Genomic DNA, 247864 nt, shown 5'->3' on the forward strand with positions numbered 1-247864 from the left:
TAGGTATGCAAAGATTCTCAGAAAACTACACGAGGACGTCTCCCCTTTTTCCTCTCTGTATAGGTTCTGGTATTTAGAGAGAAACCTGCAGCAAACAATGATATTTCTCAGATGATGGACAGCTAAAATCCACCACAATCTTATTTGTGAAAATAACTACATTCCTGTAAACAAGGAAGGCTCAAGGCAAATTGATTTCTTTAAACTGAAATGTAAGCCTGGGTGTTTATGATGCGACCTGGGCTTTCTGTAATTTACCTAAAGGATAATATAAAATAGAATGTTCTGATTGAAAAAAAAAATTATTTTTTTTTCTTTTTACTAAGAAGTGTAGGGGTTTTTTTCTACAAGTTTTTCATTCCATCTTAGCCTTTCATGTACAATTTCAAGTGCTCTTTTACTAGACAAAGCCGCCTTTTCCTCAGGGTGCTTAAGGACCCCAGCTTCTGACATGTTAGGGAATTTAAAACTCTATATTGTGTAGGGTCTTAGATTGGTGAGTCTCTCAGGCTTCCCAGAAATTTCAAGTAGCTTTTCTCAAAGTTCAGCAGACTACAACAGAGTCCATCCACAAAGAGTTGGACAGGTGTTCTATGTTCCTTTCTGTGAAAAACGAGGTTCACTTTCTATGTAAAATTTTAAAAAATAAATTTAATAAAGTTATAAGACAAGGGAGATTAAAAAAGCAAAATACGGCCAGCCGGGTCACTTGGCACTCAGCCAAGTACACACTCTGCTATATTAACGTCATACTTTCAATACTCTTTCTATTGCATCAGTCTGTTGAATATTCATATTTTTCTATAAACTAGTTTCTATATTTTAGGAACTGTTTTGCATGGCCTCTCTTTGGGTTTGCTTTTTTAGAGCATGCGTGTTTTTTGCCCGTGTCTTCGTTATCACCTCTAGTTTGGGCTTTGGTCTATGCTTTCTTCAGATGATAGATGCTTGGTAGTTGGTATATCAATTGCAGAGTCCCTTTTTGCATGTTTACTGGATGTTGTCTCGACCAAACAGACAGTTTAAGCAAATAGCAGAGTTTTCTTTACATGTTCACTGGATGTTATCTTGACCAAACAGACAGTTCAAGCATACTATATCAGCTAATACCAATATGCTTAGTTCTCTTTACTAATAGCAGAAATAAAAGAAAAACTTATATCCTTACCACAACATTATTACTCATATAACACACATCTTGCGGAAAGCCAACCCTCTAATATATATTTATAACAATTTTTATAACACTTTCACGCATAGCTTTCTATGTCCAAAGATGAAAGCAGCAGAGATATGAGAAGGCCCTTTGTATGGCTTCCAAAAACATGAGCAATTTCTGGTGTACTGAGAGTGAAAACAAAATTACACTTGATTTGTATCTGCCTGGCTTGATATTCTCATTTATAAAAGACAAAATGCAATCGATTAGTGCAATTCTCTTGTTTCAGCTGATTTCCAGGGGCTCAGTGCTGAAAACTGAATGAAAAACAATAGGCTATATTTTCTTCCATGTCTGATTTCATAAGAAAATTTACTGGTGTGTGTTCTGGGTTGAAGTATATTCTATCACCATCTTCATGAACTGTTGAAACCAGGTGAGGCAGTGCTCCCTGCCTCCCCCACTCTGACTTATCTTCTGTTAATGGGCCATCAGCACCTTTGCTACACAGCTGACAGATAACCCCCTCCTGGACTACCTCCTGTAAATGGGCCCATCAGGCCTTATCACATGACTCACCATCCCATTGTGAGATGCTCCGTCCAGAGGGAGGAACCAAGCATTCCAGCCTGGATATAAGCTGAGACTCTGAACACCAGAGGGGCGCTTACCCACTGGATTCCCAGAGGACCTGAGCTACCAGACCTTTCTACAGGATCACTGCTTTGGAAGACCACCTCATCTGGACTGCTTCCATCACTCCGCTCAGGTTGTATTCTGATTCTGTCAGTGGTCTTTTGTATTATTGCATCTATTTTATTTTACTTTCTTTTTTTTTTTTTTTCTTCTATTAAATTGTATCTCTGACTTGGAGCCTCTCATTTGTTTTGCTTTCAAACCACTACAGTGTGGTATTCAGATGAATCATTTCCCCAGGGTCATGCAACAGAGAATTGATGAATGATGCTTTCAAAGGTCTATCACCAAAACAAAGTTCCTTTTCACTGTGCAAATTTAGTCCCATGCCTCTGCCAGCACTGGTTTCAGAAGAAAAATATTCTTCCTATTTCAGCCAGCAGCTGTAAAATATCTAAGACAAACTTTTCAGCTACATTTCAAAGTCGCATCTTCAGCCAGAGCTGTTGGGGCCAATTTGCTTGCATATTACTGCTCTCTTAGAACCAGGAATCCAGTATCTAGGCAGAGAAAAATACCATCACAATACACCTCTGAAATAGCCTGGCATGCCAAAACAGAAGCAGGGACATTTTGTGTAGCCTGAAGAACCTTCATTTTATTTTATATTCAACTATTTGAAAGGACATTTCTTACATAAATTAAAATCTTCACCCAAACCAGCTAACGTCAGGGTCAAAGGATCCCAAAGCTGAGACATGCAGGCTATATTTGCTTTATAAAGAGAGACACATTGCCCAGAACCAGTTTTATCCGAGAGGCAAGCAGGAAGGTGGCATTCCCGCTTGCCCTTTTCCCATCAGTTAGGAGAAATTATACCCTGCATCAACACCACTTGTCCCTAGGCTGAACAAAATGCAGTGACACAAAGTAGCCAAACGCAGAGTTGGGTGAGACTGAAAACTGCCCAGCCTCAAAACAAGCAGAAATCCTAGGCTTTTTTTTTTCTTTCCCCCCCTTTTTTGTGGTGGCAGTAGTAGCTCAGAACATTCCTGTAGAATTTATTTTGAAAATGTGGTCTGCTTCCATTTACTTAAAAAGTTAATCTGTTATAAAGTTAATTCATATTACTTGTATTGGAGCAGAAAAATAGAGCCGTCTATTTCACCTAAATATCATACCAGTTTTATTTCTATTTCTCATTTCAAGTTCCACACCAACCTCACCTACTGCCTCTACCTACAGCCATGCAGGGCGACAGCAGATAAAAGGTGTTGGGGATCAAACTCATGCATTTATTAAAAATCACACATTTATTAAAAGAAATAGTAGATATCTGTATAAACCCATTTGAAATATAACTTCCAAGGAATTCTTACAAATTGTTAACAGAAGTAACTGGACAGACAAACACAAACTAATCACAAAGAAATGTCGTTAACAGCGGTTAGGATGTTCATCATTCATAGTTAAACCTTCTCAGTCATGCTTTTGTTTATTCCACAAAAGATGGTTTGTATCTATTTCATATGCTTCCCCCCCCCCCCCCCATAGCTGTCAGCCAGTTAATTATCCATAGTCTGTATTCTTGCCTTCATTTCATTGCTACATGAAGCCAAACACCACAACAGTAGCACACAGCATTTTATGGCACTGCATCTTAGTGGATGGCTTTATATAACATGAAGGTAAGTACATGTATTGGTTTTAAGTGTTCTGTGACTGGATGTTATGTTCTCATTCCGATATCATGAATGAAAAAATAAATCTTGTACAGAATTTTACCTGTTAAGCCATTGCATCCCTCACTCAACTGCTGGACTTATCATGCTTGTAAGCATAAACCTCTAAAAGCTTTAAAAATGTGTACATTCGGCTAAAAAGTAAAAGAAACTACAAACCCACATACAAACAGATACTTTTGTGACTACAAGCCCTGCTTTCCCACACTCCAGGTGATCCACTTGTAGAAAACAATAATAGACAATCATTGTGATTTTCTTGGGTTTGAATGGATTTCTCACTGGCATTGTGCCTTTCTCTCTTCCCTCAGGAAATCCTTTTCTTCACCCATGTGCAAACTCCCTGTTTCTTCACGAGATTTGGTGTTATATTTTTTAAATTAAAAAAAACTAAAAACCCAAACAAACAACCAAACCACAAAACCAACAAAACCTTAGTCTAAACACAAGCAGAAACCTAATGTTAAAACTCAAATAAGCTGCTCTAAATTGCAAGCGTGGACTCTGCAGGATGGCAAGGGCTGAGGCCACATAGCCTGCTCAAGGAGGATGCCAGAGGCTCTTCACCCCATTCCTGCCCTCCACAAACCCAGGGGAAAACCTGCTTCTCCCCTGGTCTCTTCCCTCATAAAGGAAGAAATAAAAGAGCAATGGTGGAAAAGTTTGGACAAATCATTACTTCCTCCTTTGAAAATTAGGGGGCTACAGAGAAAAAAACCCCAATTCTAACAGCTGCAGCCAGTTCCCCTTTCCTCTCACTCACCAACTGTGCTATTTCTAGGTGTTGGGGGCGGCTAAAAGAAGTATCTTACAGCAAAGACCAAGTTTAGTCATTCTCAAGTCACTCATTTGCTTTCATTTTAGTTCACTTGGCTTTTTGACTACAACTTAGTGATTCATGTGGGAAATACATGGACAAGGAAAAAACAGATTACGTGCATTTGCTCCGGGAAGCCAGAAGGAGAGGAAGCAGCCTGCACTGGTGGCTTCCCACAAGGCCAGCATGAGCCAGGTGGGCTCATTTCTCCTCCCCTAAGTCTACAAGACCTCATGAGCGTATGGTGCAATTCAGGGAATTACAGGAGATTACAGCTCAGCTCTGACCCACTGCTTAGAAGCAAAGCATTGTCAGAATAGGGAACACTCCTTGCCCTGCACTGGTACTTATCTGCCCATATGGAAATAAACAAAGCACCCACCACCTCACACCCACCAGCCTCCTGCTTCCCACTGCACTCACCTGCCACTACACCAGGACACAAACAAAAGGCAGTGGAAAACCTAACCCTGTAACTGCCCTTTTATTGCCCAGCTTCCTCCTGCAGATGGGTGGGATGCCAGGAAACACAAGGCAGCTCTGATATATCAGGGACATTAAGAAGGGAGGTTTTGAAACCCCTGACAAAGAGGGAAGAAGGAAACACCTCTGTGCCTTTCACACTGCTTTCCAGGAAAGGTTGCTGGAAATTGGACTTGGCTCATGACTCCTGGCTTGAAGCCTGTTGCTCCTGGCACCTGGGTTATAAGCTCAGGCTGGCTGCAGTCTTGGCCTCTAGGGAAAGTCTTTTGTGCCCTTTGGGGAGTAAGTTCAACACCTGAAGTTCAGAGCAGTGTGCTGAGCTGTTCCACAGGTTTTCTGCAGCCCAGCTCCTGGCGGGGGGCTCCTTTGGTCCGTCAGCAACACTTTCCAAGTCAGTAGCCTTACAAAATTCTGCCTTGTTCCAGACAATTCCCCATCAACTTTTGAGTTTACAATGTTAAAATATCAAAGAGTAATAAACATTGTTAAAACCCCCAAAAATACAAAGGATGAGTTCCACTAAATGGATCCACATGGCCAGCCTGAGTTTCAAATAAATACTTTACATTTTTTTCTTACAAAACAGAATATTATAGTGTAATAAAATAAATAAATATCTATTATAAATTGTCCCTTTTTATATTTCTCTTGGAGGAAGTCACAGGAGGTTTGCTTGGAAGCTTGAGGTGCCATTTTAAGAGTTTCTCTCTTGCATGTGTAGGTTGGGCTGTTTCTCAGGTGTTCAATGGTGCACCGAGGCTGGGGGACACCACAGGACCCCACCTGCCTGCAGCTCCATACTGCCTACATTTCTTGGCTTTGGTGCAGGCAGGAAGTACCTGATGAAAGAGAGGTTGTTGTCTTTATTTCTTCAAAATATATGGATGTTTTAAGTGTGAGGGTAAAGATCCTGGGTATTTGTATTGCCAAGTGAGTCCTTGCATCTCTCTGTGAGGGGAGACTAAAGTTTTCCCCTTGCAATCCCACCAGCAGTATTCAGCCTGGACCTAGAGTATAGCACCCATGGAAGATGTGTTGCATTTCCTCCACTGCTTCTTTTTCTCCAAAATTTTCACCAAAACCAAGGGTGCACATGCTAGGCATATACTGCAAGGGGGATGAGGAGCCTTGACAAAAGTGGACTGTGATTTTCTGAAATGATGCCACTTCACTCAGTCTACCCCCATGTCAAGCTTGTATCCTTCACCCCCTGCACTAGGATAGCTTTGGTGGACAACCAACAGTGCCCCAGCCTGTGCCCCAGCATGGCACCCTGGGCTTCCCTCACAGAGACATGGTTTTCCTCTAAGACTACATTTTGTTTGAGACCCATCCTCAAAACTGCTGCCTTTGTGAGCTGTATTGCTGTGCTGAGGGATATTATTTTAGCAGCTGCAGAAGACCAGTGCTAGGGTCTGGCCACTGCTTACACAACTATTTTGTGCATAAATATAGTAATAGAGGGATGCTTCCAACGCAGCATGCCTTGTCATTGGCACAGTGAATGTCTTCTAGCTGTCAGCACTCTTTGGCATCTGTAGGCTGGCTATGCAGAATCAGGTTTCCCCTTCCCAGCTGTCTGGCTGGGGGCTCATTCCTGTGTCCCTCTCCAGCCCAGGTTCAGCCTGGCTTGGGCAGTGTGCAGGCAGCCCTGGTGTGGCTGGGCAGAGCCAGGTCATGGTATTGAGCCCCAAGACCCGTGGGGGTGAATTTTGTGGCATCCTGAGGAAAGGCAGACCTACCCAGCATGGCCAGGTTGGGTTTCTCTCTGGGTCACGTAGGTGCCTGAGGCAGTGGTAGAGAAGGCAGGTGAGAAGGAGAAGGGAGATCAGGGGCACCAGGACCCCCATTGCAATGGCAATGGCCGGTGCCATGCTGCTGTCTGGACCTGTGGGGAAAGCAGCAGGTACTCAGTTTGTGCATGAAGCAAAAAAACAACTCAAACCCCATTTCAAGCATCCCTTGGCCATTCACTGTGGTGAAATAGGGTGGATAGGGGAACCGGGAGCACATTCCAGCATGAGGCACAAAAGCAGTGCTGCCAGCAGACCCATGCTTGGGGTCTGATGTTAAGGTCAGGCCTGCAGAACCCAGCCCCTCTGAGCTACCCAACACTGGCATGTCTCGGTTTGTCATGTCCTGTGACAGGGAACCCTGTCACAAATAGTCCTTCTCAGAGACCAGGAGGCTGGGGCGCATCATGATGGGTAAGGGAACCTGAGGAGCAATGAGACATTAATGCCATTGGCCAGGGCATCTGGATGTTCCACGGCTCCTCCCCCATCCCTCCCAAGCCCAGCCACAGCTGCTCTTCCAGGTGCCTTCCTCACCTGCTCCCAACCCTCTGAGGAATTTTCTGATCTGCCCCAGAAGGTGTTTCCCATTTTCCGCCCCACTCCAGAGCAGGAGCAGAGTTACATACTGACCCTGCTCCAGGCTGTCTGTGGGCAGGACCAGGGTCACATTTAGAGAAGGGTGTTGGATCACACAGGTGATGGGATACTCCTGAAGGATTTTGGAGTCGGTGTGGGTAAAATTGCTGATGACAGTCATGGTCTGGTTGCTGAACTTTATGTGGTACTCCCTTGGTTTCTGCTGCAGGATGCTGGGAAGGTGCCAGGTTATTTTTGGAGCTGGTTTCCCTGTTGCAGAGCAGCTCATCCCCACCATTTTCTCAGAGTCCTGGGCTTTGTCTCGACTGGGTATAAGCTTAGTTTCCACTTTGGGGTCTGAGATGGCTGTAAACAACAAAATGACAGAGTCCATTAGTTTCTGCTTGTGTGTGAGCAAAGAGCATTTGTATTTAGAGTTATCTTGGAGGAAAAGCTTGATATCAAATCTTAGCTCCCTCTTCCCAAAGACCCAGCAGTGACAAATAAACATGAAAGTGATCAGACAGCAGTCTGGAAGTGGAGAGTTAGAGGAAAGAAAAGGCAAGAGGTTAGAAGCATCTGTTTCAGATCTGTTACTAGCAGCAGCACTCCAACTGAGAAGTGGTGATTATGGCTGAGTTAAAAGCAGAAGGTAGTGAAACTGTGAATTCATATGTCCTTTTCTTTCTGAAAGAGCTGAACTGCTTAAACGAGTTAGAATTATTTTCCTTTAAAATTACCTGCAGGATTAGCTTTACTGATGTTGGAAGTGTGTTGAGTTGCAAATGAAAAGACTACATGCATCTTTTTATGCAAGACAGTAATAGTGAATTTGTATGAGGTTACATCATCGGATTTCACCTGTGGAAAGTTTGTGCTTGTATAACTTTGTTTCCTCTTGTAAATGCATTTTGAGTGCATCACAGTATCCCTCAAAACCATCAAGAAAGATCACTTCTTCTGAACACTCTCACTCCAGAAGATTTGTGGATGCTGTCACATTTAATTTTACTCTGGAAGGCATCATTCATGCTTACTCACATGAAGCCTACTTGTTGATTCCTGTTTACACAAACTGTATTTGCAAGGAATAGATAAAGGGGAGAAGTTCACGAAGTCGGTTTCAACCTGGATAGAACTCCAGGTGAGATCTGAGCACATAAGGCATGTCCCATGTGAAAAATGGCCTATTTATCCTTTGGCATAAAATCATTACATAATTTAGGTCAGAAGGGACTTCAGGAGATGGTCTAGTTCAAGCCTCTGCTCAGTTTGATAAGGTCAGTTTGCACAGGCATAAAGGCATGTAGTTCCATTTGGGTGTGCAATCCATGGGTTTCTGCATGGCAGCTCACCAGCCTGGCTTCTACTTCAGTGCATGTGCTGATGGAATAGGGGTCTAAACCACACTCTACTTCTAGGTCTCTAATTCTGAGAATATTGCTTTATTTAAGCATTTAAGTGCAGTGGCAATTCTAGTTTCAATCAAGTCTGAATTAACACGAATGCCCTCTGATTAAAAAAGTATCCACTGCTATACTTAGTAGAACTCCATGTATATATTTCTACTTACATAAGAAAAATAACAGCAGTAAATGCAGTATTTAAGCTGAAATTAATTTTTGTCACAACACTAGAACATACTACTGTCATTTAGCAATCCTGCTTTTAAACAAGCAAACAAAACTTCTTTACATTCTTAGGAAAACCAATGATTTTTCCTTTTGTGAGGTAACAAAGATTTGCCTGTGAGGTGTAGAAAACTACAAAATGGGGGAAAGGTGTGTACCAGATGCATAATGGCACCTATAACCTCCTGGTATAATTCCAGATGCACCTCAAAAGGTTGTCTGTGTCTCCCAAGCCAAAATTAATAGAGAGTGGAAGCAAGACTTTGTATACCAATAATTTTGCTGCTTTTTGTTTGTTGTTTGATTTTTTTACAAGCCTGACCTCATTTACTTACTATGGCTGTGCAAGCCTGGAAAAAATACACTTGTATTTCTCACTTTTTGCATCAACCATAGACAAAAACTCAACCCCCGCAGAGTTGCTGAAACCTCTGAGAAAAACAAGGAAATTGTGTAGGGGGATTTCAGTTGGAACTTCTCAAAATCTCCCAGATATGAAAAGACTAGTGCCCCTAACAATTTATGTTTTGATTAATAAATGGTCTATGAACTTCTTCTTTCACTCACATGATGCACAAAATAACATATCCACCCACAGCATTAACTACAAATATTAGGATGCAAAATAATTCAAAGGGAGAAGTCACAGATGTTACCAGAGAGAATGAGAAAAATTTCTGAGCGTCTTGCCAGAAACACATGCACTCTGCACCTGCGCTTCCTCTGACTAAGCAGTTCTCTCTTCTCACAATGGACTCCAAGGAATAATGATCCTGTAGGGCTGAGCTTCTCTCTAACAAATGTCTGTAATAGATGCACTGTCAAAATCTGTAAGTGCTTGCTTTTTTACTAAAATCCTGCTATACTGTTTGCTAGTATGTGCTGGCTGTTCATGTTTGATGCATACACTTAACTGCTTCTTTTGCCTTTCATTAAAATATTGTTTCCAGTGAAAAAGTCTGCCTGAGATGTTGTGTCAGTACTTGCTTTAGTCTGTCTGGCAGATCAGTATCGCAGATATTGTTCCCAAATTTGAGCTCTGTCAGCATTCCCAAATACATGAAAAAGGGACCTTCTGTAATGGCTTTTTATAATTAGAGGGAGACCATCAGGTCATGATATGCTTTTTATGTTTAAAGGCTTAGCAGTGGTGTTACAGAGAATGATAAAAGATTGTAGGAATGGCAGTATGCCTCATGATGACAGAAAAATTTTCAAACCATATGGGTGTTCACCAGCAGCACCATGCCTTGGTCTTCCTGTCTAAGAAATTGTGATGGCATTTTTCCAACTATGCTCAAGACTTCCAGGCAAATGGTGCCATCTGCAGTGAAGGCAGGCAGTCTCCAAAGACAGCACAGCAAATGCCCAGGGAATTTTGTTACTTCAACAAGTCTTGCCTATCCTCATGTAGCACATCCCCCTCTCTCCATACCTCTCCCTCAATCCTCATCCTAGATTTCATTCTTATCCTCATCCTCTTTGACAATGAAGGTTGGCAAAATATTTCCAAAGTAAAATGAAGGGGGAAAGGCAGCGGACTGTTCAAAAGAGTCCCACCAACCTTCCTTGAAACTATTCTGTTTCAAAATGATTTTTGCTATAGGGTAGGACATTTCTGCTTCTTCCTGGGTTTGCTGTTCTCAGCCAGGCAGGTCTGACATCCCTCCAGTCACACCTATTTCTTTTTTCACAGTGTTGTATCCAGTTCTTACGTGGTTTCACTTCCCCTCATCACGTGGTGATGGTGCCTGTCCTGTCCCGGGGCAGCCGCGCTGGCAAAGGTTGCTGTAATCGGACAATTACCAGCTTGTAAACTCCCTGGCTGTCCCCTCTTCAGGGCAAAGACATGGCAGTGTTTCATTTTGAGCTGGTGACCCTGATTTGCTCACCTTGCCCTGAACCTCTGAGCCTCGGGAGATTCCTGCTGGCTTCACTTTCCCTCATGGGGCACCCTCTGGGCTTGCTCAGACAGGTTGTTCCCATCATTAGGAGCCGGGGAATAACGAGCAGGACTATGGCTTCTAAGTAGCGTTGTATAAATTAGCTTCAATGAAATAACCATGTATGAACTAAAACCTTCTGTCAGAGTGCCAAAAGCTCCATTTGTTCATGGTGACCCTCCAGGGCTGGTTTAATACAACACATTACAGGAAAGCCACCATGACCTCAGTGAGGCAGCCTCTGGCAGTGGCCTATGAGCCTACAAGAGAAGTTGAACCCTTCTCAGTTGATGTGTTTTCATCTGAGATGCAGGAAGAGATGCTTCCATGAGTGTGTGTCTCAGCAGAAAAACATCCTTTTTTCTTAGAAGTAGTGCTCTGGTGAAGGATGAACCATAGCCAAAAGGTTGTTGAATTTGGGAAGGAATTTCCCCAAAACCAAAAAAAATCTCTGTGTTTAGTTTTACATGATTAAAAAGAATCAGAGAGGGGATCCCTCAGAAGGGATCCCTCTGCAAGGCACTTCCAAGTTTTTCCTGTAATGTATAATCGGGGTTTACCCTCTGAATGACTCAGAACTGGATTTCTTTAGGAACATTCCTCTTCATATATGAAATACTGCATGAATTTCTCCTCATTTCTCTTTTCTGCCCTAGTTTTCCCAAAAAAGAGGAAAAAGAACTTTTCTTCTAGACTTGGTTTTCCTTTGTATTTTCCACCTCCTTTCCCCTATGGGTTAGGAGCTTCCTTTCTCCACACAGAGGACTCCAGAGACATGTGTGTGGACATATGTTGTGTCTGTGTCTTTGTCAGCAGAAGGTACTAGGGATAAACAAAATACTCTGCAGGGGTCCTATCACCAGTGACAGGACAGACTCTCCACATGAGATTATGATCCTTGGCCAGTTCCCCCACAGCAGTATCATTCATGAGAAAGCCAGGAGCCAACAGGGTGTCCTCAGAGCATGTTTAATGTCTCAGCTTTCTCAGCTGGACAAAACCCAGCAGCTTTCCTCAAAAGATAATCAGTTTGTCAGTCTTATTTCGAGTTAATCTATTTGTCTTTCTTTCAGGTTGCACTTGCTAGTTGATGATTTCATATGGAGGTGACAAATATTGCCATCTTGATTTATGATTTGTTTCAACTTTCTTCTTTAAGGTAGTTGATGCTGACTTGCTCAAGATATTCATGTGTCAAATCCCACAAGCTGCACAGTGTTTCAGCTTTTCTTTTTTTTTTTTTTTTTCATCCTTTTCCTGACCCCAGCCCAACTACTGTTATTTTCACTCCAGCTTCAAAATTAGCTTCCAGCTATTCTGGTCATGCATGGGCCTCTTTGCCTTTTGAATACTTTACAACCAAATGCAGAGCAAGTTAAAAATTGTCTGATTTCCAGGATTAGGAGGTGAGAGCAGCAGTTTAGAGGAAGCAGAGGAGTGCAGGGTTCGTAGCCAGGAGCTGTCAGCACAGCACAGGACCAGGGAAACTTGGAGAAAGTCATGGTTTAGCCATCAGACTTGAATCTCGCTATTGCTGACTTAAAGGGAAGAAAATTAAAGAACTGTGGAAGACTGGTTTCCCATCAGAGGTAAAACCAGAGAGGGAGAGACCCAAGAAGAACCATTTTTCCCACATCAGTGTAGCAATGTTAGGGAAGGTTTCACAGGAAAAATGACTTGGTCCTCCGCTGAGTGCCCCAACACAGTTACAGTGCCTTACCATAAACCTTGAGACACATCCTGCCGGTGACAGCCCCCGAGGGAAATGTGTTGAAGATGCATTTGTAGCATCCTTCATCTTGGAGGGTAACTCCATGAAGGGAGATGGCTGAGGCTTGTAACTCGCTGTGGGCAAAGCTCATGTGGCTGACATAGGCCTTGGCTATCTTTTGGCCATTCATCACACTGTAGGTTGCTATGTTGTCTTCAGCCCCATCCGTCTCCTTCTGCCAGGTCACCTGTATTACATCTTCTTTTGTGGCTGACCGGCATGAAAAAGTGATGTTTCCTCCTGCCTGGACTGACTGGACCTTTCTGTTCACCTGCACAGAGGCTGGGGAAGAAGCAGGTACCACACTCAGCATTTCTCACACTCTTCTGCAGCCCAATCCCAGCAGAGGTCCCTGCAGCCCCTCACCCTCATTTCCAAGCAGAGCAACTCTGGAGGATTTCTCTATCCCTCCATCCAGGGAAAAATTGAAAATGCAGCTTTAAAGAACTACCCAGAGAGTTTCACTGGACCTGCCACCTCTCACACCAAGCATCTTGCCAGTCTGATACCTGTGCTGCAGAGAGCACCACTTAGAAAGGCAGTTCTGGTGCTGGGAGTCACTGATTTGTCTGCTAGGGCTGCTATCCCATGGCCACCCATGGAGAGATTCCCTAAACTTTCAGCCATGCTGATGACCAAACACCTGTTGGCCCAATACCACCCTCTTAGCCCTCCTGGGGCATGGGGTGAAGCAAATCAGTAAAACTGCTATAAATTATTATGTGTCTCACTATACATCATGTATTCACACTTGTCAGAGACTGGCAAAGATCAGAAAACCAGAAGAAAAAAGCAAGGTAGGAGGCAAACTACATCTGTCCTCTTATCTCAGTATTGAAGTCATGCTGCTGCTGAGAAACAGCTGCAGAAGGGACCCTACTGAAGGCCCACAGGCAGAAAACTTTCACAGCATAAATGCCGTGGTATTGAAAGTCTTCAGGAAAAAGAAGAAAACAATCAGTCTCCTCTTCCAATTCACAGACATGAAATAAATTGTTAAGGGTACAGGCAAGGTGAAGCTGACAGCTCAGCTCCACAGTTCTCTTGGCATAATAGTTTTCAAAGTTTATTTGTGCATATCAGCATGGGAAGGGAGATATCAGTAATGCAGCACTGAAAACATAATCCAATTTACAAGAAAGGGAAATATCTTTGCAGAGAAGGGTGAGGCTGTCTGCAGCGCCCAGAGGTACACTAGGCTAACCCACTCAACAAAGTGCTCTGAGATTATGGCTGTGACCATGGCCAGGTGGATTACCATCAAAGACCAAGAAGCCAGTTGTCAAGCTGTGCCAGTCACTTTGTTTTCCAGATCTCAGCAGTGCCATAGGCAGACTACAAACCATGATCATGGAAGCTAGTTTGAAACTAATTCAGCCTTTTCTATATGATTTTTAAATACAAACCCAGTGTAATACACCCATGCTTTTGATGGCCTGAGCAGATACCTACAAGCATGGTTTGCCTGCTTTATAATTTGCCCCATTGCAATAAATTTATACATGTCTCTGGAATTTATAAATGCACTGGTGGTAAACTAAGAAGTGGATGCTGTCAATGCTGCCAGCAGTGACACTCCTGAGCCTCAGGTAAGTAGTACAGTGCCACACATGCCCTGTCACCATTGGGCTTGCCCCAGGAGGGTGCAAGGTGGGGACTGCAGCACCCAGCAGCACAGAAGGAGGCTTGCACGGCCACTGAGGTCCCTAACACTGTTAGGACAATGACACAGACACCCAGACAAGGGAGTTACCTGGAGCAGCGGTCCAAATGCTGGAGAGGAGCAGACAAGTGACCATCATCATCTTATCTGTGTGCTCAGTGAGACGAGTGAGTGATCCACTGAGTGCCACTTCCCCTTTTTTATAGACTTTGCTTCGGTCTTGGGACGTTCCCCACCATGCAAATACAGTAAATAGCAGTAAACCTCCTGCCTTTATGACACAACTGAATTTTAGGGGACATGACAACCAATGTCAAAGCCAGAAAGTCACAGCTTTTCCCAGCTGTGCTGCTAAGCAGTCAGGGGTACTGGGTTTTTCACAAGTACTCTGTCCATAAGGCTGGGTTTTCATAAGCACCCAAATACAAGCACAGATTTCAAAACTGGCTCAGCCCCCTGTGCCTGTGGATTGCAGGAGGAAAGGCCACCTTGGCCTTTACCTGAGCTCCAGGAAAAGCCATGCTGCAATGAGTAGTGCAAATGTTCCTGCCTGTAACTCAGATGACACAGTTAGCAGTCTGCACCCATCATGTAAATCAGTGAAGACCCAGGAGCTGCTGATGCTTCTGTAACACAACTGTTTTTCTAGGTTGAGGAGACCAAAGCAAGCCAAGAGGCGGACTCAGGGCCTATGTCATATGTTGCCTCAGGGAAAGAGCAGAGCCTTGGTCTCGCCTCTCCTCCACTGAGGTTGCCCCCATCTCCACAGGTCCATGATCCTTCCCCAGCCCTGTCCCTTGGAAAGACAGGGTTGGTCTTCCACAAGCACACCCTTTCTCCTCCACCATCACCTTAGATGACATAAAAATAGGTCACACAACTTGTTTGAGTCATTATTATGCCTGTCTTCCCCTTTCTCTGTGGGCTGGGATGACTGTTGAAACCAGCCAAGCCCCCAGGATCCTCTCCTATGGCACAGTGGGGCAGCCAGACTGTGAGACCTCATTTGCTAATCAAACTTCTACTAGTAAATAGTGTTTCACATTTCTGATTTCTGATGAGGTGGCTTACATTTTTGCAAATTCTTACAACTCCAAATGACTATGATTGCAAATAAAATGTTTTCTCATTGTTGAATGGCTGCACAGATTAGCCTCAAATTATGCAAATCGGTTGCAAGCCAGCAAGCCCAAACCATAAAGTGACACAAAAAATTCTCAAACATACTTTCACATTTATGATTCCTTCTCTCTTTAGTGGCAACTAATCTGAAAACAGAAACAGCTCAACTATCAGTGTTCCTCTAAAGAAACATTTTGGATGTGCTTTTGAGTCAGCTCAAGATTCAATCCCATAAGTCTGAAAAATGCAGTTCCTTCATACTATTTTCTTTTTCCTTTGAGATATTTTATTTTCCTTTCCTTGAGTTATTTACATAGTTGCATTTTCCTGCAAAATTTCTGGAAAGTCATTCTGTCCTGGTCAAAATGTGAGATCACCACTTAGCCATCACAAAACGAACTGCACTTGATTTTTAAGAGACTTACAAGCCCAACTGGTTTGTAGGAAATATTCTTGTCAGCTTTAACCAACTTATTTTCTCCCAGAAACACTCTGATCTTCCAGAACCCTTGAAAACTGTGTGCTGCTAGGGGAAATGCTTTTCAATGAAGAGCAAACTTTCAGTCTTAGCAAAGGACAGAGATGGCTCTGCTGGTGGGAAAGGTTTGTTGGATTTAATTGGTTACAGCATCCCTGGTGAGAAAGGGCTGTGTATGCTGGCTGCTCCTTTCAAGCTCTGCCCTTCCCCTGACAGATCCTGGTGCCACAGGGAACCTGAGCCTGCAGGGATCTCCCTAATAGCTTTCATGACTTGTTTGCATGCACATCCAACTGCTGCAGCGTCTCTGTCAGATCACTCCCCTTTCTCCAGGGACCAGACAACATCAGCAGTTGATTAATTGCTTTAAACATAACATTTTACTCATAATGTAAGATCCATTAACCCAACCACTGTAGTGGTTTGAAAGCAAAACAAATGAGAGGCTCCAAGTCAGAGATACAATTTAATAGGAAGAAAGGAAAGAAAGTAAAATAAAATAGATGCAATAATACAAAAGACCACTGACAGAGTCAGAATACAACCTGAGCAGGGTGATGGAAGCAGTCCCGATGAGGTGGTCTTCCTGAAGCAATGATCCTGTAGAAAGGTCTGGTAGTTCTGGTCCTCTGGGAATCCAGTGGGTAAGAGCCCCCTGTACTGTCCCAAACCCCAGATTATATCCAGGTGAGAATGCTTGGTTCCTCTGTCTGGGCGGAGCATCTCACAATGGGATGATGAGTCATACAGGGGGTCCTTGATGGCCCATTAAACAGAGATAACTCCTGGAGGGAGTTATCTATGAGTCATGGGCAAGGCATCTGATGGGCCATTAACAGAAGATAATGGCCCAGAGGGAGGGGGTCTGGGAAAACACTGCCCCACCTGGATTCAACAGTTCATGAAGATGGTGATAGAATACTTTGTGCACATCCTATACTACAACCCAGGACACCACTCATTTGAAATTTGTGAATGTATCTTTAAGTGCATGTATTGCTGCTCTGTTCATCTTTGCATAGACTTTTAGTGGATTACAGACCTTCTCCTTCCTTGCCAGATAGATGCCATGCTCTTCAGCTTCAGTTGCACAACATCCTCCTTTCTGAGAGCTGCACGCCATGCCTGAGCTTCACCCACATTCCAAAGACAGTGAAAGCTTGGAGATAAATTAGGCAGTAATAGTTCTGAAGCATCTGCTTGAAAAGCACAGCAATTTGTATTATTTTCTTCCTTTCTGTTTCACCAGGATGCTCTCTTTAGTTCTGAGTAAATTAAAAAAGGACATACAAGAATTGCATAGTCACAAAATGCCAGCATTTCCTCACAGACCAAGTGACTAATGCAATTAACAATTCACATAGTTGAACTTCCAGAAAACATAGCCAAGGGAAGTCACTCAGGCACAGTCATAGTCTAAAACATTGGTTTGTCAACCACCAGGCTAAACCACTGTTTTTTCAGCCGTCCAAGCCCAGGTTAAGAACTGGACACCTGCCTACCTTGTCAGAAGGATTCAGGGCCACCTCTCAAGACATTGCCTTTAAAGAGAACAAAATAGGTGGAGAGGGTTTCCTCCACTTCTGAAATGCAGTGACTTTTGGAGGTTGGTCCCTCAGCTCTAGCTGTAGGTAGCACTGTTGGGAATCAGCATGTCAAATGCAATTGAATAGGTCTGGAACTTTATAACATGTTTATGTAGTGCCTGAATATGACAAATCTCAGTTGAGTTGAGAAAGCTGCCGTACACTGAGGTAAGGACAGTAGCTGCATCTACCAATATTTGCTCCAGCCTCTGGCTTGCATCAGGGCAGGCTGTGGCAGTTCAAAGCCAAGGGATGCTGCGGGACCTGGTGGTTCTCATTTAGGCAGGGTTACAGGCAAATTGTTGTGTTTATGCACACGTTTCAGATCAGAACACACAAATGTAGTTTGTACACAGACACAGCTGTTTATCCTTGTCATGTTTGAATTGGAGGTATGTGATCTCTTCCCAAACTGGACTCCTTCCCTCTGCTAACACTCTGCTGTCAGCTGCAAGTTACAGCTTCTGCTGCTGAAATCTGGTGTTGGACTGCCTATCAAAGTGCAAAACAGAAACAAAGGAGGGGGCTACTTAGTGGAGACCTAGCTCATGATGGTGTACTCTGTCGCAAAACCACACATTCCCAGGGGACAGCACATGTTCTTACAGTGTTCTGTTAACTGCCCAACACTTCTTACCTCTGAGGTTTGATGAATTGGCTGCAGACACCTGAAGTCTTACAGAGATTTTTTTCCTTTTCTGGCAGTGTATGGCAATTACAATGTGTCAAGTAAAATTTGCTTCCTCCCCAGTCAACAAGCCCTGCAAATTATTATAATTTATGGTTCTTCTCTTTCTTCTTCCTTGCAGCTTGGGAGAAAGAAAAAGTAATAAAAGCGTAATATTTTTTTAAAAAAGAACAAAAAGGAGATGAAGCACAAAAAGACTGCACTTGCAAACTTCAGTAGGAAAGGCTATGCTTCATTGTGGTTTGAAGTGTTTGGTTTTTACCATTCAGTTTGTCACAGCATTTCTCAGAAGAGCAAGATGGCTAGGCATGTGGTTTCCTCTTGCCAAAAGCACCCAAAGTTGCTATTTCACACCACAGAACCTAGAGGGAGTCCATTCTGCAACACATTAGTCACTTTGTGGAGGCCACCAGCTCATCCCAGCACCCCAGGAAGCTGCATCACTCATCCATTCCACCTCTCTTCCTCTCCCACCCCCACTTGTTAATGTTTGCCTGCAGTGGAAGCTTTGGGGTGCTTTCTGGTTTTCTTAGGTGCACAACATCTGAGTGCTGCAAACACAGTGAGAAAACTAACTGCTTTGGTCACTGAGTTTCATTCTGTAAAACAGCCAGTACAGAAAACAATTCAGCCAACAAGGAAACCACACCAAAACTGGCTACCAAAGGGTGCAGAGATCCAGTGGAAGGATGGGAAACTGCCTACCAAAAATAAGGTAGGTCCAATACCATTTTATATTTAAATACTGAACAATAGAACTAAGAGTGTGATTCCAAAAGAGATGATACCATACCAATGAATCAGCCTCAAGGGATCGGGCAAGGCACCATGAGGAGCTTCTTGATTACCAAAACACAATTTAGCAAGCAAATTAAGAGGAACAATATAGTTTTTAGTATGTCAAAGGGTATTGCCTCAGGATGGTGTTTACAGAGGTGACATCGTGTGTAAGGTCCCAGCACAGAGTCTGCTGAAGGGAGGAAGGGAGTCCATCCTGGAGAGGAACAAAAGGAACAGAGAATACTTGTCATCTGCTCCAAGTTTCCAGGCAGGAAAACTACACTTAGAGGAGATTCACCTTGCTATCTCTTATCTGTTGGTACCATGTCTCATAAAGACAAGCTTTTATATACACTATGTAGAAATAGACTAAATTGTACAATATATTTAAATGCTGTACATGACATATGTGAATATCCTATAGTTATGTACAACAGTGGTTAGGAATAGATTGTCTCCTAAGGAACTATAGGGACAGAGGAGGATGCTCAACAGGAACCACCTAGGACAGGTGGAAAATTTCCTTTCTTTCCATTGTCTTCTTGATAGGTCAAAGAAAAAGTCATGCAATTTCTGAGTACTGCATCCTGACTGCTTACTTGGTCTTAAGGAGCTCAGATGAGGCAGTCCATTGCCAATTCAATGTTCCTCTTGTTTGCAAAGAGAATGCATCTCTCATGTCTCTGCAGGTCTGTGGCCCAATGTCAAAGTTGTGACCATATTACCTGGCCTTGAGGAAAAGGGTAGAAGTCCCCAAAGCATGAAGCCTTGCTCTCCAAAGCAGTTTGAGTCAAGGCAAACAAAATCCATGTGAAACTGGTGGGTCCTCACCCATGGCAGCAAGGAGTAGTGATGAGATTTTGTGCCTTATGTGTCTCTCCTGCTTCCTCTGTAATTAATTTCTTAACTCTTTCCTTCTTCCTATACATCCTCATGTCTGCCATTTCATCCCTTCTGTTTAGAGTGTTTGCTTTTAGAGGCATTTCTGTAGTTGGTTTGACCACTTCCTGAGCACGACAGCCCTGTAACATAGTTCATGCAGCTTGTCTGCAAAGAGCTCAGTTAAACTATGGAAAGAAAGAAAGAAAAGAAAAGGAAATCTGCCTTTGTTCGCATTTTAAATGAGAGCTGCATTTGCCCTCTTTCATGACTGCTGGCCAGAATTATTTCCCAGCACTTTTACTAACAAATCTATACTTATAGTTGCCTCAAAAAACCTCAGCCCAATAAGAGCTGACCCTTCAGAACCCCTCTCCACCCACAGGCAAGCTGGGCTCCCTTTCTCTAACTGCTGGGGACCTGCCTCAAAGAGTCAGCACGTCTGTAACAGGAATGCAGATACTGAGAAAGGCTTTCAATTCCCAGACCATACAATGTCTCTTCCATGCAGGATTACACAATTGACTAAATAAGAATTTATCTAAGAGTTATGCATCAGTAAACAGAAAATTGGGAAGTTCACTAATATTTGCAAAACTTTCTGCTACTCTTATAAGAGGGACATCTGCAGAAAGAAGTTATTCCAGGTTAGTTGTGGAACTTAAGTAGTTTGTAAAAGAAATGAGACCTAAGAGCACACACAAGGAAAGTATCAACAGGAAAAAAGAATAGCAGCATTACCTGTTTTCCTCAGTCCTGGGAAAGAAAAAAAGAGGCAAATAAGCAATTACGCACTGATTAATAATGTACCTCCATCAGCATGCTGTGTATAATCCCTAAATTCATGACCTAGCAGCTTTACAGCACATTTTTATCATATATACAAATATATATACATATATACAAATCTAGCATATAAATATTAACACTACATTGCAAAATATTACTTAATTACTGGCCTTTTACAAGCCCAAAATTGTAAACTTTTAGCAACAATGCACACCCTAGCTCTTATTACTAAGAAACTTGCTAACAGCAACCTGAACACAATGTAAAGTCTCCTCACTTTGCCAAATAATTTCAGTACTTAAACCTGCAAGTTAAGTCTTCTGCTTGAACCATCAAGGATTATTTCAACTGTGTGAAAAACGAGGTTCACTTTCTATGTAAAATTTTAAAAAATAAATTTAATAAAATGATAAGACAAGAGAGATTAAAAAAAGCAAAGCACGGCTGGCTGGGTGACTTGGCACTTAGCCAAGTCCACACCTTGCTATATCAAAGTTATACTTTAAATACCCTTTCTATTGCATCAGTCTGTTGAATATTCATATTCTTCCATAAACTAGTTTCCATATTCCAGGAACTGTTCTGCATGGCCCCTCCTTGGGTCCACTTTTTTAGACCATGCGTGTTTCTTGCCCATGTCTTCGTTATCACCTCCAGTTTGGGCCTTGGTCCGTGCTTTCTTCAGATGGTAGATGCTTGATAGTTGGTATATCAATTGCAGAGTCCCTTTTTGCATGTTCACTGGGTGTTATCCCGACCAAACAGACAGTTCAAGCAAGTAGCAGAGTCTTCTTTACATGTTCACTGGATGTTATCCCGGCCAAACAGACAGTTTAAGCATACTATATTAGCTAATACCAATATGCTTAGTTCTCTTTACTAATAGCAGAAATAAAAGAAAAACTTATATCCTTACCACAACATTATTACTCATATAACACACATCTTGCGGAAAGCCAACCCTATAATATGTATTTTTAACAAACTGGTAGAGATGAGATCTTCTAGCCTTGTACTCACCCCGACGTTTGCCCTTTCTGTCACACTATCACTATATTTTTCTTCCTTTTGCTTTTTCCCAAGACATACTAGAGGTCAGATCCATGTAGATCGTTTGTGGGAGCATGAGACTGGTTCTTTCCTACCTCTTCCCAGTATTTACTGCTGACTCACCCACCTAGAGCTATTCAACATGGACAAGCCCAGAAAGGCTGGTTGCTCCTCCAATCCACAAACTTTGCTGCTGTACTGCCAGGGTTCCCAGAGAACAAAGGCTGTACTTCCCCAGGAACAGCTAAATGCTGTAACACCTCCCAACAACTGCCACCCTCCATCCCTGGACCTATGATTTGTTCCTCTCCTACCCTATGGCAGCCCCTGCTTCTGCAACCCCCAGAGCAGGGCTGGGTGCCTGCCAGGGGCTGCCTCTTGGGGAGAACAGCAGCAGAGAAGCTACATGTTATAAATGATAAGCCAAATCCGTGAATTTAAAATATTAATAACAAATTTATTAATAAAAACAAAAAAAAAATCAAGAATTTGAGAAATAGAAAAACCCTGATAAAACCACAACCAAAGAGCAGTTCCGATCCTGGGAATCGGCACTGGGTGAACCGCAGATCCTGCCCCCTGTGGCACAGAATCCCCCTTTGGTTCACAAATTCGGGGAGTGCAGGGTCCATTTTTACACAGTTCCCGGGCTTGTGCAACCGATTACCTCATCGGGTTTTTTTTGTGTGTATGGTCTTGGATTCATATTCATCTGGTTTATTTTCTAGATGTGATTTTGGTGAATAGTTTTTCCGGGGAGACATAAACCTATGTCTGGGTTTGCAGGAACCGGCATTGAGATGTATGTTCTTGATGAGATTGGGATGATGGATATGGGGTGCTGAGCGCTTGGCTGATGGCCGGTGATGGCGGTGCTCAGCTCCATCTTCCATGGGTGGCACCCTCTTTTCTTTCGGTGATGGGTGATTCTGTTTCTCGGCAGAGGAATGTCTTCCCGGAACCCTGCATTCCTTAGGCTTAAGAACATTATACTGTAACATACAAACTAACTCTCAGACTACAGTTATATAGGTTTTATACCATGCTAAAGATAACACGAATTAATCCTACAATATTTATCACACTACATAAAGTGCCTTGTCCAAACAACTGGAGAAGGCATCTGCCTGAGGGTTTACGTGTGCCTCTGGCTGGCAGCGGGAAAGTGAGGACCATGAAGCCCCAGATCTGCTTAATCACCCTTATTTCCATGCCCTAGGTGGAAAGTGCCCATCCCCAGCCGGAGAAAAAGATACTCCCACAAGCAAAGTAAGTAAAGAAGCTTGAGCCCCTCGGGAGTAGTGTGGCATGGCATGAATGGGGACATTGGGGAGCTCTCTGCATCCCTGCAGAGGCAGCTGATAGGCACAGCCATGGGCTGCAGCCATGGCAAGGCATTTTGCATTGCAGTGGAGGGAAACCTCCTTGCATTCAGTGAGGAATATACCTGCCCTCTGTTGCCGCACTGTGCTGGATTACCTGGGGGCTCTTTGGTCTTTTCTGTTTCCGGAGAAGGCAGCAGGACTGGCCAGTTATCCCCTCCAGCTGCCGAGCCCCAGGTGCCTCAGCCACTGCCTCCTGCAATGGGACGCTTGGCCCTTGTACGACACTGCCAGACCCGCAGGCTTGCAGGCACAGTGGGGGAACCTCTGGTGTGCCTCTGCTTCGCCCAGCGGCACAGCAAAGGATGTGGAGGTCTGCTGAACCAGTGGGCTGCCAGCACAGCACAGCACAGCCCACATCTGCTCACACACCAGACCTTGTTCCCCATACACAAGCACTGCTTAGAACTTTCTCTAAACAGACGTCAGTATGAGGTGTTCTAACAAAATAGTCAAAATAGTTTCTTTGTATTCAATATGCAAATAGGGAAGACTGTGATAGCCAGGATCACATGTGCTCATGTGTATCAGGAAGTCTTGGTTTAGATTCAGGCTGCTGCCTTTTCCCTCTTGCGGGTAAAGCCATTTACGTAGCAAAGGTATAAAATACTTTTACCACTTTCACAAGCTGCAGCATTAGCAAAAATTCTCTTCTTGTTAGTCATCTACATTGGCAATTTCATGGCAGTGTTAAGGCAGCACAACAATGTTTGAAAACACCATAAATTCTCTAAGATGGCAGCTTCAATGCAATGTTGAGGGACTGACGTCTCTCTTGTCAGGTTGCCAAACAAGTAGGCTTAAAAAGCCCTGTTATCTTAAGCAAAAGTGAAAGTTCAGCTCAGGAATTTTACGGGAGCAACATGTTTAATCCATCTCAGGTTAAGAACCAGCCAGACTGATAAAGACAAGGTTAGGAGAAAGCAGTATGTGAAATGACAGACCTCTGTCACTTAGATATTTATGAGACAGATAAATCTCCAGAAAAGCTCCAGACTGCCAAGCCTGTGCACACAGACACCCAGAACATGTGGGACATCAGGTAGTACCTTTTGCCCCAGCACCCAGCCAGAGATCCCAGGCAGAACTATGGCTGCATGGATCATAAAGCTAAAACATAGTCAGAAAGTAAGCAAGAATTTTCATTTCTAAGACAGACGTGTAAAACTGATTTCAGTTAACTAAATGAAACAAAACCAAAACAAAAACCCAAGAAGATTGCACATCTAGGTTTATTTTGGGTCAGTGAGTAGTGCAGTGTGACCCAAGTGTGTATAGAGACAAGATACATCTCAAAAAGCCATCAGATTTATTTAGCGCTCAAAGGTTCAACCCTTTCCCCTACTATTGTCACACAAGTTCATGCTTTTGCGCAACCTCTGTTCAGTCTGTGACTGAGTAAATCCTGTGCTGACGAAAATCCTTGTCTAGTGTTGCTACACCGGAGAATGACAATCACATGTGTTTTCTTCCTCTTTCCTCAGCACAGACCTGCAGCTATCCACCAGGTACCATCAAGGTAAAGACTAAAACTGATTTTCCCTCCCCCCACCCCCACTCTCTGGGGCAACAGAGTCCAAAGCACCCACATATCAGAAAGACAAAGTGTCCATCATGTTCCTGCAGAAGAAAGAAAAGACCATAATCAGACTATTTGCTTAGGATGCAGAAAAGCACCAGTTTAAGCCTACATGCAAAATAATTGTATGCACATAAAACTAACACTGAGATGAAGCCTCACTCTTGGGCAGCCAGTGGCCAAACAGACTGCAGTACATACTCATAATTTCTGAGGCTGAGTGTAATGTTGTCTAGCCCAAAGCGGACAATTCAGGAGGCTGAACCTTGTGATAATGTCTCAGTGAATGTCCTCAGCCACTGCACAAACTTATGGCTGCAGGAGTGCTTCTCTCCTCCTTCCCTTCCCCACTCAGCTTTTTGATACCGGGTCTCATGACTACTGGCATGTTTCCTGAAAGAGTTTCAGTTTCAGCATGACGTTTTCTGAAAGTAATTTAAATGGACTATGGCCAACCAGGTTTAGTAATAAAGAAATCTTCAGCTGAAAAACAAAGAGAGATTTAATACTTTGAGGCTTAAAGGGTTTTGGTTAATCTTTGCACTATAAAAAAATAGCAGATGTATCAACAAATGGCTAAGTTTCTGTTGGAAAAGAATAACGTTTCCCCTTCCAGCGTCTCATTGCCTCTAGAATGAAAAGAAAGGAAAAAAAGTCCACAAAACCAAACATGCCCTTTCAGGTTGCACATTTAGTTTCTGGTAAATCAGAACAAAGCAAATTGTTGCACTGCAAGGCAGGAAAGACTGGAAGATAAACACACTGCCTGTTCATCTTCCCCCCCTGCTTTGGAGTTAGCTTTAGGAGTTCTGGCAATGCACCCCAAAGCAATTTAAGAAGTAACTCTATAACTTGGTGTATGCCCTGCTTCTCTGCTCAAATTTATCATGCTGGAAGGCAGGGGTGGGGGAACAGCCACCTATCAACTGTTGCGCTTCACAGTCTCAAGTGATTGTCTGTGGTTGTTTGTGTGTATTAATATGCTGAGCTCTTAGAGGCAGGAGCTGAGTACCTGTGGTTTGATGCCTCTGCTTTGTAAATAGTTCATTTTAGCAGAGAGGAAATGAAGTTGCCTCTTGAAGTTGCCTCCCTGATGAAAAGCAATCACCGGAACCCCAATGTACTGCAGAACAAAGGCTGCCATTTAGCAGCCTAACTGGGTTGGTTTGGGGTTTTTTTGTTGTTTGTTTGGGGTTTGTTTTTTTTTTTAAACAAAGATGACATCAGTAAAGCAAAAGTTGGTGCCCAGCAGATAAGTGGGTGTTTAGCAGAAAATTTTGAAGAAAGTGGGCAAGATGACAGAAAAGGGTGTGATGAAATGAGCTCATCATTTGTACCGGTGAGTGTGGGATGGACTGTGGGGGAATAGGAGGGGGTGGAACTGTAATGGGGAACCTGCCAAGTAGCGGTCTGGTTTTGAGAGTTTTTGGTGTCCCAAGGAGAAGCCCCAGAGTGTGGTTTGAAAACAGTCCTTGCAGTGTGTGTTGGGCTGTTAGTGCAATAGGAGAGATGCCTCTTCTGAGGTTAAACTTGGCCTGTGAGTTATGGAAGTTTTCACAATTGCTCCCCTGGTGTGTGGGATAAATCACTCCACCTCTGCACTTCAGTCTCCCTACTGATAAGAGAAGGTTGATGATAACAGCCTTTCAAAACATGATGACCGGAAGGATTCTGGAAAATGTGACTCAGAGTAAGTCTTAGTTAAACCTATGTGTTTGAAGGGACAAGAGATGCTCCAGACTCCACTTAGTGGATTGAGAGCCACTCACTCATGAAAATTAAGAGCCCTCCTATTCTCATTTCACAGGTACATTAAGAGAAATACTGCTGTCCTTCCATTTTTGCAATCATGACTAAGGGATGAAAGAGCCATGCACTTGATGATAAGCAAGTCTACTCTGATTGTTCTGCTCCTTAAAGTTTTTGAAATTTCTACATCTCAAAACTTTATAAAACCTTAAATCAAAAATCAGAATTTATTTTCACTGAAGTGTTCTCAAGGTCAGGAGATCTTCCACGCAAAGCAGAATCTAAACAGACAACATGACTTTCGTAAACTTGGAAAATGCAAGGCAAATTCTTGCAGGAATTTTGTTCTAACATTGTCCTTCTTCTAGGATTGAAAAATAAATGCTAACTCTTTGGAGTTTTTTTACCATGAAACAGAGACCTCTGGTCTGCTTATAGAGTGTGGAAAGTAGCTACAGTGGTAGGTAGGTAGCTAGTGACATGCTGTCACCATGAACCCAGCAACACTCACTCAAAATACTGCCACTACTGCAGACAACAGAGGATTCCACTATAAAGCCAACAGTTACTCCCTGGCTTCAGTGCATTCAAAGCAAGAACATAAGGGCAAACAAATTTTTAACTTCTGGCTCCAAGTACTTAATCAGTGCACATTAGCCCTTTGGATTTAATGACTCATCCTGCTAACTATTTAATGCACAGTCATCCACAACCGATTGGCAAACACCCTCAGGAGGCAAAAGGAGGGGCAAGTCTAAACAGAGTTGGGAAGGCGTTTGCCCACACAATCTTACCTCCTCCTTTGCTAACGGCTCTTTGTTCTCTCCCCTCTGTTTTCAAGGACAGCCTCAGATGAGGGCGGCTGGGGAAGGGATTAGCCCTCGCTTTATCACCTGGAGAGGCCGGGGCCCCTTCCAGGACAGTGAATCTCCTAGACAGCCGCACACACAAATGCACTTTGGGTCTTAATTGCCTCCCAGACTCTACAGTCTCTGGCAGCTTGCCTGTCCCTGACTCCTGTCCCTCCCTTTTTTCCTGTATTTTCTTACGCTTTTTATTCTGCAAGTCACCCTGACCCCCTTCCTCCAGTTCCTTCCCTAAACACCCCATATTAAATCTTGTTCAAATCCCAAATGCTCTCCCTTCGCATGCATCGATAAAATGTCCTCTGTAACTTTCCCTTCTTGCCCATCAGCTCCCATTTCCTGCTTGGGTGGCTGTCCCGGGGATGATCTCTCCCGGGACAGCCCTGCGGGGAGCCGGCGCCCGGGGTGATTCAGGCTGCCGGGCTCCGCTTGCGCCGTGCGCTCCCTCATGTGGTGATGAGCTCGTACCGCGCCAGCACCGCCAAGCGGGGCCCTGGGTTGTTGGGCTCTCCAGGTGAGCAGCCACAGCCTGGACAGCTGAGAGACGACTGTGGATTTACAAACCTAACACTGCGTGTGTTAGTCACCAGCACTGCGTGAGTATACAGGCTATACCAGGTCTGCTCACGTCTGCAAACTTCTTCAGGGTATAATCATACTGAAGCTTCACTCTTTCATTTTCCCCCCTTTTCCCCCTCAGGAACACGTTGCCAAAAAAGATTCTATGAATTCCAGTGAACTGTGGTACTCGACTGTCAGCCACGATGTAAAACATGAAGTCTCTGCGATTGACAGCAATAATCAGACAGAATATGCACTTATCAGTGTGCCCAAGAGGAAGGCAAATGTCACTAGCCCTGAAGAGCATAGTGAATATGATGATGTCCTGGTAACTTAGAAGGCACTCTTTTGTCTCGGTGTGTGCAGCCATGATAACCATCCTACCTCTGCTGTTGGGTCTTCAAACAAGTATCTCTCTCTGGTGACCAAACTTACTCATTAGGCTACATCCACCAGTCACTGACTATGAGACAAACCTGTCCATGGACAGCTGATAGAGAAAACCATGGACTAGTTACAGGACTTGACAATTAAACCAGCAGGAATCACTAGCAACTGCCATAAGACAATGATCCTCTATAGAAAAATGAGAGCTACAAGATATTAAGCAACCAAGGCTCTACATTTTTCTAGGCTTTTAGAATTTTTTTTTTTAAAGGGGCCTTAAAGAACTACTCAAAAATGCAATAACAACAGGGTCTTTCTGTTTGTTTGGGGAATGTTTCATGTTTTAAATGAAAGCATAAACCTTGTGTTAGATGCACTTACTCTTGTCCAAAATTTCTCTGACATGCTTGATTTGTACCATTATACAATGCACAATTTTTATAAACAACTGATTTCTCAAATTTTCCCCTCCCCCTTCTAATGTAATACTACTTAATATGAAGTCTAAAAGTTGGAATGAAATAAAAAAACCCCAAAACAATAAACTGCACGCAAAACAAATAATATGCCTATGAGAAAACATTCAATAGTAATGCTGCCTAGATGATAACCATCAGTAGCAGAAGTCTGGGTGCTGCTTCCATGACACCATGCATCCACAGCTTGCTCCTGCTGGAGTCTCCAGTTTGGCTTTCAGCAACGCTAGAGTATCACCTCCTCACAGCCCAGCACCCTCTGCAAGCAGCATTTCTGGATGTGTGCAAAGGACTGAAATCAGGTATTCAACTGTAAATCGGAACTCATAAAGTGATGATGTACCTGTGTTCTTGCTTAAGCATGTTTTTTTGTTCCCTCCATTTTTGTAACAAAACAGTATGGAAGAAAATGTTGAGCAGTTTTTCTGATTTTAAGTCTTCTCTAGTATGTGATTGCTGGCTGTGCCCTGGCTTTATGGTGGAGTGCCTTTGTGACTCCAACCTGCCATTTCCATGCTGGGGACAGTCCCATGGGCAAGTGTATGGAGCAGTGAATGGACACAGTGCCAGCATGTGCAGGTATCGCTGCTGTGGCAGGCAACTGAGTCTGCCCCAAACTCATACTAGCTGCTGTGGCTACACAGATGACACCTGCCACAGGATTTTGAAGGGATGACTGTACAGTCCACAAACTACTTTTTAACACAGTCTCAGTCATTATTTTCCTCAGTTCTTCTATTAAAATTAATATTGATCATTCACACAAAATATCTAACTTGATGTAATAATGTGTTTTCACACTGCTGTGTCCCTAATAGATTGAATCATAATTAATTCACTTCTAAATTTTTTTTATATGGTCAATTTACCTCACAGATATATAACCAGAAACCACCTTTTTTGACATTTTCTTCAATGAGAGTTCAAAACCTGGCTGGATGCAGTCTGTAAAGTCAGACATTTTCTGTTGAATATCATATCTTACTACAGATCCACCTTGTTTTTCCTGTAAGGTTCTGGGGTAATGGTACGCACATAGAGGAGGATGGCTGCGAAAAAAAATGAATGCTGGACTCCTTTCTCAACTCTTAATGCCCATATGGGTAATACCATAAAAAAGTCTAATCATTACATAATTTTTCAGTTCCTAGAATCAAGATAACGAAGTGTTCAAGGAAAGGATCTGGTGTCTTGGTGAGAGCAATAAGATTGAGCAGCATCTCAACAACAATTTATTTCTTTGCTGCTGGTACTTTCACAGGCTGCTGCTTTTGGGACAAGCCATACAAGCCATGAAGTTTATTCTTCCCCAGCATAAGAATCAAAAGGAATCTCTCTTCTAGCTGTATGCTACATAGAGTATTATAGCAAGTGAAATTATAGTTCTCCCAGTCAATGCTATATCTTACAAACTAAGAGGGGAAACAGAATAAGCCACAAATACGAGAGTCATGCAAATGACTAATTTGGTCCAGAATGTTTCCCAGGCTCAGTTTAAACACATGGAACAACAACTCTGGGTTTGAGTGTATAAGCTGTCAGACACACTTCATACAGCTCAGCATTTAGAATTCCAGTGGCTATTTTCCAACTGACATAGCTGAAAGGCTAGAGCTGCTAAAGAATGGAAACAGTCACTTTAAGAGTAAAAAATAAATAATTTAATGCACAACAACATGGTCAGATTACTCCTTAAATAAACCACTAATATTAGAAAGAGAAAAACAATTTTCTATGACATATTTCTTACAATACAAAATGCTTCTTAAAATAAAAGTGTCTATCTAACAGTACTAACATTTATAAGTCTAGAAATAAACAACAAGATATAATTCACTCACATGGTAGTGAATATGTTCCATTCTGCATAAAGTTAATGCTTAATTTTTGTGTTATAGCCAGTTACTCTCTGCAACTTTCATGCCACGCTGGCCTACATTGTCTGCTTCACCTTCCTCTTGGCACTGATTCATCTCATCCAGTCTCTCATCAACAAAAACAACTATTTACTGCCTTATTAAGGCAAATACCTTACATCTGTTTATTTTTATCCCCAGTGCTGGGCAGGAACTATAATTAAGAGTATAGACTAGTTTTCAGATTTACAAAAACAGGTCAAATATCTGTCTATTCACTAGTAGCAGTAGCTAACTGTAAAAGCACACTGCTAATTTGACCTTTTAAAGATTCCTGTGACATTCAGGTACGTTAGTGAACGCGACATGTCTCTTCATGCTGTTGCTTTCTTCTTCTGAATTTCACATTCAAGAAGAGAAAAATAGAGCAAAGAGCACCTTTATCCAAGGAGACTGTAGGAAGAATAAGGAAATGATGAGAGTTAAAGCATTCTTAAGAAGCTAGTGCAAAGGCCTTGCATGTAATTAAAGAATGCAGATGTATATATATACACACTATATAAAAATAGGTTTTCAGGCTGTTTTACAAGGAAAGAGCAACCAGGAAACATGGCATATGAAGTTTGGAGGGAAAAAAATAACTGACATGAGTTTGAGCGGAAGTGAGCGTTGAGGATGAAGCTGTGCAGATAATTTTGCATAAGCCAAGAGAAAAAGAAAGAAGCCATATGTTTTTAAAGCTCATGCAGAGCATTCCGATTTTACCATAAGGCAAGACAAAGTAGAGTTTTCAAAGTCAACAGAGCATGCATCACATGATTTTCTCAAGGGCGAAACAGATTATTGGGATATAGAAGAAGGAGGTAGTGGTGCTATAGCAATACAACACTGCCATAAATATATCACATTTTCCATTTACAATATTGCATCACAGGCAGTATTTATAAGACAATTTTTAGAAGTGTGTCATGGATTTTGTAAAGAGCATATTATTCTATTCCATCTGGGTGGAGCAAAATTGCTTATCTTTGCCCAAATAGGTCAGTGTCACTCATCAAATAGTAGAGTGCTACTTATTTCTCTTCATTGTTTCACTACTTCCATAAGAATGTCTTCTGCTAATGGACCATTAAGAGCTCATCAATGACATTACACATTACACTGCACTATTGTAAGCTGCTCCACACAGAGAAGAAAAGCCAAACCATCTTAACCTAGATAAAAAAGAGCCACAGTGCCACTAGGTATCCAGTTTTTCCACCGGATCCCTGGAAGAAGACTGGACACATCTCACCATTACTGGACCCTTTTTCTTCAACGGGACCATCTCTACTCCAACAGAACCACACATCTGCCACTCCAGGAGGGCTTACTTTGAACTGTTTCCAACACCCTGACCAACAGGGTGTCAAGTTGTATTTCTAACTCTGTCAAAGTTTTCTAAGGTTTCTTGTTTGTTTATTTGTTTGCTTATTCTTCTGTACTACAACATCTGTATTTTTATATCCCTAGTAAAGAACTCCTACACCTATTCCCAAAATCTTTGCCTGACAGCCTTTTAATTTCAAATTTATAATAATTTAAAAAAAAGGGGAAAAGCTTACATTTTAAGAAAAACTCCAACTCTCCCTGGCAAATACCTGTCTATCTAAACCAAAACAAAGTGTTTCTACCTAATGAATAGTTCCCTGCCCTGGGATTACTTATAGACAGGGAATCCCATCTCTTCTAGGAGGTGATGAAGATGAGGAATCTTTCCATAATTTCTCTGCAAGTTAAAACAGTACAATATTAATATTGAAATGAAACTTTAAATAGTTATTTCAATGGATTCTTTCCTGCCTCTTTTCACCCTACTTTTTCTAAGAATCCTGTCAATATAAAGAAATAAAATGCCTCTAAAAATTGAAACTCATGACTTGTTGATCTCTTGTCCTTTGGTAAGAGTCCCAAAAAACCCAGTATGAGTTAATTGCAAACCTTACTTACCTACACTGCAATGCTGAATTGTTAGCCTAGGATTATTCTAAAAGCACATAGGTGTGACTCAGTAAATTGGGACTGGGGGGAGGCAGCTCCATGGATTGTTTTCAGTATAACTTCAAAGCTCACGGGACTTTTATATGGGCATTTCTATCAGGACAAATTTAATGCATTGGAATCACTACCTAGTCACTGGTAGTCATTGGATTCACTGCCTAGAAAACCTGGAAGAATGACCATTTGTTTCCTTCAAAGGTATTTCTGTGCATAATAAATTTTTAAAAAATCAGGAGTCTTTTTCATCCCTTGGATTAAAATTTGCTTTGTTAGCATTCAAAACCAAATGTACAATAAGGAGAAATATTTTAAATTATTTGTCTCCCCATTACAGTACACACACATAAGAGGAGAATTTTTTTGTATAGATAAAATGCAATATCAGATCAAAAAGTTTCATCGGAGTCCACAGCTAACCAGTCTCATCACTATTCCCTTTCTCATCTGAGGACAGAACAGTGAGTTCCAGGTTTTAAGTTAAGCACATTAAGACTTTCTGAAAATTAATTTAATTTTTTTAACACTGTTTTGCAAACCATATATACTAATGAACCTCAATATTTTCCTAGAAATATTTCCCTCCTTTGCCATAAATACTTTGGATCTTGGTTAAGACAGAGTTTCTCTAATGTACAGCACTTACATGTGAGAGAAGTCGGGTCGAGCTTTAATGTATCACATTCAGATGTCCCAGGATTAAGAGTATCCTCATCGTAAATATTTTGACGTAAAATGTTCCTTATAAAATCTGGGTTCATACTGTTTTCCATAAATCCCTCTGTTGATGGTGGTACAGAAAACACTAGCTGATAAATTACAGTGGAGCTTTCATTACTGAAAAACAAAGTCAAGGATGAATGTGTTCAAGTTTCAACAGGATCTTTTTTTTTTTTTTGAGAAGACTGACTTTTCATATCAATGTTGGAATGGATTAAAAAAAAAAATATCCCCAAGAAAAACACTATGAAAGAGAACTGCCAAAGATGCCAGTTGCTGCCTCCTCCTCCCTTCTCAGAACAGCTCTTCAAACTGGGTACACACTTGAAGCCATCTAGAGAAGTATCTTCAAATGCACGAGGAGCAATTGGATACTTGTTTTGATGGGATGTGGTTTTCAGCACTGGTGCTTCACAAGAAGGTACTATTAAGAGGTGTTGCAATATCCAGTGCATAGTTTAGCTAGGAACCTGTAGGAAGGTTTGTTTTCCTGCTAGCAGTACCTGGGACAACCCAGCTGTGCTCCTGACTCAGCTCTGGAGTGGATTACACGAACCAGTGAACTGGAAACCATCTCTGGAGATTTCATGTTTTGTCGTCTACCAAAACTGACTACGATACAACAGCTACCTTTTGCACTCACAGAATTCAAAACATTTTCAAAAAACACTTGAATGGGGGAAAACAAAAGGAAAAAAGAGAGGGAGACAGCAAGAGAGAGAGATCAAAGAGGCAGAGAGAGTTATTAGCTAATCAATAAATCAATAGACGTGCAGAACTACAACTTTGTACTTGATGGTCTAAATCATAATGAGTACCCATAAGGCTAAGGAGCTACAGTTCACTGTTGAACAAAGCTGGCATGCCCAAGGCTGGCAGGGCAAGTGAACTCATTCCTCATGGGAGCAAAGTGCCCTTACAACTGCCCCTTGCCACATTCCAACGTGGCTATTCCTCTGTCCTTCCTATCTCAAAGGACCTGGGACTCTGCAAAACCACTTCCCTTGATTTTAGCCAGTCTTTCTGATTTCTTTTGTAAGAGTTCTTTTTCAGAAGTCCTTGGGGAAGCTCTCTGTCTTCCCTTACTTCTCAGCTATTTCTCCATGACAGGGAACATGTATATTCCTCTTGCCTTTATCTCGTTTGGGAACAAAATTATTCTCTCCTCCCCATGAACCTTGTTTTATTTATTTAAGATTATTTAAACTACGTCAATCTTAAGCATCTCCAGCAATTAATTCTCTTTTTAATAAATAACCTTGACTATGTTTATTGAAGGCTGCAATTGGAACCAAAGATAACAGGGGTGATACTTCACAGCAACAATATATAATTATATAATTATTATGTCATTATATAATTTTAGCAGCATTTACCATTTACACCAGAGGTTCCTTTGACCAGCTTTCATTGCCTATACACATAATTTTCCCCAAACAACCTATTTTTCACAGATTTAAATATTGCACATATTTACATTAGTACATGTATGTCTCACCAAAAGCCTGTATTCTAAGATAACTTTGGTGACAGAAATTGCTTACCTGAAAGAAATCACCTGAGCTGACCTAAAGTAACGTCCTAAAGCTGGAGATGAACTGTAGACCTCTGTTAGCTGAGAGAGAGAAAAAAAAGGTTTGTTCTATTCAATCTCTTTTTTCCCCTCACCAAAAACCACCCCAAACTGAAACAAAAAAACAAAAAAAACCCTCCAGCAAATCATTATTACAAAGTGCTTTACAGAGCATAAAAACAGGTGCTGAAGGTCAAATAACAGCAAATATCTGCCCTGGAAAAGGGCAAGTCCTGCAAGTCCTTTAAATTTGACAGACAAGTTAATTGTGCATTGGAGTGATTGCTATGTAATCTTAACACAATGGAGGCACTGAGAGTGAACTAAAAGTATGTGCTCATGTTGCCATGTGCAACTGATATTGTTCGGTTTGGGATTTAATTAGTACCAAAAGGATCTTTTAACTATTATCTTGTGGAGGGGAGAGTCTCTGTCCTGGGATTTCCTTTCCACCATGTCCAAATGATCACTGCCAAGTACGCTGAGCTTGTTTCAGCTGTAACTCAGAGTTGTGCAGGCTCAGCAGAAATCACAGCTATAAACCCAGGCTGTAATCATGTATTCATAAGAGAATGCAGCACACAGGATGTTTAGTCCACATTATGCTCAGATGACTTTCACAGGCCTCTCCTAAATTATTCAGTGATTCTATGAAAAAGGTGAAGATTATGTCTTAACAAATGGTCAAATTTAAGGGAAAAAAAATCAATACTTTTTTTGTGCTTAAAATCAGACAATTCTTTTTTTTCAAGATCATGACTTTAAAAAGTACAACACACTTTATTTGTGGACTTGCAAATGACTGAGCTGCTATGCAGAGAAACAGAAACTTCTTAAAAGGCAAAACACTGGAACTGTGTTCTAGGCAGAATCAACTTTGCCAAGAATCACATAAACACTTACCCTCTTAGTAATGTCCTCGGAGGAGAAGTGTGGGAGACCACACATTAACTCCAGTGTTCCTGAAAAATTGTGAAAATTTCCACTGCTTAGTAGTTCAGGATCCCAGTAGTCATCCTCATCTGTATAAACACCTAATAATCAAAAGGAGATAGAAAGGGGAGGAAAAAAGTTTCAGTTAGCTGAAGTACTGAAAAAAAAACAACCTCTTGGCTTTCTCCAGAATGGCTTTCTCGCAAATTTCCTGGGTAGAGACTGACTGGGAAAGACAGAAAGAAAGTGCAAGTCACCTGAAAAAAGTGACAGCACATGAAGGTCAGTCACCCACCTCCATTAGCAAAAGTCATCGGCTTGACAGACAATGACACCAAGGGACCTAAGTCATCCACTGCACTTCTTCTAACATTACAAACATGATTTCTATTCTCATATCCAAATCTCTTCTTACTATATTTTCTCACTTAGCTACAAATTTGAATTGCCACCTGATCAGGATACAAGTTTCTTGCTGCCTGCTAAGATAAAAGCTTTCACAACAGCTACTGAACTACAACACCACCCTCTGCAGTCAGTACCCCAGTTCCTTCAGCAATTTACTGAAAGAGACCAAAGGATGTTAATGCAGTTGTGCTCTATTAGAGTGTACATATTTCATGTCTGTATTAGTATAACCAAGAGTGAGATACTCACTAGAATAAAGAATTAGGCTGATGACAATGACCAGGAAGAACACTAGAAATATCGTAGTTATAACCATCCATTGTTTACACTTCCAGAAAACTACCTTCCTGCACGATTTCCAGGGATCTCTGTCCTAGGTATAAAAAAGAAGGGCATATTGATTAATCAAATAAGGCAGGAAAAAATATTGAAACATGTCTCTACTGTCACATTTAGAAACAAAACCCCCACAGAGATGGGAGAGCCTCATTGGTAAGCAGTGCCCTACATCAGGGGTTCCCAGCCTTGACTACTGCTGCAGGAGAAAATACAGACCTAGAGAAGGTAAAGGACATTCACTTGAGAGAGATCATTCCCCTTTGTGCAGAATTTCCAACTCCTGAATGGCCCACAAAGCTAAAGTACTGCAAAGGTGATTTCTTGGCTCCATATTTTTTTTTTAACTATGAGAATTAAATTTGCATATTCCCCAAGCTCTCCTTTTAATGTTTGTCTTCTCTCCCAACTAAAAAGGCATCTCTAGAGGTATTTCCAAAACCATCCACCTCTGCAGCACTGATGATGTCAACCTGCATGGCTTCTGGTTGCCAGCACCCAAAGCAAAGGCAATGCTATTCAATACATACTATTGCATTAAATCCTCCAGAAAATAATTGAGACATTTATAGCTGACTTACTTTTTCTTTAGAAGATTGGAAACTTGAAGGCTATTGAGTGTATTTAACAGAGAGTTTAATGCAAATCTCACCTGTTCTATGAGGTCAAAAGAAAACTTCGCTCAAAGCAATTGTGCAGGCATGTACATTCATATGGGAGAGAAAGGGCAACACCTTGCCTGTTATTTAATTTTTAATAAGGTTGAAAACCATGACAGAAATTAGTCTTTTAATGAGTTAATCCAGCAGGAGGAATGGTTAAAAAAAAAAAAAAAAAGAAAGAAAAAAAAAAGGGGAAAAAAAGCAAGCCTAGGTGATAGCAAAAGAGATAACTTCACCTGTTTTATTCCACAGCCAGAAGAATCAGAAGACTGAAGCAAGGGCTTGAATTCATAATCAGACCATGCTGTCTTCGTAATCACTCCTCTCCCTCCCTCTCCATCCACTATAAAGGTAGTGGGAAGCTTCATGTCCTTTTTGACATCAGTACCAAGTAAGGCAAAGCACATGCTGTAGGTTGTCTGCGCCACACACATGCAGTTTCGGAGGAACCAGCTGCTGCTGTAGCCACTAATCCAGGTTTCCTTCCTTTACTTTTTGAACTTTCTAAGAACACAGAATTACAGAGAGGCTTTCACTGAATTTAACGGAATCGAGCAGCTAGCTAAAAGCTTTTGTGGGCAGCAGGAGAACAGGGAGAGAAAACAGACCCAAAGAGAAAGATCTTACAAGAGAGATTCCTCCCAGAGCAGAGGCAGAAAAAGGGAGACACTCTGTAGACGCCTCTGCACATAGAACTTTGCTCTGCTGGAGAATGAAAGGCAAACACTGCGTATGGTTTTATTTACAGCATGCTTTCAGCTGTGATTATGTTTACTTTTTTAAAATTTGATTTAAAAAATATTTTAGAAGTATGAAGTTCAGTTTAATACTTAACACTACCATATCGTTTTGTATTTTAAACATTTTTAAAAGCCAGTAACTACTGCCTAGACTGCAACTATGAAATCAGCCACAGCCTCATCAGCTGAGACAGGCAGCTGACAAGCCCAAGTTTTGATAGAGCCGCCACGTTTAGACCATCGCAGAACTCAATTCTTAATCACACACAGCAAACTGGCTCGATCCCAAGAAAACATTCAGTTCTACAGGTAATCAAACACCTTCTGAACTTTGCCCATAGGCCGTGGGGAAGAAACAGCAGCCGAGAAAGTCTCTGCCCGGTGGGCAGGGCAGCTCTGATTCACCTGAGCAGAAAGCAGAGCAAGGTAACTTTCCAGCAGTCTGTATAGGACGGGAAGCCAGTTGCTATAATCAGCATACAGAGACCTCACACGAAAACTCAGTCCTGGAAGGGGGAAGGATAAACCCAAGGGTGAAGTTTCTCAAGACAGTCAAGCAGATCTAGCTGACCCCTGCCTCTCCCCCCCCCAACTCTCCTGTTCCTCTTTGCACCCTCCCAGAATGTGTCTGGCCCTGCAGCGAGCTGATTCGGCTTACCATACCACAGGAGAGGTAACTGAGCCCTGATTCAATGGAACAAAGAGGGATGTGCCTGGACAGGGGGATGAATCAGCCCCAGTGGCGATCAGCAGGGCGCAGGCAAGGCAGCGGTACCGCTCACAGCAGCGGGAAGGGGCGGGCAGACCGCTCCCAGCGCGGCCAGCCGTGCCCACGGAAAAGTGGGAAACATCTTCGCTCCGCCACAAATATTCCTGCAGTAAGTACTGTAACTCACTGTACAGCCTCACGTGTGAATATGTTATTTCTCTGCCAGACTGAGTCTGTTCCGTAGCTTTAAACTAGGGACTAGGAGCTACCTCCCTTAGGATTCACGTGCTGATCTTAACTAAGGGTTTGGAGCATTCTATTAATATAAATTCATAATGGTTAGCAACAGAAAATTACTTAGGGATAAAGAGAATCCAGCATGGTCTGTTTGAGGACATCTTGTTTTTGTTTGGCAGCACTGTTTCCTGGTTAACTTCTACTGAAGGAAAGCCTGGTTTTAAAACTTATTTCCACTTTTCTCTTTTCTACTTTTGAGCCCAATCCCACTGATAGCACATTGAAGGAGAAAGCAAAACTCGGAACCAATTACAGTTTGAGTTCCTAAATTAAAGCTTAAAATCCCACTCTCAAACTAGAACACCCCACTGATGAGAAAAAAAATACATTTAATGGGTTTTTAGCCTCTTTATGTCAAAAAACAAATTAAATCACCCCTATAAAATGTTCCTTCAAGTGTCATTTCTCCTGCTGTGTAGTATTTCCCCCACCGGAAGGATCAAATGAACAAGTGAAATTCCTACCTGTCTTGTTTGAGCATTTGGAGGCTGGTCATGATCAGTCTCATTTTCCTCCATATTATGTTGCCGTAGTTCAATAATCTCATGGTCCTGAGCACAGCTCTGCCTTTTCATTGCTTCTGTCTCTGAAGAAGGTCTGCTGTGAGGACCTCTATCTCTGAAGTGAGCACGGAGTGATCTCATTTCCTTCTCGTTTCAGCTGCAATTATGGTCAGTAATAGCTCTGACACGAGGCTGGAAACAGGGAGAGTGGGGATGGTTTCCACAGGAGAGGTCGCAAAATACAGTTAAATTAGGGGAATAAATTAGGGAACAAATAAAGTCGGCTGCCCTAGCTGCAGAGAAACGGAAGGCGGACAAAGTATCGATTTGCGTAGCCGTGGGAACTCTGGCTCTCAGCTATGCAATAGTAGGTTTTCCAGTTTGCCTACCTTCCTGTTCCAGCCCTTGACAAGCAAATGACTAAACCTTCAGAAACGCTGTCATTTGCTGGGACGATTTTGAAAGGAACCACAGCACTTTCTCTGCTGCTGTCAGCCAAAACAATAAAAGGTTATTACTGTTATCCATGCAGCTAAACAGATGTGGTGCTGAACAGCACAAACTGAGTAAAAGTTCACAGAGCATGTTGTTTGCTTAGGCTACGACTCTGTCAAGACTTGTATTTCTATTCTCTCTCTCTAGTCAATAAAGAAATGAACACTACTGACCTTTGTGCTGTAAATTGTTCTCCTTCTAGCTATTATACTAACTAAAATCAAATCCGGTGTTAAAGAACCATTTATGTCCTTTAACATACTATCCAAGCTAAACCTGAGAAGCTGCTTTCAGGTAAAAAACCCCAAAGGACATAGCTAAAGAAAAGAGAAAGATGGCTTTTAATTTCAACCTGTGCTCTACAGGACATGCTTTTATGAAACAAGCATGGTGATTTGATCTGCACTAGCTTCCCACACAAACTCTCATGTGCACTTGGAATCACTCACAACAGTTTACTGTAGCCAGGGCTGATTACGAATCCAGCCTCCCCAATATCCTTGATCCTACTTCCTCTTATTTCTCCTGTTCACACTTCATCCCCATGTTCTCTTTCCTCCCCAAAGAGCATCTCTCTCCCCTCTGAATCAAAAGGTCTGGGCAGAGAGCTGGTAACCTCACCTTTGCTCACTCTTTTGTCCCAGCACAGGGAGTATCGTGCATTAAGAACAAAACATAGCCTCTCTCCCCAACCCCCTTTCCTACTGCCTGCGTATCCACTCAAAGCACCTCTCCTTTTTCCTGCCAACAGCTCAGGGTGCTCTCTCCTCACCCCACCACTTCAGTTTTTCCTTTGTGCAACTCACCTTGGTTCTGCCGCCTGAAGCACACACAGGGTTTGCATTCTTTATGTCATGTCACACCCATCCAGGCAAAGGCACTCCATGAAAGTGAGCACTTCTTAGGTTTATTCCACTAGTAAAAAGAAATACAAATTGTATACCCCGCACCTTTTGGTTCTGAGAATCCTTAAAACTGGAGGACTGAAGGTGAAGCTGAGCAGTCATCAGGATCAGAACACGTATCTGGATCTACAAAATCTTACTTGGGACATCTTGCACTAGAAAAGCCTTTATCTGGTTCTCATTACTCCTGCTGGATATGAGGTTCCTATAATTAATTTCCACTCACAGTAGACCTTCCTACTGGATTGTCGGAAACCAAAACTGTTCCTCTAAGACAAAGAGTTAATGATTATACAGATCTCACCATGCAAAGGCTGAAGTCCTGATTTTGTTTTATATATTTGTCAAGAAGTTCCTTAAAGTCTTTCTTCCATCTTGGAGATCTAACTTTCACACTTGGTGGATTTCTTCCATGTGAAATACTGACCCTTCTGACAGTTTGCTGAGAAACTCTCAGAGAAAATGGGAAGTCAAGAAGTGAGCTGAACTTTCTAGGCTAGGATTTTTTCTAAAACAGAACAGCAGGAAAGCTGTTTTCTTCTCTAGGCAGGGTGCTTCTGGTTTCAGCAAAAGGAAAAGAAACTTGCACCTTTAAATGCACGCTTTAGTAACAGGGGCACATTAGGCTCGGCTTTACAAAAACAGGAAAGTCCAAGGCATCAATGCACTTCTGATTGCACCTGAAGTTTAGAGTTTCAGAGGCACATCCAAACAAATAAAGCATAGCCCCCTCCAGTTTTAACATGTGTTTATTAAAAAGGAAGATGTGAATAATTGAGTAGCCACTAAAGAAACAAACCTCCTAACATAGAGGCTTTGAATATAGCTTATGTTGTAAGTTTGACACAAGCCGGGGCAAGATGCTCCACAGGAGAAAGGAAGGAAAAGCAATGGGAGTGTTAGAAAGAGGAATCTCACTGTGTGCAGATACAGTGCTAGTTCTTTTCAACATGTCCCCCACACACTACCATGGTGCATCTAACATTAAACAAAGATCACTTATGTACTGCAGAGTAAGTGTGCTGTGTGTGGACAGCAATAAAAGATGTTCAAACTGCCAGCCTCATTTTTTAAATATATGTATTAAAGGTGAAAGTTAAACACTTCCAAATATTGAACACAACTTAAAGACCATCTAAATGGTCTTTAGGCCATCTAAACAATTCTTTTATTAAGGTAAGTACTGGTGTTCTTAAGTCCCATAAACAGCTTTGGAAACCTTAAATTGGCTAGATTTGGAGTGATAAGATCATCAGGAGATTAAAATTATAAAACCTAGATTTACTACCAGGGTTAAAGGAATTTTGCTGTCATTTCTTCTTTTACTTTCTTTGAGCCCAAGGATGCATCCAACCACATAAATCCATTTTCCTTCTATATCCCTTTCCATTTAGTGTGGCTTTGTGGGCACAGCCCAGAAAGATACACAAAAAAATTTTCCTGAGCCTGAAACTCTGCTTACTGTGGACCAAGGACAGCAGGAAAAACAATCCTGAACCTACCAGGAACATGCTAAAAAATTCACAATGCATGCCAGAGCCAGAGCTGTAGAAATACACCTGTAACATATTGCAAACATTAAACCCTACAATTAGTTCAAATTCTAAAGAGAATTTAAGAAAGCATTATAGTTTCCTTTTGTTTAATGAATTACACCTCATTAATTCCTTCCTTTTATTTAGACATCATCCCCAAGAACCCAATTTATGCTCTTCCAGTTCTTTAATGAAAATTTCTTGCATCCTAACATTTTTGAGCTATATATCTGGTATTTTTAAGAAAACACAGTAGACACCCCAAAAGTTGCAGCCCAGAAAGTAAAAGTCATGCAGTCACACATAACTAGAAAGAATTAATCTCAGCTTTGTACACAATACACAACTCATATTTTTAAGAACTATGAAATAATTATGTATGTCTAGAATCCTGTAACATCCCTAAAGAGTTGAATATATATGGCATGTGGCCATTTTTATCGAGATATGCCTATGTGGAAACAAATAAAGATAACAAGGGACAAGGAAGGAGAGGAGAAGGGTTACGAATGAGGTATGGCTGGATTTTTCTTACAGGTTCTAATTAATTTTATTTTGTTTTTAAGACAGTGCTGTTTCTGCAAATAGGTATAAGGAAGATGAATCCATAAGGAATCTGAAGTTCCTCTGAGGCTGAACAGTTATTGCTAGGTGAACAAATGGTAGTTTCTTCATTTAAAAAGTGTATTATTTCATGAAGGAACAGTCCATGGCATTTTCATGTTGTATCATCAAATTGACCACAGTAGGAAGCAGCTTTCACACAGAGGTGATCCGCATTTTCTCCTTGGCTCATCAGTTTGCATTCTGACAGATCCAGTCATAAAGTGCTGTCACCTTGGCGTACACACCAGGACGATTGTGCCGAGCACACCCTTCACCCCAGCTCACAATGCCAGCAAGGTACCATCTATTGCCCTTCCCTGTGCAGGCCAAGGGACCTCCAGAATCTCCCTGAAATGAAGGAAGTCCGGCCATTAGTGCACACACAGAGAGCACTGTAACAAAAGGTAGGTTATTTAAGAACAGTAAATACCTGCCCCTGTTGTTCTTACATTAAAACTTAATATTAATTAAAACTTACTTATGGATAAAAAGTACCCAGCCAGATGTCATATTTGTTCAATTATTTTAACTTATGGATGTAGCACACTAATCAATATAAAGCAGATGACAAGAAGAAGTTTACAGAATTACTCCTCGATAATGTCCCGTTACAGGATTAATAGAATAACTCACCACAGCCCAAAAAGGGAGAGAAGAAGACAGGGATGGAAATAGGAATTCTGCTACAGTTTGAACATAAATTGTTCACAGATTGAAGGCAGATCTCTTACACCGTGTGTTAAATAGGAACAGAAAGATACAACAAGTGCCCAATCAAAAAAAGCCAAAAAACTGAATCAAACCCAAACCCAACAAGCAAACCAGGCACAATTATGTATCATCAGCAGTTTTATAATCAAGACTGAGTCTACAGTAGGCTACTTTGTAGAGCCAGAAGAAGGTACAAAGACTAGGGAATGTGCAAATAAGAACTGGCTTCTCAAATGGAACATGCAGGTTTGCATGGCAATGTAGAAAAATAAAAATTCCCATTCAATTCAGTTCACAGGATAAAAATGCATTTGGGCTCATCAATGCTTTTTTGCTTTTGATTGTTTAACCTTGTATGTCTCCTGTGAACTGGTGTGTTCACAGAACTCTGGGCAACTACAGTGCATCTCCTCTCTGCAGCTGTTCTTAATGCACACAAGGCAGTCAGCAGCCTCCAAACTGACCCTGGGGTTTGTTTGAGCCCCCAGTCAGATCCAAAACATGTAAGAGGTCAGGAGAAAGCCATGTACTGAGAAAAGTGTAATAACAGAAAGCTTTCATCACCCAACCAAGCAAAATTATCTATTATGGTGGCATAAAATTATCTAGAGATAAGAGGAGAAGCCAGAGTTCTTCTCTTTCTCAGGCTGCTAGAAATGTTGATAATCCAAGAGACTGATGTCAAACAGACTTGAGAAAGGAGGTTGTGTAGTCCAGCCAATTATGCAGCCAGTTCTGAAAGACCAAAGGGGCTGTATGCCAATGGGGAGAAGAAAGATCCTAAGCAGAGGAACCAAGATCAAAGAATATCCTAGAGTGATAAGAGAACAGTCTGAAAGGGTATTTTTTTTTATTTCTCATGTATCAGATCCTCTAAAGATGAAAGGTATTTGGAAGCTTCACATAACTTGTGCAACATATGCACTGCTTACGTGTCCAGGAAGAAGTGAAACTGAACAGGACGTTCATAACTCCAAAAGCATAGTCAAGAGGGAGGGAGGGAGGGAGGGAGGACAGCCAAAAAACCAACCAAAAAACAAAGATGCTACCCAGACCAAGAACTTAAAGATCCAGAGGGCCAAAACTGGCCAGTATGATATACAGCTGAATTGGTTAAAAATGCCCATCTGAAAAGTCAAGGGCATTTCTTAAGCAACACATTTTTTTGGAGGAACATCACCCCTCCAAATTAACATATTTTAGCAAAACAATTCCAAGGTCAAAGTTTGCAGATAAAATCTACATTATGTTAATAAAAATAATTAATTTAATTAGATTTTAGACACCACAAGAAAATTCTACAAATAGTCTATTGTGTTAAAGAAGTTTGACCCATCATGAGCTACAATCTTGCAAAAGTTACCCTACTGCATTAAAATAATAAAATTTATATATGACAGAAAAATTGTACCAAATTGCCTCAGTCAAATAATTAGTAATAAATTTCTATCCCCTTTATATGGTAACTGTTGTAAAGTTGATATTATTCATCTGAAGTTTGAACACCAATGAAGTACACAAATAGTGTAGTAGGAGAAAGAAGGCAGAGTCAGGACAGGTGAAGTGTGACCAAAAAGCAGTTTCTGACTGTGTGTGTAAACAAGCTAGGTTTTATAGCTTACACTATTGTGATGTAGTCACAACTTGTAATTATACACACAAATGAATGTTGGAAATTAAAAAGCACCATTGCAGCTGCAGTTCCAAAATCTAACTTAGTTTTTCCTTTTGTATTTTTTTGCAACTGTAACCATACATTACTCATCATACTTTTACAGTATTTTCACAATTCCATACTCAGATATTAAAAAATATAAAAAGAAATTAATACAAATAGCATAACTCACAGATGGACCTTTTATCACAGATGATTCCTTTTATCTTTATGTTTTTGTTCTGTTGTATGAAATATAAGTGTTGAAGATGAAAAAGAATTCTTCTTGACAGATTTTACCCCTTGCCTTTGCAAAATGATATTTCTCAAAAGAGTCAGAGATTATCTGTGATGAATTTTCTTCCTTATTTTGGTGGGCTTTTAGTTGCCATGTTATATTAACCATAAACTCACACTCATGATATCTCAATTAAAAAAACCAACCAACCAACCAACCAACCAACCGATAACAAACCGCACCACACAAAGAACCTAAAACTCTGAAGAGCTTTCCAATGAAAGCAAACATTCCTTTGTAGTTTTCCTACTAGTTCCAGATTACCTGGCATGCATCAACACCACCATTAAGATTCCCAGCACACAGCATACATGAAGTAATAAGATCATCGTAGAACTTGTTGCAAACACTTTGGTTAATCATTCTCACTCAAGCTTCCTGCAGTGTTTTGGCAAGATGACCTAGAAAAAAATACAAATGGTATTGCAGAGGTTAAGGTGGTACAAATTTCTAATAGAGATACCAATTATCAAAACAAAAGAGAATTGTTTCAAACTCAAAATCTACCCAGCTAATGAAAGCAGAGTAATTCCCTCCCCTTCAAATGGTGCCTGCCCTAGTTTTTGAAAGCTGGTGTCCACGCTACCCTATAGCCATAGAAGTTCCAATGCACCACTTTTCCATTTCCCTAGACTTTATCCTTATGACCTTAATATGCCAGAAAGTTGTAAAAGTGCCATGCAAATTGTAAGATAAGACTGCACACAGAGTGACTAAATTTGAATGGCATTTCAAATTATGCCTGAAGCTTATTGTTATTATTTACACCATAGCTTTTCTCCAAAAAACATCTAAGTCCTACAAAATTCAATTTCTATATTGTTTTCAATCCTCTCAGTTCTAGGGAAGAAACTGAGGAATAAAGCTCAGTGTGGAAAAACAAGTAATTAAGAAAAACCCCAAAGAACAGTCGGTAACTCACAAATGATGCTAAGAACCTAATTCTGTACTTTGGTATTGATGTAAGGTGCCCTTATGAGCTAAATATCCTGACACCTCTGATGTGCTGAGATGCTGCCCAAGCCTAGGTTTCAAGCTGTTTAATGCTGAGACAGAGCAAGGATCCCACAGGCTCGCCTGCAACCCCTCTCTAACTCAATGTACTTTTTCCTGCCTCTCCATTGCAGCTGGCTGCTCCAAGCTACACAGAGGCAGAACACTTCATTAGGCATACTTTAAAGTGCCTTTGGTTAAGACAGACAAAATAAAGGTCCTCCACTTCTTTTTTTTTTTTTTAATTTTTTTTTTTATTGCTGCTTATGGCTCTATATTGTCAATCAGAAAAAAATTCTTTCTCCGCAATAATTGCAAGTTATGATCTCTTTACCTGCAAGGTTCTATTCACCAGATAAAATGAGTCATGAGCATGAAAATGGGCACATTTTTGTAAATCTCTAATCATTTGCTTTGCAATGATTTGTGACACCAGAGTATGCCTTTTGTCACTTATCACGTGCCACCCAAGCAACCATTCAGAATTCACAGACTGTAGCTAAGGGAATCTTTTCTGGCTTTTTATAGACACACTAAGTAAACTACATGGGTTTTTTATTTTTTGCTTACAAGTGTAAATATTCCATTATTAGAGTTTAAAACTAAGCCAAACTTGCAAAAAGTATGTCCAGGAAATGAACATACTATTTTCTTTTATGGCTCCCCAGCCAGTTATATTGCACACAGTTCCATAAAGGAATACTCTAGAAGTGCTGGGTTAACAAATGGGCTGTACCAGCTCACTAAAGAGTACAGGCGTCTCCATTTCCAACAGGGCAATGTCATAGTCTGAGATAGATTGGTCATACTGTGGGTGGACAATAATCCTTATGATTGATCTCATAGCTACACGATTGCTCTTTTCATTAATAGTATGTGAGCCCATATATGCTCTCCATCCCATTGGAACGGAGTATCTGTAAAAAAAATGGTTTTAGAACATCCCATTGGAAAGCAATGCACTGTTAGTTCACTCCATTTTGACTTCTTTTCAGTATTTGAGGACATTCATCAAAACCAAAGTGCATGGAGTAGCATATGACTTCAGAAGATAGATGCACTCTAGTCTCTGTCTGCTAAAACATTACGCAATGTTTTTACTTGCTATTATGAAAATAATTAATTTTCTGGAGTTATAAAACCAACTCCTTGCAATGCATCATGCTTTGGAACTCATAAAAGCATATTATTAAACTCTGTCTCATCCTTACCACATGTAGGAGGTATGCATTTTCAATTTACACTATCTAAACTGAACATCAATGAGGTTTTCACTCATTGATCAATAAATAGGACATGTCTTGGGAGAAAAGGCCATAGTTCTACCCAGAAAACCCCTGCCTTTTGAAAAGAAGGGGGAAAAAAAGAGGCGTTTACCCTAAATCAAACAGAAGTGTTCTTTCATGCAGGACTCACTGGCAATGGAAGCAAAAGAATAACTTCAAAAACTTAAGACTTTTGAAGCCAGCAGACAGCACCAAGTGTTTATGTAGCAAGGTCATGTCACCAAGTTATAACCTGGATCAACTTATCTAGACAAGGAATAGCTTCTGCAAATTATTGAAAGAAACTTTGTAAGGTTATTAAACTGCAAATACTCTAGAACAGTATAATTTCTTCATACCTCACAGAATCAGTATTCAGGAAGCAATGGGCAGCAGATACGAGCCACCTGTTGGAAATCACAGATGCGCCACACACGTGGCCATATGGCCCCATCTGTAAACTTGCTTGCTAAGGCCACTTCTCAGATCTCGCATCTTCACCTCCAACAATTCTGTTTTTCTTAAGCTGGCGTCTTCCACAAGCTAACAAAATAATTTAACAAATTACTAAAAAGCTCACCAGTTAATTCACTTTGTCATGCTTGACACAAACTTTTACCCTTCAACCTTACTGTGCAATTGGTAAAAAGGTGAGTACTTGCCTGTTTTCACTCAATGGGCAGGTCAGATATAAAGCAGTCATTTGTCTTTCTTTCTGTGTAGCTTTCTAAAGTGTTGAATAACTCAGAGATTAAGCACGATTTAGAAGTTCATTTGAATCATTCTTGTCTCTTTTCCCTCCTTACAAATGCAGCTCCTTGACTGCATTTCTTTCAGCTCAAAAAGGCAGCAAGACCTACCAGCTTATCCCGGAAGTGCATTGCTTGAAATAAGTCATTATAGACAGAATGGATGAGTTGATTTAAAAGAAACAGTGCAAAATTCAAGACAGACATTTGCATACAGTATTACCAGGAAATTACTTTTTTAAAATTCGTATTTGATTTAACCAATTCTTAATCTAATAATTCTTAATACAAATTGTCAACTTAGTTTCCCAAGTAACTAACAAATTTTAAAATAAATGTTACCACACCACAGCTCATTTCATCAGATCCATCTGTACAGTCTCTTTTCCCATCACATTCAAGATTTGGTTTCAGCAAGCATTTTCCATTGAGGCATTTGTATGCATAAGGGGAGCAACTTTTGTAGGCTGAAGTAAGAGAGAGAAGATAGTGTCACATGTTTGGAGTCGTGCTTTGAAATTATTAACAGAACCTTGCACATTCAGCAAGTTGTTGAAAGATGCACATTCTAGCCTGCTTGAAGTAGTAGTCCATACTGGTGTAATCTGGTCCCTCTATGGAGAGTGGACAGGGGACTGATCCACTCTAATTAATGATCACACTAATTTCAGTCTCCACTCTCCCTGAGGAAAAAGAAGACCCTCCAGGTGTCCACACTCCCATTTTACATAACTCTAAACTGAGCAAGTGTGGCTTCCCAGATTTGTTCTTTTGCCTTCACCAGCGCTACTGGCATTACAATTCAGAAATCTTCACAGCATCTTTTCATTTTCAAGTGAAATTGAGAAAACTGTGGAAGAGCTTTATATCTCCCTCCAATAAATTTCTGACGAAGGACACTCACAGTTTACTATGTGAGAATCCTAATAGATCTCAGCAATTGGCCTCCATTACTATTATTCTTATTACCAGTTGTTTTACAGGGACCTCTGAACAGTGGGAGGTAGGTCTTTTTCAACAAGGATTTACTCCTGGCTACCTCAAGATTGAAACCAAGACAAAAAAAAAAAAAAAAAGGAAAATGCAGCAAGTCACTAGGGAGGGAGTCATTGGTAGTACCAACAAAACCCACAACCGTTGTGGATCTACAGTAAAAAGACCATCAATGTGGTGAAAGTCCCCAGCCTACTTTGTGTCTCTTCCTTAAATTATGTGGTACTGATCCGGCAGCATTTTGGAGAAAAGTGCTCTTCCAACAAGATCACCAGCAAAATGTGGTTTGATTTTCTTCCTAAAGTAACTGTTATCTTGGATTTTTCTTCATTAATTGTCTAAACTCTCCCCAAACCAACTTTTATTCTGCATGATTTATGTTCATTATCATGAAACTTTTACCTTGTACCATGAAAAAAAAATCTAGAAACAACACATTTAATCATTAAAATATGCATATTCGTGCTTCTGCCTTCCATCATCTTTTGGAAAATAGCTACAAATACATACTTACAGCAGTTCTTTTCATCACTGTCCTGCCTGCAGCTGTCATCATCTTTACAAGACTTATACTGAAGTTTACACTTGTCATCACCACGGTTCAATTGCTCTGGATTACAACCTGAAGAAAAAAGGTCAATATATTTCTGATACAAACAGCAGACCAACACCCACATGCTACACTCCCTACCAGAGGCCCCTTGGATGTTTCTGTGCCATTTCTGTCAGACATTTATCTATCTTGGTTTTGATAGCATGCAGTGCCAGAAAGTGCTGTGCTCTCTGACCTTGGATTACCTTCTCGTCATCGTTTCTGGCATCTTTTGAATGTTCCCTATCTTCTTTGACATGCAGTGCCTAATTTAGGTACAGTTCTCTAGCTGAAGCCTTCCCACTGGTGATTGAGAAGGTATTTTCTAATTCCTGTCTTACATCCTAGTGTAATACTTAAAAACCCCCAGAATAAAGACAACCAACCAACAAAACACCAAATACAAACAAAACCCACAAAGAGTATTTTGTGACTTTGACTCACAAGTCAGCTTTGAGCAACAATCATCCCCCCAGCTATTTTTTAGCAAAAAATAGCAACTTAGGCAATCCACATGTGTGTTCAGTTATCTACATTCAGATCTTACAGAATCACAGAATATTCTGAGCTGGATGGGACCCACAAGGATCAACTTCACAGTTCAGCTCCTGGCCCTGCACAGCACCATGCCCAAGAGTCAAACCCTGTGTCTGAGAGCATTGTCCAAATGCTTCTTGAGCTCTGGCAGCCTTAGGGCTGTGACCACTTCCCTGGCAAGCTTGTTCCAGGTTCTTCTGGGTGAAGAACCTTTTCCTAATATTGAACCTAATCTTCCCCTGACACAGCTTCAGACCATTCCCTCAGGACTGTAACCAGTCACCAGAGAGCAGAGATCAGTGTCTGCCCCTTCTCTTCCCCTCACAAGGAAGTTGTAACTGTGGTGAAGTCTCCCCTCAGTCTCCTCCAGGCCAAACAGACCAAGTGACCTCAGCTGCTCCTTTTAGGGCTTCCCCTCAAGGCCCTTCACCGTCTTCATTACCACCCTGTGGACACTCTCTAATAGATTAATATTTTTTATATTGTAGTGCCCAAAGCTTCTCCCAGCACCTGAAGTGAGGCTGCCCCAGTGCAGAGCAGAGTGAGACAATCCCCTCCCTTGCCTGGCTGGCAGTGGTGGGCCTGATGCCCCCCAGGACATGAGCGTTCCCCTCCTGGCTGCCAGGGCACTGCCAACTCTTATTTTTGTCTTTATTTTTCTCCATATATATTCTACAGCTTCTCAGAACCACTTGCAAATACATCCCTCTTAAATACATCCATCTTTCTATTGTGTAACACTTTTCCTATTTCATAAGCATCTACTCTTATCCATAATTTAGATTATGAACAAAAATTATGTGACATTCCGTAACAATATTGGCAGAATGACATTAAAAATATCCTTCTTCTTTGGTAATGAGTCTTGACCACTCGTTCTGTGGAAACAGTTTCCTGTATTTTTTTCTCCCCACATTTCCTTTACTTACTGATAAGCTTGTCACACAAGACAGTGTCAAAGTACAACTTATCTATTTATCCTCTTACAGCAGGGAACTAAAACAAAATTTTGAATCTCCATGCTGGTTTTAATATTCTTTTCACTATTTACAAATAGCTTACTTTGACTGCTTCTGCATTCTTTTTTTTTCCTTTGGAAGGTTAACTTATAAAGATTGGTGTAAAATTCCCTCTTGATTTTTCTGTTCTCCCAGTCGTTAAAGAGACACATTACACACCCTTTTTTCCACACTTTTACACCCACATGCTTCATGTGATCCTAAAGATTGCCAGCAGTAGCGTAGAGATCATTTCAGCCCATCTCTCAACTTTGTGGAAGAAACTCTTTACAGAAAACAACAAACAGGAAATAATTGCTCTACTCCAATTCATCACTACCATCTGGGCAGCCTTTCCAGCATTCAAACTGATTACTTGATGGAATGCGCATTCTATCTGCGTATCTAAGGACAAGCTAGACAAATAAGAAATCAGTGACACTAGAAATATGGATACAGTCTAAATGCAGTAATGCAGGACCGTACCATGAAGAAACATTAAAATGACTAATAAAAATTAAAGTTTGTGTTATTTGTAAAATAAATTGAATATTTAAAAAGAAATAATATATTACTTGCCACAATCTGTCAAAGCTTTTTATCAAGCAGTCTGAATTAAATGAGTCACTTAAACAGACTTAGCAAATTAAATTCACATTAATTGCCTCTAAGTGTTGAAAGTCATTCACTACAGATACATAACTACTGACAGGAAGCATTTCTTTAATTTGTTAAGGGAATGTATTTAATACAGGAGCATCTAAGGAGAAGGAAACAATCAGAATTAGGCATTCTCATTAGTATTACAAATACATATTTCCTGATATTAAAATTTTGTAGAAATTAATCTGTGTTACTACACTCAATGTCTGATGTGAATAAGTGCTTTATCAAACACTTCCCAAAACTTGCAGTCTCATTATGAAACAGCCCTTGACCAAGAATTTCTTTCGCATTAATGTAAACTAACTACTAGTATAGATGGTAAATTTTTTCTTTCCAATATATAAAAATATGTTTGTTCTCTTTCACTCTTTCAGATGTTCAAGAAAAAAAGAAAGTCTCTGAAAGACTTAGTAGCTCAAACCATTCCTTTTTCTGCCTAAGTGAAGTCAACTGAAGCTTTCTTTCTCCCATTTAGCACCATAGGCAAATTAAGAGCTACATCAGATTGAAGGACCAAATCCATTTGTCCCACAGTTGTCTAATCAGTTCCAATCTGGAGTAAATTAGTCCTCTTCACTGCCTTGCATGTGATGTCAGTGGGAGGAAAGCACACACCACCTAGCCAGCACGAGCTCAAAGCAGGAGTGTCTCCATTTTCTTGTCACCTTTCCCTGATGGCTGGCATTTGCTTTCCCGGTCAGCTCAGAGCAGTGCCTGTGATTTTTAACAGCTGTGCTTTGATAGGCACCCAACAATGGGAAAAAAACTAACCTCAGGTGGGTGTCTGCAGGTACTAAAGACGTGTGAAAACATTAATTTTTTTTTTTCCTTCTCCTATTACTACTGCTACAGGCAAGGCTGAGACAGACCAGCGCTCTCAATCCAGGCTGATATCTCAGACAGCCTTCCCCAAACTACTGCATCAACATGATACTGACACATCACAGCAATTCCACCCCTCCTGATGAGTCTTTGTGCAGAGACTCCTGACTGTGACTAAGAATTGAATAAATAACTTTGAACCATCTGCTTGCTGGCTCAGTGCTAAAAGCAGAGCACACAGAACAGATACACACCATAAAGACTGGGGTTTTTCTATGTTAAAAAAGATGTTCTTAGGCTTACACTCTTAACCATTTTTGAGGCAGGAACCAGAGTAACCATGGAATTAAGAATAGTTGGCAATTTTTTCCAGTAGAAAGAGAACCACATTGGTGGAAGAAGAAATCCCTGAAAATTTGTGAGTCTTAAAGAATGACTGACCACTTATTTAGAGTGAAAGACATGAAACAAAAATCTTTACAAGAAACCTTAAGTGCTTCTATGTCAACAATGAACAGAATTACACTCTGACAAGCACAATGAAGGTTTAAAGAGGCCTCTCAAAAAGAACTGATCTCTTGAAATCACAGAAAAATTTAGCTTTCTAGACATTAATTGGGTAAAAAAACCCAGGCATCTAAAAAATCTGAAACTGCATCTTTTCTTAGAAATGTCACAAGTAAATATGTGTATCTCCTGAAAATTCCTGTTCCACCATCTGGAAGCCCTCAAAATCTAACATTGATCCAGAAGTCCATAGACTGGGGAGTTAGAAAAGGTCCATAAAAACCCCAGACATATTTCTGAAACATCTTCTAACAAGGGGTCCTTTGACTGCCATTAAAACTTAAATAGTTTGTCTAAACCTGGAAATTGATTAGAGCACCTTAAGTTGTGATTTTAAAGAGAAGATTGTGTATTCATGGTTAACTTTTGTTGGCAGAAGAGTCATGCTTAGAGGCACTCTGCCATTCTATTTTCATGTTGCTGCTTGGCTATTTTAAGGTGTCAGCAAAGTGCCATATAAGCAGATCTACAGAAATTGAGAAATTTTACTCTTACTGCCCATTTTACAGAAATGTTGATAAAAGTTAGAAAATAAGTACTAGCTTCTAAATGCATCTTATATCTAAATTTGTACCTCTATTTGGTCAGCTAAAGACATAACATTTTACACATCTTTCTTCTGCAATAAGGTTGAGAAAATAGGCAGGTTGAGTTGTGTGTGATTGGTCTGTCAAGCAGGGTTTTTCAAAGGTTTCTCCTTAAAAATTAAAGTGTGTTCTTAATAACTTACGGTCTGTGTGACTGAAAGCTCTGTATTCAATATAAAACCCTCTGTGGGTGACCAGCTCATCGGAATGGAAGTTGATTGCAGCAGAATAGCCATATACTCTGTGTCTGTTGTTTTCTGAAAGAGCTGTACAGTATCTAGCAAGGCAAAAGTGAGAAATATTAATTTCTAACCAAACTGATCACTACCATCCAGCTATGTCTCCTTCTACTGAGTGGTAGTGATGTCAAAAAACTTTAAGACAATGCAATAAGGATCAGCTATATTTTGGTGTTAAAAACTGCCCATCAAAAGTTTTTGAAACCCTATTTACAAATGCATCCCACTCTGCAACATTTTTGGGATTAGTGGACTTTGAAACAAAATGCAGCAAGATGATCAATTTCAGGGTCTACTTTATAAATACAAACTGCTTCAAGCATGCTTGATTTCAGATTGCCCATTTAGGTCTGCAAACCCAAAAGTCGCACATCCAGGAAAGGATTAAATCATTCAGCCAAGTCCAACAGCTGTTGCTTGTTTCAATATGCTTCTTCCAAGAGACAAATTTCTCTGAATACCATTATTTTTAGTGTTTGTGTAACAATTACAATCACTGACGTGCAAGTGGTAAAGAAAATGAAATTTCTGATTACACAAACTCTCCACCCATATCAAGACCACAGCCAGGAGTTTACAGTTCAGCTGCAGCTGCATAAAATCCTGTAGTTTTCTAGATCATTGCTCTAAGGGGAACATAAGAAAAAGTAAATATCTGTAAGAAAAATCCAGGATGCCTAAATGTGCAGAACTTCAAAGTGCAAATCAATATGCCAGAAAATAATGTATTTACTCACCTAACTCCATCAATTTCTAACCAGTCTTTATCACATTTACTGGACCCTGGAGACTTCTCTTGAATTTGTGTTACAAGGATTTTCACTGAGAGTTTGTAGCCAGGCAATGGTGCCTAAAAATCAAAAAACCCTGACACGCATCCACAAAATGAAAACAGCTTCTGCTTCCAAGATGTTCTGCCTATAATGGGATTGAAAGTACTGCATTTCTATTGAAATTAGCACTTCTGAAGAGCAAAAAAACTTTGCTAATTTAAACATCTATAGAATTCTTTTTAGACCCAACTTTGGCTAGACTGTGCCTGATGAAGGAACGTAAGCTTTCTGCAGCCAGCAAAAGGCACTATATCTGAGGTTCATGCTAGGTTAGTAATGCCGTGTGTTCCTGTCCTGCTCAGAGGTGAGAGTTTTTGGAGAGAGCTACAAGCTGCTAATAATACCATGAAAGGTAGAGACTTATCAAGTCATATACATGAAAAGTGTTGTTTACCAGGGAAGCTAAAATGTAGTTAAATGCTGAGTGGAACAATAGACCAACACATTAGGTGGTTGGTAGAAATCATGAGCAGATTTTAAGTCTTGCCAAAGGACTTACTGGAAATTCAGAGGTGAATTTCTAAACCAGAGATGGTCCTGGCTCTGCAGAATTCAGGGAAACAGTGTGGTATCCATCATGTGAGGCATGATTTACATGACCATTTTTTATTTTTGATATAAAAGAAAAGCTCTGATTATTATTAATTATCTCTGGCTGCTGGGAATTGTCATCTTATACATTAATTTGTTTCTGTCACAAATGATGCTCAAACTTCTGGAAGTTGGCAACACTTCCCTGTACATAGGACAGCAAAGAAATGCATGCCTGAGAAGAAGTCAGGTCAGTGGTCTCACTAGGTTTTCTCTCTGTTCCACCCACATCAAAAGCCATTTCTCCCAATTTTCTGTCTATATAAGATAAAGAAAAGTCATCAGTACTCAGAAGAGTTCCCAGCACTTACCTTGATGATCCAGGTGCAGTCAATATTTGGTGGGTAGTAACTTGGGTAATAAGGGGAACTCAGTGTCCCATTCCGGGAAATGTAATGACCACCACATACTAGGAGAGAAATACATCAGCAAGGAACATGGTTATCTCAGCTGGACCAAAGTACAGAGTCTACTTCGCTTGCTAGGACCCTTCTCTATGTACAGAGTTAGAATAATATATTGTGACAGTATTAAACTCACATTTTTCCTGTATTAACTGAAAACCACTTAACTTCCAGCTCCACATCACACTGAATTTCTCCTGTTTTTGGATTAAATTACAACTAAGGGTAAGTACAAAAAACCCTCTGACTGAAGCTTTTCTTTCTTAAACAAGCATTCTTTCATGGTGAGTGAAAGAAGCAACTAGATGTGGATGCAACAAAACTCCCCCTTCCAATTTACTTCTGACTTTCCTGTAGGTATTTTCAAAATTAAAAAACAATCAGCCCAGTGAAGTGAAAACTGATTAATTTCATGTAAACAAGGAAGTTCATTTATCAGTTCTCAGTTTGAAAATTCATGCTATATTTGAACAATTTCTTTGAAGTTTTATTTTCTGCCAAGGACTCTCCTAGATATCTAGTCCTTAGTCCTTTTTGTTCCCTTCAGGTAACATTGTGAATGCAGAAATGAACACAACAGAAAATAAGATAATGTTGAAATCAAAAAAATCTTGTGTCAAAACCTGGGCTACATCTAATTTGAAATGCCCATCCTCAGGACAATAAAGCCATTTTAATTAGTAATGTGCACAGGATATGCATTTGGATAAGCAGCATGCAGAGAGACATAAGCTGAAATGAGGCAGCTTTGGAGACTCTGTGACTTGTTCCACATCTTAAAATATAGTCACTTGCTTCACTGTCAAAACTCTTAAATATTTCACCATGCAGCATGCATGTAACATCCACAGTATCCCATAGGTTTGGAATGGTTTTATTCAGTTAACTGCACTGAACTATGCTTTCAGAAAAAGAACAAGGATAAATTAGAAGTGTTTGCTTTTGCTTTCCATTTTTTTTACACACATTCTATGATCCGTAGTTACACTGGCAAAACTGATGAAAGTAGCTGCTCTGTCACTGGGGCTATCCAGCTTTGCTTAGATAGATAGAGCCTGTAGCTGTCTGTCTGGCTGCTCTGCTGCTACTACTCGGTGTTATCCATGCAGCGACTGGCAAGCAAGGCTTGAATAGGTATCAGGAAGACAAAGACTCCCAGACCAAAGGATGTTCTCTCTTCTGTTCAATTCTCAGTCTTTTGTAAAGTGAAGCAGAGTGCTAATTGCCTGCTTTATATGCCAACATTCCCTCCCCCAGATATGCTCAAGGCAATATCAACTTTTTTTGAGGCAAAACCAGTAATAAGTGTGCTTTCATCAGATGCTTGTTTCTATTAAATACGTACTGATTTTGGGAATGGCTTTAAAGTGAGCTTTTAACATGTTGCTTTCTCCTCTTCAATCCAGTGAGAAGGTAAACAACATTACATTACTTGATGAAGTTAAACGCACAACGGAAGGAGTCCAGGCCCCAAGTCCACACCATCTGGAAGGTTACAAAAAAAAAGCATTAAAAAATGTAATCCCAAAACATTTCCCACATTCCTGTCATCTTTGCTGGGAAACTGGGCAGAAGTAAGACTGATCTGGACATCTGTGTTTCAGAAGCATTCCCTTGGCTACTACTTTTCTTTTATTTTTCCACCCAGCTGATGGTACATGGGATGTTAGGGCTTCCCAGTGTAATAGATACATACTATTAAATTCGTGGATTAAAATTGTGTGTATTAAAACTTTGGAGTGGAATGTAAAAACCCCTGAATTCCTGGAAACAATTTCAGGGCGTCTCTTTGCATACCACAGTCTTTTCACAGTCCAAAGGTGTTACCTCGACATCTGCCAGAGAGATAACCGGGAAACGGCCCACAAAGCATGGGCTGACCACATCTTCTCAGTTCATCAGGAGATCCGATACCAATCTGGGCGGAGGGTGGCAGAAACCTTCTGACAGAAGATTCAGAGACTTTTCATTCAGACGTCTTTTCAATTTCTCAAGAAACTCTTTCAGATATCCCTTGTGGACACCAGACATTTCAATGATTATGTTATGTACATGATGTCATGTTCTTCGGGTTCTTTGTTACCGTCTTGTTTATGCCTCAGGGTAGAAAAATGGTATAAAACACCTACCCTGAGACCCCGAATTTGTGGGCAGTACTCCGGAGACGCACCCTTTGCTGCTCCCGGATTGTCCACCCAACATTCGATCGATGTTGTCCTGATTTATCGTCGCGTTTCCCGAAATTGCTTTTCAAACTTGTTAAATAAATATTTGATTTTGGAAATTGGCTCTGATCACTTATAACACCAGCATCGAGCCTTAGTCACTCTGCGTGTAAATCATCGTTTTCTTGCTTAACAAGTGCCCTGGAATTTTCATACCTATAGAAGCATCAGAAAGGCAATGCCAGATTGTTACTTTAGTGGTGATTGTGGCACTGAGAAGCAGAGGTTAGGACTGAAAAGGCAAGAAGTGCCAATGCAGCAGTTTTGAGTAGCATTTGTGCAACAGATAAACCCAAAATATTTCCAATCTATCCACGTTCCGCCTGATTTTGTGTCACAAAAACTATCACACAAAATGTGAAGCCCCATGCTTGGCAACTATTACTTCCTATTGTTCTTTTACTTGTAATGTGAGATGCTACTTCTTGCTTTTGTAAATTCACTATTGTTATAAATGATCAGAGCCAATTTCTAAAATCAAAGATTTATTTACCAAATTTGAAAAGCAGTTTCGGGAAATGTCACGATAAACTTGGACAACATCGATCAAATGCTGGGTGGGCAATCCTGGAGCAGCAAAGGGTGCGTCTCCGGAGTACTGCCCACAAATTCGTGGTCTCAGGGTAGGTGTTTTATACCATTTTTCTACCCTGAGGCATAAACAAGACGGTAACAAAGAACCTGAAGAACATGACATCATGTACATAACACAATCATTGAAATGTCCGGTATCCCGCAAGGAATATCTGAAAGAGCTTCCTGAGAAACTGAAAAGACGTCTGAATGAAAAGTCTCTGAATCTTCTGTCAGAAGGTTTCTGCCGCCCTCCGCCCAGATTGATATCGGATCTCCTGATGAACTGAGAAGATGTGGTCAGCCCATGCTTAATGGGCCGTTTCCCGGTTATCTCTCTGGCAGATGTCGAGGTAACACCTTTGGACTAAGAAAAGACTGTGGTATGTAAAGAGACGCCCTGAAATTGTTTCCAGGAATTCAGGGTTTTTTCCATTCCACTGCAAAGTTTTAATACACACAATTTTGATCCACAAATTTAATACCATATATTTATTACACTATTATGCTTACTTCATTTTGCAACCCACATCATATTTTTCACTTCTTTAATTTATTTATAACTCAATGATCTATGTGGGTCACTTCCAACTCAGAATATTCTGTGATATCTGTGAATCTATGCATTGAATTTTTCTAACAGGTTTCCTCTTTTTTTTAATGCACAGCAAATGAAAGCAATTAAGATTAGACCTCACACTAACAGAGTATTTCCATTTCACCCCTGCATCAAGTTCTTTGATGTCACCCAGATCCAAATTGGCAGCATTAAAATCAAATTTTTTAACCTTAAATTGAAAGTAGTTGTCTTCTACTTTAGTAGGTTATTCCTTTCACACATTTGAAGTGAGACACTAGTGAATCTCTGCTTCACCTCTCCTGCAGACATTATTAAATCCTTTTTATCATAATAGCTGACAAAACATTTATAAAGTAACAATTTAAGTCCTTTCCACATTACCATGTGGAAACATTTCAGCATCTTCATCAACCCAATCAGCCTGGCTTATCTGCTGTGTGTACCTTCTGTCACAGTATCATCAGAACAGCAAGGCAAGCTATGAGAAGAGTTGTCCACATGAGATACATACTCTCACAGCACACCTCACCATCTCAGCTTGAACATGCTTTAGGATTTGTCACTGAACAGACGTATTACTGCAGATTACAGAAACCGGTGAGAATCAGTTCAGTCACCATGTGTGACCCTAGACCTAAACAGTAGGGAATAATGGCCAGTAGTTACTGGCTGTCAAAGATATTGGACATACTGTCATTATTAGTTCTACTGTATGTGTCTTAAATGTGTCACTAGGCTGCTTTTGACCCAAGCACAAAACTAATAGACACATGCAAAGCAACACATTTTCTAGAGTGGCCTGAGGTACCCTCAGGCTTTTAACATAATTTCAGTCACCAAATTCTGTTTTGGTTCTTTAATAGACAGACATCAATGCACATTCTTGGATTTTATCTTACAGCTTACTTCATCAATGTTCTCTGAATGTGTTACATCAGACACCTGTGTTGGTCTTGCTGTCTTCCAGGTGTTTTCATGCTCATGGCCAGTTCTACATTTGTGGTTCCTAAAAAGCTAAGCCAGTGGTAATAAGGCACAATGGAGTAACAGTCACAACAATAATCCATAATAAGTAGCAGAACAGATGCAGGCCCCCATCAGGAACAGGATTCTCCTTGTTAAGCTACGGTTTGGGAGTAACTCCTTACAAAAACCTTGGGTCCATTCCATGCCAACAATGGCAATCTGTTATGTCTTGTTGCAGAGAGAGCAATTTGTACATTAATAGAGCTGAAGAAGACCACCTACTCAATTAAGTTAAAGCACTCTGAAACAAGTGCATTTGAGATTCCTAGCCAAATCTTCATGCCCAGCCAATCTCTTTCTGAAAGTTCCTAAAAGAAAAAACTTAAGTAAAATTCCCCTCTTGAAACCATCCATCCTCAGATCCGTCAACTTGTTTATTTTTTTCATTGAGGAAGACAGATTCCTTGTGCTCATACATTAAATTTGACTCTGAAAAGTAGGAGCAGTGTAGCCACTCAAATTTAAATATCATCTGAACTCACTTATGCAGATAGACTATACAGTGACTCTGAGGAGGGAGCCTTCCAACCCCCCTATTATGAACAGGAATTCAGCTGTGACTGGACTGCCGTAAAACATATGTTTTCTGAAAGTAATAAATATAACATTCTAAAATAAAGTCTGTGTCATTTTTAGTTGTGAAAGTAATTTTATGGAATGAAATAATTAAGAATTAGTCATAGTGGAGAAAAAAAACCCCACAGCAATTTGTAACAGGTTCCCCAGGGAACGGGTCTCAGCGCCAAGCCTGTCAGAGTTCAAGGAACATCTGGACAATGCTCTTAGTCAGATGATTTGGTTTTAGGTAGTCCTCTGAGGAACAGGGAGTTGGACTTGAAAACCCTTGTCAGTCCCTTCTAACTTTTTTAGAAGATCTTTTTATTACCCTATCCAAGACTTTTAATTAAGTTGTATTTCAAATCTCACATTTTATCAATTTTTTACAGTTTCAGAGAGCTTCTGTACAGCTCAGTAAAGCATCTATGCTCTGTGTATCGTACCTGGTAATGATCATGTTCTGCAGCGGAAGAAGGAAATCATATGCTGACAAGTGGTGTGATGCACAGCTCTCTGGAGTGACACCACGCAAAGTGATAACTACCAGTCTCATCACGTAATTAGAAGGAACTTGCAGTCTCCATTGATAAAATTACTTTTTGGGATTCATTAGAGTTAAAGTCCTGTTGTTACCTGGCTTGGCATACAGGTCAAAGGATACTGCTACCAAAAATAAATGTAGATCAGTATGGAAAAACTGTTAGATTGAAAGATAAGTTCTTGGGTAAGATTTCAGACAAGCTATAAATAATCACCTACCCACATTTCTTGACTACTCTATTCCCTTTTTGCTCTTACATTTACGGCTCTGTTCCCTTTTCCCTCTCAGACTGCATCACCCTCTCCTGCTCTGGCCACAAAAGTGCAAAGCCTCATCATCACCAGCTCATTGCACATTCCACGAGCAGGAGCTGATTCAGCTGCAATTGCTACAATATCTGTTTCACACCTACTGCTTCCTTTGCCATTTTCTCTTCTTCATTCTCCATGCAAGGAGAACGCTAAGTACATGAAGGAAAATCTTGAGATGTGCTTGATATGAAGAAATCAGGCAAACTGAATTAAAGCTCTACGTTATCTGACTGATCACTATCAACATATAACTAAAATTGTCTAATCACAAGCCAAATTACAATTTGTAATTATGATTATGAAGTACAATTTTTAGAGGTTTTGTTGGGTTTTGTTTGTTTGTTATGATTTTTTTTAGAGATGGCGAAAATAGGAGCCACAGCTCACTGCAATTCAGTGGGAACTATTAAATTTCAACAATTCTAGTCAGAACATTGGAATAAAAGCTGTAAGGTATTTTCATCCAGCCTTCATTTGAAACACAAGACATGGAGATTCCATAGTCTAGTTTAGGTCATAAGCCCTACAAATATAAGAATAACTGGAAAAATGCCGTTTTTCTATCACAGGATTCCACTCCCCCACAAAGTTGTATCCCAAATTCACTTGGGATTGAAGCATAATTACCTGATTTTAACATCACGTTCTGTGGAATCTGAAGCTGAAATGTAATAATTATCAGCTACACAAGCCAAAGACACAAAGTGGAGAAAGAAAAATAGACAGAATAGGTATTAAATGACAGGTACATTGTTACCAAAAAGCTCCACTGTAACATGATCAAAATCTTCCTCCCCAGAACTGAACAGGGGAGCTGCTTGTTTACTACAGATTTCTTTTTGTTCCAATAGGGTTAATTTTTTAAGAGAAATAACCGTATCTTTTGGTGCCCAGAATGTATTCCAGAAGTAAGCTTGCACCCCAGATTCTCCTTCAATGTGAAAGGAAAAAAAAATGCATCATAAATACAGTCTAATTACTATTTTGGATATGGTTTCCACTGGTCTGCATTTTTGCCTGGCACAGTTTCATAGCCAGCTGAAATTCTGTGCCCAATGGTTGCTGCAAAACATAGTGACAAAAAGCTGTTTTGTTTAACAATTATTTTTGCTATAGAGCAGAAATATTTTTGACATATGCTTAACCAGCTATGCATTGAGACTGAAAACTACACCTTGCAATTCTTCAACATTTTTAAATGAAATTCAATGTTACCATCCCTGCTGTGTAATTATACACTTTTAAGATCATATAACGGCTCCAGACACGTTGTAATTACTATTTTTAATGGAAGCTAGCGCCATACAATAACACAATTTTATGCCTGTATTTTGATACAGCATTTCACATAATTTTTGTTGAAATAAAGAATCCTTGAGCATACACACACAAGTTATTACTTCAGTGATTCCACCCCAATCCTTTTGAAATCGTCTGTGCACTGACCCTTCAGGGTTTTCAGAAACTACCAGGATTGTAATAACCTGCTGCTCAATGGATTTACATTTCTTACCAGGATCTCAAATAATGTTTTGCCCCAAGTTACACATTTAAAGATTTGCTTTCAGAAGTTAAAAAAGAACTTCATTTGAATGGACAAAACCAAAATAAGCTCCTGCAAGTGCTGAATTATTATTTCAAAAATTAAAAGTAGATTAATAGACAACAAAACAACCCATAGACTCAGGAACAATTAATCAGACTTAATTTCTCTCACCAATTCTACAGGGCAGAACAGAAGTCACATTATTATCTTAGCTCATATGCATAAATGCATTTCTGCATTTTTAATTCTCTTACGGACATGTGCAAATTCTTCTAGATAGCTAATTTAAAATGCATTAAAAGAAAAACACATCTGAATATTTCAAATATGCTGAAATAGCACCTACCTGAAAGCAGCCACTACAGATTTCAAATAGTACTTTCCCAAGAAGGAAGATTCATAGAAGATTCATTTGTTTCTGCAAACTGACAATGAAATAGTGGTAAAAGAAAATGTAACATTATATTTTAGTGCCAATAGAACCTCTAATACTATAAAATGCTTGTCTTTTTCATTCTTTCCTCTTCCTCACCGCCCTCCCCCACATTCAAAGCACTGTCCATAATTTTCACAAAATATCAAATAAGAGTCATGAATGTGCAATAAATTCCACTAAAAAATTCTTTTCCACATCACATTTTAAGACCATTGAGATAGATCTTAATAATTAGTTATGAAGAAAGCCTTTATTAATATACATTTATTTTTTTTTTCAGTCTTTAAATTTCCAGTATATGATCAACTTGTATTGGCTGTGCACAAAGCAGCTTTGAGACACCAGATTAGTTCTTTTGGGAAACACAGGCTAACAGAGAACAGCTTTGTCTTCAAAACTGCTGTCCACATGTACCTAGGAAACAGTACTGATCTCACAAATAGAAACTCAAAAGAAGGGCAAGAAAGCAAGCACTATTGTGAGTGATAAGGAAAATAAAAAAGTGAAGCATTGAAGTGGAGGTAAAATTAAAAAGAAAAAGAAAAATCTAGAAGGAAGAGAGTTTGAATAAAGTAAAATAAACCAAAACCCACTCTTCTATTTCCTTCAAGACAAGTAATTTGTCTATAACCCTGAAACATTATTACCTAGAAAACATTGACCTCACTAGAGTAAGTGACCTTACTAAGTAAGACACACAGCCCCATCTGTCTGTCTGCATTTCTAAATCTGAAAATGGCCAAGGCTCTTACTAGCTTTAAACTTACTATTTCCAAGGGGGGGGGGGGGGGGGGGAATATGACTAACTGGCATCCTGTCCTCATTCCCAGCTGATTCTGTATAAATATTTACAAAATATTGCTCTACCTATGTGAGAACTTACATAATTTTCAATTGCTTTTGCTTGCAGGAGGAACTTCTGTGATGTTGGGTCACTGAGGTCATTTGTATAAGTCAAATTAGGAATTTCTACACTTCCACCAATATAAATAAAGGAAAAAGCTGGAGCTGAGAGAAAAGAAGAAAAAAAAAGATTAAAAAATCAGCACGTTACAGAACGTTCTAATAACATTACAGAACAAGAGGCCTGCAGAAGTATGTGCTTGTCCTTGGCATTTGCAGGTATTAGCTCTTAAGAGAAACATGCAGTAATAGCTAGAGCATTGAGTCAGTCCCAATGACAGAGTAATGCCCAGCAGGAAAGGAAAGGCAGGAGATAAGGTTTAGGCAGGCACTTCTACTAGAAAGATTTCATTGTTAAGCTTCCATTTTTTTGTAGTGCTGTCTTCCTGAAGAGGCATGGTTTTTAATGGCTATGTGTTGACAATTGGGGAAGTACATAAACAATTCAGGTACCCATTCTGTTTTTAAAAAAAGTCATGAGAAAATAGACAAATAATTCCTATAGGTTCCTGCAAAAGATAACACTTAATACCAATAATGATGGTATTCATGAGCAGACACAAAAAAATACAGATAAAATGCACACTTTCAATATTTTTGTGCAACTGCTAACTGCTAATTACTGTGCATTTTGTTGCTTTATCAAAGACATTAAGGAGAGGAGAAAGTCAGTAGTTTATATACACACATTGTGTGCTCAGTTGCCTAGTGCAGAGCTTTTCACAGTGTGAAATAACCATCCCACCCAGACCACGCTGGGGAGTAACACTTACAGAGTGAGTAGTGCAGGACTAGCATGATTGCTGTAACTGTTAAGGAAAGTGTAGGTAATATTCCTAGAAGACATTTCCTCCAGAAACACAACTTCATCCATTTGAAGAAACAATACTTTTGGCACAAGCCTTCTTAGTAGGATGGGCGGTAGCAAATACGGAGACTTTCCTAGAGAAAAACATGGATGGCATCAGTTAGTAAGAAAAAAAAAAGAGCTATTGTATCACTTTTTTGGTGTATTTACTCTCTCAGTTTCAAGGAGATTAAAACTGAGATAAGATCTTTCATGTTATCAGCTACGTCACACACGAAACCTGCATTTCTGGGCTATTTTCTTCTTGTGTGCATCTCAAGTCATGAAAGCGGTTGTGGGTGTTTTACCACTTTAGTTAAGAGTAATTTATGAAGAACGGGGCTCAATGCACACAGGAGTGGACAGAGATAATTTATTTACTGTGTTCCTACTACAAAGCTTAGCTGGTGGCTCTTACCTGCCCTGCAGCCCATTCAGCGTCTGGAGCTGGAATGCTGTACACAGAAACCCGGCTGGAGGGAAAAGCCTGCAGCATGATGCCAGTGACAAATACCTTTTGATAAACCTAGCAACAACCCCCTAAATTAACCCTGTTTCTTAAACATAACTCAGAATAGCTGCTCTCCCCACCACACACACCAGGCTTCTCTTATTTCACCTTTGCCATACTGCTTGAAGCTGGAGCCAGCTGATCTGCAGTCAGAGAAGGTGGGCAGGAAAAGTTACCACCGCTGTAACTCTTTGTTCTCCTGACTGGCTAAGTAGGATATGGATTTTATTATTTGAAAATAGATCACTTCTTACAGAAATACAAGAGTAAGGAAATAATTTACAACACAATGCAAAGAACATGCAACCAATTTACAGATAAAAGATCCCAGGGCAATATAAATGAGGCAACTTCTAATAAACACCCTGGGGAATTCATAGAAATATCCGTAAGAGAGGAGAAATGCTCAGTTCCACATATCACCTTAGTTTTCCAGCTTCAAGGTGGTACCACAGAATAAATGCACTTTTTAAACTGCAAACCAATTTATGTTCATATTTCCTGTTTGAAAGGAAAAGCAGCTTTAAGTCAGCAAACCATCAAGTTCAGCATATTCTGCATGTAAAATAAGAAAATCGAGGATATGTGTGGGGAAATAACATACTTGATACGTGTTGAAAGAGAGAGAGAGAGAGAGAGAGCACAAAGAATCTAGAAAAGCAAAAGGAGATGAAGAAATCTCAGCACCAGAAAAATAATACAAAGGGAACAAACAAATCCCATCAGTTCACACAGAGATTGCAAAAGGGATTAACTGGAAGGCAATCCTCACAGCTCAGGAATTCAAACTACAGCTGCAGACAGATGGCTTTGTTCAAGTCCTCTATTTTTCAACAGCCTGTCTCTGCTACACACACAGAACATGCTGACTGACACATTGCCCCCTTCTATCATGGAAAAGAAAAAAACACAGAGAAAGGCCTAGAGGAAACAAACCCACTTTTGCATAAAAATTGTATCAGGACCTTTTAGAAACACTGGTTTTATTTTGGCAAGGACAAGATATTGCAATAACACACATCACTATGTTTATTAATCTTGTTTAGGTTGCCTGGAGCTCAAGAATTCAAATTCTTAGGTGGATGAACTTGAAAATAAATGAAAGCAGGAAATAAAAGAGTTAGTAGCTCCATGTCATGCAGTTAATTAAAACGAAAGCAGGAGAAGGAATAATCATGCAACAAATCACTGCTTATAGCAGCAAAATTTCTGATCTTCAAAAATTAGGGCCCTACAGATTTGAAACGATTGAGTTCACTTTTTACAGTGTCTCGTCTCCCTTTCTCCCTGTCAGCTGCTCTTGCTGGAAAAGGCAGGGAAAGTAGTATTTGCCAGTATGCAAACAGTTCATTGCTACTTCACAGTTCTGTAGTGGCTACACACATCTCAGAAGAAATGATGAGTAAGCCTCAAGCTTACTTACACGATCAACTGTATCTTTAGCTTCCTGACAGATAAGTGCACCTGCACTTAGTTGGTGCCTTAAAAATGGAGTTTATTATTTCACCTCCCACTGTGTCTTCAGACATCTGTGTGGAACAACCACCACAAGGAACAGCCTCCTCCTTTTTCACCAAAGCTTGGAACAATGGTATTTATTATCCCCATATGTGAATTCCAGAATCAGCAAGAGACATGCAAAGAAATTCTACCACTGAACAGTTCTTCCAAATATGATTTTAATAAAGATATCCAGGATATGTTTTATTCCAAGAAAACAGTTTTCAAATTACAAGACTGAAGGCACATATTTGTGTATCCATGGTGCAAAATTAGACACTCTTGTGTAGACACCTGGGAAATTTGGTCTTCCACATCCATAACCCCAGCTCACAACACCAGTCAAAAACCATTTTCCATCTCCATTGCTTTGACATGACAGTGGTCCACCAGAATCACCCTAAAAATAATGTATCGAGTTGTATGAGTTTACAATATGAACTATAAAAACAGGGGGAAAATCCACAGGAGATATTTTTTTAAATTCCAGTGATTATATTTTCATATTTACATAGTTCAAACAACTGATAGAGATTTTTTTCCCAGTAGATGGCATTGCACAGTTTTACCAAAATTTGCTCTTTCACAAGAGAGAAGGTAATTATCCTTCTTTAAAGACACTAATAAAGATATTACTTTGCATGGATTACATTTTAAATTTCCTTTTTTTTTTCCTAACCTCGCACTTAACACCTAACCCCCAAATTTGCTATTTAACATGCATGGATATTCATAGGTAACGCACTAAAACTCAAAAAATATTTTAAAATAAAATAAGGTAAAATAATTAAATTATTTATTAATTGTATGGCTTCTTTCAAATTAGAGGTAAATGGAAACAGATGGAATCCCTCTATTGTTATGTGTTGGGTTTTTTTATTTTTTTATTTTTTTATTTTTTTATTTTTTTATTTTTAAGAAGGAAAGATTGCCCAAGGATTGTCCTCTAGTAGATACTAGTCAGCATATAATGTTTAGGGGCCCATAATGTCTTTGTAAATAGAGTAGTTAAAATGAAGTTTGTTCTAGACTTCAAAATCTAACAAAGGATCTCAAAATGCTGTAATACAGGACAAAGCAACTAGGACTCTTTCTTTACAGGGTGTTCTTTTAGAAATACATGGGCAGAGCATCAGGTATAAAATCATTTGCCACCATTTGGGGAACTTTCTTGGACCAAGCTTACACATCCCTGTAAGGCTCTGCTGTACACACAGCATCTCTGAAAAAGACGCCTAGTGGCAAATTAAACTCTACCATAACATTCAGTGCAAGAAACAACTTCTAAAAGCAAAAGGTGCATTTGGCGAAATACCAATATTTTGCAAGTGCCTTCTTTCCAGACAAATATTTTGTTAGAGCTAGAAAACTATTTTGCCTTCACTTTATATGTTGTTGGGATATTCAGGTTGGAATGGACGTCTTCCAAGGTGCTTAGGTGCCACCCTCTCCTCAAAGTAGGCTTATCTTGAATTGCCTCAAAAAAGGTTAAGAATTTAAAAGACTTTTTTTCTTTCCACGACCAATAAGATTTGACATTTAGAGAGTAAAATTTGCAAGTCTTTTCTTTAATTCCTAGGACAAAACAAAAGTGGAACACCAGTACTTTCCACAAAACAGTAATACCACAATTTGATTAACAACTGCCAGACACAGACACAAATCATTTGCCTTTACAAAAATGCAGCCAAAATGATGTCTTTCTTTGCCTTTATCTTGGGCAGCCATAAACAAACAAATTCTCCAGTTACTGAAAATAATACTTAATATCAATGGCCTCACAAACCTCTAAAAAACAGCTGGTGCATTATACTCCCTCAGCCATTGTAGGCTCACTCATTTTTATGTAGATCAGTGAAAGCTAGAACATCTTGAAGATTCCAGATCTCCATCATAAAAAAAATGGTTTTATGTTGGCAGTAAATTTACTACTGTTTTAGCACTAAATATGTATGGTTTATATAAGTTCATTATAATATAATATGGCATATAAGATCTGTAATGTTAAGTGTCACATAGATATATATTGCATATCTATGTGGTTTTACTGCTATTCACTAGAAGTAAATTCAGCACTTTACATTTATCATCTTTCAGCTTTTCCAGATCAGAAATATCTTACATTTGCAAATTTATGCCTAATTATCTGCATCTCATCATACAGTCCTGTAGTTCCAAGTTGGAGGAGAGGGATCCTGAAAAGACACAAGCTAGTTTCTCAGTTTTTCTTCAGATGAGAGCCTCTTATGCCAAAAATTGCCTGATTTCAACTTGTTATTGGGACTTGCAATTTGATTGGCTCTTGACCTGCAACTGAAGCTTAGTGACTGTACTCATGAACATAAAGCAGCAGAACTCTAAAATCACCCACAGAAGAGATTTGCTGACATAGAATATTGCTCTTTTTCAAAATTAAAACTTACTGACCACAAAATGGTTTGCCAGTCAACTTGACCCCTCATCATGCAACAATGAAAGACAAGATAAGCTCTTTGCAAAGTTTTCTGAGATACATACTTTACACCCATCTCTTTTCCCAGATGATAGCCCAGCACAAAACATCCTAGCTGTGATAATCCCGTATGTGGAATGACATAATGTCTGGTCAATAATTTCAACCTCTGCTTTCTGAAGAACTACTGAACCTTCATCATCTGGAAAATAAATTCAGAGCAGGGTGATTCAACAGAGCTTAGCATTTTACTCATGTATTGAAATACAAAACAAGAAATCTTCAGAAAATATCCACAGACACTTTTGACCATCAAGCTATTCCAGATTCCAAACAACTAACTGCAACAGAGCAGAAAGCCTCTTTGAACTATCAGGCAATGGTGTAATGTGATCTGGGTCCTCCAGACACACCAAATACAATGGCATAGTCACTAGGATTGGCCAAAAATTTCATTCTTTGTTATTTTCCAACATGTCTCAAAACTTCTTAATTTGGTCTCTTTTTATTTCAAAAAGGAAACAGAATTTTACGAAGATATTTAGATCACATGATAGATTTGCAGTGAGGGCTGCATATCTGAAGGAGCTGAATTCAAGATTAAGATTATGAGTCAGAGTTTCAGAATGCGAATTCTGACAGTATAAAGAACCAATTTCCACATTTGCTGCTTTCTGTCTGAAAGATTTGGTGAAATACCTCTTTTTTATAAGTTGTTTACTTCAATAATAACAGAATGAACCCAAAGTTTCCCTTCTATTCAATACAGCAGGCCCAACCTCATCACCAGGTGATCCTTTCAAAATCTGGTTATAGCCAAAAAGCCCTCACCCACATATTCAAATATGCAAGCACTGGTTTACATCATGAAATTTGTTTTAGGATTTGATAAAGCTAGTATGTAATAAAGTATGCTTTGAAATTAAAAGACTGATTTGGCACATGTATTCTAGAAGCTGATGAAGGAAATAGCGGGAAATAGGAAAAAAATACACCCCCCATCTTTTTGGAGGTATTACATTTATCTGTCAAATAACTAGCTTTTTAATTTCACATTCAACTGACCAGCAGCCCAAAGACAGAAGCCACACCATGCATCCCACACCCCCAAGGGGAACAGAGGGGAAAGACAACACTGATATTTTGAGTTAAGTGTACCTCCCTACACTAACAACCCAATATGGAAAGCATTGAGATCCATGGGACCAGCAGCCAAGTTTCCTGAGCATATGAAGGTACATGCACACTCCCCCAGCTGTGAAGGCTCCTGGGAACAAAATTAGCTCAATGGAAGGGATAAAACTTGCCTGCTTCCTGCTTTTGGCCCCAACCTGTTATCCAGCACTTGTCCCCTCTGCGGGCTTTATGGGAAGAGGGAGGCAGGCAGATGGGCTGGATGAGGTGGCTCATGGTGTCTGGCCACGGCGTGCTCAGCTGCAGCAGTGCGATGTCGTAGTCGTAGTTCCTGCTGTTGTAGTACTCATGCACTATGATTCGCCGGACTGCAGACACAAACTTGGCACGCCCTTGCATTTGCATGCCCAGGTGGGCACGCCATGCTCTGGGGTCAGCCAGCCTGGGTGGCACCAAACAAAGAAGTAGTTTCTTTAAAAAGTACCTCAAAACACCCACTGACAGCAGGGCTGGGGAAAGGGGAGCATCTCTATGCAGTTCAGGCTCTGGAACCTAAAGGCACTTGTAGATTCTGGCCATGTTTGGGACAGATATAGAGGGAAGACTGCTTACTTGCTCCCTTGAAAGCAGTGGGCTGCAGACACAAGCCATTCTTTCGATATCACTGATGCTCCGCAGTAAGCAGCCCCCACAAAATGAAGGCTGACCTGCCAGGGCCATTCACCTTCCTCAGTGTTTGAGCCACCTACAATCCGAGAGATGAGACTGCTGATCTTGCTACTGCCACAACCTGCAAGAGATATTTCAGGTTATAATCCCCATCTCCAGTACTTTTGTTTAATGAGGGGGTTTCCCACACATGGCATGAAAGAATATTGCACTTCGAAATAGTTTGAAATCTATTTCATTCCCCTCCTATAATCACAAAACTTCTCTCTTTGGCTACTCCATTAATGAAACAAGCTGTGACTCCATAAAAAGGCACTAGTCTGGAAATTTTACTAAGTCCCTCTTCTAGCTCTGCTAGAAAAATTAGCCCCTAAATATTTCTTGTGTCAGAAATGTCAAAGGATCCATTGATTTAACAAGCATTAAAAGGAATATATACAAATAGGCAAACTCTTATCTCTTTTTGATTCTGCCAACCCTCACCTGAAAGGAGACAATCAAAAAGAAGTTCAACATTATCAGAACACTTACTTCTTGCCAAAACAGTGGGAATGATACAAGAAAAATGTATGTGGAGATTGGATATTTATTTGAGAAACAAGGTGGTACAATCATTATTTTGTATAGAAATGACTGACAATCTGACAATGTATATTACTAAGGTGAAGAAGTCATGTCTCATCAGCACGAAAATCTGAACTCTTAATTTGAAAAGCAAGGAAGAAAGAAAGACCCTTCTGTAGAGCCTCCCATCTATCCCTAGTGCTTGCACATAGTTTCTGCTCAGGAGTTTTAGTCCCACACTCCCACACACAGTGTTAATATTTTTGGACCCTTTCCTGAACACATTCCAGAAAGTCAAATGAAGCTTTAATGTTTCCAAATAAAAATAGGGATACAGCTAGTCTCTTAAGACATCCTACTGGATCCAAGGCAAGTGCTGACAGATTTGACACACAGCCAGAGACAGGTAAGGACCAGGCAAAATCCTAAAACAGTTTGGTCTGGAAAGGAAGCTTAAAGATCATCTAGTTGCAACCCCCCTCCCATGGGCAGGGACACCTTCCTGCTAAAACAGACTGCTCAGGGTTCTATACAGCCTGGCCTTGAACAATTCCAGGGTTGACACATCAACAGTTTCTCTGGGCAACCTCTGCCAGGGCCTCACCACCCTCACAGTGGAGAATTTCTTCCCTATATCTAATCTAAATCTACCCCTTTTTATTATAAAGCCACTCCTCCTTGTTCTCGCATTACATGCTCTTGTGAAGCGTCCCTCTCCAGTTCTCCTGTAGGCCCCTTTAGGTACTGGAAGGTGCTAAGAGCCTTCTTCCTAAAGCTGTCTCTTCTCCAGGCTAAACAACCCCAGCTCTCTCAGCCTGTCTTCATAGGAGACGTGCTCCAACCTGCAGATATCTTCACAAGCCTCCTTTGTGTTTGTTCCAACACATCCACGTTTATGTAATATACTTGGGACCATTCAGTTTAAGCAAGTAATCCTAACCCCACTTTTATTGCTACTGCAGTGATAATCATCTGTTTGCTTTACAGCAAAATGAACTGAAAAGGTTGTACAGAGGTTACTTTAGGAAGATTTAAGACTAGAACCTAACTTCATACTATGAAGTATTGGGGTCTTCACCATCTGGAAGAGTCAGAAAAGTGAAAAGTTCATGGTTATTTTTCTCATTGCAACTGCATCACTCCTGAAGTCCAAATACACTCAGACTTTTAATGAAGTGCCTGGCATTGCTGCGACAACAAAAGTTGCTGCCTCACCAACTAATCAAGTTCACTCTGTAATTAACCCTGCTGCCCTAATCCTTAGCATAGCTGCAATAAGCAGTACAGTCGTCTAAGGCTCCCCATAACAGTAAGCCCACCCTCCCACAGGAACTTGGCAAATTCTGCAACCAAATCCGAGGTAAACTGATAGCTTATCATTACCCAGCTATCACAGAGAGAATGCAATAAAAATTCAGTACCTGCAGCCCGACTTGTAGCCACTCCCAAACAGGAAGAAATAAAGGTCTTTATTGTGTAAAAATTTCAGGAAGATGAATATTTGAGAGGAACTTACTGCAGCTGCTTTCATCACTTCCATCAACACAGTCCACAGTCCCATCACATCTTGCATATTTTTTCCTAATGCAAATGTTATTCCTGCACTTGAATGTGTGGTTGGTGCAGGGAATACCTGAAATAGTTGCGAGGAAAAAAACCCAAAACAACCATTAGCTCAGCTTAACACACAAAGACATGTCTGTACAGTTAGAAGATGTACATGTATTAATACTTGTATTAATAGATAGGAAGTAACATGACAAAAAAGCACTTTGGCTGGGATGGCTTAACCTCTAAACAGAATAAACTATTCAAATAGAACTGCATCTGTTGCTGGATGTGCATTTACTTGGCCAAGTCCAAAAAAAGATTTCCTCCCATCCTTTCCCACAGCACTAACACATGCAGATATAGTAGTGAAAATCAGATGTAGAGTGTAAGGATAGCAAGAGAAAACATCCAGTACTCTGGAAAGGAGCTCTCCTTTGTATTTCAGCATTAAATGAGAAATAAAAGACTGCAGTGAAAGCTTATTAACTATATCCAGTAAAACTGCAACCCCCAAACTCAGCATTTTCCTGTTTCCCTGTGGCTTGCAATAAATGAGGACACTCAAACTCAATCCATTTTTCTTGTCAACACACAGAAGTAATCATTTACACAGACTCTCTTGTTAGAGGGGTCAAAAAAGTTTTCTTTAAAAAAGTAACTTGCAGCACTTTTCAGTTGTGCTCCCTTTCATAAGTCCCTTTCATATGTCACAGCATCCATTTATTCTAAGAAGTTCAAGAAAGTTCTGATTCAAAACTTTCATTTGCCTAATGCTAAATTTATGGCTTCCACTAACCTTATAACCCTGAAAACTGCTACAGAGAAACCATCATTTTTATAGTTATTTTACAGATGGCAAAACAGATCCAGGAATTAATTTGCACAGATTATGCTGTAAAGAGATAAAATCTCAGCTTTAAATCCCTAGATCCCCATCATGACCCAAAGTACTTTATTCTTCTGCCAGTATTTTGCAGAAACAGATGTTCATGAGCTTATTAAAAAGAAATAGTTTTAAATCAGTAAGGCTTGTATCAGAAGAATTGAACAGAATTATATAGCCCAAGTGAGATTTGACAGTGCCTCTTAACCTTTTGAATGCAGCATCTAGAATTCAAGCCAGGAATAGACAGATGACAAAAGAGAAAAAAAAATTATTCAGGCGAGCAGCCTTACTGTGGGTGCAGTTCTGCTCATCTTTTCCATTCTCACAATCACTTACTCCATTGCAGGCAAGCAAGTTGTCCTGTATTGCGAAGCTGGAGTTACAGTTCCACTCAGGGACAACTTTAAAATATAAGCCAGATCAGGTACAGAAGCATTCCTGTAAATGCTAACACATCCCCTTCTGACTATGTCTGAATACAACATTCATTCCATCACAACACGGTACAAGGATGGGCATCAATGCCACATTATGCATGGAGAAAACAGAGCACAAAGGAGTTCAGTGAGCTCCCCAGGTGGAGATGTTTAGTATCACTCCTGTCTACTCTTATGAGCCCCGCTTTGTCATTCCCCCACAAAAATAAAATAACTAATCTCAAAATGGGACAGAACCTTATTAATAATTTCCAGCTTTTATCACATGAGAAAAAACCAAAAAAAATAGCCTACTACAGCTATTACTGCACATCTGAATTTCTTCTTTGTGCTCTCCAGCACCATACCTTCTTCATTCTTGGTTTTGTCCCTTGCCAATTAACTACAAATTAAGCATTCAAGAGACTGATCAATAGTCTGTACCCAGACAGGCAAAGGAAGCTGAAAACATCTTTGGTTATCCCCATTAAAAAGTTTCACCTTGTTTCAGCTGCCTTCTAAGATTAGAGAATACATTTGCTGTGTTTTCCAGTCAAGATCTCTGATAAGTGAATACATACCACAAGAGAGTTCATCGCTTTCGTCGAAGCAGTTGTTTATGCCATCACAGCGCTGCATCTGCTGGATGCACAAGCCAGTAGAACATTTGAAATGTGCAGGTGGACATGCTGGAGATTAAAAAGGAAAAACAAAACAAAACACCAAACAACCAAACTTCAAAATTTTCGTTTCACAAATACTGCCAGCTTGTTTCAATTTACAGTCATTAAGCTGCTTCAAGGAACAATAAAGCTGATCTAAATTTAATAGCCTGTATACATTGCCAGCACTTAAATTGAATTCAAATGTTGAGAACAGTGATTTAAAGAAGAGGAAAAAATGTCTCTAAAGTTACAATTTAGCCGTTCCTGGAATATGTACCACAGGCTCTCTAGGGCGGGACCAAATCAGCCAGTGTTCTATGGTGCAACACAGGACTGCTTAGAATGCCGTTTTTATTTTAAAGGACAGTCCCACTTCCAATAGCCAAAACTTGCAGCACTTCGCAACTTTGTTAAACAACCTGGACTAAGGTGGTGTATGAGCTACATAATTCGGCCTAATAAACTAAATCAAACTTCCCATCTGCATATATACACTGAATAAAGTTCCTCAAATGTGACAAGTAACTATGTCTAGAAACCACTGCTTCTCTACTACTTTACAAAGAATATGTAGGACTAACACAGGTAAAAAAGTACCAATAAACAAGTTGTCTGTTTCAGGACTGGGAAAAATATCAGGGTCTCAGAGTTCATCAATTTTTTGAGCTGTCTGTTCAGCTCAGATTCAGATTTGTGCACACTATATATAAATACATAGAAACATTGAAATAAGCAAGTGATTATTTGGTACTCTTTTCATTACCTGGAAGCCTCATAGCAATAGAAACATTGCAAACAAAATGTTGGGAATGAAAACAAACAGGCATAGCAGATTTCAACTGACTGCACCATGGTAATAGCCATGCAGGAAGCTTTGAGGACCGTGCAGAAGAGAACAGTGTGCATGCAGGAAACCAGAGCATGCTGCACACGCCCACAGATGCACAGCCTACAAAACCTTAGCTGCACAGCCTAGAAAAAGTTCTTTGTTTGCAAGTCATCTGATTTAGTGAGATTAGAAAGGAAATGAACTGAAACCCAACAGGTAATTTCCTCCATAAACCTAATTAAGTCCTACTGGACCCAGAAAATGCTGCTTTACAGATCTGAAGTGCAAAGAAGGGTTGAAAGAGAAAATCCATCTTACGCTGGCTGATGTTATAGCTGCCATATTCCACCAGCAGGGGCTTCTCGGAGACCTTTGAACTGCACTGAAGCTCCACACTGACGTCAGAACTCGTAATGTGGAAGACTGTTTGGTGATCAACATAGTAACCACAGTACCTAAAAGTGTTCAGGCAAGTTCTAGAGCAGTCTTCACATGAAAACTGCCTTACATGCAATTTAAATGTCAACACCACTGAAATTCAGAAATACAGTCAGCTGCCATACTTTAATTAAGAGCCAAAACCAAAAATACTTCTCAGTAGTCACCCAGCCTTCATCTACCATTAACATTGTGGAAATTTACTTCTGAATGTCACACCTTCAAATAAATGGTCCTAAAAATAATGCCTTGGGTGCATATCTACTTTAAATTGCTATTTTGACAAAGAGGTTCTTTGGACTTCTGCCTAGGTGCCACTTGATTCAGAGAAACCTGAATGCTTTCTGATACCAGCAAACATTTAATCTATTCAATGTTTAGGAATTTCTAATGTTCCTTTCATCAAATATGCCAATCTCTAGCTGGGGGGTGGGCAACAAAAAAACCTACATTAAAAAAAAAAGCAAAGAAGAACAAACAAACCCCAACACAAAAAAAATCCCCCACAACCAAACAAAGCCTCTTTGACAAGGGAGAGGTTGCTGGATCATTATTTACAAAATGGAGACAGCTTTAAATGTAGTAAACCAGTTAACATCAACAGTACAGGTTCTAGAAGTGAAAATAGACTCTCTCCTCTGTTCAACAAAAATGCCTCAAAAATGCAATACTTATAAGAAAAACATCCGGCTTTAATATTCCTGCCAAAGTCAAAGTACATATGAATCTTAAATAGACTTAAGAGCACAAGCAGCTGTATTGATTTTTAGCAGACTTGGCGCACACACTTGTTTGACAGCAGAACAAAGTGACAACAAAATGAACACAAAGAACAAAAGAAAAAATGGATTGTTGTATTGTCAAGTGGAGTAGTGGACTACTAGCCGGACGTAAATATTTCCCTTGTGTATTTTTCCACATCAAGCATTGTATCAGGACTACTCTTCGTGTTGATGTATGGAGAAAAATTGGTCAGTGTTTTCCACGTGAACAGAAGTTGCCTCAGTGTCCTGAGCATGCCAGTGAAGTCTGCCACAGGAAATGGACACACTTATTTGTTTGTTTTCATGTACACCTTATTTCACCCTACTAAAATGAAACATCTTGTTAACAGATCTAGGAGATTCTGTTCCAGCAATGTGAAAAACAAAGGAAGAAAACAATTTAAAAAGCAAGACTCCTCTTTGACATCATGAAACCAGGTGCAAAATTCCCAGTTAATTTTACAGCCTTTTACTATAGGAAAATTAATTGTAAAAGAAGCTCCAAACAAAGAAGCAAGCAAACAAACTCTCAGAACAAAAAAAAAGAAAAACAAAACAAAAACCCCACCGAAAAGAAAAACAAACAAAAAACCCCCCCAAAAATCCAACTCCCCCAAAACCCCACCAAACAACAACCACAAAAAAAATTCCTCCCAAAAACCCCCAAACACACTGTTTTGGGTTACAATGTAAGGTGTAACCAAAAGTAAGTATTCGACTACTATCTACATGAGCTGTTAAAATGAGTGGAGCAGTGTTTCTTTATCTTCTGCATGACTCAACCCCGAGGGGTAGCAGCCACCGCTCTGAGGGGGCCATCTGTGCTAATGGACCATCAAGGACTCCACAGAATGACTCACAGAATCACATTACCCCATTGTGAAATTCCCTGCCCTGGGGGCCTGGGGGATGTACCGAACAGTCCTTCCTGCCTGTATATAATTTGGGGCTTGGGACACCACAAAACCACCACTCGATACCCAGAGGACAAGAGCTCTTGACAACCACCACTGGATCTCCAGAGAAAGACAGACCTTTTCACAGGATCACTGCTTCAACAGGACTGTATCCATCCTCCAAGGGGAGGATGTATACATTCATTGTATACATCCAACTGTAGCCACCATTTAATCGGACTGCTACTGCCACCCTGATCAACAGGGTGTCAGGTTCTGGCTTTCTCAGTTTAAGCCAGTGTTTCTGTACTATTGCCTTTACTGTAATTTTCCTATTAAATTGTAGCTCTGACTTGGAAGCTCTCGCAAAATATTTGTGTGGAGTTAATGCCTCCCATACACTCCACCACCAAACCTATTCGTGTTGAGTGAAGATTTCCTAGAACAGGAAGTCTAATTGTCACTGATTTTAGTGTTTGTCACCAATGCTCCCAACCTAAAACAGCATGTCAAAGTGCACAGCAAAATGCTCTTTACTGGTCAGATTCCCTTCAACTAGCTCACAGACATTTTCTACGTTTCTACTGTCACCTAGAAACGTAAAAAAACCAAAACCAAAACAAACAAAAGTTGAAGTCGGCATTGACCCCTTATCAGACAAATAAAACAAACTCATCTCACCAAAAGCAGAGGAAATTGCTGTCCATCTGTGGAAAAGCTGAAACAGGTACATCTCCTTTTCACAGTGAGAAATGCCATATGCTCACGGGATTTGTAAAACAAAGCTGCAGATCTTTAAGAGCCTTTTGCTAATGTTTTACTAGTCATATGTCCAGGCCCAAGGCAAATGGAAGTTTCAAAGCACCATCTGTAACTCTGTGCCATTGCTCCAGATAGAAACTGATTAAGGGGATCCTGTTCCATATGTTGGAGAAGTGAGTGGGATAGCTTTTCAGGGGCTGAGCGGATTCATGCGTGCTGAAGCAGAAACAATGGGATATTACACTAACAGTTTTAAGACAAATAAAGCACCTCTGTGTTCACATAAACCTCCGGTGGTCTGCTCTTAAGAGACTCATTTGTATTCCTGCCTCTGAGAATTTCAGGTAAAGAAGTTCATCAGCTGTAACTTCTTTGACAAGGCAGTGAAACATTGTCTGTCCACTGGAGGAAAGACAAGGAAGAACTGCATGGTTGTGTTTAGTGTCTCTGGTTAGATAAAGCTATCCCTAGAGGTCTGAAGGAACCTTATCTGCACCACCTGCTTGATCCCAGCATTTACTAATATCAGTATCCCAAAGGTTTTTTACTGTTTTTACCTAAGGTAACAGAATAAACATCTCATAGGCTGCTACTGCAAGAAGCTGAAAAATGAGAGTCCCTGCCTGCCCCCCTTCCCCGCCCCCCCCCCCCCCCCCCCGCATTTCATTAACAATTAAAATTTGTGGAAAAAAATAGAAAATAAAACATCACCATGTTTCATGCTTGAAGCCATATTTTTTTCCCATCAAAAGTAAATGTAGAACAGAAAATTAGAAGTTTAAAAGCCTTATTTTCAATGAAAAACATACTCATTCAAAGGAAAGCTAGTCTAATACTATAACCAGCAACTTGCAACAGAAAGCAGGATCATACAGGAGCATACATTCTTGTGCAGCACTTCCAAAGTAACCCTGAGTGCACTTCTAAGAATCATACCATGGACATTCGATTCTGTGGAATGCATAATTGCAAGTGTGTCAAAAAGCTGCACAGATTCTTTCAGGATTCTCTGTCAGAGAATTCTTCAGTATGAACCTATTATCATTTTTCCTCCAGATTCTGCCTTTGTTTTTTTATCTCAGCCATTCCAAATATCACAAATCTTCTGTCATAAAAAGACCGCCAAAAAACCCCACAAACACACTAAGTGGGGTGTGTTTTGACTGGTGTTTTTATGCACTTATCCAGTCCAGCAATCAATTCCCATTGAAGGTACAATTGTAGGAGCTTCAAACTGAATTTTCACTCCATGAATACCACATGTTATTGAAGAACAGATAAAACTTTTTGTTATCTCTAATTCTTTCAGTTGTACTCTTAAAGGCCTAATTAACTTAGTTCCAGTAGTGAGTTCAGTAACTCAGTTTTAAGACTAATCTTACTGAGGTTTCCATTTGAACAAAGTTTAAGAAAAAAAACCTGATGTTTTAAAAATCTAGCCTTGCCTCATCACCCAGCATTCCAAAGATGGTCTCAAAATTGAGGAAAGAATGGTTGGACAATGTGCTGGGAAAGCAGTGATATCTTAATAAAAAAACAGCAGCATTATTGTAATAAAAACCAATTCAGTGGTTCCTGGAAAGCCACTTTGTGCAGTTTCTCTTTCAAGAGCCAGTGACTGGAATGAGGAAGCAGTTACAGTTCTATTCCCAGTCATCTCATTGCAATGGCTTTCACCAAGAAGTTAATTAGATTCTCTGTCCTCTGGAGCAATCATAGAATTAAGTTACACTTAAAAGGGCTTTAAACAGACCTTGTTTAATGGCCCCAGAAAACACAGAATTATTTTAGGGTTCACAGGACATCAATCTTCATCCAACTCTTTCCATTTCTCTCTCTCCAGAGAGTACCAAAGACTCTTTGTCTTCATCCTTCTGGTACTTTTCAATAGAACATGTACATACACACACACACACACACACACACACACACACACACACACACACATATATATATACATACACATTTTATAAGGATTGTTACATCATCAGCTAAAATGAAAGAATGGTAGGACATCCCAGTGAATTAGTTCTGTCCTTGTGGAAGCTCTCTGAGTGCACTGCAGTAGTAATGGGAAGGTTTATTTTGGTATCATTACATTAATAATCCATGCAGAGTACTTACATGCGTTCATTAATTTTCCACCAACCTCGCTCACAGCCTTTAATATTCTTCTCACTAATGGTATAGTTATGAAACTTCAGAGCTATACCAAGGCTCTTCTGTGGAGTCTGTTGTGAGCAAGAAAGACAGTGCAAGGAGTCTTCTTTTTCCTTTTGTGGGCATAGAGCACAAAAGTCTATAAACATATTTCAGGAATTACGGAGCTTGGCATTGCCACACCATGTGAGCTGTGCTGGCTTCACCAGCTCAACAGCCAGCACTTTGCACACTTGCCAGCTATTCAGTCCTGAGTCAAAGCAAAGGTTGGCACAGCTACACCACAGCTGCAGGCTTTCTCCCCCTCTAGCCAATAGCCTTCTCATTTTCAGAGAGCCATTGGCCCTAGAAAGCAGCTTTTGTATCAAGATCAAAGCACTCAAACACATCCAAATGTATTTTTGTAGGGACACAGAGCCCCAGCGAATTTTTAGAGTTAAGATACTGCCTGGAATACTTGTGTCACCTTTGTAATGCTAGGAGTTACTTATACCATAATATTATAGTCTTCTCTTAGCACCTGCTTAGCCATGCATTCTTTAGTATTTTACAAAACATTTCTAAACCCAGCAAAATCACGAGTGTTCATACTTTACTGGAAATTCCTTTCATAAAAGGAACAACCTTTTTTGCAAGGCAAGGCAGCGTTCATTTAAAAACAAGGGCTGATTCAGGGCAAAAATACAGAAATGAAAATTTTCCTCCCTCTCTTATACAGAAAATATAACTTGGGAATTGAGTAAAGTTTCAATATTGCACAAAAATACAATATTGAAAATGAAACTGGTTTGAACAATAAAAACCAGTTTTATCAGAATTCCAGGGTGAACAGAAGACCATAAATTTAGCCCCCCCCCAAAATGCCTTATCATTCTAGAAGGGGAAGAAGCTGTAGGTTATGGCTAGCTGGACTTAATTTATATTGCTGTGATTCAATGTCGGCAATCACTAGCTTAACAAGTCATGAGTAACAGAAAGATGGGTAAACAGTGGACCTCATCCACTGCTATATTCTTTAGAGAGAAAAACGCTGAAGGGCAAATGCTATGTCAGAGACCTTATTTTAGCAGGACTAATAAGGAAACACTCATGTCAGAGAAAACAGAACTACTTTAAAACAATGTCAACTTTCAGCAATTTGCATTCAGGAGGTTACCTGAAAAGATGTAGAAAAAGGATACCAAATTAAAAAAAACGGTCTGTGGGATTGTGCTGATAGGACAGATCATTCTGAAGACAAATTAAATGTATTAGGCATATGAAAAGATACCAGACAAGTGATATTAATAACTAGGTTAGAGTAGATTTTTGGACATACTTTTCATCCAAATTTCTGGGGGTGGGAAGAGAGGAGTTAAAAGCAGTCAAGTCTTACATTGCCTGCCATGAAGTAATTCTGCAGGCTAAACATCAAAACTTATCTTAGCTCTTCACCTTACGAAGGAAGGACAGCTTAGGAACTGTTCTCTTCCTTAAAAAGAAATGCACAGAAAGAGAAAAAACTGATAGAGAACACCTGAGCACAGCAAGCTATTCAGCAATGCCATTTCTATAAACTAGCACATGTGTGAGGATGCAGATTACTGCAAACCCAATCACTTCTGCTTTACTTAAGCTCTATGTGCCGGAAACACACAGCAGTGCCTAAGAGAGAAAGAATCATGTTACCTGGAAATTCCACGCACACAGGCATTTTGGAGGATAATAGCTTGGGTAATATGGACTTGTGATTCTCCCTTCGTAGCCAGTTTCCTCTTTTGTCACTATTGCTTTTCCACACCCTAGGGGAAAAATAAAGAAGGCAAAATTTGGCAAACCTTGATATACTTTCAGTATTTCAAGCATGCTAAAGCATCCAAATTTATCAGAAGTCTGTCACTGCAAAGCTGGACAGGTGAGGAATTATATTTAGCTGGATTCAAGTTGTAAAAAGGGACCCTTTCCAATGATGCACATAGAAAACAAAGGATGTAAAGATCCAGGGATGAGTCCAGGGCTCTGTAAGACCAGAAGAACACACTGTAAAGTTTATGTGTGTTATTTCACTGAAGACAGTTCTGCAAACAAGAAAATCAATCCATGCACACAGCAGTACTACACAGGGACCTCTAGTCTTAAAATGCAGCCAGTTAGAAGTGAAATGGACAACATACTAAACTATTCAGCCTCCTGGAACCCAAAACTTTATTGTATGACCACTCAATGGATTTACAGAATTCATTAAAGATAAACTCATGCATGCAGAGAAACAAAGAAAACCAACCAACTCACAACCCACACTGAACAGAACTTGAAGTTAATTATTATCGAGAATTTATCACACGCTTTTATGATGGTATATTAATGCCTTAATTACTGTCAACATGAAAAGTACACAGCATCTTTTTGAGCAGTTTGAATTTCCTTGCATTGAGTTGTGTGAGATTTTTCTCCTTGTGCTACTAGCATGATATTCCCTGTACTGCTTGTAATTACGATCTCGCCATTTCTAAAGGATTAAAGCAATAAAGTCATGGACTTGATGCACAAACGTTACGGACTCTTTTGTGTTCCTTAGGAGGCAGGGACTGATAGCAAATGGAGACAAAGCAACTGAAGCTTTATTTTCTGAAAGAGTTTTTAATGCTGACATCTTTCCACCTTAACATGATCCCAGAGTCCCAAGGCAGAAGGGAGACCTCTCCTACACCTGAAATAACAGCCCCATCTACTGGCACATTGCAGTCCTCACCAAGTGAATTCAGAGCTGCTTTCAGCCTTTGTTCTCCATACTTCTCAACTAGTCTGATCAGATTACATTACTCAATAGGAAGGCACACAGAAATGCAGAAGGGATGAAGGGGAGACAGGTACCTATAAAAAGAAGAAACTCAGATAACAGAAATCATTTTCCCATAGTCAAGAACAAGATAGACACTTCAGGATCTTAGAAGAAACAATATAATAAACACACTTCCAAACAGAGAACAAACCTACTTTCTTGCGTAATGACTTCAAAATAGCCATGGAATTCCTTTTGCTCCTTTACTTGTGCTGCCTTAAATACTACCAGCATGAGATTATTTGTGGACACAAGTGATACCAATGAGTCAGCTGGTTCACAGGCTCTGAGGAGGAAGAAAGCAGAGCAAATACATAAGCAATCGCTTAAAAATTGAAAAGTTTAACACATTACTCTCACTCTATGCATAAATTTTCCACTGGTTCAGATCTTACCTACTTCAAAGTCCAATCAAATCTCCATGATCTTAAGCACAAAAGTACCTGTTACAAGGCCAGTTAGAAACTCAATATTGGAAATCTTTCTTACAAAAAAGAAAAATCGCAAACATGAAAATGAGTTCTATGAGATAATGACTTTCAGCCTTCACTTCAGTAAAAATAAATGAAGCCAAAATTAACGAAAAGCTGGAAGAAAGAGAAATCTTATTAGACCAACAGTTTTACCTTCTTGTTGGGGAGTGAGAAAGACAAGAAAGCTATTCTTCAAGTCAGAAACTAACTACTTGAGCCAATCAAGTGGTCTCATTAAAAGAAAAAATACTTTCCATATGCATTACTTAGCAGAGATCTTCAGTCCTCTATAGATACTAACATGTAAGTGAACACCATCCAAGTCAATTAGAGATACAGATTAGTACAGGACAGCTCTCAAAAAGGACTGAAAAGCCAAAGCTCTGGTTTTGAGGCTTTTACACAGATTGAAATGCCAGAGAAAAGGGCTTCAGGGGTGAAAACACTGAGCTTTTGTCTGCTTCATGGAGGTGCTGTTGTTTCCTTTTGGCTGTGGAAAATCGTATGGAATCAATTATCAGGAATTTTAAAGAAAAAGTCCCCAAACAAGCATAATGGATCATTAAAGAGAGAGAAGAAAAAGAAAAAAGTAATAGTCCACATCCCTCAACCCATCACAGGTTCAAGTCAAGATTTTTATAACCCTCTAAACAAATAGAGCAGATAAAAAAAGCACTGAATTAGTGAGTGCCAGTAAGTGAAAATCACGAGACTTAGTTTCAGAACTTCAGTCTTTATCTGAAACGCACTAATCTTCACACAGAATAGTTTGCTTAAGGGAGAAAATTTTGACATTCTCTTTCAGTCAGCATCTGTTTCCTGATAAGAAACAGAAAATTTTGCCCAGTAACATGCAAATTTTTCATAGTTCTGTAGCTGGGTGAAGATGGACTCCAGTTGAAAAAGAGAAAAAATTGAAGAAAATTTTCCCTTTTATTAGCAAATTTTGTTAGGTGTTGAGTAATACATGAAGATCAGAGCAATTTTAACAAAACCAAACTAACAAAAAAAATGAAGATGACAGGTCTTCAGAGAAAAAACAAATAGTGTCAATTAATTCTTAAAAGAAATTTATACTCACTGGTAGAGTATCTTATCTTTTATTGGCATCAGAGAGTCATAAATGGTGAGCGAGTCAGTGATGCAGTTATCTGCTTCAATCTGCAGGGATACTATTGAAAGGCGGATAAGGTGGCCCACAGATGCAATTAGCTTAAAATAGCAGATTGTTCCCTCTGAGGTAGCCCGTGCATCCAGAGGAAAGTGCTCATGCAGTCGGTCAGCATAGAGATCATACATGCAATTTGTTCCTGTGAAAATGTCACATTTTCAGCACTGTCTGCAATCACTCCAAAACTCCTAAATCCACACGGCATTAAAACAAGAAATCCTAAAACTTGTGTTAAACTAAGGCAAAATATGAAAGCACATCTAACTTAGAAAACAAAGTAAAAATAGAATCATAGAGTGGTTTGGGTTGTAAGAGATCATCTAGTTTCAAACTCTCTGCCATGATGGGGAAACCTTCCACTCAACCAGGTTGCCCAGAGCCCCATCCAGCCCAGCCTTGGACACTTCCAAGGGGCATATACAGCTTTTCTGGGCAACCACCCTTACAGTAAAGAATTTCTTCCTACTCTAAACACAAATCTACCCTTTTTCAGGCTAAAGCCATTCCCCCTTGATCTTGTGAAGTGTCCCTTCCTGGCTTTGTCACTCACTGTTTTCATCTCAGTTACAACTCTGTGGTCAAAGAACAGTCTATTCATAAAAGTACAGAGAATGGCCAACAGTGCTGTAATTCAGTTCTTGCAGGGTGTTTGCACTAAAGCAATGCCATTTTGTACAGTTTGCAGCTGAAGTTCTGCGGAGCCTCTAGAGGATAAATTACTTAATTCTTCACTAGGAGATACTCATCTACTTTCAAAGCATAAATGAACTGCTTTCCCCTATGAACATCAGGATATTTAAAATACATAAAATAAAATCAAAGCAAAAATGCAGTTTGTTGGGGGTTAGGTTTGTTCCTTCTTTCTCTAAAGAATTTTTTCCCCATAAGTTACCAAGGAGACGAAGTGTTGGATACTTGAGAGTACTTAACCGAAACAAAGAGGTGGACAAAGTTGGAAGGGGGAGATAATGCAGGTAAAAGACAGAGCTTGAAGCAGCTGAGGGCTCTTCTTTTTCCGGCATTCGGGGAGAGAGAGAACGGCTGTTGCTGGCTGGAGGAGTTTCACTGTGGCCAAAGGGATCCAGTCCTGGGAAATCTACTATCACCGGTTCAGCCTGAATCCTGAGTTTTTTCTCTGCCACCCGCGGCTGGGCCGCCCCTGCCTCGCCTTCGGCTTCTTCGGCGCTGCTCCTCTTGCTGCAGCGTGACCCTGCACCCCCTGCGCTGCCGGGACACCCTGCCATCCCAGCTACCAGCCCGGGACTTTTCCACTGTTTCAGCTTGGTGCTCTGAGGATCCTGCAGGGACACTGAAACCAAACTGCCCTGGGTTTTGTGAAACAAAGCCCTCAAGGTTCTTGGTACTGTTTTCGTTTGTTATTAATGCTGTAGTTGTTTGGTGGGCTTTTTTTTTGTGTTTGTTTGCTTTGTAATACATACTAGTAAAGAACTGCTCTTCCTATTTCCCAAATCTTTGCCTAAGAGCCTCTGATTGTAAATTTATAATTGAAAAAGAAAAAAAAAAAAAAAAAAAGGGTGTGTGAGGTTTTACACTCTCCATTCCAAAGGAAACTCCAGTTGTTTTTTTTTATTACCTGGCAGATACCTGTCTTCCCAAACCAAGACACAGTTGCATATCTGTATCCCTGCAGCTTTTTTAATTGATCAAATGTCGAAGTTCTCAATGTTTTATCATGACATGGGCTAGAAGTGCTAGCAACAAATTCAGATTCACCAAGTCCTTCAGTTTGGAAGGGACTTTTCTTGCTGAACATTCTGATCAAAGCAGGATGAAAATGAATTCAGATCAGGACTTTGTTCTGCACAGTCTTGAAAATTTTTGCAGCATTAGAAAACACCATTAGAAATGGAAATACTGTGAAATAAAAGTTATGTGACCTACCCTACACAACATTTATTTAAAAGGGTATAAATTTGTGTCATAATTTAGACAAGGATAAGAAGAATATTACCTTACTTGAACCCAATTTTCCAATTAAGCTGAAACAACTGCAATTTCCAAATAAAATATATTGAGGTCTTTACTTCAATTCAACACTGCAGCTTGCAGTCAGCAAAAAGCTTAGGGAATTTTTGTTTGATCATATCTAAAACTCTTAACATAGCTCTTTGAAAGGTGAGAAGGAAGGAAAATGCAAATTAGGGAGAATAAGATCCAAAGTGAATATTTGCATTAATTTCTGCCTATTACAAACATAAGTGTCTGAAATAGTTACCATCATGGAACACCAGTTAGAGCACTGTGAAAGTTTACTACCAATTGTTGACTCAAATTAAATGTTGACCTTTTGACCAGTAGTTAATCAAGACAGGAAGTGGCAGGCTTTGTCCAGCTTCCACTTCTAAATTACAATCTTGAAATTAATGTTATGGATGTTTATGAACAATCTGTAAAGGGCGCATCCCATTTATATGAATTACAGTTTTAACTATTAAAAGCTTTGTTTAAGCTATTGTTCTTCCTTCTTCCTTGTTCTTATCTCTTCCCAATAACATTGTTTATAATAGTTATTTTTGCTTATTTAGTCACCCTAAGCAGAGCCAATTTCGATCATGAGCTCTAAAATTATATAACTGCCACTATTCCTACTATGTAATTATTAATGAGATAAGCTTGCTGCTGCTATGGAGCACAGTCAAGAGAATTCAGAGCTGACTCTAGAACTACAAGTAGTTCAAGCATGCTGGTTTGAAACCAAAGCTGGATAAAGTCTTTACCCAAGCAAACTCAGCACAGCCAGATGTTATGGCAATGCAAGAACCTCACATCAGCTAAATGACCACAGGTCCCTTCTCCAGCACCAGTCTTCAATAAATCTGCACTCCAGTCTGTGCCTGAACCAACCACTGGGTGCATCTCCGTATCCAAAGTTAACTCAATTGCTCTCAAAATACACGTGCCAATGCTCATTTTTTTTGTGCTGCTGCATGTTCACTTTCACCTCTACATCATATTCCATACTCCTAAACAGACACAACCAAAGAACCCCAACAAAAAAACCTGCACCAGCATAAGATTCCCAACTACTGTGGTCATCCATATTGTTTATCGCCAGAAACTCTATTACATACCCACTCCATGCTTCCCACAGATACCAGCTGACACCTGTGGGTGCCTATACAAAGTCTCTGAAAGATGTCTAGAATGTGGCAGGTCATCCTTCTCCCTTTGTGTGAAAGATACCATGTAAGTCCTAAAAAGCCTTAGGAACAATATTTGTCTTCCGCTTTTCTTAATTTCTTCTGTTTTAGGGACTGCACTCTGGAATAAATTGGAACCAAGTTCCAACTGTGCTAATTTCTCCACTCTAGAACACTGAACTGGGTAATGAAATTGCTATGTAAGTAAACACCAATACTTAAAACTATTTACAGAAATAAAATGCACGTAATGAGATGCAATAGAAGCCAATATTGTTATGCTTTGCAGTTTAAGTTGGGAGGCTTAAAACAAATGAATGCTGTAGCAAACTTGACTTGAGTTTTGAGAAATTATGGGCTGTTAGCAATCTAAACATTGCAAACCCTGGCCCATGCTCTGTGACCTGAAGTCTTCCTTTGGACCTCAGAACTAGGAGAGCTTGACTTGGCTACATTGCAAAAGTAGTTGTTTGATTCTGAGAAAAACAGGCAAGTTAAAACCTTTGCAAGGTAACAGAAGTGAAAATTGCAGATAGAAGTGCAACAAAATGTCTCAGGAAAGAAAAATACAAACACAGAAAGCTATAAAGCCCTTGAAAAACCAAACCAGTGCAACTTCTCAGGATGAAGAGTCAGTCTGTGTCAAGGAGCAAGGGAGGCCAACACATCCCCAGCTGATAACTGCTGGCCCAACAGTCTTAGCAGGTGTCTGCATCAGAGGTGCTGTACTATTGCTCAGCCTAGTAGCACATTTTTTCTAGGTACCTACTCCATGTACTAGTGAAGGTATATGTACTGTAGTTTTGACCTGCTTGTTCAGTGCTTTGCACACTGGAAAAGAACCCTTCTGGGAGGCTTACAACATGAAAGCAAGCAGGTGTACAAATAGTGCCTCCCACAACCCTGGCAAAACTCAACTGCCTAAAGTAACTACTGTTAGGGAATTCATTCAAAAGAATAACTCACCTTGGAGAAAAGGGGGTTAAGGTGGATAAAGGATGGAAAAAAGCATTGTTCTTGTTCAACATATTAAATTCATTACTGTTCAGTTTAGAAAAGGGTAATTGACTGGTCAACACAATGAATAGCAAATACCTGATTTAGTTTGTTTCCTACTATGTCACCAGGTACATCCAAAAATTTACCAGGCAGATGAAAGGTAGATAATTTCTGTATTTCTTACATGCATGATTCTTGGTCATTCTTTTAGTAAGTCAGGACGTAAATGCCAAGGCTGAATTTCGGCCTCTTAAATTACTGAACAGCATCTTTAAGTCCAAGTAATGAACTAAAACCTTTGTTCTTCACCTCCCCTCTGCAGGAAGCTGCAAAAAGGGTGAATTACCTGTTCCCGTTGTTGACCAATAATCTGACCGAAGACCTGCTGCATAGAAAAAGAGTTGTGTGAGTCTTCTTGTTTGCCTGAAATCCAGAATTCAGGGTTTAATTCAATCACACCTCAGTCCCAACACTGAATACACGGGACAAAACACTTCTCTCAGTAAGGGGGGGTTGCCATAGCCTCCTTCATTTTGAAAATTGTGCAAGCAGCTTTGGAGGTGAGGCAAGAAGAGACTGTATGGCAATGGAGCAGCCAAAGTCAATTGAAGGACTGAGACAGAGGTACCCAGGAGGTCATTTGCTCATCCTTGGCCACAAAGTCTCTCAGCTTTCAGTTTGACGGAACTGTTCTGTCTGATGTCCTTAGAATGGAAAATCATTAAACATTTTGTAGCTAAATACATTAAACATGCTTGAATCACATGTTGTGAGTTTGTTCCCCAGACAGGAATGGTACAGGAGTTATTTAACAAATGGGTAGCTTTATAATCTGTTTTTGAATCTTTAATAAAGGAATGATAAGAGTCTCATTTTCAGTGAAGTGACCCACCTTAACCCTTTCTCTTTTTATGTTTTTAAAATCACAGATTAACTCAAATCTGACTATGAACATAAGCACTCCCAATACAGGAAGTTTTGCAATCACTGTTTACAAGGACAATTTGTACTTTGATTTGACCTCAAATCTCATTTTTATTTTCCTTCTCTCTTTTTTTCTTATTAAAATTTTAGTACTAGAAGCTAGAGATGTATTATCAAGATTTTAGTTTATTTATAGTATTTGTTGCTCCAAGGTAAAAACGTTTGCTTAATGAAGTGTATCCTCGCGGATATGGATATGTTATGGTTATGACTAACCACTTAGGACAATGGAATCCATGTCAACTGCAAGGCCTTGAAGACTTCCCACCGAAGTCCGGTTAATGATACTTGTCTGAATGGAATCCTTTAAAATGGCAGCAATACAATCCTCACACAGCACTTGCCCCTTCGCCTGTGGTACCACAAATACGATCCAGAAATGAATAAGAAGGCCTCCATTGTTGTTGTTACTGAAATAAAGAGCTCAGATTATCATCCTGTTCTCTGAAGACTAGACTCTTAGCCCAAGCTTCTGAAGTACAAATTCAGAAGTGCATGGCTCATTTCCATATTTTATAATTAGTTTAACCCACTGAATGTATGTTTTCCCCTTAAAAAAAACCAACCCAAACAAACAAGACAAACCCCAAAACACCCTCTTCACATCCAGCTGGGAATATTCAGTAGGCTGATTTCCTGAGGGCTCCTAACTTTTGTGATCTATGGAAATCACAATGTCTACACATGAATTAGAGCTGGACTATTTCCTAAAGATCAAAACAGAAATAGGAGAACAGAAAGTAGAATTATCATCTCCAGAAATGCAGAGCTCTGCATTGGTATATATCTCACCCTGCACTGTCTACTGCAGTATGTAGGAAATGATTCCTAGACTATTTAGGTAACACATTAGAGGCCATGTATGATCACACTAATGTCTACCTCCTTAGTGGGGAGAAAGACCTTTAAATCAAACACAGCCTAGAAACCTCCAGTTTCTGAACCAAAACTGTATTTGGTTCAAGACAACTGAAATAGCTAAACTTTTAACATTAGCTGCAAACATTAATATTAGAGTAAGAACATTTTATTGCATAGAGATTTCCTACTTCTTCAGTAGTTTTATTCCAATAACATTACTTACAAAATATGTGAAATTTAGTCAATAACACAGAGTTGTGCTCCAACAGCATGTTTAAGTGCTTAAACTTCTGCATGAGCCAAAGGATCACCAAATCTCTTTATTGACACAATTTCTGTTCATCTTGCATTGTATTTCTGGCAGACATGGAACTGTTTATGTGACTTCAGCTTACCCTTACTTTTTTTAAGTGAATTGGTATAGGTTATAAACCTATTCTGCTATCAGTTCAAGTACGTAGCAAAGCCACTGAAACATAACCATTAAAAATAAGCTTGTCTTGTGATCTTATTTACAGTATATACTACCCAGCAGAAAAGCAATTACATCAACCCTGGTTTTACCTGACTTCTGAGACTGTAGACTGCTTATAAAATTTGGAGAAAGAAGAAGTTGTGTAGACCAAGTTCATCTGAAAGAAAAAGTATAAAGATTTAGCATTCTGAAAATCAGTCACATGTACAGATGCTATATGCCTAGACTTTCCTAGGAACAACCTATTTTCCACCAAGATTATGCAACATGCACACACTTTCAGACATACATCAGCCAAGCTAGGCAGAACAGGAGATGAACAGACCAGCTCTTCAATGCACCCATAACAAATCAAATATTCCCAGGAAACATCAAATATTCTGCCCATAGCCAGCTGACATATACAGTAATGCTCTTTCCATATAAATGAATTTTGAAAAAGGTGCACATCCTTCGCCCAGAAAATCCCAAACACAGAGGGCTTCTCTATCCTGATGCTAAAACTTAAAGCCAAACTTAAAGAAATGCGCGCACACTCACAACACTTTTTTTGTGTTGTTACTAAGGTGCAGTGAACAGCACATACCAGAGTTTTTCCCAAGAATCACAGAAAGACTGAGATAGGAAAAGGCCTCTGGAGAGCATCTAGTCCAATCCCACTGCTAAAAGCAGGGTCAACTATGCTACGTTGCTCAGGGCCATTTCCAGTTGATTACCTTCAAGAATAGAGACTCCACATCTTCTCTGGATGAGAATCCCAGTGCTTGATTCCTCTCACAGCTAGGAATTCTTGCACTTAGATTAATTTGAGTCTATTTTCTTCAGCAACAGCTTAGTATTAACGTATTTCTTTCCAATACACACAGAGTAAAACGTGGAGAAGCAAAATTTCTGCCTGTTCCCCGCCAAAGGACTGCCTTTGGGAAAAGCAAGCTCCTGATACTCCCTGTTGCTGGGCTGTGATAGTAGTAGTGTGACAATAACTTTTCCTCTCCCCCTCCTGTTCAAAGCCACAAGGTGGCACGTACCTCAAGCTGTTCAGACCTCACTGCTGCTTTATGATTAAAACTAATACGCAAAGGACTATGACACAGAATGTTTCAAAGGCTGTAAAAATCACATCCACATTAATCCCTAACTTTCATAGTTTGAAACAGGAAGTTTAAACAATAATTTTAAGGGCCTAAATAAGGTGGGTAGAGCTCAATCTTTCTCCAGATTAAGGTACAAGGGATTTTATGTATTACTGTTACTATCAAATGGAAAGAACCTATCTTGAGAGATTTTTCTACTACCACATGGGGTCTCCTCTTCTGCCTAGCTGCTCTGGGCCGGCAGCCATTAACAAAAGGGCTTTGAGGAGAACAAACAAAATCCCAAACCCCCCACTTCCCTACTAAACAATTTTAGTCAATAGTTAAGGTTCCTAGTTTCAGCAATGCAAAATCCATTGATGAGTTCAGCCAAAGTTTACAGATAAAAAATAAATGTAAAATAAAGTAATGTTCAGGTAGGAGGTGGTGACACTGGCAGCTCAATGCCTTCTGTCTGTTGCCTCTCTCCACTATGTAAAACAAGGGCAGGATGCTCCGGAACAAGAGCAAGACACAGGGAATACAGGACATTAGAGCTGCTCCATGGAGAGCGGGGAAGGGTAATATCCTGCACTGGTTACCCAAAAGAACTTTAAGAATTAATATGCAGGACTTAGAAAGAGCTGGAAAACAGGAACATTAGTTCACATTATAAAATGACAAAAACTTAGTAATTATTGAAAAAATTCTTGTATCTAACATTACTTTCTTTTGGGTTTTTTTAGCAGTCTTCATAGAGTCGCTTGAGTTCTTCTGTGGACAGTACTGCAGTTCCCGGCAATAACGTAGTTTTGCTCCCTACACCCAATGTCTTTAAAGTCAAATTCCCTTTTAACCAAGATTCCCACCCTTTTCTTCCCGCTGTAGAGCAGCTATTGATCCAGAGTTCTATTTCTGCTTTGACTGATGCAAGGTGTTTGGGAAGAATAATGGTCTTTAGAATACCGAGTCTCAGAAAGAAATGTAGATATGTTTCTGGTCCTTAGGGTAATTATAGATGCTTTAAGGCAGAAGATACCAGTGTAAATGCAAAAGATTTCATCTGTTTGATGTCTCAAAAGTGGCATTTGAGTTTAAGGACTTTTGTAGAATTTTAGTCATAGATCATAATTTATGGGTGAAAGGATGGAAAATTTTAATTCAAATGTATGAACCAGATCTGTTCAAAACTCAGTTTGTGATTAACAAGCAGTCAGTTCCTTCACACCTCCAGACAGCCACTTGCACATAATCCTCTGAGAGGGAAGGGGTAGAAGAACACCACGGCAGCCTCAATGGCATCTGAACATCACTTGTTCACAGCTCTGATCTTTTTTGCTAACCAAGCAGCCCACCCATCTTACCACATGCTGCACAGTCTGTGCCATAGAGAGGAATTCTTTTGACTCTTTCTGCCTATATTCTGGAAGAAACTCTATGTTGGCAACACGAAACAGTCCAACAAAATACAGTGCATCTTTATTTTCTGCCTGAACTGCAAGAAATAGAGAAGACAGCCTTTTAAAAATAACAATGAAGATTTTTAATGAAATTTGAAACAAAGTTAATGTATTTGGCCTAATCTACTTTCTAGTTTGAAACAACTATCCAAAGAACACTACACTTTTATAGCCAAACTGCTCTAGATGTGTATCAAATTATGGTTAATTGAGCTTCTGTAACCTACACACAAGATAAGATACCACCATACAAACAAGCTAGCATAACTAAAGGCAGTATCAACATTCAGATTCTGGAGCGTCCCTAAGGTATCTTAGGCAGTATTAGCATCAGGGGCCTAAAGAGGAAAACATAGCCTTTAAGGCTCAATTACACACATATTTCTTTTACTCCCATTTTACCTCCTTAAATCTATTCTGAAAAATTAAGGACTTACCTGAACTTCAGAAGGCCAAAAAACACAGTGGAAGGCAAAATTTCTGAGGAATCAAGCTCATAAAAACCTGTCAGGTCTGTGCAAATCAGCTTGCACATTAAAATATTTTGCACAATGTTGAAATAAAGTCACGCTCCCTAAAGCAAATTTTCCTAATTACTTGTTAAGTCTCAGCAAAGACAAAAGTTTTTCAGACCCCATTTTAAAATTTCCAAATTTACTTTAGAAACAGCCTTCAGGACAACTGTGATCCTAAAGTAATCTGACAACATTATTGGCAATAATGATATATGGAGTTGGCATGAACTTTCAGCAACTCACCAATGAAGAGCCACAGTAATGTCCAGGTTACAACTCCTAAAATGAATAGAATGAGGGTAAAGAGAATTATTTTGTTTTGAAAATTCCATAGCAACTTATCTTTTTTCTTCAGTTTGTCATGCTTTTTCCTTGCCAGAATCCTCTTTGCCAACTTGTCTTCTGCAGATACCATTTGGACTGAAATGTTGGCTGCCTAAAATAAGGTGAAAGACAACAAAAAATGTGTAATTTTTCTAGCAGGAATTGACTGATCAACAAGTCTCAACCAATTCGTTCCTCAGAGAAAAGTCTCTACCTCCTTTAGGCTGTGGAGCAGTGAGTATGGACAGGCTCTTCCTGCATATCTAGCTCCCTCTGAGAAGTTACCTCCAGTGAACCTCAGCACAGGTCTTGCTTAGATGGGACCTACACAAAATCATCACCTGGGTATCCAAATGCTTGACAGATTATTTTGAACTACAGTTCCAAATTCTCTAAGCTGGATCCAAAATATGTCCTGACCATCTCATCAAGAGAAAGACAGCATGACCATTTCTATTGCAGGAGTTTCCACTTCCTGTAAGGTATCTACAGCTTGTCTGTTCTGGAAAGCCCATTTGTACCAGATACCACCATCACCCCTCAGGCATTTTCCTCTGCAGAAGATAATCAACACATTTAAGCAGACAAAGAAACGTTTATCACTTGCTGCTGGCACAGTAAGACTGCCTGAAGAAATCTCTGGCACTTCATAAAATTCTCTCTTTGGGTATCTCCTGTCACAGTTAAATGGTTTGTTGTCAGATCAGCTAGAGGTTCAATCACCTTTCTCAAGTCAATTCATTGTCTTTATCTCTGAAGAGTTCAGCTGGAAAATTCCTGGATCACTCAGAGTATTACTGACCAAGTGCACTGGATATGAATACAGTTTTAGCTGTTACACCCAGCTGCACTAGAATTAAATTACAAGAAAAAAACCAAAAACCCCACAAGAAAACCCACCATGCATTTCCTCCTTACATAAAAATTATACCATAAGTTAGATAATATTGCAACATAAACAAGGAGCATGCAGGAAAAATACTCTAAAAACATGTTGATGCCAGTGAGAGGGGAAGCTCTCAAGGAGCGGCCTTAGGAAGCTGTGGGTTGTCCATGACTGAAGGTGTTGACAAATACCAGCCAGCAATCAGCAGCAAGGGTTTTAGTGCACAGTCCTCTATGAAGCACAAAGTCTTGGACAAAATTATGTGGCTCAGGAGCTCATGTATACGAGGATTAAACCAAACTTCATAATTTTAAAGATGAAGACCAAAAGAAATAGGTCTTTTTCCTTGTTTTTGGAACATCTTGATTCATTTTAAGGGTCTCTTCAAAGGGCCTCTTCCCTCACCTTCCTTTCCGCACAGCTGAATTTATACCACTTAGAGGGCTCTGTAAATGGTACATTATTTCTGAGCAGTGCAAACCAAAAAGCTCTGACAACAACCAGTGATAACTGCTCTATGATTTTCTCAAGATGCTGACAGCCTCACTCAGAGGGGAAAAAATGCTGTCCCATCACCTATATACCCTTCTGTTCCCACACAAAAATACATTGAGGAATTCACAATCACACTAGAAGAGACACACTAAACAGCAGAGCCCCCAGCTTGGGCAGATGTTCCCTGCGCTCAATAGACCCTTTTTAGCCTCTGCAGAACTACAGCAGGTAGATGATGAGGAGAAAGGTGCAACAAGATGATCATCTATTCACCAGCACTGCATTGTTTGAAGCCTCTCAGAAGGTAGCCTACAAAGAGCGTGTGGTCTGTTGTAAACTAAAATTTGTGGGCACAATAGTAATTTTTCATCTCTACTAATTATATTACACTTGATGAGACAGAAGACCATGAAAGTCAGGAAGGAACCAGCTGAGAATTTCACACTTGAGTTTTCAGTGTGGGATGCCAAGTTTAATACAGTGGCTACAAAAGCTCTGGGCTGATGCAGCTTGACACACAGGAAATGACAAGCACAACTGCCAGCCATTTGCAAAAGTAGTGTTGTGAAATAACATACAGTAAGTGCTTCTTTCCTTTTGCTCAACAGTAGGAGACTCCCATCTGTGTTTTGGGTCCATCAAGATAAGAGAGATGTTGATAATCCAGAGTGATTCCAGGGGAAGATCACAGAGGTAAGGAGCTGAAGAATATGATGTACAGTGAAAAGCTGAGAGCCTTGAGTAGTTCAGCAGGAGACAAGAAGGCAAAGACAGTGTGAGTAAATCTAATTATAGACTTCCATATCTAAAGTGAGCTATAGAGAAAACAGAGCCACATTTTTCTCACTTGTGCACAGTGAAGAGAGAGCCACAACAGTCACATGTAGCAGCAGCGGACATTCCAGCTAAACTGCAGGAGAGAAGAATGGATTTCATCACAAGGGCCATGCACCTCAGCCATGCCCAGAGAGGTCAGGGAATCCCCACGCCTGGAGTTATTCAAACCTCAGAGGATCAATGTTCCAAGATATATGTTCTTGTTTTGATGTTATCTCTGTTCTTAAAAGAATCAAAAACCTGAAGAAGTCTTCACCAATACATTTTTTGATACGTTTCTCTGATATTATGTACTAGCAGTATTATCAAGAAGAGACCTCTATGTATCCTCAGAGCAAGCATAAGAAACATTCTCACAAATTTCCTGCTGGTCCTGTAGTTAAATACAACAGATAGCAATTTTTGATCTCAGAGTGGAGGATGTTCTAAGAGGAGAAGAAAACTTGGTAATAAGTAATAAAAAGTAGAGCTAAAAGACTAAGTATGACCCTCTACAATTTCCTCAAACAAAATCTTTAAAGAAAAAAATGGAACATTTCAGATTCATGTCTTCTATCAAGGTAATTAACTGCACTTGTTTTGTGTGCTCTCCACTTGATGTACCCATCTTCTGTATTTTCTACAAACCTGAGTCTCTTCAAGGATGAAAATGAACGTTTGTTTGTTTAAAACTGTGGATTGTCACACAGTTCCTTTATACACTCAGGTATTCAGCAGGCCAGCTTGAGGCAGCTCAATGAATGCTGAATTCTGACATCTACAATTCTGGTCACTTTCATGAAGATTCCCACAACAATATTTTATATTAAGATTTTCTCAATGTAATTCTTTTTTGTGGCTCTAGACCTAAACAGACAGATTTATTATTAAAAATTAAATCCTGTCAAGTATTGTTAAAAATTACTCAAAGTAAACTCTGGATATATAAGTGGGCACTTGAAAAAACTGATGTCTTCATTGCATTGACTGTAGTCCTCACCTTATTTTTTTTAAAGCAATTCATGTATCAAGCTTTCCATGACAAAGTTCTCTGTTATATGGGATTCATGGAAATATTGAATGCTGTGTGTTACATTACCAATATTTCCATGTTTTATTAATTTACCATCAACATTTTATAGTAAGGAAAGTGACAGCAAAGTTAAGCTGCTCCCTTCCCTCAATAAGTACTATAATTCTCAATGCAGCTTTCCTCTCTACTGCAGCTTAGTTCTTGTATTCTAGAACTGGTTTCCAGCTAACATTGCAATTTGACTATCACCATACAATAAATTATTTAATTACATCTTTGTCATGAGTTAGCACTCATGACAATCCCCTTTTTTATCTTCTCTGGGAAAAGCAAAACACTTTGCCTCCTTTAATGATGCCTTTCTTGCCTAGAAGTTAACTTCTTTTTGGAAAAACATGTTGCATGACACCAATATAAGCTTTTATGTTGTCACACTGACATGTCCATTATTTCAATTGTCTGAAAATACATAATATTAGCAATCCAGAGATAAACACATGTTGGCATTTTCAGACTGAGAAAACTATACCAAATCTAAATATCAGGTTAAGTTTAATACTTGAGAATTAGATCACAAGACATCTAGTAATGTCAAGAAGTACAGGAAATCAAGAATGTTTAAGTCACCTACTTACACTTACTTCATCTTCAGGTTTAGCTGTTGGGGGATCATTTTTTTCATCCATTTCAGCAGAATTCATTTTATGACTTGTCCAAGCTGAGAAAGAGCCTTGCACCTTTTCTCAGGCACCCCTTCTGCTTATGAAGCTGAAGACAGCTAATTGCAATGTCCAGGACCAAAAGAAGCATCAATTTACTTCAATGAGTTTCCAATTGTAATCTCATCTGCCCTACTGCACCTTTGTTAATGTTAGAAGGCTGCTATGATGTAACTTTAGACTTCGAATTCAGACTGGATAAAACAAGCTTTTCATGGTCTTTATAATGTTGAAATATTAAAATACAAAACTCCAGTGCTAAAAATCTATATATCACTGATCCTTATGGGTCCTTTCCAATTCAGCATATTCTATGATTCTGTGAAAATGTCACAACGTTAGTTACAGGAACAAGAAAAGTGGCAAGTCAAATATAAAAATGAAGGCAAAAACATGCTAAAATAAGGAAAAGAAATATAAGCACCCTAAGTAAAAGTGTTGAAAACTGCAAATAACAACTGCAAATCAAGATGAGCATTTGGGCTCTCATCTAAAATTTTGTAACTTACCTGTCGAACATTCAAATTTGCTTATTTTATTGTAACTGAAAAATAAACTACTCCACGCAATTATTTCCTATCGTAAAAATAGATCAGGCTTCAAACTGAGAATCCTTTTTGTAATCAGATGCAGGAAGTCACTTGTATTATAACAGTTCCGTCCTATTGCCTTTGTTAATTAAATATTTATAGAGGATGTAAACCAGTACTTTCACCAATGGATGCTAAGTATAGAGCTGTCTTTCCTTTTAAGTGATTAACAATCTCAATGCCTTCCTTGGGTCAATTGCAGAAATGGTACTTGAGATAGACAAATATTATTTAAAGAATAACCCTTCTATTAATTTATCTTTGAAGACAGAAAACCTAGACTAGCAATAAAAAAAATAAAAAGCAGGGAAAAAAGTACTACAATAGAGGTATAGAATAGAACAGAAAAGATGTAGTCAGAACTCGTAGCAAGTGAGCTCCAGCTGTGATCTATGCTCTGTCCACATAACCAGCAATAAATTACTTCAACTACAAGGCAAACAATCCTACAGTTAGATAATGTACTAGCAAACTAAACATTTCTTATCAGGAGTCCTCTTTGGCTAATGCCCTGAAGCACAGTAATTACGTCTTCAGTCCTTGCTGCTTGATCTAGAACTGCAAGGTATTCTAAGCATATGAAGTGATATGTTAAGTTCTGGGCCATATTAAAGCTTAGCAGCATAGGAAGGTCTGTCCATGTACTCCATATTACTATGTTTAATTGCTTCGAAGTTCCTCTTTTTTTGTTTTGTTTTGGGGTTTTTTTGTGGTTGTTTTTTTTTTTTTTAATTTAATTTTGCTTAACTTTTAGGGACTGTTCTGGTCTCTTAAAGTGCTCATGTAACTCCCCAAAGTCTCTCACTGGCCCATGCACAGGGAGTTACTATGCTGTAAGTGCTATTTCCGAAGCTAGTCTATAGACTAAAAGAGCATTGACAGGTAAGTCACCCTGCACTACTCAGGGTTTGGGAGGTGAAAGGGTGTGGGCAAGCAGAAAAGCAGCAAGCACAGAAGTGGGACTGGGAAAGCAGGGAGGAACAATGTTGTTTCAATGTTTGCTTTCTATTTTCCCACTACCCACATTAATACTTCAATTTCTATTTGAATTTGCAATAAATTCAGTAAAACAACCTGAAAGGGCTGTTGGCTTTAAGTGGGTATGAAAGTACTGGTATTAAGCAGCTTGATTTTCATCTTCTGTAAGCAGTGCATAAGAAAGCATGGCTCTTAACCTCTTTCTGTCCCAAATCAATCTTTGGTGCATTCTCCCCTACACAGACAACCACTCCTCTCCCTTTCCACTCTGGGAGATGGGCAATGCAGTTTGTCCTAGGATGGAAACACCAGGTATTTGCAGGAGGAAAAGTCTGGATGCTCATGTCATTAATGCATTCCAGAGATGGGGAAGCTGCGATGTTTGGACTGGCATTGGTGCACGCTGGCTTGCAAAAGGGTATATCAAATGCCACTGGAGACCAAGCAATCTTGGCAAACTGATGTCAGACACACAGACATAGAATCACACAGAATCACTTCAAGAAAGAGTCCAACTCATGCCCTAACACCTCAACTAAACCATGGCACCAAGTGCCATACCCAGTCTTTTTTAAAATATATCCAGGGATGGCAACTCCACCACCTCTCTGGGCAGAACATTCCAGTACTTTATCACTCCTTTGGTAAACACTTTTTCCTAATATTCAACCTATATTTCCCTTGGCACAGCTTAAGACTGTGTCCTCTCATTCTGTCACTGGCTGCCTGGAGAAAGAGACCAACCCCCATGTGGCTACAGCCACCCTTCAGGAAGTTGTAGAGAGCGATAAGGTCACCCCTGAGTCTCCTCTTCTCCAGGCTAAACAACCCCAGCTCCCTCAGTCATTCCTCACGGGGCTTGTGTTCCTAGCCCCTCACCAGCCTTGTTGCCTCCTCTGGACTGGCTCAAGCGTCTCAGCGTCCTTCCTAAACTGAGGGGCCAGAACTGGACACAGCACTCAAAGTGTGGCCTCACCAGTGCCGAGTACAGGGGAAGAATGACCTCCCAGCTCCTGCTGCCACATCATTCCTGATACAGGCCAGGATGCCTTTGGCCTTTTTGGCCACCAGGGCACACTGCTGGCTCACATTCAGTCAGTTGTTGACCAGAACCTCCAGGTCCCTTTCTGCCTGGGCACTGTTCAACCACATTTCCTTCAAACATATGCATTCAACCACTGTTCCACCCAGCATATAATGTTGCAGGGGGTTATTGTGGCGAAAGTGCAGGACTCGGCACTTGGACTTATTAAACTTCATCTTATTGGACTCTGCCCATCCATCTAACTATTCCAAGTTTCTCTGCAGAGCCCTCCTACCTTCCACATCCTCCCAGCTTAGTGTTGCCTGCAAATTTACTAATGAAAGGTTCAATACCTTCATCCATGTCATCAATAAAGATATTGAACAGAACAGGCCCCAGCACAGATTCCTGAGGGACACCACTGGTGACTGTCCCCAGCTGGATGCAGTACCGTTCTCTGGGCCCAGGTCTTAACCCAGCGAAGAGTGCTCCTGTCTAAGCATGGGCTGCCAGCTTTTCCAGGAGTATGCTGTGGGAGACAGTGTCAAAGGCATTGCTAATGTCCAAACAGACAACATTCAGGGCCTTTTCTGCATCCACCAGGTGGGTCACCTGGTGATATAGGGAGATCAGGTTGGTCAAACACAACCTGCCCCTCCTAAACCCCTGTTGGCTGGTCCTGAGACCCTGGCCATCCTCTAAGTGCTGCATGATGACACTCAATATAAACTGTTCCATTATCTTGCCAGGTACTGAGGTCAGGCTAACTGGCCTATAATTACCAGCATCCTCCTTCTGGCCCTTCTTGTGGATGGGTATCACATGGGCCATCTTCCAGTCATCTGGAACCTCACCAGTGAGCCAGGACTGTTGGTAAATGACAGAGAGCAGCTTTGCAAGCTCCTCTGCCAGCTCCCTCATCACCCTGGGATGGATCCCATCTGGTCCCATAGATGTATGAACATCCAAGCGGTTCAGCAGTTCTCTGACTGCCTCCTCTGGGATAACATGGGGGACCATTCTGCTCCCTGGCACCATCTACCAACCCAGGAGGACAGCTGTCCTGAGAACAAGCCTTCCTGAAGCTGCCAGCACTTCAGGGTGGATTCCTTTAACAGGGAAGACAGGGAGCACTCACTTTTTGATGAGTGGCTAAAAGTGCCTAGATCCTGATAAACACAGAGATACAATCTTGAATTCACTACATACGTGCTTTCTTGTTTTATAATTGAGAATGCCACAAGGCCAAAGACTGTAAATTTACACATTTCTAGCCAAACTTCCTCATATTTATAGCCCTTTAGATAATATAATCCATTGTAATAGATCATAAAGCTTTTATTTACATACTGCAGTGGTAATATTTATATCCTGTACTAGCTATAAATCTAATCACGATCATGTACACATTGATTGTGGCCCACTTCTCACACCTGGTTGAGAACATTCCCTCAACTCCTCTGCTACACCCCCCAGCCACTGAGTCCCTGATTAAGGGAAAGGTTACAGAGGATTCACACAACAGCCTCAAGCCACAGCAGAGATGTCTGTCTGTATTATATGGATGTAATCTGGAAGAAGCTAGGATACGAGCAATTCAGCCTTCTAGGACAAAAAGCTTATCTTGTGCTGCAAAGACCTAGTGGTATGCTGACGGAAGGTAGGGTTCATGTCACCTGTCTTAGAAGTTAAGCATGCATATCCGAGTTTGTTTTCTAGACTGAGTCTGTACACGATGGTGACAGAGAAGCATGCAAAATAGAGAAGATGAATCACACTTTCACCACTGAGTACAGACAGAAAAGAGGCAATTATTTTGCCAGACCTATCCTCTACAAAATCATGTCTGTGTAATAGAAATATTTCCCTTCTGACCAAAGCTGCCTTTCGTGCTCAGCTCAGAGGCCTTCTTGCTCCTTTAACTGACAGAAGCCCATAGCCAGCCTGACAGCATCAGCCCACTAACACAGCAGAGACCTCCACAGACCTACTGACCTCAGCATAACATTTTTTCCAAACTAAACATCAGAAGTGACAGAGTTTGCTTGTATTGCAAGATCTTCCATTTCTTACCAGAAATGTCTACCAAGCTGCATGAAATCACAGAGGAAAGTCCCCGCACAAGGCAAAGTTAATTCTACTACAAACTGGTTTTATTACCCATAAGAATTCTCTTGCATACTGCATGTATCTGTTTTTCTTTAATCAAAACTCAGGTAGAGTAATGGTTTTAACATGTCTGTGAAAACAAAACAAGAGTTTAAGTGGCAATTTATTGCAGCATTTCAGGAGGCTTTCAAAAACATTCTTAAATCAATCAATTTTCATTGGTACACAATCACACTGTCTGATTTCATACATTGTCCCTCAAATAATTTCTTCAAATTACAGCTGAGATTACTTCCAACAGAGGAAGGAAAGGCTTTGGCTGTCCTTCCTAATAAGCCAGCTGAATTTGTTATTCAGTTTCATTTTGAACACAGAGAAAGTCAAATACCTTCAATAAGCAGGTACTAATAACTACTGTGGTATTAGTAGTCTGCAAAGATCTGCATACACACAGGCAAGTCATTAACATTTTGAATATATCTCTTTCACCACTGAAGACAGAACCAGCACACAATAGATGCTATTTCAGTTTTTTGAAAGCTGAAATTGCAAGCAAGCTGAAGTGATGTTTTTATCGAAGTATGGAAGTGGGTGACAATTGATTACTAAATACTAAATTATTAATGACTGTCTAGTAACACATGTTTCAGTATCAACTTTGAACCTCTTTTCCCTTCCTCCACTGAACAAGTACCATGTTGCTTGCTCTCCAGATCTTTGTCATCTGGAGATGCAACTTGGAATCACAGTGCTTGTATTTATTTTTCTTCTTGATCTCTTACTCAATTTCTGATTGCTGACAATGCTTGATTATGCACTAGAGGTCTCTGATGTAACAAAACATTTTCCAACAGAAAAAAATCACCTTGGAAATCACAGGCAACTGAGCTGTTTCCAAGGATCCAGAAACAATACATAACTGCCATTGGCAGAACACATCACCTGAAATGAAGCAGCTGACCATCTTGCATAGCAGTGCTAATAGAGCTATTTCATCTCAACAACGGACTGAGAATAGCTTAGTTATTTGCATCACATCAATTTAAATTAAATTTAAAATGCTAACTGAGCACATCTTTTGGACACAACATCCACTTATCAGTCTGTGCCATTTTAAGGACAGCAAGCCCTGCTATTCCATCAGTTAATGGTCTTGCACTATTCAATGCTCATTGGTGCCACTAGCTGATTTTACTCTCCATTTCTCTTTTGCTCATGTGAAGCTGCTATGTGTAGCAAAGCAAGAAACAAGTCAAGCACTATTGTCACAGCATACATGGAGTAATACTGCTAGATAAAATATGACTTATTAGGACAATAACAGTGGTATGAAATCTGCTGCATTTCAAATAAAATAAATACTATTAAAAATAGAGTTTCTTCAATAATGAAGTTGACCCAGTTGAAGTAGCACTGAAACCAATGGCAACATCCTCTAGAGGCCAAGTCAGGGCAGCTCTTCAGCCAAGGAAAAGCCACATTTTTAGCTTTTCAGGTGATTTCCTGACGTGCAAATTCCCATCTTTCAGAATGTTCAGTCATGCGTGCTTGGATAGGTCGAGCCTGAGCAGGGTCTGACAAGCCAAGTCAAAGCACTCTTACCAATGAAAGTCTCTGTGCCTGTCCCTGTAAATCACACTTCAATTGGTGACCTGGCCCTTAATTGGTTAAAAGGGAACAAAGATGAGATTTATAAGGTCATGGCTTCAGCTTGTGGGCAGTGTTGTACAAAAGCACTGGTCCATGAGGCTAAGACCTGCAGAAACTTATATGGTTAATGGATACCCTGTTCTCCATCACCAAACCCTGTGTGCCACATGGAAAGCAAAGAGGAAAACATCTCTGCTCTCACTTTCTTAGCAGCCATGTCTGTTACCACAACAGATGCCAGCTGATGTGAGTCTAATGTTTAGTGCAAGAAAACCAGAAATATCTTACTCATGCTTTTCTGGCCAGAAAACACAAAGCCCCATGCCAGCCTAGCCTCAGTGTTTGCCACAGACAAATGCCCCTACAAAATGCTAACAAAATCTACTTGTTCTGCCTTTCCACAGTTGCATTTTCCTAGCAGTTAGGCAGAGAAGATCTCAGATACCATGACAGAAGACCAGCACTGGAAGTTTAACTCCTTGTCTTCCCTCCTCTTTCTTTCAAAAACCTACCCATGCCCTTTCCTTTCTAGTCTTGATGTTTCCCCTCATTTCTATTACTTCTGATCACTTTCTAACTAGGACTATAGACCAAAAAAGCCTGGGGGAAACAACCCCAACAAACCCAAACAAACCCCAATCCCTAGAGTTTTCTCTGTCTTTATTACTTTTACCTAAAAGACTTGAGGAGGGTATTGATGCCACCTGTGATACTTCTATTTCTACTCTATCAATCCTTCCATGTTATGATCCAGGCAAGGAGAATACAGCATGCACATATAACTTCAAACTAAAGAGCAATACAGATTTTTTTTTTCTTTTTAAAGCAAGTAACTCAAACTAATCTACTATGAAACAGTAAGATTATTTGCACTTTCAACTATTAAACAAGCAATTTCACTGAGTCTGGTGAGTTTGGGGTTTTAGTTTCTTTGTTCAGGAATTATGGGGCAGCTCGATATTTCATCCCTAGAAGTGACTGACACTGCTGAGGTCATCCCTCACCCACTAAAGATTTTGACAAACAGAGTACCCAGAAGACCTAAAAAGATTAATTCAAGAACTGGAAAAACCCAACTGGCAGGGAGGGGCACTAGGAAGTTAATCCACCTTATTTGACAAAGAAAAGCTTGCACAGAAGTATTTTTAGTGTTTGAATAACATAACTCTGCTATTCCCAGATAACTTACAAGGAAAATCTGGTGTTCAGAAAAAAAACCCACATGGAAGCACAGACAAGCCTGTCAAGATGAACTGCTCATGAGGACTGTTAACCATGAATATAATTGACCAAGATTTGCACTGGGTCCTATTGACTAAACTGCCCTGTTGAAATTTTTTTTTCCAGGGATGCTCATGATGTTTTACCTAGGTCACTGGAGTCCTCTCTGACCTTGACATCTTTGGGCACTGACAGGCAATTTCTTTATCTCAGCTGCAGGGATGCTAATCTTCATCAGGGGTTGATCACCAGCTGAATATCTGCTCATGCCCTTGGGCTGAGTGCAGGGAAATAACAGACAGAAGTTAAGAGGATCTGGACTGATGGAAACAAATGAAAGTCTAAATATAAAACTTGTTACTGTGATCCACACAAGCTGCGTTTTTTCCCCTGCCTGCTTCTAGGTTCTGCATTACAGAGATTGCTGTTTGTATGTTGGTTAGAAAAGCAGGACTTCAAGGGCTGGATATGGGCATGTTCTGCATATGGCCGTGACCTTACACATTCACTGCCCTGTGAAGAAATTGTAAGAACTACAAAACTATAAACAGGAGGGAGCTACAGTCCTGTCTGCTCCATTTACAATATAATCACTTTAAAAAAACTTACTGTAGTTTGAACTACAGCTGAGGGGATTTGGTTTTGTTTATATATTTTGTGTCTGCCATGTGGAAGGTCAGCAGGGAGAAATACCATTTCCAGCTGCTGTGTCCCCATACAGCCTCAACACAAAGAGCATGTGAACCTTTTCTTCAGCACCATCACATTATCCAGCTCCACCAATCAACATCTCACAGCAACACCACTTGGGCCAGCTTTTTGGACAAAAGCTTTACCTGGAATTTAAATAGTGTATTTTCCCATAAGCAGGTCCTATCCCATATTCTTTCAAGAAGCTTCAAGTGTCCCAATGGTGATTACAAGCCAATCACCTTGTAAAAGGTAAAATGAAGCTAATCAAGACCATTGGGGAGATCAGTCTTATCAGCAATTTGCCAAACCAGGCAAGCCACCTGAGATTTGTTTAAGGATCAGGTGGATATCACAGCACACAAGCTGATCACACACATACAAGTATGGTGCCTAGTAAGGGTAGCTGGTCATATAAGCTGCACCTGCCTACTGCAGTGAAATTTCAGTATCCTTTGTTGTCTAGAAAGCATGGGATAAGATCCCCACAGTAAATCCTTTGTGTGCAGTAATGTCAGAACCTGCAAAGACTGTACTTCCTCCATGTAACACAGTAGTATTGAATGCCTGCGTCTCTTGACCTTCAGACACAGGGAGCTCCCTGTATTCACTTCCATGTTGGCTACCTACCTACCTTTTGCCTGTCCAGACTTGTAGTGGATTTATTTTAACAGGCCAGATGTATTCCTCATGGTATTTTGATGAGTCAAAAGAAGAGAACTAATTTAGGATCATGTGAGATGCTGGCAGAGCCACCTTTTTACTGCCATGGCCACAAAACAATATAAATAAGACAAAAAATGCCTACACTTCTATAAGGACAGCCTGGAGCCCTCCTCACATCTCACAGCTCAGAATTTGTGCACTCTCATGTTGTCTCAGCTCAGTTTTGTAAATGTCATGCAGGGCTGTCAATATTTCTCCTCCAGAGTATTCATTACACACTGAAACCATCACACAGTTGGGATCCTGTTCAAGACATCAAATCTCAGAGCTTGCCTCAGCCTCATCACTTCTCAGTCTTCTTTCTCATAATATTTTAAAGAATATATTTAACTCCAATTTCCCTTTGGGGGTGGACGTGGGGAGGTGAGGACATGACACATGCATGTATATGATTTCAAATTGGTTATAGATATTGCATTTTTCAATGAGTTTTCATAATACCCTGCATTTTCAGTACAACCCACCTCACGATGATTATAAAGAACTCCTAGACACAATAATAAGTCTGAGAAGTGCTTTTGCATTTGTAATGAATCCTAAGGGAAGAAACATGATTCATTCTGTAAAACACTGAGCACATGGGCAATAGCCACATCCTCAACCCCAAAGGATAAAGTGTAGTTACAAGCATCCAGCTCATAAGTAATGTTCTTTACAGAACTATGTTTGGAGTTAGTTTTCCTCACTCCAAGGAGCAAAATGGTGTTCTTAAAAATCAAAATTTAAAAAAATGTTCCTTTAGAGGTCCTGGTCACCTTTTGATGGATAGACACTCATCTATACTGGAACAAAATGGCAGAGTGCTGTCTTTTAGTTCTTTGTTTTATGAGTAGCTCCTGCTGGACACAGGAACAGTTTTTCCCAGCGCAGCATGTCTGCCTGCACAGAGGGGAGGATCTGGAGACAGCTTGTGCAATTTGCTGTGCATTCAGACTTATTTTAAGACAGCCAAGTAAACAAGCAAATGCCAGTTCTCTTTAAGCCATGTACATTACCGGTCTCTGCTATGAACAACTTCCCACTAATGTGAATAAAGATCTGCCTTCCCTCGTTCCCAGCCAAGATGACAGGACTTGCTCCTTCACTTGCTATATAAAGATTTAAACTAGAAGTATTAACTGAGCCTATACAAACATTGACCAAAGGAACAACTAAAATTCGAGGCCCCTGGTGACCTTTGATGACAGAAGGGATGGTGTTGATGACATTGAATATGACTGGTTTATATTTCCTTTTCTAGAGGTCATTCATTTCCTTCTTCTCCCAAATGAGGGAGATACTCCTTTTTTCTAAAGGAACAGCTGGTTACCCTCCACTGTTGTCTTTTGTTCCCAAGAACTTACTTTATTCTGTCTATATTTTCCTGGTTTTTATGGGATATCTTTTCCCTTATTTCATTGGTTATTTCAAGTCTCCTCTCAGGAAAGAACACATTAAAACCATTTATTCTTCCAATTAATTTTTCTTTCTAATTTCCTTCTTTTTTTTTTTTTTTTTTTTTTTTTTTTTTTTTTTTTCCCCTAAAGACCTACCACATATATAAAACAGGCAGGTTAGCAGCAGGTAGGAAATGTTTGCATTTAGTTTTTATTTGCTATCAGACTGCATCTGCTCCCCTTTCAGAGTTAAGCAAGGTGCCCAGGAATAATGAGAAAACCAACAACAACAACAACAAAGTCTCTTGTTTGCTCTGCCCATGTGAGGGTGTTATATTCCTCAGCCTCACCTAGGCCAGCCATGACCACTGCACTTCAGTTCTCTGCAGGCTTTGCTGACTACACAGCACTCTGTAAGGGCTCACATCTCACCACCTTGACACAGCAAGCAAACAAATAAACCCAGCTGTTTCCATCCTGGATCTTCTCATACTCTAAAAATACCACTGTAAGGTTTTGAAGTTTAAAGCATGCTAACTGTTCTCTGCTGGCCTTGATCACACATGTTATACCTACAATACAATTAAACTAACTATCATTTTATGGAGGTTCTCCCAAACACAAAGCTAAAATGCCCTTTTTATTTCAAAATCACTATAAAGAATGTAACATTTTCTGAAATTCATTGTGTTCAAAACTAAAGATTCATTCTAGATGTATGTTAAGGTTTATGATTCATCCCATTATAGCTAGTACAGAGCCTCTCAAAGGAAGAAGACAATGTTCAGAACTAAAACCTCCTTCCTTTATCCCTCCTGCTTTTGTAAGAGCCAGCGCTTACACCTAGCTAAAGGGCAAGAGCATCATTGCTCCTGCAGTTAAGTGCTCCCTGGGCCCATTTATCTCCAGCTAATAATCCAATTTGCCTGGATGTACTTGACTCCAGTAGGAGTGCAACTCACAGTGCAACTGCAGAAGGCAGTTCTTAAGGGTTTCATCATATTACATGGAGACAGGCATTTTAAATAGAGAACATATTCTGCCAGAGTGAGGTACACTCATACAGCCTGCTTCAGTGACATGGCAGTACTATGGCTTGCTATATTTCACAACTCCCACTTAAAAAGTGAGCAGCACAAAAACTGTTTAATAATTCATGGATTCATTTTACAGAATGCAGAGACTGTAAACAGTAATTTTGCTTTTGATTCTCATCCTACACTGAGGATAAAGAAAGAAAGTGAAAAAGACAGAGGTAATATAGAAAAAAAAAGAAAAATAGCCAATTACTGTAAAAGAATCACTCTCTTTTTTCTACTTACTTTGATTCAATGGGTTACAGATGTCTCACATCCAAAAAACACAGAAAAATACCACAACAATCACTTTCACATAATACTTCTCTTCATATCCTTTCTTGAAAGGTTATGGAAAAGCTTGACTTATTAATGCATAACCTTCCCCACCACCAAAAAAAAGAAAAATCATCTCTGTTCTAGCCATTGTATTTGGCACCTCATAATCCAGCTCACATTATGGCGATGCTTCTGGGGGAAGGATTTCCATAATTAAACATGTCACAGCACAAAAAGAAGATTTGTGCTTTTAAGCAAGACCTCAAGAGCAATGGAAATTTCTTACAAAACACAGTATGATTTTAGTGGAACTCTTTTTGGGACCCAAGCTGAAATGTTTCTTAATTGCTGTAAGATGCCCTAAAGAGAAGATCTCGGGAAAAAAAAAAAAAAAAAAGGTAGAGAATTAAACTGAATGCACAGGAGCCTGAATATATATATATATAAAAAATAATAATAAAAAATATCTATATGTATGTATATACCAGGACTCAGAAGCTGCAGGTTTTCCCCAAAACTCACTGCATTGACTTCACGGTTGCAGCCGGCACAGGTGAGCAGCGAGGCGGTGCAAGGGAGCCGGCTCGGCCCTCAGGCCTGGCAGCGCCCGCAGCCGGCAGGGCTCGCCCCAGCTGTGCCGCGCTGCCCCGGCTCACAACAGCTTCATCGGCATCCCGCAACAAGCCACACTTGGGAACAAACAGCCAGGGAGGATTAGTGGCTGCTTTACCACAGTCCCAGCAGCACCTGCCCCTGCTGAGCCCTTTTAGGGACATTCCCTAGAGCAAAATCCCCTGCAAAGTTGACTTCAGCTTACACACATGAGGCTGGGTGTTCACCTCACCTTTTCTCTCCTCAGGCAAGGCTTGAAGCTTTCACTGCAGTTCCTTCATGCACTCTTAGCTACCAAATTCACCTGGCTGCAGTTCAAGCTCTTGCTTTTCAGTAGTAAAACCTTCAGCTGCTACTTGCGTGGGGACTCAGCTGTAGCTCATCTTCACAGAATCATACAATCATTTAGGTTGGAAAAGACCCTAATATTGAGAACTTTAATTGATTCTGACCATTATCCATATTCTAAAATACACTTCTGAGGTAGGGGAATGTAAGAGATACTGCTTTAACACCACTGTCAGAGCTGTTGTGCCAGATCAGGGGAAAAGGTCTTTTTAAGAATGCCAGGAGATGATGAGCATTCCTGGCACATGCACAGCGTCCCTTGGTCTCCCACTTGCACCTTCCAAACATGAATTCTTGATTTTTCCTCCTTGAATCAAAAGGTTTTGCTATTCTCTTGGAAAAGTAATGTTGCCATGGTATCCTAGCACTTTAAAGCCAGACCTGAATTTGTGACTTTTCCTGAAGATGAGAAAGGGGATTTGCCCCCTTTTACCAAGAACCACACCAACAAAGACGATGTCCAGTGCTCAGCAGCACTGGGAGTGCTGGGGCATATGCTTGGGTGCAAGCACTCCTCCAGCACATTTGAGAACCTGGTCAAAACAATGTTTGGGCTGAGTTCTGGAAGGAGCTGGAAGCAGCGCTTACCTGTACATTTACATTATGTGTGGGAGCTAATGCAAAGAAGCTTAGAATGAAGCGTTGACTCATAATGACACTAATGCAAAACCCGCTCCTAAAAACAAACACTGTTCATTTTTGCTGGCCTTTCTGTGTCTTGACAGGAAACAAGAGAAACAGAGCATTTAGTTGATTCTTTTACAAACAAAAAAGATTTCATCCACCTCACATCTTTGCTGACAAGATGACAATGCATGCCCTTTCTTAAAATTCAGTTTGAAAGTACCCAGTAGTGATGCCTGAAGATTTTTGCTTTTAGTATATTTTTCATATACTTGCAGCTTTGTAGACCGTTAATACATAGTTATATATCTTCTAGTACTTTTCCTGCCTTTTCTCTCACATGTTAGAACAATAAGATAACCCTTTGTAACACATTCCTGAAATTCTGTTTAGTCTTATTTTTCAAGACAAGGAATTCTAACAAGGACACTGTTTTGCACTAGAATTTAGAAGACATAACAAGAAAAAGGGCAAAGAAGTCCCTGGAACAAACTCAAGGTGTAGACCCCAAGGGTGGGTTGCTGGGGCAACTGTTCTTTTATTGGATGTATTTGATAGATATACTTATTAATTAACCTTAGAAAATTTGTAGTAAATCAATCATACACGTATGCAGAGCCGTATTTGTGCATCTGAAAGCTTTCATTCAAGATCTGCTTTTTATATTAGCACTCTTAATATCACTTGGAAAGTTTTTGCCTTTGATTCTAGGCAACAGCAGTCACCAACTCATCTCAGACACATGCTGCTTCCAGCCCCCAAAAGCCACATGCCTGGGGCTCCCTGCTTCTTCCCTCTGGCACTGTGTCTCCCCTCACCAGCAAGCTGGGCCCTGCAGACCTCAGGAAAGTAAAACTCACTTCTGACTTTCTGGACATCACTTCTTCTGAACCTAGACATAAACATTGAAGCTGCCACATGGTCTGCAGAGCACTGACTCACTGGAGCATAAGATTTATTGCTGCCCAATAACAGAGTAACATTTCTACCAAAGTGAGCCCTTTAACAGAAATTTCATTAAGGAGAAAGGTCACCTCTCTAATTTCCCCTATAAATCCAATAGTACCACAGACAATCTATTTCTACATCTGAGGAATGGCATTATAACTTCACTTGAATGTCACAGCAACACACACTGTGTGGTAGTACAAACAATGCAGGTGAAAACAGAAGAATTTCCTTTCATCCAAGGCAGTGATTTTCCCTTCTATGATAACAGTTAATATTTTTTTTGTCCCCCTCCGCCATTTTATCACATGGTTTTGTACTGCTCAGCCTTAGTTGTAGAATTGTGGTGGTTTTATTTTGGAGATTCGTGTGGGCTGAACAACCTCAGCAAAGTTAAAATAGATATATCGATTTGTTAGGGTGGAGAGTAGTGGTTGCCTCTGAATGTTTTCCTACTAGTGGCTTGTGCTGTCTTCTTGCCTGCTCTTTCTGCAGGATGGCAAGCCCTGTAGAAGAGGAAAATAGTTTGTTTCCCGTCAAGAGCATACTGTACACAAAACTCATGCTGACAAAATTGTCTGTTACTCTGTCTGTTTGATGACAACCTTAAATTTAAGGTGTTGCGGATCATTTCCTTTGGTAGCTCATGTGTGCATTGAAACTATCAGCTTTTATGTTTGTCTTAGAGTTTATAGAAGATAAAATAGCTGTGGGAAGATCTGTGTATACAGGCTTATCTGCAACCTTGGTAACCCCTCGCTCCCTTGCTCAGGACCTACTATGGCAATCACAGAACAGGCTTAGAGTAGCTGACTGAATTTTTTTCCTCTAAAGGTTCTCACTTCCCTTCTCAACATATTTAAAGCTTATTTCTAATTAGGAGACATTACCATATCAGTGATGCTATTAATATCTGAGCTGTTCAAACCATCACTATTTTTAGAATTTCCCATTAGAGGAATGGAGGTAGCCAATCCCAACAATGCAGCCAGAGCCAAATCAAATCAATTACAGACATAGAAATGAAACTTTTATGTCCTGAGCCCTTATCCTTCCTCCTTGAGGGCTCTGTTTTGGCCTAAGAAGTCAGTAAAACAAGACATCTTGGTCTGAATGCGTTGTGGCCTGTGAACAGCCCACACAGACAGCTCCCAGGTGAAAGGGACAGGGCTGCTGCTGCCCACTGCTGCAAGGAGCACCTTCCTTCTCCTCTCATCCCTGCCGAGTGTGGTAGATGCTGTTTAGCACAGGCATCTTAGAAAGTGATGCTGCGGGCTGATTTTCTGGAGAGCAAAGCGTCTTCATGCCATTCACCCTCATTAGTTTTTATTTTAAACACATCTTGTTATGTTAGCCTGACAGTCCTCAAACTCCAGCTTAATTGAACTGGCTGAACTTAATACTGACTTGCTGTTCACTGTATTTTCTTTCTGCTCTTCTTATACATGGAGATAAACTTGGATCCCATCCTCATGTATGCAGTTCTTCCTCCCTCACACAGCTGTTGAGCATCCTTTCAGAAGGCTGTTAGATGCCAACTTAATGTTGAAAAGAAGTTATTTAGCAATTGCCCATAATGAGGTCACAGTCCCAAAACCTCTATGAAGGCAGATAAATGTCATTTATTTGTCTACAAACATGGCAAAATGAAGCTCAAAGGTGACAATATTTAAGGTGTTTCTGGTCCAGCCTGCTCTGATGGGGCTTTCTCTAGTACAGCTGTTGAAGGGGGATGATATGTTCAAAGCACTCTATCACGAAAATATTCTATTCTATTCTGTTCTGTTCTGTCCTGTCCTGTCCTGTCCTGTCCTATCCTATCCTATCCTATCCTATCCTATCCTATCCTATCCTATCCTATCCTATCCTATCCTATCCTATCCTATCCTATCCTATCCTATCCTATCCTATCCTATCCTTAATCTGGGATAGTTCATCAAGTTACAATCAGGCTTCAAACAGGATTATAGACAGCATGTGGGGAATCTTGTCTTAGCTCATCCTTTGTGTCAAACTGAGTCCAAAGCCTTCACTGAGATGCTGTTCATCTGCAGGGGAAACCCTCCCCGAAGCATTAGTGAGCTAGGAGAGGAAACACATAAACCCCTCCTCCCAAACACACACTCTACCCCTCAGCGTGCAAAGCTCCTGTATATCTTTATTCTAATGTATATATAGGCTCTTAACTAGTAACAATGCAAAAGGTTGTCACATAAATTAATAAACTGTCTGCGAGGCCTGCATAGGTGCTTTTGATGCAGTAGAAGCAAATTTACAATGGCTTATTGCTAATATAAGAGAAATGATGATGTTTTCTGCTAACTTGGTAGCAAATAACATGGTACGGTATTAATTTACTTAGCTTAGGATGTTTGTAAAATTAGTAGTAAGGATATTTTAATAGAAGAATATTAGAAGGCCAGAGCATATTAGCATTTAATTAAAAGTAACACTAACATTTCTATATCTATCCTATGAGAATATGAAAGGATAAAGCTAGCTCCCAGCATAAAGTATACTTTGCAGCATCAACTGCCAGATATTTACAGATAGATTAGTTTGATGGATTAAGGTAATGAAAGAATATACTATGATCTTGGCAATGGGTCGCCAAAAATAAGATCCTGAGGAATCAGTATTTTTGGCCATCGTTCCCACACCAAATTTTCTTTCCTGGAGCACTTAGCTGTTTTTCCCCAATACAGTTGGTTAAATTTATTTCTTACTTTTTTTTTTTTTTTTTTTTTTTTTTTTTTTTTTTTTTAATATGCAAGCACACAATGTTTTCAGTAACTTCAGTGAGGCAGCTAGCCTCAGAAATAGAGAAAGCAATATACTCTGGGAATGTAATTGTCACATAGCTCTTAAAAATGATGTTTTCAGAGAAGACATATGAATGGAAAATGGAATTAAAATTCTGCAGCCAGAGAGGGGAGGCCAAGGTCACCAAATTCAGGACAGATCCTGCAGGCTGTGTCCCCTGTGAAGGTGGTGAGGGGCAGAGGGTCAGGTTGGGACCTCTCAGACCTCTTACCTACCTTCAAGGCAGTTCTTCCAGCTCCTCCCATCCAGCCATTTCGCCTGCTGTGACTATGACTTTGTAGTTTTTATTAGAGGAAGGTGGCTGCTGTTCACATTCACCAAGGTGAAATTTCTGGTGCAGGCATTTGTCTTGCCATCAGCCCAGATTTCTTTTATCAGCTTTTTTGTTTTAGTAAGAAAACCTGCTAGTCTCTTCATGCTACAGCTAATGTCATATCTAGGGGGAAGTTATGTACTTCCAGAGCTACTGCCCTACCACAGCTGCAATGTGAGCTCCCCTACCTGAGATGCACCACCTGGAGTTGTCATCTGCTCCTCTGCTGAGCTAATTCACCTAAGTAACAAAAGAATAGCCCTGAACAGGCAGTAAACACAAACCAGTGTGACAGTAAGACAGTGGAGGAGCCAAGATGCCCTAGCTGCTGTAAGAGGAGGTACAAGTGGGGACAGGAACTTTTCAGTGGCAACTACTGCAGATCCACTCAGCCCCATATGTATATATATATGACCTTCACATCACTTTCTCTGCAGTGCTTGGCTGAAGTGGGGAGATATTATCCTTTTCTCCTGACAGAGAAGATAGAACTTCCCATGAGCTGAAGAAACCATCCTTTCAGCTTACTCAGTGGTAGAAATTTTTGAAACCACATGAACCTGTGTGTGGCTGGCCCTAGGGCTACTTAGTAAACACCTAGCTGTCAGCATGTGTCACTGGGTTCAAAGCCAGACAGAAATCACCCCATCTATGTATGTAGGCACTCAGAGAGCTGTCAGAACACATTAATCCTTGTTTGTTGCCTGCCTAGATATTATGGTTTCAGGCCTTCTTGGAGGGCCGTGGATGAATTAAAAAGGAAAAACCAAGGAACTCACAGAGTACAATTATCATGTTTTCCTTCCCTCTTGCTTGTGGGAATGGGCTTTGTGAGTGAAAGCCCAGAGACAGTCAGTAGCAAGGAAACTCTGCAGAGAAAATGGTGTGCACCCCTCAAGTGTGTGTGGGGCACAGCCCCAAGGCAGCTGTGCGGACTGGCAGGTGAATTACTCAGAGAATGGTCTGGTAGCCTTTGGTGGCCAAGTGACTGTGTCAGCCACTTCTTCTATTGGCACTCCAGCAAACTGTCTCTAAATGAACCACTAGCCACATTTACAGCCCTTCATAGATGAGCATAACAGATTATTTGAATTTGAACTGTGGGTGTTTTTCAGGTCAGAAGCATCCTGGTACTTTTGTTCTATTTCTTGCTTTGCATTTAAAACACAGCTTGTTCTGTGCTTTGCTTGGTATAGTACCAACTATCACAAGATGAAGCCCGTTCTCACCTGTCTGACAGACTGTTCACTCACAGTGGAGAATTCCCAAAGTTTGGAGACTCACCTGCTGCTGGGTGTACTGAGTCTGGCTGGGTGCTGTGCTTTGGACTGGGGACTAAAGAAGTTGATAACTCACCAGTAGTGGCTACTGCTAAACTGCCTGCACAGTGCCAAGGTCTTTTCCCTTTCTCCTTCTGTCCCCACAGCTCAGAGTGGGCAAGAAGCTGGGAGATCCACAGCTGGGACAGCTGGCCCCACCTGGACAAGGGATATTCCATATGTATTGTATCATGGCCAGCAGCAAAAGCTCAGGGAAGAGGTGAAAGGGAATAACGGTGGTGACAAGTAGCCATCATGCATGTTGAGGCCTTGCTTTCCAGGAAGTGGCTAAATGTCTACCTACCAATGGGAAGCAGTGAATTAATCCTTATTTTGCTTTGTTTTCACACACAGGTTTTGCTTTCCCTATAAAACTGATTTTAGCTTGATCCACAAGTTTGTGGGCTGCAGATGACCCAGCACTCTAGGTCAAGAAAAATCTGAGCTAAATTGGCTACACGGGACTACATGAATCAGACTCAGTGGATAATAAATCTTTTCTTGTTTTTCAGAAAATACTTTGGGTGTGCCTTTAGACAAACACTAAATTGAACATGTAACACAGACTGTAAACACTACAGCAGGGAGTCACTCAGAGAGGGCTCTGAGTTAGAGATAAGAGAGATTGACTACTGAAAATATTTAACTCATCTGCACTGTACCATGTGGTTGTTGGTTTCAGCTTTTACCTCCTTTAAATAACGAGTCTTTGAGGTGTCTTTAATTTGTCTTTATTCTTCAGTCAAACAATATCATCACTGAATTGAAGAACGAGGTTACTGGTTGAAATACAAGTGCAGTGTGAGACAAATATGGAAGATAACACTTTGCAAATAAATAAATACAGAATAATTGTCTTTGCATAGTTCAGAAGTGAAAAGTAGGAGGCAGCAGTGCGCACGTGCTGTGAACTGACACACACCACCACAAAAACCCAAGTTCCTAGGCGAACTCTTGCAGCTGCAAAGAAAACAAACCAAACCAAAAATACCCCAAACCTTAGAGAGCACTAACTATTAAAAACCAGGCAGAAAGGGAACTAGTAAGCATTTTTTTTTTTTTAACAGACCATGCTGCAGAAATAGTGTTTTCTCCACAGACAGAGATGCTTTTAGATAATCTGCCTTGGCATCCCATACCCTGTCATACCCGACTGTGACGCTCCTTTGTTGCTGCCCATCTGAAGGCCTATTACGTTCTGTCCCTGCCGAAGCTGCTCTTCTGAAAATCCTCGTCGATTCTGCTGTGCTTTCCTGTCCAGATACACACACAAAAAAGCAACGTAAATACATACCATCATTCTGTGTATGATCATGAAATCACACAGGCATTGTGATCATGAAAGTCAATCTGAAATTGGCTCATATCTCTTGTAATGCAATAAGTCATTTGCACTATCCCATATGCTGGACAATACTAGCTGGGCTAATTGCTCTCCTGCAGGTAGAAGTAATGCCCTAGTCGAACCTATAACACTTAAGACTTTCACTGTCCCAGTTATTCCAGAACCCCAAGAGACTTCCCCAGAAGCTGTGAAAGGTAAACTATTTATGCAGTGTTGTATATAAATCACAAAATTTTTCATTTTATATGCCATCTGTGTTGAACCCTGTCGCTCTTAACAGTTGTAGTCCATGGGATCTGATCCATGAGACACTTACCTGTGCTGTACTACAAGTTGATATCCATCTAGAGCAACATAAAGACTGGTATAATTTAACTCAATAGAGTAAATAAAAGCTGAGTGTACCCAGAGCAGCAATGGGTCAGAGAAGGGACATTTTTGCAGAGTTTACATTGGTTGTCTGCAGAAGAGAACGTTTGTTTTGTTGCCATTTCCAGATCTCTCACCTCCTATGCAATAGACTTTGCCCTTTGCACCTGTGTCTTAACTGTATGGCAGTCCTTTATCTTCTGTCAAAACATACTGACCACTTTTGTTCAGTGTCCCTGGTCTCAAAAGCCCTTTGGATCAATGAACCTTTGTTGGAGCATAAAAGGAGGCTTTTTCTCCCTGAAAATAGCACTGAAGGCCAAAGTGGCAGCTAAGAAGGAGGTCAAAAGTTTGCACTCTGCTGCCTCGCAAGGAACTGTTCATCTTGGATTCATCTTTCATTTTTACTAGGTGGAGAAAACAAACGATTCATAATGGAGAAGGATCAGTCTGTTGCTATCAAATGAGGCATATGAATCAGCAGTCCCTCACTGAGGGAGGCTTTCCATCTACCAGACACTACTCTCACCCTATTTCCCTGCTGTGTCTGTTTGTCCTGTGATCAGGTTACAGGTTATGCTGCAATATGGCATCGAGTTACAGTTCCCTTTTCTTCCCCACCCCTCCACTAGATGAGAATACTAGATTAGGTACCTGCTGTGATTGAAAACCACCAACATGATCCTCTGTGTGAGGGTCAGATCCTGCACTGTGCTGAGAACCCTGGCTCAAATCTGAAAAAGCACTTAAACTCTCAGCTGGGCTCAGGGTGTTCAGGACATTGCTGGAGATGAACTCATGTCCTTGTGAAAGCCCAGCAGAGCAGAAGGGGGAGAAAGATCCACAGGACACCAGGACTGACCAGTCATTTTTCAGAATGAGTCCTCAAGTGGTGAAGTATAGACTAGTAAGAAGGCTTACAGGGGACCACCACAGGCTCTCAGATCCCACAGCTATTGCCAGAAAGCTCACTGTTTTGGAGGAGGCACACAGAACTGTGGTGCCTCAGAAAGCAGGCCCCTCTCACTGCTGCTTAATTTTTTTTTTCCAGAATACTTACACAGCAGCAAACTACTGCCAGGATCTCCACGAAAGGATGTTTTTAGAACAACTCCTATTACCTAATTGAATCTCAGGTTCACTGTGTCTGCTTCTATTTTAATTAAAACAACAGGAAAGCATTCTACTGTTCTTTACTCTTTCCTTTTAGAATTTTTTGTTATGTTGATGAGTACTTCCAGAGAAAGTCAAAAAGTAATTAAATGGGGAAAAATGAGAACTGCAAAGAAGAAATAAAAGGAGGGACTAAAGGTTAGCCTGGATATGCTAATAAAAGTTGATTACATGTATAGCTTGGATCAAATAGTGTTATTTTTACCACCATAAGCCCTACATTTAGTATATGATGATCTTTCAGATAACATGTACAAAATTGGTTTCTAGGTGGGTAGAAATGACCTTAACTGAGACTAAGAAAAGAGGTGAAATCAAGTCTACTTACCTGCCATGTCTCACACCATGTCAAGTTCCGTTTGGCCTGTCTGGCATCACTCTTACCTAAAACTGAGCCCACCAGATCTGCCAAATTTTTGTGCCAACTTTTCACTAGTGCTGGTGTTTGCCAAGCCACAGGATAACAAACAGCCGGGGATCCATGAACCTTGCTAGGGCATGCAAGGAAGGGGGCATCAGTCTGATGGCACTGGGTATGTGAGACACTGGCAATGGAAAGTTAAATGGCTTAGCTCAAGTGTGGCATTATCCTAATCACTGTAGATCCCTGCATGGATACTCTTATGCTGGTTGATATTGGTCTCTCAATTTAACTTAAGGTGATTAAGAATCAGCCTGAAAGCCCTGAATTATGAGTAACACTGGGTGGCACTGAGGGGATAGGGATAGGGAAGCTACTCAGAGAACAGGTCCTGACTGGCAACATGCCAGAACACCAGCTTTCCTTAAGGCAGAGACTCTAATATGGTATTTCACAGGCACTGCAATAGATATGAGTTGGCTATCCATGCAGTATGGGCTGGACAGACAGCGAGAAGAGAAGGGAGGTGATCACATCTTCATTCATGCCAAGAAAAACTGTTCCCACCCACAATTAAGAGTTCAGATGAAAATTAATTTTTCCATGAGGGACTTCGCTTTAGTTACATAAAACAAATAAGTCTGTCTGGGTCATAGTGATTTCATGTCTGGTTTATATTAAAGAATGTAACTGGACTTGAAATCAATTTTAAACCTAATTATATTCCATAAATATAAATCTATTTGTGCAGTGTATTAAGTTAATGTAACCTGATTTAATAAAAAACAATGCATAGGAATTTGCATTTATTCACCTAAAATTCAAATCTCAGATTCAGTTTAACCAGCTCAGGGTTTAAGACAAACAAAATTGAAGTTTGCTTTATTTTTGCTGAGCCTCACCTAGACATCAGAAAATTCAAGCAAAGGAAAGACAAGCAGTCAGTACTCTTTTTGCTAACCTGACTTCTACATTTCTGTGTAAGAGATACTCTTGGATGGCAGAAACTCATGTCAATAATATGCCTGTGGGGCAGGAGAGTAACTGTGGGAGGATTTCCTTTGCTTCCTGTCCCTGCTTTACAGCCTCCCTAGACAAAACAAATGGGATTTCAGAACAAATAAACAGCTTTGCCAAGACAGAGAATTCTTCACTGATAGGTGGTGCTCCCCAAGAAAAAAGAAGCCTAGGAAATGAAATAATTTTTGGTTTGATGAAAAAAGTGGAGACTTCATGCCTTCTCTTTGCTTAGTAAAGGGTCACTACTTGGGGATTCACAGACATCCTTAACAGCCTTGTCTTCATTAGTCCTTCTGTCTGCTATCTGATGTGAGAGAGCAAACCTGATGACAAATGTACACTTTTTCTGCTTCCGTTCTCGAGCCTCCAGAGAGAAAAATCTCCCTATTATAAGGAAACTTGGGAAATAGTCTTCCTTTTCTTCACAAAAAAATTCCTTAAAGCCTGAAGGCAGATGATATTACCAGCTTCCCAGGGAGACAGCTCTGAGCAGCTCAGTTCTGGACTTTACCTGTGGAACCAGGATGGATCTCCTTTGTAGCAGCCGTCATCCTTGGTGACCGCCAAACTGCCCAAAGCCATTAAGGTTCTCTGCACTGCTGCCATGTCCTTCCCTAGAAAGTCAGACAGTGAAATTAACATAGGAAATCCTTGCACAACAAATAGCTTGGCACACTGAAAAAGAGTTTTATCCAATGTATTAAGTAACTCTATCAGGTTCCTGAAGATGTGTATTAATAGAATTATAAATGCTATTTTACGATTGCTGAAATGGAAGTACTGACGTACAAGAGCTTATTAAAAGTCAACAAAGGGATAGAGTTAAAGCAAAACTCAATTTTTCAGACATTTTTAGGTTTCCAGACCTTTGATTATTTTAATGCCTTCCTCCATACCCTTTTAAGTCTATAGAATCCCTTTGTCAAGATTTTCTCCTAAGGAGAGATTACTTTGGTATACAAATAATGGTAATATAATCAGTAAAATGTGGCTGAAGGAGAATAGTATATTAAATAACAGTGCTGTGTCTCAGTTTATTCAGAGTGAGTTTGATCCCTTTGGTAACAGAGCTCACAGCAGTTCTGGGAACTTCTGTGCAGATAAATTCTATCAGTCCTTCCCAAATTAACCATCAAAGCACCTCCCTAAACCTTCCTACTTGCTATGATGCTATTGGGTTTCATACCTTTAATTTCTCCCTTTTGGTCCACTATTTTTCCACATTCTCCCTATGCTATCTTACTTCATTCCTCAGTTCAAAAAGTCAGGGCTTGTCTCATCTTTAGCCAAATAAAAGTTACATAACTCATGACCCAATCCAGACATGCTACTTTTTGGAATACTTTCTAGCAAAAATAAGTTGCAGCAGGTATTTCCAATTGTGTGAGGTGGTAAGTTACTGGAAATCTGCCTTTTGCTTCTCCCTTATGAAATCCTTCCATAAGCATTTCTATGACTTCCCTCCCCTCTTTCATTCCAGTTCTTCCTCTTTCCTAAAGTAATGTATTTAGTTAACAGATCTGATTCTGGTTGTTCACATGTGAAAACAAGCAATTCAGAAAAAAAGAGACACCAGAGACAAGACATGATGATAACAGAACTCAGAAATACTTCCAGTGGACCAATATTAATGAACATCACTGTAGGTGAGCTGGAGTGTAGAGGGAAGGGAGCAGTGCACACTCTGTGTTTATGTAGCGCATCACCCTGATTACAGGCAGATGCAGTCCAGGGCTGTGTAACACAGCGGCTGAAGTAAGGACAGCACACTAAAGCTGAAAACATCAGCTTCCAGCTGTGGCCGTCATGCAGCCTACTAAAGTTTATAAAAATCCTATCTGCAGGGGACCATTTGCTCAGAAAATAAATTGTCAGCCCTGCAGAACTGATGTATTTTTTATGTATTTAAGGCAAACTACATCATGGGGTCCTTGCTCAGGAGGGCGGCTGCAGAGCCGACATCCCCCACGTCCACAGGCACACATGGAGGAGCATGAGGCAGGAACCCTCAGAGCTCCCGGAGCAGCAGATGTACCATATGCTGTAACAGATGCCACATACAACGTCCTTGGGATGCCTCCCATAGAACAGGAGTGTAGTCACTGCCTGGGATGAAAAGAGATGCGGGGAAGGATTTAAAAGTGAATCAGCTGAATAATGACGGCAAGCGAAGAAAAAAAGCAAAAGGAACAAAAGACAGGCAGTGAAATATGATTATCAGCCTTGCAGTGCCATCTGGCAGCCCCCCCACGCTCTGTGCTCAGCTCTGCTTTATTTGTCAGTGACGAGTGGGAGATGCTGCAGGGGGAAAACTGAGTGGGAGCTGAATGACACGTGACAAAACAAAGCCACAGCTCTGCTCTGCTTTGCATATGAGGGGTGCTGTGGGTGAGGAAAGACCTGAATCCAAGTGGTCTTGTGTCACTTGCCCTCTTCCAGTGAAGGATACAAAGGGCTCAATGGTCAGTATCAAAAAAACCCACAAAACAACAACAACAAAACAACTAAACAACAAAAAACCAAAAACAAAACAAAAAACAAACAAACAAATAAACAACCCAAAAATCAAAAAACAAAACAAAACAGGGAAAAATTTTAAATTTCCAATGCAGTCACCTGACAGAAGGGATCATACACCTTCCCTGAAGCTGCATTTGACTCTGGTCAAATTGCAGCAAATTGTAGTCAGCGCCTTCCCTCAGCTCCAGTACTTGTTTATTGACAGCAATGTGGGCTGCCCACCTGGCCCACAGCTTCAGCCTCTCTGCAGGGACCCACACTGATGACACTCGTGCATCTCAGTGTCCTCTGCAGTGTGCTTTGAATAGCACAGCCTTGGCACTGTTCTTAAGGAAGAACTCTGCTCACTTCTTGTGCTAAGCCTTCCTCTTTAGGGGAAACCTATCTGGAATGACCTCTTCTTCAGGTCCAGAAAGGAGAAGGTTCAAACACAAAGATGGAGAACTGCTCTGCAAAGTACTCCAGAAATGCTTTTTTGTAAATGTAAACAAATACCCAGTGGTGCACATGCCTCTTGCCTGCCTGGAAATATATCAAGAAGGGATATGTAAAAGGCAGCAACCATGTCTTGGGTGTGGATCAGGGAAAGCTGCTAAGCACAGTACATTTAAGTAAGAAGGCGCCAAAAGAGAGGTGGTACTTCCCCTGGAACAAGAGGCCACAGAGATGAAGAAAAATGCAACAGATGGACTGAGTGAGATTGAAACAGCCAACAGCAGATCATATCCTAAAACATTTTCATTAATCATTACTAAGAATTTCAAAGCAAAAGCTCACAGAAAACAATTAGTGCCAGGGAAAAGCTGTTTCTCAGTCACATGTTCTTCTTTCCCTGTAAACATACATTGACATCTCTCTTTCTAAAGAAATTATGCTGTGTAGAAGTGCTGCAATTATGAAACAGTAGATGAGAGACTGTCCTTTCTGCCCAGCTAGTGCATCCCTGTTCAGACAATTCAGGCCTGAAGCAGCACAGATGCCAGAGGTCAGAGTTATGGTGAAACACAAAGAGCTCTCACTGCTGGAGAGACATACTGTTTCATCCCAGCACTGAAATGAGCAGCAGGAATGATGAAAAGGGAGTGGGAAAGTGCAGAGTCACAGATTAGCTTTGGAAAGTCTTAAAATAACAGTGAAGAAAAGCCTTGTATATCTTCCTGCTAGGTTGCAACTTGTGTTTTGACTTCTGTCCTCTAGAAGGTATTATCTTTTCACCGTATATCTGTTGAGAAAAAGTGCTGAGTGAAAGGAAATTAGGAGACAGCCACTTGCATTGAGAGCATTTTGTCTTCAAAGCAAGTCCTTTTCCTCATATGGATCAATGTACCATATTTTCATAGGCATGGTGGGAAGCCATTGCAAAAGACGGCGAAGAACAACATCTGAAATAAGTGATCATCATCCCTTACAAGATAGATGGAGCTTCTCTCTCAACAGCCTGCTAGGCTGAGGGGTGGGAAGGTGCTACTTCAGGAAAGACATGTAAAGATAGATTGCACAAAACACCAAAGACCGAACTGGAAGAAACAATCCTGCCTTTGTGCCAAAGGTATGGATTTGTCAAGCAAATCTGGCGCTCTGAGACATTCACAGATCACAGTAACTCCAGCTGTCAGTATGTCCTTTCCCTCTAACCCATTCATGAAGAGCTCTCTAGCCTTTCATTTCTCCAGCTGTCCTTCAGAGGAGTGATCTCTTCCACATATATCCTGACTGCCTGTGAAAGCACACCCCACTTTTTTTCTCTCCATATGTACTCCTACACAAACTATGCTGGGCAGCTTTCTCAGTGGATTGTTTTCCTCTTTCCACTGTTTGATTCTCCTGGAAGATTTTTGACCCTTTCATCTGTGCCTTTCGCTACTCTGCAGCTGTCTTTGCTCTGAGCGCTCAGCCAGAGCATTGCATCACCTTGTCCAGGGTTTACAATGTGTTTGGTTAGAGCACCAGGGCGGGATGTACCACCACAGAAGTGAGCAAAACCAGCCCCATGAATGCACAAATGACTCAGCATTCAGCAACTAGAACAGGCAGTTTCTATTTCGAGCATGGGATGGAGACAGACTTCACCTGTCTAACTGTAAAACCACAGGAGCACCCTGAGTTTTTTTTGCTGTTGCCATAGTGACATCTCCTAAAAGACTGTCTCCTTAGCGACAGAAGCTCAGCTAACATGGCATTAAGCAGTGAGTTTTGTTTCTCACTAGTCATAAATGAACCTCATAAGCTTCACAGAGGCATATATGCTCCTGGGAATGCATTTCTTAGCTCCAATTTAAGCTTTGCTTATAATTTGAAAACTGCAATAAAATTTTGTCATCAGAAAATCAGGGTTTTACATGTTCTTATTAGGAGCTATTTACTTTGAAATAATTAGCAGAGAGAACAGTTGTTTTATTACATCTGTGAATTTCTATCAGAATGATGGGGTTTTGGATAACACATGAGCTTGGAAAGGTTCTGTTATGCCCTCAGGGTAATATAAATCCCTCAGAGGAAATAATGCAACACTGGAAGAACATGGTAATGAGGTATGGCAAACAGAAACAAAGGATAATTACATTGTAGAATATGCCTAGACAAAATGCACATCAAAGCAAAGTAAAATGAAGACTGTAAACTGCCATACAGTTTGTTATTTTTACCTTCCCATAAATCCACTGTCTGGAAAATATCTGTTGTTCTTACTCCGTAGATTTCAGCAGCTTTTAAGAACTGAGATATTTGTTCCATCTGCTTGAAAGCCATTTTTGATTCAGAGATCTTTGCAATAGGCTCATTTCCCTTTGGATGCAAACTGTTTATTAACTTGCATAACAGCTGAGAGATAAAGAGAGAAACAGAATTAGAAAGCAGGCACCAAACTAGAAGGCAATTTCTGCACATGAAATGATGCTCCATAATGCTTTTGACCTGGCCAATTTCTGTCAGGGACACAATTTCTTCAGTTAAAAACAAAAAAGTGACTTGATAATAATCAAAGGACTTTAGAAAAGCAAAAAAGCTTTCATTAACTGAGGCAAAAGCCTAACTGTATAAATCCTAATTTTCTAGAAACAAAAAAGCAATCACTGGTAGAGGTTATATAACAACTGACAGAGAAGAAGCTTCATGCCCAAGCCAAAAAATAAGCAATGTCAATGGAAATGTTGTTAAAGTCACTTTGGCAGAGATTCAATGATTAGCATAGTCTTACAGCCACTGCAAACAGCAGCATCTGCCTGTTGTTCAATAAACCAATGGAATACAATGTTTTAGCTGCAGAATTATTCCCAAGAAGACAGTTATGACACAATCCTATCCTTCAAATTTGCTATATCTCTTCGCCTTTCCTTGTCAACACTGATAATTTCTTTAAGATAAAAGTATACATCTCATTTTAAAAAAGATCTCATGTAATGGCATAAAAATGTTGAAGGAATGAGTCATATATAAAACACGCATGACTCATAAGAATCATAAATATTGAAGTGATCTCAGTGCAGTGGTAGGATAATTTATCTTCTGAGATTAAGACTCTTGGTCAAAAGGAAAAAAAAATCAGATACTAAGACATATATTTCTGCACTGACCATGAGCTCTGACCAATTTATCTAAATGAAGACAGAACACAGGGGCACTGTGCATATAAAAACATGAAAGTGTGCAGTTGGACAAAACACTCACCGTTCCATCCATCAACCAGGTCTGAAAATGTTGCCTTCCAGGAGGAGGGTGCTCTATCTGTTCTCCACACTGTACAATAATCCAATTCACCAGCCTAGACTCTAACTCTGGGTCGTATTTCTGTTCAATCTTTTCCTGAACTTCTCGGCTTAAGCCATAGCTTGGTCCTCTGTTAGCCATCTCTGGAAACAATGGAGAACTTACTTAGTGGGCAGAGTCCCAATCTACACCTTTGAACTATGCACAGGAAAATTAAAGGATAAAAGAGTGAGCAGCCTGCCCTAAATGTTAGACATTTGAACAGATGTTCATCAAAACTGAAAGTAACTGTGTGGCACCGGGTTATAGCTCCACAGAACAGGGGAGGGATCAGTGAGGGAATATCCTTTTCCAGAAGCACAAATCAGCTACAACATCTTTTTTAAAAGAAAGGAAAAAACAGCAGTCCCCCCTGCCCAACCACAAAAACAGAAGAGAAGCAAGATTTAAAACACAGTAGGTCTGAAAGAGAGGCGTCTGCTATGTTTACAGAGAATGCAATAGGGTTGTCAGATCAACATTACAGCTGCCTGCAAATCCAAAAGCGCTTTAAAATTGCCTACCTAATACTTGCTGAGAGGAAGAAGGTTGTGCATGGGAGCTCAAGCAATCCGATTAAAGATGCAGTCAGAGTCTTCCTCAGAAGAGAAGGAAGGATGGATATCCAGAGATCAGCACGCTGAAAAGCGAAGATGAATTTAAGAGATGAAGGCTGCCACAATGCCCTGCTGCTGCAGCAGCATCGTGGTTTGAAGAACAGTGTATTGATTTGATTTTCCTCACATATGAGGAGGGTCAGAGCAGGGGCGTTGCTAAGAGCCATTAAAGAGACCTGCCTCCTCAGTCACAGCCTAGGGATCCTGTTTATCTCGCCCATCTGTGGTCTGTTTTCATGCGTCTTTCCTCAGCCTTGTGCTGCTCACCTCACTGGCTCAGATTTACTCCACCTAGTCTGCATCAACCCAAACTGCACCAAGCATCCTGGTGACAGATAGGCAGAAACACAAATAGAGGCAAGCAGTCTGTTAAATGAAGGTGACAGAAATTACCACACATCTAGTTTATTTTTAATCATAAGCCAGAAACAAATCTTTTTCCTCTCTGTTTCTGCATCTCAATGATAACAGGCTGAGAGTGTGACAAATAATTTCTTCTCTTTCCCGTTCAAATGCTGATAAAAAGTTTGAACAAGGGGACAAGAGGATAAAAAGTGAAGGAAGAGAAGGCAAGTAGTAGAATATTATTATCACCCTCTCATCAGTATATATTAGGCTATCAAATAGTGGAATGGTGTCGTGAAAAACAACTCAAACCACTGAAACCAAGGGGAAATCACTGAAAACTAGCAAACCTACTATAAGGCACAAGGATTTTACTTTTTGCTGCTATGAGTCAGCTAAACTCCAGTGATAGGAAGGGAGCTATTTCCAGGTACAGTTTAAATTTTGATTATACCACTCAGACAATGCAGAAGGGGAGAGAAGAGTTAGTTAGAGATGAGACTTTTCTTGCAGTCTGATTTAATCCTATAATAAATAAAATCACTTTGTTTCTTTCTGAGTTACACAAGACTTTGTCAAATATCTTTCATTCATGCTGCATTATCCACCTTGGTATGAAATAGTTTCCTTTTGGCAAATGATTAATGTTCAGCTTTATATGCAAGGAGGTTGATAAACCCAAGGTGGACACACAATCAGTTTGGTCAACTAAAGTCCTTCTTGCTGCATTCGGAAAGGAAAAAAAAGGGGGGAAAGCAATACAGTTCCTTGTATATCTGTTTCATAATGGGCTCTTCATCCATTACTTTCAAGATTTTGAATTCTCAGACTTACACTGCTTCTGATGCTGCTGGGCTTGAACAGACTCAAGAGATGAAAAATTTAATAGATGACCTAATTCATTGTTGTCCTCCACAGGCATTTCATTTAGTGCTTTCTCTTCTCTGCACTGGTAGTTTTAAACCCCCATGAAGCACTTGATTACATAACTCATCATGCTACGTGACAGGGCCACCACTTGAGCACTTTCTGTCTCAGTGAGCATGGGGCTGAAGGCACAGCGGATGCGCAGGAACCAAGGCTGCAAGCCCAGCCTGGAGATCAGAGGAGGAACAGGCTCCAGCTGCAACAGGAAGAGGCAGAATTTGAATTTGACAACCTTTCCCTTCAAGCGGCTGTTAAGGGCTGGGCTTCACATTCTTTGGCCAGCCTCACAACCAGTAAGCTTTATTTTGCACTTTCAGGTCTTTTTGTGTTCTTCCGTTTAGAAGGGAGCTACCTAGGGTGCCTGACTGTTTCTGGTCACACCAGGGGGCTCATTGCTCACTGGCAGCAAGATTTCATGAAAGTCACCTACCTTTGCATCAGCCTCTGACTCTGTTTCCTAACCTGGGGGCAGGGATGAGTAATTTAACTCTCCTAAGCTGCAGTGCAGAGTCCTCCCCCTTCAGAGGTGTTGGCTATGCAACCTGTTCTTGAGGGACCGTTCCACACTGGGAAAGCTGTAAAGCTTGTCCATCAACATCAATTTCTAATAAGGTTTTGAAAAGCTGGGAAACTGCAGAGGATTGGAAAAATGCCAGCTCCCCACCAATATTTTCCAAAGTATCACTAAAGAAGTCATAAGTCTGCTTTCTGTGGCATCAATCCTGGAGAAAACAATAGAATAATTTTTTTTAAAGTGGTAATGTTGATGCAATTTACTAAATGCTCTGTAATATAATAGAGTTGGCTACTCCATGACATGTTGATTGGGGAACCAATCTAAACCAATTCTGAAACAACAAGACACATTACAGATATTAAAGCTGGCAAACTAGTAAATCCTGTAATACGACTGTAACTGAAAAATCATTAATGATGGTGTACATTTTATTCAGTTTGTGCAAGAATATGTTACCAGGCCTGAACTATTTAATGTTATTAGAAGTCACAAAAAACCCCGCCGGCTCCTAAGAAGATGTAAGTAAACAAAAAGATAAAGAAACCTCCTTGAAAGCAGTCTGTGTGGAAGCAGACAAAAAGTGTCTTATTGCAGCCAAAGTCCAGCCATCGCTGAAAAATTACTTTTAAGAATGCAGCACTCTGACCTATGACAAAACAGATGTAAAAAGAAAATGCAGAGGACAATGAAGGTGTTGGGTAAGACACTGTGATTGGAGGGCTTGTCTGAATAAAATATGAAATGTGCACCAACAGCAATGGGAATATCATAGCCACTTCTGACAATTACTCTTCATAAAAAGGAGTGGAAGAGTCAAGTAAATTTAAATAGTGATTCCAGTAACTGGAGGATTGAAAATTAGAGCTTTTACAGTAATCACATCAGAAGGATTACCTGTTTATCTCATCAAAACCAGAAGTTAAGAAATGGCAAGCACATGTGCCTACAAGTTAAAGAAAACCTGAAGAAACTCAAGTTCCAGATGTCAGACACAGGCAGATTAAAGCCTGATGGTTAGAAATGTGATGTGGAAGAAATGGGCAGGTTTACAGCACGAAGGTACTACCATTAGAACAATTTCCCTGCTGCTTCTAATGGATTTTGTCCTCTTATTTCTCTTGGCAACACAAGACTAGAATTTATGACTAAAAACTAGGGCTGAAGCCTGAAAAATTGAAGTAGCATTTCATGCCTGTAAGTGTAGGATCATCCGCGGATGGCAGGGAGAAGGAATTCTGCTGACCTGAGATAATCTAGAATACGTGGTTTTATTGCATGTGTCGTGGGTAAAAAGGGCCTTGCCTTCAGCCACCAGCCTCGGCTGAAGGGAAGACCTGGAAAGAGCGGGAGAATGAACAAGGGGGTAAAAGCTAAGAGAGAAGGGAGAGCAGGGAATAGAGCTAAGAGGCATGAGCAGAAAAGGAGCTAAGAAAGGAGCCGGGATAAGAGAGGAAGAAGTAAGAGCAGAGAGAAGAGGGCAAGGAATAGAGCAGCTGGGATCAGAGCAGATGAGGTAAGAGCAGAGCAAAGAGCAAGGAATAGAGAGAGGGGTCCTTACAATGCATTATATCTTCTTTTGTGATGAATATTCTAATTTACAGTGACCAATACAAGACACAAAATCCTATAGAATCTACATATAGCCTATAAGAACTATTACATTACCATACTATGTTATATTTTAAACTCTAAAAACTACTCTTTAGACTTTTCTGTTTTGCTACATTGACCTTTGGTTCCTTAGTTAGCAGAAGGGTATCATTCCATCAAAAGGGATTCTTCTTCAGCTAGCTAGGCTATTGTTTTCAGGTTATATAGTAACTAAGACTCAGTATCCTACAACTCAAAGTAAGCTTCCATTTCTATTTTGATTATAGGTTTCATATTTTCAGAATCTTTTGCTAAACAATCATATTTATAAGGTTTCCCTGATTCATCTTCCCCAACATGTAAGCACCATGACTCACCTTATGCTCCCAGATAATCACAATATTATCCTATAAATTTAAAAAATCTTTGTAAGCCTATAAACAAATGCTGCCAAAACCAACAACAAAACTGACATTAACTAGCTCACTACCCATGTGTAGATCCAGGGTAACTCAATAGTTTTCAACGTCTTCCAACTAGAGTACAGAAAAAAAAGTAAAACCTATCGTACCACAGAGCAATCATTAACCTTTGTTAGATTCACTGTTTGGCAATTCATTCCTTAGAAAGAGCCTGGTATTTCAGCTATCCCAAGCATGATCCTACCAAACATGTTGGGTTGAATCCCCATCACACAAATCTATCCAGCAGTAACTGTGAAGTCCAGGCTCCATTTCCCTGGTATGCAACTGTACAATAAGAGACCTTTCATTATTAAGTTAAAACAAAACAAAACAAAACAAAAAGAGGGAGTTTTCCAAAACTTTAAGTTTGCATCACCTCCCTTCAAAAGGAAATGTCCGAAGAGCTGCTCAAAGATCCTCCCTGCCTGACTGCCTATGTGTGATGTCAGGTTTTCTAGAGTTGCAGGGAGGATGCTCAGGTCCAGTATAAGCTCAGTTTAAGTACCAGGCCTTTTCCTGAGAGCTTCAAAGCAGGAAAGTGCTCTGCAGAGCCTTGGTTTTATGCATAGCCTTGCTTTGTCATAAGATATCTGTAGATGTTCTACATAAGAGAACGAGTCAGACTAGGGGAAAAAGGTAATATTGGAATATTGCCCTCTTTTTAACTGTGCAAAAACAAGTGGCAGAGTTATCAGAACCAGGGGACAACATTAATTTTAGAAATTCTAACTTCTCTAATACTTTGAAATCTACAATCTAGAGGTCCTTGAAGACAAAAAGTGCTAACTTAAGCAAGTATCTTCCACCTGCAGAAAGGTTTCTTTGCCATCTCTGAAGATGTTATGCCCTTGCCCCAAGCAAGTGCATACTTGGAACACCTCAAATTTGGGTTTAAAAGAAAAGAAATTCAGGAAGGAAGGACATTTCTATTTGTGTGACAAAAGAGAATGCACCAATACTCCAGCCTGCAGAACAAGACTGCCATGAACAGGAGTGTTTCTGTAATTTTTAAGTCACTGACCACCTTCCAAGCAGCTTGCCAGCAGAAACAGTTACCACTTAGCCCTGGAAAACCAATTCCTGTGGATATAATTTTCAGCATTCCCAGGATTCAAGATGACCTTGAAGGTAAATTGTGCATTTGAATTCTCAGGACCTCTTAAGTTTTGTGCTGGATTTACAGACCTTTGAAAGAAACCCAAAATGTTTCATATCGATTGCTTATCTGTCCCCAACTAAAACAGTACCCGAGAACTACCTTGGTTTAAAAATTATACATTGCCATGCACATTCGCAGTAGAACAGAAAGAAAGTAACCTCTTTATTTCACTGAAACATAGGTCAAAACAGACAGCAAAATTTACAAACAAAAACCCCCTAAAAGATTAAATCCTCTAACTACATAAATGCTGCCTCTTATGGTTTGGGATTTAGCTTTGCTCTAAGGAACTTTTTCAAGAGCTACTGTTCCAAGGACATTCTGGCACACTTTCAGCCAGCAAGCCATAACCAATTAAACCCCAAACCCAAGGATTCTTGTTAAGGACAAGGTCTGATCCTAGGCAGCCTTCAGGGAATGCTTTTCCCAGGCTACAGTCTGGGCAGCCCACTTGCATCACTCCAACCCCTGAGCATGCTACTGTTCAGCAGACCTTTGCCACTGACACGAGCACCTGCTTCCACCCCAGCAGGCAGCAGTGACCTTCTCATGTTGCCACGTGGGAGGCAAGTGGACAGCATGCTGCAGATCAGAAGGCCCCAAAAGAACACAACCTTTCACGTGCTAGCCTAGAAACATTTCAAATATGTATTTTAATTTCAGAACCAAATGACTGGAAGTTTTAGGAGCTGTCATTTGCTTTTCCTTCCAAATATAAATGCAGAGCTGCCTGAATCTCCTTGCCAGACACAGATCAAGAGACTACAGCAGGTTGAAAATGTATCTACTTGTGAGCTGCAATTACTGCATCATATGGAGGATGCCCATTTCTCTTTAACGGTAAAGAAGCACTGGACCACATAATATACATATGCAGGACTTGAAAGAGAAATACAAGGTCAAGCCTACAACCAGACTGCAGTAAGTCCTGTAATTTAGATTTACACATTACATGACCAAGGCTGTAACATTTTTCTGTTCTAGGAAATATATATTGAAGAGTGATGAGGTGCTACAGTCACAAAGCAAATGTGAGCTATAAAAATTGACCAACAAGCAGTAAATCTATGAGCAGTGCATTTCTGACCTTCATCTCCATCTCCCCTTCCCAACAGTAAAATCTTCCCTTACAAAATACCTGCCAGGAGCAAAGTGCCAAGGACAGACGCATTAAAACCTCATGCTCAGCAAGCTGTCTGCTATTTAACATAATTGCTGAGTTCCCTCTTCCTTTCCTGTCCCTGCTGGACTTGAGAACAAACTTAGAAGGGTGAGAGTGCACTGATGTTTGGTATTTCTGTCTGCATTCCTTACACAGCTGATGAATTTTCACCAAGCCTTGGTGAAGTTTTACATTCATACACATCTTAATGAATTTAGTCATCAACACAAAGCAGAGAGATTGCTCATATCAGATAGGTCAAACACAGAACCCTCTTCTATATCCTCAGAAGCCTTTAGTATAACATAACTTTTCAGCACCTAAAAAACCTAAAAACTGTGAAAGGGTAGGTCTCTCGCAACAGCACAACTGAGCAGCTTAGAAAACAAGTTTGAATCTCATTATTCCCCAGGACATGATTTTCCCTCCCACTTGTTTTGGTTTTTTCCTGCCACAGAGGAGAAAGAAATTACAAGCACAAATGTAATGTAGAAACTCTGAAACTCTGACCACAGCACTGGTTCGGAAAATGTTGCATCTCTGTATCACAGCATGACTGGAGCACTGAAGATACTTGAGCAACTGCAGAGAAGTGACCAGTTGAATGTTCCTCTCTAAGCATGTTTTAATTTGATATGAAAAGTATGGTACCATAAATCTTTTAGCCCCACTGGGTAACAGCATGTCCAAGAGAGCATGAAACCAAATGAACATAAAAATCAAACAGCAGGAGGTGGTTCTTCTTAGGCCTATCCAGCCAGGCTTTTTTTGTGAACACTGTCTTGTTTGCATTTGATGTTGATGCAAGAGAAAACAGCTTAGCTAAACTGAAACTACAGGAAACACCACCAATTAAGTAAAAAAAAACCAACCCCAAAACCAAAAAACCCAAACCAGCTGGTGTGTAATACAAAGCCAAACAAGAGGAGAGACAAAACAAGTAGAATATTTTACAAGATAAAAATACATATATCTAGAACTGTGTAAGTACAGCTCAATATAAGAAGAAGAAGAGCACTTGTTTATTAGGAAACAAGTTGAATAAGCTTTAGAAACTGATTATTTCATGCAAATCAAGCTTATTGTTGAGGAAATGTACATTATATATTCACAAAATATACTTTGCATTTGTCAACAAATCAGCAGTCTATTAAAAAGTCCCCAAAATCGAATGTAATTTTTACAAAGGACTTTAAAAATGCACCATGCAGAGCTTTCCAAGTGTGTAATGTCCTATTTTAATACAGTATCTCTACAGAGGAATGAAATACTAGTTTTTAAACATGACTAATACTGAAAATCATTACTATGTAGGCATCTACTGGCAAAGAAAAAAGCAATGCCCCAGGCATTAATGCAGAGGACAAAACAGTATCAATTTGGAATGACACCATAATACGTGAATATCACATTATTTCAGATTGTCAAAACTTCCTGGGAGGTCAACAGCAGTTCAGAGGGGTAGGATGTAAATCTCCCTAGTTATCACTATCCCTTCTTTCAGGTGTCTGAGCGTGCCAAGTTGCCAACAGACAAAACTCTGGTAATTTCCAGCATGAACACAGGGAAAATGCTTATATTTGCAAAGGTAAGTATCAATGGAACTACCATAGCAAAGTCAAAGAAAAAGGCCTGTCTGCACAAGGCCTACCTCAGAGCCAGCTCTTCATATTTAAGCAAACCAGATTTATAAAAACCAAAAGTCAGCACAGAGAGGAGGACAGTAGCATTCCCTGAATTTCAAAACACTACCTGGAACACTGTCTTTATGAAGAAAGTATCATCTCTGCCTTTGGATTTAGGCCATATGTAACAAACTTTGGGTGTACCTGTACTGTAAATGCTACCAGTAATCTCCATTTAGCCAGCAGAAGGAAAACAACTACAAAACAAGTGGCAGCAAAACCCCTTCTCCTAGGATTAAGTTTTCAGTAATGCTGTGGTTTCAGCAACAGATGCTGCAGTTTTGTATTCCCAACAATTGTGCCAACCCTGTTAACACTAAATTCTCCCATCTCATGTTATTACAGCAGAATAGTGGAGGGGTCAACAACACAAAACACCAACAGCAAACAAGGAAAAAACCATCCTGAAAACTATTTACAGAACTGCTCCACTTCACATTTGCTTTCAACCATCTTGCTCTAAGGCATTGCAACAGACACCATACCTGTAAAATATCAATTATTTAATAAAGGCTAACGAAGCATGAATACAATGCAACTCTTTCAGGAGGAATACACAGCTACAGTTTATGCAGGCACACAAAGCCTTTTCCTTGTCTGAAGTATTAAACTGAATGTTTACAGGTATAACTCCCTTTCAAAAACACAGGCTCTAAACTTTTCAGTCACTGAAGTAACTTTAATATATGTGGAGAAAAAGTACATCTATTACAACTGGTAACTCTTGGCATTAATTAAAATTAATTACTTTGGAATTACTGCAGTCTAGTTGTTTTAACCTTTTCTTCCATTATGAACCAAACCAATCTGTGACAAAACTGGATTTTAAAAACCTATCATGGCTTAGGGCACAAAGTTTTGAAATAATTTTGATTTGACTGCATCTTTAAAACTTATAAAATCTGTTTTTTAGGTCTTATCAGATGAAAGACATACAAATACATATTAAAACAACAACTGCTTAACAGTACATAAACATGAACACAGCTCCAACTCCAGGAATGCAATTTGCATTAACTTTCTCAAAAGTTAAAAACATATTCCAGAGGTTTTAAAGCTAAAGTGAATGGCACAGTGATACAAACAGAACAGTCTATGCCAAAAACACTTGGGAACAAGATTTCATGAAGTGTTCTAATTCCTCAAGCAATTATCCCAATCTAGATTATCCTGAGCTGGATAGAGACTATTTATAAGAGCATCTTGTGACAGAACAAGGGGGAGAATGGGTTCAAACTTAAACGGTAGGTTTAGATCAGATAATTAGGGAAAAATTCTTTACTGTGAGGCACTGGAACAGGTTACCCATAGGAGTTGTGGATGCTCCATCTCTGGAAGTGTTCAAGGCCAGGTTGGATGGGGCTCTGAGCAACCTGGTATAGTGGAACATACCCCTGCCCATGGTATGGTGGTTGGAACTAGATGATCTTTAAGGTCCCTTCCAACCCAAACCATTCTATGATTCTATAACTAATTAAGTTAGGGAACTGGTACACTTGAAATAAAAAATTTGCATCTAAACAAAAGCCATCTTTTTTTACTCTTATATAAAAATTCAATTTTTTTACATCACAGCTTCTTGTTTCTGCAGAATTGAAACCTAAATAAAACTGTACTTCACAGAAACTCATCTGAAATTTAGGTTTTGTTGTTGATGGCTTTACTTTTTTTACTTCAGTTGTGATGGTTTTTTTTAAATTAAAACCCACTACCTCAGCAAAGCCTTGTTCAGCACAGTTCTACTGACATAGCTAAAGCTAAAAATGACAAACTCTCTAGAAATACCTTACCCCTAGTACCTTTAGTCTTTTAAAGGTAACAACAGAGGTGCCATGTACTTCTTCAAATAATAAACCCAGAAACTATATGCTTTCGACTGATGTTACACATTAAGGCCAGCCTGAACTTCCAGCCTCTCACCTAAGCTCCTCTCTCAAGTGTACGAATGGTACCCTAATTCTGTAAAAACCCCAGGTAACAGTCATATTTACAATTAAATCCATTTCCTATTAAATTCTATGGATTTACATCTGTAGAATTATCCAACTATCAAGGTTCCATTTACAGCTTCTCAGGGTTGGACTCACGCAGCTGAAAACAACCCTGCTCCCAGTTACCCACAGCTCTCAAGTCATGGGAAAGAGGCAGTGATGCTCTGTGGCACTGTACTCCCCACTTTGAAGAAGTTACTATTAAAGTCACCTTATTGATCCAGTTTCAGTTTACATCAAGATTATTTATTGTTCCCTTAACAGCAAGCCCACAAATGAACAATGACAGACAGTCAGCCTGAAGAAGATGACACACACCCTCCTGATAAGCACAGATGAAGAGCTCTTAAGGGTTTGAGGCCCTGCATTCTTAGAAGTCAAATTCTTCCCTATGTAGTACCCCAAGCACACCATCAGGGTGTGCCTTCCACTTTTAAACAGCATTTCAGAACAAAATAACCATTTATCTGAAATCTGTTTATTGTGTTTCATGGTACTCACTATTGTAGTAACTAACTTCAGCAAACGCTCAAGTTGTATTTTGCTTTGCACAGATGGTTTCAGACATAAGATACAATGATGTTACCGCAGAAGGACAATAACAGGTGTAAAAGATGTGAAAATAAAGTTTGACTGTACAGGCCAATACTAACAAAAAAGAATCAATATGTCAGTACAAAATTGTAGGAAATTTGTGAAAAAAACGGTCAAAGTGGTGAAGGAGAGGTTCTGAACACAATAGCAGCACTCCTTCACACTTTGAACTGTGTGCAAATGCAGCAATAATACAATACCTGTATTTACGAAACAGAGGTAAGGAAACAGCAGATAAAGCTCAGTTGCTACTGTGACAGTCACAGGCCTGCGACCACCTGGGTAAGAACAAGGCTTCTGTTACTCAAGGAAAAGTCAGGTGTAGAGTTCATGCACTAATGCTGCTCTTCAGCTTATGCTACTGTTGACAGCTTGTCAATTAGATCATCAACAGTATTCACAAGGAGCTTTGTGTCCTCCTTGTCACTCATCCGATGCTGGCCGATTTTGCGGAGGATGACGTCCACGTCCTTGCTCAGAACACGGTCAGCAACTTGCATGGAGATCTCCCAGGGGACATCACCATCTCTCATGCCGTGGATAAGCCGTATGGGACATGTTACAGGAATAGGACTATTCAGGACACAGTGATTTTCTGCTTCTCTGATAAAGTCATAGGTCAAGGAGTAATGGCCTTCCTCATTGTGCTTTGTTCGATACTTCCATTCACCCTTTTCTTCTATTTCTCTTTGTGCCTATAAAAAAAGAGAGCAAAGAATAGACAAAACAGATGTTAGGAGTACTTAAGAGTACCTCAACTTATTTCTGTTCTAAAAGCAGTAAAACTCCCCCAGGCAGAAAATTTCATCTTGTTCATTTTTATTAGCAGAAGTGTATTACTGTTCTCCTCACAGCACCTGAGAAGACAAATCCCCTACCATGTCACAAAAGCTGCTCTCCAAATTAATCTAGTTAAAATTCACCAATGAAATTAAGTTTCTTAGCCAGAACCTATCAGAAAAGAAAAAGATGTACAGCCACCATGAACAGTACATCTCCTTGGCTTCAATCAGTTCACTGATCCTCAAATACGGAGAAATCCTAAGGAAAAGACATTTTCTAGTGACCAGTCTTTTTGGTTTTTGCCATAACAGGTGTCTCTAAATACTGTATTTCTAGATTCTTAAGTATTTTCAGATTCTGAGTCCTAAATAGTAATACTGACACTACAAAGCACCTTAGAAAAAACCCAAACAAATTGGGAAAATATTTTCATTATTCTAAAGCACACATTATTTTTTGCCATGTTACACCTCATTTACTTTCCTGAAGACTAGACATTATTACCATCAAGGAAGAATCTCAGAAGAGGAGTTCCCACTACCTAAATCTTACAGTCTTTACAAACATACTAATCTGAAGAACTTCCTTTCTATGCACAACCTGTGTCACACTCATCCCGTGCCACCTCAACTACTTTAGTGGCTACTTCTTCATCCTTCAAAGCACAAGGATCCAATTCCAATGCAAATATAAGATAGTCAACACTGAAATCCAATGGACTGCAAACAACAGGGATCTGATCTCACATCCTCTAAACCACAGTAATATAAGCACACTGGCTTGTGCTCACACTAGTCTCACACTGTGTAAGCCTACATCAAACACAGAAAACTTACCCTAAAATTTGCAGGAAAAGTACAGTTTAAATAACATAATTGCTTAAATTTTTGGTAAGATTTTTAGACTGCACAAAAGCCAACCACCAACATTTACCTCGATGGGAAGCCTCTTAAAAGTTGTTACAACGTGATCTGCTGCTACAGCTACTCCAACCAGAGCAGCTACTTTATCTGGCCGTGCTATAGCAGCATGAAGCATCAGCCATCCACCCATGCTGGAGCCCACCAGAATCTGGAAAAGAAGATTAAAAAAAAAAAAAAAAGAGAAAAAAGAAAATGTTTTACAGGAAATGGATAACAGGTCTTTTTTTCTTGCACAAAGTATCAGTTTTCACTTGGTTTAACTACTTAAACCTTGGGCATAATCCTGCTGTCCTTACCCAGGCAGAACTGCTGTCACCTCCAATGGAAATTTTGCCTAAGTAAGTACCACAAGATCTGGTATTTATTATTCTGTTTGGCATGGCTGGTTATTGCTGTCTGAGACTGAAACACTGTAAACAAAATGAGAGTTGAAACAATTCAGTATCATATGTATATTTTTATGCTTCCTTCTCAAGATAAATGCACATGGTAAAGGCTCAGTGCTGTAAAAGAAGTAAACAAAAGCAATTCATAATACAAATTTGTTTTAAACACAATAGGTATTTGTAGGTCGTAGGAGATTCCAAGTTTCTCACAGGAATTTCTAAAGTAACTGAAGAAATCAAATGCTGCTTGTTCTGTCTGTTTTTTAAAGCTATTTAATCATATGGAGTATCTGGTAATCTTCCTGCAAATCCTTTAATTAATACATCAGCATGGGACACTGACACACTTTTTCATTAACAGGGCTGCACTGCACTGGAACAATTCCCTGTCCCCTGTCAGGTGGCACCTCCACTAGGAAGCTTTCTCAGACTCTCTGGGACAACCGCAATGCTCTGAGCAGGAGCTTCCAATAAACAACTTCCAGGAGGTCGTGCCAACCCATGCTTCCATGATTTTGTGACCTACCTGCTTGCAAGAGAGCTCATATGAATACAACCTCTCAAAATGATTCAGCTTGGAAGTGTGCAGGTGTCAGCTGTTCAGCAAAAGCTACTGTTGACCAGAGCTATTCTGGCATATTTTTGATCAAGGTTCTACCCTGAGGGAAAAACAGCATTCTACATTTAAAAATAAAATATAACCTGTGGTCCATCTGTAAGTTCATCCAGTATAGACAGAACATCTTTTCTCCACTTCCCAATTGTACACTCTTCAAATTTACCACCTGAACTTCCACATCCTGTATAGTCAAATCTGAAAAAATAACCATCAACATTAAAGTCATGCTACTCTCTTCAGCAACACAGACACTAACTAAATACTACTGTATAATCAAATCAGCAGGGGACAAGATACCACACTGAATATTTTGTTATTTGGTCCTGTTTATCACTAGGACCAGAAATTACATAAAAACAGTTTAAATATAACATACACAACTAAGTTGCACACCATTCTCTATCATTTGATATTGTCACTGTTAGGGACACGAAAGAACCACACTCACTCAGGTTCAGAAGTAAGCAGAGAAAGAGCAAGTTTATTATCATTTGGCATGTAAATCGGATTTGGAGTTTGGTCAAGGATTGGTAGACGAGAGGAACATCTTTCTGACCCTAGTGGTCAGTTCACCAGTCCATCACAGACTGGTATGAAAACAATCTACTTGTTTATGTTACACTAGTGAGAGACTCCACTAGAAATATGTAAACAGTCATCAGAAGGCTAATGAATCAGGGCAACAGATATAACATTCTAACTTACACGAATAGACAAAAAATTTCCCTTACAGACAAAAAGAAGAATCCTCAGACACTTCAGTTTTAAAAGTATTTTTAAAATGTACCAACCCTTTCAAACACTGAACCCACATACGAAGACTTATTACACTCAGCATCAGTCTCATCTATCAAAGGACAGCATCACCAAGCAGGGGCACATTCCTCTAAACCCACAGAAGACACAGGGTAACTTAATCAGACCTGGCAGGTAAGGACAGTGCTTACAGTGGTAACATAAAAAACAGAACTCCAGGTCTTTAATTTTTTATGCCTTCAGCTATATTGTTACATGTAGCAATGGCTAGACTACAGAAAATTAGAGCATTTTCTGAATTACTTTCAGAATCCATTCTCCTGATTTACCTCAGTCTCTTTACTGACAGAAAACCTACATTTAGAAATGGAAAAAAATACTTCTTATCTTGTATACAAGCTCCCTTAGCACAGGGAGCATCCCAATCCAAATGACAAAGTTTACATATTTGTGTTAAAAGCCCTTCCCACAACCCATGAGACTGGTTTCATATTCTCAAGAACAATACTCATCTATGTACCTGATGAAGGCATGACCTAATGATTTGCAGAAATCTTCAAGGGCAGTTGCTTTCTGACCATTCATGTTCGAATTGAAGCCTGGAAGGAAAATAACCCCTGGATTCCTCCCTTTTAGTTTCTGATAAGCAATATTTGGTCGATCTGGTCGAGAAAGAAAGCTGACCGATGATTTCAGTCTGAAAACTAATAAGAGAACCTATTTAGTACAATCATCATTATAACCTCGGCAGAAACACAAGGTTTTATAAACCCAGAGTTGGGCAAATACGGACATCTTATGTGAAAATAAGACATTTCGGCTCAAGAGAGAAGAAAAAAGCATCTCCTGTATTCTTTAATGACTGACAAGTACTGATGAACCTGAAAGAGAAAGTTGTGATTCACTCTCAAATCATTAAACGCCAACCACATACAGTTCACTCAGCAATTAGCAAAGTGGTTGACTGAAAACCACTAAGGCTTCCTAGACTTCATGAGTCCTCATGTTTCATACCTTCTAGAATACATGTACTCATTTCACAAAAAAAATCTTCCCGTTTAGTATCTGCTTAGTTTAACCTTTTATTTCCAAAAAGCATAATTGTGAGACTAGAGTACTCTGTGCAATTGAAGTTTACAAGTACATGAGGTCACAAATTTTTCATGAAAATTAAAACTTAAGGATAAAACTGCACCTCTGTCAAAACCCTGGATCCACATAATATATGGAGATGTAGGTGCAAGTTCATAATTAAAAATTGGGAAAGAATCTTGTGACTAACTTTTTCATCATGATGAGCATAAAACAACATTAGCATTGTTTAAACCAAATGAAATAAATAACATCAAACAAGGAAATAAGATTAACAGAGGAAATGCTGACTAATTAATAATTCTGCTGAATCTCAACAGCTGCTACAGGATTTAATCTAACTTTAGCAGTCAGCTGTACCTCTATTGCAGGTGAGGACAAGTAATTCGTAGAGAGCTGTCAAGGAGACTTAATCCACCCTATTATCCAATTCAGCAAGGTAATTTGTTAAAGTGAAAGCTTGGTCAAGTCTTCAAAGACTCTGACACTCTTCTTAGATTAGAAGATGACTGTCTCTTCAACAGTGGGACACAGAAACTATGCAACCCAAAATAAAGCATCAGGGCTTCCTAGGGGTGGATAAATAGTGCAAAACCCAAGCCCTGACAGTGTCACACATAATTATCCTTCAGCCTTGAGTTATGTTTTGCCACTATCAGAGAGATTACATTCAAGGGGTTTTGGGGTTTGTTAAACTTGGATGTGCATGAGTAAGTGTGGATACATAACAGATACAGGGTGCAGCTGGCATTCAGCACTTTCCTACAGTCCAACAGAAATTGTATCATTTGAACTACAGATTAAAACCATTAAATTGCTCCTCAAACAATGAGGAAGTTCTTTATCCTACTGAGGCATGAGTTGTTTATAAAGGTGAATGACTTCCGCAGGAAAGGTATTCAGATGCATCTACACTGTGGCTTTATCTGTGTGTGTCTCTCACTAAGCCAGTCACTTCTTTAAGTGCCAGTAAGAGGAGATACAGAAAGAACTAAATGTAATAGAAAAATAATTGGGAGTATTTTTCTCCCCCCTAAGCCCTGCTAGCCATCTCTGAAGCCATTGTCTTCCACATTGCAGCACTCTGAAGGGGTACTCAAATAATTCTGACACTGGGCAGGGTTCCAACTGCAGTTACAAGACACAACCACTGCCTAAGCTATTTCACAAACTATTCTTCCATTTAACAAGTTAATGGAAGCACCAGCAGCGATCCCAACCTGAATAATGCAAACCCCAAAACAACCACCGCAGCCAACCCAAAAGCAAAGCTCAATGCAGTCATCCTCTCAGATTTCTCTTGAAACAGACAAAACCATCAGCAGCTACCCAGTAATTTCTCCTCCTGGTTTTAGGAAAGACCTTTGGGAAGCATTCCTGAAGGTGCAAGGCAGTTATTAGTGTTTATAAAAGCAAGTTACAGACAGAAGGTGATAGCTACAGGAAGACCACAGGACCCCTGCCCAATGTAATCTATGGAATTCTCTTCATATGGGAGTCACTGTGCACTTTTATGAACATCAGAAACTCTGACTGAGACCAGCGTTACATTACACATCAAAGCCAAAGACGTTCCCTGAACAACTCCGGGTATGTTCCTGCACTGAGATCTCCCCACTGCCAGCAGCAGCAGAGTAATGGTGCTGTGACAAGTAACGGACTCAGTCCTGCCCATATCTGGTTTCATTCAACCACCCACATTCCAGCAGGAACTGCTGCTTGGCCTGGTCTCAGAGCACCTAAAGACACACCCAAATAAACAGACACTCCGATGTTACTGTTATAAACATACATAAAGGGAGAAAAAATAGCAACAAAATCCCGCTGTACTCAAGCGTTTATGCAGCTACAAAATGTGCACCCCTAGTGGCAAGTAACTTTTACTCATTGAGCAACCTTAGACGAGATTCATCTGTCGAATTAAAGGCAATGAATAAACTCAACAGGTCAGAAAAGCACGGGGTCTGACATATCAAGAAGGTCACTGCGTGTTTGGGCAGAGACCGATCTCACTTAAAAGCGGATGCAGGAAAGCTGCTCAGGTGCCTGAAGGAACTTTACAGGCAGGCACGTTTCACACCCGATCAAACAAACTGGCTCCTCAAAATCCACCGGGGGCAAGAGCTTAGAGCCAACAAAAAACGCCTGGCAAAGCAGCTGCCCTGCCCAGTGCACAGACATGGAGGCCCCCGTGAGCCTGGCGGGGAGGAGAAGCCTGTCAGACACCCCGTCGGAAGGGAACCGAGTTAAATGCCCATCCCCACCAGAGGGCCGCGCCCCGGCCCTTCCCGATGGAGACGGCGCCGAAGGGGAGGAGAGGGTGCCCGAGAGCCGCCCGGCGGCCGTCACAGCCGGCACCGACGCACATCCTCTCTCCTCCGACTGGCACCCCTTCTGCTCCGAGCTCCGCGCGGCCCGTCCCTTACCCAGGAGCGCCGGGGCCGCCCTGAGCGGTGACAGCGATCCCCGCAGGGCCGCGGCACGGCCGACCCGCACCAGCGCTCCCGCTATGGCTGCCATGGCCGCCGCCCGCGCCCGCGCACGCGCCGCGCGCCTCCCCCGCCTGCGAAGCGACGGCTGGGGCGGGGCGGGCCGCGGTCTGTTGTCAGGGCCGAGCCTCCCCGGGAAACTGCGGAGTTTTGTCATTAAAAAGAGCCGAGACGTTGAGCGTGCATTTCCCAGCGTGCGTTGTTTCCCCCGAGCCGGCTGTGCCTTGTAGCCAAGCAGGCCAAGGGTGTGCACTGGGAAGAAGATAGCCAGCCGGTGGAGGAGGGAGGTGATCCAGCCCCTCTTGCTCAGCCCTGGTGAGGCACCTCTGGAGTGCTGTGTGCAGGTCTTGGCTCCTCAGGACAGGAGTGACACGGAGCTGCTGGAGCGGGTCCTGTGGCTGGCAACGAGGGCGCCTGGAGCACCTCTCTTAGGAGGAGAGGCCGAGGGAAAGGCCTGCGCCTGTGCAGCCTCGAGGCGGCTGGAAAGGGACCTCATTAACAGGCTCACACCTCCTCACCTTCTCTCAGCCTTAGGTGTATGAGCGCAGGAACCAAAACTACATCTTTAGGCACTGTACCTTTTATACACAGGCCATGGCAGCCACAAAGAAAAGAAAATAATAATGGAATCTTCAAATAATTTAGATTGGAAAAGATCTCAAGTATCGAGTCCAACCTTTGACTAAAATACCACCCGGTCAATTAGATGATAGCACTGTGTGTCCCGTCCAGTCATTTCTGGAATACCTCCAGGGATGTCCCTCCACCACCTCCCTGGGCAGCCCATTCCAATGCTGACAAGCCCTTCGGTGAAGAAATTCTTCCTGGTGTCCAACCTCCCCGGCACATGAAAATGAACGCTAGGAGAGGTCAGTGCCTGCCAAGGAAAGGCTGTTTTCCCATCCAAGCACCAGGCCAGCCAGCACCTGTATGTCATGGGACACTGCAGAGGAGATTTAAGACTCTGACTGCGTGGTTTGCGATTGCCCCAGAGCCTTCAGGGTTAGCAGGTATTTGACTCCCAGGTGGGTAAGCTTGAAGGGTGTTTATGATCAGTGCAGACTGATCATAAAAGGGGGTGACTACCACCATGCTCTACTTATGTTGTCTTCATGTACACCACTACAGAACCCACACCACTTCATGATGATGATGGCAAACTCAGTGGAAACAAATCAATCATAAAGCCACACTGGTTTTCATTTCCACAGTGAGTTAATATTCTCATTCAGCTCACGTCTAAGTCAAATATTGGGAAAACTTCCAAAATCCTTAAAATCAAGCAACTTCTGTTTTGCAGTTAAACAAAAAAAAATTGTCAATATCCAAAGCTGGTGATAAATTTTTCAAACAGGTTCATAAAAAATGATAAAGGTATTATGTACATGCAGAAAACAGACCACACTCCTAATTTCACTGCCCTCCAAAAGATTTTCCATAGCTGTTTATGGGAAAATACATGGAATAGTTCAATTAAGCATTACTGAGAAATACAGTATTGTTTTCATGACTGTTTATTAAAAGACAAGCAGAAATGTCTCAGGATAATGTAGCAAGAAAATATTTGAAACAAGTGTATTTTTAAAAATGTTTATTGAAATGCCTTCATTGCATCATGCAGGATACAAAAATCATTATTAGAAAACCTTTATAACTATATTTAGGAGTAAAATCAAGATACATAAGGGAAAATAATAACTGTATAAACAAAAGCAATTTATTTGATAGTGTTTTAAATTATAGATTACAGGCTGTGATCGGCACAGATGATAACAATTATCTTGCAACAACAGTCTCTTCTTTTATGATTCAAGTCAAAACTGGTGTTTGTCATGCTAGAACAACATCACCTGTGTAAACCATGAACCTGTTCATTACAGTTACAGGGTTTAAAAAGTATAACAAAAATATTCTGCCAGGATACTTCTATTCTCTTTTCAGTTTGTTTAATCGAAAGCCATTAACTTTTCATCAAGGAAAAAAAAAAAAGGCTAATGTGCTTTCTTCTAGTACACAAACCACAGAGCGTGTAAGTTTCAGTTACTGAAATACAACCTCTTTAAAGTCATGACACTTTCCTGAAGTTCATTTCAATTAAATAGTTTATATTTTTGCAATATTACTCAAGGACTTGGAGGTGATTTTAAAATGGGAGACTGCTGCACCCTCAGTATTTTTGCTGTTTTAGGAATCTCAGTCCCTACTGCTTCAAACTTTCAGGGGTTTTTATTCATACACTGCTTAGTGTAAACTCTTAGAACTCACCTCTCTCTTTTTATTTCTATTTGACAGCATTATTTTGTGCAGATATACATTAAACAACAAAACAACTCTCTGGGACTGAAAGCTTGGCTCCAAAGAATTCAGGTAGGTAGAGATTTTGGTGCCAGCTTCAAGGCAGGCAATGTTTGAGAGATGTCAATAGAGCGTCCACTTGGCACAGAGTAAAATTAGAATCACACTGGGACCTTACTACATAAAAGAAAATTGCTGTAGGGTCCAGAATCAGTGTATTCTGTTCAACAGGAAAAATTAAAAAAAATCCCTATTTATGAGGAAGCTATTACATGTGTTTCCATTTCTCATCCTTGTGGAAAAAGAATGCATCTTTATAAAGCTATCCTTTTTTTTTTAATCTCCTTTCTTTTTTTTGAGCTCCACAGATGGAAACTTTAAACATACAGTTTGATGTTCAATATGGAAAAAGCACAAGAGCTTTTCCAGATATTTGATAAAGACAGCAGTGGAAAAATTGATTTTGATGAATTTCTTGTTACACTGAGACCTCCCATGTCCAATGCAAGGAAAGAGATCATCATGCAGCCATTTCAGAAGTTAGGTAAGACTGGAGATGGCATTGTAACAATTGGAGATTTACGCGGGGTGTATATTGTAAAATATCAACCCAAATACCTAAATGGAGACTGGACAGAGGATCAAGTCCTTAGAGCCTTTCTGGGACACTTTGATTCACCCAACACTTTGATTTGATGCCAAAAAGTGTTTGAACACACAAAATATAACAATTTAATTACATTAAAAGTCATTAAGAGTTTTGGCACTGTCCCCTTACAGAAAGTTAGGTACAAGTAACAATATGAAAAACGTAAGGGAATCATGTAACTCTTTGGCTCTGTTGTAACACTTAACTACTAAGGCAAGAACTGTACCTTAGGGCTGCTTTTTTGTTTGTATTTTTAGAAAATACTTGACTAAAAGTTTTAAAAAGTCACCTAATCGTCTATAAATGTCAAATGTTGCATATTAAAATATATGCTTATTACACCTTTTTGTTTCACTACTAAAATTTTTGCATACCAATGAGAACACACACACTTGTAAACTGTTCAGTATAAATGTATGAAGACATTCTCTGTATAAGAGAATTTGTAGAAACTTCTCATTCAGTCAAGATGCTGTAGTTAAAATTGCCTGATTATCCATTTTGGAGCACTATGATTCTCTCAACAGCTTTAGCTCGTTCATTCCTATAAAGATCAACTACAACAGGTAACAACTCCCCCTTTTCAATGCATTTGTAACCCCCTCTCAATCTGAGGTTTTGGGTGCACATCATAAGGAGGACATTTCAGGGTATTCACTGGCTTTTCAGCTGTCACTAGCTATGGCTAACTTCATTAGTTACGTTATTGCAGGATGCCCTATTGCTCCCCTTTTATTATAACATGAAGTGGGTGTAGCCTTCTGCGCCTGTAACAATGACATCCATCCATATCCTCATGGCTTCTGGAGAAGGAGCAACCATGTAGTAGATGCGGTCATGGGTCTTCACACTGAAGGTCAGCAATGGGTTTGGGCTCTAGAATAAAACACAAAGAAGATACCAAAAGAGTGAAATCAAAGCCATTTATTGGTAACAGATGTGGAATTGCTTACAGGTATATTTATGAATAGGGTTAAGAAGAAAGATAAAATGTTGTACCACTGCATCTTATATTGCAGCAGAGATGCATTTTAAGTGTTTGTAGCCACCATAAACACCTTTTACACCATTTTCCCAGCAGACTGTTACACATTACTACAGGGCTCCAAGCTGTTGTTTCATGCCCAAATAACTAACTCTGACACTCTGTCCAGTGACTGTCACAAATTGTTCACAGCTCATTTAAATTACAGGTGAGAGGCAGGGGGTGCCATGAGCTACTGGCACAGTTAGCTCTCCCTGGGATAGAGGCATGCAGCCAGCCCTTGGCTTGTCCAAGCCACTGATTTCAGTGGACTTGCCACTGGACTAAGGAACTCCTTGCAGCAAATCCCGCTTTGCAGGTAGACACTTATCTCTGCTTCCATTAGTAAAAAAAAAAAAAACCCAAACAATGCTAATCACTCATTAGCTTCCTCTTCCTTTTCCTCCTCTCCAGGGGTTTTTGTTAGTATTTGTTTCTTTTTTTTTTTTTTTTCCAATAATGTTAGTTCTCCCTTTAATTTTACAGCAGCTGCTATACTTTGGGTACTCTATGTGATATGTGGTTAAAACAGCAGTAACAACGTTTACCTTATATGCATTCTTTAGATGATCATAATAGACTTCTTCAATAGCTTGAAAATATATTACACCTTTTAATTTAGTTTCGTGTTTGTCTAAAAGAGAAAAGACAGAATGACTTCAGAACTGAAATGAAGTAAGAAGCAAAAGCTTAATTTGCATTTCCATATATGTTCAGCTGACAAGGAACTGACTCAACAGTTCTGCTTCTGAAATCCCACAGAAACCTTCAACCTTTCTTACTAGTTTGTTGGTTTTGTTGAGAGATGCATTTTTGACTTTGTCTTCTTTTTCACTTAGCTTCCAAGGATAAAAGCTTTTGTAATTTCCTCATCTACTAGCAAGTCACTCCCTACACTGAAGTGTCTAAATGTTATGGAGGGTATTAGTCCACAGAAGGACAGATGTCTCTCAGATATATCCACTCTTCCAATTCCATGAAAACCAGCCAGACTTCAGACAGTTCGCACACTAAGACCTCCAATTTGTCTTCAAGGGAAGACTGTAATGATGACCAAATGTTCAATACAATCTGACAGCAAAACCTTTATATTAGAACACAGTTTGTGCATGTAGTTTTTTAAAAAAATGCTTCCTCACGTGTGAACTTAAGAGTCACCACTATAATTTTTCACAAGAAAAAAGGAGCAGGAGTGGCATCCACCCTCCATTCTCTTGCAGTGGAGAGAGGAATTGTTAAGAAGCATCCCAACTGCACCGTGGACACTGAAAGGCAAACTTCCTTTCACTCCCAGGACTTCTGTATTAGGGGAATATAATGCTTTCTGCCCCCAAGTCATAGTATCATCTCAACACTGAACAGTCATGCAGAACATTTTTATCAGTCCCATAAGAGATTCTGCTGTCATTTAAACACTTGGGGAACTCAGCTTACATCCTATGTGTAGCTGCAGGCAATTCTGAAAGCTTCATTTGATGGCAAAATGAAATCCCAGAGAGCAAACGATGCAGCTTTGGGAATCTTCCTGCCAGCCCCTAGAGAAGCAGTACTGAAGCACGGAGGTACAGGATTATGAGATTACAGCACACTGAGATAAACACAGCACTATACAAAGCGTGCTGTCTGTGCACTACCAGTAAGCAGGGCATCCACTCTCTTTTCAAGCCCCACCTGGGGCCTTGGTTACCAGACTATTTCAGGTACCCACAAGCTCCCATCGAAAGAGTCTTGGTAGAGTTCCCTGAATGCTTCAGTTCAGAAAGTGCAGATGCTTCAGTTGCTGCACTAAGCTGTCAGACTTCAGGGTAAGTTCTTGGTTCAGTGCACTCCAGAACTAAAGCATTATCTTAGTACATTCACTTAGAGTTCAATTACTCTGAATTTACAGCACCAGTATTTATTTTGGAAATCTACTACGTATTTAAAATCTAGATAGATCCTCACTCATACAAGCAGCAGCATTTTAGTGCAGCTGGTACAGATTCCTCATAAAAGTACACTTGTTGGCTGGAGTCCTTGAGACATTAGCAGAAGTTTTCTTTGGTAATTGAGATTACATTATGGCAACTGTACTGCACTCAGAAGTGAAACCATTAAATGTTACCATAACTACTAAAAAAAAGATGAAAAAAGATCAGTACCAGATGGGAACGCTACTGTGTGTTACAGGCCCTCCTAACCAATAAACCAGATGTTAAGAACAAAATAAAAAATGTTTGTAACATTCTTCATTGTTCTACTGCAAACTAGTAAGGAATATTCAGTGGGTATGAAATGAATGAATCAATTCAATTTTAAGTTCCTTATGAGTTGCTGGAAAGCAGTTATGTCAGTAAAGTAAATGAAACTGTTTGGGTGGTTTTTGTACTCAGTGTTTTCTTCTGTGTCTTAGCAATGCCAATCCTGCATATACCTCTTTCTGGCCTCTCTGAACAATGAATATTCAGAGCGCAATGTTATTTTTGCGGCTTCCTCAGAACTGAGACTTCCAAGTCAAACCACATGTATATTTGCACAGTATTTGGAGAAATAAGTATGTTCTTAAATTCCCCATTTCTGGGTCTACCCTAAGATAAAAGTAATGTAAAGCTTATAATGGCTCCAGATATTGTATAACACCACTTTGTGTACACAAACACCTTTGGAGTACTGTGTGTTCTTCATCTGAAATTCCTTACGATTTCAAAATAAGACAAACTCAAAAAGTCTACCCATGTATGTTTAATTTCCTGAAAACCTTTTCTTCACATTAAGTACAGGACTGCAGAAACATTCACTTCAAATTTCATGGTCAGTATAATAAATTATATTCTTGTATAAAGGGTACAAGAAATCATTCAGTCATTGGGGCAAATAGATAATATTTAAAAATAAAATATGTGGAACCAATTATCTGTGTACTTGTAACCTGATCATCTTCCATTTTTTCTCTTGTCCATCTGCATCTTCTCCTTTGTTTTGTTTCATATGCTCAATTCTGCCTTACCTTGCAGGAGGATTGAATGCAATAGGGAAGGGCTCACATGACCTCTTAAGTGAATGGATGAAATGGAAATCTAAGTTTTATCTGGACTCCCTACTTCATAACTCAGCTGAGTTTGGTAAGAAAATAGAAAAACAGATGTACCCTAGTAGCAATCCTGCCACCTACCTGCATAATAAGTAAAAGTTCTCTTGTTTCTGTCAAAAACAAACCACCGTTTTTTCCACGTTTTAATTTTTCCTCCCATTTTAATCAGAAAGCCTCGGCAGGTCTTCTCAGTGAGAGAAATGTGGTAACAGGTCTCTATGTTGTGCCCAGCTGTTTCAATGTGACTTCGTAGGTCAAAGTCTTCCTTTCTAATGGGCAAATAGCGAGTCAAGGGACGAGCCTACAGTAAAGAAAAAAAAGTCATATTATTTTTAAGAGAAGCCTTATCATCTCCTGGACTTTTGGCTACAAGGACATAACTGAACACTGCTCATAGAGTCTAAGAATAAATGTTAGAAAAATAAAAGAGCTTTTACTTCAGATCTAATATTCTTGAAAAGAAAAATTCCTTAAACGTCTAACTTTACAATGTTGTAAAAGCCAGAGAGAGCATAAGAAGTTCCTTGAAATCAACAGCTGGTGAGCTGGTAAAACAGAGCTCACAGCACAGAAAAGTTGTCTTAGAATTACGGCATCAGTTAAATATAACGGTGTGTTGCTGCCTTAGATGAAGTCCATGAACTTCGTATGTAGGATGTTAAGCAAACCCTTTATTCCTCAGGATCAAATACTCACTGCACACATGCCACTCTTTAATTTTAATTCTACTGCTACAGGTATTTTCATGCAGAATATAATATATAAATAATAAGAACATGCTATTGCAGGAAACATTAATAATAGGAATGAACCGTAATCGCCAGTTAGTTTCACAGAGATTGCAGTGAACAAAACAGAATTATTTTCGGCTGAAGAAATTAACTTTGATAACTAGTTCACAGTGTGGTACAGAGAGCTGAAGTGCATCCCTCTTCAAGAGGCAGCAAAGCAGTGCAGGAGACAGTGCCTCATTCTTGATTGCAGTTCAAGACTCTGCACCAAGCCTGGATAATGTCAGTTGGGAAAATAAGCAGGAGGAGGCAGTCATTTGGAACCTCTGCCGACTGAGGGAATATTCCTGTTTTCTGTGCCTGAGGGTCTATGCACAATCACCACCCCCTCATTTTAAACACAGAAAACAGGTCTCCCAGAGAAGGCTCCTGCTGCAGCTGAGGCAAAGACAGGCTACTTTGGAACAGAAGCTGATTTTAGATGCTTTCAAGGACCTGTGAAAGGAGCATCTCCCTGTCTCTCTCACCCTGGACTCCTGACTCCAGTGACCTGGAGAAACTAATCTGCCCCTGCTCCATTCCTCAAGCTAGCCTGTTAAATCCCACTGTGAGTCTCAAATCAAAGGGACTTTCCCTCAATGCATTCTTAAGAGCCTATTGGTGCAATAAGAGCTGTGTTGCTCACAAGAACTCTTAGCACCCTTCTAAAATTATGCATTCCTGCATGATACGAGCTGGCACCAGATCTGGCAATTGCAAAGGTGGAGTTCCTTCCTCTCCTTTACATTTCTAAGGGTCAAACGTGCTGGGGAAAAAAAAAATTGGTCTCACTGTAAAAAGGAAATAAAAAAGAAAAAAAAATCAGTCATTTTTTACAGATATGTTTTTGTCTTCCTGCCAATTCAGTCTTCTCTCTGCCAAGTCTGACAATTAGCAGTAACTGACAGGACATTCTGTTACAACACATACATGCACTAATTTGGGGTAAAGATACCAGCACTGCATTGTAGTTTATGCCATATGTGAGTTGTCAACAAAATTTCTGAGAAAAAAAGGAGGCAAGCAAGTAAAATTTAGCATTCCTAATTACATTTTACATAAAAATGAATGAATATATTTAACTAGAAACAGCTGGTTAAAACATCAGCAACGGTAGCACAGATAAAACCAGAAAGATATTCCAATATGATATGGAATCTTCTGCACTCAAATACATCTATTAAGATGAAGACATTGTCTTGCTCTGGTATACTAGCAATGACTGCCTAGTCTATTTGCTGTACCTTAGAGATATTATTGGTTTTGGAGGAATAAACAAATAGGTAAGACCCTAAGCCTAAAGAAAACTCAAGGTACCTCTAAACCCAAAGAAGAAGCAAAAATATGTAGGAGGTAACACTTTTTAAATTAAGTAAAATTTCTCATGTTGTACTTTACTCATGTAAAGTCCCATTAACTTTAGAAAAAATAATATTTACTCTCTACTGTAGATGTGGAGCTGAAAAAAACTTCCTTTTTTGTCTTTTTTATTTTTGGTCAAATGTTTGGAAGTAATAATTCACATTTCAAGGTATTTTATGTATTTAAAGAAAAAGCAAAACACCAGTGGTTTATAAAACTAACACACTGACAAATTTCTGTTGTTTTGGCCAAAAATATCTGCTCTGCCTATATTCAGTTACAAACTTTATAGGATTAATATTGATACTTTATATATAAAATGCTAAATAGATACCTAAGCTGTCATCTAACTTTAAATGAATACTTGGCTCCAAGAGCCCAAGCAAAACAATTGCACCTCCAAAATACTAAATCCGTCTGTTCAGCTGAAAGCAGTTCTGTTTGTCACTGGCAGAAATATACACTTAGTCCTTTCTTTGTATATGAAGGCGAAGTCTTGCAGTTCAAAACCATTTCACTTCCCCGTATCTGACCTGTGCTCTTTGTTTCTCACGTATTTTGACTTCTTTTTCAATTAATTTTTGCCTCTGGCTTGTTTCTTCCTCCAATCTTTTCTCCAGTTGCTCTCTGCGGCGTTTTTCTTCTTCCAGAGCTCGTTTCTTAGCTTCCATCTCCCGTTCCTAAATACCACAGCACATAGAGAACTTCAGTTATATGCAAAACTAGAGTTGGCAATATCATTTCTAAGCTAGGGCTAAACACCTTTTTGTCCCTGAAGTAGGCAGAAATATATATCCAGCACAATGGACTGAAATTTGGAGTAAGAATTGCAAACAGAAATGAACGTTCTTCTTAAGCAGCTCCCGCAGCAGGTGTCAAACCAGTGCCAATGAAGTTTCTGGGGATTTTACCAACAACTTGTCCTTTGCAATAGCAGATACTGCGTATGGGCTCAAGGTTGTAGTGTGAGATAAAGCCAAGAGGAAAGAGGTGTTTTTTAAGTGTCTATTAGGTATAAGCTATGTAGGTTTCTATGTTGCATTAGGTGAATATTATCCAAACTTACATGCCTACTCTTAGTTACTCAAAATTACGCTTACCCTGGTCTCAAGCAGTCGAGTCTTTTCAGCATGTGCTTGTTTGAGAAGTCTCTCCATCTCCTCTATTCTTGCAACATTTGAAGTGCTAGCACTGCAAAAAACGCCATTATTTCTTATTTAAAATAATAGTTGGTATTTAAAGAAATATTTTGCAGTCCAACATAATTTAGGAATGGAGTTGACAGTGTTCAGATCCAATTCAGCACAGTAACCACTAACAAAAAAAGAGGTACGTTTGGTGAGCTGATGAATGACTACAGCAGTTCTTCTGTACTTTGAGCACCCACAAATTTTATGCATTTCTACAAAAAAAAGTGTTTCTCTTGCCTTAAAACTGGCAAAATATAACTTAAACATTTTAAACTGGTCAGAACAAAGCACCATAAATTAAGTCTGATATGGCTAGAAAATATTCTCAGACATCTAAAACAGTCTGAATTAATTTTGCTTAAATGAAATTTTGTCAAGGAAAATTAACTGCCTATCTTCCAGATTTTATCAACAAAATCACACTCTTTTTTTCTTTCACCAAAGTTTGCCTTGTGAGAAACGGATCTGTTGTAGAGGGTCCTTTTCTGGTTTTTGTATTGATTTGAGCTGTTTGTTTCTTTGTGTTGCTTTTTTTGTTTTCCTCTGGCATTGCCTGCAAGAGTCAGAAGAGCAGAAGAGCAAACAGTGCCAGTGAAATTCAACAGCTGTTGGGGCTTCCCAGTCCTGAGCTGGAGAGTGGACTTAAAATGATGGTAAGCTCAGACACACCATCCTCCTTCCAAATGGTCAGAGCAGGAAGTCAGAAAGGTTTCATATCACTGACACATTAGATCAATGCACAGAATTAGTTCCCAGCCTGTCTCCAGCTATCAGAAACTTGCTGACTGTCCGTTTAAAAGAGAAATCCTCAAAACCCAAGTCCTGATGTTTTTCCTTCAGAAAAACCAAAACCAACACCAACCAATGCAAAAAAGCCCAAGCATACCATCTGGCAGAATGACTGCCACTGGTATTTTCTGAAACTCTATAAACACTGCAGTGATAATGACTAAAAGGGGAAAGCCAGGGGCTTCCCTGCGATAGCAAACAGATGCTAAGTAAAACACTACATGCTAGTCAAAAGAACTGTCCTTGTGTTCACAAGGTATTCAAAGTGCTGTAAGAAAGCTGTACTTTCAGCCTCTATTTATGCTTGAGAAACTGGGGGGCAGGACTGTGAGCAGGAATGAAAGCATTACCATGTCAGAAATAAAAAACAGACTATCAGGAGAAAATTGTTAGCATACAATTTTGAGACTCATCTGGACTTTTAACACCGATCATGGAAATTCCTTTCATCTGAGAAATGGTGTCTGAGCTGACAGCCTCTGAAGATGAGAAAAGCAAGCCTTTCAGTGTCATCTCTTCATTTTTACTAACCCAGAAAAGGGAGAGGAAAGGGCAAAAAGACTTTTGGAGGAAGCCTGAGTGCTTCAGCTTAAGCATCTAGTTGGTTAACATGCTGGACTTGTAGAAGAAGTGTACATTTCAATGGCACATCCCCTTGAGAAATTTTTTATCAGAGGAAATGCCTTCCCTGCAGTGATCAGGTGAGGAAGCACTGATTGCTCTGTAAACTTCAGTATTATGACTTAACTCTTCGTATTTCTATTTTCCATCTTTCGATAAACTGGTGAGGTGTAGTTAAATCTGATTATGAGGAGCTAGACAAATATGATGCCTGTCTAATGATCTTACATTTTCTTAACCAATCAGCAGCATTCACACTATCACAGTGTCAACATGTACATATTCTCTTTTTTCATAATGACACTATGACCACTGTAGGATCACAAGGAAAGAGGATTTACCTGGAAATGTTGTCTGGTGAGCATGCTGATATGCTCGTCTCCATACTGTCGGAACTGTCTAAGCTTAGCGTGTCAAAGGCATGGTCCTTGTAACTACGATCTGGGTAATGGAAACTGTTCAAATACACATTGGATTCCGATGCTGTCCTGCTGTAGAATTCTGGAGACTTCTGCCTTTGGTTTTCACAGATGCGCTGATGGTTATACCCTATAAAGTACACAGGAAACACTGATTTCACACAAAAATTATGTGACAGGAACATAACTTGTTAGCAGCACAAGCATTTTGAACACCACTGCAGTCTTTACTGCACTGTGACCAAGGTACTACAATATTACGGTTAATTTTACAAGTTAATCACACTGAAATAAAAGCTTTAAATATCTGTTTTATCTATGATGGATTCAAATATATGCATATTAGTATAAGTGACTTTTCAATATATGTTCTTGTATGTGTAGTATGAAAATCTAATTTGAAAAAATGAAATTTACATTTTAAAATTAAATTAGACCTCATCTGGAAAGTAATGCAGTTAAATTCAGGAATTTAGAAGAAATGACACTGACTAAATTAGAGAAAAAAAGAAAAAAAGTCCTGATATTCATATTCTTAAGTACTTTTCTGGTTGACTTTATTGAATATGGATTTTTTTTAAAATCTGTTTGGGAAACTTAGCTTTCCAGTAACTGCAATTGGACTCTTAATTTCAGCTCAAATAATACAGGCTGCTTGTTATAGAATCATAGTTACGAGGTAGAGGTACTTCACTGGAGTTTTGAAATTGCAGTTCACCCTTACAGGATTGAAGCAGATCTTACAGCTCAGTGATTCTGAAGAAAAGGGTCTTCTGTTATTTTTCCACAAAAACGTTTTTTCTGAAAAGCCATCCTTCTTGAACACAGGGAACTTTGTTTGGCAATGTGTCCTTTGAAAATGTCTATTCACAATTATTTTTATCTCACATCTCCATTGCTCTTTCAAAGTAATGCAGACTTAGAGAGGTTGTTGAGCTTGCCTGATTTGAACTGCTGAATTATTTTACAGAGCCATTTTAAGGTTGTTCCATCAATGTGATTAGAAATGCAACTGCATTGCTCATCTTTCCCTTCAATGAATGCAAGAACTGAGACTTTCTCATAGTTCTGATAGTTAGGTTTATAATATTCTCTGCACATTTCTGACCCAAATTCTGAGCTGCTGGCAGAGCTGGAGACTAGGAAGGACTGATAGACTACACGAGAACCTCTCATTCTTACAGGAAGGCAGCCACTGACATTCCACATATTTAAGATAAACAGACATGGGAAAAATGCAGACCAATGTACAAATGAACCAAGGTCCATATAAAAATTTTTACTAGACACCATTAAGACACTGATGTTAAGTAAGCAAGCATGCTTAAAGTGCAGTATTTTTCTGCCTTATTCCCTATCTATGCATACAAGGTTACTCTCTGGTATTTTTTGCCATGCCAGAGGTGGGAGAGTCCCAGTTCAGAGAGCCAACAACTGCAGTTATCTCAAAAGCATGTCTTCAGCTGAATAATTAAAGCATATCATTAGAGTAACTGTGCCCTACAAGCATTTCCAAGGTAGTTTTCTCCTCACTTCCCTCTGTACCATACAAAGCTTTCTTGGACATACTTAAAGCTGGTTTCTAAGGAACTAATAGGACTCACATGCCATTTAAAAGAACATTAAATTTCACTCAAAAATTCAATTGCATCGATTAGTAAAACAGACAAAAGGGACACAAATATACCTCAGCAGTCATAAGCAATAGCATCACACAGCACAGGTATTACTGATTCACATGTGTGGTTTTCATTTTCCCCCTTATTTTGGCAAATGCTTCTGTTATTGCAGATAAGCAATTACCTTTCATACTCGAACCTTTGGAATGACTAATTGCTGCTGTGAAATGGTTATCAATGATTCATTAGGGAAAGAGAGAAAAAAATAAATTACTGAAAGAACTTTATTCAAATGCATGCTTTTCTGTTGAACCCTCTACAAATCCTTGCCTACTCTGAAATCTTAATTCCGTATTTTATATTTCACTGAAAAATAAACCCATCTAAAAGGCACAGAGCAGCATAGCAGTGCTACAAACGCTCTACCCCTTAAGATAAAAAAACCCAGTTTTTGAGGAGAATATTTATCAGTCAAATTTATGCAATCATGCATATAACTAAACACTGGAAGAAATCAACATTTGTTAGGTTGCAAAATGAGATGCATTCACAGAAACAAAGCATAATTCAGTGTTCTCCTCTTATGTTCATGCTGTAAGCAGCAGGAAGCTCAAAGCTCAGTATCAGCTGCATACCAACACCACGAGGCCACATAGCCAACCTGCCTCCATTACAGCCACCCCTACACACTGGGCAGGCGCAATTTGTTGTTTAAGGAATTTTTAATTGCTCCTATTCACACAACATGCATTTAAAAATATTAGACTCCTTGTAAGATCCAGCACTTAAATAAAACTTCCCACAAGCCAAGATTTGTATCAGTTAAGTCTAACCTGATACAAGAGCTAAAATATTTGTTGTTGCCTTGGTTTTACTACAGAGCTCCACTGCTCTGCTGCAAACCCGTAAACTCGAAAATGTTAACAGCCATACTGTTGAGAAAAATATTGCAAAAATCCATAAAGCCGTGTCATCAAAGAAAAATATTCCAAAGGAGTTACTGCAGAATCACAAAATCCAGGTATACCACCACAAATTTATGGTGAGGGTAGAACTAGAGGTGAAAGCTGTTATTTAAAGTGGCACTGTCAAGTATATAAAGAGCCCACTAGTATTTTATGAAAATGATCCCATTGCATTTTTCTTTTATTCCTATTCTTTTCTTCTTTCTCTTCTTTTTTTTTTTTTCCCTTTTTAAAGACTGACATTAGCATGTCAAGATACATTTGTTGTGTGGAAACATGCCAAAGTAGGAAGCCCAAGTCTGTCTACCTTGTCATTGTCACCCACAGAGCTGCAAAGATTTCTACATTTTCTGCTCTATTTGTGTGGCTATGAGCAAAGAAGCAAAAAATTAGGCCTGTGCAAAGCCAGAGCTCTGCAGATATTAGCACAAGTCAGAAGTTTTGTTGTGACAGGTTATTTGACAGCAGGAAAAAAAGAATTTTTGAAATGCTGTCATTATTTAACAATTATTTAAAAGTTTTTCAAGAGTCTAGGAACTACTTGACAGTGCTGATGCAACTGGTACTTTTGCAAAAACATCACATGAGAAGCACAGCCAGGGAAGGGGATATTTTCATACCTCTTCTGGTTTTTCCTGAGTTTGACAAGAAAAAGAGTGAAAAACAAATAAAAAAGGCAGACTGCTTTGAAAAGTTTCTAGATTGTTTGTACAGATATCCCTTGCTTGCAGTATACTGTTTGTTTTATAAAGAGCTTAGAAAGGACACAAATAATCATCTTGCTGGTCCCTAAGTTCTCTGTCCCAACAGCTTTGTTCCCAGTGCTGTGTCTGGTCTTACCCCTTAATTCCCAGCTAACCATTCCTTCTTCCCTTCTGGAGTCCATCCTGCAGTCAGTGGGACTGCATTGGCTAACCCTCCCTCCTTGTCCTGCCTCTCCTTGTGGAAGCTTCTGGCAACCAGCCCTGTCTGGGAGCTCCAAGCATCCACCTGCCCAGGGTGAGCTCTCGAGATTGTACCAAATAGCGGCTTCTTCGTTCTGTTTTTGCATGCGGTTTGGGTACAAAGCCATGTCCACAGGAGGTGAATTTATAAATAAAGTCTTTCGAAAGTACCTCATGAATGGCTGCTAAGAAATATCTTTTTCCACTAGTGACTTATAACAAATATGTGTCCTCTAAAACATTTAAGTTGCCCTTAACTCAGGCTATGGTTACTGACAGCTACTGTGTCTTTCAGTAACAATTCTTGAACTCACGTAACTGACTCAACAGGGTTTGGTAATCCTGGAAAAAAGACTGTTTACTACTTAAAAATCCATGAAAATATTCATTACTTCGTCCAGCCTAAAATTTTTTCACAGATATTGCTTGTTCCTGCATAAAGAAAATGAGAGTGAAATTCATGTTCAAACCCAAGTGGCTGTTCTTAATTTCCTGATTTCACTTTTAACTTTTCTTTTTTTCTCAGCTCAGACTTTTACAGTTACCTTCATGGACTGAAATAAGAAAAACTGGAGAAAGCATATTAGAGAAAACTCATTTCAGACGATGACTAGTTTAGTGGTAACACTCAGATGATATCTTTAAACCAGCTGAGCTGCTACTGCCTCCAGCCAGCCTTGAATATACTTGTTTTCAGATCTACGTGCACACACCGGAACATCTGGTCTAGAACTTTGCTCAATGCTGTCGAGCCCTAAGGACCACAGGAAGCTACTAACACCACATCTGGAGCACATCCTCCTCTTTGGATAGCAGTGTGTGGGTCACTGTTTGATAGCCAGGGCTCTGGACTGGGTGGATGAGGTGGCATTTATCATGTGCGACCCTGGCTCCCCACTGACCCCAGCTCCAGTGCTCTGGGTGCCACTCTATGCCCAAGGTATCAGGAAACCAAGGCACCCATGTCGTTTGCCATAGATCACCTTGGCCACAGAAAACTGACAGAGTGAAAAACCTGTCAAGTGGGGAAAGAAACGCAAAGAAAGCAAGCGCTGACTCACTACACATGACAGGTAGAGAACACTTTTTATCTCATCATCACCACCTTCAGACGAACAACTAACTTTTGGAGCAGGAAGATTAGAGAGCTTGTATTTATCAGTATAATCAGTCTCTATACATTTATGAAGTTCCACTGATTTGTCAGTAAATCTTCTGAAAAATATTCACTTATTCTGAAAAGGCAAACCTGATCTACTTCAAGAATGTTTTTACGATAAATATGCTGTATTTATTATAATATAAGCATTTATCACTGAGTGATGGAGTAAAAGAACATCTCCAAGGATGTCCACTGACATGACATCTGGCTTGGCTTTCAAAGATGCATTTAAAGATGTCTGATGAAATTAATTGTAGTTACTCAGACTCAAGTACTGTTGATTTTAGTGCAAGACAAGTAAGATTTCGTAATTTTAGTGGGCAATGATATTCCATTTCAGTGGTCCTGTGTGGTGCATTGAAACAATACATTGTGTTCAGAACATTACCCACATCGCACTGTTCCACAGAAATGCACTTTCTTTACTTTTGACTTTGAAGAAAGTTTGTTTTCCTTCCATGTGCTGAGTATGGGTGTGAAGTGTGAGGGGAAACCAGAAATCCCACCAAGTTAAACTCAGTCCCTTCCCTGCTCAAACCATGAAGGGACTTTTATTAAGGCTTTACCTGTAAGGCTGAATGAAAGGTGCTTGAAGACTGTTTCTCTGGCCTTCTGTATAGCTGGATAGAAATACTCTGGGATCTGACTCCTGCCACCTGACTTGGATATTCCTGTCCTTGCTGAGTTCTGCACTGCAGTGCAGAAAGAGTTCTGCAAACACTTTTGTGGTGTGTTACCCAGACAAAGGGGCTTTCCCCAACCTAGAAACGTGGCACTTCAATGCAAAAAAAAGTTACACTCTTCAAGTTCCTCCTATAGCAATAAATTCAAGGAGCTTGAGGTTGAACAGAAAGGGAATAAACCCTTTAGTAACTACTGAGAGGCCACAAATGACCCTTGTGTTCGTATATTCTTCCTGTTTACAACACTTTGAAAATCCTGCGATAATAAAGCACCTGTTTTCCTTTTGCAAAGCTGATGTTTCAGAAAAGGACATCTAGAACTGTCCTCTTTCCCAGTACAAATTAATCCCTTAAGGCTCTCTTCATAATTTTCTATTTCCATTCAAATTGTTGGATCTTTCAAAAAATAACAGCCAACTAGTATGACATGCAGTATAGCACATGATTCTTCAACAGCATATGTGCTATGCCAACTGCCCCAATGAATACATCTCTCTTCTCCCCAGCCTCTCTTCTTTGTCAGACCATAATTCAATCTTGATTTGTGAGGTTTCTCTCTTTCTCACTCATAAGACAAGAAATCTGACCATACTCTTAGATTGTCTTAATTGCACAGTGACAAGAAAATTAAACACTTACAGTGATTTATTTTTAAAACCCTTGCCTGTGTTAGGTTTGGTAATAGTTTAATGTTGTGGTTTAGGCCACACGCTAACACTCTTTGCAACCATTTTATTTCCAATTTAAAATACTTGATCTCTTGTCAAAAATTAGCCAAAACATCCCTATTGATTTTCAGACTGAAATAACACCACAATGATGAGTCTGAATATAATTGCCAGCTATTCCACTTTTGCACACACATTACATCAAAGACGCTTTTCAAGCTGAGCATGAAGCTCCTTTTGCGTTGTACCTAAGATATGTACAGGTAAGTTAGCCACAACACTGCAGGTTTGTGTAAGGCCTGCTGCACAGCTAAAGCTCAAAACCAACAAATCACAACTGGATCAGCTGTGTAAAGGGGCTGTAGCAAGTCAGGATCTTTTCTCAGCTTGCTTGTTCCATCCCTGCGTTGAGTCATCTTGGTGCGTATGACTGACCTCAGTCAGTGCAGTGACCTTTACCAGCTGCAAGCTCTGACAAGTCCTGTAACAACGGGATGGATCTAGCTCAGCTCAGGCTCAGTTAGTGCCGTTCTACACAAGTACCTCCTGCACTGACATTGATAATGATGATGCAGATGCTGGAAAGAAAATAAACTGACAGATGGCACTGAGGAGTGCCTCCATTTGGAGATGGGGCACTTACGAATAATACATCCCATTAAAGCAGGAAATACGTGCACCGACTCAAGTCAACAAACAACAGACACAGAATCCAATCACCCACAAGATCATGTTTCCGAGGTGTAGCTTTGCCTTTGGATCCAGAATTGCTGTGTTCCTCTTAAAGAACACAGCCATCTATCAACAACAAAACAGCTCTCTCCCTTCCTATTTTGTAGCCCAAATATTTAACACCACTTATAATACCACAGTCATAGCTTCTCACTCTCTCTGGGGAATTTATCCAGGCAAAAACATGTGCACGTGAAGAACAATTTTTAAGATCCCAACATAGAAAAAAAAGGGAAGAGGAAAAAAGAAAGAACATGTAATATATTGCTTCAAAATCACTCACAGAAATTACCCAGTTAACACAATGTGTATTTTCAATATACTTTTCTTGTTCACTGGATTATATTTGGTGACCATGTACTTAAAAACTACACATGCACCTACATAGTAATATTAACCTCTTATTTTGTCAATATAAGAAAAAATCAGTTATATTTACAGCTTGCTTTTGTCACCAAGAAGTAAACTTTTATTTTGCAGACCTGTTGATTATAGCAACACCAGTTTCAGGCTTATTTCTGAAAAAACCTGAATGCTGATGTTAAACAGAAATGAAACAATGAAAAGGTCGTACCTTTGTGCATCCTTCTCGACTCCGACTCTTTGGTCATGGTTGCCAGGCAGTGAGGAAGTACGCTGCCACAGCTGTTGCTCTGTCCTAATGGTAAATGTCCCTGCACGAAATTTTGTAAATACGTGCTTAAAACTGTATTTCAAGACTTTTTTTAATCAGCAATGGCAAAATAATGTGCTTTGTCATGAATATTAATGTCATATCAATCAGCCATTGATATTTCAACTGTGTAAAGTCTCTATTAGGCCAAAATGTTTCCACTTTCCTGCTGTTTGTTGATTTACCACATCACAAATAAAGAGTATTTTCACTTTATATATAAACTTTACCATTTAGAGGCCTTCAGTAGGGAAGAAAACAACAAGTTGTGTCTCTGGAATCAATTTAAACCAGCCCAAAAATACAATCCTTGAGACAGAAATTGGGTATTTACGATTAATATACTACAGCCAGGCATTTCCAGAGGAAATGGCTGAAGGATGGTCAGAAGAATGGCTGTTAGTGCAGAAGGTTTTATATACATTCCCATTTGTTAATAAACCTCAAGTCATTTCAAAGTCAACTTCACGCATGAATTTGGGGGGTTACACAGTGCTTAGGGTGCTACCCAGTCTTCCCCCTAACCCAGCACAGATTCTCCTGCAGAGGCTGGAAGGCTCTAGGGAGCAGCCACGTACTTTGTTTGCGATGTTGCGTCCCAGCGTGGCACTGCTGAAGTGGGGAGACACAGACGGGGTCGTTTTCTTGCGGGGCAAGGTATCGCTCAGGTACGTGCTCTCCCTGTGCTGCTTCTTGCGCTCTTCCAGGTTTCTGAAATGCTTCATGGGGAATTTGTTACAGTTTTGACAAAATGAAGTGATGCACTTGCTCAGTTATACTCTATATGGAAAATACTGATAGTCTGGAGAGAACAAAATCTAACATACAGAGCGCCTGCCTCCTGCTTCACAGTGCTTTCCATCACATTAAAGTCATACTGATTAAAAAAATGCATTGAATTTATGCGCACATTTTATGTACACGTCCCTGTACCTTTACTTCTGTGTTAAATATTCAAGTCTAGTGTACAAATGGAACTCAATGACAAAGGAAAACTTTTCCTTAGAAGTTATTCTAATGGATTGGTGGCTTAAAACCAATACAGCTTTTGAAAGGCATGGTTCAAATGTACATGAAAAATTAACTTAGGATTTCACACATACATTATTGCTGCAAGTCCTCTGACAGTTACAATGGCTCGTGAATATTAATATTTCCCTCTGCATTATAGGGTGATTTTTTGTTCAGAAACATTCTATAATACATCACGTTGATTTTTAAATGAGCAGTGCCTTTAAGTGCAACACTGTAAGCACGATCTTAAACTTACAGTCTATCATTCTAAAGTCCTCACACATAAATAAACTTTAAACAAAACAAAATAATCCCAAGTTATCAGCTTTGAAACTGTTACCTGTTGTTGCCTGTGGTGTTTCTTAGCTGGCAGAGGTGGAGGTGTATCAGATAAAGGAATAGGATCTACATGAGTAGCCATGACCTCAGGCCAATGGACTGATGGAAGTTGAGCAACAGAGCGAGGAGAAAGAGAGTGAGGAAACACAAATCCAGAACAGAGAGGTGATCTTAGCTTTATAGAAAAAAGAGAAATTACACATAGAGTTTTCTTTTTGGAATTTCTCAAAAGATACGGCACATAAAAGCTGCAGTTTTAGCACTGTGTTTGTTGGGGTGTTTAGCAGGAAAGGAGGTGTACTCTACTGCAAATCTCACGGCATACTGAGCTACCAGAAGCAGCACACAAATGCCAAATTCTAAACCAGTTTCTGCTTTATTGCAATGAAAAGTTTTGTGGCTTTACAATTATAAGGTTATTCTGTTGCTTTAAAAGTGGATTTTTTCAAAATTTCACAAAGAACGAGGAAAAGAAAATAAGTTAGAAAACAGACTGGACAGACTCCAATAGCTAAGGAGTAGCTAAGATAGGTAGAAGCTATTCATCTCCCATTACTATTCAAGATATACTTCTACGACCTAATGGGGAGGGAGGGGAGTGAAGAAAAAGAATCTACAAAACATACAAAATAAACACCTGAACACCACTAATCGAGCTGTCATAAGCTTGTCCACAGACGGTTTCCCAAAGGTGCATTACATTACAGTGTTTGGCAGGCAAAGTTTGTCACTTAGTGCTGCTTGGGTCATAAGAATTCAGTTTTTTTGGCCTTCAGAGTCCCATCTACCTCATCAAAGACACGTTACAGCTGGAGCAGTCCTTCAGCTTTACTACTAACCTGTTATCTGACTTGGCAACTGGCAGAGGGCAGTTTGCTTTAGGGTCAGTTTGTTACATGTTGAATTACCAAAAAAGAAAAAATAAAGAAAATAAAAAAGACAGCCATGAAAGAACAATGCAAACAAAGGGAAATGTCTCTCAAACAAACCTCTTCATTTTGTGGCTGGCTCATCAGCACAGCCGTGGAAGGCTCAGTGGCAACTGCTTCAACATCTGAGGGGGTCTGAGTGGAAGGGGATATATTCGTGGAATTGCCATACAGCTCACTAATTTCACTTACACTGATATAGCCCTAAAAGGAGGAATTCAGAAGTTAAAAGGAGCAAAAGCCAAAAGACATGCAAGAGTATTAATGTATCCAGTACAATGAAAGTTAGTTTAGAGCGATTCAGCCAAATATTTGTTATCATTGAAATACTTAATCATAAATAAAATAAAATTAGCATCAAGATTTTTGAATGTTAAATACTTGGATTCAGAAAATTTTTCTTAATTTAATTCCAAAAACATTTGTATAATCAAAGTGCAAATCTACATTAGGTGTCCAAAAGATTTTACTAAAATACAAATACCCTTTAGAAATTATGTAGCTCTTTCTCAGGAAAGCAGATTGGGTGAAAAGGAAGAATAAATCTTATTCTGAGATCTTAAAAAATTTTTGTCTTAGATTAAATAACCTGGTTTGTTTCTTGCCTAACTATTAGGCTAATTTGAGTAAATCAAATGACTAAGAGAACTGGGAAGAACTTCCATAATGACAAGCCATTCCCATAAATTACACTAACACATCTTCCATTTGCATTGTCTGGAAGACACCTCTAACTTTTATATGTTACCAGAAGAACCAGGTGAGACGCTGTTAGTGTTAGGCCTACAGCCATTACAATTTGTTTCTTTTTGTTTGTTTTATTAAGCAGTCATACAGAAAGTGATGGACTGAGGGATGGCAGGAACATTAGCGTGCTTCTGCCTGCTGAGAAGATTTATGCAAGAAGATTTAAGGTATGACAACAAAAAATCACTGTTGAAGCAATGTCATAATAATGAGCTAGAAATATGTTTATTTTAAAATCAAAATGTAAAGCTGCTTTCATGCTGACAGTGTGTGGCAAGGGCAGAGTTCCTATTACTGCACCAACATAGTGACATACCAGTGTGTATACTTCAGCAGTTCCATAAGAGAAACCACAGACTGCTACAGTATTTCTTTTTTTTAGAAATGCCTAAATTTACCAATGATCACAGAAGACAACTTGAAAAGAAATACCAACATTGCTATCTATTAGCATAATTTCCAATGTATGATATCAGTTATTTCAAGCAGATAAGACAATTCTGGGAAATTATGTATCACATAGTGAACAAAGCACTCGACAAATGAGAGGCAAATCTTAACTTTCATATTATTTGATGACCCATTAATTGAGGAAACTGGCTAAGATACTAAAGTTTATCTCTCAAAACGTGGCAACAGTACGATAAAACAGAATCCAGTATGAATTAACATAAAACTTGCTTAACCATCTTGTAGTGGCAGTTTATCAGTAACCAAAACTCAGCAATTCTGTAATGCAATATTGTGTTAATATTAAAGATTGAAACACTTTCATCTTTATATGAAGAACATTCAGTTCTGACTCACAATGCCAGTGAGGATTTAGAAGGGGGATAAAAGACTAAGTAAGGAACAAATGACTGTGCTGTGCACTAGCTCAGACCACTGTTGCACTTAAATAAATGGTTTCAAGTCAGATCAGTCATCCAAGTAATTTTTTCAATGCTGAACTTTTAAACAGCATTGATCTTCCTTGCTTATTTAAGTACTGGGATAAGCATCCTGCTTCTTTATGTGAGGCAGTGTTACTACTCTCTTGCTGTGCAGGCTGTGAGTCAGCTCCCAATGGATGGCAGTGTTACAAATGTGTGCTTTAGTGAAGAGGGCTGGCAAACATTGGACCACAGACTCGACTGATGCATGAGCAAACCTATGGTGAAATAAACTGCTGTGCCAGCAGTCTCTGTAAGCCTGTCCTTGGTGCCTGATTTTTAAAGGTGCCAGGACAGTCACCAGAGAAGAATTTAACTGGATCAAGACAAACATGACATCTGGCAAATGTATTTCTTTTGCAGGATAGAGCCTATGGAAACACTGAAGATGAAACACATAACCCTTGCTGCTCCTTTTCTTATTTGCCTTGGAGTAAGTCCTGACTGACTTCACTGCAGTGATCTGAATGACATCGCTGAATAATCCATTTCATTAAAAAAGAATGTAGCCTCCTTTAATGTAGTTGCATTTTGAAGTATGTGAGTAAACAAGCCATGAAGTGTATGCAAAAAACCCCAACCAGATACCACCCACTCTAGTGAGAGAACGGGCAGATCCATCTCAAAAGGAAAAGAATGAAGCTTAGACTTGCTGGATGTCCTGGTGGGAGGTCAGATGTCCAGGCCAGAACACAAGCAGGACACTGAAAGTCTAAGTGAACAAGGAAAGGTGCTCAATCCCACTGGCATGTGAAACTGCACGCTAGGAACTTGGAGATCAGATAAGCAATACCCCAGTTCCCAGGTGAAGGAAGGATATGTGGTTGCTTTAGACTTTGAGAGCCCAACTTCCCAGAGAGACACCTACACTGTAAGATGTGGCAGACTTTGTTCAGGGCTTCAATACAGGCAGATCCAGCAAGACCAGTAAGAACTCTAAATTCTAAGTTAATGAAGCAGTCACAGATGTCTGTCTGTATATTTTAAATGCTAAATTTTCTGCTTCCTCTGACTGTTCAAAAAAGTGAAATAAATAGCTCAATATGTATCTTAGAACTACAATACCTCGAAGTCTTCAAATCAATGCTTTTTAAAAAGAACAAAATGTACATTTGTCACACTTTAGCAAAGAGCCTTAGAATAAGGGAGGGGAGGCAATGATAAAATCTACAGTGCAAAAATAAGACCAAACTGTGTTTGTACTTGAACAGTTATACCCAGATCTCATTCTTCTTCACTTCAATGAGGTTTAATTGTCTGTTTTTTGGAAAATTAGACATACACACACACTCCACACACATAAAACCAATCATTTCTCCACAGCAAGATATTAAAGCGATACCAGTTACATTTGGAAGAATGTCAAGAAAAGCTATTTTTGCTCACTAATGAATTTAGAATTCTGTTAATAAGTTAAAAAAATGGTATGAAGTTACTTTGTAAAGATCTGATGACTAGGACTTCATTAAACACTACATACTGAAGTGCTTTTGCACAAAGTGTTATTAAAAATTAGTTATGGTAACGTCAAAAGCAGAGAAACTCTTTACCTCTTTCAGACTATTGGGACTGACAGGAAATCCCTTTCCTCCAGAAAGTGTGGAATACTTCTTTTCCAGATTACAGAGATTTTCTTTTTCCTGTTAAAATCAGACATTTTATATTAAATACCAACAGCCATGTAGTGAAAATAAATGTTAGCCATTTCCTTAACTATGTGAAGAAACACACTGGGATAGAAGACTGAAACTGCAGAGCAGAGCTTCAGCTTCCTCCTTTTAGAACACAACTGAACAAAGAAATGGAGGCACAGAACAAAAAACAAATGAATGACTTTATTTAACAACAAGAGCCAAACCAGGTAAGTGCTCCTTCAGCATTTTGAAAATGATGATTCTGCTTAGTGAACTAAACATGGTTTCTCTCACGATTAAAAGCAGAACATGAAACAGACATGAAGGGCTCATGCCAGCTTATTAACCAGATGTTAGCTGATGTGAAGTAGTTCATCTCATGGCCTCGTAGGGGCTATTACAAGCCAAAAATCTGAGCCCTCTGCACAGAGCACAGTCCCAGTAGCCACAAAGAGAGCACAGGCTTCCAGCTTCAGCATGTGGGTGGGTGCCTCTGCTTGAGTCCTTGGGAAAGAGGGCATCTCTAAAACCCTCTTGATTATCAAATACCAGCAGTGTTTTCTCTTAAGAATATCTGCTGATTGACTGCAAAAGATTTCCTTTTTTTTATTTTAAAGGTGAACGTCTGTCATATTATTACCAACCTGCTATCTTCTGCACGACTGATGCTCTTCTTGAGCTTTACATTCATTTATTCTATGAAATTCTCTTTTATTGCATGCTAAAAATGTTTGAAAGACAAAAATTACTTACTCTTTGCAGCATCATTATTAAGTTGTTTTTCTCTTTTACAAAATGATCTTGTTCTCTTTGTGCTTGTTGAACAATATGACTGGCTTGTTTCTTGAGAGCAGAAATCTTTTCCTAATATAAGAAAATCACAATTTACATGATTTGTTTTCAAATCTCAAGACAACCTGCAGCAAAGATCCTATTCATGAAAGTTCACTTACTCATATACATGACTAAGCAAAAGGAAAATAAGTTTTTATAAGACAGCTCACTACTCTGAAGGAGATAATTAAATAAGAATTAGACAGTAAAAAATACTGAACAGAACTGGTTTAGAGATCCATCCTCTGATTTCTGAAAAAAAGTGATATTTAATTGATATAGATAGGACCTTTATAACTAATTTTTAAAATTACTGTATTTTCTTAATTTGGTGTTCTAATATTATTGAACAAAACCATTGTCCTGGGTTGAAGTATATTCTATCACCATCTTCATGAACTGTTGAAACCAGGTGAGGCAGTGCTCCCTGCCTCCCCCACTCTGGCTTATCTTCTGTTAATGGGCCCATCAGCACCTTGCCACATGACTCACAGATAAGCCGCTCTTGGACTATCTCCTGTTAATGGACCCATCAGGCCTTATCACATGACTCACCATCCCATTGTGAGATGCTCTGCCCAGAGGGAGGAACCAAGCATTCCAGCCTGGATATAAGCTGAGACTCTGAACACCAGAGGGGTGCTTACCCACTGGATTCCCAGAGGACCCGAGCTACCAGACCTTTCTACAGGATCACTGCTTCAGGTAGACCACCTCATCTAGACTGCTTCCATCACTCCTCTCAGGTTGTATTCTGACTCTGTCAGTGGTCTTTTGTATTATTGCATCTATTTTATTTTACTTTCTTTCTTTTTTTTCCTATTAAATTGTATCTCTGACTTGGAGCCTCTCATTTGTTTTGCTTTCAAACCACTACAACCATTTAACAGCAAAATCAGTAACAAGCCTAAAATAACTGCAGTTTTGTCCAGAGAGTACAAATCTCCCTTCCTAAAGAGGAAAAAAAAAATCTTTGGTACTTTTTGGAGCAAATGAAAGGGTTCGATTTTCACATGAAATATGCAAACAGGGCATGAAATGTTATTAATTTCTTTCTTCTTGGATAAGTGCATTATTTGATCTGTGTGGGATGTCACTGGGCCATTGTCTTTTCTCTCCTTCAAAAACTCTTTCAAAGAGGAACATTTTGCATTATTTCTTGCAGATGGGCAAGTTGTAGATCCATTTCCTTGCCTTTATGCTAGCAACAAAAAACAAATTAATCGAGTGTTGGTGCTCTTACCTTTCGACTGACAATGCTGCGCTGATATTCAGCTACTTCATGCAGGAGCTGTTGCGTCAAATTTTCCTTCTCTTCATCTAACCTGCTTTCATGTTCAAGCTGCTGAAATTCTAAATCTTCAAAGTGTTTGCTTTCTATGTCCAGAATATCAGCATCCTTAAGGAAAAAAAAAAGAAAAAGGTAATATAAAAAAAACATAATCATGCTTTCACTGATACCACAGAAGAGGTACATATAAACAAGCACAAAAATCAACCTAAAATTATATTTATATATTTCCTTCAACATGTCTCACCAGGATCTCAATATTTTTAATGACCTACTTGCATAATAAGAGAGTAAATAGGGCTAATTATTATTTTGATGTGGCTTTCTCCATCACTTCTACTGTATCACTTGCTAAGAAGCACCTGCATGCTGAGGGAGCTGTTTTGCAGCACTCAGAGCAACTGGAGCCTCCCAAGCTGGCAGGGCTTTGCTGTGGCCTGACTGGGACACCACCAAAGCCTGAACCCACCTGGTGAGGCTGTCACATGCCAAACTTAGAGGGCATCTGCTTTCCAAACAAAAAGGACAAAGTATTACACCAGTAACCCCAGAGAACTGCACATGGCATTAACTGCTGAAAATTGCTCTCTATGCAATTAAGGACTCTAGTCATCCAACCTAGCCAGTAGGTACAGTACTTCAGAAAAAGTATCAGCCCACTTTTATGCATTCCCCTGAACTGATACCATGCTTTGTCAGAAATAGAAGAAGTTGAATGCTGCAGAAATTAACCAAGAAATCCCTTCTGCTTAGGGATGATGAGACCATGAGTTTGAACTCACAGTGCTTTTCAGCACAAGAAATGAATGTGCTGAAGAAGAAATAATCTTCCTGCAGCATCTGTGCATTCATAATATTAATTCCTGCTTACAAGTTTCAGAGTCCTGAAGAAAAGGGTGTGTTTAATAATTGCAGCATTGGTAAATGGTAAGGTTCTCTAAAATAAGCACATTGTACATGACTTGCTACACAAGAAAACCTACATCCTGGAAGGAATGCAGACTTGTTCCTTTTCTTATTTCAACCTAAGGCAAAGGTCAGCAGCCAAGATAAGCCACTACTAATGTAGGTCTCTGTAAAAGAAACTCAAAACCAGGTTCCAGTGTCCCGGAGAAAGACACAGGATGCAGAAACTGAAGAATCCAAGTTTCTACATGGAATACGAACATCTTCCCTTTGCTCTCCAAAGATGTGCTCTTCAATTGTAGGAGACAGTGAAGAGATCAAAAGGAAAGGTGTGGACTAAAATTTACAGGAAAGCAGTTACCTACAATACAGAACTAGCCAGACATCTTCAGCATTCCCAAAAAGCCCAAAAGGGCCTTGAGCCATGGCCTGGGCCATGAAAGTCAGTAAATTCAGCCTATTGTACACAACAATAATTGCTACTGAGGCAGTAGAACAGACTTCAGAGAAGGCAACTGATAATGAAAAAGCCAACTGGGGGCATTTAAAGTACACTTCCTGCCCAACAGGGAGGGTGTATATGCAATTCAGACACAGGGAAGCAAGAATTTGCCAGCTGCCCACCCCAACCCAAACTCCAGCTGCTAAGTGAAATTGCCCACCCACTCCCTTGGGCACAAATTACCAAGTTACTGAACCAGAGAACCACAAGGGAATTTGTCTCCTTCATGCCTTCCTTGTTGTCAGTAAAGTAGCACAACAGAACATGTTGCAGACTCAGGTATTTCACAGGATGGTTTGCGTTGGAAGGGACCTTAAAGATCATCTCATTTCAAACCCCTGCCATGGGCAGGGAACCTTACACTAGACCAAGTTGCTCAAAGTCCCATCCAACCTGGCTTTTAACACTTTCAGGGATGAGGAGTCTACAAGTTTTCTGGGCCACCTCTTCCAGTGCCTTACTGACCTCTGAATAAAAAATTTCTTCCTAACATCTAATATGAACCTCCCCTCTTTCAGTTTAAGCTATTATCCCTTGGGTTACCACTGCTTGCTCTTTTAAAAGGTGCCTCTCCAACTTCCTAGAAGACCCCTCTAGGTACTGGAAGGTGCTGTAAGGGCTCCCTCAAGCCTTCTCTTTTCCAGGCTGAAGGCAGCGCTCTCAGCCACTCCTCACAAGAGCAGTGATCCAGCCCGCTGGTCATCATTGTAGCCTCCTCTGAACTCCTTCCAACAAGTCCATGTCTTTCTTTTGTTGGGAGCCCCAGTTATTTTTGGGGAAAATATTTTCTCTGTTTTGGGAACAATACTTAAAATCATTTCATGACTGCTCTCACACTTGAGATCAGTTTGAGAGCTGCTGTGCACTAATTGAATTATAACCTCTACTGCACTGACCACAGCAGCTGCAGCAAACTCCCGCTACAACTGGCCTGGGATAATACACAATAGAACTAACTGGACACTTAACTACACCCCCATATTTCAAGTTTTGTCCCACTTTCAAATCCCAAATCATTTTTAAGACAACTTGCAAGGAACCAAAATAAGTAAATTAAAAATAATAATAATTAAAAAAATAATAACCAAACAGATTTCTAGAAGCCTCTTGTGGTCAATAGTGAAAAGAGATTTACTACCATCCCATAGCAACAGGACTGCAGCATCTCATGAATTAATACATTCAAACATGTGACTGCAGAGGAAAAGCTTCCTTTCCTTTCAATATGCATGAGACATTACATAATACTCCTCTCTTTTTTTTTTTTTTTAAGGTAACATACAAAAATCTGCATCTCAAGCACATTTTTTCTGTAGCAACTGAGAATTTAGCATTGTTGTTTCCAAAGCTGGGCTTTTTTGTTTTTTGCTCTTTGAAAAAACAAAACAGAATTCTGCAAATGAAACAACATCTAAAGAGTATTTCCTATAAAGCAGAAAAGCCTTTTGTTCATTACTGCTATTACAGCCTTTATTCCTGATATAAACACCAAAGACAGAAAAAAAGATTTAACTTTTAGATGGCCTCTTGAGCTTCCCATACTGATATTTTAAAATTATAAAATTATTAGAAAGTAACTACATGTGCTGTGTAACCCACTTAAGGCTAATGAATACCAAGATTTTTCCACAGAAGCTAAGGGTGCTTTCACTGACAATACTGTAGTTTTTTTGCTTACAAATACTACAAACTAAAAGCTGCAATTAGACTTTATGCAAAGTTTATTTATACCAGTGTGACAGTGTTGAAAATACAGAACAAAATAAAGCTATTTTAGTAAGTGCTAAAATCTACAAAATTAATTTTTCAAAGTACAGTTCAGGCTAACTTATATATTGAAAAAAAGAAGTTGTCCATGGCTTCACCGAGATGGTAATTTACTGGCCAATTCCTGTCTTTGCTCACTCAGGTAAAGAATGATGTTCCACCATTCATCTAAACATCCCAACAGCTTCCACATCACCCAGCAGGCCTAAAGGGCTAATTACAGGGAAGTGACCCAAAGCTTTAGAAACATTCAACACCAAATGATTTCTAATCCACACATTTGCATGTTACTTGTTTGCCATCATGCACACAATCTATTACAAGCATTCCACAAAAATAAAACCCCATAACTCTCATGACTATTAAAATTCTAAGTTGCAAATATGTTCAGACACTGGATACTTGAAAATGTTACACTTAACTATATTAAAAAAAAGAAAATTAAAAATCAACAAAATAAAAGAAATATTGCAGTCTTGAAGCTTGCTACTGACCCTCTTCAGCTGCTGCTGTAACTGTTCCCTCATGGACTCAGGGCAATTATCAAGCTGCGTCTTCTGCTCGGAGTAAAGCTCCTGAAGCCTCTCTAGTTTTTCCCTCTCAGCATCAAGTTTTAATTTTTCCTGAAGCATGAACCAGAAAATAAAGACAATTACCTTCAAACCCAAGCAGTTGTTAGTGATTATGACAGTGTGTGGCAAAACCTTACTGAACAGTTGAAGCACGCAGGTCAGAGACAGAAACCTCGTTAGTTGAAATGCAATGGTGGGATGCAAAAGGATCAAAACAAAACATTCATCATTTTAGTGGGGTGATTAATTCTCTCCCTCATCACTGTGCTTTGGACATGTGCCTGGATGATGCTGTTAAAGCCCCCCACCCAAACACTTGTCTCACCTAATGTAACAAAAAAAAAAAAAAAAAAAAAAAAAAGGAATTGTAGCCATGTTAGTGAGGTAACTGTTGAAGCTAAGAGAGAAAGAGTAGCTTTTAGAAAGCAAAGTGAAAAAATGACTGCTGTTTGGCAGTGAGGGAGAAATGGACCTTCCCAGGAGAATGAATTTCATGCCCGTGTGGCTCTGTATGGATAAGTACATTTAGCAAGGAGTGAAAAGCCAGAATGAGACAGAGCATTATAAAGAAATAACTCTGGGCCAGGAAATCCTGTTGCAGCAGAAACACCAAGTGATCCAGCAAACTTGTTTCAGGATATAGGAACTGTAAGCCGTTTGTGGGGATCACAGGGGACAGCTTCCCTGGTCTCCTTCAACTAGTTCAGCTTTCCTTTTGTTCCACTCCAGCAGCAGTACTCAGCACACTGCCTCTCACCCTCCAAACCCTTTGGCCTTTTAATCTTTGTAATCAAATACTACATGATTGACTGTGCAACACTGCTCCAAAGACTGGCTGCAGATGACTTAAGGCTTGCCTGTAGACTGTTATCTATCTGTGGACCAAAGTTTGGGAACCAATAAATCAGAGCACAGAGCATTTTTTCAATGTCTTTTACTTACACCTACACTCATCGACACAGCAGATGCATTTTATCCATTTCAGCAATTAATAACTGGAAAAAAACTATTTATGCCTGATATGCCAGGCAGAAATAATCAAGTAAGTTCCTGAAGCCGGGCCCTTTGCTATCTTCTAGCAACACACCTGTACAGCTCTTTTCCTACTTTTTGTTCTGTGGTAATGCATCTCCTTCCAGATGGTCTCTAGCTCTCCTTAATACTCAAAAATTAGCAGTATTCTGAGTCTCCATGACACAGTTGAATTCTGTCACAGCATCGACTCATTTCCACACTTTTTAGTCCCAACTATTATTTCATTTTGAAATCAAATGTGTGGTGCAGCAGGTGCTTTATGACCAGACATTGTACCACCCTTTGCCACAGAGAGAGAATGTCTTTCAGTACACAGTACTTGCCATTTCAAACTGTGGGAAAACTTCCTCTTTGCCTGACAAGTTTCTCAAACCCTTATGCATGGCAGAGGCATGGTAATAAACATGTATTAGCTGCCTGCTTTCTTTATGATTTTATCTCGAAATCTGAGTGGGACCAGGGGGTGGGATTCAATTTTCCCAGTATCTAAAAACAACGGGAAGAATTTTTATCAAGTCCAATGTCAACCAGATTCCCAGTTCCATTATGTTCATCTACACGTGCAGCTTCTCAGTTCATACAATCAGATGAACAATATGCTGAACACAATGTCATTTTTTTAAGCTTGTGAAAATAGCAACTGAGCCAGTATATTCTATGACCTGAACTTCCTGTACTAGCCTCTGTCTCACAACAGCAGCAGCAGGCATCAGAAATACAGAGGATGTAGCACGAGGGAGCTGCACAATGAGGGAGAAGCATGCAACTCCTGCGAGGTAACCTCTGGACCGCTGCTCCCAGGAAGCCCCATTTGCTGAATCATGCTTACTTCCAACACGGAAGGAAAGGTATGAAAAAACTGGTAGTTCCCCTTCTCACAAACTCTGCTGTCCATTTAACGTTCAGCCTACGGTCTGCCACCTTGTTTCACACTTGCCTGTTTTGCCCACCTAGCCATCCAAAGCAGCAAGGACTTCTCTGACCTTAGCTGCAGTGCCTCTGAAGCCACAAATAACTCTCTAAATGTCTATGCACTACTATAAGCATGCTCAATCATCAACAAGCAAGTCAAACCTCGAGTGTGAGGAGACATCATCAGCAAGGATAAAACTCCCTGAGAATCCCGCTGGAGATACTGTTACATGCCTCAAGAAATTAGAAATGTACTCCTTTGAGATTGAAAGTGATACTTATCTGGTCTATTTATAGCATAGGAAGTGCTAACATCCCACCAAACTGTCTCCCTTTAAAATGTGCAGTCTTAAGAGGAAGTATCACTTTCAGCAATGAGAGGCATTACATGTTTTGCAGCTGTGGAGTTAAGTTCGCTGACATCTCAGGCTGTGTACTGGTGAAGTTCATTTATCACAAAAAAAGTAATTTGAATGAGAACAAGAAAAGAGATGTGAATGAGAATTTTTCATACAGTGTTTTGTGTAAGTGAATCAAGGCAAGTTCTTCTAGAAGGGGAAAGATTCATGCCTTTGCAAGCCAAGTGGAAGACGCAGGCTAGGCAGGTCTGTGGCTGACTCCACGTGTGTTCGTACAGAGCAGCCGGCGGCATGGTTGGGAACAAACCCCTGCTCATGCTGCTCCTCACTGCACCACAGGACCTGGGACTTGGTTAATGCCTCTCTGCAGAGTGCCCCAGCGCTGAGGCTAGAGGCACGTCAGCTGCAGTCTGGCTGAATTCTTAACATTCTATTTCCAGAGAAAGCAAGTGCAACATCTGGTTTTAGCCTACTGCCCAACTTGGTCTCTGGTCTGGCTCTAGACACAGTATAACAAACTTGGGGTCAGCCTGAATACAAAGCAGGACTGACTTGGGGTTTGATGATGCTGGGGCAATTCTTGGATCATTTTTGGGGGATTTCTGGGAATTGTGAAAGATAGCAGTAGAAAGAATTGATGTGTGACACTGTTCCCAAAGTCACAGATGGAATGTCAGCAGAGAACACATGGGATGAACACCAACCATAAGTGATCAACACGGGTCAGAAAAGGAAAACAGTCTTTAGATCTGGTAGAATTGATTTTAGGGCAAAGCAAAAGCCAAAAAAAAAAAAAAAAAAAATATATATATATATATAATACACAACATCTCATAGATGATCATGACAGAGAGGAGAGAAAAGGATGGTATAAAGAGCAATCATAGCCCGTACAGGAATACGAACAACAGGAAGAAGGTAAAACAAATTGCTTCAGTGCTGTCTCCAGTGATTAAAGATGCCCTATGCCTGATCAATACTGCTACTTTAAACTTAGTGGTTTTCCATACTCTTTCTGCAGAGAACAGCTGCTTTTCAATTTGTCTTTCATCTCAGTTTGCTATTGCAGACAGGCTGGCTGGCTGGCTAAAACTGTAGAGCAACATGTGGCTGCATGGACATGTGACCTCTGAACCAACCTTCCTGCATAAACTCATAGAAAAGCTGAAGGAATTGAAGTAAATTACATGAAATAGAGAAAACTTCTTGAAAACCCAGCTAAAAACTGGACAAAAAACCCCTCAACATCTCTCTCTCAACAACTCTATCATTTTACTGGCTCACTGTGAAATGAATTGTATGGCTAGGGCTCACTCACTAATCTTCCAAATCTCCCTGCCCTCCAAAATAACAGAAGAAACCTCCCAAACTAACAAAAAATCCCCCTCCAAAACCCAAGGTAGGTGTTAGCTTCAGAGAGGAACTGTAAATAAGCCTACAAGGCAAATGAAATAAAAAACTCCAACTAGCTGAATGATTTGCTTCTAATACTTTCCATGTTCTAGTCTGAAGTACTCCAGGATCTTCCTCAGTCCAACTCACCTATAAATCATCATATTTTAAGACAGCAACATCTCATAACCCACACTAAACTTCAGACATGCACGTTCAGTCCTTCTCAATATGGAATCAGCTGGTCTCACAAGTCTCACAGGTTTCTGAGAAATGTAACTGTATATAACTGACTAGAAAATTCCACTAAAATAAAAGTCTCCTGTGCACACAGTACATGCTCCTTTTTCTGTATTTTCTGACCCCTCTTTCTTGCATTCCTCAACCTCTTTAAGGATAGATGCATTAAACTTGCCACAATTTAATTCATTGTCAGTAAATCCCTGTCGGTTTTGTGACAAAAGCTATTAAGAGGAGAAAATAAAAAGCATGCCAGGCATATGAAAAGGAGCATAGTAAGACAGTAGAAAGTTGTTCATAATAGTTCTTTTTTCTGTATGAGTGATACCTAATCTATTATATAACAGTTTGTATTCAGTGATGGCATTGATACAATAGATCTCAATTCAGATGCATGTATTAATCTACCATTAAAAAGCATTTTAAATCAGAGTAAGCGATCCCTCTGCTTCAAGTAATAAAGTCCCAGTAGGTGCACACATTAACCTGCTCCTAAGACAACTTAAGTTTTTTGGAATTTCTAAGCTCATTCTCTCATCATTGCAATGTGTTATCCTTGTGAACAGATGGGGAGGCAAAAGAAAGCCCATGATTCTACAGCACTGTTCCTTCATGAATGTAAATGAGGAAGCAATCATCCAAACCACAAGGAAAAAAAACATTCAAGTAAGAAAATTCAAATTCTTATAGTCTTCAATGTCTATATGACAGTAAGAGGATTCCCATCAGGGGTATAACTCATTCTGATATTTCTCTCATGAGTGTTTTAAAATAAAGCTAGTGAATTCAGGTTTTTCTCCCTGAGTCTTTGCAGTCATCTTTGTGGTCATTAGTGTTCTCTCTACAGGATAACCTTATGTGGATATATCCAGCAGATGCAAGTATTCCTCAAAACACCTAATCTTGTGTATTGTGTCTTAAGGAGGTAGATAATGTTAAGGACATGGTAGCTCATCCTTTTAAAATACTTGCTTACATCTTGCTGAACTGGAATCTGACCAGTAAATATTTAAGAGGCTATGCTGCAAGACATAAATTTTTCAGATTCATCGGGATAAAATCCAGCAGCAGGAATTTTGCATCCAGAAGAGAAGGGATTGAGGGGAGAGGTGACCAGTATATTTAACTTTGATTGCTGATGGCTCAGCAGACAGCTGTACTTTCCTCGACTCTATTCTTGCAAGTCTTTGCAGTACAAATTCAGCAGAGGCTGAGCTTCAAATGTTTTGGCATGTCTGGGATATTCTGTTAATGACTGAAAAAATATTTCCACAAAAGCATGTGGACAAAAATTAAAACATTACAAAAAAGATGAGTTATCCCCTGCCAGCTGCTCCTGATTTCTGCTCTTAAGAGGGAGAAGAAACCCAGATTGACAGGAGTTCCGGAGGACATATTTCTCCACGACATAAGCAAAGGTCCTCTAGAAGAAAAGGAATAATCTCCCTCTCTTTTTTAAGAGTCTCAACTTTTACATAAATACTTATTTTGAAACAGTCTCCCAAAATTCCCATTTAGCTGTGGTTACCTCCCACAGCACATCTGCTGAATTCACTACTAATTTTCAGTTATTCTTTTTTATTCACGCTTACTGAGCTATTTTTTCTTTCCCTGGTTATGCTGTTAATTTCAGCCTCACACTTTACTCGGAAACAAGGGGTGTGGAGAATCATTAACCATCCTTCTCCATATATGCTGGACTGCATGTTTTAAAAAGGCACAGATTATGGAGGCACTGTGCAAAAACAAAGTACATTGTAGAGCTGGATGACATCCAATCTGGCAAACTCAGTTTTCTCCAATTTCCTTATAAACAAATGTCAATCCTGATCTAAGTCTCACGAATGAAGGTTCATCAGAAGGAAGTTGTAAATGTAAGCTCCCTGGACCTGAGGTGCTGTTCCACTGGAAACAACAGCATCATTATTGTACACTGACAGTAGTGCCATGGAAATTACAGGGAGCTCGTGGCAGGGAGAAGGGAAGAAGGAAAAGCTTCACCTGCTTGCTCGTTTCGGCTACTGCCCAGTTCAGCTCCCTCTAGAGCAGGCTGTGCTCAAAGTAATTTTGTCAAGATACGTAACTAAGCTCTTTCCCAGAGAGCTTCAAGCTGTATCTGTCAAATTGTGTTAGTAAGGACTTATCAGGGCTCTCTCGGCACAAATGGAACTTGGGATTAATAGCTTAAATAGCTGATATTCACATATGGAGGTTGTCATTTTTTTTCTGTAGAGAAAAAGAAAGGAAGAGGAAAGGAAGAGGATTGTAAGCTCTTCTCAAGAAGGACAGCCAAGGAGGCCAAACTGGACTTTTCTCCATATCCTAGCATGGTTTCCAGCACAGCTAAAAGCACAGGGCATGTGAAACAGCTCTGGAAATAGCTACCCCAGCCAGGACAACTGAGTCTTGACAGCATTTGTACCTGGCAGACAGACAAGGTACCACATCAGAACTATGCCAAGTTTGGCAGGGGTGGTGAAGGATTTTGTCATCTTTTTGAAATGACAATCACCCAATTGCTCTGATTTTCAAAACCCAAGTAAACCAACACAAGTTGCTTCACTCCTTACAATGTGTGTGGTGGCATAATCACAAAGGCAAGGGAAATCCTTTCAACTCACTTGAGGGTGTGCACTACACCATCCTCCCCACTGGTTCATTTGTTCTCTCCCCCCATTAGTCCCGCCTCATGATCTGAGAGAGTTGAGCACGGGACTCAGATGAGACTAGAATGAAGCTTAACATACAATGTACAAACCCACTCACAAAATACATTCCTGGTTTACAACAAGGGGCTGGGACACAGAGACATTGCACCGCAGCAAAGAGAACACCGACAGCCCAAACCTGAGCTCACTCTTGCCTTCTGACTTCCAGTATGTTTTCCAGTCAATTCTTTTGCCCTGCAAGGACTAACAGTTGGGGCATTAATACTCTGAAAAAGTTGGCAAAACTTTATGTCATCACCTAAATGAAATGTGCATTTAAAAAAAATAATAATAAAAAACCCACCCCAAACAGTCAGGTAGAAGGTAGTGCAAGAGCTTCTACCTATAGTCCATTTCAAGTACATAACTCGGCTCAAAAATTAGACTGTAGTTTATTATCTCTCTTCTTAAGAATTTCACAGGTTTTTTTCAAACAGGTGCACAGGTAAGGATGAGATTCAAGCAGGCAGGAGTTTCCTGTCAAACAGGTGCCAAGATCAGTTGCAAATTCCAGATGCTCAAGTTGCTCCCGAGACAAGTGCCATCACATACAGGACTAATGCCTCACCATCATTTCACAAGTGAAATGAACTTCGCCTCTCACCTCCAGACAGCCACACCATGTGGTGTATTCAGATATCACTCCCTTACCCTGGCAGAAATGTAACTAACCACTGTTCAAGACTCCAACAGCTTCTTGCCTTGAAGTCCCACCAAAACCAGCTATCAGTAGGGGTGAAATATTCAGGCAACTAGTAGAAACTGTGACCAACCTGTGGACACTGGGACACTTGTTTTAGCAAGACATAACACAAAAAATACCATCAGCAGAGTGGAAACTCCTGGTCAAAACCCAAGCCTTAATTCTGTCCTGAGTTTCAAATTATTTATAACCAAGCTTTAAAAAATGCTACTGTTTCAAGCCGGCCAGAACTTTTATTTGTTGACAGGATCAGTGCCATCTGTTTTGCTGGCTGACCCTACTTTTCTCAGAACACTTCATATGTCACTTTATATTTTACTCCCTTTGTAGAAGCCTGTCTCCCATTTCTATTTTCAACTTTTACTTTTATACAATGCTTTCAGACTTATTGAAAAAAAACCAAAAAACAACCAAACCAAAACAAAAACAACAACAACAACAGAACAAAACTGAGGGTGTATTCCTACAGAGACAGTTTCAGTATTAACTGAGTCATGGCTTGATGTTTAGAGCACACACTCACAGCTGGGTTTGTTTATTTGTTTAAAACAAAGAGGAACACAAAATAAAATGCAACTAAAATTTTGTAGCTGATCTGAACAGTGCCATGTCTCATACTGAAAAAAATGTTTTGAGTGAACTTTTAAACAAAAATTGCTTTTTATAGGCTGCTTCCCATGTTTCATTTCAACTGAAAATTTAAAGTAGACGTGTCATTTGAATTTTCTGATTGCTACCTACACACTAACAGGTCGCTGTAAAAAAATTTAAATTTCCTCCAGATTTTACAATAACTTCCATTAGTTTAACTGAACTTTTAGGCTACTGGAAAGCCAGTACAAAAGACAAAAAAAATCTCTTGAATTTCTGAACGTGTTATTTATTACCACTTACCAATCAAAACTTCCAGCAGCATCCTTTTGAAGAGGATCTGGTTGCACACCCTATCTCCTGATACCCACTTTCAACTCATCTTTCTGCTAAAATGCAAGTACAAAACATGTCCCATAGGCAACTTAAAATGTGACCACAGGCAACACTGAAAGCTGAAGGATCAGTGAGGGGTACACAAGCACAAGGAAAAGTGCAGACAGGGAAGTCCAGGGAGATTCAAACTCAAACTGGATGTGCACTGTCTCCCCACAGAGTGGAGATGTGGGAACACCATTCTCCTTTTCAGACACAGGCTTGATAAGAACAGCCACAAAACAGCAGCCAGGCTCCAGACAGGGCAGGCAGAAATCGAAGACAGAAAGCTCAGAATAAAGGAATGCAAGCTGTAAGGTGTGAATTAAATGGGAACTGTGAAAGTGCTAAAAATGAGCAGCTTTTCTAAGCAAAAAATGCAGAAGACTTCCAGATATTTCTGGAAAGCTTAAGAAAAGAGGAGAGACTAGCTAGAGCAATTCCACAAGTGACAGGTCTAAATTATGAGGTACAGGGTGAAATTTAAAAAGGAAACAACACTGGCTGAAATCCCTGGAAAAACTTCCTGACCTTGAGGCATTATTGGCTGTGGCACATCCCCTGTGGAGTAGGGAACTGCATGCCTGGAGAGGCCAGCAAAGAGCCTGCTGGAGGGAACATGCAATCCCTGTCTTATGTGATGCAACTTCATCTTGCATGCCCTTTCCATTTCTGCACTTAAAATCTTCTTATACTGCTATCTTATTTAGGAAATACATGCCTATCTATTTCTTGTGTAGTTGCGAGCAATAAGGTATGTGACTGTGTATCAAAACTAATTAATTTCTGAGACTTAATTACAGAGGGAATATTCCACAGTACTTAAACTGTCAGTCAGCAAATAAAAAAGAAAAAAGAATATAATTACTTTAAAATTACATACTTGATGGATGTCTTATACTATATATTCTATATGATATTAGATAAATTCTGCACCCTTTTTCATTTTGTTCCTTTGTTAAGAAAATGATTTCTTTTTTCGCCCAAATTATATAATGGAGGGTACTGGAACAGTTCAATTAATACTGCTCTTTTAAACAACAGAAAACCCAAGTACAAGCCCTAGCTGGTGTTTTTATTAATAAAAGTATCTTCACACAGTAGGTCAGGTCTTTTTATTTTAGCTTACTATATTTTGCTTGTCAATCATATCTTAGAAAACAACACTGTTAAAGGGAAATTATGGTGAGACAATTATTTTTTCTTCTTTTCTTGATATTTATCAAGCAAATTTACTTACAGGCAGTATTTCATCAAATAAGCTCCATTAGTATTAGCCACCTAAATATATTTTGAAAATCAAGGGGAACAGAGCACACAGCAGGCTACAGTAACTGAATTACCTTTGTCTTTTCACCAATAACATTTCTCTCCAGTTCAGCTATTTTTCTGTTTAGATGATCCAATATTTCCTTCTCTTTCAGCAGCTCTGTTGTTTCAGATTTCTGTTCCCCATCCAAAAGGGCACATTCCATATCCAACTAGGAACACAAAACATCTTTCAGAAGCAGTCCAGAGTCAGAAGAAATCTTGATACACATTATTTTCAGGGGGGAGGGGAATGAGTTGGTTCACAAGAGAGAAATATTTTTTAAAAAGGGGAGTGGAAAAAAATAACCCCATAAGTTTTTCAAAAGTCAAAAAGAGGTCACAAATTTGAGAAAAAGTAAAATGGCAACATAAAATATTGCAAAGTAAAGTCCAAACCAACTTTAGCTTGAAGATTCTTTTTTCCAAAACTTTTTGGTTTTTATCTCTTCTCTCTGCTTCCTCCTGTTATGATACTGTCTCTGTGCCCAGGCTCTGTAGGAAACCCTTCTGGAACAGCTGTTTCTTTCCTGTTGTTGATAATTGGAGCAGGCACAACCTAAATGCCTGGCCAGCTTAGTTTGCAACTGTGAGATTCCAGAAGCCAAGAGGGTGCCAACATACCCTTGCCACTGTAAAGCCAAGGAGGTTTGAAAGGAAGTTGTCTCACTTCCTTTCTCTTTAAACAGTCACAGGACATAGCACCATAAAACTCCCAAGTGACACAAGGTATTTGGATCAACTGAGTGACCACTGAATAGGCAAGATTGTTTCAATTCCACTTCAGAGTGTAATGGTTACAGCTGGGAAAGGCTAATCCAAGCAACATAAGCATCCTTTAGCTGGAGAAAAATACCCTTCATAAGAGGAGACTGCCACATTTGTGATTCTGGTGAAAAATAATATGAAGGCTACACACATCCATGAGTTTCCTCATGTTGTACTTGCTGAACCCATCAGACTTATGCTATGTAGGCACATGTAACAGGGCAAGATATTGAATACCAGAAACATATTTTCATACCTCTCTTGAGGATTCATCCATCTGATCATTTAAATCTTTGATCTTCTGCTCAAGTTCTTCCAAGTTATTCAGGATTACTATGCGTTCCTCCTCCAGTCGACCAAGCTCCTGCCTTCTCTGCTCTTCACTGGTGCATTCTGGTATCTGCAGTTGTACATCACAAGAGGTTCATCAGAAAAAGAGACAAAGGCTGTCCTTTCTGCCCTCTTTCATATGGTTTTCATTTTAGACAAGTATGGCACTGTTGGTTTTGAACCCGTTACATATTTCCTATCTATTTAGGAGGTGTACAAGAGAAACAAACATGATACTTTGCTTCCAGGCATTGGAAGTAAATACTATACTTAACAGTAAATACTATTCACTCTAAAGGAATTACTAAAACTTAACCTTTGAGAATACTTTACATGCTGTGCTATTTAGGTTGTAAAAATCCAATTTTTCCCTTATAAAAATAACACAGACAGATGAAGATGCTTTTTATGTAATTTTCAGCTGTTCATTTAATACAGGCCAGAAGGTAGGACAGGACCTTTTTGTAACCAGCCATTAAGATGGGCGGCTTCTGTAAAATAAGAACAAAAGTTGGTTCCATCTCCCCAGGTAGCACTGAGGAAGTAGAATCCTTAATGCTCCTCTTTTCATGGCCATTTCCTTACTAGATACCTGTGTCAAAAATTAAACAAGATTATGAAGAAAATACCTGTTATCTTACAGCATCCAACACTAGATCAAACAGAACTGAGTTTGGAATGCATTCTTCACATTCACCTGACCCCAGGGGTTTGCAATCCCCTTCCTCTGGGGAGGCTGCTGGCTCACTATCCCTAGCAGGATTAGAGGTGGGCTGAGTGCAGGGCTTTGCAGTCACCTCTGGGCAACACAGCCTTGCTCCAGACAGGCTCAATTCAGCTACTGAATGGCTACTCTGAGAGCAGGCATTTTATCCTGAACAAAACTGAGCTCAATATTTTAAAATAAGCTGCACTTCATTAATGCAGTTGCTTGCTGCTGCTCTCCTCAGGGCTTAACAGAACTCCCTTCAAAATGAATGAATGAATGGTATTCCTTGATTTAGCAATAGTAATCCTAGCAGCAAAGCCTCTTTGTCTGGTCTCCTGTTTGGATAATGCTGACATAACATCTTTGATTTCAACTTCCTAAAAAAGGATTTAAAATAGGATCTCTGACTTGCATGAAGAAAGCAACAAATGGGAAACAAATGCAGGACCACAGTAACTTGTAAGTGAAATGTGTTACCATCTTTTTAACATGGAAAGACCAAGTCAAGCCATAATAGCATGTTTCTGTTCAACACAATTTCACACTAGAAGACTCAGCAGACCCATTTCCACAGAGATCACCCTTTGGGAGTGAAAATGTGTTTCTATCACACCTCTCTCTTCTTCTATGCACACTTCTTCTTCTCAAGTTGTGAGTGTAGCAGGGGTTAAATACAATTCACCTGGGGCATACAACCATGCTGAAGATCATACAGTGTGTAAATAATAGTAAATGGAAGTGACAGAGTATTTTAAAGGTGTGAACTTGTTAAACAGAAACCTGCTTTTATGGCTTTGCTTGGTCTCATTTTGCTCCTGATTCCAGCTCTTGAATCCAGTTATTTAACACACCGCCTGTCACTGGGATTTGCTACACTGCTGCTCTGGCACAGCTGGGAGGAGGCTGCTACTGCACTAGCAAGGAAATAGTTAGGAATGTTGTTAGCTCCTTTATTAAAGGACAACTTCCTTTCAGTAATGGATCAGCAGTGAGAAGCACACAGGAAAGGAGGTGCAGCTTATTAAAGGCAGCAGTTGGGTTGGAGGGGCAGGAGTCTTGTTGCTGCCACTGCAACATCCCCAAGAGATAACAACTGAGCTGGCAAGTGGCTCAAGTCCAACTCAAGGAAAGGAGACCGGACAGATAATTCAGCTCAGGTAACTCCTCTTCACCTCCCATGTGAGTGTGAGAAAACATACTCCTCTTACAAGAGCCTCAGGCTGGGAGAAAACAATAGAGTATCCCTTCCCTCCTGCATCTCAGCAGTTCTGGAAACCTTCTTTATTTAAGTAGCTGTAATTGTTCAAGCAAATCCCTCTCCCTTGGAAGATCTTAAAACTCTTCCTGAACAGTATATCCCACTAAAAAAACCCCCAACTTCCAGTACCATTAGCTTCCACAAGATCTGGAATAATCACTTGCTGGCTACTACATTTTGCTGGCCATATTTTCTGCATCTCATGGCTTATTAAGCTGTATGAGTTCTGAGATTAATTCTCATACCTAAGACAGCCTGACTGTGGCCCCCACCAGGACAGCCAACTCCTAGAGGAGGATTTCAAGCCTGGATTACCCTGTCCCCTGCTACAAAGCATTACCTTTGGTGTGATGCTTAGGTAGGATGACTCTGTGGCGTCCTTCAGGAAGCTGGGAGCAGCAAAAGGCAGGGGCTTGGCGCTGTCACTGAAGGGCTCCTCAGCCCTCAGCCCCCGCGAGGGCAGGTAGGCAGCAGGGCCGCGGCTGTGGCTGCTCAGCTCCGAGAAATCTGAGTCGCTTGCAGATGACTTCAAGTGGCTCCTGAACCTTGTTTCCAGATTCATCTGGGAGTCTTCGAACACGGAATCCTCATCAGAGAGCTGAAGTTTTTCAAGTTCCTTATTAATTTTTTGAACATCAGCAACTGTAGTAGCTGCAGCAGGGTCGCTGTCAGGTTTGGAGATTTCTGCACACAGATTGAGGATTGTCTCAAGCCGCTGTCGTTCCTAGTTCAGAGAAAGATAATAGCACTGAATGTCACATGTGAGCTAAAGTAAAGATGAAGTTTAAAAAAGTTTTCTGGGCTTTTTTGTTTTGTTTGGGTTGGGGTTTTGTTCGTTTGTTGCTTTGGGTTTGGTTTTTTGTTTTAGAGCGAAGGATTAAAGTCCATGTGAAGTCCATCTACCACTTAGAGATAATAAACTGTAATAAATAAATTACAGTGCAAGATGAAAAATCAAAATTAATGTTAAAGAAGATTTTAAGAATATTAACTCTTTCTACATTGGAAAGATAAATACGTTTTAGGACATTTTATTTAACTAGCTATTCATTTCTGTGAAATGTACTTTTAAATTTTTTATTGAGGTTTTTTGTCTATACCCCATTTGTATGTACATATGTCCAGTGATCTCACTACGTAAATCACTAATTGTTCCACTTCACACTTACGCTATATTCCTACCAAGCTGCAAAATATTGTACGGATTTTCCATGAACTCACCCATCCCTGACTTTTTTAGATTTTCCATTTTGTTAACTGTGATTCCTCCTTTTGAGAGAATTAGTCCACACTTTGAAAAACACAGTTTTAAGAGCATTAACAGAAAAAAGAGGCATCACATCTAAAATATATCTGTCAAATGCACAGAAGTGGAGGAAATCTTTATTTACCAGTTTACTCAAATTCCCTATGGATTCATACCAACATTTCAAACTTGAGACTCAGAGTAGCTGTGCCATTTTGACTTGATATGCTTCAAGTTGTGATAAACATTGAATTTCTGAAAGATTTCTAGATCTCTATGATACCTTTTATCAGCTGTTAGCAAGCTATATTTGTTTTATTTTACTGTATGCATAGTTTCTCATAACTTCTATTTCAGATGGATTTTTTATACCTTTTCATTTTTAAGAGGTAATGCATTTATGTAATTTCATGTTACTTTCATTAAAGAAGAAATAGAAAAAAATTGCTTACCATACGTCTATTTAAAATTTTGCTGGAAAAAAGACCATTGTGAGAGTTCCAAGCTTGGCATTAATACCTGCACTAATGATCTGAATTCTGACTGCTAGGAAATCCATCTACAGTAGTATTTAAAAAGAAAGCCAAAAAAGCAGTGTCCTCAGCCTCCCTCCCCAGGAACCACTACAGACATACCTGCTTTCCCAGCTCTACCTGGCATTACATTTGCCAAGAGGATTTGCACAGTAGCTACTTCTGCCAGCCCCAACACTTCCTATGCCCAAGAGCAAGTGATAAGGATCAAGCAGAACAGGGCAGGCAATGCCGTGCCTCAGCTTTCCCTGCAGCAAGCCATTGCACTGTATGAAAATTTAACAGTGGTTACACACACCCAGAGTTTTATACAGCTACTGAGAGATTACCTGGCTGTACACACCACACATGCACATCACCCACAATTAAGAGCTCTGAGCTGGAGAACCTGTCTGAACCCACCCCTTTCCAAGCAGTACCCAAACAAGAGAGCGCTGCGAGAGAGCAATTTTGCCTTTGTGTGGCTTATTCCCAGGTTCCCACTGCAGGTTTCCTCGGAATCCTCCTGTAATGAGATGAGCCGCTGAAATAATGGAGCCCGGGGCAGCAACTGCAAACTTCTATTTTCCACAAAATAGGTCCAGCATATTCTCAAACATCCTTCAAGCCCAAATGGTCGACATAATTATAACTCTCCAAAGCTGCTATCCTCCCTCTTACTAAGTGTTTTGGCCAGGCAACCCAATTCCTAAAGCCCTGTGCAAGCGCTGGCTGGGACAGCCGGTAATTACGCAGCTCTCCCTGCTGTGACAGCATCGTGCCTGTCGTAATGGTTATAGATGGGAAGCATGGACACCAGGACACCAGGTCCCATCCCTCCTGCAACAACAGGCTCTATCGAGTTACCTCATGCCAAGCTTCCATCCCTTGGGCAATAATAGGAAACGGCAAATTTCAAAGCAGGGCCACTGCTCATTCCAGCCTAAATGCTCAGGTGAGGGGCTCTTGGCTGAGAACCGGCCCTTTGCTGAGCAGTCAGGGGAAAAAGGGATCCTTTCTTTCCCCTGTCAAGTCTCAGTTGCTCAGAAAAAGCTTAAAAATTGCAGGAAAACCAGTCTTCAAAAAATTCCTGATGGGCTTTCAGACACATTACAGAAATACTGATATTTCTCACTTCTATTTTGACATGTGCTGAGAGGCTTATGGACAGGAAGCTCTGTGGTTATTTTATACACACTATTCTCATCATTTCATTTCAGCCAGCTCATTCCAGCTCCAGCGCACCTGCATGTAGCTGTTTCCAGAATGAATTTCTCAGTGAAGAAGGAAGCTAGGAAAGCACCCGTGCAATGAAGAACACAGAACAAGTAGCACATGGAAAATCCAGTCAATAATTTTGCACGAGATACCACCCAAGTTATTTGTGAGACTTAACAAAGCAGAGGGAAAAAAAAAAGGTATGTCAGAAGCAGGAAATGGATTTAAAATTGTCTCTGGTGGGAGGGGTGGATGTTGAGTCCAGCCTTGTAAACTGGTCAGTGTGTTTCCCCATAAAATGTCCTTTCTAACAGATTCAAACACGTTTGTGTATTTTCTGTAATTCTCTTCTCCACTACGAAAAAGGGCAATAGGTCTTGTGCAGTTTCTGCCTGAGGAGCTTCACTACTCCTGGCTTTGAGAAAGCTACGCATCACCTATGGCTGGCTGCAAATTTAAGTGCTGAAGGATAAGAGTGGGAAAAGGAGATAATAATCCTCTCCTGCTATTCATTATCAATGACATTAAGAGACATCCCTGGTACACTGTAAAAACATTTCCAAAATAGCAGAGATAAATATTCCACTTTTTTAACAGCAACCATGTCATGATTCCTTGATTTGTTCATCTGCCACATATCACATTTATGAATTTTACAAATGTGTAAAAGTGCTGCTATATCTGGATATCAAGGCAAGCCTTGGTTAATCAACTGTGGCAAACAGGAAGCTTTTCAGGTAAGTGCCATTAGGAACTGGATAACCTCAAATTTCATTAAAAATACACATGCAGTCTATCCCTTGTAACAAAGACTAACATGAATTATGGCTAGTCCATGCAGCCAGATTCCCTTTGCCTGAAGAAAGCTTTTCAGCTGCCAAAGAACAGTGTTTTCCTACTGTTGCTGAGACAGACAAACCACTACCTTCTCAGCAAAAGCTGGGAACATCAGCCAGTCAAAAAGGATGGGGGGAAAGAGGCAGAGAGACTGGGAAAGAGAGCTGCAGAAAACCCCCAGGCTTTCTTTCTTACAAGCACATTCACTACCTCATGGACGAGAGGCTGGAGAAAGCTTTCTCCTTTCTTTCCTACATTTCTAAGGAGCTTACTTCAGTGATAAACTTGAACTGGGACTGAGAAAAGTTCACCAAGTGTACTTTTCCCTTTCCTCCAGTTTGCACCAGTTTCTCACTCCAGATTAGTTTGTTTTCTCATCGCCAGTCCTTGTTTTGCTATAGTTAGTGCTTCAGCTCTGAAGTTACCACCAGCAGCACAGCTTTCAGAAGCAGCACCTGTGTTTCATGCCCCTCTCTCAGCGGCAGCTCTGACAGCAGAGACACCCGCACAGAGAAGCAGCATGCAGAGGCCCAGGTCACAGCAGAGAAGCAGGTGTGCCTCCTCCTTTCCTTCCCAGAGCAGGCACAGGAAAAACACACAGGTAAAAGCAGGAGAGAGCAGCGGCACACAGTAGAGACAGCCTGCAGGGAGGAGCTGAGCAGATGGTTTCCTGAGAATTAGCTCTCTGCTCCTGAGAGAATGCCACTGGCTGCCAAAATAACAGTGTTGTTCAGCCCTTCTGTCCCCATAGTACCTATGCAGATGCCCCTTTTCAAACCACACTGAGGGCAGGAGCCTGAAGATCAGAGTTCCAGAGAAGTGCTTAAGTTCTGTAAATGAGAACAGGTCTCCTGTCATTGATTTCTTCCTGGATCGTGGTGTTAATTTGCATAATATATACAGTTGCAAAAATTAAGTGTATGTAATCCAGATTTTGGCTTATTAAAGACCCCACAGAAATGTATTACAGCACAACTGAAACTGAATGTTCCAGGAAAGTTATGGAGTCATCAATATTAGTTATATTCTGTAGGAGGTTTTATCCTATTATACAGCACTTTCAATTGCAAAACTAAATGATATTAAGTAGCTATTCTGTGACACCATAGAGACTGTCAAATACTAGTGGTGGGAAAAATTACCTTGAAGCTAGCCTTTCTCTACTTGGTTGGGGATTCTTTAAGAACTAATCACTTACAGTTTTACATACAGCTTGGCTACTTTATGCTTAAAAGGGTCTATAGAAAGACACAGTGCCAATATAAATTTATTTAACATATATATGAGGATTTCCACAAACTCTATGAGGATTTAAAAAACTCTATTAACCATGATTTTAAAGCAGTACCATCCTAAAAACTCCAAAATAGTTTCATTTCATTTTCCCTTCACATAAGCACATCTCACTAAATTGCAAGGCATCAGTGCAAGCCAGGAAGAGATATTCTGCATTATTCCCTACTTCTAAATAAACTAACGAAATTCAGTGCTCTTCTGACTGTGACAAAGTGGACTGTGGAATAAGCCCCTTGAATTTTATTACTGCTCATTCAGGCACTGATAAATTGAAACCTTTCCCAGTACAATCCTGGATCTAGTAAAATTTCATTAACAATGTTTATGTATATTTACAGATCCCTACAGACAGCTGGCCAATGGAAGGCATCCCAAACCTACTGCACATCTAATTTTTAGGTACCTACCACCATCTAGAGGAAATACACTGCACTGCCTAAAAACCAGCACTGAAAACTTCAGTGCTATTTAAACAAGCAGACATCAAAGAAAACAGATGGCCCTTAATATCTACCCAACTATGTAGCCTGTGCAGTTCCACTCCCAACCACCCCATCGGCTGAAAAAAAAAAAAAAAAAAAAGAGCCCCTCTTAGTTCCAGCAGCTGCCACTACTGGGTTTTCATCTTAGACAGGGGAAAAAAAAAAAAAAAAAAAAGTGAGATTTCCTCTTTAAATAATAATTTTAAAAAAAAGACTAACTGAATCACACTGAACATTATTAGATCACAGCATTAACCTTCTCCCTTGTTTATAAGGCTCCAGGGCTAGTGTCAGCAATAGCTGCTCCAGCTTCTACTTGTGTACAGCTGGTATGACCATCCCCATGCCAGGATGCGATGTCCAGTCAGCTGGGCTGCAGAGGAAGCAGCAGCAGGTCGCGACCCTGCTGCACGTGTCAGGAGCAGCCTGTGCTGCCCCACCCGCTCCCACTGCCCACCAGCCCCCAGCACCAGCGCCACAGGGATGGCAGGAAGGAGAATGACAGCTCCCCCTGCTCCTCAAGCCACAAAGGAACAGACTGGCAAAGCAGAAGTGGCACCAGTCTTCAGCTAATTTATGTGATCCCAACCACAGACATCAGATCTAAAGAAACAGATATGGAAAAACACCAAATCTTACACAAGTACATTTGTGTCTTTTGTATTTGGTGCACAGGAACAAATTAAAACTTGGACTTTTAAATAATTAAAGAAAAAAAACCTAACTTGCATATTTTTACTATTTTTTTTTTTTTTTTTTTTTTTAAATCTCTGGTTATCTCTTTGGGAAATGACAGCAGATCATTTGTTTTCATACGCAGGCTGCAGCAGCAGCAGCTCTAAACGCAAACTTCCAGAGGTGCCTCTGACACTTTAAAGCAAACTAAACACAAGTAAATCTCATAGAATAATTTATGAGAAAAGAAAAAGTAAACAAGTGTAAGTAAACAGAAGAGTTCAAGGGCAGATACCAGGTCAGATTGCAATGAGTGCATGGATTTTACTACCAAAAGAAGTCCAGAAGTGAATATCAGCTATCAAATAAAACACTTTCAAGCCACTCTGTGCCAGCAGAATAGCTACAGGGACAGTTCTGGTGCAAAGAAAGATACTCTCCACTTCTTATCTGGGCCACAGGGCAGTCTAGTTTTCTAAAAAAGGGTGTTATTTTTCTGATGGACTTATTTGAGTATTCCTACACTGTTCTTCTCCCTACCGTGCTTCAAAAACCCAGTATGGAAAATCATGACACTAGTGCACAGAGAGATTACATTTCCCCTACCATTTACCTTCCAGCTCATCAGCCTGTGCTTTTACACAGAACAGAAAGCTCAGAGAAAACAGTTTTGATATCCATGACTGCTTCGTTAGTTGGGGTTTTTTATTCACATCTTCCCCAACCCCATAAAAAAGAGAGACATGAGCAGACATGGATTCTTTGCCCATGTCAGTACACAAGGGCAAACTTTCTTTGAAAGCTCTGGTCGGATATATCAAGACTCTGTTTGGACAGATCCTTGACTATCACTTGGACAGGGATCCACACAGAAGGACAAAATAAAGTAACACCAGAACAGGACAAGCCCTAATGTACAAAGAACTGATGTGTGGATTTATTAATATATATCTTCCTACTTCTCAGAGGTCTAGAAACCTGCTTATAGCATTTTTCAGACTCTCAAACCATTGGAATGAAGCACTGTCCTGATATTTCACTCCCCCACCAGACAGCTCTAGCAAATGGAGAATGGAGCAGGTATGGAGCAGTATCTTGAGGATAAGATGAGCTCAAGCAGGAAGAAAATCCTCCATGTTCAAATTATATACAACACACAAAACATCATCTTGTTTTCAAAAGTTTTGAGAAAACAAATTCAAGTAAGCAAATTCTCTCTTTGAAGAATTGGGACTTGAAGGAAGTGTTGTTGAGCAAGAGGAAATATCGAGGAGCAGGAATGTAGCCAATTCATCCAAACATAAGACCATAACGATTATAAGCATCACTGAATACTGAAACAACCCAGTAACAAATAATAAAAATTGCATCACTACAAATAATAATTAAAACAACAACAAAAAAGAAGGCTGTTCTCTTTGAAATACAAATACGTTGCTTTTATGACTGATTATCTCAGGTTTTACAGCGTGACTGCTTGCAAAACCTTTTGATAAGAAGCAAAGAAGAAATCACCACTGCACACACAACACACCAGGACTAGGAGATTACTGAAAGGAGCAGAGGAATGGTAGGAAAAAGGCAGCAAGTAGAGGCAGAAACAACATTTCTTCTGATGTTTCCCAAAATCTTTGTCCTAAGTCACCCAGCAATTTCACTCACAGCTGGTCCTTCTTGCCCTGGGGAGCCCAGTCCCTGCTCCTGAGAAGCTGCAGCTTCAAGGGGATCCAGCAGAGGTTTTGGGGAGCAAAGCAGGACAGAAGTGGACTTGCCCTGACACTCATGGAGTTGGGAGGGGGCAGTGCCTGCCCCCCTCTCACACCTGAGCCTTGACACTACAGCCTTTGAGCAGGCAAAGACTAACTTTTTCACATCTGGCAAACAACAGCGTGCACCTTATAAATGACAGTGATCAGTGGAATGGGGGGGAAAGGCAGACTCCAGTCTGTGTAACAGGCCCCTCACGACCTTGCATGAAGGACACAGGTGAGATCGGGAGGGGGGAAGACATCTCACTGGGTTACAATTCTTTAGCATGAACCTGCTCACTTGTACGGTTCAACACGGGAACTGTGGCCCTGCACAGGCACCAAGTCATTGCTATAGGTCGTTGACAGGCATCCTCTGCTCCCACACTCCCACTACCCCTGCATCGATCCTCCTCATGGCTTTTTACCCCCAGCCTGCCAAGAAAGTAAATTTTCCTGCAGCTTTGCTGTCTGTATGCACACTAGACAGGTTTAAGAGTATCCTATTGCCATTTTGCTCAAATTCGTAAGATGTGAATTAAGGCACCCAAATGTAAAGTTGATGTCTCAAATTTAAGACTCAGGAACACCAACTGGCCCATCTAATGACCTCTGTTTCTATGTGGATGCTAAAATATGAATGCATGTTACTAGAGTCAGAGATTCCCAAAGCCACTTTGAAAACCCTTTGGAAGAATTATGTGTTATGTGTTCTTCCAGAGACAGTTTCAATACAAAACTGTTTCAAACATCTCGGGGTTCTGAAGACCTTTTTATTTTCCCGACCCACAAACTGTTGCAGTAATACATAAATTACATTTTACTACCTAGATAATCCCAAGCTGAGGCAGTATGCACTGCTTTATACTGACTGAGACAAAGAGAGAAATTGTCCTCTGCTACTCTCCATCTTGGGAGGGGGAGAAGCAAGGAGGCCTCTATTTTAATGAACATGCTTAGAAGGAAAAAATGTAAACTGAGCAGAAAAAGCCCTGATGATGGCTGTTTAGTCCACATCAATGTATACCTGACTCTGCAGCACACAAAGCTGAGCAGTTTATAGCAGAATCTCTTTTTCTTTGCCCACTTATCACAAAACAGTGGCATCATCTAAAACAAAGAGTCCCACAGGATCCCTGAAGTGTAATTTGTGGGTTTTATGTACGCAGACATTTTAACACAGCCCCCAGGATAACTGAACATAATTTACATGTGTATTTAAATGTGGGTTCCCACATTTCTTCAGGGTGGCTGAATGGTACTGTCTATCCAAGCAGCATGCTTTGAAAGCATCAGCTCCATGGACTGTGATAATAAACAAAGTATCTGGAGCAGGCTGCATTTGAATTTCAAAACAGAGCAGCTTATTCTTTGCTGTATCTTCCTGATGGCTAGACCTGGGAGGGGTGTTTTGCAAATGCTAAATATCAGAGATAGCTAAGAGGAAGAGAAAGAATTACCAGCCGTTCCATCTCCTGCTCCCGAAGTCGCTCCTCCCTCTGCCTCCTGTGATAGTCCATGAGGTCTTCCCTTCCTGAAATAGAGCTGATGCTGTTCTTCCGCTCTCGCATGGACGTCTGCAGAGAATTTGGCGTCTGTCTGTAACTTTCCAGATCTGGGTCATCAAGTTCCACAGAACTGCTGGAAAGGTTTCTTCGGACAGAGAATGACCTGTCAAAATCCACTGGGGAGAAAGAACTACTGGGACTTGTTCCTGGGAGTCCAAGTCTATCAAAATCATCAGGGAGATATGGGGAAGAAGGCGCTAAAAGCATTTTTTTAGCAATACGAGGGCTTGCAGGAACACTAAGAGTTGAACTGACATAGGGATTACTCCCAGAGACAGAGTTTACACGTGGTGAAATCCCTGAGATGCAAGAAGAAAAATTCAGGTAATTATCAGCATCAAAAGCATTCTGAGGTAGATCTTTTTCTCCAAGTTTTTTCCTTTTACTGTTACCCAGAGAGCTTCTGGGGGGCAAACTTAATGGCACCAGCTGGTTTTCTGTTGATTTATAAAGTCTGGGTAGAGAACGACTGTACATTCCCATATGACTTAGAGATCCACCAGAGTATTTCCTAGGCCGTGAACCCAGAGTTTCCATCATCCCATCCTTGTACTTAACTGGCTTTATGTGAAGGGCCAGACTGTTTTCAGCATTCATTCTCCTGCCTTGCTTTGGGCTAGAAGGCACGCTGGCTGCCCCAGAATTGCTACCAGGTGAAAGCATTACCTCGTTCCCCGAGCTTCCACTCCACATAGTCAGTAGAGAGCCTGAGATCTTCTTTGAATCCAGCATTCCTGGGAAGTAGATGTTGTCATAAGATTTATTTCTCTGACTGTACTTTGAGTAGTGAAACTTATCCATGTGCCCAAGGGATTTTTCATTTTCTCTGCTGGCATGAATGTCAAAATCTGTCCTTCCTGAACTATACCCGCTGAGGGATGGAGACATACCTGATATAGACCCCAAATGCTTTACAGAGATGCTTTTATCTGGAAGATATGGGCTTTCACAGGGGAACTGCTTGCCTCCTTGAATTTTATTAATAGAGTGTGTATTTTTAACACTGGTGGAAGGATTAGGTTTAATTGGCATAGGCTGTGAAAGGGTTAAATAAGAGCCAGCATAGTCCCCATTTGTTTTAAATTTAAGAGTTGACGAATATTTCTTCGTGTTGAGGTTTTCCATAATATCCTGGAGACCATTTTCAAGGGAATTCGCCACAGAACCCTTTCCCAAACTAGCATTTTGTAATTCCATCTGTTTTTGTGAGTGGCTATAGTCAGCCATAATCTTACTGGAATCTGTAAAGAAGACAAAACAAGAAAAAAATTTAGCAAGTGTGTAGCCTTTTGCATGTGCATGCCAGCAAAATAACATGAACACTTTTTGCTATAATTACTGTGCTTGTAGTAAATGTGTCTCAGATCACTAAGCAAAGGAGAAGATGCACAATTTTCCCATCTGTTTCTCGAAAAGATGGGAGACTGAAAAAGAAGGGGTAGAGGCAAAAAACCATACCAAAATCAGCAACACAATTGGAAAGAGGCTAGACTTTCTCTGCTGCCCTATCCATTGCAGGATCCTGTATCTCAGCCTTTATGGTCCTGAGCCCCTTCAGATATCCATGAAGTAAGGAAGAATTATTGGCCTGATGTTTTACAGCTGAGGAACTGAGGCACAGGGAGAATATGCAACGCAGACAGGAGAGTAAAGAATCCAGCTCAGGTCTCCCAGGGCTAAAGACATAAGATACTGCTCTGGATCACCTCTTCCTTTAATCTGTGCAGCTAGTGCATCTGAGCCCCAATACACTAGTGAGCTCGATTTAAACCTCAGTAGGAGTTTGTCACCTTTCTTTGTGGATGGTCCTGCAAAGCTTAATAGGAAGATGCAAAACCAAGGCACATTTTTCAAGATATTTCAGCTCATTGCTTTAAAAAAACAAGGCTGTAACTACATCTGCAAGGAGCACTTTGGTTAAAAGATAACCTTAAGGGAGCAGAATGCTAGGCTGCATGACTTCATTCAAAACACCAAAACCCCATGAGTACTAAAAATACTGCTGGGGGGAAGGTTACAGATCCTAATGATTTTTCAGAAATCTAATTTATACTCAGGAAGAGAGCACAGACCAAAAAAGCCTTTGCTTTGTTGGATGTTGTTGTTCATCAATGTATCAAACTCTAGCATACAGTTCTGAGCTCCACTTTTCCAAAAGCGAAGAAAGGAGTTCAGCTCCTGACCATGCCAGTTACTGCAGGAGATTATCAGGACCCCCAGCAGGCTTACACTTAGACCTCAGCTGATGCAGAAATGACACCATTAACATTTACAGCAGCTCCTGGGCTGTGCTAGTCTAAACTTAAAACTAATAAAGCATTCCTGAGTGTCAGTTACAGCAGTGCCAGCAAGTGCTGTTTCTGAAAATAAGGGTCAAATCTGGGATCTACTCTTGGCTCAGTCACATTTCACCTGTGACTTCAGCTTCCTCATGAGAAACTGAATTTCAGCTTGTCACTTGGTGGGAAAATCTAATGTGTAAAGTGCCCTGAATGTCCTTGGAGGCAATACTTTAGTCCAAGTACCCCTTCAATCATATGAACCAAGAGACAAGAGTGTGGGATTCCTGCCTGCCACCAGAGCTCACATGACCTGGTTTCATTGAGAATCACTAGGTTCAGATCTTGTGGAAGGTGGCGATGCATTCTTCACAGGGGTTCTGGTTTCTGGGACCTTCCTTGCTGACAAGGCAAAACACCAGGGAATTCACCCCTGTTCAGGGCATCAGCAGTCCTCTGCTGCCCCGGCTACCCCTGCACAGCCCAGGCATGCAACAACAGGATCTCCTGGGTTATTAGGGAAAAAAGCTGGAAGTTTGAGAACAAAGGTAACCATCATTACTAATGGAACTGAATAGGCAGAAGATAAAAGGAGCCAGCATTAGGGAACACAAACACAAAAATCAAAGTAAAATACAACATCCCTTCTTGACCATAGTGGACCTGGTTAAGTAGTTGTTAATTACAAGCTCTGGTAGTCAACAAAAGCATTAAGTTGCACCTTCAAAACTAAAAGTCAAGTCTACCACTACACAGAATTTAATATTTTTATGCTGGCCCTAATTATGGGATTTATATTATATTTATATTTATTTATCATACACTTACTATGACGATACAACTATCTATGCTGCCTTTGAACCAGTGAGTTTACAGGGTTCTCCATCACACCATCACCAGTTTGAGCAGAGTAACTGCAGTTTCTTATATTGTGATATTTTACTTGAAATTTTTTAGCTATTTTCATAAATTTTGATAACAGCAATGAAGAAGTTCAAATGAACAAAAGGATAAATGTGGCCAAATTCAAAAGAACTCTTGTCAGGACAAGAAAACGTCATCTGGATAAATCAAACATTCATCATATTAGTGGTGTTTCAAGGAAAAGGAATAAGATGTAGAAGTTATTTAAGAGCCCAGATGTAAAGCACAATGTACATGCATTTTATACTGAACCTTTCATTGTAAAACTGACCCTAATTTCTATCTCAGTCTCTCTTTCTCCTCCCCTCTTCCAAATCTCTCTTTAAACTGAAATCTAATTTCATATGAAAATTGTACTGTCCAAACCTTAACTAACACAGCTAAGTTGAAATATTTTTGCAAAACTCTCACTGGCTCCTCTATAAATAGCTTGGCAGACATATTAATGGGACATTAATAATTGTTCATTACTCCCTTGCAACAGCAGTAGGGCACATTTAATCCTTCAAAGACTGGATGCTTTTGCCAAAAAACAAGTTAGCTCATGGAAACTTTCATGCCTGTTCACCACAGCAGTGAGGGGTTCATTGTACTTGAAATCCAAGCAAGTACAGTAAGCAAAGGTCATGATACTTTCATGTAGCCACTCCAGTTCAGCTTTTCTCTGCTGTTCCTTATGCCAGTTATTCCATGTTTTTGCTTCCAGCACCACAGTGCCCACAGTCATACAGTTAAATCCCAGTTGGACAACAGCACATGTTTAAATAAAACATAGCTGCTTCCCACCAACCAGATCTTGTTTGTTTTCTTTATTTTTAGGGTAATGTTTGAGTAGAAACTTGATGAATATGCCAGGATGTGTTACACATCCTGGCTGATGCTGTCTTAGCATGCAACTATAGAGACTGAAGATGGGAGCTTCGGCTCATGATGTGCCCTGAACCCATCCTGCATCCAGGTCAGACCCAGCATTCATGCTCAGCACAAGGGTCCTCTGTTTAGCAAAGTACTTGCTGCCTGGAGCTACAGAAGGAAATTCTTCTCTTTTTTTAAAAATTATTTTATTTTCCCTCCCTCATTCCTTTTCTTCCTTTCCCAAGTTGTTTAGCTGGGGGTCACTGATATCTGTTCCAGACAGGCATTGAAGTGATGGGGGAGGGTTGGCTGTCTGCAGCATATCCAGCTGTGGCCTTGTTCTGCCTGGTAAATGGAGTTAGACATGGAATAAGAACAGAGCACTGATCTTATCCATGTGTCAGAAGAATTAAAGGGCCAAAGTCAATTAGAAATTCTGAAATATCTTAGTGCATTACAAACAAACTTCATTTTAATTGATTACCTGATCCAACATTCTGGAAGGAGGAGAGGTTACTTCTGTTTGGCATCATATTTCTCTTCTACAGAGTGGTTAAAATGACACTAATTTGAGTGAACCAGATAAATTTTGACCTGCAAATAAAGTAAAAGAAAGGAAAAAAAAAAAGGCATTGTGTTAAGAATTGTGTTGTGGGAACATTTTTTCGAGTCCATAATATAGAACACAATTGACTTTTCTTATGGTAAAATTTCCAGAGACAACTCAAGGAGAAATATGTTAAAAGATATTTGGAAAGCACACTCCACGTTTAATATGGTGACTGTGGAAAAAAAAGAAGTACCAAACCTGTCTGCAGCTGGTTTACCTGTTTAAAAGTACATATAATTAATTTTGATAACAAGCCATTATCTATGATCCTGACTCTGTACAGGCAGTTACTAGCCACAGCTCCTGAGTTCTGTCTGCAATCCTGAGGCTTCCTTAAGAAATCACCAACAAGGTTGCACTTTGCTGCTGAAGACTTTATTTGGAAAGCCCATAGCCCACATTCACCCACGCAACACCAGCATCCTGCAATCATGAATAAACCTATGCAAAACCAGGTACGTGATCCAAAACAAAGGAAATGTTTTGGCATGCAATGATTCCTGAGTTTCCAAAGAAGCCAGACAAGGAATGCAATGGGAATCTTAAAAGTTTATTTAAGATCAAATTAAAAACTGATATAGCTACAAGAGAGACTTGGTTTAAAGGAAATGCCAAAATTGAATCCCAGCCAATAAAAAATAAAATTACACCTAAATCCAAATAGAAGACCTCTAGTGAGTTTCTCTATTAAAAGATTTATTTATTTTTTATATACATCTGTTTTTAAAAGGTTGAGAAAAAAAATTTAAAATTGCATCAAGTGACAAAATTAATGGCAACCATCTGTAGGTCCTCTGGGCTTAGCTCTGGACAAGCAAATAGAAATGTGTCAGAAAAACAAGTGAAGAATGGAGACAGATGTCTGGGGCTGTCTAGAGACAAGCCACCTATTTAATTAACTGCAGTCATCACAGCCCCAAGGTTGCAGGTCTGTGGTGCACTGACTTTCCGTGCCATGCTTTTACATGTTATTCTCCTGGGAGGACAGCCCTGGGAGAAGGGAGCTGGCTGCTGATCCTTGCAGAGGGAGGCTCCTTCTCTCTGACCTCTGGCTTCTGCCTCTCCTGCCCCCTGCAAGCTGCTCTCCCAAGGGGGGCCCAGTCCCTGTCCTTTCACTCTGTTCCCCCAGGAATCCCCCTGTGCTGGCCTCACTTTGCAATGCTTTTTCTTTCTCTGTAGAGGTCATTTCTCAGTCCTAAGGAAAGTTTTAACCCTACTGTGCACATTCTGCTCCTCACAGCAAGATGCAGCTTCCTCCAAGATCACATAATCCACTGCTCCCTGAAAATGGCACTACTCTCCAAGGAGCCAGAGAACAGGAGACCCTCCAGAGCGCTGCAGCTCCTGGAGGGACTCACCCACATGTCCACGCTCTCCAGCACAACAGGACTGAAGTTCTCCAGAGCAACTGACAGGAAAGAACCTGGGCAGCAGAGAGCTTTTCAACCCAACTCTCATCCTCAAAAGGTTATTTTATTGACATGAATCATTTGCCATCCTTTTTACCTCATTTGTCTTCCAAACCATGGACTGACCCCTTCCCTACTTCCTTCCAGCTTGTCTCAGATCCTCCAAATTCAAAGCCTCCACAGCATCCCAGGCACCCAGCTTTGCTAGAGCAGGGCTGGGGGCTGCCCCTGGACCCCTGGCACAGCTGCAGCTCCAGGAAGCTGAGCCCAGCACAAGGCGACAGTGACTCTCCCACCTGTCTGCGGACCAAACACTGAAGGATCCGGACACAAATCCAGTTAATACTGCCACGGTGTTGACACCTTGGCATATCGCTTGTGTCCTCTCTATAAAAATACTGCACTTTGTGCCCAGAGGTCCCCAGAAAAGAACCAAGATTTTAACTTTTCAGGCCACGTTCAACTTGACACAGAAAACTAGTGACACTCAACATTTCACAGTTGTCTGCAACAAAGATGTCACCGTATCATTGAACAGAAAAACAAACCACGGACAACTCTGAATTAGAAGACAGAACAAAGGGTTGGTTAAAAAGACAGGAAGATTCATTGCATTTCCCATGTCTCTAATATTACTGATTTATGGTTAAGATCAGCAAAAGCCCCATCCTTTTTATCTTGTGAGGTGACAGCTACTACTTAATCAATGTGACAAACATTAAGGAGAGCAGGGTTTCTATGAAATTAAAAATTCGATCTTTTGTTCAATTTGCTGAATACCTTGGTTTGCTAATAAACTTTTTTAAGGTTAAATATTTATATGGTTTCATTTCAGGTTTGAGAACTCATTACACATCTCCCTTCCTAGAGGATGAGAGATCAGAGAAGTGATAATTTGATTTTGAAGGGAAAAAGAACTTTTTAAAAAAACTTTCCACTGTGAGCGAAACCAAGAAACAATCAATGAATTAAAGCGCTAAAGTAACAAACAGCTCAAAATCCACAGTATATCTGCTCTCATGAAATCATATTCTTTCCAATGAGGTTATGCAGGGCCTCCAGCAAACCTGACTCTCGTTACAGATCACATGCCACGCTCTGCCTTGTCTGGAACAAAGCAAAATGATTTCATCTGGGGTTTATAAAGTCATCTGAAGTGAATGTATACAGCATTACCAATCATGTTTCATCTCTACAGTGCCCAGGCCAAATTAAGTTTTGTTTCACTAACGACCAGAAGAAACAGTGATTCACAACTCAAGCAGAGAGTCAAACAAAGGATTCCAGTTTTAAGATACTGTAACACTGGGTGGCTTTACAGTAAGAACTCCTTTCCCTTGTGCAGTGGTTTAACCCCAGATGGCAACTCAGGCCCCCCAGTTGCTTGCTAACCCCCACCCAGGATGGGGGAGAGAATTCTAAAAGAGGGAAAGCATGTATTAAATTAATGACAGTTTGATAGATAAAACAAAAGTCACGTACAAAGCAAAACAAAGTAAGGAATTAAACCCCTAGGAAAGCAGGGTTCCATCACTCTGAATGTTCAAGACCCTTCTTCCTTCTTCTCCCAGCTTCATATGCTGATTATGATGCCATAGGATGTCAGCTGTCCCAGCTGCGTCCCCTCCAAACTTCCCATGCCCCCCCAGCCTCCTCACCAGTGTGGCATAAGAAGGTGAACAGTCCTTGACTCAACAGAAACACTGCACAGCAATAACTGAAAACATCAGTGTGTTATCAACATTATTCTCACACTAAATCCAAAACACAAGGCTGTAACAGCTACCAGGAAGAAATGAACTGTACCCCTGCCCAATCCAGGATACTTTAGTGTAGGAGCCAAAAGCTGCAGCTCAGCCAAGCTGCAAGTACACTACCTGTGTACACAGCACTTCCCAGCATTTCATCCATAGATTAAGGGCAAAGTTTTCCCAGCACATAGGCTTCTCACCTCTTCTTTACTTCTGCCTGGGCTGATACCCACCTCCCTTTAGCAGAGCCTGCCCTGGCACCCACTTTGCTCTTATGTTACCAATCAAGAGGGTTGCAGTGCCTCAGGCATCGCCAAGGCGCTTCTCTGTCTGAAAATAGACAGTTTTAAACAAAACTCTCAAACTTGGTGATCCATCTTGTATGGCTTCTCTGCTCTTCATTGTTTTTTCATCTTCAGTTTCTCACTGAACATTAACAGTGGCTCCCTACAGCTCCTGGCACCTCTACTATCTCTGACATTTCTCTTCAGAAACCCCTACAGCAGTGTATTGCCACTCTTGGAAAACAGATGAAACCCCAGCTGATGGAGGGTGAAGACAAAAGCCCATCACTGGCACTGTCTGCACATCATTAGAGCTTCATTTGTTCTGCAACAAGATCTTCAAATGATTAGGGTCTGTTTCAACTATTCCAATAAAATACACACTGTTTTGGAAACAAGAAAGTCTCTTGAATTTTCACACTCTGAACAAAATTTGGTGAAATGAGTGCTGATGGCTTCAGTGTCTGAAGATTTCATTTTCCCACAGTTTAGCACGCCTACGTGCATAAACAGACTGTTCCATCACCAAGCTGATTTACCTTTGTCCTGCATAATCTGAGGACAATGAACTCACTCTTGATTAAATCAAACCTGGTTTTATTCCTGACTTACTCTGCTTATTTACAAACAAAAGTCTTGATAGGCTCAATCTAATGGCAAAGTAAAACTCACTGCAATCTACTGTTTACCTCCAAAACACACAGAAATCTACCTTTTCTCATGCTCACTGTCATATTAAAACAATATATTCACAGAAAGGCACCTGCATAATTTGGTGGAGATTCTGTACCCACGAAAGGACACCTCCTTAAGAGACAGCAAACTCATCACTGCCAAAAACTGGACAACTCAGCAAGGCTGTGATCTAAAGGTTGCCCTAAACATCTTCATTTCATCTTACTCCTCCCCCACAACATAATACACTAGACCCCAAACTACACCTGATTTCTTGCCAGCACAGCCCTGGAATCTGCACAGTCTCTCTCTTTTCAAGATATAAATCCTGCAACACATACATAGGTCCTTGCATGCAAGTGAGCATAAGGTCTGGTTACAGGCAAAGAGTGTTTTAGTTCCTAAAACTCACAGCTTGGCACCTTCAGCAACACTAAATAAATTAAAAATCAAGTATCTGTGAATCATATTTGACTTAGTCACTCCCTTGCAATCCTGCAGGCTTCCGATGTGGAAAAGGGAGTGGCAGAGGAAGTCACTCTTATGGCTTACCTCTTCCTCTGAGAAATTATCACGTTGGATATTGGAGAAGGAGGAAAAATAAAACAGTGCAACAGAAATCACGCTAAGTAACATTATCCCCCTCATAAACCACATATATTTTACTTTAATAACCCACCTGACTACTCCAAAAATTGCACTTAAATATTATATTTTTAATTACTCTTACTATTAAAACATGATTCTCTCCTATTTGATAAGGATTGATGTTGCAGGCATTGTCACATCAACTGCTCTTTCCAATAGATGGACATAATCATTTTAATCAGGTCACGAGAGCTGACAATTTTAAATGTGCATCAAAATGAAAACACTCATTACCATGTAAATACTGGAGTTGGGTGACTACAAACTGAGGGTCAAGCCATTGACATATGAGACACAAATAAAAATGCTGGGGAAAATGCTGAAGCTTTATAACTTTTGTGCCATAACAGCTACTCTTACCTGAAACTGAAACTATTACATCACTGATTCCAATGAATCTAAACTAATTCCTATGCATTTGGTAAGACAAGATACTAGGCCACCTACTCAAACAGCATTACTTTAGAAGATATCACTGCCTCCTCCTTACCTTACAGCCATACTAATCACCATTTCATCTGGAGTAGTTCACTGAGATAAGCTGAAGGAAGAAGGAGAGTTAATTCTTTTCTGCTTGAACAAAAGCCTCGGACAGGTAGAAACATACTAGAAGAGATTTCTGTAAAAACAATGAACTCCTTTCATCATGCAGAAAAACAGGGTTGAAAGAGGACAAGCCAAACTCCAGTCATAGTCATCTTTTCTATTTTGGTACCTTTCTGGTAGTTAAGCTCCAGGGTCAGTTATCTGACCCAATGACTGTATCATCTCATGACAGTAGTGACAAGCTTTCTCGTATCATTCTGACGCTATTTCATTAACTCCTTTCCTATTGAAAAGCTGAGTATGCTCAAAAGATTTGCAAACTGAAACTTAAAAGTTTCACACAGAAATGGCAAACAGAAAGCTCTGCTGGTGGGCTGTGACTGCTTAGAGATGGCAAACAGAAAGCTCTGCTGGCGGGCTGTGACTGCTTACTGTGCAGACTAAGAAAACCCAAACCAAACAACATAGCTGGTGTACAAATAAATACACTTAAATACTCTAGACCAATATAATTCTCACTCCTGAAGCCAAATAAATACAGACTTTCTTCATCTAAAATTTCAGGAAGGGGACTGAGTGCAAACCAATTATGTATCCAAATTCATATCATACACGAACAGAAATTCTGTCTGTACAAGAGCAGAAAGACCTTTTAAAGAAGTTTCTCTGTTCCTATCCTACAAGAGACAAACTTGCCCCTAGGGGACCCCTGACAAATTCAATGAGATCAGGTAGGTAATGCCCAGAAAATCTAAGCAGGTAGAAGAACTAATCAAAACAGCTTCATCCACAGTTTTTCGTTTTTCTTGGATGTCCTTACCATTTTCCTCCCATCTATTGCATTTTCCCACTCTCAGGCAACCTTTGCCCCCGATCTGTTTTCCTCTGCGCTGATTTCTTTCACTGCCACTTTGTGCCTGTCACTTCCTTCTGCTAATCAGTTCTCTCCAGTGCCCACTTATTCTGACAGCTTCTGTCTCTCCTGTTTCACTCGTCCATTTCTCCTCAATTTGTCTCCTTCCCCGGATGCTTGCCCCATATTTCCAGACATCCCCTCTAGCTCTTTAACGCTTCCTCATTTCCCAGCACTCTCAGGGCAGCAAGCATGCCCCCAGACTAAATGCTTCTCATCACACGCGCTTGGCAAACCGCACCACGGCCGTGACAGCTCGAGTGGCATCCGCCGTGGCCGCTGTGCCACCAAGCCACGGGTCTGCCTGTGCCAACATGGGGTGGCATTTATCATCAGCAGGTCCCAGGGCTGCTGTGTTCCCTCGGGCGAGGGACAGAGGTGCTACACCTGCAGTTACACCCTTTACTATAATAAAGGATGTTAAAAGAAACGGTTCACTTAAAAACTGACTCCACCTGCATGAGACCGGAGTAAGAAAAATATCCAAACTTGGTCATATTTCCACAGTTCACTCTACTGTAGCCTCTGAAGGACCTTCTTTCTGCAGGGGAAAACTCCCCTTGGATTTTTGTGTCATCTTGGATGTGCTCCACAAGTCTAAAACGAATCCTAAATGAACAACACCTGCTCAAAATACCCAGAACATAATTTTACAGCTGCTTATTTAATTCAGTGGGAAACACTGTTTGCCTTGCTGGCAGTTGCTCCACACCAGAATTAACCATTCATTTTAACAAATTAAAATGGAAATAATACACTACTTATGCAGGGAACACAGCATTAATCTCTTCATTAACAATCACCAGCACCTGCCTACTTTGATTATTTCAGCTTTTCTCTGGATCTTCAAGCAGAAAAGACAAAAAAGATCTTCCCATTTAAGCATCTTGAGTCCTTCTGATCCAACTCCAGCCTCAAGATGGATCTACAACCTTTAGCTCACCCAATATCCACTTCCTATCTAAACCCAAAATACTTCAAATTTTTCACGATGGGCTTTGTTCCTTCTCAGCAATAGTCAACTGATGCCTTTGACTACTTCCAAGGATATGGCTGATAATTGTATCTGATAAGCATAGACAGTAAAAAAATGGGGAAAAAATGACCACTCTTCCTGCCCTGGCTGATAACAAAGATTTCCATTTCCTCAGTAAAAAGAGACACACTAATGAGTGGATTTAGCATTTGTCAAAATGGAGGCAGAATAAATTGCCGGTGTAGAAAAGGAACTGTGTAAAATGAGCTATGCAGAAATGGTAGGATGCTACTTGACAACCCTAGAGGTATTTCTTTTTCTGTAACCCTCTTAGTTCAGACTACCCCTCCCCATGACAGCAAAGGTCTCTCTCCCACCTTCTGATCACTTAATCTCCTTTATTTCCTAAACTGCTTCCTTCTGCTGTGGGAAAGCAAGCCCATCCTCACCCTTTGCAACTCCATTCTATCATGCCTTACTTCCTCCCATCTCTGATCCTTTCCCATGTCAATAACATATTTTTGAGAACATTAGCCACAAGACTATAGAGAATGCAAAAACTAAAAAGTTCACTAAACATGAAAATTTGCAAAAAAGGCTGCTCTTGTGTCCCTCTTCCTCCAAAGGAGAGGGAAGGTATGGCACAGAAATAAAATATTCACCATGTTCTGACTGGCAACATGTTCACCCAGATGCCCCGAAGATGCAGACTCAGAGGATTCGGGCACGTGCGGAGTCAAGGCACAGAGACAAGATGACAGGTTGACAAGATGAGCATTTGTGGGGAAAGGAACTGGTGACAAAAGCCATGTGTGTGAGATCAAGCACTCAGTGGCAGGAGCAGAAAGCCCATCTCTTGTGTCTTTATGTAAGCGCAGAGAGTCTATTTACACTTCTGCACACGGGTAAATTCCTCAGGCAGCTTTGGGGCAGGAGAAGAAGGAGCGAGGACCGTAGTTTCCAGCCCGTTCCTCCCTTTGCTCGTCGGCAGCAGGTACCTCTCGAGAAAAGCTCTGATCTCCAAGTTGAACTCACCACCAGCGCGGGGCCCCGGGCGCCGCCGAATCCCACCCGGCTGCTGACAGGGCTACACGAGGGGGGACTTAGGAGCTCTGAATCTGTCAGGGGAGATGGAGCCCAAACCCCCGATTTCCGCAAACCGATCCGCCGTAACGCCGGGATCCTGTTGCTAAACTCCAGCGATGCCAGACGGCATCCATCGCAGGCTCAGCGCCGGGAACCCATCCCCGCCGGGCACGGCAGCCCTCGCACAGCCGCAGGAGCCTTTATAAGCCACCAGACGAACAAAGGATTGCGGACAAAGAGCCTTGTCCCACGTCTTCCCCTCCACCAGGTAGATTATTTACAATGGAAAACCAAACCAAGCAAAGCCGAGCCCCGCCGTTCCTCCCTTGCTTCCTCGGACCTCGGACGGATGTCTCCGGCGCCCCCGGGGCAGAGGCTTTGTTCGCCAGCGGGGACGCTGCAGAACCGGGGGGAGCACCCGGACAAAGAGGGAGAAGCGTCTGGCGAAAAAAGGGATAGGGAGGGAGCCCCGTCTCCTTCAGCCGCGGGGTCCCTGCCGAGCCAGGCGCAAGGGGAGACCCCACCGCCCCCACCCGTCAGACGTGAGAAGGGACCGGAGGCGGGGGAGTGGATGGGAGTGGTGGCCCAAACTCCCTTAAAAGTAGCCCAAAAAACGGGGACGGTTGCGAGCAGCTGAGCCGCCGTCAGCCCAGGCTCTGCGTGCCCGAGGGGGACCCTCTATCCCATCCCCGCGGGGCCCCGCCGCCTCTTCCCATCCTTGCGGCCCGGGAGGGCTTCACTCGCCCCACGGGACGGCGCTTTCCCCGCACTCACCGCCGCCTCCCGCCGCCGCTCCCCGCGCATCCCGGTCCCCGCCGCCCGCCCGGCTGCAGGAGCGCCGCCGCTCCCGGGAGCCGCCCCCCGCCGCAGCGCCCGCCCCCCGGCGGGGCCGGGGCACCCCCGCGGGCTGAATGGTTCGCTCCTCTTAGGCCGGGGTCGCGGGAGCGGGGCGGGCAAAGGGCAGCCGGGATGGCGGGGAAGGGACGGAGCAGGGGTGGACGGGCGAGCACCGGGAAACGGGCACAGGGATATCCCCGGAGGGGCGGCCATGGAGCTCTTCACGATCCATAAATATGAGTCGCCAGGCAATTTCCTGCCCGCGAGATTAGCTGAGCAAACAGGGCGGCGCTGGAAGGGCGCGGGCCCCATTTTCCGTGCCTAGGGCTGGGGTGCGCTTTACCTGCGCCCGCCCTCCACCTCATCCTCCTGATCCTCTTCCTTATCCCCGGGGAAGCCGCGTTTCAGAGGGGGCTGTCCTGCGCCCCCCGATCCCGGAGCGGAGCCGGGTTGCCTCCGTTCCCTGGTTGGGGCGCCCCTGCCCTCAGCCAGCCCGGGGTCACACCGTGCTGTTGCCTCTGCCTGAGGTGTCCTGTAATTCACGATTTTCTCTTACCTGAGAAAAATACACCCATGAAAGTACGTGTGTAATACATAGATTCCCTCGTGTGTATACACACGCGGGGCTCCCAAAACACCCCCGTCCAGTCCCCATGCATCACCGAAGGATGCAGCTGCCACTACCAGCATTTTGCTGTTCCCAAAGCAGGGAACGGGCTGGCGAGCCCGGCTGGCCCTTGCTGGAGGGGGTTTTCACACCAAAGCAATGCTACAAACCAGCACCAGCTCGGCAAAGCGGGTTTGCCAGAGCAGCGCGTCTCGCCATCCGCGTTTGGAGATGCCACCCCGGACCCTTCAGGAGTCCTGGCTCAGGAGGCTGCTCAGTGACAGAGGCAGCGAGGCCACCGGCTGGGTTGGAGCTGTTACAAGGGGAAAAGGAAGGGGACAAAGCCTCCGGGGAGGGGTCGTCCCTCGCCCGGGATCACTAGGTGCTGGCAGCCCAGGGCGCATAACCAAGCTTCGCTTTCCGAGCGTCTGTGCAGTGTCAGGCTTGGTAAGGAAAACCCGGCGCTGAGAGATGCGAGCCAGCCGAGAGGACTCAGGGCAGCGAGCCAGAGTATCCCGCACAGCGATCTTGTTTCGTGCTGTGTGGGCTCGTCACTCTACCTTTCCCCATTTGTTTCCCAGAGAGGAAATTCGGGAGTAGCAGCACTTAACCTGTTGTGCAGGGGTCCTGCGGGATGGGTCAAAGCTCAGCCAGCGTTCGGCCAGGTAAAACCACTGCCACGAGGAAACGGGGTTTGCTGTCGTACACTTCCTGCCTCACATATTCCAGGGGATATTTTACTTGGCTAGAACCGTAACTTTATTACAATATAAACTTTGTAATAACTCTTTAATACCTGGAATCTGTATAGTGACACCCACAATACTAGAGAATATTAAAACAAAGCACCCTTGACTGTCCTGGTGTCTATTCTAGTTTACTATAAAAAGACAAGCTTTGAGACAAATTACCCTAAAAGGCCAGAACCTAGATGGTCTCTTCTGTGATGCCTCCACAAACATCCCAGTGTTTCATTTTCCACTAGCACTGAACCTGTTTTGTTTTCTGAGCAAGCAAGGAGAATTACACTCACTTAAAAAAATAAAGGCATATACGTGTAATAAATGCAGAGTTAAGGACATGTTCACAGTTGGTAGAACTGAAAATTACTTTTAATTCTGCCACCGCCAGAACCAATAGCAGCCAGCTTTCCCTTTACCTCACATGATCTTCCTTTTCCTTTTAAGTGGGAAAAACTGTAAGTAAAGTCTGCAAAAATCTCCCGAGGGAACGTGAAGCCTAGGAGTATGGAAAGCTGCAACTTTGCTCTTGCGGTCAAACTGTTGCTCTGAAGGACCTGTGATATGTTGGCTGAAATGTTCCTTCACTTAGGTCCTACCCAGTAGGTGGGGAGGCAGCAAAGCTGGGTAAGGCAGACCATATGTTTCCCCTGATACCTGTATACTGGGAAACTTTGTCTAAATCAGTGTCATCTGTTTGTTTTCAGCAAAAGAAATAAAAATACAGAATAGGACTTATTTCTAAAATAATAATAATAAGTACTTAAAACCAGCTGTAGCTGAAGCTCTAAAATAACTCAGTAAGTTGTAATGTTTAACAGGCAAGAGTCTGGCAATATAAAACAATAACAAAACCCCCCTGTCTTACATTTTATGAGTAGGAAATACTTAAAAATTAGGAAACAAGTGACCCTACATAAACTAAAGAACCGAAAACTCTTGTTGGAGCAAAAAAAGCAATGCTACTATTAAAAAAAGAAGTCGGGAAAAAGTATATGGAAATATGCACAACAGCTACAAGTCATAGATGGGTTCAGCAGTCCATGTAGCTAGCATTAACAGTTCTCATGGCAATTGCACTTCAACATCAACTGTACTGCATATCACAGAGGCTTTTAGAATTCTCCACCCTTCAGTATGCAAGCATGGCCAATAAAAGTTTGGTTTCCATGGTAATTCATATAAGTAGAAATCAAATGTTGGAATGTTTACAAAAAGCATGCTTTAATCAGGAGCATTGAAAATGGTAATAAAATGCCATTTTGTTACCATACTTCAATGCCATGCTTCTATAAGGTAGGAGAGATCACTTCAGCTGCTTCAGAACTGAAGTAATCTCTGAGCAGGCATCTGCAGTCACAACTTCTGCATTACCTGGTCCCTCACCTTCACAGATTTTATCCACATCAGGTGTGGAGATGACGGCATTTCTGTCAAATGAGCCAGAGCCCACAGCTGAGAGTTGGTGCAGGCTTTATGTTACCTGCAGGAGGAAAGGCAATCCCCAGCCTGACAAAATCGTTGAGATAAAGCTTCCTATTGATGTTGGGTGCTGTTACACCCAGCCTTTTCTTTGGTGGCAAAACTGGTCTGGTGTCTTCCGTTTTGTGCCTTAACTACTCATTTGGATTCACAATCTATGATTTGTTACATTCTTAGGTGGGGTGATGCAATTATTTATGAAAACCAGATCAAGGAAATGATCCAGGTGAAACCTCTTCCTTCCCAACACCTCTACCTCTACCTCTTCTGAAAAAGGTCCAAAAAGCACTTGCATTAGAGTGATTGACGAGAAGAGAAACAAATAGAACTGAGCAGTTGTGCTTGAGACTGAACCTCTGTTTCTTGAACCAGCATCACTAACACACCAATGGATTATTAAGTTGCACCCTTTTTGAACAAACCTGTCACAACAAATGAAGTTGTAAGGATTCAGTGCTTTCCAGCATGTAACCAGAGCATTTTGAACCACTTGTTTATAGCTTGAAAACCAGAACTTTGGGTGAAACTTCAAAGCAAGCAGTGATTCCTCTGCTGTAACTTGCTCAAAGACATTTTGAAGCAGCGTAGCAGGCTGGATTCTAGGTTATGAAAGAATCTTGATTTTTAAGGCTTGTTGGGAATCTGCAAAATCAAAAGGCAACGTAGAGGGTGACTGCATTCATGAGTACCATTCTGATGAAAAAAATCACACCCTGTAGTTACACTGGTCATCCTAGTTAAAAATCTAAACATCTCTTGATGCAGCAACAGTAGAAATCTTTATCAGTAATAAAAGAAGTTGGAGTTCAACCAGTGAAGTGTTCTTGTGACTTGTCCTAAAACTTTCCTGAACTGTCACACAAGAGCTATCAAGAAGAAACTGCCTGGGGAAAATAAGTTTCATGAATAATAAAATGTCAGGCTTCAGAGCACAAGTCAATTGCTGGAAGGGTCAAGAAAGGAATTTCCTTACTCCCTTCCTTTACACAGTTGTACACAATTAACTAGGTTGTAATTGCAAGGCAAAAAAAGCGATTCTGTTTTGCATTTTTCTGACTCATCAGGCACTGGCTGCTTTTGCAGCTGGATTCAGAGCTTAAGGGACAGGTCTGATAGGTGGGTTTTATTGTACTTCTGTGAGTTTTTGCCTAGATTTACAGCACATTTGCGAGGTTTGCTCTTCCTTTATGCCGACTGCCCAGCCCACAGTATAATTGTGTTGCAGAACTGCCATTAAAGGGAGACTAATTCTGGCAGTTAATTTTCTGTTAATAATAAATAGTTACCTTAAAAAAAATCCCTCTGTCTATAATTGTACAACTCATTATGACTCATTTAAGTAGCAGCAGTGTTGTATCCACAATAGCCTAAAGATAAAAACAAGACAAGACTTTTCTAAGAGGTAACCATTTTTATTAAGCAACTGGACCATTTAACGCAATAGAAGAGCATGCTATTTCTTCATTAAATAGGGTATTTTAGTAATCAAAAGAGGTTTTTTGTTACCACAGTAGGGACATTGCTTGAAATCACAAGAGCACTGCCCTATTAGCTTGTGTATGGTTCTCTGTCTTCATAGCTGATTAATTGCTTCCCTTTCCTAGAATCAGCGTGTGCACTGGTCAGTGGGGGTGGCTTAGGGCTTCATCAGCCAGTTCTGCTACTGCTGCTAAGCTCTCTACAGTGGTAGTAAAGTGTTTTTTCCTGTACACAAGTATATTTCTGATCTATGATCTGTGAGAGAACATGTTGAAAACTACAAGCACTAGCAAAACCTTGGTCAGGGCTCCTCATGGATGCCAAAGCAGTAGGAAAGCAGTTGGCATAAGACATGGTGCAAATTCTGTAGCTACACTGGTTTACAATTATAGTCACAGATTAGGACAGCTAATCATTTTGTACTCAGTGGTTGATACATGGGTATCTTCATTCCATAGTTGCCCCTTCTAATCTTATCTTTTACCCAGCAAGCAATAAGCAGATTCATAAGTCCTTTCATGCACTAAAGTTTGGGACTTTATGATTTCCTTCAGATGCCAAGCCAGGGAAGTTTTCTATACTCCTTTGGTCTCTATTTATCAAATCTGGATGCATATATAACAATACTGTGGGTCATGCCAGTAAGACAGTACTTCCTTTAGTAGGAAGTGAGAAGAAATATAAAGCAATTTAAGCTATTTGCCCAAGGTTACACGAGAAATCTCAGTGGGGTCATGGTATGGAACTGAAGAACCAAAGTTACTACTTTAATTTCACAGTGAATCTGTGTAAAGATGGATCTCTCTGTGTTGAAATAAATCCTCATTTGCTTTCTTCCTCCTGCAAAAAGGTATTCGTTCCCTTCAAGTGCAATTAAATTAAGTAGTATGGAGTCAAAAGAGGTAAAACGAGGTATTTGTACCAAGAAGAAAGATGGTTGACAGAACTTTCCTTCTGTTTGGAGTCATTTGGGCTTTTGTAAAGGAAAAAGCTTTGCCTAACAAAGTTTAGATAAAATATATTCTCACAGTTTATTCATGAAGGTGTTTTTGCTGACAAGTTTTTATATGTGCATTCAGAAGGGTTGTAGAGATTTTCTTTTCAGCAGATGGCCCCCAAATGTGGAATTACGTCCCATTAGCAGCACAAAGTAGGACACAATATTGCTACTACTTTCTCACAGTAATAGGGGCAGAATAAGATGCCAAGATATACTTTAGCCTCAGATTTCTGGTTTTTTTCTCCTAACAGAGGCATGATTAAAAGCATCTGAAAAATGTAAATTATAACAATTCTCTCCCTACACAGCCCTTACTTAAGATTGCCTTAAATGCTTAGACAAAATATACTAAACCCAAAGACAGACTAATGAAGATGCACTAATACTCAAGGTAAAATCAACCTAAACCGAAATAAAAGTCAAATGAAAACCCACCACCTAGCTTTCCCACTGCACTTGCACCCCCTTCAACAAAATCCTTAAAGTATAACAGGATAGTGGAGAATGTCACAGAATACAATACGTTCATCTCCCAATAGAATATGCAAGGGAAAGGGGAAGATAGTTCAGCATTTCCCAACAGGTTTTTAACGGATGGGTGCTGTACAGATCTGGCTCCTGAGGCCAGGATATATGTACCCTGTGCCAGGTTAATCTATATTCTGTTTTTCCCTTTCATCCTTATGTCAGCCCCAGTTTGGGTTACCCTGAGGAATAATGGGGGACTGTGCCCAGCCATCCTACAGGTAACACTGTTCCCTGTGCCTGCTGTTGGATGTGCCACCTGCCTTACAGGGTCTGTCACAGGCCAGTAACAGGACTGGGTTCTGGCAGGCTGGGCAGGGGATGGAACTGTGGGAGGGCTCTGGACCACCTTGCCCTTTGTGCAGGCTGCAAACTGCTGGTACAGCTTTTGGCACCTGAGCTTAGTGTAAAGAGAGTAAAGCACTTGGGTACTTCAGATTCAGAGCTCTGCATCTCTCCATCTGCCAAGCTGGTGGTCCGTGGGCACTCTGCTCTTTAACCAGAAGCTAAAGCTTTACAGGGCAGCACCCCAGATAATGGTACAAGGTAAACTGAAAAGCAAATAAACACATATTTTGGGAAAATGAGTAGTTTTAAAATGCTGTTTTACAGGAGCTGAGCCATGTAAAGTCTGATGTCTTGTGCACATGTCCTTGTCTACGCTGCTCCCCACCTGTCCCTGTCTTACCACACTGCTCCTGGAGCTTGGGCACCCCTTTTCCACAGAGCCCCATATATGCTTTTTGCTCTGGGTTGCACTGCTGTGGCCATGACACCACACATTTCCCATGAAATTTCCACTGACTCATGTAGGATTAGGCCCACAGGAAGCAATAAAATATGCTTGCTGATCCCACAGTATCACAGGAAATTAACATATGACAATCTTCAACACATTGTTTTAATAAATTCTAATTTTGTACTGTAGTTTAAGGACCACTGTAAAACCTGAGATAGGAAGCTGGGGGTGGTCTGGCTTCTTTGTCATAATGCCTTGTGTACATGTTCCTTTTTGTTTTTCTTCTTCCTTGTACTATTGAAACCTTAAAGCGCTCAAGGGGAGGCATCTCAGCATACCTGAGCAACAACTTTATTTTTGGTTGCAAGTTCCTCAGACCATCCTGTAAACTAGAAACCTGTTCTAAACAAAAAGAGAAATGCGCTATTTCAGTGATACACTTTGCTAGCAGGACATAAATTACTATGCAATATGAAATGGGGAAACAAAAGTAGCCCACAGGAGCTGGGTGATTAATGCATAAAGAGAGAGAAGGAATGACAACAGATCCTCATTAGACTTAGAAACAGTTTGTCATTAGTGAATTTTTGTAAACTTCAGAATTTTAATGGGAGAAAAATGTTTCTTTATGCCTCCATTCTCCTCTTTAGTTAACGGAGGCTTCAGGTTCCCCCTCCCCCTTCATTTCTGGAGAGGCTGCCAAGTTTTCCCAGAGCTAAAAGCAACAACTTTCTGTTAAACGTTACTTCATGCTTCTGGTATTAATCTAATAGAAGGCTGGATGGGGAGGAGGGGGAAGCAGCAATGAAAGCTGATTTCTGCCATGCAGTGGGAAATCCATAGAAAATTCAGATCTAACACTAATTTTAACAGCTGGATGACTGCTTTGGCTTTTACTTGCTATAGGAACATACAACTGCAAAGGGTTATAAAAAGGAAACAGATGTTAAGCAAAAGACAAAATAAAAAGGAGGCTTGTATTTGTAAATACCCTGATTAAACCATCCTTTTCCACTACTCTAGAATTATCAACAAATTTTGCAAATTGTCTCTCATTTCTGTTAACATTTCTAATAAGAATGTTCATAGAAAGAGAAAATGCCCAAGGAAATTGTCTTGGTAATAAGCACTTCAACAAATATTTACTTGGGAAGTGCTCCAGCGACCACTTTGAAAAGGGCATTAGTGGGTTTGAGAATCACACAATAGGGACATTTAAATAAACCTCCTTGATGGAGGTGAAAAAAATCATAACAAAACCAGTAGATTGTGAACACTCAAAATGTAAGTCAGAGAAAACTGAGCTGTAGCAATTCCTGGCAGTAGGCAACATACAGCACAGAACTGTTAGCAGCACATCTCTCAGGCTTGACTATTAATAATTGTTTGGAGGGTGATGGCCACAAATGTAATAATTTATCTTGACTATTTAAAATAATGGCTGTTTTCTTCCTTCCATGCTTGCTGTTCAGCCTTTGCTCCACCTGTTTCTTATACACCATATGGCTCAAATCATGACATATTGCTGAAGATTTTTTTACATTGATGCAAAGAAAGCTTAACACAGTACACATGCTCAAACTGAATGCTGTTTTGCAGATGAAGCAGGGTTATAGCACGTGTGTATATACAAGGAAGGACCCTTACCACAGATTATATTGATTATAAAGCTTTACCTGCCCACTGATGCATGCAATCAAAAGAACATTGCAGCTGGTTTTTATGCCCCTAGCTGCAGCCAGCTGTTAGGCTAAAAGTGTTAATCACCCTTTTCATCGGTCCCAGGCTTGCATTAAGCAAACTAGAGGACTCTCAGGAGCAGCGATGCCTGAGAAATCCCAGAAGCCAACACCCAAAACATGAAGTAGAAGTTATGCTATGTGAGCAGTGAGGCTTCTCGAGGGGCAGATAAGCACAGGGCTGGAACATTTGATAGTCTAAAGTACTGATGGGCAGGAGAGATGAGGAATGAAAGGCTGGAAAACGAGAGAATGAGAAAAGTTCCTGAGGATATCACATTAGAAAGAAGTTTTAACAGATGAAGCTGCTTAGAGTGTTGAAAAGGCAGTGACCTCTAAAAAGAAAATTGTTTCCAGTTTCTTTATTCTGTGTTTCTAAACCCCAGGACATTATGCATAGTTTTTAAGTCTACAGGCCTATTGCCATTGCTGTCTTTGTACTCCAAAAATTCCAGCTGGTATCAGGTTTTCCTTGTAATGGAAAGAAGCTGGCAGAACTTCAAAGTCTTGATAACAGTTAGTTATACTTCCCTATTTAAAATGTTGTTTTCACCTCTCTATTTTTTTATAGAAGTTGGATAGACTTTGGCAATGAAATGGTTCCACTTGTATCTGGTCAAAGCTCAGGCAGAGAATGTCAAAATGTAGCTGTACTGAAATTTGTTTGGGAAACATTATCTGAGACCTCAACTTTTGTTAAATATGCCATGACCAGGGGCTATGAGCATCATGAAATTCTTGATCTCAGTTGGACAGATTTTAAATGGCTAAGAAACTGAAATGGAAGTTTGAAAAATAGGGATACATGAGTATCCTATTTCTTTATTGGAAGGCACAGAAATCATGCAATCCCGATAAACACTTAAGACAGTATGAACCCATCAAAGAACATAGGAAAGTGAGTGAAAAAATGTTGAGTAAGTGAAAATAACACTTTAAAATAAATTTGCCTTTGATTAACCAATCCAGTTCAAACAACTCCTTCTGAGTCTTAATATTTTCTAAGTTTTTACCACAGTAGGATTGTAGCTTCAGTTTCAAAGCTGTCCTAACTTTCCATTTTTACTTCTCTGCAAAATATGTTTCTCTTTTAAAAGTACTACAGTCCCTCATTTATTTTCTTCCTTCTTTCCTTCTTCCATGATCATATGCAACAGCAGAAATGGCCTTTGTTAGCTTTTTCTGGGCTGGCAAGAAACCCAAAGATCCAGCTGACAAAAACCTCAAGTCAGCAACTCCAGCGTGAAGAATGTCCTTTTCAGAGCCCCCGTTTCACAGGCTCCCTGTCACAGAGCATCTCAGAAGCACCACACAGAAGAGCCTTGCATTGCCCTTCCTTCCAAGGTGAATTATCCTTGCTCTGTTCCTGGTGCTCCAGTGCTTAGCTCTCCTTACCCACCCGTCGCTGCCCGGCGTATGCGTGCTGAGCTCCAGGGGAGGCTGATGCCACGGCACCGCTCCAAAACAAAACTCCCATCAGTGGGTTCCAGGAGTGACTGCAAGGCTCAGTGGGCCAGCTCCTGTCCCTCCCAGCCCTCGTTACATCTGAAACAGAGCATCCTGTACTCAGAGGGAAGCAGCTGGAGAGGCTGTGTGAGCCTAGACACAGTACGGTCAGCAAAAGGTCCCTGAGTTAAATACACTGTGCTGCTGTAATCCTCACCCACTACTGGATCACTGAGTTTCACCAAATTTTCTAATGCATGAAGGGGTCAAGAGCTTCACAAAACTTGCTGGTTCACAGTGGGCAGCATTCAGAAAAACAAATGCTGTGGACAAACTTAAGGGTCTATCTCATGCTTTAGTTGAATAAGGTGAATTTTGATGTATTTTTTTCCCCCAAAGGAATTCAATGCTTTTTAAGGAAACAAAGAACACAGTAAATAAAGACCTCACTGGGCTGCACAGTTATCTGAACTACAGCTTTGCAGCACGGAAGGGATTAATCCTGCAATAACAGCACTTCATTTAATATCAAAATAAGCACTTCTTTCTCAAGCAGTTTTCTTTCCTGAGCCTTTCTTTAATGGACACAACAAGTGAACACTGTGCTTTTTGTTCTTTCTCCTCCCCTTTCCTCCTTTGGTATTTACCTCCTCTCCTTTTGGACTTCCTGTCTGTACCCTAGGGAAAGGATTTTCCTGTGAGAAACAAATGTCACATTGCTAATCTGTTTGGAAGCCAATAGTTCAAGCCTATCCTCCATGTGAAGCAAAGCTCTCATCTACCTGCTACCAGAAGTACTGCTCTCAGATTTTTTTGTTTTGTTTTCCTGAACCACTTCATTTGGAACTAGCTTTATAAAATCAATTTTCTGGTGACTAGCAGACCTATTTCCTTTTTTTAAATTAAGGTGAATGCAACTGCTTTGGGTAAGTGAAGACCTAAACTGGATTAAATCTCAAAATTCAAACCAAACACCATTTTGAAAACATACCTACTTTCTATAGGGTCCTGCATAGCACATATATTTGATGTTTTGCTCTGAGAGGGGGAGAAAAACAAGTGAGAATACTCTGCATTTCTTCTGCACTCACACACAGAGAACAGGGCACAGTGACTCCGGCAGAAGCATCCAGATACAGTGATATTAAATCCACACAGCTGTTTCTGAAATTACAGAAGGTGGTTATGCATAAGAAGAAATATTCCTGGCAATTCACACCTAATTATTCATGGAAATAAAAGTCACCAGCAGGAAAAGAGAAGGAAAAAAAGCTCTGTATTTGAGCAGCAAAAGTCCCAGAAGATGTGTCTGCTGAGACAGTTGAGACCCAAAACTTTCTTCTCCTCAAACATAAATCAGAGCCTTTTTTTTTTTCTTTTTTCTTTTTTTTTTTTTTTTCTTTTTCCCCCCAGTGATCAGAGAGACCAAAACACCTTTAGCCTCTGGGCTGGATCATGTCCAAGGCTGCTGAGCCTTGGGTGGCTTGCTGACAGACTTTGGAAGTGCTTGGGAAGAGAGGTACCACCTCTCTTCTCTGGCTCTGGAGAGGCAAGCAGACACACCACAATTGTGCTGTGAAGATAGAAAAGTAGTTTTTGGAAGCTCCCTGGGGATTATGTTTATGTGCATGCGTGCTCAAGTGCAAGGTACAAGTCCTATACTGAGCGTGTGTCATGCCAGCAGGGTGCAAAATCTGGGCTAAGGAGTGGGGAAGGATAATATTGCTTAGTGCATTTTCATTTAGAGGTCTTCAGGGTGTTTGGTGCTTAGGATGTTGAAAATGCCTTAGATTTCTTTGCTATCCTCTTGTAGTATGTGATAAGAGCTTCAGGATTGCTGTGATTGCCCAACTGTGGCAAACAACAGTCTGTGTCTTTGAATGGTTGTGCTGTACAACTTCAAGCTGTTACAAAGCATTGGAGAGGGTTTTGTGGCTTGTGGTGTATGCAGAATGGGTGCTCGTAAACCTTCTGGGTCAAACCCCTGTGCTTGTGAGGCACTGGATTGGACGACCATGGTGGCTTATTCCATGTACAGTGTGTGATACCTCACACTGCTCACTATTTTAAGAGAAATAAATAATTGCCTTTGAAAATTAACTAAAAACGTCTTTAATACACATGAAAGAATGTCTAGATGTTGAACTGTGGGTAATGCATTCTGGAATGCTCAGAAAAGCCAATACTCCTGCCAGTGCATCACCAGAGAGCTAGCTGGAGTTGAGAAGAATGCAGCAGAATGATGTACAGCCTGGCTTCAGTCTTACCTTGAACCCATTTGCTTTTCATTTTCTGCAGTGTAAGTGTAAGAAGAATCTAAACCTACACTTAGTGATCATTCATGGGACTAATGAAAGGCAGATGCAGACAGTGCTTTAATAAAAGTCAGACTCAGTTGCAGGGAAAATTGCGTGGAGCCTGCAGACACTTTCAAACCACAGGAACTATCTGTGAAAGCCACAGTTCAGAGTCTTGAACTTTGTCTCGCAAACTCATAATGTTAGAAATCTCTTATGGTCAGGCATATAAATAGATTGTCAAAAGCCTTTTTTTTTTTTTTTTCAAATAAAGACACAAGGTACAACCTTTCTGTCACAGCAGACAACCCATTTTCATCCTAAATCTAGTCAACAAAACAAATATTGTGCAAAAAACCTTCTAGCAGTGAGGTAGGTGAGTAACCAAGGAGAGCTTATTGAAGGGAGAGACCATGCTGGACACTATAGTAACCAAGGAGTAAAACTGAACTGTGATCATCAAGTCAGTAGAACTGACTGTACAATAAAGAAATAAACCAAACGTCCAAGTGCAACTCTCATTTTGCCAAATTCAACTCTGTAGCAAATATTGCTATGTAGGAAGCTCCAGCAGAATTGACTTTGGAAGGTGGGTCTGGTTTGTGCTTTATTCTGACCTGGCCTTTTCCTTCTAATTGATGCTAATTTATATTTTCCACACCGGAATCTGAAGTTGCATTCCAAATAAAAGGTTCACTTGCTTAACTACAGTTAAAAGCCGGGATACCTGCTTCCTTGCTACTGGAATACTAAGGCGATCCATCAGAGCATTGCCACATTCTAACTGGTCAATACTTTTGCATAATCTATCTCTTGCAGTTGGACAAATGTTGGAATCTGGTAAAGCCTTCTGATTTCAGAGCAACTCATTGAACACGATTTCTCACATATCAGTGAGAACTTCAAAGCAGATAACACCTTGCTTGCTTGAAACTCCAGGTGCCTGACTTCTGAAAACTCAGCTTTTACTCAGTCAGAGAGAAAGTATTTATTTGGCTGTAGCTTTCTTTATGCCTTCTCTGCATGCTGCCCTAATGTCTTTCTGTTTTCTCTTTCACATGAACAGTATTCAGCCACCTGCATGTTAATTCAGCCTGTTGTCAAACTCTCCACCTACACAACACATTCTTAAACAGCTTTGTACATACCCTCATTTTGGGGTGGTGGCTCCTATTCCCTAAAGCCTAATTGCACTCTGCAGTTGATTTAAATGAAGGGTGGTTGTTACACCCACTACCTTCAGCAACTGCCAGCAGCACAAGATGTGCATTTTTAGTACCCAGGCAAGCCACTGTGTGGATGTCCCTCAGAATTACTCAGCAGGACACTAACCACTGACAGCAAGTTTGCTCAGACACACAGATCTCGTCCCAGGGAACTTCAAAAGCTGTAGACCACCTTCCTCTACATTTCTACAGTAACGAAACCCTGTATTTTATGCAGTGGCTCTCTCTCTCTCTCTTTTTTTTTTTTTTTTTTTTTTTTTTTTTTTTTTTTTCCCACAAAACTAGATTCTGAGTACTACAGGAAAAAGGCTTGTTCCACTCTACCTTTTGCTCTATAAATCATTTTCCTATCCCCAGCTAAATCCATTTTCCAGTTAAATATGCCAACAGGCTGTTCTCTTTGCTGAAATATCTGGATTTTGCCTTAACTGTAGATTCATTTGAAACACAACTCTACACATTTCAAAATTAACCAGTATTGTCAGTTAGCCTTAATGTGGTAAGATACAGCACAGCCAGAATAAAGAAATTTTTACCTTTCAGTCAAAACTGGCATTTGAGGCAATGAGTAGAAGCTGGCTTCATTCTCTGGAAAGCTCTTGACATCGGGACACCCACATCCAAGTTCCTGCTTTGTTCCTCTGTGTGGGTCTGGAGTAGAAACCTCTGGTCCCACTTAGGGAGAACTTTAAATTGAGGTCCTGTGTCAGGTCAGTGCCTGATTCCACAAAACAAACATTAATGAATTAAAACATCTCATTAGCATCCAAAAGCAAACATTAGTGCAACTGAGTTAACAAGAAAAATATATATGTAAAAAAAGAACAAACAGTTCTCTTTTCACTCCAGCATTGAATAAACAAATTTCAAACTTCCAATGCTGCTGAGGAGCAAGCACTGTACTCCAGCAATAACAGAGCTGCAGCACTGGTGGCAATGGCATTTGGGGAGAAACCTTTAAGACTCCACTGTTCATAGGGTATTTTCAGACTTTTGGATGGTTCTTCAGATATGAGTCTCCTAGAAGCCAAATTGTGCCAACTTGGCTCTCATCAGCTTGTCCAGACTTCTTTACTGCCTTTGCTTCCTGGGCAAAAGCTGACACCTGAGAGAACAAAGACTGCTGTCCCTTGCAGAGCTTCATAAAGCACAGGATGGTGCTCTGAGCGCAGCAGCAAGCTCTCCTCCCTGCAGTGCTGCAGATCCTCCACCCTGATCCTGCCCTTTGCAATCATCCACTTTAGCACAGCTTCCGAATGCTCAGCTCTATGTTGGGCCACTTCCAAGGCTGAGGAACAACCCTCATTTACCTAATGACACCAGCCTGGCCTAGAGCAGGGATGTCCTTTCTCTGACCCATTTGACAGAGGAAATTTATCAGCTTTGGAGCTTTTCCACTTTAAACAGACACTTGCTTCAATGCCGCTTGCCAAGACCTGCTCCACAGAGCACACAAAGGAGCACAGTGTCATGGAAATAAATGAGCCACCTCCTTGGAATCTTCAGCCTGGCAGTCATGCCCTGGCAGGAGCCTTACCTGGCACCTATTTTTGTCAACCAACAAGTCGTAACCCCGAGGCAACACAGCGTTGCAAACAGGCACAAGCTGTTCACAGGAGCAAAGAAAAGTGAATGCATCGGCAGGCATTGGAAATCCCATAGAAGTTTTACCTGATGAATGGCAAGCAGATTGCAAAAACTTAGATACTTCTGTGAAGTACCTGATCCCTTAACTGCTCCATCCCAGGAAATTGCCTCATCACTAGGCAGAGCAGCCATGCTGCCTCTAGCTTTTTGCTCTGTGGCTTGATGAGTCTTCCTTTTCTGGTGAAATTGTGACTTCACATCCACAGGTGAGGTGAAGAGCCTCTCTGAGTCAATTCTTTAACTGGAAAAGCCAATTATCCTGCACAGCAGGTGCAAGTTTTAGCTGCCTCAGGAAGGGGCGGGGGGTGGGGAAGCTCATGCTGAACTGATTCTCCTGCTTCCTGCATGAGAGATGGGCACTGACAGAACTCCAAAGAGAACAGCAAATCCCCCAATATATAAAGTGACAATGCAAGTGCCTGAGCCCAAGCCATGAATCTTGACTTCCTATAATCCCTCATTTCAAAGCTGTGAGCATGCAATCAACTTAGGACAGCACAGGAATTTTTGGCACATTTTTGTTCTTGTCAACAGCCTTTCCTTGGCTGTTTACTCTGTCCAGTAGGCTATGGCTAATAGCCCCATTTTGGACACTTGGACCAGGACTTGGAAATGCAGCCCAAGCCCTCAGTTTTTAAAAGTTAGACATGTTGCAATTCCATGTTCCCATTCTGCTGTTGTCCAAAATGGCATGTGCTGCAGAGTAGACCTACAGAGGGATCACACAGGTGACTGGCAGCTGGGAATTTTCTAACTTTCAAGCACTCAGTTCTCTTTTAATGAGATTCTAAAAACACACCTTGATATGTTTCTAAAAGAAAGTTTCAAAAAGTGTGGAAATTATATCACATATAAATTTCAGAACTTAGTGTGATCTCTGGGGTTGGTGGCAAAGTATGTGTCACATCTCTGCCTTAAAGCATAAGGTACTAATATTCCTCTCTGAAAAGGTATGTACATTTCCCAGCCTAAGTTCAGAGATCATCAGTGAAACGTCCTGTAATATTCAGCATGAGCCATATGTCCACTTACTGAATAGTCCATGCTTGACTTTTGGAATTCGTAACATCCAAAACAGTCAAATGGAACACTTAATGTATATATTTTTTAAGTAGCCTTGAATGCACATATTTGTATCTCCTCTTTCTGTAACAATGCTGGGCGCCTCAAAGAATGGCTGAAACAGTATGGATACTTACTATGCTTCTAAAATGGGAGAGAGTGAGCTTTTGCAATGGTCAAGAGGAGGCAACAAAACCGGCTGTTCAACTCAGCTGGCTTGTCAACACGTTGTCCCCATAATTAGCTGTGCCCTCTGCAACCTCTTATTACGCCAGCTGGCCTAAGAAACATCAACATCTCCTCAGACCTGGAAAGTGTTGAGTCCTGGTCAAGAAAGAGGATGAACTCACCTTCACAGAGATGTGGTAATCCTCAGCGTGAATGACTCCTCAAGTCACTCTCCAAAAGCCAGGGTCAGGACTCAGGACTTCATTGATGAAGACATATTAAACCCTGTCCAGCTCAGAGCACACACACTGAGGCTGCTGAAGGCAGAATAAACCATCCAGTCAGAGCCAAGTCATACTGATATTGTATGGAGCCTATTTGGAAGCTTGGCCTCAATTAGCATATAAATGAAGTGGTACACGCAGTTGCAGCTTGCCAGAAAATGAGACAAAATAATCTCCTCAGTTTGGCAGCTCTCTAGAGCATTTAGTTTGTGAATAAAGAGCCAGGCACACTTTGAAGCCAAGCTGGGTCCACAGCTTACAGCCAATTGACTTTACGAGGCAAAAACAGGTCTTGAGAAGTCATGAAGGGCACCAATGCTTTTCCTGCTCTCGAATGAAGTTTCTATTATAGGAAAGCGACTTTAAAGATATTCATCACCATTCCAGAACGGTGGATGCAATAGGTTCCATCAGCATAGCATTTCACCTATTGTATCCACAGCCTCAGATAAGCTGTGGTATGGCCCTCCTGCTTCAGGCTTCTGGCCATTAACAGAATGCTTGATTTTATTCCAAGTAAAGGTGAAGGAATGGAAAATTCACAGGAAAAATGATAGAGAGATGTGACCATGTAGCTGCTGAGCTTAGACATAGACAGAAATTTTACTTAGGGATCTTTATTAGGTGACACAAAAACAGTAGCAAAGGCCGTCAAAACTGGTGCACAACATCATAGAGGAAATGAGTAGCCGTGTTTACTTTTATAGCCTACACAAGCCTACTAATGTATTTCAGTTGAGACAGAAGAAAGGAGGCTTGTGGTTTTCTGTAGATACCTTTCACATTCATTAAGGTTTAGTTTTTCTTCTTTAAATATTTTCAGTTGTCAGGGGCTCAGCTCAGACGCAAAAGCAGGGGAATGTAAGCACAAAGATATGCAGATTTTTCCAAGAGTAGTGCAGTCTTACTCTTTTAACTACATAGTCTGCTTTGGGGAGAACTGAATTTCTAGGAGAGAAAGCAAAATAGATATAAACGTAGTTAAAATGTAAAGGGAAGATCAGCGCTGGGCAAGAATGGTATTCTTCTTCATACTTTAAACTCTGATTTAAATATAGTGCATTAAAAAAAATATCCATTCTCCACTTGCATTAGCAACCACGGTCAAGCCTACTTTGACTATACACATAGCTGCATCTTGTCTCCCATCCTGGGAAAAATGCTTCTCTTCATTAAAGGGTAGAAGTTACAAGAAAATCTTAGAAGGCTCTATTAAAATCCTCTTGACACACTTCAACTAACTTAGCATTTCTTTCTACACTGAGTTTTTCCCTTCCCCTCATTTTCAAGCTGCAGTTTAGTGCTTTCCTATGATGCTGTAGCAGCTGCACTCTGGAGCTGCACAGGTGACTTATATTTCGCAAATGCCCTGGGCCTCCTCCTCAGTGGGGTGAGGTAGGTGCTGTGTTTGTGCACTCCTACCCATTTGGCCTTGTAGGCACCTGAACATGTGGTTTCCTGTAAAAATCCAGAGTCATGACCTGGTCCTGGACTTGCTCTAGCAGTCCACTTGGATTAAAGAAACATGCGACATCCAACTTGATTCAGTGCAAAAAAAAAAAAAAAAAAAAGATTATTATCAGACAAAGACAAGAAACATCAAAATTTTAGTACCCCTTGAAAAGCCCCACCTTGTCTCTCTCATTCACATCACCCACCCCTCAGCAATCTGCTTTCCTGGTGAGCCATTTCTGGCACAGCTATTGCATGAAGGGTGGTTTCTGATCTTGCACTCTGTAATATCCCATTCAAGTTTCAACAGGGGAGAAATATTTCACAGAGGAATTAGCATTTGTTTAACCCACCCTCACCAAAAAAAAAAAAAAAAAAAAAAAAAAAAAAAAAAGAGCATAAGTGTTTCATCAAAAATGAGTATAGAATGAAATAATCCCATGACTCAGGGTTGAACCAGAGTGATGATGTAGATCTACTAGTAACTTGAACTTGCATCTGTTCAAATTAAAGGGCAAAACTACTCTAATCTTGTTAGGTCTTGTATATTCTGACAATACCACCTGAACTGGAACAGCAACATAATTTTCCAGTTGTCTCCACACTTTGCTTTCTTGTGGTCAGGAACCTAAAAGTAGCTCTGGCAAAAAAGAGAGGGCTGCTTCCAAAAAATTTTGCTCTGTAAATACATTTCTTATTCATGCTTCTAGGCACATAACATCACCTCCAGGATCATGAACCTTTTATGACCACGACCTCTAGCTTAGAAACTACAGTCTGTTACAAAATGAAGATGCTAGCTCTGTCCTGAACTCACCCACAAAAGGTCCCACACAGATTAATTTGTAAATCTTGTCTCTGTCTCTCTTACCCCGCCTCAAAAATGCAGAAAAGCAAAGCAGCATAGCTTAGTAGAGCAGGAATAATGATAATTACAGGGAGCTTTTTCTTTGTCTGTATTATTTCAGCACACAGTCACATTGGTCACCTTCCTCTGCTTCATCACCTTCCTTTACTTACCTTGATGGCAGCCAGAGCTGCATGCAGCCCTGACACCAGCTCCCGCCCCGGTGGAACTTCCAATTGGGAAAGTGTACATGGTGAACACATTTTAAGTATTCACATAGTATTGAGCCTTCTTGTACCTACTGCTTGTAGAATTTAGCATTAAAAAAGGTCAGAACGGAGGTTGATTTCTCATTTTAAAAGAGCTAACATGTAAAACAAAAATCTCAGAGAAGCTGACAACTTTCTGTGAGCTTCAACATAAACTACAGAGACCAGCTGCAAAATAACAATTGGGTTTCAGCTATAAACAGACAGAATTCTACAGTGGGTTTATATTTCTATTTTGGTGAAGTTATTTATTCTACAGGAAAAATGCTCTTTTTAAGGCCCCAAGAAGGCAGGGGGATGAGAGGAGAAAAGGAAGTCCTGCTTATGTTGTTAGAAGAAGCTTCTCTTCTAGACTCAGAAGGGGACTCTAAAATAAACATTTTACAAAGGCACAAATTTGGAAAGTCTTCAAGAAAATGATACCTTTTTTAAAAAAATAAATAACTCTCACAGCTCTTCCATCAGGATATTTGAAGCTACTTTCCTGCCTTTAAAAGCACACCCTGTCTTGTTTCCCGGCTGGGTGGGAAAAAAAAAACAACCCTGCAGAGGTACAGAAATTACAGCCCAAAGTAAACAAGAACAGTATGTGTTTCACTATCTGAATGAGGCAGTGAGGTAAACGGAATGAACACTGGATTGAATATAAAGGAGAAGAAAGAGATAGATTACTCAGGTCAAAGACTCTTTGAAGATTCAGATTAAAAACTGTCCTCTGTGGCCGTAATACAAACTGTATCTTTTAAATTAATTAATTTTACTTAGTAAGTTGCTGCATAAGGGGGAAGTCCACGTTGAAAGAAGGGCAGCTCTAACTAAAAGAAGCTTCTAAATGAAAACAGGTGATATCTGTCCTCTTCATCGAGTGTAAAACACACAAATACTAAAACATTCCATTCCTCATGCTATCCTGTTTTGTCCCTCAGAGAAGTCCAGTTTCTTCCATAGCTAAAACTGAAAAGCAGGCTCTTTTGGTTTCTATTAAAAAAAATCAAGTGGAAAAAACCCCAAAAGATGAGGTATTTGTATTTTATTCTCAAATTTCTGCAAAACACCAAAGTGGTCTGGAAATCTATTTAAGAGTAACAGGCACCCAAATGGCACCAAAGCAGGAAACATTTCCAGAAGGCCTCAAGCCAGTAGGACACTGTGAAACCAGCACAGCTTCACTGAAGGGCCCTACTCGTTCCTTCCAAAGATGAGTTTTGGGATCCAGGAGCCACAGTTTCCAAGTCTGAAAACTACATCAGCCACCAATTTTTCATCACTTGGTTTCTTCTCCTACCATAACCTATCCTATAGATATTTGGGTGTTTAATCATTAAGTTAAACTAATATTTAAAAACCTAGTCTTGTGTCCCTTCTTCTGTTGCTTTCTGATTTTATTCTCTGTATTAATAATGGCTAAAGCGTTTTTTTCTTGTTTAGTATACAATAAATACTATATATAAATATATATACTCTGCTAGTTCTGTCATTTATATTATTCATTATATTTAATATTTTAATCCCAGAGCATGCTCCACGCTCCTGCTTCATGAAATTTGATGCATAAATAAATTTTTTTTCTTATTCAATATTAGTAAGAGAAATAAGTATCAGCACAATATAGTAAGAAATTTATTCAAACCAAAAGTACAAATTCAGATCAAATTTACTAAATCATTTTAGGCCAAATAGACAAGAGCACCGGGGCCAACAAGTTAGCTTTGTATGCTCCTCTTGGTGGACTCCAAATGCATCCTGTTGGAAAAAAAATCAAACCATTGAAATTTTTTAGAAGGCAAATAAATGACATTTTTACTGCCTAGCTCATTCAGAGCCTGTTACTGTCGCGTTTCAGAAGGATGCAGTTCTCCATCAGTACCTCCAGCAGCCAACCTCAGTGTTTTTTATTCTCTCTAAGCAGGAAGCACTTGGACAAGAGCCTTGTCACAGGGCACCCAGGCACCTCTGCCCTGCTGCCCCCAAAGCCAGGCACCCCGCAGGGATTCTGCCGGGAAGGACGGGCCTCCGGGAACGCTGGCATGGACACACAATCAGCAGTTTGGCCGACTGACATGGTTTAGGGGAATTTCAAATGTTAGCTTTCATCCCAGCAGGTGAGCTCAAGGTGTATCCTGCTGAGCCAGGGAAGTAAAGTATTTGGTAAAGTATTATTGTGGGTATTTGAAGCAAATAACTCATGTTGTCTAGGAACAATGGTAAGGATTCTAAGGGCACAGACATCCAGTATTCTGTTTTTAACTAGCAGGTTGTCCTTTCAGAGATTAATCCGAAATGAAATTTCACTATTACCATTTTAACGTCTGCCTACTTGTTGGTTACTACTCCTAATGCTCAATGCCTGCAACCAGGCTGTTAAAATTTAATTTACAGTATATTATAAATCCATGTAAACTCTAAATAAGTAGCTTTTTCTTAAGTATATAGTTCCACTTATTATTACATTTCAGAAAATATTTTAACAGGATGTAACCAACTGAACCATGGCTTTATTTTCCACAAACAGAATGCTCTGTACTTTCAATTTGAAATGATGAAAATATAAATATACATTTTAAGACCTATGTAAACATTTTAAAAGTTTAATCTGAGGTGATTCATTTGAGAAAACTGGAATCTTTATCAAAGTTGCAGAAATTACCTGAGCAATATTCCGTTCATTTGCCTGTAAATACATAAATTTGAGCTAGGTATTGATTTTGGAAGAACAACTATGGATCTGCAACAGTCTGAGTAGGGAATTTGGACCTTATCATCCAGTGTAATGGAAAGGAGTCAGAAGAATTTTCTAGAGCTGCAAATGCTTTCTTTTTCCCATTTAGTTTTTTGGCAACTAACAAAATTTATTTTAATTTATCACAAATGTCATTGACATTTTGGTAGAAAGCCGAAGGCTTTTCCTTTGAACATCTTGTGCTCAAGTATCACATCTGGAAAAATGAATATTTTTGAAGTCTTGCTACACTTCACTTAGGTTTTGATTTGTGATATACAAGAAAATCTGGATTTGAAAAAAAATATATATCAAGAAAAATCTAGAAAAATTTAGAGCCATGATCTACTTCAAGGTGGTGCTCAGCCAAAGGTTGGACTCATTCTCAGAGGTCTTTTCCAACCTAATTGGTTCTGTCACTGAATCTGTGAAAAAGACTGATAAAAGTCACCATGTAACCAAACTTTTAAACCAAAGGCTATGATTTTTCCCTGAATTCAGTCAGAACAAACAAGTCTAATTAAAAAGGCTGGGGTTTTCTTTGCACTAGAAAAATTTGAAGTTTTACAACGCTCCCATTGCTTAGGTACCCACAGCAACAGGAACTGACTGGATCAAGACTGACAACATTTACGTCTGTGGTAGTCTCAATAGAATTAACCCCGAAAATAAAATGCTGAAGAATAAATGTTTTTATATTTTAGTCCATATTTTCTAAAGTACCTGTGATTTTAGATCTCTGATTTGCCATATGCAACACACAGAGCAGCTCAGATGGTTTTGTTTTTCAGACAGCATTGAAGACTTCCCCTTTAAAAACCCAGACCCTACATTGTATTTTAAGGAGACACCACTGATTCTCACTTCAGAAAATTACGCCCTGCATTTTAGCCTATGCCTGCAGCATGTGGATTACATAATCCACATGCAGTTTTCAGTCAAAATACTCAAAGTAAATTGTAAACAGCTATTTTCATGGCCAAGGGAAGGACAGAGTAATTTCACTGTCTAGGTTTCATTACAGGACCAGTCTCCTCATGCACTCCCCTTTTGTCTTTGATCTTTCTATCCAGGATATGTCAGCAACCAGTGACACTAATACATCTCTGAAGAAGACACAATACATTATGCAGGAGCTCTGTCAGGAGAATCCCTTTTTGTTTCCTTTGTGGAGTGCCAGATATCCCTCCCATGCCGTGGAATAACTTTGGTCCAAGGGGAATTTTAATTCCCTGGGGGAAGTGACAGTGTGAAGAACTGCTTCTGCAGATCATTCCTGGCGCAGGTTGCTTGGGGCAGCAATGGCCTGAATCCTCTGTGTGAGCCTCACGGAGCTGCTGGCTGCTGTGGGCAAAGAAAGCCCTGCTCTGCTGTACAGCTCCCACTGATGGCCCCTGACATCTTGGATGTAAGGAATGACCAAGTGCTTCTCTGAAGCAATGCTCCTGCTCCAGGCTGCCTGCCTGAGGAAGGCTTTTTCAGCCTTGCTCCACTATTTGTGTGGACCAAGTGCCCTTGGCACTTACTGGGGAGATAGAAAACATCTGGAGGCATCTGGCCCAAGCCCTGGCTTTTTGGCAGCTGACATTCACCTTCAGGAGTGTAGTCGCTGACCTTGACAGCACCCAAAGTGCACAGGGGTTTACAGCGTGCCTCAGCCTCTACCACCACCCCTCATGTCTGTTCTGCCTTTCTGTCCTGACATCCAACTCTTGCATGCTCATGTCCCTAAAAGTGACAGAGGGACTACAGAGAGCCCAGGAAAAGCAATGGGTGTGCACATATATGTGCTGCCTTCTCCCAGCTTCAGGCCATCCCTCTCTTCTAAACTCCTGGGAAAGGGGTGTTCAACCACCTCCCTTTTTATTTCTCCCATATACCAGAGCTGCACATGTTCACTGACACCATCCACGAGTCCAATTAATATAGTCAGGCATGTTGGAATATCTTGTAGAGGTGCAGAGAAAAGGAGGTGGAGTGAGAAGACTCATATTAAGAAGATAAATGGGTTAGAAGTGTCAGTATTTAAAACTGGCTGAAAAAAAATATATTCAAAACTGAAACCCAATCTTCTATAAATTAAGAAATTCCTATACAAAAATCATCTATCAACAGAAATAGCCTAAGGAATGTTCCTATAGATTCAAACTCTAAGTTGTCTGCAGGCTTTATGCAGGTGTATCTCCAGTTCTTATAAATTGAAAAGACTGGTTTTCTGACTGACTCTTTAATCATGACTAAAACATATTTTTCAATTGATCAGAAGCAGCCACCAGGCTGGGAGGCACTGGGCAGTGGTTCTGCTTGTGAAAGAAACCCAAGCTAGATAGCCTAAGCAGGCAATACCTCACAGGACCAGATCAAGTGCAGCCCTACTAAAGTCCATCCTCACTCTTTTCTTTAGATTTTGCTTTATTAATTATTAATGAAGAATGATGACAGATCAAACATCCTCCTCCAGATTATTTATTCCCTTCACCAGTGAAAGGAATGTTTAAACTCACAAACCAAATAAACTCAAAAAGCCATCTGTAAATACTATCTAACAAAGTAAAAAAAATCAATTATCTATGCCAAATAAGTCAGCAAATACACATAATCCTTTCAAAAGAAAAGAAATGGCTTGCCAAAAGCATAGTCTGTTTAGGCAAATTCTACTGCTTCTTACAGACAGGCCCACATTATTAAAAGTGATGACACTGGAACGACTGAGACAGTGAGTTATTTACTTCTGGATATCAGTGACTCAGTGAGGAATGGAAGACTACTTTTTTTTCTTCAGTGCTAATATTTTCTCCTTCAGCAACATCATAGGCCCTTATGCAAAGATTGCTACTGCCCTTGTATGCTTTTGCTCTATTTACCACCTATTGCTGCAGCAGTATTAGCATAAGACTGCAAGCATGTGAACCTGTGTGCTCAATGGATCATGGGAATTTGTTTGCAAAATGTCCCATTAAGACAAGGCATCACTTTACAAGACGAACAATCACATGCTTAATTGCCTTCTCTGAACAAGAAGAGGTAATTGCAAGTATCTTGCACTGATGACTCTCTACAGGTAGGTTCAAAAGGAGCAATGAATGTGAGATGTTTTCACTCCAGGACTACGGAAAGGGGTGACTCTGCAATCAGAGCTGTTTTTCTTATATGAAAAAATGATTACTCACCCAGTGCTGACTGTTTAAGAAGGAAAAATGAACTACATGGAACAAATGAACAATACATTCAGCTGAATATTGCTGCACTCCATCGGAGAAGAGCAAAGTTTTTACTATTAATTGCCTAATCATACAATTTGCCCCTCAACTATAGAAAACCACTTGCATGGACCATTTAGAGATGGAGCCATTTGTCTCAGCTCACTGAGACACTGCAGGAGGTTTATTATGCTTGCATACATCAGACATTTCTAAGACATCATGAAAAATTGTAGAAATATCCAAAGAGGTCTCTGTCGCTGCTGAGGTGGTCACGACACACAGAGGGATGCAGTAAAAGCTCCTTATTATGGCTACAGGCTGCCTTTTATACAGTTTTTACAAACCTCGGGGGCAACTTCTAATGGGTTAATAGCTTTCTTGTTAATTATTCTATTGGTTAGTAAAAGACATTTTACTTGTCCATCAAATCTGTCTATTCTCAGATTGTTTACGTATTTTATTTACTGATTCTCATGGGACACATCCCTTGTTATTACAGGTGCACTTATTTTTCACCCTCAGAATATACTGTTGTGTTAAAGGAACTTCTCATTCTCGAAACAGCTTCACATGGGAACTTACATATTACTTGTTAGCTGCACTTAGAAGAAATGACAGACTAGCTTTTAGCCTTATTCCTACAGGTGTCTTCTAGGGTAAAGTTTAATTTTATTAAATTAATTTAATTTTAATTTTATTGCTTGATATTATAAAGCTGTATTTTCCTCCTGAAGTTTGTGGGATCTAGCAGCAAAATGATTTTCATTTCCAGAGAGTGCTAAGGGGTTTACATAATTATGTATCCTGCTTAGCTTGTATATAAAATAATAACCCTAAAATTTAGGAGTCACACAAATAAAACTAACATCCCAAGGAGCTAGACAGTTAAAATCTTTGCAAAATTTTGAGCTTGTGCCTCTCTATTGCCTGTTCCACTCAAGATCTCCTTTGGTAGTCGTTAGATCCTATACTCACATGTGAAGAGATGTGCAAGACAGATGTCAGTTGTGTCTTAACTTTCCTTCATGGATTCAAGAAAAGCAGCAAATGGAAGTCTGGTGCAAAAATGAGAGGCTCACAGCTGAGGCTCCAGGAAAGTCCATGGCATCTCCTCACTTCTACATTTAGCCATAGATGAACAATGGTCTTCCTTAGGGTTTTCTAGACAAGCTGCATGTCAGATGTTACAGAAGCTCTGCCTGAACCAACAACCATCTCTTACTGCTCATGCACAAAGCACAGAGTCCAGAGCTACTGCTGTTACCAGCCTCAATAGTGGTGAAAACTAATTTTAGGAACCATGCTTCTAAAAGATGTATCAGCAAACAATTAGGAGATGGTGGAAGACAGAAAGAGATAAGGATTTATGTGGGAAGGTGGTACTTGCTGATACCAGTAATGAGAGCTGCCTGGAGGCACAGGTCAGGAGCTTTCTGTGCTTTGTGCATGTAGTAGTTTGAAGGCAAAACAAATGAGAGGCTCCAAGTCAGAGATACAATTTAATAGGAAAAAAGAAAAAAGGAAAGAAAGTAAAATAAAATCGATGCAATAATACAAAAGACCTCTGACAGAGTCAGAATACAACCTGAGCGTAGTGATGGAAGCAGTCCAGATGAGGTGGTCTTCCTGAAGCAGTGATCCTGTAGAAAGGTCTGGTAGCTCGGGTCCTCTGGGAATCCAGTGGGTAAGCGCCCCTCTGGTGTTCAGAGTCTCAGCTTATATCCAGGCTGGAATGCTTGGTTTCTCCCTCTGGGCGGAGCATCCCACAATGGGATGGTGAGTCATGTGATAAGGCCTGATGGGCCCATTAACAGGAGGTAGTCCAGGAGGGGGTTATCTGTCAGCTGTGTAGCAAAGGTGCTGATGGGCCCATTAACAGAAGATAAGCCAGAGTGGAGGAGGCAGGGAGCACTGCCTCACCTGGTTTCAACAGTTCATGAAGATGGTGATAGAATATACTTCAACCCAGGACATTATCCACCCCTTATTCTATTACCATCTACATCATCCCAAATCAATACCTTCCTTAAACTACACACACACACACATATATATATATAATGAAATCCTACACACAGTTCTCACTTAAAATAAGGTCTCCTTGTGGTACACAGTGGGTGTCCCCATCCTTTTGCATCACCCACCAAGTGTAACCAGGTCCTTGTGCAAAGACAACCCCACGGATGGGTTTGCCCTTGCCCGAGGTGGGATTAATCCAAACAGTCTTTCCTAACATACCTCTCATGTGTACCACAGGGACCCTATCTCCATCCACTGTATGCAAGGATTCAGACTGGGCAGGACCAGCTCGATTGATGGACCCTCGGGTATTGACCATCCAGGTGGCCTTCGCTAAGTTCTGTTCCCAATTTTTGAAGGTCCCTCCACCAAGTGCCTTAAGGGTAGTTTTAAGCAGTCCATTGCAGCGTTCCACCTTCCCAGCAGCTGGTGCATGGTATGGGATATGGTATATCCATTCGATTCCGTGTTCTGTGGCCCAAGTGCTTATGAGGCCATTCTTGAAATGAGTCCCGTTGTCTGACTCAATTCTCTCAGGGGTGCCATGTCTCCACAGGACCTGCTTTTCCAGGCCCAAGATGGTGTTCCGGGCAGTAGCATGAGGCACAGGGTAGGTCTCCAGCCATCCAGTGGTTGCTTCCACCATGGTGAGCACGTAGCGCTTGCCTTGGCGGGTTTGGGGAAGGGTGATGTAGTCAATTTGCCAGGCTTCCCCATACCTATACTTTGACCATCGTCCGCCATACCACAGAGGCTTCACTCGCTTGGCCTGTTTGATCGCAGCACAGGTCTTGCAGTCATGGATAGCCTGGGAGATGCTGTCCATAGTAATGTCCACCCCTCGGTCACGAGCCCATCGATATGTTGCATCTCTCCCTTGATGACCAGAGGCATCATGAGCCCAACGAGCTAGGAATAATTCTCCTTTGTGCTGCCAGTCTAGATCAACCTGAGATACTTTCACCTTGGCAGCTCGATCCACCTGCTCGTTGTTGTGATGTTCTTCATTAGCCCGACTCTTGGGTACGTGCGCATCCACGTGTCGAACCTTCACGGTCAGCCTTTCTACTCGGGTGGTGATGTCCTGCCAAATCTCAGCAGCCCAGATGGGTTTCCCTCTGCGCTGCCAGTTGGCCTTTCTCCAGCGGTCCAGCCATCCCCACAGAGCATTAGCTACCATCCATGAGTCAGTGTAGAGATAGAGCCTTGGCCACTTCTCTCGTTCAGCAATATCCAAAGCCAGCTGGACAGCTTTAAGCTCTGCGACCTGACTCGATCCACCTTCTCCCTCGGTAGCTTGTGCAACTCGTCGTGTGGGGCTCCATACAGCAGCTTTCCACTTCCGGTTAGTACCTACAATTCGGCAGGAACCGTCGGTGAAAAGGGCATATCGTCTCTCACTCTCTGGTAGCTTGTTATATGGTGGGGCTTCCTCGGCCCGTGTCACTTGCTCCTCCTCTTCTTCAGAGGATAATCCAAAGGTCTCACCTTCAGGCCAGTTTGTTATAATTTCCAGAATCCCAGGGCGATTCAGGTTTCCAATACGGGCGCGCTGCGTGATCAGGGCGATCCATTTGCTCCACGTGGTGTCGGTGGCGTGATGTGTGGTAGGAACCTTTCCCTTGAACATCCACCCCAGCACCGGTAGTCGAGGTGCCAGAAGCAGCTGTGCTTCAGTACCAATCACCTCTGAGGCAGCCTGGACTCCTTCATAGGCGGCTAAGATTTCCTTCTCTGTGGGAGTGTAGTTGGCTTCGGATCCTCTGTAGCTTCGGCTCCAGAATCCCAGTGGTCGTCCCCGAGTCTCACCCGGCACCTTCTGCCAAAGGCTCCATGACAGACCGTGGCTCCCGGCTGCAGAGTAAAGCACATTCTTCACCTCTGATCCCGTCCTGACTGGGCCAAGGGCTACCGCATGAGCGATTTCCTGCTTGATCTGGGCGAAAGCTTGCTGCTGTTCTGGGCCCCAGTGGAAATCGTTCTTCTTGCGGGTAACCAGGTAGAGAGGGCTCACGATTTGGCTATACTCGGGAATGTGCATCCTCCAGAAGCCTATGGCACCTAGGAAAGCTTGTGTTTCCTTCTTGTTGGTCGGTGGAGACATTGCAGTGATCTTATTGATGACTTCAGTGGGAATCTGACGCCGTCCATCTTGCCACTTCACTCCCAGAAACTGGATCTCTCGAGCAGGTCCCTTGACTTTGCTCCTCTTGATGGCGAAGCCGGCCTTCAGGAGAATCTGAACGATCTTCTCTCCCTTCTCAAAGACTTCTGTTGCAGTGTTTCCCCACACGATAATGTCGTCAATGTATTGCAGGTGTTCTGGAGCCTCACCCTTTTCCAGTGCAGCCTGGATCAGTCCATGGCAAATGGTGGGACTGTGCTTCCACCCCTGGGGCAGTCGGTTCCAGGTGTACTGCACGCCCCTCCAGGTGAAGGCAAACTGAGGCCTGCATTCTGCTGCCAGAGGAATGGAGAAAAAGGCATTTGCAATATCAATGGTCGCATACCATTTTGCTGCCTTGGATTCCAGCTCATACTGAAGCTCCAACATGTCTGGTACGGCAGCGCTCAGTGGTGGTGTGACTTCATTCAGGCCACGGTAATCCACTGTCAGTCTCCATTCTCCGCTGGACTTACGCACGGGCCATATAGGGCTATTAAAGGGTGAACGAGCCTTGCTTACCACCCCTTGGCTCTCCAGCTCACGAATCATCTTATGGATGGGGACCACAGAGTCTCTGTCAGTGCGATATTGCCTACGGTGCACTGTTGCTTGGGCGATCGGCACCTGTTGTTCTTCAACTTTCAGTAGTCCCACAGCAGAGGGGTCGTCTGAGAGTCCAGGCAAGGTACTCAGTTGTCTGATGCCTTCTGTCTCTAGAGCAGCTATGCCAAAAACCCAGCGGTATCCTCTTGGGTCTTTGAAATACCCATTTCTGAGATAGTCTATGCCCAAAATGCATGGGGCCTCTGGACCAGTCACAATGGGGTGTTTCTGCCATTCTTTCCCAGTTAGACTTACTTCAGCTTCCAGTACAGTCAGCTCCTGGGATCCTCCTGTCACCCCAGAAATGGAAATGGGTTCTGCTCCCACGTACCTTGATGGCATCAGAGTACACTGAGCACCGGTATCAACCAGAGCCGTATATCTTTGTGGGTCAGATGTTCCAGGCCATCGGATCCACACAGTCCAGTAGATCTGATTGTCCCTTTCCTCTACCTGGCTAGAGGCAGGGCCCCCCTATTCCTGGTCATGGCATACATTGCTCTCTTCTTGTAAATATGTTTCTGAGGTTCCTTCAAGAGGATCAGTCATATCATCATTCCTGTACCGTCTGGAGTTCTGTGCACGAGAGACCGGAGCAACATTGATTCTAGATGGGCTCTTTGTGGTAGGTGTTTCTCTTTTCAGTTCACGTACCCGGGCTGCTAAGGAGGAGGTGGGTTTTCCATCCCACTTCCTCATGTCTTCTCCATGCTCCCGAAGAAAAGACCAGAGGTTACCTCGTGGTGTGTATCCTCTCTCCCTGGCTGGGGAGCGCCTGCTCCTAATGGCAGAGACTCTCATTGGCTCTGGCTGGATATGGTAAATTTCTTCCTTAAGTTCTTTTTTCAGTTTCTGATGGCCTTCTTCAATCAAGTTCCGGACTTGCTCAGCCAGTCTTGTTTCCACAGACGAGACATGGGTACGAACTGGGGCAGTGACAGTGTCCTCGTAAATTCTTAGTTTATTAGCCAAGACACCTACCCTGTCCTCACCTTCCCTCCATTGCAGTGTTGCCAGGTAACGTGAGTACATCTCGGGTCCAAGCTGTGCAAATCTCAACCACATCCGTGATGTGCACTGGACACCATCTGGGTTTTTAGGAAATCTCTCATCTTCTGAAAAAAGGATTTCCAACACAGCCAATTCCCTCAGGCATCGGATACCTTGTTCTATTGTGTTCCATTTTCCTTGGTGCACTTGGAGGTCTTCTTTACAAAGGTATCTATCCTTCACACTTGTTAGCAGTCGCTGCCAGAGGCTGAGAGGTTCTTGGCTTTTCCCAATCCCCTGGTCAATGACCACATCCCGGGACAACGATCCCAGTTGCCTGGCCTCACTTCCATCCAGAATGGTGTCATTGGCTGCAGCGTCCCAGATGCGGAGCAGCCAGGTCAGGATGGACTCGTTGGTCTGGCGGGTGAATTCCCTTCGCAGGTCACGCAGCTCACCCAGAGATAGAGAGCGAGTGATGATTTCTGGCTCTGTCTCTTCTGCTGATTGTGAAGGTCCTGCTGCACTCTCATCAGTCACTATGCGGACTGATTTGGTCCTTGATTTCTTCTTCTGAACGGGGGCAACTGCTACTGGTTTAGGCTGTTCCGGTTCGGTGATGGTTTGTGTGGAGATGCTGATGGCACTCTTAGTCCCTTTCTCCTCTGTGACAGTCTGCGTAGATGTGGACACTGTTGCCTCACTTTTGACTTCTTTCTCCTCTGTGACGGTCTGTGTAGATGAGGACACTGTTGCCTTGCCTTTGGTTCCTTTCACCTCTGTGACACTCTGTGTAGACACTGATATCGTTGCTCTGCTTCTTTTTCCCTCTTCCTCTTCCTTCAGAACACGCTGTATCACACCATGTAGTGTTTTGATTCTAAGCATGGTGCGGGCCGTGCAGAGAAGACAAAGCAGGACTAACAACAACATCATGCTGTCCTTGGCATCCAGAGGGTATTCCATATTTTCAAAAACTGCTGTGTCATGCCTGAAAAGCTGGAAAAAATCATTCTTCACCCCTCCCCACAGGGGCTGGGTGAGATTGTTGAGGCCCCAGATGTAGCATCCTAGACCAGAACAAGAAAACAAAAGTGGGTGTATATTCTGAATAATGTTCATTGCCTCAGAGTTTATCAAGCAATGGACATAATAGACTACTAAAGCAATTTTAGTACCATACCCTGGTCTACGCAGGAGCATTAAGACTGGCAGATAGTACCCCAGTTGTGGAAAAATATAGAGAGATAGATATAAGACACATGTAAGCATGTTGAGCATCATAGCGAACAGGTGTCTTCTTAAATACAAAATTGTAATTCTGACTTTTCTCAGTGCCTTGTGCCCCACGTTGGGCGCCAAAAATGTAGTAGTTTGAAGGCAAAACAAATGAGAGGCTCCAAGTCAGAGATACAATTTAATAGGAAAAAAGAAAAAAGGAAAGAAAGTAAAATAAAATCGATGCAATAATACAAAAGACCTCTGACAGAGTCAGAATACAACCTGAGCGTAGTGATGGAAGCAGTCCAGATGAGGTGGTCTTCCTGAAGCAGTGATCCTGTAGAAAGGTCTGGTAGCTCGGGTCCTCTGGGAATCCAGTGGGTAAGCGCCCCTCTGGTGTTCAGAGTCTCAGCTTATATCCAGGCTGGAATGCTTGGTTTCTCCCTCTGGGCGGAGCATCCCACAATGGGATGGTGAGTCATGTGATAAGGCCTGATGGGCCTATTAACAGGAGGTAGTCCAGGAGGGGGTTATCTGTCAGCTGTGTAGCAAAGGTGCTGATGGGCCCATTAACAGAAGATAAGCCAGAGTGGAGGAGGCAGGGAGCACTGCCTCACCTGGTTTCAACAGTTCATGAAGATGGTGATAGAATATACTTCAACCCAGGACAGTGCACCAGCCAGTTGGCACAAGGACCATACGACTGACTGCCAGTGCCAAAAAACGTATTTCTTGAACTAAGTTGATGTGGTGGGTTGAATCCTGGAGGGGCACCTGGTGCCCATTAAGGCTGCTCTATCACTCCCCTCCTCAACTGGGCAGGGGAGAGAAAATACAGCAAATACCTTGCCACAGGGTCACAGCCTGCTTTGGGCATCCACCCATGCTGGCATGGGCTGCTCCATGGGCTGCAGGTGAGTATCTGCTCCACCATGGGCATCCATGGGCTGCAGGGGCACAACCTGCCTCACCATGGTCTGCAGGGGAACCTCTTCTCTGGTGCCTGGAGCACCTCCTGC

The 247864-nt window shown here is 40.7% G+C and overlaps 6 protein-coding genes, 1 long non-coding RNA gene and 1 pseudogene across 21 annotated transcripts; all 8 read right to left on the minus strand.

Moving 5' to 3' along the window:
* Window positions 1-6393: 6393 nt before the first annotated feature.
* On the minus strand, window positions 6394-14738 carry LOC136303161 (OX-2 membrane glycoprotein-like). Its single transcript, XM_066206851.1, is given in 6 exon segments — window positions 6394-6725; window positions 7264-7575; window positions 12504-12836; window positions 14308-14374; window positions 14377-14436; window positions 14718-14738. Coding segments are annotated over 6 exon segments (1125 nt in total).
* A 7310-nt stretch (window positions 14739-22048) lies between these two features.
* Window positions 22049-39863, minus strand: CUNH3orf52 (chromosome unknown C3orf52 homolog). 5 transcript variants are annotated; one of them, XM_066174915.1, is made up of 7 exons: window positions 39325-39402; window positions 37351-37618; window positions 36366-36489; window positions 35679-35809; window positions 34747-34817; window positions 33129-33319; window positions 22049-24591 (listed from the first exon to the last, which is right to left on the minus strand). In XM_066174915.1, coding segments are annotated over exons 2-7 (717 nt in total). In that variant the 5' UTR covers window positions 37549-37618; window positions 39325-39402; the 3' UTR covers window positions 22049-24589. The 5 variants fall into 5 exon arrangements, with proteins under 5 accessions (XP_066031012.1, XP_066030982.1, XP_066030990.1 ...); XM_066174885.1 differs by lacking the exon at window positions 22049-24591 and adding an exon at window positions 30798-30898; XM_066174893.1 differs by lacking the exons at window positions 22049-24591; window positions 39325-39402 and adding exons at window positions 30798-30898; window positions 38513-38606.
* A 1653-nt stretch (window positions 39864-41516) lies between these two features.
* LOC136284585 (suppressor of tumorigenicity 14 protein-like) lies at window positions 41517-66451 on the minus strand (annotated as a pseudogene).
* An 843-nt stretch (window positions 66452-67294) lies between these two features.
* Window positions 67295-112995, minus strand: TMPRSS7 (transmembrane serine protease 7). Of its 5 annotated transcripts, XM_066174849.1 has the most exons (18): window positions 112617-112813; window positions 96383-96575; window positions 95529-95659; window positions 93181-93248; window positions 91972-92165; window positions 91118-91156; window positions 86522-86750; window positions 85123-85253; window positions 83815-83927; window positions 82111-82217; window positions 77445-77581; window positions 76214-76321; window positions 75507-75617; window positions 74296-74412; window positions 72159-72336; window positions 71720-71988; window positions 70478-70614; window positions 68182-68360 (listed from the first exon to the last, which is right to left on the minus strand). In XM_066174849.1, the coding sequence occupies exons 2-18, from the start codon at window positions 96552-96554 to the stop codon at window positions 68190-68192; spliced, it is 2412 nt and encodes an 803-aa protein (XP_066030946.1). In that variant the 5' UTR covers window positions 96555-96575; window positions 112617-112813; the 3' UTR covers window positions 68182-68189. The 5 variants fall into 5 exon arrangements, with proteins under 5 accessions (XP_066030974.1, XP_066030946.1, XP_066030959.1 ...); XM_066174862.1 differs by lacking the exons at window positions 95529-95659; window positions 112617-112813 and adding an exon at window positions 112976-112995 and having other exon boundaries at window positions 96383-96418; XM_066174855.1 differs by lacking the exon at window positions 75507-75617.
* Window positions 112996-119833: 6838 nt separating this feature from the next.
* Window positions 119834-130263, minus strand: TAGLN3 (transgelin 3). Its single transcript, XM_066174960.1, has 5 exons — window positions 130175-130263; window positions 129573-129754; window positions 128552-128726; window positions 123898-124000; window positions 119834-120371 (listed from the first exon to the last, which is right to left on the minus strand). The coding sequence occupies exons 2-5, from the start codon at window positions 129750-129752 to the stop codon at window positions 120230-120232; spliced, it is 600 nt and encodes a 199-aa protein (XP_066031057.1). The 5' UTR covers window positions 129753-129754; window positions 130175-130263; the 3' UTR covers window positions 119834-120229.
* ABHD10 (abhydrolase domain containing 10, depalmitoylase) lies at window positions 130220-147793 on the minus strand. Of its 2 annotated transcripts, XR_010719239.1 has the most exons (6): window positions 147687-147793; window positions 144689-144872; window positions 143496-143607; window positions 142418-142555; window positions 140902-141396; window positions 130220-130290 (listed from the first exon to the last, which is right to left on the minus strand). XR_010719239.1 is itself a non-coding variant. In XM_066174946.1 (5 exons), exons 1-5 carry the CDS (start codon window positions 147778-147780, stop codon window positions 141055-141057), a joined length of 870 nt encoding a protein of 289 aa, XP_066031043.1. In that variant the 5' UTR covers window positions 147781-147793; the 3' UTR covers window positions 135410-141054. The 2 variants fall into 2 exon arrangements, 1 of the variants encoding a protein (XP_066031043.1); XM_066174946.1 differs by lacking the exon at window positions 130220-130290 and having other exon boundaries at window positions 135410-141396.
* Window positions 147794-150389: 2596 nt separating this feature from the next.
* Window positions 150390-214932, minus strand: PHLDB2 (pleckstrin homology like domain family B member 2). Of its 6 annotated transcripts, XM_066174972.1 has the most exons (20): window positions 214852-214932; window positions 205664-205773; window positions 201014-202362; window positions 191880-192263; window positions 189499-189642; window positions 188510-188647; window positions 178774-178902; window positions 175057-175212; window positions 173733-173843; window positions 172896-172985; window positions 169727-169870; window positions 168739-168912; window positions 167963-168103; window positions 167286-167385; window positions 159861-160068; window positions 158020-158110; window positions 157453-157599; window positions 154869-155088; window positions 152266-152351; window positions 150390-151569 (listed from the first exon to the last, which is right to left on the minus strand). In XM_066174972.1, the coding sequence occupies exons 2-20, from the start codon at window positions 205710-205712 to the stop codon at window positions 151429-151431; spliced, it is 4002 nt and encodes a 1333-aa protein (XP_066031069.1). In that variant the 5' UTR covers window positions 205713-205773; window positions 214852-214932; the 3' UTR covers window positions 150390-151428. The 6 variants fall into 6 exon arrangements, with proteins under 6 accessions (XP_066031069.1, XP_066031077.1, XP_066031084.1 ...); XM_066174980.1 differs by lacking the exon at window positions 178774-178902; XM_066174987.1 differs by lacking the exon at window positions 169727-169870.
* Window positions 214933-225670: 10738 nt separating this feature from the next.
* Window positions 225671-231307, minus strand: LOC136285818 (uncharacterized). Its single transcript, XR_010719553.1, has 3 exons — window positions 231254-231307; window positions 228731-228912; window positions 225671-225835 (listed from the first exon to the last, which is right to left on the minus strand). It is a non-coding gene; the product is annotated as an uncharacterized lncRNA (long non-coding RNA).
* Between the last annotated feature and the right edge of the window lie 16557 nt (window positions 231308-247864).

The sequence above is a fragment of the Chamaea fasciata genome, unplaced genomic scaffold (assembly GCF_029207755.1).
Source record: "Chamaea fasciata isolate MVZ Bird 193981 ecotype frontalis unplaced genomic scaffold, bChaFas1.0.hap1 SCAF_2, whole genome shotgun sequence".
Classification (NCBI taxonomy): Eukaryota; Metazoa; Chordata; class Aves; order Passeriformes; family Sylviidae; genus Chamaea; species Chamaea fasciata.

Excerpts from the sequence above, each read along its gene's own strand:
- CUNH3orf52 (XM_066174885.1), bottom strand. The coding sequence starts at position 37,548 with ATGTGTGTGGCGCAGACAACCTACAGCATGTGCTTTGCCTTACTTGGT. Across the intron at positions 36,490-37,350 it reads CTGGCTGTGGAATAAAACAG|GACAGAGATCCCTGGAAATC; the intron begins GTGAAGTTATCT and ends TTTTATACCTAG. Across the intron at positions 30,899-33,128 it reads CGACCCGACTTCTCTCACAT|TCTCCTTGGATAAAGGTGCT; the intron begins GTAAGTGCTGTA and ends TTCTTCCTACAG.
- TMPRSS7 (XM_066174849.1), bottom strand. The coding sequence starts at position 96,554 with ATGGTATCTGCAGAAGACAAGTTGGCAAAGAGGATTCTGGCAAGGAAA. Across the intron at positions 77,582-82,110 it reads TGGAAAATTAATGAACGCAT|GTACTGTGGTTACTATGTTG; the intron begins GTAAGTACTCTG and ends GAACACTTTTAG. Across the intron at positions 74,413-75,506 it reads TGAGCAGAACTGCACCCACA|GTATTCCCTGCACCAACCAC; the intron begins GTAAGGCTGCTC and ends CAACTATTTCAG.
- TAGLN3 (XM_066174960.1), bottom strand. The coding sequence starts at position 129,752 with ATGGCTAACAGAGGACCAAGCTATGGCTTAAGCCGAGAAGTTCAGGAA. Across the intron at positions 128,727-129,572 it reads CCTGGTTGATGGATGGAACG|CTGTTATGCAAGTTAATAAA; the intron begins GTGAGTGTTTTG and ends TTTATCTCTCAG. Across the intron at positions 120,372-123,897 it reads GATCCATCCTGGTTCCACAG|GAAAGCACAGCAGAATCGAC; the intron begins GTAAAGTCCAGA and ends GTATCTGGACAG.
- ABHD10 (XM_066174946.1), bottom strand. The coding sequence starts at position 147,780 with ATGGCAGCCATAGCGGGAGCGCTGGTGCGGGTCGGCCGTGCCGCGGCC. Across the intron at positions 142,556-143,495 it reads AACTTACAGATGGACCACAG|ATTCTGGTGGGCTCCAGCAT; the intron begins GTTATATTTTAT and ends CTTCTTTTCCAG. Across the intron at positions 141,397-142,417 it reads TTAAGAGGCTTCCCATCGAG|GCACAAAGAGAAATAGAAGA; the intron begins GTAAATGTTGGT and ends CTTTTTTTATAG.
- PHLDB2 (XM_066174972.1), bottom strand. The coding sequence starts at position 205,712 with ATGATGCCAAACAGAAGTAACCTCTCCTCCTTCCAGAATGTTGGATCA. Across the intron at positions 192,264-201,013 it reads AGCAGGAGATGGAACGGCTG|GAACGACAGCGGCTTGAGAC; the intron begins GTAATTCTTTCT and ends TCTCTGAACTAG. Across the intron at positions 175,213-178,773 it reads TACAGCAGCAGCTGAAGAGG|GATGCTGATATTCTGGACAT; the intron begins GTCAGTAGCAAG and ends TTTTTCCTTAAG.